This window comes from Pseudorasbora parva, chromosome 10 (assembly GCF_024679245.1).
Source record: "Pseudorasbora parva isolate DD20220531a chromosome 10, ASM2467924v1, whole genome shotgun sequence".
NCBI lineage: Eukaryota > Metazoa > Chordata > Actinopteri > Cypriniformes > Gobionidae > Pseudorasbora > Pseudorasbora parva.
Window position 1 is genome coordinate 12381540 of NC_090181.1, and position 264422 is coordinate 12645961.

Genomic DNA, 264422 nt, shown 5'->3' on the forward strand with positions numbered 1-264422 from the left:
TTACAAGAGCATTTTAGCAATACACCTTTAAATGTAGAATTTATTATCTGCAATATGCTGAATTGTCTGACATTTATGAACCAAATTTTGTGAAAATCAGCCTGTTGATGTCAGGCTGTTAATGTAATTGCAGGCTGTATCTGTAAATTCTTCTTGTGTTTACGGCAGATCTTAACCTTTTCAGTTTGGTGGGTGTGCAGAGTTATGACTGTAGTTAAGAGCAGTTGCGAATGCAGCATCTAGGTATTCATATTTATGATGTGAAGTTCAGGCCTCATGTAGAAAGAAAATTAATTCTACTGCTACACACTTGTGTCTGTCCCAGATGACCATTTCTTGTCCTCATATTCTCTGATCCAGATCACTGCTTTTATCAGTCTCTCTCTCTCTCTCTCTCTCTCTCTCTCTCTCTCTCTCTCTCTCTCTCTCTCTCTCTCTCTCCCTCTCTCTCTCTCTCTCTCTCTCTCTCTCTCTCTCTCTCTCTCAAAGATTTGCTGGTTCGTCGCTCTCTTAGTAGGACATCATTTTAGTTTTACTGTACAAACTGTATATTCTATCCCCTTACACTATACCTTCCCATCACACAAAACTTACATTAAAAAAACCTCATTCTGTATGATTTATAAGCTTGATTCCTCATGGGGACCTCAATTTAGGTCCTCACGGTGACACGAGTCCCCATGAGTTTGTGTGCATTTAGGTTGAAGTCCCCACCGCGTGATAGAAAAACAGATATCGGTAAGTTAAAGTTTAGAAGTGGGTTAGCACTGCTTTTTACCCACTGTGTTATGAAATCTTTCTCCAAAGCAGGGATAGCACCAAATGATGAAACGATGCCTGAACTTTATAGTTCTGACACCACAAATATGCAAATAAGAGCATTATCCCAGGGTACTTTGTACAGTGTGAATTATAAATGCTCAGGATTAGTTGATTGTCTCCCCCCCCCCCCCCCCCCCCCCCCGGTAAATGATGAGCAGTGTGAACCATGAACCAAGATAATGCAGCATTCTGTTTACCTGCAGTTTAGAATGACCCAGGGTTAACTATTTAAAGTGTGAAAAGCCCTAATAAGTGTGGAGGAGAGGGGTTTAAATAATTCAATAAATAACAGTTGAAAAATTGTTTCAGAGCCTTAGCATTTTGATAACAAAATGTATTTTGTCCAACATGCATCAATAAATCACACAATAAGACCATGACATGTGTAACGTGGACTTTAAATCCTGAAACAAGTTTTAAAACAAAGTAGGCAAAAGATTTTTAAGCCGGTGTGTCAACGCAGCTTGAGTAGAATCCTCACTGACCCCAGTTTTGTAAGGTTTTCGCACTTAAAATGTCAATTAAATGTTGTTTTTCGCTTTTTTGGAAGCTTGCATGTGGGGGTGAGAGGAGAGCGGATATGAAGTCTTGCAGCGTTCGGCAGTAGTGTTTGACTGTATGACAGGATCCGTTCTGCTAATGAGTTACAGGTCAGCCTTACTTCCTAACTTTATGACAATAGCCAGTTTTAACACTGATTTCTGCCCTAATTGCGTCTAGAAACACTTTTTTTTTTGTGAATGAATCATTCAGGAGAACTCGCTGTATTAAGGTGTAAACCGTGTGTTATCACCAACAATCTCAGACAGATCTGTAGCTACACCTCTTTATTCTGGCTCCTAATAAATGATGTGTTTGGCTAATTTACATTTTTCTTTAGCACTAATGAGCTTTTTGACTGGTGAGTTTATTCTTTAGAAAGAGATGTTCCCTGTAGAAGACATCCTTTCATAAACATAGACCGAGACAGAGGTCTATCATTATCCTATGCAAGAAAAAAAACATAAGGAAAGGGGCAGAGGGGCAGGTGTGTCAACTCATTTTTAAATTCCTAGGTGCTGGTTTGTGTGTTTTGTGTTTTTTGTGCAGAGTAAACAGTATAGGCCTATAATGAGAGCTGTGCTGACTGTATATTCCCAAAAGGGCTTTTCTATATCTTTTCTCAGATATCTGTGGAATAAAATGCAGCCCTCTACTACTTCAGATGAGAGGACACAGTAGCTGCAATAAAAAGCAATAATGAAACTGAAATATTGTAGCCTGGTGGATACAAACCACAGTACAATAGGACATATAGACTGGCATGTGTTCTCTAATATTTTGTATTTTTTTTTGTATTTTTGTAACTAAAGAGGACACGTTAACAGGTGACTTAACACTGATTACAAAATGCTGTCATGATGAAAGACATGATAAAAATAGTTACATATTCTCCCTCTTACATGCACACTGTACTGATCCATAGACAGACAGATATGACATGCTCAGTGAGTTTTCTCTTGACAAACACTGCCACCCAGAGTCAGCTTGAAAATGTGCAAAAGACAATTTCAATACAATCCTGTGCTAGATAATTTGTCTAATATATTTATGGGGCAAAAAGGTATTTAGTCAGCCACCAATTGTGCAAGTTCTCCCACTTAAAAAGATGAGAGAGGCCTGTAATTGTCATCATATATAGGTACACTTCAACTGTGAGAGACAGAATGAGAAAAAAAAGCAAATCACATTGTCTGATTTTTAAAGAATTTATTTGCAAATGATGGTGTAAAATAAGTATTTGGTTACCTGTTTGAACTCTTATCAGTTTAAAAGACACCTGTCCACAACTTAGTGAATGTTGCACCATACCTACTGTGAAGCATGGGGGTGGAAACATCATGCTTTGGGGCTGTTTTTCTGCAAAGGGACCAGGACGACTGATCTGTGTAAGGGAAAGAATGAATGGGACCATGTATCATGAGATTTTGATTAAAACCTCCTTCCATCAGTAAGGGCATTGAAGATGACTGGCTCTTTTAGCATGACAATGATCTCAAACACACCGGCCGGGCAACGAAGGAGTAACTTTGTAAGAAGCATTTCAAGGTCCTGGAGTGGCCTAGCCAGTCTCCAGATCTCAACCCCATAGAAAATCTTTGGAGGGAGATGAAAATCTGTGTTGCCCAGCAACAGCCCCAAAACATCACTGCCCTAGAGGAGATTTGCATGGAGGAATGGGCCAAACTACCAGCAACAGTGTGTAAAAACCTTGTGGCAACTTACAGAAAATATTTGACTTCTGTCATTGCCAAAAAAGGGTATAAAACAAAGTATTGAGATTAACTTTTGTTATTTACCAAATACTTATTTTTCACCATAATTTACAAATAAATTCTTTAAAAATCTGACAAAAATCAGATTTTTTTTTCTCCTTCTGTCTCTCGTAGTTGAATTGTACCTATGATGAAAATTACAGGCCTCTCTGATCTTTCTAAGTGGGAGAACTTGCACAATTGGGGGCTGACTAAATATGTTTTTGCCCTACTGTATGTATTTATTTTTGTATTCCCTATCTTTCTGTCTCTCCTTTCCACCAGGATAATCAGTCTATAAGTAAACAGAAGTACTAGTGTTTTTGGAGATTTAAACAAAATGTTCTCGTACCTGTCTCTTCTTCACTTCTTCTTCTTCTCTTCTTCACTTTTTCTGACCTTATGTTACAAACAAACACCTTGGTGCAAATTATCCACCTTATTGTAATTTGTTTGCTCAGAATCTACATCTATATTAGTAAAAAAAAAAGTATTATATTTATGAAAAAATACGTTTTTTTCCCCTTAAAAAAAATCATGTTAATCTTACAAATGGACAGACATAATTTTCTAAATGATCTAAATATCAAAATGTATTCAATAATAAACTACATTGACATATTTAGAAAAATCCCAATAAAATGTTATTGCATTTTTGCTCATGTCTCCGTGATCCCAGTAGACTACCATATATGAATATTTGTCTGTAACTTTACACCAAATAATATTAATTTCCTTTAGCATACAGTATTTTGGGTGACGATAGTAATGGCGTAACATTTGCTAGCGGTTCGATATTAATTTAACGTGAAAAGAAAAGTAGGCTACATTATTTACGGGTAAAACTGACCTGGATTTGAAGCCCTGGCAAATCACAATATGAAATAAATGCTTTTCTCCAAAACACATTGGCAACAATTGTTGGTACCCTTTTATTAAATACTTTTTGAAACCTCCTTTTCCCAAGATAACAGCTCTGAGTCTTCTTCTATAATGCCTGATGAGTTTGGAGAACACCTGAATAGAGATCAGAGACCGTTTCCTCCATACAGAATCTCTCAAGATCCTTCAGATTCCCTGATCCATGCTGGTGCTTCTTCTCTTCAGTTCAGCCCGCTCATTCTCTATAGGGTTCAGGTCAGGATACTGGGATGGTCATGGCAGAAGCTTCCTTTTGTGCTCAGTGACACATTTGTGTGTTGATTTTGATGTTTGTTTTGGATCATTGTCCTAATGGGAGATCCAGCCACGGCCCATTATAAAGATTTCTAGCAGAATCCATCAGGTTTTGATTTTTTTATCTTTTGGTATTTGCTAGAATCCATGATACCATGTATCTGAACAAGATGTCCAGGACCTCCAGCAAAAAAAAAGGCCCATAACATTAAAGATCCAGTAGTATTTTTAGTCGTGGGTATGGGGTACTTTTTATCCCTGTTTGCACCAAACCCATCTTGTAGATTTGCTGCCAGAAAGCTATTTTATAGTTTCATCTGACCACAGAACCAGGTCCTTTTTGACTTTCCAGTCGTGTCTGACAACTGAATTTGTCGCTAGAGTTTGTTTTTGGATGAGTGAGGAGGATTTTTCTTGAAACCCTCCTAAAAAACTTGTTGTTTTTTCTAAAAAACGTTGTTTTTTTGGTTTTCTGACCCCAAGACTCAACTAATCTCTGCGATTCTCCATCTGTGATCCTTGGAGAGTCTTTGTGCACTCAAACGTTCCTCCTCGCTGTGCATTAGGACAATATACACACACGCGTCCTCTTTCAGGAAAATTTGTAACGTGACTACAGGAGCTTCTTAATTATTGCCCTGATGCTGGAAATGGGGATTTTCAATGCTTTATGCTTTGTGCCTCCTTATATTTATACTCCTGTGAAACAAGACATAGCTGGACAATTTCATGTTCCTTGTCACCCTGGTGTACTAAAAAAAAAGTAAATATTAATGTAAATATACTTCAGAGATATTTTAATCATTTAAAATTCTAGGGGTACCAACAATTGTGGCCAACGCGTTTTAGAGAAAATAATTTATTTCATAATGTGATTTACCCCCCCCCCCCCCCATTTTCAATTTCAATTATTTTACTTAAATGATTATTATTATTATTTTTAATTTATTATTATTATTATTTATTATTATTATTTTTTTAAAGATCAAAAGGATAAACAATGCAGATTTTTTTACAGCCATATTTGATCATATTTACCAGGGGTACCTACAATTTTGACCACGACTGTATATACTGCTAATAATAATAATATATAATATAATAATATATTATTATTATTATTATTATTATTATTATAAAAAAAATATTATTATTATTATTATTTTCAGTTTACATATCTTATAGACTTTATATAGTCTTTTATTTTTGCAAACCAAACCATCTTGTTCAATATATTATTGTATAATATTTGTGATACAATGGTGCACTCTGCTGGGAAGAAATTGAAATTTAGAAGAACACAACCTAAAAATATATAGGATCTATATATGAAATAGGAAGTCCAGTATTTGCATTTTGATTTTATAAACTTAAAGGCTGTTTTTATTTGATCAAAAGTGATGGATGGATGGATGGATGGATGGATGAATGGATGGATGCAGTGTTTTGGGACTAACTTTATATTAAGTTATAATATGTAATTACGCTAATTATGTATGCATAAATCTGTTATAATAAATACTGCAATATTCCATAAAAAAAAAAAAAAATGAATGACCCACCTCAATAGTCGCAAAAGTGTTTTGCAATACACAGGGCTCCTAAGCAACCTCCCGCGGTCTCTCTTGAAGCCAATACGAAAGTGACTTAAACTCCAATTCATCGACTGACTGCTTAGTTTCAAAATGGTTTGGGTACAAGGTGATCGCGTTGAAAATAAAGGCATTTGTCTAGCGTTAGAAGCTCATTTGAAACATTGCCGAGGCTCATTTAAGAAAATGACAGCTCCGAAGAGACGCCGCTTTAGTTCGAGGTAGTGCTAACAATAATAAAGAAAGATGATCAACACCTTATGTGTTACCACTGAAATGTAGATGTAATATATTTCCATATGTAAGCCCTTCTTATGCAGAATGTTGTCTAATAGACTGCAACACGATAAAACTAACTGTAATAGCGTTTAGTCCACTTTCTATAATAGCCTAATTTAGAGATCACACTTTTTTTTTAACCGACAACTTTGATCGGTTAACGTTCATATGGTCAAACAGTCATCTTTTAACATCCCTACAACCAACATTATTTGTAGTGTCACATGCATTGACAACCATACACTCGATGCTATCCAGATAGTCCGCTTTCTGACGATTCTCTAATTTCGGTCAAGTGCAGGCTATTTTTACTCTGTATAAAACATACAATACCCTTCATATAATTACTTGTTTATGTCAATATGCACTATGTTAATGACAAGCCCAGATGATCTAGCTCTTGTTGGAGGAAAAAAAAACAATAAATCATATAACAGTAATTCTATGTTTAAAGTTTATGGCACGCCCATCTTGGGAATTTGGGTATTAAAATTATTTCAGAACGTCTTATTGGTAAATACAACATCAGAGGGCGTTCATGTGCTTTTTTTCCTAGGAGACTCGTATTTACGATAATTCTGATAGCACGTAAAGGCAGCAAAAGTCATCACATCACCACGTCCCGCCTCTTTGCACAATTTCAATTATCTGGGAGTGATGTGCTGCCAAGATGGCGATGTCCAGCTCTACTCTTTACGCTTCAGAACTGCTTTTCAGAATCCTACAGGTGACTTCACAGCATCTTTTGGCATATAAGATGTCTTTGTGTAATTAATTAGAGGTCGACCGATTCATCGGATTTGCCGATAAATCGGCACCGATAGCTGATTGGTGGAACAATCGGTTATCGGCAAAAATCTATACCGATAGTTTTTCCGGTTTGCGTCCGTTGCGGGAGCTGAGAAGGCTACTGTCATTACACAGTAGCCCAGGACAGCTCTGAGAAGGGTCTATTGGCATTATATAGCGCGAGAGCAGCCTCTAGAGGCCAAATGAAAAACTATCACTGATCGTTTACATTAACACATGAGGCTCCGCGCTTCACAGCTCATGCTGCACTGAGCGCGCTGACACATCTGATGCGCGTTTAAAACGCCAACAGAAAAACGGTATGGATACAGAACACTTCAGTGTATGTTGCCAAATCAGTATAAAGTAATTGATTTGTTGACTAGATGCTTTAGCAGGGGAAGAACAGCAGTATATGTACTTTGTCGTCGAGGCTGACAGGACGCTAATATTAGCAGCAATGGTTACCTCAAGCATTTAAAACGATGTAACTGAGAAATTTTTTTGATGTGAGAAACTATCATGCATCCAACAGAAATATGAACGCATTAGACGTCAATACATGTTGTTATTTTGATAAGAAAACTGTCGTGTTCTAAAAAAGCTAACTGTTTGGATTTATATGAAATGGTAACACTTAATATAATACAATAGTATTCAATTTGTAACATTAAGTAAGGTTAATAAATGCTGTAAAAGTATTATTCATTGTTAGTTTTATCTGTTAACATTTTTATGCACTGTGAACTAACATGAATGATTAAGGTACAACTTTATTGCTCGTATATTAATACATGCTGTAAAATGTACATTACATAATGCATTTAGTTCATGTAAGCTAAATAAATACATCCCTGTTAACAAATGGGATTTGCAGTCTGTTACCTGACATTTACATACATGTTTCTAGGTTATAGCTTAAGAAACATTTTTTTGTAATATTTTAATGTTTTAGTTATTTTCTGTAGAATTTTGTTTCTGTTAGAACTTCTCATTTTAATATTTTAATATTTACATATGAGATTTATCACATTTTCATGGTTCAGTACTTTTTTAATTTCTTCTAATAAAGTTCAGCACTGCTTTTTTTTACCTGTTATTTTATGTATTATTATTATTATTATTATTATTATTATTATTATTATTATTATTATTATTATTATTATTATGATTATATTTTAATCTAATATCTTTTTTAAAACTATCGGTCGATTAATCGGTTATCGGCAAGTGAGGTCTAACCTAGCTATCGGTATCGGTAAAATCCACTATCGGTCGACCTCTATCATTAATACATACTGTAGTTTCATAACTTAAAATCCCCTCGTCATCAACAAAAAGCATATATAATCAAAGCTTGTGATGTCACGAGCACAATCATTTGCATACGACTGCCTCTGGAGCAAGACAACAGCAGCTACTTTTACATCCTCGGTAATGTCAGAGAAACAGGATTCAGTTTATTTTTACATTGCACTGCTGATTATTTGGTTGCAATTTCGGCACAGGCTTTGCAAACAGACTTTTACTTAACGGATTCGACAGCAACATGTAATTAAGTGTTCATTCTAATTTCTGATCTGTGATCAGTGATATCTGATGTGTAATGTTTCAGGTTCAGCATCTTTTCTTTGTCCCAACATTTTTATATAAAAGTTTATAATGGCTGAAGCTGAAGTTTATCTGGACACTTGCCAAAGCTGCTGTTAAAATGAATGAGCTGTTACACTGCACAGCAAAGCTTTTACTGTATTTACACCCTGTTTGCTGTTAGTTCTGGTGAAAGCATTTCGTGCAAGACCGAAATTGTGTTACAATGACGAGATCAATGCATCTACACTCAAATGTAATTGATTCATGTTAAACTGACTTAAAACCGTTACTCTTTGACATAACTTGATGCTTTGCAAATGGGCTGAATTTGGAGAGTAAATGTTTAAAGAAAGTGCTATTATATGCATTTCTAACGAGATGAGAAAATGGGGAGACTTTTTAATGTTTAATATTTTGTTTTGTTGTTATTTAAAAGTTTGTGTTATGTTAGTGTTTTTGGACGTTACCATGGTGAAGTGTAGAGCATGTGCTTAGGGTAAGGGTCTGCTAATAAAAATTAAAGTTGTTTTAATAATAAAAAAACAACTGCTTTAGGCATGCCATGGATGTAACAAAACCATCTAGCCAATACAATCTTTTAATGCAAATGGTTTTCTAAATGTTGTAAAAAATTGCATTTCACTAAATAAAAATAATCATTTAAACTGAATTTTTCGTTTCAGAGTAATCAAATGTAATAGTTTTGGACAAAATTAAGAATGTTAACCTGATTTAACTTGCAGTTGCAGTCCCTTGGACCTTTCATTCTCATTAGAGAAGGAATGAAGGTTGTGTTGCCTTTACCCAGTATATGCTTTATACTCTGAAATAAGACTCAGTTTAGACATGAAGCCTGTTTCATCGCATTGTATGGTGGAAATGACTGGTGTGGGATCTCAGGTTTTTGATCCCCCAGTGGCCCTGAGCTCATTTCATCAGAGGAATGACAACCCCGTGGGATTTAGTCATGGGTGTCTGATGTATTTGTGACTCAGCCAGCTGGTTTATGCCACACACAATCTACAGATATTGACTGGATGTCACCGTGCCTCCTTTGGCTCTCACAGTCCTTGGAAGTCAGTTGCTTAGAAGTAATATCTCATCTTTTCAGATGTCAGCTGGTTCATTGTTAGGCATCTCAACAGACTTCCTTTCCTGCATTTTTCATGGGGACGGGCATGCTTTAGAGTGCATTACAGTGGCAGGGACCCATGTCGAAGTTGAGACAGTTGTGGTGTCATTTTTATTGCCTTCATGGTAATGTCTGAGCATTAAAATCATGCATTTGTATTATAAATGCCACATTCGACCACTCCAGACAAGTCGATGCATCCACCATCTTGGAACAGTCAACGTTTCAGATGCTGTCATCACTCACAATAAAAAAATATGACTTTTGCATTATGCCCCAACCTTGCACAGCCTGTGTTTGGAAAAAAATAAGTTTTAAATTCCAGATGAAATGGAATAATTTTTTAGGTGACTCTCACTCTGTGTTGCAGTTTCATATGTATAATTTTAAATATTACAGGTTTTTGGTAACATTTTAATGTTGTGTTAGCATAAGGTCCCTCCACGTATGCTGGAGCAATGGACCAGTTTCTAGATTGGTGGAGAAGAGAATTAATACTGGCAGTAAATAAATCACAGAAGCATATCAGGAAAATACTCAAGAAAATATATATTTTTAATTCAACAGTCACATAGACAAAATAAACACAATTGAGAAACAAAAATTATAATAAAACTGGTAAGTGAAAAACTATAAGAAAACGATAAACTGATTCACAAAATATGAATTCTGTTATCTTTTGTTTTCTCTTATTCTTTCAAGATTTAATTTTCCCCTTTTTTTCTTGGAAGAATTTGATCTACTTCACCTCTGTTTACATAGACTGTAGTAAGACTTATATTTAATTTAGCTCTATTTCGGACAACTATTCACAGTCTTTTTAATTTAGGGTTCTTTTAAATTCTTGTTCTATTTTGCGTTTAAGTTAGAACTTTACCATTTTAACAAAATAACCCCTTAGTGCAGTGGGTGAGTGCAAAATCTTCTGGTGATACAGCAAAAGAGGTTTTTTTTCACAGGTTCAGCATTCAATTTCGGTGGCTCGCCATCTCAAAACCATGAGAGAAGTTTTCAACAATCAACAAACCTGGCCTGTTTTACTAAAACTTTAACTTTAACTGTGTTTAAACATGCATCTCATCAAATTAGCAGCACTTGATCTCTCATACCATGCCAATATATTGAGTTCGAGCACTGGTGCTTTTTGTTTATTGAATGACTTCAACTATAACCACATAATAGGAGAACACCATGTTAGCCAATTATTAGTCCCGGGAACTTATTGACTGTAGAGATGTTTAATTCCTAAGAAAGATGCATCTAAGAATGACAACCAATGTACTGTAACTGATGATCCGCTTTGCTCCATTACACAAACATAACAATGTTCACCACTTAAATGTTGTTGGCAAATCAAAAAATCAATAGTGGACTTGATGAAGTCTCTGTCAGGAGCTCAGAGAAATATATTGAGGATGTTTGGACTCGCAGTCCATCCTAAATTAACGCATATTCATTCCTAAACACATCTACACATTAGACATGTCTATAGTGCCCATGATTTTACTATATCGGCTCTTTAGTTGAAAAAAGCTGTCATACTGTAAAATCATCACAAAATTAACAGTCAAATCTGCAAAGGAAATCTACAATGTACATGTAATCTCTAATACTGTACAGACACTGCCAAATACACTGTATTGCCAAACGTTTTGTAACGCCTGCCTTAATATGCACATGAACTTTAATGACATCCCATTCTTAATCTGTAGTATAGGGTTTAATATGGAGTCTCCACTCTAATTCATCTCAAAGATGTTCTATCAGGTTGAGGTCAGGACCTTGCTTTGTGCACTGGTGCGCATTCATGTTGGAAAGGGGTCATCCCCAAACTGTTCCCACAAAGTGGGAGCATGAAATTGTCTGAAATGTCTTGGTATGTTGAAGCATTAAGATTTCCTTTCACTGGAATTAAGGGGCCAAGCCCAAGCCCTGAAAAACAACCCTACACAATAATCTCCCCTACACCAAACTTTACACTTGACACAATGCAGTCCCGTTCTTCTGGCAACCACCAGAACCAGACTCGTCCATCAATTTGCCAGACACTCCAGAGACCACGTCTCCACTGTTCTAGTGTCCAGTGGCGGTGTGCTTTACACCACTGCATCTGACACTTTGCATTGCACTTGATGTAATACTTGGATGCAGCTGCTCGGCCATGAAAACCCATTCCATGAAGCTCTCTGTGTGCTGTTTTTGAACTAATCTCAAGACCACACAGAGTTTGGAGGACTGTAACTATTGACTCAGCAGAAAGTTGGCGACTTCTGCACACACCGTTGTGTGATTTTTTTTTTTTTTTTTTTTTTGATTTTTTTTATTATTATTTTTATTTATTTATTTATTTTTGTATTATTATTATTATTATTTTTTTTACATGGCCAACCACTTTGTGGCTGAGTTGCTGTTGTTCCCAATTGCTTCCACTTTGTTATAATACCTCTGACAGTTGACCGTGGAATATCCGAGGAAATTTCACGAATGGACTTATTGCTCAGGTGGCAACCTATCACAGTACCACACTTGAATTCACTGAGCTCCAGACAGTGACCCATTCTTTCACAAAAGTCTGTAGAAGCAGTCTGCATGCCTTAGGTGCTTAAAGGGATAGTTTACTTTAAAATGAAAATTCTGTCATCCTTTACTCACCCTCAAGTTGTTTCAAACCTGTATGAATTTCTTTCTTCAGCTGAACACGAGGGAAGATATTTTGAAGAATGTCAGTAACCAAACAGTTAACTGGAGCCATTGACTTCCATAGAAAAAAAAATACTATGGAAGTCAATGGTTCCAGTTAACTGTTTGGTTACTGACATTCTTCAAAATATCTTCCCTCGTGTTCAGCTGAAGAAAGAAATTAATACAGGTTTGAAACAACTTGAGGGCGTGTAAAGGATGACAGAATTTTCATTTTAAAGTGAACTATCCCTTTAATTTTGTACACCTGTGGCCATGGAAGTGATTGGAACACCTGAATTCAATGATCTAGAGGGTGTCCCAATACTGTTGGAAATGTACTTCAACACACACACAAAAAAAGAACCCGTTTAAACTGGTCAGGGATAAAAACTCCCATTTGATCTAATTGGGTTTAATGAATGAAAATCGAACCTAGAAGTCTCCCATGTCAAGTCTCTCATGATCACAGAACTATAATTTATTTAATCAAAAATACAGTAAAAACAGTAATATTGTAATTTATTCCTGTGATTTGTAAAGTTTTTTTCTCTCTGTGAAAACGTTTGTAATGCTTAATATATTTGTAGAAACCTTCAGGATTCTTTGATAAGTAGAAAGTTTAAAATGACTTTTCTTTGTATTATTTAAATTGATTTATTTAAATTGAAACATTATAAATGTCATTGTAGTCACTTTTAATCAATTTAATCCATCCTGGCTTAATCAAACTCTTTATTCATTTATTTTTAAATCTTACTGACCCCAAACTTTTAATATATTGTACAATAATACAATAACAAAATGCTGTGTGTGTTATACAGTGTGTTTGTTATGAATATTCTCAATCAGTGTTGTGTGTAAAATTTCTGTAATTCAAATTCTTCGGATGTAATTGCATTTAAAAACTGTATAGAACAATTCTAAATAAAACAATAGTGTTTTTAACATCAAAATGTAACATCTAATGTTAAAATGTTTTCAATCTAACCCCCATTTAAATACTTTAGTCTGTTCAAGATTTATTTATGAAATTTTATATTATTTATGTGAAAATTAAAAGAGCTGTTTTATATTGTTTCTTTCTTTGTGAATATTCTACATTTACATGTGATGTAGTCTATAAAAATGATTCAAGTGAATCTGAAAAGCAAGAATCATATCGAGAAATTCTCAAACATCACCTATGTTATATAGATCACCTCAGTTTATCCTTTAGATACAGTAACTTAGTGTTAATTAAAAGAGGTTGAAAAGGAGATTGTTGCTGAATGATGCTTATAACGAGTGAACCCCATTAAAATGTAAAATATTCAGATCTGTATCAGAAATATGCTCTCATTCATTCACTTCATGTCAAGCTTCCAGATCATAGAACTTTTTGCCATTAACAGACAGTTATGTGAGCTTTCCGTTGTTGGATGGATGGAGCTAGTGATGCAGCATAATGACCTGGACAGCTCTGAGGTTTCTGGCGAGCGGCTGTCTCGTCAATCTCAGCTCACCACTGCGAGGGCTAATTTTACCCCAGCGCTAATTTGCCTCAACTCTGACAAACACTGGTTTCTAACACACCATAATTAAACAATATCATGGGTGACTACACACCACACGTGCAGCTGTCATGTCTATTGTGTAGTTTTGTAAAGTATCTAGCTTTAGTTGAAGTCCAGCAATTAACCTGACACAATAAAAGAGCTCTAATGCCTCCTAGTCACATTTATTCACTTTAATGGGCAACCTTGCAGTTGCAATAAAAAAAAAACTTACTGTTGTTGGTAGTAAACATGTATTGAATGTATGGACTCACTTACACCCACTTTATATTAAGTGGCCTTAACTGCATGTACTAAGGTTTAAATTAATCATTTGAGACATTGCATTAACATGCATGTTTAACATGCATAGTACTTACATTTAAAAAATGCCTGTATGTAATTACATCTGTTATTAATTTCTTTAGTTACATTTATAATTACATTAGCTGTTGACACTTCCCTTACGCCTAACCCCCTTAAACATACTCATACCCCCACACCTGTCCCTAACTTCACCCGCATCAGCAAAAGTGTGTGCAATACAATATGAAGTACATCAAACAAGTACAAATTATGTTCTTTTGAACTTTCTATTCTTTTTGTATCCAGAAAAATTAAATAAATAATTATAAATAAATAAATGTTAATAAATTATGAAATATTTTAGAGTGCAATGAATCTAAAATATATGAAAGTTTAATTTTTATCATTACATTATGGAAAATAATTAATTTTATCACAAAATGCTAATTTTTTTAGAAGGACGTGTGTGTGTGTGTGTGTGTGTGTGTGTGTGTGTGTGTGTGTGTGTGTGTGTGTGTGTGTGTGTGTGTGTGTGTGTGTGTGTGTGTGTGTGTGTGTGTGTGTGTGTGTGTGTGTGTGTGTGTGTGTGTGTGTATAATAATATATATTCTAATATGCTGATTTTGGTGCTCAAGATGGTGCACATGTCAGTTACTGCTTAATGTTTTTGTAAAAATCATGATCATGATTTTTACAAAAACATTAAGCAGTAACTGACATGTGCACCATCTTGAGCACCAAAATCAGCATATTAGATTTATGAAGGATGTGAATTGAGTAAATTCAGCTTTGTCGTTACATTACATTTTAAATCATATTAAAAAGAAAAGTTATTCCAAATTGTAATAATATTTCACAGTTATTATTGTATTTTTGATGTCAGTGTGCTGAACACCCAGCAGCTACATAATAAAGCATTGAAAATAGGGTGATAGTGGTGTAACAAAGTGAAACAAAAAAAGAGAACCGCTCGGGGTTTCTCCATTTGAATCTCATGCTTTATAGACTGCTTTTTCTTTGCACTTACGCTGTGGTTTCTGTATTGTATTTTTTATTTTTTTTTACAGTTTTGCACAACAACAACAACAACAACAACAACAACATCCCACTAGACTTTAAAAAAAAAACACTTGTTTTTTTTATCAGCTACAATATTTGAATAAGTAGCGGATTAATAAGTATAATTTTATGTTTATAGAATATGTAATCAACTTGTGCTGTTTAACGTCAACATTATCATGTAACTTAATTTTTTTCTTAATCCAGAAGATGGCAGTATATGTACAGTACACAATTTGTTGACCAACTAATCCTTGATGGCTGTGAAGCCCTGACAAATCTGGCAGGATTATTAAGATTTTGTAATGCATAGCACTCGATAGATAGTTTGATTGCATGTTTCATATGAATATGATGTAAATATAATTCATATGGAAAATACATGGCATAATGTATGGTGCTGGCAGCTTGTAGTTCAAAAGAGACAAAAATGATAGGTTCGATCAGGGTGATGAATGAACAGGAGTTACTGTGATCAAGGATTATGGTCACGTAAGTCCCTGGGCACAAACCATTTTTTTTATTGTTTATTATGTTTTAGTATTGCTTGCACACATTTACTCTTCATCTGTACTGTATATTGATTTACATTTGCAGAAGTTTGATTTTTGGCCCCTGGAAGTGTTACTTAACAATTAGTAAAAGAATACTATTGGTTTAATTAAAGTAAGTAACCTGGTTGCCTTAATTTTGAGTTCATTAAAATCAAATGAAAACATTTGTTAATAGAATGAAGGAGATTGCTTCAATCAAAAGAAACTCTAAATATTATTTTATCTGAACTACATAAATAAATAAAAAAGTTGTGATAAATCATAATAATTGCACAATTTGGCATGTTTTACCGCGTTATCACAAATAAAACACAATTAAGCATTATGCTTACCAAATCTTTTAATAATATTTGAATAAGTTGTCAATTCTGAAAAAGGACATGATTTTTGGCAACTATCTATATTACCACGCTGTAAAAAAAATTAAATATATATATATATATATATATATATATATATATATATATATATATATATATATATATATATATATATATATATATATACAGTCTTGTTCAAAATAATAGCAGTACAATGTGACTAACCAGAATAATCAAGGTTTTTAGTATATTTTTTATTGCTACGTGGCAAACAAGTTACCAGTAGGTTCAGTAGATTGTCAGAAAACAAATGAGACCCAGCATTCATGATATGCACGCTCTTAAGGCTGTGCAATTGGGCAATTAGTTGAAAGGGGTGTGTTAAAAAAAAATAGCAGTGTCTACCTTTGACTGTACAAACTCAAAACTATTTTGTACAAACATTTTTTTTTCTGGGATTTAGCAATCCTGTGAATCACTAAACTAATATTTAGTTGTATGACCACAGTTTTTTAAAACTGCTTGACATCTGTGTGGCATGAAGTCAACCAACTTGTGGCACCTCTCAACTGTTATTCCACTCCATGATTCTTTAACAAAATTCCACAATTCATTCACATTTCTTGGTTTTGCTTCAGAAACAGCATTTTTGATATCACCCCACAAGTTCTCAATTGGATTAAGGTCTGGAGATTGGGCTGGCCACTCCATAACATTAATTTTGTTGGTTTGGAACCAAGACTTTGCCCGTTTACTAGTGTGTTTTGGGTCATTGTCTTGTTGAAACAACCATTTCAAGGGCATGTCCTCTTCAGCATAGGGCAACATGACCTCTTCAAGTATTTTAACATATGCAAACTGATCCATGATCCCTGGTATGCGATAAATAGGCCCAACACCATAGTAGGAGAAACATGCCCATATCATGATGCTTGCACCTCCATGCTTCACTGTCTTCACTGTGTACTGTGGCTTGAATTCAGAGTTTGGGGGTCGTCTCACAAACTGCCTGTGGCCCTTGGACCCAAAAAGAACAATTTTACTCTCATCAGTCCACAAAATGTTCCTCCATTTCTCTTTAGGCCAGTTGATGTGTTCTTTGGCAAATTGTAACCTCTTCTGCACATGCCTTTTTTTTAACAGAGGGACTTTGCGGGGGATTCTTGAAAATAGATTAGCTTCACACAGACGTCTTCTAACTGTCACAGTACTTACAGGTAACTCCAGACTGTCTTTGATCATCCTGGAGGTGATCATTGGCTGAGCCTTTGCCATTCTGGTTATTCTTCTATCCATTTTGATGGTTGTCTTCCGTTTTCTTCCACGTCTCTCTGGTTTTGCTCTCCATTTTAAGGCATTGGAGATCATTTTAGCTGAACAGCCTATCATTTTTTGCACCTCTTTATAGGTTTTCCCCTCTCTAATCAACTTTTTAATCAAAGTACGCTGTTCTTCTAAACAATGTCTTGAACGACCCATTTTCCTCAGCTTTCAAATGCATGTTCAACAAGTGTTGGCTTCATCCTTAAATAGGGGCCACCTGATTCACACCTGTTTCTTCACAAAATTGATGACCTCAGTGATTGAATGCCACACTGCTATTTTTGTGAACACACCCCTTTCAACTAATTCAACTAATTGCCCAATTGCACAGCCTTAAGAGCGTGCATATCATGAATGCTGGGTCTTGTTTGTTTTCTGAGAATCTACTGAACCTACTGGTAACTTGTTTGCCACGTAGCAATAAAAAATATACTAAAAACCTTAATTATTATGGTTAGTCACATTGTACTGCTATTATTTTGAACAATACTGTATATATATATATATATATACACTGTAAAAAATTATTTAGCAAAAAAGTTACCTGGTTGCCTTAAAATTTTGAGTTCATTGAAATAAAATTTTTGAGTTAATACAATAAACATTTTTTGAGATTTGACAACCTTTATTAAAATATCATTAAAATATTTTGTAATCATATTGGGTAATTGTGTGTGTTTTATTTCTGATGACGCAGTGAAACATGCCAAATAGTGCTATTTTCATGATTTATCAAATGTTTTATGTGGTTCAGATACAAAAATATTTTGAGTTTCTTTTGTTAAAAAAATTCCCTGCAATTTTAATTGCAATAAACTCAATTTAAGGCAACCAGGTTACTTACTTTTTTAAGTTAAACCAACAAAAACTAACATTTTTTTTTTTACAGTGTATATATCAATGAACTCAACTTTAAGGCAACCCAGTAAATGACTTTTTAAATATTTTTTTACAGTGCAAATTCTCAAATCAACATTTTATTATAGGCTGTTATGTTACAGTTGAGTGTTTTGTGGTACATTTTAGTTTGGTTAATGAATACTTTTTTATTTTTGCTAGTGCCTTTCTCTTTTACCACCTGTGTCATCATCAGTACATTTTACAAATTTTTTCAGCTCGAATAGGCTATTGGCATATTAACATTACCTTATTAAATGGCGACGTGTTTAACAGAAAGAAGCCCCGTGCTGTCATTGTTGCTGTTAATATGTTGGTAATTTAAGGAAAACATAATTCATTTAATAGTAATAAAGTCGACAAGGGAGGAAGATAAGCATCGAAATTAAGAGTAGCTACATGGGTCGTCTTCCGTTTCAATGAAAGAAAACGGCAAACGCACGAATAAGCGTCAGAAATCATGTATACCATTTCGACTGGCGGCCTTTAATTTATAATGAAGTTCACGTTGCTCTGCTGCGAACGTTCTCAGCGCGAGAGTGCTTCTCATACAAATGAGATCCGAGCGCGCTCTCTCACTCACTCACGCGCTCTTTGACGTAGTCAGCCAGCTGGGCTCCGGCGTTCCAGCGCAGTACGTATGGCGCAGCGTGCCCGACCACCCTTCACATTTCATCCAGTCTAAATGACGGTTTATCCTGAAAATAGGCAACCTGACACATCTGTTTATGTCATTGTTTCTCTCTTTTTTTTCCCACGCCGGGACCAGAGACTTCCGAGAAGTATAGCTGGTCCACACATGAAATAGCGGATTCTTTTTTTTATCCGCTGGAGAAGAATCACAGTGTTACTATAGTAGCGCTCCCTTCATCATCAAGGAGCAGCTTTTTTTCTCTCTCTCGGCGTGCCTCTCTGCCTCACCGGCATCCTGTAACCACGAAGGAACGAGAGCGGCGTTCTCGTCGATTATTGGTTATTTTTTGCTTTAAATTCTGCAGTATTATCTTTTGGGAACGTCGAAGAGGTGGATGCCAGCGCGCGTAACCGATTAATAGCGCGCGTGTTTCCCATGGCGCTGTCATTTACTTTCGCCAGTCGCGTCGTTGCTTAATGCCGGCGAAGGTGTGAGGAGGAGACCCACTCTGAAGCTTTGATGCTCGCACTCCTTATCTGTCACAGCTTTAAATCTCCGCCTAGACCAATTTGGTGAAAACATCTGCATCGAATTGGCAAGGAATGACTAGCGAGACATCTCTGACTGACACTACTTCAGCTGTTTCTTGATGATACGGTCACGCAAGGTGGGAGATTTGGACTGCACGTACTGCCTTCAACTGTTCGCCGCCTGAGGAGCTGGATATGTTCAGACTAACGTGAAGATGGATATTATTTTTGCTCTCCTGTGGTTATTGGCCGCGCTATTTGAAGGCGTTTATTGCCAAGGAATATACGGTAAGACAAACAGACGTAGCAGCTACGTACAATAGCCTTCACAGAACTGTCGTGACCTTGCGAGGTAGATGGTAGATGTGGATGTTCATTCTCAATGATATCCAGTGTGATGTAGGCCCTGTAGCTCGCATGTCAATTGACAGTTCCTGCGTTACAGGTGCACGGTGGGGTAGCCTGTGGCCCCTGTCGGCCTCGTTTTGGACTACTTTGCCATGCACGATATCGATAGGTTGTGTTGAAATAGCTTTATCACTAGGAGATGCATTGGTTGATCAACGCATAAAGATCTGTAACCATCACTGTGGTCAGCTGTGGTAAACATTGCTGCAAAGTATGTAGGTAAATGGGCAGACCGTGGCTAGTTACCACATGGGGAAGTTGTCAGAAGGGCTACACTGTGAGCAATTTGGGGACTTAGTTCTATGATTCATTCAATCAGATCTATATGTTAAATGATATAATGTTGATATACCAACTTAGTTGAACTATTAAAATCTGTAAGTTTCTGAACTGGCTAATAACATGTAGGCTACAGTGGAAAGACAAAGATACTCAAAAGTGGCTTTCCAGCAACTGTGGCTATTAAAGACAAAGCACAGTTTGCCCAGTACAGAACACTTTCAGAATTACACATTACACACAAAAAATAACTGAATAATATAAAATGCAGCATAAAACAGATTCTATGTGTATAGCCAATAAAAATAAGTGGAAACTTCTTAAATAAATGTACAAATGTGAATCTCTTTTTCCAAAAATTATAAGGCAATTTATTTATTTAAACATAATTTAATCTTAAGATATTTTATACTTATAATACTCATATATATACTTTATATTTATAAACAACATAATTTAAAAAAATAATTGATTGTAAAATACATATTACCTTGTTATATATATATATATATATATATATATATATATATATATATATATATATATATATATATATATATATATATATATGGATTATAATATATATAATTTTAATATATTTGTTCTGTGAATTATAAGGAAATTCATGCTGTTTACTTCATTTTAACGTCACATTTTAATAATCATTTATAGAAATATAACATGGATTGTAATAAATATCACAATTTATAATATCACACTATAATTTATCATAACATATTATTTTACTTTATATGTTAAGTTACATTCTAACAGGTTTTTAACAGATTTAATAGGTTTTTAGTGCAGAATTTTCACATTTATTTTAATTTTTTATTTAACAATCTTAGTGACTAAGGTTTTGAATCAAAAGAACAATTCTAAAAATTGATGTGCTTTCTCTAGCTCTTAAACTACCTCTTAAACCTAGCTCAATTGCTGAATATCTATGTTGAATAGATACTTTAATGTATACCGAAGTTGACAGTCAGATAAACATTAGACATATTATTTACATGAAAAAACTAGCCTCTGGTTTCTCTAATGTTCCCCAATGTCATTTCTTTTATTCACATAATATATTCATACTTGCTTGAGAACTAAGTGACAGTGACATTTCATATGTATTTACTTTGCTTTAAGTGGCAATCAAGGAATTCATTTTATTAGTTATTATTGTTTCACTGTAAAGAAAAGTCACGAAAGCACATTTGTTGTGATGTATGATTTGCAGTAACATTACATATATGAGGTGAGGTTGTTCAATTCCCTTTGACAGAATTTTATGTGGGTTAAGCTGCTCATGTCAACCGTTCATTCTGTCATAGAAACCTACATAGAAACAGTTCAGCATCCTTCCGCCTGCGGAATATTACAGAGGGGTTGGTCATAATGGGATGAAGGCAATACCTATAAAGCATCAGCTGGGAGACCTATTTTAGCTGACGTCACATGGATTACAAGGACAGATTTACTGTTACTTAATAAAAGACTGTTTGGATTAGTAAAATGGAAGTAAGCACAGTGGACAGAGGTGGCCCATTACATTTCAGAATATAACATTTACATTTATCCATTTATTTATTGTGGACTCCATGATGATCCATTGGCAGTTGGAGATAACCTCAGGCTATACCTTTCACTTTGCTTATCATGTATGTGTTATATTAATTATGGCACATAGCCATTTGCCAGTGTTACTCACTGGATGTGATAATCTGGGATCTGTAATATTTCCAGTAGATGACATTCAGTGGTCAAATGGTGCGATTATGTTCATGTTTCACAGTTTGTTGGCTTGCTTTCAATTTGTTAGTGGCATATGAGCAAACAATTGATTCCTGTGTAATGACCTGTGCAAATGTGGAACTGTTGTGGGTTGTTCTTCACTTCTAGGAGCTGGATGCCGGTTCATGCCCTCTTAGTTTAACTCCACACATGCTCCATGGTGAATCATTATGGGTTTTTGAACACTGAATTGATAAATAAGTTAGCCTGCATGAATCCTGCACTTGCAGAATCTCTTAAGATTTGACAGGACTCATAAAACATAATTCTATATGTTGATCATTACAGTTTTCGGATTATATAACATGTTTGCCAGAATGAAAGAGTCTGCACCCTTTCAGTTCAAGAGTTGGTATTTGAATTGAAAGTTAAATTGCAGTTACAGAAATGCGGTGTCCCAATTCACCTACTTATTATATCCCCTAAAAGTATGTACTGTTTTTGTGAAAAAAGTACTTTTGAGTGTGTAGGCAAGCTCATCGTAATTGCGTCTTTAACAGAGAGCTCTGTCGCTTAGTTGCGTGCATCCTGTCACCGTTTAAACTGGCATGTCTATCATCTTGTCACAGTTAAAATCCTCCACATTCAATTTAATTTAATTTCCTACCATTTCGGAGAGAATTATAGAAGCACATTGATCTGCCAGTCATGGGCCTTTCATTTCGGAGACTCTTCTCATGTGTTTGCAATTTGTATAATGATGCATTTAACAGCTAATGACCAAACGTATTCTTACAAAAGTTCACAATGCTGTTGCAATTTCCGTCAGGTTTGATACTGATTATTTTTAATCACTCAAAACCCTTTATCTAACCCTCGCTCTACTTAACGTCGGACTTATACTTCCATCATGTTTTGTAGTTCTAATCGAACCCTCACACAACGCGCAATGAGTTGTGGGCAATATTAGCTGTTAAAGTGTGCACAGATCTGGGGCCTATTGCACAAAACTAGGATAAGGGATTAAGCCGGGATATCTTGGTGATCTTGTCATTTGTATGCAAAATTGTGTACACCACTGTCATGTTTAAATGTAAAGGCACACTCACACCAAGAACGTTATCAATAATGAAAGATAACTGCATATTAGCGGATAAATTGAGCCAGGATCACCAAGATATCCCGGCTTAATGCCTTATCCTAGATTTGTGCAATAGGCCCCTGCACTTCGGATCTAACCGGGAAAACTAGACCATCTGGGTGTCTTTGGAACTCATTTCAACATACTATGATTTGGGACACTTTTTTGAATACTATTTTGGATGGATAGTAGAATTGGGACGCAGAAGAAGAGAAATGTAATACTGGTAAATAAATAATTCTGGAAAATGAAATGGTCCTTAAAATTGAATGAAAAGTCTGTTGTTGTAGAATTTTCTTTGTCAGGCAGGTATTCAAACTTTGTCTCAACTATTTAAATGCTTTTAAATTGAAATTTAATTTCTGAATTTGAATTGTCAAATGCATTCTTGGTTCAGTTCTGAATGGTGCACAACCCTGAGTTTTGTGGCTAGCAATTAACCCATTTTATCGAATTCTGTGAATATTGCCCACTATAAATGCTGGTAATGTGGAAAGAGGTGCCTTGATTTCTTGGAATTTTATCTGCCTATATCATTGCTAGTGAGTCTGTGATGCATTTTATGAGGTTAACATTACTTCTTAAAGTGGTAGTTAGCTCTTTTGTATTTTGTCTTTTCTAACGTAACTACACATTTTCTATAGCCTAGAAATCTAGATGCACCCTAGCGGCAGCGAATCTAATCTGCCCGCGAGTGTCGTCTAGGAACTCTTAATACACTTCTGAGCTGTAAACGGCAAACACTTGATGGTCCAATCACATCGTGTATACACTCTAAAAATGGCTGGGTTAAAAACAACCCAAATGGCAACCCAGCGCTGGGTAAATATTGGACAGAACACATGCTGGGTTAAATTAACCCAGTGGCATTTTAACCCAGCAGGCTGGGCTGTTGAGAAAACCCAAAATGTAGTCAATTTTTTATCATTAATGGATTTGCTATTCTGGGTTATTCTTGCTGGGTTGTTCTTAAAAAATCTCCTGTGCATTAGCCTACTGTAAAACTAGGCAATCATGAAAGAACAAATGAAGAATGCATGTTTAGACTGTTAAAACAATAATTTTTATTGCTTGACAATTGTGCAACACACAAATGTGTTAAAATTGGCAACAATGACAACTACAAACCTAATATATTCTGTCAATTTATTCACGTTTAAATCGAACTTTTATTTTGACGGGTTGCCGTGACTTTTGAGTCTGTGTGTTCATGATATGATATGCGCCCCCGTCATTCACACTGAGACGCAAAACATGGAAGAGTAATATTTAATTAAATAGTATTTAATATACATAGGCACTCGTATTAGGGCTGGTCGATTCCCAAATTTTTGGAATCGATTTCCAGCCCTAACTCGTATTCGGCTACAGTCTGGAGCCCTGCGTGACGCGACTGAACGCAGCTGCGGGACTGAATATAGTCTACTTGTGAGTCGATGCTATACAGATACTATCGTCACATTTTTAACATTATTTTAACAGTATGTACTTGGTAAGTTACCGAAGTACCGCCATGTTTATTTTTCGTTAGGGGATCATGGTTCTGTGTAATCACAAACTGTATTAATCTATCGTCTAACATGCCTACCTAAACTAACACGAGTCAGTACATTGCATCGGATTCTGAGATAAAGCTTTTGTCGTCTTGACGTCATGTAAGCTTAAGAATTGTTGCTGCTAAGAAGAAGAAAAACTATAATTATGCTAATTAAAATTATTATTAATGAAAATATATGAACTTATCTTAAAACATCTGCAACCAGTGGCTTTGCCTTTTGCATTGTCCTTTCAAAATGACAGTTTGGGAGCGAATTTAAACGAATCAAGGCGGGAAGCACGTGAAACAACCAAGTGCTGGGTACAATCAAGAATCAACCAAGCATTGCGACCCAGCAGGTTTAACCCAACTACTGGAAATTTGAAACTACCCAATGGTGTTTAAAATGTGATCAAATAAACCAACAAAATTTACCCAACAGTCTTAACCCAGCATTTTGGGTTAAAAAATAACCCAGCATTATTTAGAGTGTAGAGTCGGTGGGCGGGGCTTAACATAATGATGCCAGAGTTGCGCTTGCATCATTCGAATCAGCTTTGACCGCGACTCTGGAAGACTTGGAGTTAAGCTTTTCTCTGAGAAAAGAACAAAGAACGGCACTGAAGTCATTCTTAAAAAGGGAAGATGTGTTCAGAGTTTTGCCGACCGGATACGGCGAATGTTTAATCTATCAACAAGCTCTGTTTCACCTTCGTTGCTCTGGTTGGTTGTAGCGCTATCCTATCGCATGCAGAGGGAGTTTGAAAGACAACCGTTTATCCCGCCCCTCGGATTGAGCCCTGTCTATGGTGAGTTTCCAGACCAAACATCTTGATGTGGGTCTGGCTTGTCAGGCTACATTTTCTAACTTTTATTAATTATTTGAAATATGAATTATGTATTTAACCAGGACTTGCAAAAAGGTTAACACTGTCCCAGGTTTACACTTGTGTTTTAATCTATTGAATCACAAGTAGATTAGGGAGACATAACCGTTTACTCCTGTTTTTGCCCACTGATTTATTCAAGTGGAGGGTCTAGTGGACAAACTAAGCTTGCACATTTTATATATGAATGCAGCTTCCGTTTCTGCTCTGATATCCACAAGGCCACGCCAAACACTGTGAGTGTGTGTTAGAAATCAGTAATGGCGAGAGACACTTGGTACACTTTTCATCTTCCAACCAAACTTGGGTCTTCAGCCGTCAAAGTTTAAAGTCTGTCTAGCACACTTCCCATAATGTTTAATGTTATGTCAGTAGGTGGAGGGATACTGTCTTTTGCAGCTATGAAAGCAATCCAGTCAAATTGGTTTTCAACTACATCTGAAAGTGGTTGAAAGTGGACAAGCTCAAAACGTTTAAGACCTGTTTACACCTGTATTTTAGTGTTGTCCACTTGTGATCCGATCAACCAAAACACATCTTAATGCCAGGTGTAAACATGGCTGAGTGGCAACATGTTCTTCTTATTCTTTTCAACTTCAAATATGCTTAACTCATATGACTGTCCTATTCAATAAATGTTGCTCTTGCTTCCCATCTCAACTTTTTTTTTTCTCTCCTTGTTATCAAATATATGTTAAACATGACGTCATTTGAAGAGTGTAGAGTTTTGGGTTAGCTTTACACTACTTCCACAGATTTTATAATCAAATAGACCAAATATAAAGAAGGCCTCTTTTACGTTTTGGTGAACAGAGATGCAATGTTAAAAATACCTGAACTCGTATTCCTTTTCTAAATCAATAAGAATTACACCTCGATCAACTTTGATGAAGATGCTAACTGGAAAGACTTATAAATGTTTTATTGTACAGCGAGACGAATGCACTATATTACAGCTTCCCAACAGGCCACTTAGGCTGAAATGAAAAAGAGGGCTCCGATAGTAAGACATCTAAGAGGTCGATAAGCTTTTAGTTCATGTAATTCAGTACAACTGTTGGTGCACTGTTGGATCTAATGTCAACATGTTTTGATTGGAGATATATGGATATTTTTCTAATATTTATATTCTTTTATACCCTGTGTGATGGCTCTCTGTTTCATGTTTCTGTCACAGACAGTCGATTAAGTGGTCAGCTGATAGTATCACTCACTTCGGCTAAATGCTTCCATTCTCTAATTTTCCAGTTTTAATCCGAGCTTCTAATATTTAAGTCTTTTTTTTAGCTTCTAGATACCATCTGTCCATATAAGAATTGTTAATATTTTTCTAACACTGACAGAATAATCAAATGCATTTGGTTTATCTGACCACAACAGACTGCTTTAGTTTCATTGTGCATCGACTCAAACATTGCTATGAAGACTGGACCCTTCATAAACAGACATCTAGCATTGCTTTTACTTTCCAAATAGTACTTTAATAGTTTTATAAAAAATTTGATGGCTGCATTTTTCTACATCTAAATTGTACCCTGTGGTCACATACTGCCAGCCTGCTGTTGTGTAATATTGGAGTTTGCAAGCTGGAAGTATATTTGAGGTGGCGGGGGCGGATGAAAATAGCATTCCTATACATGATGACAGTGTTAAACAGAGTTAGCCAATTGCCTGTGACAGTTTCCTCCAGATTGGACTGACCACTGGGAAAGGGTCATTTTCAGTTCCTCTGGCTTCTACTGTAAATTATTCACACCTCTTACAAGCAGACATTTAAAATGTACAGAAATATTTATGCAATATTCAAATTTCTGAAGGGGAACGGTTGAACTTGTGAATGCTGTTGAGTTTTAGCATATGCTGCAGGCCGCTATGTAGATCTTCATGTGATGAGTCTTATTGTGCAAAGAAGCTCAACTACTCCAGTCCTTCTATATGCTTTTCTAACACACCATGGTTGCAATCATCAGCCGAGTAACCTTGGGATGTACAATGCACATTACGGTTGTTAAGCATTACTGTTAATGTGAAATACAACAACCGTTACATGTTTCTCTGAATTATTTATTAACACTCCACTCCCGGTTGTGTTGCACATTTAGTGTGCCATGTTCTGTAAACTATGAAAGACTAAGGCAATGTACAACAACACAACTGCTAAATATAAATGGGGGACTGGACAGCTTGGGGTCGGTAAGATTTCCAGATTAAATATCCATTAAAAACAGTAATACTGTGAAATATTTTTTAGTTCCTGTGATGCAAAGCTGAATTTTCAGACGCCATTAGTTGTCAGTAACCCTTTTTTTTACTGTCACTTTTGATCAAATGAATTGTTACGGAATAAAAATATACATATAAAAAAAATCTATAAATAACAACTAATATTGAACTATATATTTATGTTTTTGTTAATTGTGCAAGGGTTAGATGTTCAAATGAGTTTAAAATCCTACATAATTTAGTCATGTAATCTTTTGTTTAATAAACAAGCAAAATCACAATGGATTCCGTTGAATGGAAAGCATTTTTGCATTTTAATCACAACAGCTCCTTGTGTTCCATAAGGAAAGATATCTCAGGAGTTTTGAGTGACATGTGGATGGTTAGATGTTGACAGAATGTTCTGCTTAAAGCAATTGATCTGCGGAAGGTGTGACTAGATTGGACTGGCACACTTTTTGCTAAGTATTTTTCACCAAGGAATTTTGGTGCTATTTCTACTAATAATTGTGTGACTTAAAGACACAAATCATTTATTTTGGAAGTTGCATTTAAAGAGGGCATGCAATGTATTGTTGGCTATTGCCACAAATATACACGTGTGACTTTTGACTATAGTCTAGGGATCCAAGATTACATATCATTATCTGAGATTGGTACGAATATGCTATAACTTCACAATGTATATGGTGATTATCCCCTATCACATGTAATGTGCTGCTGGATGCCATCAGTAGTATTTTTCAGTCCAGTGTTAAATCACTGTTTAGCTGTTGTTCTTCAGGGAAGACACAGTTCTTGTGACTGATGGCTTTTGTTTTTATGGTTCTGTATTGCACTTTGAGGGTCACTAATCTTGCCTTCCTGCTTTCAAGACTTTAGCTCACTCTGGTCTATAAGAGAGGGAGGTTACATCCATTGATCCTTTTTCCCTAGTTACAGCCATTAAATAATCATTAACTTATGCATTTTCCCAATCTTAGCCACTGTATTGCTATTATTAGTCTTTGCATTTTTGGCCCAGTATTATTCTTGGCCACGTAGAACTCACCCTGCGTGAGCAACATTTTTATATATATATATATATATATATATATATATATATATATATATAATATTTTAAAGGGCAGTGGCTTGAGGGTGAGTAAATAATAGTAATGGGCTAATTAAATTTTTTGGGTGAACTTGGGTTTTGTGGTCCAGGGTCACATTACATGACAACCACCAGTGCACAATATTCAAGACATGTTTTTCACATCTCCAATCCTATATTTATTATATATATTAGACTCTGGTAGTAGCTCCAACCTTATCGATTTGTATAGCTGCTCTGAAGCGAAGAGCCTCTAGCAAATGGTGATTACCAGAACTGATTTTTGAGGTTACAATGTCTCACAGCAAATTAGGGAAAATCTTCTTTAACAGTATCTGGAATATGCCCAGCACTGCATATTTTGTATGTATCCCTTATTTGACACATCAAATTGAGGTCATGGAGCACTCTACTATCAAGCTGATGAGAACCAGATGTGTTATATTAGGAAGACATCCAAAATGTTAGCTATGTCCAGAAGCTACCTTACTGCCTAGTTGATTTATTTATTTAGTTTATTCATAACATCAAGCTGAATGATTTAGAGCTGTATTATTTAGATTTGGTACACCCTCAGGAACCTGGATTCAGACAGGCATCCAAGACATACAGTATAATAACGTCATGCCTAATGATCTATAAAAATTCAAATGAGCTACAGTCATAACCAAATGAACATTTAATGACTAAAAATGCTAATTTCTCTCTTAAAATAGAAATATAATTAAATAAAATAAATGATTAATTTTAAAATGTCTAAAATTATTAGATGAGTTATGTTGTTACTTTACCAAGTGGTTTGATTTCGTGCCTGGTGAATGAAAAACTGGTAAAATCCTCTGTAGACTTTGAGCACTTTAGCAACTGCAGAGCAACACCTTGGAAACCAACTCACATTTTCTTCAAAAAATGTCAAGTGTAGATGTTTGTGAGTGCCTTGATCGAACCTGTGCATAGATCTGTGCATAGACTCAAAGAATTTTCCAACAACCAATGAAACGGCACAAAATAACCTCAGCAAGACCTTGGACTTCATATTGTTAATGCTTCAGTGAAGGTCTCTGAGGACAGCAGGCATTACTGTTTAACAGAACCATTTCCTGCTGAGCCCTGTGCAAAAAAAAAAAAAACATCTCTGCGCATCTGTGTTCCCCTTTGGCACAGGATATGCTAAATTGAATCATCATATTAAAGGAACTGTAAGTAAGAAATGTATTTCAATTAATCATAAAATGGCCATGATTAGACATGTGCCGATATCAATTTTTCGTGTTGCGATTAATTGCTGAAGCTTTTATCACGGTATACGATATTATCACGATATTGAAATAAGTTGCAAAAGAAGTGTTGTCATAGCATAACAGCTTTAAGAAATATTTTTGTAATAACATAAATAACTGAATGTTTAAATACAATAATACAATGCACCAAAAATATATACAGCTCTGAAAAAAATAAGAGACCACTTAAGATTGAGAAATCAATGAGAAATCAATGTTAAGTGGTCTTAATTTTTTCCAGAGCTGTAAAAGTACAATTTTCAAACAGATTAAAGTGCAAAAGAATTAGGCTATAAAGAACAACAGGTAACAAATTAATATAAGGTCTCATTATTTAATGCAATAACTAAGATTGAGCAATAGCTACATTTGTTCCAGAAAGTATAATGTTCTTGGTAATGTTAGATAAGAAATACAGATCATTGTTAGTTTTATCTTAGGTCCATTAAAAAAGTTATTTTGATTTTAATGTTATTTAACAGTAACTAAAGAAATTAACATTACTTAGAATAATTCATTCTTTATAAGTATTTTTCATTGTCAGTTTGGTAATAATGAATTAACATGTTAACTAATGAAGTCGTATGTCTCAAAGATTTACTGAACAATAACAAATAATCAATTTTTTTTTAATCATTAGGGCATGTTGTAGTCCAGATTAAAACATAAAAATGTTTAAGTTTGAAAATAAATAGCCTATTAAGCCTTTAAGTATTACGTATTTGGTGCTGTGATGAACAACATTGAGATTACAAAAAACTTCACTAACGCAGTTGCTTTTGTTTGCGGGTTTCCGGGGTAATCGCTGCTTTCTGCAGTTCATCAGCGCCCTCTGCCCTCTTTATTCAGCAGGGTGTCTCCTTCACTCGTTCATGTGCTTCTCATTTACATCTGAGCGCGTGTACCTTTGAAGCAGAATACAGCGGTGATAAGCATTTATATGGTTGATGGGCAAAGTATTCTTGAGTACATTATAAGAAATGTAATAGTTGTTAATAAATTATCATTTACGATATTTTGAAGTGCCCACGATAACAATATTGTGCATTTTCATTATGCTGATATATCGCATTACTGAAAATCGGCACATGTCTAGCCCTGATTCAAATACATATATCACTGACAACAGTAGTCCGGCAAGGATATTGTCATTTAAAAGTTGTTGCAGCCCTCAACTGATGTTGACATGTTGTGTTTTGGCCTGAAGCTACACCCTCCACCTGTCGACTAATCACAAAGTCAGTTGTGTTTCTGCATCCGGGTTGCCAGATCTGCTCTAGTTACCACAGCTGCAGCTACAAACGCTCCTGCAGCCTATCTGGCAACCTCGAGTCAGGGGGAGGGGGAGAGGGGTTTCACCATTGCAGAACTAGTTTTGGCCACGATCTAACATACACTTCCTTTAAGGTAATAAATGCTCATTGTAAGGCTTGTATTTCTTCATTTCTTTTAATGAAGGGGAATGAAAAAAAGTTTAAAAGGAACCATTTACCTACCCATGATGCTTTATTGATTTGGGACGATATTTGCTCTCCATTTATTTTATAAAAAAAACTTTCTCAACTACATTTACAGACTTTTGTGTTTCATGTTAAATGCAAATAGCTTGTTGTTTAAACTCATTAAACATTTATGGAAATAAGTGAGTTTTGTAACTGCGTCAATGAACCTTCAGGGCAGATGTAAGCAACATTTGTCAACGTGAAAATCCGTACATTTTTATGCATCGACCCTTGTAGTTTTTCTATTAGCGCAGGCACTTCGCTTACGTTTATCAAGCCATTAGCTGTAGATTTTGTGAGAATGAGTGTTAATAAGTGTTAATGAGTGCTAATGAGTATAAAGTAGTGCACATTACTGCAAGCAATGCAGGCAGGCTTCATTTTGTGGTTCACCGCACTGTTTGGGTTGATTTTCAGGAAGGTTTCACTTTCTTTTATTTTTGATGTCTCGGATGAGTCTCAGAAAACTGATATCCACATTTCAGTTCATGGAAGACTGATCAAAACGTCTCCCAATTCAGAGAGGATTGTTTATCATTTATCATTGGGAGGAGGCTAGTCATTGGATGTGGAAGTCTGGCAGGCCTGAGCCGCAGGTTATCTTGAGAGTTACCATGTCTTGATGCTCTCCTTAATTAAAATTTCACAAGCTGGAAGCTGGTTAACTTAAGGCCATGCTCACAGATTTACGAAGAAGTCTTTGCATCCTGTCTGTCTCATGCTATATATTTCTGCAGTGTCTTTTAAGTAGGCATTGTTTTTTTTTCTGGGATTTAGTGTGGAAGAAAACACTTTTATTGTGTCCCAGTGGAAGATTTTATGCAGGAATCCATTCATTCTCTGTAATTAGGTAAAATCTCAAGGGCATTGTAAAGAAACCAATCAAGCCAACAAAATTATCTTTGTAAACAAATATAGAAAAAGACGTTACTACTCAGGACAGGCAGAGGCTGCAATAGTTTCCCCTTTTTTCTTGATTTTAAGCGAAATGATGATGGATGCACAAATATGATTACGCCAGACAATAATACTTATCTTAACATCGTAGTGAGATCAAAAGTAATCTGTATATTTGGGATTGGACAGATCTAGTCATGATCAAATATCAAATCAGCTTACTGACATGAGGAAGGCTCCATGAAGCAATGCTGTCAGAGTTATGAAAATACAGTGGGGTACAAAAGTGAAATGCTTCATTTTGGTGAATTAGTTGCATTTTACTAATTGAATGAATTTTCCCCATATAACCAATTATTTAGTAAAAATGTTGAGTGTTTTATACTAGTCAATCATTTGTAAAGCTGCTTTTTCACCTTCGCCCCAGACGGTACGGAAATAGTTTAATTTTTCATCAGCTATTGCTTTTAATTGTATCATTAATTTGAAGTGCCTTGAAATGCACAGCATTATTTAATGTGTTGAAGTAATTTCCACTGAACCAGGAAGACAGGGCGGGACATATCGAACAGCTCCTCCCCTTTAAAAAAATATCCAATAGTGTTTCATTTATGTCACAGCTCGGTAAAGCTGCAGTTTCCTACTAATTTCTCCTATTTAGCTTAATATAGCATTCTGTGGAGAATTCAAATGGATCCGATTCTTTTTCTGGTATACGCAGACTCGCGTATGTGATCTGCTCTGTGCTATCGTGTCTCTGGACCAGAGCAGATTGTAAGTGCTGTGCCAGTTCACGTAACGCTAACGTTAAAACTGACTTCATTCACCCCTTTGGAATGCATATTTACACAGTCTGAATCGTTCCCTATCCCCTATATAATGCAGTATGTGCCATGCGCCATGTACAAAATAGTGAATGTGTGAACAAGCAACCATTTTAGCTACTGCTTTTTATGAAGGGGGCGGGATGCTTCAGGTTGTAGAGAGCATTTGATTGGACAGAAGCTGAAGTGCAGAGTGATGTCATCAAAATCATTGATCCATATTGGCAAAAGTAAGAGACATTTGAATGCTTTTATCTTTTAAGTGTGTATTTTGTGATTGTTTTGAAGCACACTAGCTTATAGGTAACAGTAGGCAACTTATTCATACTAAAAGACAAATGCTAATACATTTATTTTTTTAAGTGGTTAACATTAAGCTTACACGTTTTAAATAAGTTAAATAAGTCAAATAAGGATGCACATGGTCATTTCTTGCCTTTTCAATACTACTGATTTTCTGCCAGACATACACTCATCTAAAGGATTATTATGAACATAATACTAATACTGTGTTTGACCCCCTTTCACCTTCAGAACTGCCTTAATTCTACATGGCATTGATTCAACAAGGTGCTGAAAGCATTCTTTAAAAATGTTGTCCCGTATTGATAGGATAGCATCTTGCAGTTGATGGAGATTTGTGGGATGCACATCCAGGGCATGAAGCTCCCGTTCCACCACATCCCAAAGATGCTCTATTGGGTTGAGATCTGGTGACTGTGGGGGCCATTTTAGTACAGTGAACTCATTGTCACGTTCAAGAAACCAATTTGAAATGATTTGAGCTTTATGACATGGTGCATTATTCTGCTGGAAGTAGCCATCAGACGATGGGTACATGGTGGTCATAAACGAGTGGACATGGTCAGAAACAATGCTCAGGTAGGCCGTGGCATTTAACCTGTTAAGCTGATTTCTAAATTTTGAAAAAATCCTAAGAAATGTATACTCAGACTAAAACAAATACAGTTTGTGAATCCTTTGCACTAAAAGCATAATTATGGTCTCATTTGAAAGCAGACACCTGGCAGTTTACTGTAAAGTCAAAATGATAATATTTTTTATAATAAAAAAAAGCTATAATAAGCTTCAAAGTTTTGTAAAGTTATTAGAAATTTATTTGTATGAAATATCTTTATGAAAATAAAATTGAAGTGGGCCTTGGAGAAATCTAGAAATGCACTACAGCTAAAGCCACAAGTCTGACCATGTTATATTTCAGATCTGAAGATGATCAGTCTAAAACTCTGAATTTTATTAAACGTTTTACAAGATCGTTTCATGTGATTTTATTTTGAGATATCTCTGAAATATCAACTGATGTTTATTGCCACATCTTCTCAGCTTTCATTCTCTATTTTGCCTCTATTGTTTAGAGGTGCAAACTGCCCCATTCAGTTTGTCTCCCAGGCAAACATTCACACTTCTGCGGACTGGTTATGGCTCTAATTATTATTCTTTTGTCTGCATTATAATTACTAACGATTCTCTATTCAAACTGTTCTATTCAAACCTCATTTCTAAATCAAACCTCTCACTTTACCCTCACTGAGACTCTATTGAATGCATTTCGTCCAAATAAGCATTTCAGTAGTTTTACATTTAGAAAATGTTCATAAAAATAAAGTATTTACTCAGTGGCAGGTGCATCTAGGGCAAGCTAGCATGTTAGCTTAGCACACCAGCAAAACAACAATTTATACGATTAAAATCATGTTTTATTCAAAACTTGCTTCATATCACTTTATAATTTATAAGTCGAGTGTTTTATATAACAATATGTGATCTCATGTAGCTTCGGGTCGAAAAATATGACAGAAAATATACAATGCTAAAAGCTATGTGGAATAGCATTGCATTATAAATATCATCTATTATGAAACCACCCAACATGGCATAAAGAACACAGACCAACCATATATTGCCGCGATTGTGTGTTTATTGTCTTAAAACGTGTCTATCTGCATAAAATAGCCATCTGACGATCGCTAGAAAGCAGCTTTGGTCATGTCAGATACTTCCTGAATGTCACATGGTGTGTCTGTTCTTCATCTATGCATAGGGGAGTGAATTTTCAGTAGTACAGCTTTCCAGCGCCCTCCGGCTGCCAGAATGAATTGAAAACACAGCATATCACTGTCTACTGCTCTCATAATCACACATCCGCGGATTTTGGATAAAGATTGAATAAATATTACTTCTCTGTATAGAAATTTGACTCAAACATGTGAGAATCTATCAATATTTCTCCACATCTGCACACATTTGAAGTAAAAGCCCTGAGGGAAGTTGTTTTGTCGAGTGTCTTCATGACGACCAGAGAAGAGTTTTTTATGAATGGGAGCAAATGACACGCATATTACAATCAAAAGGTAGCGACGCCCAAGATCATATTCATAACTCCTGGCACATATTAACACATTACGGTCATTATAAGACTTTGAGAATAAAACAGAGGTAACAAAATTAAACTTTAGTCTTAGATCTTTTTAATGATGTATAGTTTGTCAAGGTAATTACTTACATCTGATAGTAATTTTGAGCTAATTTAAGCAAAGAGAGTTTCAGCACGTCCTCGTCCTCGTGACGGTTATCAGGTTAAACGATGCCCAATTGGCACTAAGGGGCCTAAAGTGTGCCAAGAAAACATCCCCCACACCATTACACCACCACCACCAGCCTGCACAGTGGAAGCAAGGCATGATGGATCCATGTTCCTATTGTGTTTACGTCAAATTCTGACTCTACCATCTGAATGTCTCAACAGAAATCGAGGCTCATCAGACCAGGTAACATTTTTCCAGTCTTCAACTGTCCAATTTTGGTGAGCTTGTGCAAATTGTAGCCTCTTTTTCCTATTTGTAGTGGAGATGAGTGGTACCCGGTGGGGTCTTCTGTTGTTGTAGCCCATCTGCCTCAAGGTTTTGCATGTTGTGGCTTCACAAATGCTTTGCTGCATACCTTGGTTGTAACGAGTGGTTATTTCAGTCAAAGTTGCTCTTTTATCAGCTTGAATCAGTCGGCACGTTCTCTAGCGACCTCTAGCATCAACAAGCATCAACAAGGCATTTTTGCCCACATGACTGCTGCATACTGGATGTTTTTCCCTTTTCACACCATTCTTTGTAAACCCTAGAAATGGTTGTTTGAAAATCCCAGTAACTGAGCAGATGAAAATACTCATCGCCCCGTCTGGCACCAACAACCATGCCACGCTCAAAATTGCTTAAATCACCTTTCTTTCCCATTCTGACATTCAGTTTGAAGTTAAAGGGGGGTGAAACGAAAAGTCTTTAGTTTTATTATATTTATAAATGAAATATAGGCTGTACCGAGGCTTTCCGGAAAAAACCGAGCGCCTGGAGGCGTATCGAGTGGGCGGAGCTAAAGAATGACGGAAATAAATTGAACAGGAGAAACAGCAACATCAGGACGTCCGTCTCTGTGGTATGTACTGTATTTAGTGGCCTGTCAACAATGTGTCTTTACTCGCAGTTTATGAGGACATGATCTGGTTTATGGACTATTGTATGCGACTAGACCTTAGAAGTAGCAAGCAAAACGGTTTTGCACGGCAGACTTGTGTAAAGTTATACAGAGAACAGCAATGGAGTAACCGTTAGCGCATTTGAATGACGAAGCACGCGATCGTGTCGTTTACTGATGTTTACTCACGTGACGGTAGCCAATAGCATAGACATTTGAAGCAGTTTTACTCACCGGCTGCTTCCAAAGCAGGACCGAACCTTTATCGCTGGGACCGCTCCGTCAAAAACACACTTCTTTGGTATGATTTGGGGAAGTCCTGTGACAGCAGTGACCGTGGAAATCCACTTTGAGACGCGACTGAAGCGTATGTTGTAAAGAAGCTTCCCATCATTTCTGCGTTCAAATCGGTTCAAATGCAGCGCTGCCTTCCGGAATGCTGTGCTGAAGCGTTGAAGTTGCTCGACGTCAACCATAGGAATAAAGTGGAGCGCAGCGCGCGACAAAAGTGTTCACGGACGACTGGATCTGCACCTGAGAGAGTGTTTATGGCCGTGCATTTCCTCTCTCGCTCTAGTCATGCGTGCGCACCCTACCGGGAGAAGAGCCCGTACGGCCGATACAAGGACCTTCCGCTCTGTTCACGTCAAGTAGAGCCATACTCGGAAAAAAACTCTCCGAAACTTGTGAGAAACCGGAAGGAGTATTTTTGACACAGAAATACTCCATCAAACATCCAACATTAGTTTTTGAAACTTTGTCTATGTTTAGGATGGGAATCCAAGTCTTTAACAGTGTAAAAAGCTCAGTATGCATGAAACAGCATTCCCCCCCCCCCCCACCCCCCCTTTAAGGAGATGCTTGACCAGGATCACACCCCTAAATGCGTTGAAGCAACTGCCATGTGATTGGTTGATTAGATAATTGCATTAATGAGAAATTGAACAGGTGTTCCTAATAATCCTTTAGGTGAGTGTATTACAGCATGGAGTAGCTGTGTTAATTATCTGTCACTGCATGACTTTGCCAATTGTTTTTTTTTATTATTTTTTTTTTCTGTGACTAACTGACTAATTCAAATTTAGTCAACCAAGCCCTTCTCATGGACTAACATTTTATCAACTATTAGGGGTCTTTCTCTTCTTGCTGATAACATACCCTCTCTCCATTCTGATTGTCAAAAAGGCACCTGGTGCATTCACAATCACTTTATAGCTATAGAGTGTTAGCTGCACAGTTGCTTACTCTCATAACATACTGTATAGCAACACAGATAAAGTTTTCCTTATATGTTTGAGGTTTTAGAATTCCGTTAGGTGGCAGTAATGTCGCAGAAACGGCAAACTTCACCTTTAAACGGTACAGCGTATCGCCTGAGGACATGCAGCTAAATCGACAAATAAGAAACACCTGTGTTAGAAGTGTTTTTAGTTAAAAAAATAACCATAAAATAATACTAGTAGCCTATTATAAATGAAATATGATTAGAATTAATGCAAGTTTAATAAAAAAAAATTTATATATACAGTCTTGTTCAAAATAATAGCAGTACAATGTGACTAACCAGAATAATCAAGGTTTTTAGTATATTTTTTATTGCTACGTGGCAAACAAGTTACCAGTAGGTTCAGTAGATTCTCAGAAAACAAACAAGACCCAGCATTCATGATATGCACGCTCTTAAGGCTGTGCAATTGGGCAATTAGTTGAAAGGGGTGTGTTCAAAAAAATAGCAGTGTCTACCTTTGACTGTACAAACTCAAAACTATTTTGTACAAACATTTTTTTTTTCCTGGGATTTAGCAATCCTGTGAATCACTAAACTAATATTTAGTTGTATGACCACAGTTTTTTAAAACTGCTTGACATCTGTGTGGCATGGAGTCAACCAACTTGTGGCACCTCTCAGCTGTTATTCCACTCCATGATTCTTTAACAACATTCCACAATTCATTCACATTTCTTGGTTTTGCTTCAGAAACAGCATTTTTGATATCACCCCACAAGTTCTCAACTGGATTAAGGTCTGGAGATTGGGCTGGCCACTCCATAACATTAATTTTGTTGGTTTGGAACCAAGACTTTGCCCGTTTACTAGTGTGTTTTGGGTCATTGTCTTGTTGAAACAACCGTTTCAAGGGCATGTCCTCTTCAGCATTGGGCAACATGACCTCTTCAAGTATTTTAACATATGCAAACTGATCCATGATCCCTGGTATGCGATAAATAGGCCCAACACCATAGTAGGAGAAACATGCCCATATCATGATGCTTGCACCTCCATGCTTCACTGTCTTCACTGTGTACTGTGGCTTGAATTCAGAGTTTGGGTGTCGTCTCACAAACTGCCTGTGGCCCTTGGACCCAAAAAGAACAATTTTACTCTCACCAGTCCACAAAATGTTCCTCAATTTCTCTTTAGGCCAGTTGATGTGTTCTTTGGCAAATTGTAACCTCTTCTGCACATGCCTTTTTTTTAACAGAGGGACTTTGCGGGGGATTCTTGAAAATAGATTAGCTTCACACAGACGTCTTCTAACTGTCACAGTACTTACAGGTAACTCCAGACTGTCTTTGATCATCCTGGAGGTGATCATTGGCTGAGCCTTTGCCATTCTGGTTATTCTTCTATCCATTTTGATGGTTGTCTTCCGTTTTCTTCCACGTCTCTCTGTTTTTGCTCTCCATTTTAAGGCATTGGAGATCATTTTAGCTGAACAGCCTATCATTTTTTGCACCTCTTTATAGGTTTTCCCCTCTCTAATCAACTTTTTAATCAAAGTACGCTGTTCTTCTGAACAGTGTCTTGAACGACCCATTTTCCTCAGCTTTCAAATGCATGTTCAACAAGTGTTGGCTTCATCCTTAAATAGGGGCCACCTGATTCACACCTGTTTCTTCACAAAATTGATGACCTCAGTGATTGAATGCCACACTGCTATTTTTTTGAACACACCCCTTTCAACTAATTCAACTAATTGCCCAATTGCACAGCCTTAAGAGCGTGCATATCATGAATGCTGGGTCTCATTTGTTTTCTGAGAATCTACTGAACCTACTGGTAACTTGTTTGCCACGTAGCAATAAAAAAATATACGAAAAACCTTGATTATTCTGGTTAGTCACATTGTACTGCTATTATTTTGAACAAGACTGTATATATATATATATATATATATATATATATATATATATATATATATATATATATATATACAGTATTGTTCAAAATAATAGCAGTACAATGTGATATATATATAAAGTAAGGCCTATTCTTTAAAAAATATGTTGAAAAAATGCAAATTGATGACTTTAACAAATACATAGACCATTGATTAACAGCCTTGGGTAGTTTCAGTAGGCCTACCTACAGTAGGTCTGTCAAACAGTTTACAGTTAAAAAAAAACAGTTTAACATTTTTGTTACAAATACATTTCCTTACGTAGAAAACAAAATACTATGAAACATGTTTCAGTCATGATTTTTTTTCACTTGATTTAGTCTATTTAGTTTTGTATTAAATACAATGTGATTTTTGTTGATCTGGCAGCAGCAGCAAATTTTTCCTCTTGGGCAAGCAATTCGGTGACAGCTTTCTCAGCGCAGTAAATCACTCATTTACCAGCAAACCAATGACAAAGCGGGATAGTAATGGAGATAGATAACAACAGACCATGGAGATCCACTTTTGCGACATGACTGAAGCGTGATGTTGTGATGCTTTCCCTCATTTGTGCGTTCAAATCGGTTCAAATGCAGCGCTGCCTTCCCAGAATGCTATGCGGGCGCATTAAAGTCGCTTGACATCACCCATAGGAATAAAGGGGAGCGCGGCGTGGCAGAAGTGTTGCATGGACGAGTGGATCTGTGCATCGGTTTTGATGCCAATGATTTACGATGTCGTAAAGCCATGTGAATCAATAGTAACGCAACATTCGGCATTGTTGATGGAAGGCTTGTTCGAGATGCATCGGCACTGTGCAGCCCGATCGCCGTATGACATCAAAGTAACAGCGAGAGCAAATGACTTCTTTTGCTTTTGAATCGCTCACACTGTATTTTGATATGATATCCAGATCAGTCCGCACAGCGTTAATGCATCTAGGTTCTAGAAAATGCCTGGTGTGTGTGTGTTTGTGTGTTTTTTTGTGTTTCCCGCTGTCCCACTAGCGTTGCTGAGAAAGATGAGACGTATACAGTGACGCAAGACCTGGCTCTGTTGTGGCTCTTAGCATGTGGAAAGCCAAACGGTTCTTAGAAGGCTCGTCATTCGAACCAACTACGAACTGGCACTAGCACTGGCTCTGAACTAGCACAGGGTTCATTCTGGTGGAAAAGGGGTATCATAGAGTAGCAGATTTGAAGAAGTAAAAAATACCACTATTTGGCAAATAAATAAATTATGGAGAGTTACACATGTATTGCCAACATTTTATCATGTAGGTTTATGGTACATAAGCCTGGGTATGCAGAGCATTCGGAGCTTAAATGGACCGTACGCCACTGATATATACCATTCTATTTGCTAAGGCAGTAAATGCAGTTATTTACTGCAGTTGTTCCTCCACTGGTCTTTGGAGTGTGAATGCATGCTCTATAATGAAAAACTGCCTGTGTGCCTGCATCAGCACATACTGTATCATAGTGTACATGCAGATTTGTGTTTGTGTTGCACCTCATAAATTATTCCTACACAAATGTTTTTTGCCACTCTATTATCTTTATGATCATATTGTTGCCTTTAGATTAGTAATTGTGTTTTTTTGTGAGATCAAAGTGAATGATCCAAGGTAATACATTATGAATGTGCCTTAAGATGTAACTTCATGGTGAACTGTAGTGAATTGAGATGAACTACCTAGATCAAGATGAAAGCTATAAGTGGTTCTGTTCTCCAAATGATCACAGAGAAAGATGCTTAGATGCTTATATGATCACATAGAAAGATGCATGTCTTATTATGTATTATTGTACAGATCTCAGTTACTTATGTCAGCAATGTTCTTACATTCGTTATTCAAGTTTTAAAGAGCTTCACCACAAGTTAAAATAAACAATAAAATAAAACATTAGCACTAATTTTTCTTGGTTACAAGAAGAAAAAAAGATTCAGATCTTGTCTGCTTTTTGCTGACCTCCACTGATTTCAGGATCATTTGTCTAGGAGTGCAGTCGGCCAGTATTATATAATCTGCAGTCTAGTGTTAAAGGGTTACTTCAGCGATTAGCATATGGCTTTCTATCAGTAGAAACCCTGGAGTATATTCGAATGATCATGCTCCCCCCCCTCATATCCCCTTGAGCCGAGAGATTTATGCATTTTATTTCTGGAAAAATTACTCCGGTGACACAAATACCGTCAATTTGCGCCATCTGTAAAATGCTTGGCCAGACGCTAAAGACTACAGCCAGCAGAGGGAGCTATTTTCGCATGATTTCAACTCGCACATGGGAGATGGGGTCGCACTCACAGCTCAGCTCAGCTCAGGCATTCATGGAAACGGTGTGGCTGTCAGAGCAAAGTGAGTATTTTATCTTAAGTTAATTCCTATGAAAGTTAATCTTCCAAAGGCATGAACTGAAAACACGCCAGACTGAACACGCGCTGAGAACTACTGGCACGAGCGTGAACGCGTTTACCTCCGCTCTCATCACAAGAGCTCATTCAGCTCATCACGATGCGTGTAATCTTACTCCTGCTGCGTTTGTGCTGACACTTCCTCAGCGGCTAAATCACAATATATTGAACAGACACTTTCAGTTTTTAATTGTAGTGTCTGTTCTCTAACTGAACTGATTTTATGAAGATAAACGCGGTGGTGGGAAAGTAAAAGTGATTCAGTAGCGGTGGCTTTAGGAGTGGCCTCACAGGGCAGCGAAGCATTCTGGGAATTGTAGTCTTTCATCCCCATGAGACAAAAACACATTTTCTGTCTTTTCTCAGTCTAGAAAGCACCAAATTCAAAAATAATTTCACATTTCTACTACATTAATGACCCAGTTTAAATACAGATTCATCTTCCCAGCGCTGAAGTACCCCTTTAAGAACTTTTTTGTCTTATGGACCCTCACAACCCTCATTCAGTATTGTCATTAATATTATGAAAACATAACGTTTCAAACTGCTCATCATTTTCCCAGTAATCACAAGCTGCCGTTTCACATTGTTTATTTCCTAACGCCAAGGATAACATTCTTTTCTGCAGTGTCAGCGTCACTGCTTAGTCGAACACCACACATATACGTTTACATAAAGCAGGGCTCGACATTAACGCTTGTCCGGGACAAGTGGATTTTTTTGAAGGGACAAGTGAAAAATAATTTTACTTGCCCGAAGGACAAGAGCCTGAAAACAAAAAATAACTAGCAAATCACCAAAATCCACGAATGATTGTGCATTAATTTAGTGTAAGTGGCGATCGATAGCGGTGGATAATAATATATGTGTCAAGGATCAGGAAGTGGAGGACCCAGATGCAGAGTGAACAACAAGGACAGTTTATTAATAAGACAGATCAACAAGACACAAGAGGGTAGTGGATGAGTGACAGTCCAAACACCAGGGCAGGGGACAGACACCACGACGACAGGCAGGGGAGGATGACCACTGAGACCAGTCCAGGCAGCCAATGAACTTGACGACAGCTTGTGAGGCAACACCAGGCAGGGAGATGGTGGACCAATCCAGGCAGGAACCAGAGGCTTGATGGTCTCACAGAATCAGCTCCCTTCTTGGCTGACAGGCAGTGGAGACAGCAGCCAGGGGAAAACTTAGGACAGAAAACAACACACAACAAGACAACAAGAAACAACAGACAAACTAAGAACAAAATTAAACAAAAACTAAAATAATAACTGGAGCTAGAAAACGAGGAAAAATAAAACAAAACCAATCTCTATAAAAAAACTGAACTGAAAATAAATCTAAAGCTAGAAAAACAGGAGACACTAAATCTAGAACTGACTAGACACTGGGCTAGAAGCTTGCACGGACAAACAAACGCACACAAATGCAACGAACCAGCAAAGACAAGAGGGAAGGTAGCACAATATAAAGGGAGCAGAGCACATGAGGAACAGGTGAGCACAATTAGTGAAACGAGGACTAGACCAGACTAAACAAGGGGGCGTGGTAACAGCAAACAAGGAGGCAGGACAAGAGGAACACATGACAGACACAAAGAGAGACAGATCCATGTACTAAGACACAACACAAACATAGAGACATTAAACAAAGACAAAACAGACAGAGCTGCCAGGGCAGAACCCTGACAATATGATGAACTGACGATAACAAGGTCGCGCTGTTGACGCTCGTGCTGCCTCTCGAGGAGAAATTACAACTCTAGGAGCGTTTAAGCTGTTTCCTGAATACCATCACGACTGAAAATGACACTGCTTTTATATGACGGTTTCATAAACAATTAATTAGCATTCACTTACATTTACATTCACCTAAAGTCACTTAAATTTTAGATGCAATATTTAGTGCTTTTGTTCGATTTCAGCAGCGAACACAACCGTAATGCATCTCACAGCAACGAGTGTGTTACTGACCGTTTCAGTGTTTGAATGAATCGTTTGAATGAACGACTCAATGGCCACCTGCTGGAGGTTTAGTTTCATGTTTAAACATACTTTGCAACATTTCTTATGTGTCTATTCAAAACTACAAATCTCAAAACATTATTTAACGCAGTTGTAATTTTTCAGTGTAAATTATTTAATTTTATTGTTAACAGCCCTTATAGTGTCTTAATAAAATTTTATGTATTGATCAAATTTAACAATATAAAATTAAACCTGAAGCATAGTCTATATTTAATAAGATTAGGGGGGAAATGCCCTTTATAAAAGGTAAAAATATCACATTTAAAATGATTCAATAAAAAATAAAAATTCACAAATATGCAGATTTAAATATGTCAAAGCCGATTGAACACTGGTGAGAATATTGCTTCAGAATAAATTATAGTTACAACACACACACACACACGCAAAATTAAAAAAATATAGAACTTTTTTCCGGATAAGCACATTTTTTTCTCGGACAAGTCAATGAATAATTGACTTGTCCGAAGGACAAGCACATGAACATGCTTAATGTCAAGCCCTGCATAAAGGCTCTAGCATGGCACATCCTCATAATGTCGACTGTATTGTCACGTTCATCCTGAGTAGACTTTCCAAATTATAAATTAAGAATGCAATTATCTCTTCAAATGTTGCATTTTCTATCAACTTTTGACATTTCCCCCTTAAAACGCTGAAATTGCTATTCATACAACCTGCTGTTTCTGTATGTTTCTAAGTATGTGAATATGAGGCACGCTATTGGTAGTAGCATTTAACTGCATCTTTTCACACTGTACATGTTTGGCAGTGCAATGCGGAGTCATCTCCGCAATAATGGTGCTATCCCTGCTCTGGAGAACAATGCCAAACTGATCATTAGCATTCTTGCTTAAAACGCAAACTTTTGAAAACTGGGTTCAAAATGTTTTTGAAAACAATGCCGTTATTGTCTCGTTATAAAAAAAACATAAATTTGTGAAAATGGTGACATCATGTGCATGCATATTACTTATTCTGTCTATAGGCATGTCATTTTTTTTACATAGTGACTGGTCTGGCAAGCATAATACAGAGTTTTAGATGTTTTCACAGATCCATAGGGATTGTTTTGACAATGTTGTCGTCTGTACACAAAAAAAAATATGTTGGAAAACCTTTTCTGTTTTTGGTACATTTATTGTTGAGTAAACATGCCCTAAATGTTGCCCCGTGGAGTTTGTTTGTTCCCCTGGTGGGAACCAATTGTCTAGATCAGAGATGCCCATTTAAACATGTTTACATGTAAACCATGTAAGAAGAAATGTTCTTCTAGCTAAAAAAGTTGTGCAAGCAATAACCCAGCGAGATTAGGTCAGGTCTCAAGGAAATCCTGAAGAATGCTGTCAATGGGTCGGGGTCCATAGGTTTGACCAAAAGTCTGTCAAATGGCTACACCTCCAAAACATATACAAGTGATCAGCAGAAGATAGTTTACAAAAAACACAAGCATCACTCCTATCTGGAAAAATGTTGACAAACTCTGTGGAGCACCTTACACTGCAATAGACAATGCCTAGAACATATTGATGAGGAATGAACAAGATTCAGAATGTCCTGTTCCCAAGACACTTCAGTTGGAACAGTAAGGGTCTACATTAAGTTTATTTATAAGTAACTGAGTTAACATTTCTGACCTACATTTAAGACAAAAATTCCAGGTAAATATTTTAAATATAAATTTTATATTAAAAATAATAATAAAAAACATTCAAATTAATGATAAAGAAAATATTTAGTCAGATCTAATTAAGCCATATTTTAACCTGTAGCTGTATAGAATTTGTTGTTAGTATCATAGTATGAGATGTTGAGGTGTTGCTACTCTCAAAACAGTTCAGCAGTTTTAGCAAAAGAAAAATGACCTCCTTCTGCTCCAAAGTAACTACTCTCAAAGTTTTTCATTGTCTGCCATTGCTCAGTGTGACGATGTGACAAGTTTCCAAGCATAGCAAATTACCCTGCATCGGTAATGTGCTGGAGATGACATTTTAAGACAATGTACATGTGATGAAAATAGCAGAAGGGCTTCAGATTGGTTGTGGTCCAAAGAGGGCAAATGTTCTCCATCATTATTCTTAAACACTGCCCTCATCATCTCTGCCCTTTGCAGAGAATTAGCATATGAAAAGGAGAGCAAAGTGCTGTATTTCAATGAGCCGCCCTTGCCATTTTCAGCACCGCTGTGTTCTCTTTTTTTTCTGCTTAGTTTCATGAACAGCCTAAACGGTTTGAGTTTAGATGGTCAGAAAAGATAACATCTGATTTCAAGTAAATTTTAATTAATGAAGGGGGCACAAATACATTGACCCTCAGTTCCAACCAGTGTGCATTAGCAGGGTGCAGCAGAAAATAGGGCTGAATGTTTTTTTTTTTTTTTTTTTTTTTTTTTTTTTAACCAATATTGCAATTGCGATTTAAAATGCAATTTTAAAAACTTTAAAAAAAAAAGCTCTTAATATACTGTATTATTCAACAAAAACGAGAAATAAATCATTGTATAGTAATAGCGGGAATCTTTAGGCACCTCACGATCCGAATCCAATTCTGGGAGTCACGATTCCAAAACCATAACTTTTTTTCTTATTAATTAATCTTATTAATAAAACATAAAATCGTTTATATATATATATATATATATATATATATATATATATATATATATATATATATATATATATATATATATATATATATATATTAGGGGTGTAACGGTTCACAAAATTCACGGTTCGGTTCAATACGATACACTGGTGTCACGGTTCGGTTCGGTACGGTTCGGTATGTTTTAGATACAGCAAAAAGAAAAAATTGGCAGATAAATTACCTTTTTTATTATTTTTTTATTAAAACTAACAAAGTATGATTTTTTTTTTTTTTTTACATTGAACAATGATGGAGCTATACTTTACCCATCTTCTATGTAGTTACAGGAATAAGACATTAGCTCTTTACATTAGCGTGTGCGGTGCGTGTTGCGGTGCGTGTTGCGTTGCGTGTGCGTTGCAGGAGCCCCACACCCTGTAGTGCTTTCACATATAGCCTGCGTTTGCAGTCCGCAACTGATCCGCTGTTGCATTCCACAAACACAGCATTGATTCATTATTTTTTATTTAAAATCCAAAAGTTTTTACCGAACTTGCCTCGTCAGAATTCCAATTCTCTTTGTTTACTCTTTAATATAAGTCAGGTTACGTAGCCTACTACATTTAAACAACATTTTATTAAATTCATTTATTTATATTTATATACTTTAGATTTAGCTCACACAAGTGGCAAAATATTTAAACATAGTTTATAGCCTTAAATCACAAACATTTTAAATTAGAAACTTACAATAGTCTATTCAAAAACAGCCGACTCTCGTCTTTTCTTTCGTTTTTACACCCTTTTAAAAGAAATCCTGCAGGTTAAAAAGAACTTTGCTTTTCACCTCCAAGAAAGTACGAGTGCTCTCCATTATGGCACTTTTTTTTACCTAGCTAAATGCCAGGTAAGGTGTCGTTTTGTTGCTTTACTTGAGAAAAAAAGCCATGTGTTGACTTTGAAACAAGAGTATATTTTAAATGATATGCATCTGTGGTGAAATTACTAGATTCTCGCGTCAGTACATGTTTATTTTAATGCGAACAATGTTCTATCACTTTAATGCAGCAACGCAGCGCAACAAAAAATAGACTCGGTACGAAAACGATCCGTGCACTGCTGCAGACGCAACGCTCCTGGAACGGACTGACGGACAGCATCCGCGTGCAGTGTGAAAGCTGTAATCCGTTAACATGGGTAGCCTACGGGAAAAAATACGCACCGCACACGCACTGCAGACGGAGTATGTGTGAAACGGGCGTTAGGTCTCATATCCGCGGCTATAAATGGACCACTCGCCGCGGTGATGTCTTTTGCCATTTGAATAAGTTGGAAATGTCGGTCTAAATGCTGCGGGGATAGTTTGTGGGATAGTTTGTGGCTGTTTCTCCTGTTTATCGTCTTGTTGTCGGCGTAAATGAGTTGATTGACATGACATGAATTATTCCCGCTGCTGTACCATCAGCAAATGCGACAGACCGTTGTTTTTTAATCCATCACTCTTCCCAACACCATCATAGCTTACAAATATTCCAAAGTTCACCCAAACACCAGACCTGTTGGTTATTGGAGGATCTTCTAGTTCTGTTTTTTTAAACGCAATAGCCATTTTGCCACGAGCATTCAGCGCGTAGCCTACTGAGTAAGCGAGCACCTGACTGAGCAGCCTAAAACATATTTGGTGTTTTTTTTCTTTCTTTCACTTCGGCGGTGTCAGGGGCATTGCCTGTTATGTCGTTTTGGTTATTGGGCTACCTTGTTGAACGCATATTATATTTCACACACTTTTTTATTTTCCAAATCTAATTAATTAGTTCAAGAACCGTTCGGTACATAATGCGTACCGCGTACCAAACCGAAAGCCTCATACCGAACGGTTCAATACGAATACGCGTATCGTTACACCCCTAATATATATATATTATATATATATATATATATAATGTGAGAGCGGGCCGGTGGCAAGTGTTAATGAGCGCCAGCTGCGCGCCACATCGGTTTTGTCTTTCACTGCCTTCGCTCCTCCTTTTATGCTCCTGCCACTCGGCCGCGAGACGAGACCGGAACACTCGCCACTGGCCCGCTCTCACGGTCCCTCGCATCGCTGCTTGCCACAACATATATATTCCATTCCAAACAACTTAAATAAACCTTCGTAGCGTAGGCTATTTGTAAGGAAATACCAGTGGGCGAGAACACACACTGTAAAAAAAAAATATATATATATATATATATATGTTTATAAATATACACTGTATAAAATCAAGCAAAGAGCACGTTTCTCACAGCGCATATCCCGTGCAATTAAGCCCGCAAATGACATTGTAATCTGCTTGAACCTTTCCGAACATTAGGAAATATTTTGTGTGTGTGAGAGAAAATGGAAGCAAGCAGAATAACGGGTGTTTCTAAAACATAAAAAGCGCCATTGCTCAGCTGCAGTTAAAATTTAAGCTCAGAATTGGTCAAGAATCATTGGTGAGAGCATCTTTTCTCACACCCTATTTGTATAGTATTGACAATATTAGATCGATTAAACACAAACGGTTCTTTCCTTTAGGCCAGGCCTGTTGGTGTAATGTGTCAAGTTGATGCTTCTTCTTCAGACTGCTTTACTCTCACGTGTCACGTGACCAGAGTGTAATCGCAGCCTTTGCGGGTAACAAATTGTGTTTTATCATATCGCAATATTATTGCAAATTAAGTAAATCGTTCAGCCCTTGCAGAAACTTCAAATTAGGCTGGTTTAGTTATGTTATTGCTTTAAAGTTCTACCCAGTTCCTCTGAGTACTTCAAAATTCAACAAGATTTTAGCTTAGAACATACATTTTAAATGAGATTCTTGAAAATGTGAAATCCGCTTTTGATGGTTGAACATGATATATAAAACAACTAAATGCTGTGCAATAGGAGCACACTTTGGTAAACCAAGCACAATTAGGTACAACACTTTAAACACTTAATTTACAGATGCTGAAATTACTGCTTTCTAATGTAAGACTCTCACGGTGTTGTTTCAATTTACCACTCAGTTCTCCCCCCACTGAATACTTTTTAGGATAACACTGACATAGCCTGAAAAAGAGTTCTCCTGACAACCAAAGAAATAAACAAGAAAACAAAAACAGATAGCACAGCATAATTACCAGACAAATAAATTGGTAGTGAAGACCGCCTAAAGGCCTGCTCTCAAAAAGAATGTTCTTTTCCTTTTCTTTCTTTTTCTCTTCATTCCCATCTCGTCCTTCTCTGTTTTTTTACTGCCATGCCCGTGTACGTCTCAGGACCCAAGCCATATAATTAAAATAGCTTTTTAAGTTATGTTTATATATTATTGGGACTCATTCTCAGCTTTGGTTGAAATAAAGATAAGAAATGATTTAGATTGGAAAAAAAAGATAAGAAAAAGATTTTATTTAACAAAAACTCAAAACAAAACACTCTCAACTAGAAAACAGGAACAGAACAACCATGTATATCAGATAAAAGCACACACTGAAATGAAGGAACCGCAGAGCTGAAATACAAAAACAAACCAATAAATGAAATGAATGACAGGTGTAACTGATATTCAATGAATATAATACGAAATTTAAAATGTCTGAGCAATAGGTGCATCTCGTTTTGCTAACATATGATGTGACCCTTGATTGACTGTAAGGTTAACTCTTCATACAGTATATATCTGCAGTATACAACTAAATGAAAGGCTATGCTAACATGCTATATCAGCAGTCGGTCGGGCCAGCAAACGTCATTAAGCAGGAATTCGAATATGACTAGTGTCCACTTGCTTTTCAGTAAATCACAACTACTGAGCAAATGGGACACTTTAAAATAATTTCTTGAAGCCCATCAATGTATGCTGTGACTACAGAGAATAGTGTTACTTGAGACACCGCTGTGAATAAAACACTTTCTTTGGAGGCTTCCACTTCCTCTCATCATGGCCAATTTGGCACGAGGAGCTGTTCTAGAGGTGCTCTAATTGACACTTTTAACTTTTGAGTAGTTTATGGCACTATTACATTAAGCAGCGCTCTAATGAAAGTACTTAGGTTTAGTTCTAGGACAGAATGTCAGCGGACAACAATGTAATGGCATTCCCCATCTACAGGCTCATGCTTTCTGCCTTTCCATTTTATCTGCTTCATTACTCTGGAGGGCAAAGTTAAAAAAAAGAGAATGACTTCAATTTGGGTAAATTGAATTGCCAGAGAAAGACTATATGTCCTTGGAGGGAGAAAATCAAGGGTTTACCCCTCTGTCCTGTAAATACCTGATTCAGTCTTTAATCACGTGTGCTACTTCTGGCAGCCCATGACCTTTTCCAGGTCAATGTTAATTGCAAACTACTACACCTTACAAATATGGTCTTGAATACATTTCTTAAGATGGGAAAGCTAGTACAATATATACCCATAACTTATGGCTAAGCTGACTAACATTACCTGCTCAAACATAGTGGGCTCGTGTAAATAATCACTGACTCACAGTTTCACGCAATGTGTAAGAAATGCCTGTTTGGTTTCATACCATGTTGGCAGAAATCCACATAGGAGTTTACTGTAACAAATTAGATTTTTTGTTTGTTTTTTTTTACTGGGAAAAAAAAATATGTTGCATTTTTTCATTTGAGGAAAAAATGAGTCTGCTTTGATTGAGGATGCAGGCATAAGTAAAAGTGGTGAACTCCAAAGATAAACAGGTTTGCACTTATTTTATACATTTTATTATTTTAATGGCCAAATTCCATATCCACAAATGTAAATTTTCAGGTAAAAAAACCTTTTGTTTTTTGTTTTATAGCATTTAAAAATGAAGTGAACTATTATATTGAATCTATATTACCCTCAAAGAAACAAAAAGCTATTAGAATTTTGCAAGCATGTAAACTTTTTAATATATTCCTATAATTTTCTTATATTCCCCTAGCATTCCAAATGTTTTTACTGTTATTGTAATCAGACTGTTTCTGTTCTGTTTATATGTTCAATAAAAAATAAATAATAATAAAACAATTAAATAAAAAAATAAGTAAAAGTGGTGTTATAATGCTGTAGCTACAAGATGCTAAAAATTAATTTAAAAAATTTGAACATAAAGATATAATATAGAATCAAAGGTCCCTTCAAGTAGTTAATAACAATATTTTGGGGGTTATTAACAAGGAAAATAAATGCCTTGAAGAAAATATAAAATTGCAGAAGTATTTGTGTTTTGCATAGGTTTTACATTTACAGGTTTAGGGTAATATAATTTGGTCAGTATGAATAAGGCAGTAAGGTTTTTATAATTTTTATTTTATTGATACTTTTATTAAAAATTGACAAACGGCAGGAAGCATTAACAATTAAAAAATAAAATTAGCCCATGATTTACTCACCCTCAAGTCATCCTAAAATTCTTCAGATGAATAAAAAAATTGAAATTATATTAAGAAAGGGTGGCTAATCCAAGCTTTATAATATCAGTGATTGTTGTTTGGTTTTTGAAGTCCACAAAGGTGCATCTGTCCGTCATATAACACTCCACACGGCTCCGGAGGATTAATAAAGGACTTCCGAAGTGAGTCGATGCAGTTGTGTAAGAAAAATATTCATATTTAAAACTTTATAAAGTAAAATATCTAGCTTCCGGCTGATTGCCTTCTGTATTCAGTTTAGGGAAAAAGTGTAGTGCCTCTCTCACAGTTAAAATTCCCTTTAAATTCAAAAGTGACTGTAAAGACATTTAAAATGTTAAAAAATATTTTTATTTTAAATAAACACTGTTCATGTGAACTTTATATTCACCAATGAAAATTGTATCACAGACTTTACAAATATTAAAGGAATTGTATGTAAGATTATGGCCAAAGATGGTACTGCAGATGTATCCCCTCTCCATCTCCCCCCTGACTCGAGGTTGCCAGATAGGCTGCAGGATCCAGCAGGAGTGTTTGTAGCTGCAGCTGTGGTAACTAGAGCAGATCTGGCAACCCGGATGCAGAAACACAACTGACTTTGTGATTGGTCGATAGGTGGAGGGCCAAAACACAACATGTCAACATCAGCATCAGTTGAGGGCTGCAACAACAACTTTTAAATGACAATATCCTGCCTGGACTACTGTTGTCAGTGATATATGTATTTGAAATTAACATGATTTCTTAATGTCTAGTGACATATTAGGGCCATTTTATGATTTTATGGGCGGCAGTGGCTCAGTGGTTCATATAGGTTGTCTACAAACCGAAAGGTTGGTGGTTCAATTCCCAGTTCCACCTGACCAAGTGTCGAAGTGTCCATGAGCAAGACACCTAACCCCAGCTGCTCCCGATGAGCTGGATGGCGCCTTACATGGCTGACATCGCCGTCGGTGTATGAATGGGTGAATGTGAGGCAAAATGTAAAGCGCTTTGGATGGCCATAGGGTCTGTTAAAAGCACTATATAAATGCAGTCCATTTACCATTTATTGAAATACATTTCTTACATACAGTTCCCTTAAGTATAATATCACTGTTTTCAACACTGATAAAAACAAGAAATGTTTCTTGAGCACCAAAGCAACATAACCCAGAGCGTTCACACTGAGTGTTGATCCCAGAAAATCGGCACAAAATTGCTAGAGTGCCTTCTGTGTCAATGCAAACATGTGCCGGGATCAATCCCAGGATGCGGACCTAGTAACATTAACCGGAATCAGTCCCAGAATGTGCCCTGTGTGAACAAAAGGCAGGTTCAGTGCTGTAAGGGGTGTGTTGTAGTGATGACACTGAAGCTGACATCATTCACCAGCTTAGTGGAACGGTACACGATTTGCTAGTTTATAATCAAATCAGAAGAAAAAAATCACAAGCGTGGTTTCTCGAGAGAGCAATCACAGTTCAGAAGCAAACTTAAGTCACTACAGAGACATTATGTGTTACATTTTGATGTCACATGTCTTTATGGGATGTGTGTACACGTGCACCAATTACAGAAAATCACTGGCAGTGTGAATAAACCAAAATCAAATGATCCCAGTACAGTGTATTTTTCTGAATCTGTGTGAAAGAGTTCTCAAGGATCATGTAAGACTGAATACTGGAAATGAATAAAGATTAGTTTAGTTGGTGCACTTGATGCATGTCTCATAAAAAATAAAAATAAAATAAAAAATGTAAATGCCTAGGAGAAAGAGAAGAGTTAAGAGTTGGGAAAATAGTGGATGTGTATCAGTGTGTTTGATCTGTTCATTCAGCCTTAAAATGACAGCCGCTTTATAAAGAGCTTTGTAACTTGAAATAAGTTTAAGTCATATGCTAGTATTTCGGATGGAGCATCACTGACTGGCTTAAACCACAATGGCATAGCGTGCATATATACAACAATATAAAAATAATGCATTGACATTAAAAAGGACATTTGCTTTTGATGCTTAAAGGTGCACTATGGAACTTTCCGTCCACTGGAGGGCGCCTATTCAAAACAAATGCGTAGTTTAATGACGCAAAGTGGGAGCGCAGCATCTTGGGAGATGTGGTCTTCTCATCACAGCCGGTGGAAAATAGGACTCGGGCAGAAATCACGTTCATGCATGCGGTTATTAACGTTACTGTAGTCTAAAGCAGAGCAGGACCGAGTGTTATGGACCTGATCACAGCTGCTGGAGCGATTGTTAAACAAATACCCGCCTCGCGAATACCGGGACTTTTATTATGACGGGACGGGACACAGTCGCCGGCCGCCTGCACAGATCCGCTCTTCCGGTTATGATTTTGAGGTAATGCTGCTCTGTTTATCATATTAGATACATTTAAGTGTGTTTAAAACGATGTTATGACGTTACTCCGTGCGTTCACTTGTTCACACTGCTAAGAGTAAAGCGCTCCTGCCAAATAAAAGCCTACCCGAGGGTAGTGCAGATATGACGCAATTGACAGGCGACTCCCTCAAATGCAATGCTGAAACGTCCCTGTCCTTAGTTAAAATAGCAATTTTCTCACAATTTACAAATAGTTGGAAACATCTGGGATATTGTAGGTACTCAACTGAACAAAATATATAACACTGGCCTAGTGGTTTTTGGATTTTACTGCAAAAATACTACATAGTGCACCTTTAAGTACTTTTAAAAACAAATACTTTTTTTTACAAGTTTAACTTGTAACGGAGTAATGATTGACCAGTAGTACTTTTAAAAATTCAGCTTTGCCATCACAGGAATAAATGACATTTTAAAATATACTAAAATAGAAAACATATCTCACAATATTACTGTTTTATATATATATATATATATATATATATATGTGTGTGTGTGTGTGTGTGTGTGTGTGTGTGTATGTATGTATGTATGTCTGTATGTATATATATATATATATATATATATATGTATATATGTATGTGTATATGTGTGTGTGTGTATATGTATGTCAAATTTGAACTACTCATCTTGTGTTTAGTGCTTTAGTAAACAGTTAATACACTGCAACACCGAACTAAATTAGATCACTTTTAGAAACTGTATAAGAAGCTGTCAACACTGCAAACTTGTGCCGTTGGCTTGTGAAAGGCCATTTAAACTGTCAAACAGATGCATGTATGCATGTTCATGTTTTAAATTGGATTGAGATGAATTGGGATGAGCGCTTCAGAAATGTCACCCGTTGAATCAGGCAAATGTAAATAAATGCACATTTTAAAACTTGTTTTTTTTTTTTAATAATAGAGATTTATTGTATTCCCACAACATTTCTTTAATTGGAACTTTATCTTCTAAAATTGAGCCATGTTACACTTGGCAGGCACATTTTTCTAAAACCTTTTTGCTCAGGTGAACCTTTTAATTAATAACAGAACCAAAGTATGTTTTCCACCTGACGGGTTTATTCTCATGTTTGCATTTCTCCTCGTTTCCTCTCCTCCAGTGGCCGTTTTGTCACAGAAGATGAATGGTGTAATTTTGTGGTGTGCTTTCAAGTGTTTCTAGATTTTTTTATGCTTGAGGAATAATCAGAAATTGCCTATGTATGTATTTGCGAGTGAGCTGATGATTCTTGTGCTTTTCTGGATTGTGAATGTCGGTTGTTGTTTCTTTTTGGCTCCAGCATTTAACACAGTCACATTATTAACACTGGAAATAGCTGAAAATTGCATTATGGTGCTAAAGTGAGACTGTGGTGTAACTGTTTACATCATCTTATTTGGTTTGTAGAGAGAGCTAATAGTTTTTCTTCGCTATTAAAATAAAATATGTTTGGGTTTTCTGTTTGTCCTGTGTGTCATATAAAAACAACATTAAATATTGCAGTGCTCTTTAGGCATCCCCTTTGTGATCATTCACATGACAAAAAAAAGAAGACCACTGTATTACCTTTCTGCTATTATTTGAAGTGCTTAAAATAGTCTGGGTTTATGTAACCGCCACGCTGTGTGCGATTTGCTGGCATAAGATTGTTACACACACACACACACACACACACACACACACACACACACACACACACACACACACACACACACACACACACACACACACACACACACACACACACACAGACTTGTCTTAATTGCACAGCACTGTGGCAGCTGATGGAGCATTGTGTGTCTAACGTAAGATTTACATGCAAAATGTATAAAGTAATGAAAGGCATATAAATGGCAATTCTACAAGAATGACATTGTCATCACTACTTACTGTGCATCATCTGGATGTCGGGGCAGATGGCTTCTGTATGCGCTGCCATCTTCCTGCAATATGAGAGATCTCAGGAGACTGATGATCTTGTAAGCCAAGACCACTGAAGCTGATCATAGTTAAAGGCAGAGGCTGCAAGATGGACTGCCGCTGTCCACTGTCACTTTCAGTGAAAGACACATTTTATTTTATTTTATTTTTAATATTAATATAGTTGTGCATGTCTTAGACTCTTCATTCTCTTTGGCATGTCTCCTTGAATCCAATCAAATGTGTTCAATTTTAGTTCATGGTTAAAAAAAGAGGGCGGGAAAAGGTTGTGAGCAGCATATTAAATGCTCAATTTCATGAAAGTGAGCTTAGAGCGTGTTCTGCATTTGACTATTTATTTTTGAATTGCACTGCAGTTTGTAGATTAGATTACATTTTAATTCTATTAGACGGTGTGTGTTTGTAGATGTCTTTTTTACAGATCTGAAAGGGACTGATGAGCATCTTACATTGGGACTTTTATATCTTAATGTGATACTCTCACAATTGCAACTTTTTCTTGGGATTGCAAATTTATATTTCAACATTATGACTTTTTCCATTGTGATTGCTGCTATATCTTGAAATGCGACTATTTTTTGAAAATTAGGAATATATTTTAAAATTTGAAATTACAGATTTTTCCTCATAATTGTGAATACTGTAAATGTAATAATCCTGTAATAACTTCTCACAACTGTAACCTTTTCTCATAATTGGGACTACATTTATCAAAATGTGTCTAGTTTGAGTATCTTCAATCATACAGTACAATTTATCTTAACTACAGGAATATTATAGGATATTAATAAACTTTTGGCATTATGCTTGTGCTCAAACAGATGCTAATTAAGATTTATGGAAACCATGTTGTGACAATTTGGTAAAGGTGAACCTTTTTACTTCTGTTAATACAATTACAAACATATCAACAATAATAAGTTAGACAGTTATAAACATTTTTATCCAAATACTTACTACATCAAGTACTATTAAAAACATTTTAAAATTTTCAGAAATAGGTTATATCATACAGGACAGTGCTTTGTTTAATACAAAGCATAAATGAAGGTTAGGCAAAACACTGCCTTACTATATGTGACCCTGTCTGTGAAAACCCAGCTAAAGTAATTTTTTTTTTGTGATTTACTGTTTTCTACATAAAATCATCCAACATAATGTAAAGAACATTCTGTTAAAATATAACCTTGATATTTCTAATATTAACCGAGTATGGCTATGTTAAAGATTTGCTGAATTTCAGGCTCAGAAATTCCAATGTAAACACAAGCTTATTTTTAAAACTGCAACACATTTGATGCATAACTATCCTGAATATGAGCCATATACCACATTAAAGCTGAGATTCTCCCATTTTCAGTGATATATGACACATTTATGGGAAAATTCTTAAAGTTTTGTAAAACAGGCCTATTTATTATGATGTGTATGTCCAAAAAGCACAAAAACATTCAAATGAATTGGGGGACAAGAGCTTGATTGTAGCAACAATTACCAAAGTCAATTAATTTAAATTATTTGTATAACTTAATTCATAAAATTAAATATCCATGGAAAAAGTCATTAATATATAAATTAATTAATAGATTACATTTCCGTAAAAAATCTCTAACTCAAATTATTTTACTGGGCTACTATGTAACATTAAGTACAGTACTGGAGTAAAAAAAAAGGTGGTTCACCCAAAAATGAAAATTCAGTCATCATTTATTTACCCTCATGTACCCACAACCTGCACTTTCTTCAATAAACCCGGTTATATCATTATTTGGGGTGATTCCACCGAGATTAATATTGGAAAAGCTGTTTAAGCATTCAGCTATTTTCTGTTTCTGCTCACTTTTAAGTGCTGCCATGTCAAAAGTATAAAGTGTAGTGTCAATAAAATCACTAATTTCAGTATTTATAATGTTATGAATTAAAAAAATGTTTTTATCTCAAATCCCTTGGTATAATTTATCATTTACAGCAATAAACACATTACCTATTTTTGTAATTTTTATGGCTATGGCACTTTGACGATCATTATCTCATAATTAAATTTTGCAACTTTAGCCGGGTTTCGCAGACGGGGTCACATATTGTTCAGTATTAAACCATTATAGGTTTATAGCTCAGTGGCTATTGTGGACTCTAGAGTAGGCTCAGGGGCTGGAGCAGACTCTGTTATGAGCTCGGGCTGGAGCAGGCTCAGGGGCTGGAGCAGACTCTAGAGTGGGCTCAGGGGCTGGAGCAGACTGACTCTGTAATGGGCTCAGGGGCTGGAGCGGACTCTGGAGTGGGCTGAGGAGCTGGAGCAGACTCTGTATTGGGCTCAGGGGCTGGAGCCACTCTGGAGCAGGCTCAGATGCTGAAGTGGACTCTGGAGCAGGCTCAGGTGCTGAAGCTGGCTCAGGGACTGGACCGGACTATGGAGTGGGCTCAGGGGCTGGAGCAGGTTCAGGTTCTGGAGTGGACTCTGGAGCAGGCTCAGGTGCTTGAGCGGACTCTGCAGCAGGCTCAGGTGCTGGAGCGGACTCTGGAGTGGTTTCAGGCACTGGAGCGGACTCTGGAGCGGGTTTAGGGGCTGGAGCGGACTCTGGAGCAGGCTCAGGTGCTGGAGTGGACTCTGGAGTGGGCTCAGGGGCTGGAGCAGACTCTGGGGTGGTTTTAGTGGCTGGAGCGGACTCTGGAGTGGGTTTAGGGGCTGGAGCGGACTCTGGAGCAGGCTCAGGTGCTGGAGCGGACTCTGGAGTGGGTTTAGGGGCTGGAGCGGACTCTGGAGCAGGCTCAGGTGCCGGAGCAGACTCTGGAGGTGGCTCAGGTGCCGGAGCAGACTCTGGAGGAGGCTCAGGAGCTGGAGCGGACTCTGGAGTGGACTCAGGGGCTGGAGCGGACTCTTGAGTGGACTCAGGGGCTGGAACAGACTCTGAAGTGAGTTTAGGTGCTGGAGCAGACTCTGGAGCAGGCTGAGGTGCTGGAGCGAACTCTGGAGCAGGCTCGGGTGCTGGAGCGGACTCTGGAGCAGGCTGAGGTGCTGGAGCGAACTCTGGAGCAGGCTCAGGTGCTGGAGCAGGCTCGGGTGCTGGAGCGGACTCTGGAGCAGGCTGAGGTGCTGGAGCGAACTCTGGAGCAGGCTCAGGTGCTGAAACAAACACTGGAGTAGGCTCAGGTGCTGGAACAGGCTCGGGTGCTGGAGCAGGCTCAGGTGCTGGAGCAGACACTGGAGCAAGTTCAGGTGCTGGAACGGACACTGGAGCAGGCTCAGGTGCTGGAACGGACTCTGGAGAAGGCTTGGGGGCTGGAGCGGACTCTGGAGCAGGCTCAGGTGCTGGAGCAGACACTGGAGCAGGCTCAGGTGCTGGAACAGACTCTGGAGCAGGCTCGGGTGCTGGAGCAGACTCTGGAGCAGGCTCGGGTGCTGGAGCGGACTCTGGAGCAGGCTGAGGTGCTGGAGCGAACTCTGGAGCAGGCTCAGGTGCTGGAGCAGACACTGGAGAAGGCTCATGTGCTGGAGCAGACTCTGAAGTGGGTTCAGGTGCTGGAGCAGACTCTGGAGCAGGCTGACGTGCTGGAGCGGACTCTGAAGTGGTCTCAGGGGCTGGAGTTATAGACTCTAGAGCAGGCTTGGGCTGGAGCAGACTCTGGAGAGCTCTGTTTGTTGTTAGGATGACAATAAGTTTTAAATGTCTGCCTCAGTGGTCTAACATCACTCATCACTGTCAGAATGATTGAAATGGCAAATCAAATCAATGATGGTGGGCCTTATTGTTTCCCAGAAGACAATCTACTCAACTTTGCTTTGAAAGATCATCGTTTTGAATTGAAAATATGGTATTATTTTCATGATTCATGTAATTCATATCGGAATATGATGAGATAAGAAATATTTTGTTTTTACATATTAGACATATAAATAAGAGTGAATGAAAGCATATAAAAAATATATTATTTGCAAATAGTTTAAATTTATTACTTCATAACTACAATAGACATAGAGCTTTACCGTTCTTATTTATTTTTCACTACTCCGTTAAATCCCTTTTAATCCTTAAATTATTTTATTCCTTTAAATAAAAAGAAAGTCCAATAGCTCCCCCCAATAAATTGTTATTTTAAGGATTTATTCCTTCCTGATCTGAAGGATGAAAAATAATTGTGTATAAACTAATAGGCTTGGGTTGATGATCGTCACAGTAAATAATATTTTGACTTAAATAAAACCCACATAATTTAGATGTTTCTAAATAAAGTGAATTTTTTTAGGTTACCTGACAACATATTTCACAGTGCAGCTTTAATTAATACAATACTTTTTTAAAGAGACTTAAAAACAGAGCAAAATGGAAAGTTTGTGTGACATTAATACCAGTTTTGAACTTCGGGGGATATTGTTTTGGCCCCTGTGAGGAAAACAGCTTATAAATCATATGAAATAATGCTTTTTTCTCTTTTTTTAAATGAAAAAAGCTGAGCGTTTTCTGTGATGGGTAGGTTTAGGGTTGGGGTAGTGTTAGGGGATAGAATAAACAGTTTATACAGTATATACAAATCATTAAGTCTGTGTGTGTGTGTGTGTGTGTGTGTGTGTGTGTGTGTGTGTGTGTGTGTGTGTGTGTGTGTGTGTGTGTGTGTGTGTGTGTGTGTGTGTGTGTGTGTGTGTGTGTGTGTGTGTGTGTGTGTGTGTGTGTGTGTAGGTTTGGTTATACTTGTGAGTGCCAAATGCCCTCACTATTATAGTGAAATATAAAATGCCAAAAAAACTTCCACCCTGGCCTTATCTGAGTATATAACCCTCAGTGGACCACCCACACCATCTGCCTGTGCAACCAGAGCTTTTAAGTCAGATTTAAGACTGCTTGGAGGATGCAGAGCCAGGTGTTTGGGCAGGACTGACATCAGGCAAAGTGCAATAAAGTCAGATATCAAGGACATGCATATTATCTGTCTCTACTGAATCATATTCCCACCAATAAACCTATTTTACCCCATGGGCAGATTTTCAAAGTGCCCTACAAAGTTGAGCAAAACCCGTTCAAGTGTGTAAACCACTACGGTGTTATTCCAACATCGATTTCAGCTTGTAATATGTCAACAAATTGTAGATCACAAACATTTTATGTAACATATATATTTTATATGAGAATATCTCTGATAAATGGTGTGAATTGGAAGCATATTTTTACACACTTACCTGTATATGTGCTTATTTTTAGCTTTAGTCAGTAGCCTAATATATATGTTTGTTTGTTTTTTACTAAAAAAAATTATATGATATTTTGAATGGTGCTCTAGAGTTTTATTTTTTATCTTTATCTGCAAATAAACAATGCTAAATAATGCTGATACCACAAAGAACAATAGCAGCAACAGCAATTGCTGTGACAAGTGCATATGGCCGGCACCCCACCAGAAGTGGAAGGTTGGAGTTTGTGCATATATGAAGCGATATAATTACATCAAGCCATTACTTCTTGGTTGACATATTTTTGCAATCCCAGTACCCCCCCCCCCCCCCCCCCCCCCAACACACACACACACACACACACCACCACCACCAGTATTGAATGCAAACCATAATCTAATCATCACTTTTTATGTGGACAGCATGCTGCATCAACGGATTAGCTTCTCTGTAAGCTGTAAGCAGCTTTTGCAAATTTCATTACTGTCCCCCTCATGATCAGGTGTTGTGTTCAAACAGGCCCAGACTCCCTGTGTTTTGAGGTAGCTTTGATAGCGTTGATGATAAATCAATGCATTTGTCTCAGTGCAGCAGGAGGAAATTGTGCCGGTTGTTTAGCATTTGGAGGCGTACTTGCTATTGCCCAGAAGTACTATATTGGTGAAGTGGAACGTTGAGATTGGAGGCGTGGAACCTGAGACGTGATTGAAATATGGATCTCGTTGATATGCACTGCGCTCTGCAAAACTAGCTTTGACTAAGAGAGACAGGCAGAGCTGATCAGAGATACTTTTGCTTTTATATAAAGTATATCTCACATCGCATCCCATCCTTTATTGTTTGCACAAAAAAATAGACCTAAGGTTAATCTGATTTGAGTTGTATTGTAACAGTTAAAGATGGTTTTGAGTAACTCTACAAAACTGGTGCCAGTTGTGAGGCATTTAACTGCAAAAAGACTATTTTTGCAATGACTATCAAGACATTGATAAAAATCCAATAACTTTTTAACTTGACATATATTTATATCTATATGTATCTTTCTTTATAGACACTATAATATTAGAGCTGCAAGATTCATCTTTAAAAAATCGTTTTTACACAACATCTGAAAGGGTACTGAAGAAGCAGAAACAAGTGATATCATATGTAATTGCATATGTAATACAACACAATCATCTACTTTAAACCACATATAATTAAAGATAATGTTACTGAATTGAATTTCTATCCAGGATGGGCTATAGGACTGTGCAAGCATTGGGGGAGTTGACTCGATCTACTCCTGCGTTTTGATCATCGACCCTGAATCTGATCTGGAGATAGTCTTTTACAAAACTTGCATTAAGCGAGAATAATATATATTTTTTTGATTGTTTAAATGTGCAGTGTGTAGTATTTATGATGATCTATTGACAGGAATGCAATATAATACACATACCTATGTTTTCAGTGGTGTGTAAAGACCTTACATAATGATCCATTAGGTTTTTATTACCTTAGAATGAGCCATTTCTATCTACATACACTACGGAGTTCCTTATAGTAAAGTCGCCATTTTGCACTGCCATGTTTTTTTCTACAGTAGCCCTAAACGGACAAACTTCTCTACAGAGCTCTAGTGACTCTCTGCTCTCTCCAATGATGACATTTTTGTCCTGTGTCGGCCCCTGTAGCTTCTCTGTGTGCTTCGAAAGGGAGGGGTGAGCGTTGGTGATTGCAATTCATAACCTCAACGCTAGATGCTGCTAAAATTCACACAACGCACCTTTTTAAAGTAGATGGTATGTTCTTTTTTTTTGATATATTGCATGTTATTTAGATATTAATGCAACCAAATATTCTGGGGGCCATGAAAATATTTGTGAATATGCATTATATTTTATTTATTGATTTTATATGAATTTATAGAATATAATATTTTTTACAAATATATTTAAATATATTTAAACCTTGAGCTTGAGGCTGTATAATACTATTTGTTGTAAATTAGGTCTAATGTTATTTGCCTAATGAAATGTTTAAAATCCTTAAAAAAAAAAAAAAAAGTGGATGAGTCATAGTCTATGTCTCCTTAACACACACTTTTTTTTTTTCTCTGTGCTTAGAATATTAGGGTGCACTGACATGTTCACCTTAAAAGCAGGGCAGAAATATTGCCTGTTCTAATTACACAGAGAAATTATTTTAGTATGGCTAATAATACAGTATGAATTTAGACTAGAATAAGACTGCCTGAACTAATGATCTTTTATTGTCTGCTTGTAGAGTTATTATGCCCTTTAATGCACTGTATTTAATAGGCTGGTTCCCTTTAAGATGATGAAAACAAATTTGAAATGGAATGTATATCCCAAAAGGTTTTATAGTTGCCAAGTACACTGGTAATGTAATTACAATCACAACAACAAGCTTTGCATCAGAATCATTCAGCATCCATTTGAGGTCGGCTTTAATCATTTTGAATTAATGTACATCTTAAAAAAGAATGATGAAAGAGTAGCGCTGTATGCAAACATGTTCGTAGTTGTCTTAGCATTTTATTGTGTTATAGACATTCAGCCTCGTCTACTTTAAAAATGAAGATTTAATGATGTCTCTGTATAATGGAGAGTAGAAAAAAAAAAACGTTTTGTTCAGAAAGATGAGAACATACTTCAGCACAGGTAGCCTGGGGCTACATGACAAGTTTGACAGCTTTAAATAGATAATGTAAAGTCTCATTTATCATTAAGACATCTTTTTTGTTCCAGACCAATAGATCAAAGGTTGCGGTGAATCCAAAAAAGTGTATGCAATGCACAGGCTGCATACAGAGTTCTAGCCTGAAAGGTCACCCACTGCGTTGACGTGAATCTAGAACTGATTCATTACTATTTCAAAAGCCAAACAAAGCAGACTTGTCAGCTGAAAGCCACAAAGCAGGCTAAAGTCAACTGAGCTTGTCCCCAGACTCAGCAAAGCTGGTCCTCATACTATAAAAAACTTTTCAATTAAAGTTGAAATGAAGTTAAAGAATATGAGCTGGGTGGTGGAGTTCATTTTAATCAAATTCACCATGATTCATGAGTCCTTGTGGATCTAAAGGTCAAAGGTGACTAGTAAGGTTTAAGAAAAACAGCATATATGCCTTTATCACACTTCCGCATTGGAAAAGGAGCGTAAAAAACTTTACAGCCTGTATCAATGGCTGTGCCCATAGCACGGGATTGCTGTGATTTATTAATGTAAAATTCAGCACAGATGCTTCTTCTAAAAACACCAACCTCAGTTTTCAATAATTCATTGAGTATTGTGAAACAAAGAAAAAAGGTGTCATAATATTCCGACACATATTTTGTGACTTAAAGGGGATACTGTAAGTGTATGCGCAATACTTCAGAGTCTAATCACCTTATTTTATTGCATAACTGCAAGAGTACAATACAAACAAAAATAATAATAATAAAAACATCACATTAAAAAGCATTAGAATTCGACAAATCTTAAAATATTAATTAGGACTGAAGTCTTTTTTATTGGGGGGGTAATTAAAGGTTTGAGGGAAACATATTAAACAATAATATTCACATTTTTCATGCGCTCTACGATGCAATCATCAATAATTAGGTTCAACTGTAAATAAGCAAATATTTCCAGCCCATAGAGTCTAGACGATTATTCAGAAATATCTGGTTTGATCCTCATAAGCGAGTCATATCCTCCATGTTTGAGTGCAATGATTGGGTAGCATTATACTGTAGACAATAATGGATGGTAATATAATGCCAAAATAAGATAAAAAATAAACTGTATCTTTCCGATGATTCCTCTCTCAGTAACCTTAGCTGCATGCTTCTTGTTCATCTCATGACTGGCAACACTGCCAGCGCTGACAATCACATCTCTCATATAATGTTATGTGATACAATAATATATGACATACATAGCGGGGTATCATGTAAGTCTAGATAAACCGTTTTAAATATTGGCATTTATTGTTGCGTTCAGCTAAGTTAGTTTAATTGTTGTCTCAAAATTGGCATCCATACATTGACATTAATGCAGGAGAAAATTATTTTACGCTACTAATCGGATGTGACGACATGTGGACTGTGATAAAGGCCTAATGTATCAGCTTGGATGCTCGCGGGCTAGAAAGAGTGACCTATTACGATCATAGCAGTTGACTCAGAGTGACACTGTGGTAAATTAGCAGAAAAAAAGGTCAAAGCTGTTCTTTTAAAAAGCATAGCTAGGCCTTTTACATTATTAACATCATCTTTGTTTTACAGTGACCCGCTAAAATATGTGCAAGAAAATTTAATGTTTAGTGAAAGTCTCATGCCTCATAAAATAGGAAAAATGTGCAATTATAGAAACCTGAATAATTCAAAATAATTATTTTAATGAAGTAATTATGTTAATGAATTAATACTGTTTTGATATACACTACCTTTTAAAAGTATGTGATCAGTAAGTTTTTTTGTTTCTTGTAGAAAATGTATAGTTTTATATCGCAATGAAGCATTAAAATGTTCAAAAGTCACAGTAAAGACTTTTACAGTGTAACAAAACATGTTTTATAAATACGCTGGACTGATCAGAATATTAAAATACTAGTGACACTGAAGACTAAAAATTCAGCGTTGCCATCACAGGTTTTAATTACATTTTAAAATATGAAATTAGAAAGCATTTATTTTAAATGATAACATTTAAATTTGGCAAGATATAAATCCCAGACCATTCTTAGTTTTACCTGATCTTTAAATCGTATATACTTGATTTAAAAAAAAGAAAAATGAGTTATTTGACACTAAGGTAATACTTGCATACCAGTGCTAGATGGTGTATATAATCAGAAAATTGTTAAATAGTTCACCCAAAAATGAAAAATGTGATGTTTATCTGCTTACCCCCAGGGCATCCGAGATGTAGGTGTGTTTGTTTCTTCAGTAGAACACAAATGAAGATTTTTAACTCCAACTGTTGCTCATATAATGCATGTCAATGGGGTGAAATTCTATGAGAGTAAAAAAAAACATGCACAAACAACTTCAAATTAAACCCTGCGGCTCGTGACGAAACATTGATGTCTTAAGACACAAAACGATCGGATTGTGTATGAAACTAAACAGTATTTATGTAAGTTTTTACCTCAAATACAGTACTGTGTACAACAGCATCGAGCACACCATCCATTCTGCTGGTTTAATTTGAAGTGGTTTGTGCATGGTTTTTTTTTTTACTCTTATAGAATTACACTAGCCTAGATATCTAGACGCACCCTATAGCGGCAGCAAATTTAATCTGCCCGGAAGTGTCGTCTAGGAACTCTCAATACCCTTCTGAGCTGTATTCCTCTCAATCTGGACGGGCCAATCACATCACATGTCATATTTGACATTTAAATCACATGTGTATAGAGTCGGCGGGCGGGGCCATAATGACGACGGCCGAGTTGCGTTTGCGTGCTTCTAGTAAGCACAGAAACTGGCGAACGGCGGCGTTCTTTCGAATCAGCTTTGATTGCGATTCTGGAAGACTTGGAGTTAAGCTTTTCTCTGAGAAAAGAACAAAGAACGGCACTGAAGTCATTCTTAAAAAGGGAAGATGTGTTCGGAGTTTAGCCGACCGGATACGGTGAATGTTTAATCTGTCAACAAGCTCCGTTTCACCTTCGTTGTTCTGGTTGGTGTAGCGCTATCCTATCGCGTGCAGAGGGAGTTTGAAAGACAACCGTTTATCCCGCCTCTCGGATTGAGCCGTCAATGGTGAGTTTCCAGACCAAACATCTTGATGTGGGTCTGGCTTGTCAGGCTAGAATTACACCCCATTGACATGCATTATATGACTGGCACGGTACAACCGTAGTAGTTTAAAATCTTCATTTGTGTTCTACTGAAGAAGCAAAGACATCTTTTGGATGCCCTGGTGGTAAGGAGATAAACATCAAATTTTCATTTTGGGGTGAAATATCACTTTCACATTGCATGGATTGGTTTGTGATTTGTCAACATTTGATACATTTATTAATACGATGATTAATTAAACCTCTCTTTAGAAAGTGTCTGCATTATGACATTGCATACAGTCCAGACATGCTCAATATTTTGTGAATCGTGCCATAGTGAATTTTGAAGTGAATTACCAAGCATGTGTTGAGTTCAGTGTGAGTTGAACTGGACAGAAGACTGCAGCTGTGCTGTCGCTATGAATTTATCTGTGTGTACTTGCATTTCATAAAGTTAAAGAAACACTTACACACATAACACTGTTTTGCTTTGTCACGATTCATCCTTGGCTAGAAGTTATATCCGTTATCTTTGTTCTTCCTCTTGGAAATATAAGTACATAAAATGCTGCCCGTAGAATGATGGATGGCACTCTGTGTACTCATTGTCAATTGAGCTTCATGGCCTTGGGTGGTGCCTTTGAGCCCCTTCACAATTAGCCATGTTCCCCAGCATGATTAATATTAACCATTAGAAATAATCGGATATTTGAAATAGCACTGTCAATTCAGATGTGAATGCGTATATGGGCCTTACAGAATTAGTGCCAGGCTAATGAAAAGTAATGACTCGTTTTGCAGTGCTTATTCAATCGAGCTCCTCTGCAAATGAAGGAGGAAGGAATTTCCATCAGCCCTCGGCCCGGCGGGTTCAGCTGATTGCCATCCAGTGCAGCCCCTCTCTTCCATTATTTGTCATCAAAACCTTTAACAGACAAAATAATGTGATATTATTTTATTGCCATGCCAATCAAGGTTGATACATACCATTTTTATCTCCTTAAAACATAATGTTGATGATTTTTTTTTAATAATATTTCCCAGGACAACAGATCAAAACAAGACAAATTAATTAAAGAAAATTTGCAAATATGATTATATGTCCAGGTGGAAACTATCAAAATGGCAATCCCTCAGAAAAAAAGCAGTCATTATGTTCTATGTCAACAGAAATAAGTAAATTGCCCAATATAAGAGATTGGAAAAAGCAACGTAATTAACCGATACTTCACATTATGTTAATGCACACACCAAAATGTGCCATTCATTGACACTGAACAAAAATCTGCCAAAAAAAAAAAAAAACACAACAATGTGCTTACCTTTGTGTTGCGGTTTTCTTTGACAAAATCTAAACAGCTCTTAAAAATAAAGGTTCTTAAATGGGGCCATGAATAACTTTCAATATCCAAAGAACCTTTCCATTGCACAAAAGGTTGAAGTGCAAAAATATTATTTAGTCTAATGGTTAGGTGAGTTCTTCAGGGAAGCAAAAATGGTTCTTCTATGGCATCACTGTGAAAACCCATTTTAGTTTTTTTCTGGCACCCTTATTACGCCTCTCATGATGAAGTACATAGAACATGCACTTAGCATAGTCAAAACTGATTAATTGTTGATTCAAACCTCTTTCAGCAGATCTTGGGATTGCTAGTTGCAGATGTCCTGAGTGTGATGCGACGATGGACAGGAGTCATGGTTATATTTATAAAGAGTTGGATCACTCTCCCACTCTTTACTGTAGATACTACTTAGACATAGCGTAGCGATCACATGAATATACAGCTACGAGTTATCGAGCTAAACACCTGTCAGTCATTGAGCACGTCTGCCTGCTGATCGCTGGTTGGCTGAAAGTCTCATCAGCGTCGTCAATACCTATGCCAGCTAACTCTTCGTAGTGTATCATGATGAAGTGACATGCACAATTGAGTTTTGTTTATCAAGCAATTAGACTTTACAATTTAGATTTTTGAAAACTGGCGAACTGACCCCAGAGTAGCGCAAATTTTGTCCACCCGCCCAAACCCATTTCTAAAATTCAAAACAAATTCGAAACCCGCCCAATCTGGCAACGCTGACTGTGGGTTTGTCTTCTTCCATGTGTCTCACATCCCTACAGGCTGTATGCTATGCATTGTGTGAACAAGTGGGTTGCCAGGTTGGCTGGGGGTTAATCCTCACGGCTGGAGAGCCGAGGGGCTCGGGCAGCAGCAGTTGTCATAGCATGTGTATCAAAGTGATAAGCTCGCTCTGCCCAATAGCTCGCTCCACCCAACAGGGCTATTATCCTCCTCTGCCTGTGTCTGATTAGAGTGATTGAGCAAAAGGAATCTGTTCTGTAAAAAAGGATTAATGTTTGCAAACAGAGAGGTCATGCTGTATTGCTTCACCCCAGTGACATATTTGACATTTAAACATATTTATTTGTGATGAGCATTAGTGGTCAACACATACAGTTTTGCACATGACCACTTTGACTTTGATATATATTATATTATATTATATTATATTATATTATATTATATTATATTATATTATATTAATTATTGGCTTTCCACCCATCATATTAAATATTCCATTTATTATATATATATATATATATATATATATATATATATATATATATATATATATATATATATATATATATATATATATATATATATATATATATATCTTTTTTTATGACTGAGAAACCACTTAATTTATTAAACAAACCATGTGAATGTGCTGCTAAGCTCTTTCTATGAACCTTATGCTTATAGCCCCATTTACATATATTTATAAGTATTATTAAATACATTTATACAATTTTTTCAGAAATTTCATAGAAAGTGCATTTATTCCTTTAAATATAACTTATGTAAATATAATCATTTGACAGAATAGTTACTTTACCTGAAACATGAATGTCCTCTATGTTTATCCATATACAGGGAGTGCAGAATTATTAGGCAAGTTTTATTTTTGAGGATTAATTTTATTATTGAACAACAACCATGTTCTCAATGAACACAAACTCATTAATATCAAAGCTGAATATTTTTGGAAGTTTTAGTTTTTAGTTTTAGCTATTTTAGGGGGATATCTGTGTGTGCAGGTCACTATTACTGTGCATAATTATTAGGCAACCTAACAAAAAACAAATTTATACCCATTTCAATAATTTATTTTTACCAGTGAAACCAATATAACATCTCAACATTCACAAATATACATTTCTGACATTCAAAAAGCAAACAAAAACAAATCAGTGACCAATATAGCCACCTTTCTTTGCAAGGACGCTCAAAAGCCTGCCATCCATGGATTCTGTCAGTGTTTTGATCTGTTCACCATCAACATTGCGTGCAGCAGCAACCACAGCCTCCCAGACACTGTTCAGAGAGGTGTACTGTTTTCCCTCCTTGTAAATCGCACATTTGATGATGGACCACAGGTTCTCAATGGGGTTCAGATCAGGTGAACAAGGAGGCCATATCATTAGATTTTCTTCTTTTATACCCTTTCTTGCCAGCCACGCTGTGGAGTACTTGGACGCGTGTGATGGAGCATTGTCCTGCATGAAAATCATGTTTTTCTTGAAGGATGCAGACTTCTTCCTGTACCACTGCTTGAAGAAGGTGTCTTCCAGAAACTGGCAGTAGGACTGGGAGTTGAGCTTGACTCCATTCTCAACCCGAAAAGGCCCCACAAGCTCATCTTTGATGATACCAGCCCAAACCAGTACTCCACCTCCACCTTGCTGGCGTCTGAGTCGGACTGGAGCTCTCTGCCCTTTACCAATCCAGCCACGGGCCCATCCATCTGGCCCATCAAGACTCACTCATTTCATCAGTCCATAAAACCTTAGAAAAATCAGTCTTGAGATATTTCTTGGCCCAGTCTTGACGTTTCAGCTTGTGTGTCTTGTTCAGTGGTGGTCGACTTTCTGCCTTTCTTACCTTGGCCATGTCTCTATTGCACACCTTGTGCTTTTGGGCACTCCAGTGATGTTGCAGCTCTGAAATATGGCCAAACTGGTGGCAAGTGGCATCTTGGCAGCTGCACGCTTGACTTTTCTCAGTTCACTGGCAGTTATTTTGCGCCTTGGTTTTTCCACAGGCTTCTTGCGACCCTGTTGACTATTTTGAATGAAACGCTTGATTGTTCGATGATCAAGTCCTTCTTTTGACCCAAAGGAAAGGAAGTTGCCTAATAATTATGCACACCTGATATAGGGTGTTGATGTCATTAGACCACACCCCTTCTCATTACAGAGATGCACATCACCTAATATGCTTAATTGGTAGTAGGCTTTCCAGCCTATACAGCTTGGAGTAAGACAACATGCATAACGAGGATGATGTGGTCAAAATACTCATTTGCCTAATAATTCTGCACTCCCTGTAGTGTTTTCTGTTCTTTTTCATCCAGAATCCAATGCCAGACTTTTCACATATATAAATGTGTCTGCTGCACAGGAATAAAGAAGTCTCAGACAGCTTTATGCTTTTATGTCTGTTTCCATTATTGTTGGTAGCAGCAGTTGAGAATGGCTTTCCATCAGTGTTCATTACAGTGTTTATTCCCATAACTATGACTCTAAATTTAAATGTGTTCTGTAATACCGTGTGATATGTTCATTTTTGTTACGTGAGCAGAAAGCAAATTTGTCTTGCAATTTTTATCATACTACACAGCAGGGCTGGCCTTGACTTTTTTTAGCCGTTCTACAATATTTTATACAGTTCTCAATATTTTTTTGATTCAGTTTGCGCTGAAATGGATTTAATTTTTTATTATAATTGCAAATATAACATGAATATATTTCATGTATTTTGCCCAGTGCACTGAAACACACGTGTGTCCATGTTAACTGTAATTTGTTGGATACTCTACACAGATTTATTTTATTGATATTGGTTTTCATCTTTATACACATTTTATGTATAAAGTAAGTGACTTGTCCTTCTTGTACTCACTGGTTTTCTGGATGAAACAGAAATTGAATAACATGAATTAATCACCTTTAAACTGAAGCATTTCTTAATTGTATCAGACAGTGATCATAAATCCTTGTTCCTCTCTATGGGACTGCAGGCACATAAACAATTTTGGGAGGGGATGCAGGCAGATATTACCATTGAAATCAAAGCTTGTTTGATTGGAAGGACATCCAAAAGCTCTTCAATTTCCCATGCAGGGTTGACTGCGATACAGACCCAAACTTGAATCACCCTCCTGAGTGGATAAGGCAATCACACAGCCGCCGGTTTGATTGATCTGGGCAGGAAACTCCAGCATGCGGCCCGTCGACCGCTTTCTGAGATACTAATAACATTGCAGGAAATTAAACAGAGTTCAGCCTTATTTATTTCATAGAACATGTACTCCCATTCTCTAGGCGGTGCTATACTTGACATGTAATGTGATGATGAGATTGGACTGTTGATTTGTTGTGAATATGGATGCTATGGAAACATATAGTACGGGGATTTTCATTTCCAGCTGTGGAAATCTACTGGACAAAATTAAGAAATGCTAATTGATTAATGACTAAAATGTCATGAGGGTTGGGCTGAAAATATTCTGTTAGATGAAAGGTGTGTTGTTTTATTCATTTAAAGAGGCACACAAAACACAAAAATATTTATATTATATTGTTATGTTATGTTATGTTATGTTATGTTATGTTATGTTATGTTATGTTATGTTATATTATATTATATTATTTAGTGCTGTCAATTGATTAAAAATTAACTAATTATTTGGCACATTGAAGTAAAAGTGTTTTTTATATTTTTATATTGTAATAATGTATATTTTACATTTCTATGACTGAAAATGCATTTAGAAATATAGCATAAACATATTAATATAATATTTTAAGTAATTTAATTTTTACATAACGTAACGTAAAGTAAGACAGCAGCTTAATAAACCAGTTGGGGTGATTTCTGTCATTAAAGTTAATCAAAGAACAAAAGTAAGAGAAACTTTAATAAGGATTAATCTTATTTAATGTATAATCTATGCAGCTAAAACATTTTCGATAACTTTTTAAAATGTGTATGTTGATTATATATAAAGGGTAAAAGTGACATTTATTGTAATGAGCCGAAGAGAGCGCATGTTACGCCTCTCTTCATCAAACTGCACTGGTTGCCAATGGCTGCTCGCATCAAATTCAAGGCACTAGTTATCGCCTACAAAACAACCTCTGGCTCTGCACCAATATACCTAAATTCACTTGCTCAGACTTACACACCCTCCAGAAGCTTGCGTTCTGCGAGCGAGCGGCGCCTCGTGGTTCCATCCCAAAGAGGCATGAAATCGCTCTCACGGACATTTTCCTGGACCGTTCCCACCTGGTGGAATGACCTGCCAATCTCAATTCGTGCTGCCGAGTCTGTAGCCATTCTTAAAAAACATCTTAAGACACATCTTTTCCATTTGCACTTGACCAATACAGAATAGCACTTACTGATCACCACAGCAACGACCAAAAGCGCACACTCCTGGATCATATCTACGTCTCTCATCCGGATTTGTGCCTTCAGGCGGGTATGTTACATAGTTATCATAACTATCAGAATCCAGTGTTCTGTATATTGCGTACGTGAGTTTTTGTTGTAGATGGCTATTGCTGCGCGTTTAGCTAGAATACAAAACCAACCCATTGGGCCACTGAATCTGCATTAACGACAACAGCTGGGGCAACAGCCTTAGTCCTAATGGGTTGTTATCATAGCTATCAAAATCCAGTGTTCGGCACTTTGCGGACGTGAGTTTTTGTTGTAGATGTCTGTCTTTAAAAAAAAAAAAAAAAAAAAAAAATTGTTGTGTATTGTGCTAATTAATTGAGATTTCTTACAGCTCTTACAGGTTTTTGGCCTTGTCTGTTCCGTTGCTTCTATTACTCTCCCCTTTTTTGTAAGTCGCTTTGGATAAAAGCGTCTGCTAAATGATTAAATGTAAATGTAAATGTAATGGGTTTATGTGAAGATTATTAAAACTTAAATTAAAAGTTATCTTTTATATAATAGATATGGCTTTCAATTACACTGTAATGTTGAATGTCTATCATTAATGTTTAAAAATATATATTTCATAGACATCAGTAACAGTTTTAGTATCAGTGATACTGGCCTTCATTCATAAAAAGATGTATATCTTATATGTAAATATAATAACTTTAAGTTGTTTCTACATTAATTTGGAGAGTAATTTTAATTGGAACACAATAAAATGTTCAATTATAAAATACTGTATATACCTTGTATATATTCCATTAATACTATATCACTTATATTTATATAACAACCTAGATACAGAAGCACGGTCATTTCGCACATACATTTCACATTAATTTAAAGGGGTGATGAACTGAAAAATCAACTTTCCCTTAAGCTTTCGATATATAAAAGGTCATGGTAATGTAAGATTATCCTGTAAGTTTCAGAGCTGAAAACATCCTTTTTAGTCAAAAGAAAAGCTCTTATAGACACAAGGCCCAGAAAATGATTGTGTGCTTGATCCTTACGTCATCGTGCGACGAAACAAACCTCTACAGAACGTCTAATTCAGTAGCCCCGCCCACCGACTCATGGAGCTGTTCGGATCACTAGCCAGCAGCAATAACAATATGGAAGAAGATAGCAAGATATTGTGGAAGAACACAGTCGCTGCATAAGCTTCCTTCGGATCATAATATTAGGAATGTGTGATACTTTATTTTAAGTTCCAACTCACGTGGGTTAGACCGTATACGCGTGTTCGCAATCGCTTCATTTCACTGCGGAATTGTTTGTAAACAAGCCTTAAGTCCTGGATTTTGCAGACACAATGCTGTGCCTTCTATATTGGATCCAACAGGAATGGTGCAACAAACTTATGTGAGTAAGCCAGATTAGCCAGAGTTTTTTTCAGAGCACATTCTCACTCACTAATCTGCACTCAAAGCAGAGATGAACGTGCAATGTACGCAGAAGATTCATTCCGCATACGTTTGAATGTTTTTGTTCTATCCTATTTCAGCAGCGAAAATAGTTTAAAAAAACACAGCAGAACCCAAACAAACAATATAAATGGACCTTTTTTCTCTTTTTAATTGTCTTACAAAAGTCAAATGATCCTATGAATGAACAAAACTGAAGTGTACAATACTCCTTCAAATAATAGTTCAGTAATAAATGTTGCCAGCTAGGGATGTCATGTTACCAAAATTCCAGAAGTCGGTACACTGTAAAACCCAACAAGTTACGGTAACTCAAACCATTTGAGGAAACCGATTGCTTCAAACCCATTAAGTTTTAAAACCATTAAGTATGAGTACTGAAAACTCATATACATTGAGTTAAATTAACTTATATTTTAGTGTTGTTTTAGTGTTAAAACTTATATTTTAGTGTTGTGTTGTTCAATTATTAAGAGTAAACTGAACTTAAAGATTTTAAGTTAATTTTATTAATTCAGTTTGAATTCAGGTAGCAAATCTAACTAAGTCTTAACAATTACATGGTTACTTAAATGGTTTTAGGAAACAGATTGCAGCAAATGGTTTAAGTTCATCAAACTCAAAGTGATTAAGTTTCATAAGACTAAGCACAACCTAACATTGGTACAAAATGATGACAGAACAGGAGGGTATTTTTAAGTAATTTATTGAAATATAACATTTACATCATAAATACAGTATGTCATATGTTCAAAAATATAACATTAAAATGATCTTTTCAGACTTTTTCACCAAATAAAACAGAACAAACATGTTTAAAAAAGTCATAACATTTAAATAACAAAACATATAAAATAAAAATGTTTTTATGTAAAAAGGTACGTTTCCTCAAAAAGCAAAAGCACTGTATGATCTTTAATGTACTCTAAGTGTATTGCACTGACCGAAGACTTGGCAGACATCACCACCTCATCTTTAAATACAATCAAAGCATCCAGTGGGTTTAAAGGTAACGTTCCCTCTTCCTCCTCGACAGTAAGGATGGTGACTGTTGCCTTCTGCGCCTGGTCATGCTCCTTTTTCTATATGCATTGGAAAAAAATATGTTAGTTTATGTCACCACATATAAAAATAACCCTTGTCAGGGCAGACACCATATTTAAATGTTCATAAATAAAAATAACGTTGTTATAAGGAACAGATTATTGTTGATTTAATTGGGCATGTGCTTATTTAAAACCCTGTAGTTCATTTTTGTAAAGAAGTTAAGTTGTTTGTCAGCAAGGTTTAATTGAGGGAAAAACATTTTCAGGGGTGTATCAGCTGAATGTTCTAGACCTTGAATTGAATGACGAATTGAATTGAATTGAATTCAAGCGATAAAGCGCACATTGCAAAACATTTGTTTTTCATGTCAGTATGTCATAAATAGAAAGAGGCAACAGTTTACTGTCGAAGATTTGTCGCTCACATCACGCCGCATCCAGTGTAGACAACATAACCGACTATAAGGGGCTCTTTTGTCCTGTCACGCTGCTCACATCCGGTGTAGACAAGGTAAACAAGACAGATTTGATTAACAAATTTTAAATGGATAATGGCAAGACATCCTTGGTGTAAATTACGTTCTTCTTTCAGATGAATATAATCAGAGCTGTATTAATAAATGTCCTGGTTAATCCAAGCATTATAATGGCAGTAAAAGGCTGCCCAAAATTTGAAGCCAAAAAAGTGCATCTATTCATTATAAAAGTAATCCACATGACTCTGGGGGGTTAATAAAGTACTTCTGAAGTGAATCAATGGGTTTATGTAAGAAAAATATCCATATTTAACGCGTTATAAAGAAAATAACTAGTTTCCGGCGCAACGATGCCGTCGGACATAGCGTAAAAAAGCATAACTGCCACGGCGTTGACGGCGGACGCACCGTAAAAAACATAAATGATGCGACGATGACGTCGGGCATTGCACAAGCGTTTTGAATCACGAGAGGATATTTTTCTTACACAAACACATCGATTTAATTCAGAAGGCCTTTATTATTCCCCCGAAGCCGTGTGGAGCACTTTTAAAATGGATGGATGCACTTTTTTGGGCTACAAATTTTGGGCTGCCATTCACTGCCATTATAAAGCTTGGACGAGCCAGGACACGTATTAATATAACTCTCATTGTATTCGTCTGAAAGAAGAATGTCATTTACACCTAGGAGGACTTGAGGGGGGAGTAAATCAGGGTGAAGGATTCCTTTAAGCTTGAGCTGAGTAGACATGTGCCGATTTTCGATAATGCGATTTATCACGATAATGAATATGCACGATATTGTTATCGTGGGCACTTTAAAATATCGTAAATAATAATTTATTAACAATTTATAATTTTTTTATAATGCATTCAAGAATACTTTGCCCATCAACCGTATAAATTCTCAACACCGCTGTATTCTGCGTCAAAGGGACATGCGTTTTTGTAATCTCAATGTTGTTCATCAAAGCACCTAATACTTAATACTTAAAGACTTAATAGGCTATTTATTTTCAAACTTAAACATTTTTATGTTTTAATCTGGACTACAACATGCCCTAATAATTAGAACGTTCTGTTATTGTTCAGTAAAACTTTGAGACATACGACTTCATTAGTTAACATGTTAATTCATTATTCACCAAACTGACAATGAAAAATACTTATAAAGAATGAATCATTCTATGTTAATTTCTTAGTTACTGTTTAATAACATTAAAATTAAAATCAAAATAACTTTGTTAATGAACCTAAGATAAAACTAACAATGATCAGTATTTCTTAACTAACATTAACAAAAACATCATTTTCTGTACCAAACGTAGCTATTGCTCAATCTTAGTTAATGCATTAAATAATGAGACTTTATTGTAATTTGTAAGCCTACCTGTTGTTCTTTATAGCCTAATTTTTTTGCAATTTAATCTGTTTGAAAATTGTACTTTTACAGCTCTGAAAAATATCAAGAGACCACTTAACATTGATTTCTCAATAAAGGGGTCTCTTAATTTTTTTCCAGAGCTGTATATATTTTTGGTGCATTATTGAATTTAAACATTCAGTTATTTTTTTTCTTACAAAAATAGTTCTTAAAGCTGTTATGCTATGGCAACACTTTTATATATATATATATATATATATATATATATATATATATATATATATATATATATATATATATATATCGTTTATATCGTGATAAAACTTCATCAATTAATCGCAACATGAAAAGTTGTTATCGGCACATGCCTAGAGCTGAGATTGGTTTATTATTATGTGTCAAACAAGCTTTTGCTGTGCTCAATGTATATGTGAATGAAAGCCTAAATTAAACGTTTTGAAGAATAGATTTTCAATGGACAGACAAAAATTTAAGAATTTCAAAAATAAAAAATAATAATTCTGAAGATGAATAAAATTCTTATGTGTTTGGAACAATATGAGGGTTAGTAATTTATGAATCATGACTGAATTTTTATTGGAAAGTGGACTATCCATTTAAGACAACTTGAATGATCAACTATCAGTCACTGTACCCACACCATGCATTTATGCTGATGGCAGCTGAAAGGTTAACATGTTGCTAAATAAATGTAATGTAGTTTTGACATGTGTCCTACCTTGTGACTTGAAAACATCTGCTGACTCTTCCTTTTAAATAGTAATAGACCTGCCAGGATCGTAGTTCAAATGACATCAATGCCATTTTTGTCCTTGAAGACAAAAAACAAAATTATTAGGGCAATTTAACTCACAATTAAGCAACATTTATCGAAAAAAAAAAAAGTATGATTCATGATAAGACTTCTTTCAACCACTGCAAATCTAGCATTGCCAATTACCTGATACCTTTACAAACCCAAGGCAACTTCAGGATAACTGCCAGTGCAAATATAACACACAGGAAATGTTTCTGTTTATATTAGGAAAGCTGACTATAACCACAACTTTCAAGACTTGACCAGTATTCTCCTGAAGCAATGCAACATGACTTTGAATGATAGACAGACTGGACTTTGGACTTTAAGCTTTTAAAAAAATCATATTGCTTCAGAAGACCTTCAAGTTGTGTTAAAAGACATATATCGTCATAATTACATTTGCAAAAATAGCAATTCATTCAAAAATTAAAATTGAAGAACAAACTTATATTTGTATGAATGTTATGTAACTGTTCATAACGTTATCATTTGCATTTTGCACAGTAACGTTACAAAATCCCATTGATTTGTTCAATGTTAATTCTAACTTACTTACTCATAGTATTGTAGCCATGTTGCTGCCATTGCACTTTCGTTTTTGCTCTGAAAAGATTTAAAAGCATGGCAAAAATATGTTAGTGTGAGTTTCAAATGAGAAAACGTCATGAGGAACAAATAACAGTTTAAAATGTTATCTAACGTTAGCAAAACAGGATCTAAAATGCTCCTCAAGTCACTTTGTTCACCCCAGAGCTTCAGCTGCTTTAGTCAAATTAACTAGCATCACATATGATAGAGGAAACTCGAATTCGATTAACAATACATTTAAAACGGTTGTAATATAAGGAATGCGTGAGTTTGCATTAACGTTACCTTTTGCTTTAACGTAGTTAACGTCACTGTGGCACGAGAGAGATGTGGAAAGATGGCAAACTGTCTCAAAAGCCAGCGTTTATCTGTCCGACTGTGAGAAAGCACAAACATATATTTTTGAATTCCCCGCTGACAAACTGCGGTGTAAAACAGCATATTTAACTCCAAACGTTTACATTACCGTTGATAACACTGGTGCAATAGCGCGTTTGCTCCTAATGTTAGATTGTTTGCTGGCTAACTTTACACACAACATTACTGAGCTGGTTAATCTTCGGATAAACATAAAAGAGGTATGAGAATAACACGAAACATGTTCAAACATGAGCGAAATATGAATAAATAAGTTTGAAACGCTTACCTTTTGTTTTTCTTGACTGTAGCGCGAGCCGTCCTGCTGTGACTGGACTGAAGGAAATGGCGCGGTTTTTGTTGCCTCGGAAACTCACTGGGGTGATACTTTGACATGACTAAATGTAATGACTTTAAAAGAGCTTAATGTAAGACTGTAGGCTTAATATGAGGTAGATTAATGTATATACTATTGTTTATTTATTTATTTTATCAGCTTTTAGTTATTTAATTAGCCATAGATGTAAAATACTAGATTAAATAAATATCTGTAACTTAAACCATTAGAGTTAAAAAGTTTTAGTAACTTATTTAGATTGAGGTTTGCTTACAATAATACGTTTTTGAGTTAACATCACACATATTTGTTGAATTAACTTTTTTGGTAACATTAAGTAAAATGAACTTATTTCATTTAGTGAATTTCACTGTTAGGTTTTACAGTGTACCAATACCATAACATTTTTGGTACTCTGTACCAATTTCAGTACAACAGCTAAATGTTTTTTTAATATATTTTTTATTCAATCATTTTTTTTAAAAAGTATTACGTTTATTATTTATGATGATAATCATTATAAGTAAATAATACATAAACATTTAAAGGCTGTATAAAAGTAAACATTGTTTATATAAAAAAAAAAAGAATGGTTTATGCGTTTGGCTGGTCATCCAGCGCCATGAATTCCATAATTTTCTTCGTAAATGCATTTAAGCTTTGGTCTTTTCGCAGCTTATACCCAGGAAATATAGGAGAGGCTCCTGACCTGTGGCTGGCTCTGAGCTCTGGCTAGCTTTAGCAGTTTTACCTTTACTAACTTACCTTCTTCAAACTAAGCATGTTCCACGTGGTGATGGAGTTAAGTGTCTATTTAGGTTTGTAGGTTTGTCAAGTTTCACAAATTGCATAATTAGTGTCTTCTTCGCTCACAGTAAAAAAGTTCCATGCCAACGACATGTTTGTATGCAGCTGAGAGCGCGAGCTCGTGCTCACAGCCGCATGTAGGGATCGGCTCAAAATCAATGACACGTGTGACTGATCGGCCAATAAGGGGCCGATCATGCAGAAAATCGGCAATTCCGATCCCTGGCTAATCAATCCGTGGATCTCTAAATTTGCCTTTTGCCAAACTCGCTCTAAAAACAATGTAAATGAACAATTAAGCAAAATATTCAAAAAGTGGAAATAACACATCTAACGTGTGTTAAAGTGTTTATCGTTTAGGGGTAGTTGAACAGATATGCGCTGAATTAGAGACAATATCTTTTTTCTTAAAAAGTGGGTGGGCCTTGACCCAGCCACAAACATTGGTTCCGACACCCGTGAAATTTGTTTTGTCTCATGCTGTTTGCACTGTGTTTGCACTTTGTGTAGTCTCCGTATAAATGTTCAATTCTTATTTTAGTTCTTATATTTATACCTGTATATAGAGCTGAAAGGATGATAAAGTTACTCTGACTCTTAATTTGAGTTAAGCAGCTAATTAAATAGTTTATTAAATGTATATGGTTAATTAAATGATTGTATATGTGAGCTTTGCCTTCCCTCTTCCTCAACACTTATGAGATATGAAAGAGGAAGCGACATCATTTAGGTCTTCAGAGGAGCCAACTTGGCAAGTTCTACTTTATCTAACATTCAGAATTTGTTGTTTTTTCATGCTTGACAGGATTTATAAAAAATAACATATTCACTCTGTCTCAAAGTAGACCGACAATGTTTTTTTTTAATGTTTCTTCTATTTATAGAAATGTTGTCATATTGTTGACTCCTGAATGCAAATGATCTGAGGACATACAATAACCTTGAAAACAGGAAGAGCAGCAGCCATTTTAGTTTGAAATATTAAAAATTCCACACCATCACCAGTCTATTAATTTAGCTGGAAATAGTACAATGTAATGTACTATATTAAAAGTCATTTCAAATATGACTCAAGTATGTACTAAACATGTTAGGACATTGGTCTCGTGTGAAAATATGAGTGCTTTTATGCTGATGCTTGAAAGATTTGCAAAATATGATATGCAAAGCATGAGAAGATGCCTGAGATAAGTATCTTTTTGTAACGTAATGTCATATAATTCCCTCATGACGTTACTGCTTAACTCATATAGATAAGATAATCCTCCTCTGCATATATGAGCAGTCTGCGGGGAGCATCCAGATGCTGTAACACAGACGTCAGAAAGCACTTGATGCAGCATTTTTAATCAATAATAATCCAAAGACCACCTTCTGCATGTCCCTCTGAGGCCTGTTCAGAGATGTCTGCTTCATGATTTCTTGACGTCATATGGAAGGACATTAGCACAGTCATATGGTGGGTTGTGAGAAAGACACTGACTTTCTAAAAATAGATGGTGTGAAACTAGGCCAGGGTGCAGAGCAGGCAGCTGGCACACAGGAAGAGAGAATACTTTTATGTATTTGTTGTTGGGTTTTTTTTTTTTTACTTTTGTTTCGGCATCCAGAAGGAGACCTCGCAACATAATGCATTTCGGCACTATTTCCTGTCATTTCCCAAACTCTTTGCAGTAGCCTGGTGTGCATTATTAGACCGCTGAGATGTCTTCATCTCAGGTGCTGTCAGTCCTGATAACTTCTGTGTGCTTGTTACACACCGTCTTAAGGGTGCAACTTGAAAGGCTCTGGAATGCAGTGAATTTGGACCAACAATCATGAATTTATTGTCTTAAATTGTGACTCTAGGGCCAAAATAACAAACTAAACTTTATTATTCTTAAACCTCTAAAACACACACACACACACACACACACGCACACGCACACGCACGCACACACTCTGCACTATGCAATCAAACTCTCTGCTCAGAACACAAGATGGCTGCATCCAAAATCGCATACTCTCTTGAGTGCTTATTTTGAATAAGTAATTACGTCACGACTGCTCTCTTGAGTGCTTAATTTGAATAAGTAATTACGTCACGACTGCTAAAAAATACATTCTGAAAGTATGAATGTAATCTGGATGTACTACATTCACTAGGTTGTCATTTATCATGTGACCTACCAGCGTCAGTTACTTCGCTTCACTTTCATTCACAAATCCTCTCACATGGCCTCATGGAATAGTAAGGTGTCCATCGTATGCAGAGTTCAAAATCTCACTGCAAGATGTAGGTCATCCTGGTACTTTTGGCCTAATCTTTTACGTGTACTATGAATTCGGACTAGGGCTGCACGATTAATCGAAATTGAACCACAATCGCGATTTGGCTTGCAATTTTAATTAAATAAATAAATGCCTTGCAATAGGCTCTGTGATAAACGCTGCTCCGTCTGAAAGACTTGCGAGTTTGAGTCCCTTATAACGTGCGTTTGAAAAAGCAACACGAGTCAAACATCTTCAGAAAACTAGTAAAGCGTTCATAAACCCGTTCAACAAAAGACAACGTTTAATAACATGTTTTACCTCACTTTATATCGTCAGTCGAGTGTTTGTGAGCTGATGTGGCTTCTCATCACAGAGTGAGGCAGACGATGCGTTATTTTATAGCATTCTATGTCAATCAGCACTGCATTATAATACACTTTATTATTATGAAAATACCCTTGACGGCTTGAAGAACTCAAATACACCATATTTTGCTGCAGTCATGTGTTATTGTCGTCATGTTTAATCAAAGCGTCTCTATCTTCTGTTTGCACCGCGTTAGCTTCACATCATGGACTTCCAGAAAACTACCGTCATTACTTCTCTGAGGCAAATGTGGCGTTTTCCACTCGAGGGCTTTCAGTATGAATTAAAAACTTTTGGGTAATCAATAATAAGAAAATAATGCTTAAAGGGGGGTGAAACACTCAGTTTCAGTCAATCTCATGTCAATCTTGAGTACCTATAGAGTAGTATTGCATCCTTCATATCTCCGAAAAGTCTTTCGTTTTATTATATTTATAAAAGAAATATGGGCTGCACCGAGTCTTTCCGGAAAAAAACGAGCGGCTGGAGGCGTATCGTGTGGGCGGAGCTAAAGAATGACGAGCGCGCGCAGCTACTGCATGAGCCCGTCTGAAAGCTGACAACATCAAGCGGCGAGAAGAAAACGCTACCCAGATTCAACTAATACAGATATGATCCAGGATCAGACCCGGAGGATGAAATAAATTGAACATGAGAAGCAACAACAGCAGGATGTCCGTCTCTGTGGTATGTACTGTATTTAGTGGCCTGTCAACACTTGTGTGTGTTTACTCACAGTTTATGAGGACATGATTCGGTTTATGGACTATTGTATTCGACTAAACATTAGCAGTAGCAAGCAAAACGGGTTTTCACGTCAGACTAGTGTAACGTTATACATAGAACAACAATGGAGTAACCGTTAGCACATTTGAATGACGAAGCACGCTTTGTGAGAACGCTAGGTTTATGTTTGGGTGGTTTTACAATAAACAAACTGACACCTATATTGGTCAGCTAAACAAATGTATTTAAACACACACCATAGATCGCATGCTCCATTGGTAAATTAACTAGCGTTATACACGATCGTGTTGTTTACTGATGTTTAACGTTACTTACGCGACGATAGCCAACAACAGACATTTGAAGCAGTTTTACTCACTGCGCATGACCGTGAACCTTTATAGTTGGGACCGCTCTGTCAAAAACACACTTCTTTGGTAACTGTTGATTTCGTGAAGTCCTGTGACAGCAGTGACTGTGGAGATCGACGCAACTGAAGCATGATGTGACGCTTCTCGTCATTTCTGCTTTCAAATCGGTTCAAATGCAGCGCTGCCTTCCCGGAATGCTGTGCTGAATTGAAGTCGCTTGCTGTCACCCATAGGAATAAAGTGAAGCGCAGCACCACAGAAGTGTTGCTCAGAGTGGATCTGCACCTGAGAGAGTGTTTATGGGTGGCGTGCATTTCCTCTCTCGGTCTGGTCACGTGCGCGCACCCATCCGGGAGAAGAGCCCGTACGGCCCATACAAGGACCTTCCGCTCTGTTGATTTACTAAATTATGTTGTTAAATTTTAAAAGTTTATTATGTATGGTGAACACTGTTATCAATTTAATTTGCTTTTAAAACATTTAAATAACAACAAGCATATTTTTTAAAAATAAAATGCAAAACTAACTCTTTGGACAAACTAAAAATATTTAATTGAGAGCAGGAAATCTATCCAATGAATTTTGTATAAGTGCCCACAGCCTAAACACAGGCACCACTCTTCTGCATAATGGTAACCACAAAATTACAAAAACTCCTCAATGTCCAACATAACTGAACATTAAACACTAACATAAACTAATAACATCTTTCCCTGTACAGAAAAACACATAAAATAACACTTTAATCCATACATTTTCTCCCCTAGGGCAGTCCCTTGCAAAGCATGCTGGGAACTACAGATCCACTGCCCAGGTTAGTTATGTCAGCACAAATATTTAATGTAGTTTTACGCAAATTAATTAAGTAAACTTCAGTTTTAAATACATTAGGCTGATTGAACACAAACATCTAATTTCGACACAACTTAATTTAATTAAGTAAAGTAAACATAATTTAAATGTGTCTTATCTATGAAGGGCCTTATAAGGGCCCTATCATACACCTGGCACAATGCGGTGACAGGCGCGACACAAGTGTTTTTTGCTAGTTTCAGCCTGATGCAGTTTGCATGCATCTGTTCACCCATGGGCGTGCTGGTCTGAAAACGAGGTGAGTTCAGGCGTATTGTTGGCGTGTTGCTATTTTAAGGCAACTGAAAATGACTGCCATTGACCAACAAAAACCTGGTCTAAAGTCAATAGTGCAGTATTTTTTGTTTTATTTAAAGGGTGTGTTAGTAATATGTGGATATAGGCCGGTTCACAACCTGCATACACTTTGCTTATTACACACACAGGAATTTGCAGCAGCACACACACATTTTTACATTTAAAAAAATAAAAGGATTCCTCTCTGGTGAAGCATATTTCCGTTCACAAATTCCATCATGTAAATAGCGAATCTGCCATGATGCAAGCGCAACTGGCTTTTAAAGGGAATGGGAGATTAGACTCTGATTGTTTTATTTCATGTTACGCCCAAAACACACCCATAGTTCATTAAGAGACTAGGTACGACACTTTTGGACCATGCGCTGACCATTTTTACCATTATTAAACTAGAACAGGTGGATTCTAAGTGCACCTGCATCATTCGCTTCACACCATCCGTTTAGATTGTTAAAATAGGGCCCAATCTGTTTTGAAAACATTGATATACCTTTAATTTATAATTTCATTAAAGTGGTCATGATTTGAGGAATCAAATTTCAATTGAGATTTTGCTATAAAAGATCATGGTAATATAAGAATAACCTGTAAGTTTCAGAGCTGAAAACTTTCTTGTTAGTCAAAGAAAAGCATTTGTAGACCAGACCCAGAAAACGATCAATCTCAGAATATGCCACACCTTTACGTCATCATAAGAACATTGCCTAAATCTGTAGCCCCGCACACCTGACACATGCCTGACATGACATAGGCCTACATATAGCTAAACCGGTATCCAATTTCTAAGCAATAATCATGTTGCATAAGCTTCATTCGGATTCCAATATTATGAATGGATGGATGAACTTTATTTTTAATGAATATCCAGCTCACGTAGGGAAGACATTTCACAAACAAAAGGCTGGGTTTGCAGTAGGGCTGTCAAAGTTGCTCAAAAATGACGTTCGAATATTCCCTCTAAAACAAATACGAATATTCGAACTATTCGAACATCTGGGTGTGCATTTTGTTAATGACACGCATTACGTCAATAACAGGACAAATTAATACAAAGAGACATAAACTACTTGTATAGTTTATCTATTCAAGTTTATACATATTTGACAAAAACAAGTAGTTTTTTAATTTTAAATTATATTATTATTATATATAATTATTATATATAAATTAACTAATGGCCAAGAGCGCAGAACCCCCCCCCCCCCCCTCTCTCTCTCTTATCCTTTATTCATGCGATATCTCTTCAGTCAGTACAGTAGCCTACACTTTAGTAATGTTTCTATTTAACGTTAAATAAAATGATTTATAGTATGCTAACTGTATCTTACATAGCTTGCATATAACTTTATCTCGCGGCTTAACAATTTGACCTCCTACCGACCAAAATCCAACGTACTTCCAGACATGGCTTTTTAGATTATGGAGTTAAAATCTCTCTGCTGTGGTCGAGTTGGGCTCTGCACTTTCTGCCATCTTCCCTGCAAGACGCGTCAACTTCAGCAGTGCCAGTGCGACTCCTGTCATGTGACCTGTCCCTGAACCCCCATGCGCACGCTCACTCGCAAAGCAGACAGCCACCCCTCTACTACGGCGGTGGGGGATTTTTTTTTTCGCTTTTTTAAAATTATTATTCGAATATTAATTTTTACCTTCGAAATTCGTTTTTTAAAAACTATTCAAATATATATCGAATTTAGAATATCCGTTGACAGCCCTAGTTTGCAGACAGGATGAGATTACATGAAGAAATGAAGCAACGCACTAATGTGAGTAAGAATGTTATATATATATATATATATATATATATATATATATATATATATATATATATATATATATATATGTGATATTATTACATTGTTTCATATAGATTGATATCTATTGATTATGTGTACGTGTCTAACTGAACATAGCCTACTTTAGCATGATGTCACAGGCTGAAGAATCCTTTATTTGTGGTGTTGTTGGTTCATTGCGATACAAGATCTGATTCGGACGTGTGGGCAAGGGCGCGCAAAGCTTAATGTCCCGGGACTATGTCTGTCTGTGTGTGTGTGTGTGTGTGTGTGTGTGTGTGTGTGTGTGTGTGTGTGTGTGTGTGTGTGTGTGTGTGTGTGTGTGTGTGTGTGTGTGTGTGTGTGTGTGTATGGGCGTACAGTTCGCGGTTATATCCCCTGATTGGGCGAGCCAAGTAATAAAAAAACATTCCAATCAATCGCAGATGGATGAGAGATAAATCATGTTTTTGTTTGATAAATATTTTGCGAGCCCTGTGGGCAACTCATTCCGGTTGCCGTTTCCCCACATGCTTTCAAAACAATTCCCATATGCACTGACATTAAATATGCAAATTTTCTCCAATCCTAGCGGTGGGCGTTTACTTCCAAGTCTTAAGAACCACACCCATAAAACTGACCGTTGCAGGAGAGATACTCAAAACCAGAGTAGAAAATAGCCTATTACTTATTCATTATGATGTTCAACAGTATAAAAAACAAACAGTATAAAACGTTATAAAAGATCAGACAACAGTATAAAAAAATTAAAACGGCAAGTTCATGACCCCTTTAAATCATTCAATCATTAATCATTCAATCAACTGATTCATTAAAAATAAAAAATTATGACTGAAACTAATCTTATTTGTATCCTTAATTAAAATGTGCATGTCTACAAATATCCTTTATTAAAATATTCTTTATTAAAATTTGCATGTCTACAAATCTATGTATCTAATCTAATCTAAAAAAAAACACACACAAAAAAAAAACAATAAGTAAAAATTTTATTATTTATGATCATCAGTCATTTTTACATGTTTTCCACCCCTTTCTCTCCTTGATGTGATTGAGATTGTCTTTGTTTGTCTTTCATTCATTAGGGTACTTAGGGTGTTCATTTTAATTTTGTTACTCTGTAAAACTGGTGCTCACTCATTTAAAAATGCATTATTTTTAAAGAATTTAAGTGCTTTACAAATACTATTTTGAGCTGCTTCTGTATTAGTTATGAATCTTTTACAATAATGCAGTTAACAATCATATGGAAAACCCAAAAGAGCATCGGTAAGAAAAAGCAAGTTTGTGCAAAAAAATTGAAGTGCTTGGTAAGTGGAGATCAGTGGAGGAAACATCATCAAGCAGTGCACCGGAGCTCTGTTCTCCTGCTTAGAGGGGAAATCAATAATACAGGCACTTTGCCTCATCAGTCGCCTACGCATCTTTGAGATGTACTATAAGGTAATGCTTAGACGAGGGTATTTTTGTCTGCGAAATTGCTTGGAAATGCAAGTCCAAGATTCTTCTACATACAGAGCAACTGGTGTAGTGCAAATTACATCCGCTCGAGTAAGGTGAATGATTATAGTGCCTCACCTTGAATTTGATTTGGCTGAGAGCATCAGTCTCATGTGGCAGGGATTTTATTTCCCTCCATGACAACTTTCTGCAGTGTGGCTGTTTGATGATGCGCCCTCAAATGATCTGGCAAACTGAACTATATCACTTTTTCATTTCTTCCCTAATGCAGCTCCCCCAAACGTTCGGATCATCCACTCCGGTCACGCATGCAACATTGAGGAGGAGCGCTACACGGAGAGGGTGTACACCATCCGGGAGGGGGAGACTTTGGAGCTTGCCTGTCTGGTCTCTGGGCATCCACGGCCACAGGTGAGGCTTTCGTGTTTACTGACCTATTCTCTTTGATAATCAGCATGAGGCTGCTCATTGATGGGTACCATCACAGGACTTCTAGATATTTGCACAAGATTAGAAATTGAAAATGACATTTGCTGTGTCCAAAATCGAATACTTCCCAACTATATAGCATGCAAAAAAACAGTACGAGTAGTATGTCTGAATACATAGAAGGGTACTAAAAAGGCACACTTTAAGAAAAATGTTACTCCCATAGGTTATGATAAGATTAAGATTAAGGTTACAATTTTTTGTTCAAAAGTCTTATAAATGTATGGGGTGGTGAGGGGGGGCTTTTACCCCACATCACCCTTTTAAAAGGATCACTAGCATGGGACAAAAGGCACACAGTATTGCCTAAGTCAATACTTTTAGCAACTATTTTCTGTTTATTCTGATAAATAAAATATTTTTGTTCAATAAATATGCTGATAATATCTATTAAATATAGCCAATCTTTTTTTAAGTAAAGATTTTAAATGCATTCAATGAGATCTTATTAGTATTATAGTAGTAGGAATTGTAGTAGTAACAATAAATTATATTTTATTAAATTATCTGATTATCATATATATATATATATATATATATATATATATATATATATATATATATATATATATGATCTCTATGGTGGACACCCAACTTAATATATGATATTTAAAATCTTAATCTAAATATGTCATGTCAAAAAATGGAAAAGTCAGCTTACTATTTATTATCATGTTGAATATGGTTACCTAACAACAGGGGCGCTTTTACCCCACATACCATACTTTTACATACTCTTCCGTTATTGAAAAACTGTTGCTCTAATTACTTTGAACAAAACTTAAAATCATTAAGAAGACAACATAAAATATTAGATCAAATTAGCTCAGATTCAACTTTGTGCTTCTGCCTATGATACCGTCAGAGATCAGACAAATTTCAACGTGGATCTTGAAAAGCAGATGTTTTGTAAAATGCTGAGGCAAGGTGTTGTGCCATATAGTGGTCTAGAGGAAAATAAAATCAAAGGAGCCTTTTACCCCTGGAGCCTTTAGCCCTGTTGTACTCTATTTTTGTGTGCTAAAAGTACCCGGAAGACCTACTAATCCTCCAGAGATTCTGAAGTGCACATTTGATGGACACTTTACTATCCCATGAGGTCACAGAAGGGGTTTTATGAATGGAAGTGAAGCAATTCAACAGACTCTGGTAGGTCACGTGATAGTAACAACATGGCGGATGTAGTACATCATGATTTCATTGATACTACTGTGGGATTACAAATTTAAGAATACATTGTATTTAGCATTTAGGCTAAAGATAATGACATCAGATATATTATTCTGTCATCCAGAGTTTACAGGCCAGTTGAGCCAGATTACTGAGAATCTCACTTTTTGTCTTTAATGGCTCTCGGAGCCCCTATAATCGTTAGGCTGATGGGATTTGGATTGGGAGTCTGAGCTGTCTCTTTACATATACAACATTTGCATTATTTCGTTTAGATTGTCTCCACCTCACTTGCTGTGTAATCCCTCCCCCTGAAATGTGGATAAATGACAGTGTTTTTACTGTTTTAGTTAGACTTGATGACTGCAGCTACCGAAAACACGTGTTTTCAATAAAGAGTAACGACTGCTTGAACAATATATCCAAGTTCTCCCGGTTTTCACTGCACAGTTTCCAACACTACCCATATTCGTACTATATAGAACATACTATCACAATCTATCGCCAGTTTCACACATTCTGCACGAGCGTGCGCGTTTTCATTTCGTCTGTTGATTCTGGGAGCGTGTTGTGTTGTGCGTGTATTACACGGAGCGTCAGCCTTGCACTTTCATATTATACTTTGCAGCCGTTACCAAACTAGAAAGGGAAGGTGTAAACGCTATATTTATTAATTTTTTTATTTTTAACTCAAAACTGTGTAGCTATAGAGATGTAATTGCAAACAATACCTTTTGTTAGCCATAATCTGAAGTGAATAACCATTTGGATTTTCAGTATGTCAATAATTAGTTTGCAGTGAAATATTTAAATCTAAGAAACATAGTCGATTGACTGATTTATGTGGGCTGTGACAGGCTATCTTGAAGTGAAGCAGATTATATTATACCTGTAACTGCTGGGTTCACATTTTTCTGCATACTGGCAGCAGAATATATATATAAAATATAGCATTTGGGTACACAAGTTATAATATATCAGTATACTTTTATAGAGTATACTGTAGAAAGTGGTGACCTGATTTTGTAAGAATTTTGTATCCTTGAGCTAACACTTAAAATTACTTGATGTAACATTTTGTTAGCAAATAATTGTATTAATATTTATGAATTTTAAGTTTAGTAAAATAATGAAGCACAAATCATTTTTTTAGGTTTTTGGGGTTGGGGGGAGTTGCACTCTGTGCCTCAGGTGCCCAGTTGTCAAAAGTATGACCACCACTGCTCAAACAGTAAGCGATTTCGCATGCACCGATTATACATCTTCGAATTGCAAGTATTCTATCTTATTCTGACTTAAAACAGACTAGATTCAAGGAAGTGGAATGAAAAGGGAACCTCATAAATCTAAATAAGAAAAAAATAACTTTTGTGCTATATATACATGTAGATGAAAATGGTTGGAAATGGAAAATACATTTGAGTTGCAAGACATTTTGCTGTGTTAAAAAATACAATATAGTACATTTTTATACTCAGTAAACCGGTGTATTTATTATAGAGTCCTCATAGGCACAGATGACTGCCACTGTATATAAAATGGATTGGGGTAAGATGTGCCACCTCCTTAATATAGAAAACTGTGCACCGTTTTTGTGATAAGTTGCTTTTTTAGAGTCCATTATATAGATTGTTCTGCCAGAGATGCACGTGAGAACTTTTAAGCATTTTTTTGCATGTAGAAGTACATGACAGGTCAAATGTATTTCTCAAATATACATTATATCTAAAACAAGTTAATGAATTGCTTGTGTGTACATTTAGTTTAAATTTGTATGAAGGATTAAATTATGAAGCTTTGGAAATAATATTACTAATACAAAAGTTCTCTGAATATTGAGCATTTATGAAAATGTGAATAATTTGCTGGTAAATAAGACTTTGAAATGGTATTGTGTGTTAGAAGTTTATATTCATCTTTTTATTTGAGATGTAAATTCTTCCAGGTGTTCCCCAATGATTCTCCTTGCTCTTCGTCATGACGCAGCTTACCCCTTACATGGGCCAGATTTTGCTACAAGTCATACAGATTTCCCACCATCCTATGTTACAGTTGATTTCTTCTTATCCTGAAATGGGTTTAATTGCAGTAATACCATTCTCCTATACTCTCCTCTACCTTGTGAAATATGTTACTCAAATATGAGCCAGTGACAAAATATAGGCAGGAAGTATGCTATATTTGGTGCTACTGTGTGTCCTAAATCAATGTTATGCTTCTCAGCTCAAGAGGACACAATATAATCCTGAATAATATGACATTTTGATTATCATAGGAAGATAACAACGTTCTGTTTCTGCTTCTGCACTCCTGTATGTATCATTCATCTTTACGCTTCTGGACTTGCTGCAGTACTCTCCATTTCACCCTTACTCAAGTGGTCTTAATTCTCTCAACGCCCCACTCCTCGCCGTATCTTGCGAAGGGCTTATCAGTCCCATAGCCTGTGTGCGGTTTTAGATAGGCAGCACTCTACGTCTCTCATCTTGGTCTCAGTGCTGCATTTTCAGTGGAGAGGAAGAGCAGTCCCACTGAGTTAGTGCAAGGGAAGAGACGGCCACGAGGGAAATCACTGAATCTGCACGACTGCAGAAGAGCTGAGTGATTCCCTGAGGAGCACTGTCAGACCTCAGAAAGCTAGGAAGAGTCGTAAAATCTAAATGTTTGCTAAAAAAAAATCCTCCTGGCGCTGTGGTGTCATAGTTTTGAGGTAAGCCTTCATTTTGCATTCTACACACAGTATCTGGAAGGAGCTTGAATTTTTTTTTAGTGTTCCTGTGACGTTCTCTTCCTCACATCAGAGCCGCGCCATCCATTTTGTTCACCGCCCTGCAGCCAGGTTCCTGACCGGAGCAGGGCGTAAGAAAGGAACAGGGTGGGCAGTGTGTGATGAGGTACGCCGCTGCTGTTAAGTGCTAAGTGCATCTCTCCTCAGGCGGTTGCATGCACAACAGGGCCCTGCCACTGGAGGAAGCTGCCACCCCATGTGCCCCAGACCTGAAGGGAAGCAAGAAGGTCTATATTACTTGAAGAAATCTATCTGCTAACATCCCCATTCATCGAAATGTCAGATGATCGATGCCGTAGGTGTTCCTGAAAGTATGCGATTTGAAGTCTGCCATATTTGCTTGCAGGTTTTCTGTTCTGGAAACAGGTTTCTCTCTCGCGCTCTGTCTCTCTCTCTCTCTCTCTCTCTCTCTCTCTCTCTCTCTCTCTCTCTCTCTCTCTCTCTCTCTCTCTCTCTCTCTCTCTCTCTCTCTCTCTCTCTCTCTCTCTCTCCCAGTTATAAATGCCTGTAAAACAAAATTGGGCACTGGTAAAACATCTACTTAACTGTAATGAGATATTAATGATATAGTGATTATGAGATATATATATGTATATATATATAAATGTATATATATAATACATGGCTACTTTTAAATGACCAACATTATTGGGCATAGAAGACAATCACACAAAAAGGCAAATGGCCCTATCATACACCCAACAAAATGCAACTCCAGGTGCAACAAAAGTGTTTTTTGCCTTAATTTTCACGTCCAGTGTCATGTTGTTTAAAGGGGTGATGAAGTGAGAAAGCAACTTTCCCTTGAGGTTTCGATATATAAAAGGTCATGGTAATATAAGAGTATCCTGTAAGTTTCAGAGCTGAAAACATCATTGTTAGTCAAAGAAAAGCTTTTAGACACCAGGCCCAGAAAATGATTGTGTGCGCATCTTGACGTCATCGTGTTAAAAAAACACCGCCTCTACAGAATGATAAGCATGTCTAATTCAGTAGCCCCGCCCACCGACTCATGGATCTGTTCGGATCATGCTAGCTAGCAGCAATAAACATGCCGAAGAAGATAGCAAGATATTGCGCTTTTCCTGGTTGTGGAAGAACACAGTCGCTGCATAAGCTTCCTTCGGATCATAAAATCAGGAATGTGTGATACTTCATTTATTTTGAATGAAGTTCCAGCTCCCGTGGGGAACACATGTACGTGTGTTCACAATCGCTTCATTTCACTGCGGAATCGATTGTAAACAAGTCTCAGGTCGAACTGGATTTGCAGACATATTGAGATTAAAACACAATGTAGTGCCTTCTGTATTGGATCTGAGAGGAATGGTGCAACAACTTGAGTAAAACGTCTTTTTTTTATATGTAATAGTCCTGGGGCTATGTGTTTTCCAGACGGGCTACCAAAACGTATGCCTGTCGGCAGGCCGGTGAATCTCAGATAGTGAAATAATATTCATTTCTTGATCTGGGAGCACGTACACGTGGTTCGCGCTTATATCCGTGACATCACCCATAGGATTCCGATAAGCCGTTCTGAAGCTTAAAGTATGGTCGAGGTGGGCGTTGCCATCTTGCGAGCACGTCATCGCGTGTCACTCCTGGATAACAGAAAATGGGCAAAAAGGCGGGATGTGTGCAGAGCTGAGGTGATGCAATGACTATAGACGTCAGATAAATGGCTATCCACTTGTAACCACGCTTTTAATTATGCAGAACTTTAAGGCTTTATGTAACGTAAACGAATGAGTTATAAAAAAAAATCACCCCCCTCACAGTTGTCATGAAGATCAAAATGAACCTTATAAGCCAAAACCACAATTTGTACCAGGCTGGAAACATATTTTTTTCTGCTGTAAAGTTGAGAATTTTAACATGGGGCTCAATAAGATTCTGCTCCCTTCTGGAGCCTGCCTCTAGTGGCTAGTTAAGGAATTACAGTTTACATTCCTTCCGTATTGGCTTCAAGAGAGATTGCGGGAGGTTGCCGCTTGATCAAAACCCAGCATTCAGAAGAGAGCCTCAAAACCAGTGTAGAAAATAGCCTATTACTTATGATGTTTGGGAATGTAAAAACCATATGAATGTCATTAGTTGACCTCAGACAACAGTATAAAATTGTTTTAACCTGACAACTTTAAATAGCAAATGCACTCAGGCCCGTCTGTTCACTCATGGGCATGTTGGTCTGAAAACGAGGTGTGTTCAATTGCATTGTTGGCACTTTGCTATTTTGAGACAACTGAAAACTACTGTGCAAGTATTTTTGTGTTATTTAAAGGGTGTGTTAGTAATATGCGCCTATAGGTACACAATGCATGTACACTTTGCTTGTCGACACACAATTTTGAATATTAAAAATAAAATAGTCACTCTGGAGAAGCGGTCAGTCTTTCTGCTTGCAAATTACGCCATGTTAATAGGAAATCCACCATGGTGCAAGCACAACTGTTTTTAAAGGGAATGGGAAAGGAGACTTGGTTTATTGCAAGTTACGCCAAAACTCAGACTAGGGACAACCCTCTCGGTGCCTGCACCAGACACGCCAACCGCTTTTTCCATCGTTTAAACTAGCACAAGTGGATTCAGACTTCAGCTCATTAAAATCGGGCCCAAAGTTAAAGTGTAATTAACAACTGTGTAGTTAACAGGTGTAATTAATAAAATTGAAAATGGTGGAGATAAAGATGGGAGTTATTTTGGTGCGATTTGCTTGTTGGGATTGGGCATCATGGGTATTGTAGTTTATCACCAGGAATTCTGCTTTTAAAGATGGCTATAAAAAAGTAAAAAAAAAAAAAAATTATCTATGTTTATGGCTTCAATATACCATAAATTAACAACCTTACAGTAGGTTAAAAAAATAAAAAGTAAAGGTTTTCTGTAAAGGTTTATCATTTATTGTTAAAAACAATTCTCTTATGGAGAAAATTAATGGTATTTTTACTTCTGAAGCTAAACTGCTACAGTCTGAACTATTTCTTTTTTTTTTTAACATAAAACGAAAACACTATCAAAATCAATTACATTTTATGCTTATGAATTCTGTGTTTGATAGCTGATATGCAGGCATTTTGTTGTTTTAATTGTTTAAGCGAGCATGTGTTGAGTTGTGTTGGTGCATGCAGAGGGCTTTTTTTTTTTTTGGCTGTGAAAACCATAATGCATTTTGAAAGTTCTGTGCTGCTTTTGCCTCCCAGCCTTCATTGTGGAAAGATAGGAAGATTTTTGCTGGCAGCCTCATTTTGAATAAATGAACTTGTGCCGCTTCTCATCTCATCTCCGGCTTTTGCTGACTCCCTTACCTTGAGTGTAAATAAGGAAAGATTTTTAATGAAATATCTACTTTTTTCCACTTTAAAGCAGTCTTGCCATCTCTGCTCTTTGGACGTTAATGACAGTAAACATGAAATATGAATATATCCAGACCTATCCTTAGCAGAGGGTATCACATAATGCAGTGGGTTGTCGGAAAATGTACTACGGGAACATTTATTATCTAAAATTTCATAACTGGGTTCATAACTGCAGTTCTGTGAGACAAAACACCATACAGTTTTGTTATGAAATGGAAGCATCAAAGACCATCATATGGAACTCATAGAAACAGTATTTTAATTGTCCAAATCAAAGCATGTATTGTACATATGCTACCAATATAGTTCAAATTTTGTCTCTTTAGCCCCTGCTGCTTGATGCCGTAATGACACCATCTGGTCCCATAAACGTCTTTCTCTATTGACGTCCAATCAGAATTTTTTTTCAGCAGTATATTCTGGCAGATTTAATTTAAAAATAAGTAATTTTGTTTTGTTTTGTCTATACTTTTTTTTAACTTTAAAGGAGGACCAACCAGTGAATTGACCAAATATCTGAATCAAAAGGATACACTGTTCGTGTCCTTTGTCTAGCACTGCAAATTTTGACCAAATGCACTCACCGTGTCGCCTAATTACCACAGTTTTATTTATGGCTCTATTCCAGAATCTTTCTCTTAGTCAAATTAGCACCAGGGTCATCTTAGATGGATTTCTTACCATGCAGCAAAGCATATTAATCGGTAATTAGCGTGAACCCTCAAAACATCCCTGTCCAAGGTTTCACCAAGTCTTTGTTCCAGCACTTCCATTACTGAACCAGTTCCCATATCCCACAGACAGTGAGTGGGCCAGAGAAAGATACGCCCAGGGCTGCTTTATGATAGACTGAGGGGACTGAAGGCTATATATAGCTCTCTTTATGGGCACATTCTGTCTGCATTTGACACACTGGGCCCGTCGTCACAGAACTCCCATCAGTGTTCTGGCTCAGGCGCTCCGTGGCACTGATCCACTTAATGCTGGCAGGGGCAGAAATCTCAGACTTGACAAATATATGAGGATAAACAAAAAATGTTTGCAATACCGTACTTCAAAAATACTTAATTTTTCATAGTTTTTATATTGTTTATGTAATACACTTATGTTATGATGTTACCAAATACTTTATAGGGATAGATCACACAAAATTGAAAATTCTATCATCATTTACTCACCCTTGTGCTATTTTTCTTTCTTTTGCGGAAAAATAAAGAAGATATTTGATGAATGTGATAGCCAGTTGGGTCCAGCATAAAGACAGCATGAAAGAGCTCCATACATGAGGTTTGTTGTTATTGATGTCTTGTGATATGTAATTTGATATTAGTATTTTTGAGTTCATCTTTGTATGATGAAAACCTTAAACTTCAGAAGGTTGGAATTCATTGGAATTCAAGCATTATGTTCACACTACCTTTATGTCCTTTTTGGAGCTTAAAACTTGTGGACCTCAGTGTGTATTTCAGTGCATAAAATATCATCTTTTGTGTGGAAGTGTTGTTCTGTCCATATATTGAAAATCAGTGGGGGCCAATGGAAATACATCGGCGACTTCCCTTGTATGGTCAACACAACAGAATACAGAGAATCATATAGGTTTAAAACGACATTAGGGTGAGTAAATGAGGACAGCAATTTTATTTAGAGGTGAACTAGCCCTTTAAAGTGAAATCCTGAGTTACAAGAACTGTAATTTGAACATTTCCTTTCCTTTCCTCGGAAACAATATTTTCCTCTGTATTGGGTTCTGGAGGGCTGTCATTTTGCACAGTTTTATGACTATTTATGGAGGCACTTTGGTTGTGAAGACAGTGGGCTGCTGTCAAATTGTTTTCACTTTCCTCCCCCAGCATATCGCCTGAGTCATGATCTCTGCTAACACAGAAATAAATAATAAAACAAAGTGCTTTGATTTATGTGTTACTTTTTTATTTCATGCATTCTCAAAGTCGAGAATTTATACATTAAATGAAGTTTAAGTCGTAGGGATTTAACTGGGTCATTTTTTCTTACGTGTTGTACTGCATTGCTGTCACATAATGACATAAAGAATTATTCCGTTTTTACTTTGTCCCCTCTGAAAGTAGAAATTCCTATTTGTGCGCTGTCAGCTATAGCCCACCTCAATACATGCAGACGTACAAGGCTAAGCACTTTTCTTTAGCTGCCTTATTTCCTGTTTGAGCTCACAAAGAAAGCCGGCGTATCTAAGCCCCAAGAGTTCCAATACACCGTTATTCCTAACCAACATCCAATACGTGTGTAAACAAATCTGCCCACCCTCCATCCTCAGCAAAGCATGAAATGGATTTCATTCTGCCACTTCCAAAGGTTACGACTCTGTTGGGCTTCAAACCGCTGTTTCTTGTTTTGTTTTGTTTTCTTCACAGACCTTCGCGAAAAGAAACGGAGGACTAAAGATTGTTTATAAGGGTCCTTGTATGACCTTTCCACTGCAAAAAAAAATGTATTAAAAGGTTCTATAGATAATTCAAATGTTCTTCACACTAACAGAAAAACATGGTTCTTTTAGGAACTTCTTTATTGAATCTGAAATGATTCTTTGACCCCCTTTTAGAACCTTAATTTTTAAGAGTGTAGGCAAAGCAGTGCTTGGTCTTTTAAAATTGCATAGCTGAAAATGCTTTCAATTAGAAGGAGAGGGGCTAATAGTTGGGGTGAGGAAGAAGTTGTTACTTGCAAGAGGAAGGCGGAGCTTTGATCTTTGTAGCTGGACTCAAGCTGAGTTGCTCCCGCCTCTGAGGTTCTTGAGCAGCAGGGATGATAAAGGGGGGTTCTGTTGTAATGTAGGTCATCTACACAGTAAGTCTCACTCAGGACTCGGTAAGGCCAAGCCAGGCCTGAATGGGCAATTTGCTCCACTTGTCTGGCTGGTTGGCAGATAGAGTGTACACACAGGGAGCTACAGAATCGCTCTCTCTCTCCTTAATGCCCGGCCGAGCTCCATGTGAAGAACACTTTCCCTCTTCTCTCCATGCTTTCTTCTTGGTTATACTATATTTGTGTGTAGGTGTTGATTTAAAAAAATTAAGCTAATTGATATTTGAGATGTACACAATATTTATTTGTTTGTTTACCATGAAAAAAGTTTGGTTACCATATTACATTTTAATGTGGCAGTTAAGTAAGACAATATTGGACTATGGTCACAATGTTTTAAAAAGTGCCATTTATGTATTTAATATATTTACTATTTAATATATACACAGATTAGGCAAAACATTATCATAGGTGAAGTAAAGTAACGCTGATTGTCTCTTCTTTACGGCACCTATTAGTCGGTGGGATAAATTAGGCAGCAAGTGAACATTTTGTCTTCAAAGTTGATGTTTTAGAAGCAGGAAAAATGGGCAAGCGTAAGGATTTAAGCGAGTTTGACACGGGCCAAATTGTGATGGGTAGACAACTGGGTCAGAGCATCTCCAAAACTGCAGGTCTTGTGGGATGTTCCCAGTCTGCAGTGGTCAGTATCTATCAAAAGTGCTGGAAAAGGATGAACAGCAGTGAACTAGTGAAAGGGGCATGAATGGCCTAGGCTTATTGATGCCAAACTGACAAGCCACTGTTGCTCAAATTGTTCAAGAAGTCAATGCTGGTTCTGATAGAAAGGTGTCAGAATACACAGTAAATGGTAAATGGACTGCATTTATAAAGCGCTTTTAACAGCGCTTTGGCCATCCAAAGCGCTTTACATTTTTGCCTCACATTCACCCATTCATACACCGACGGCGATATCAGCCATGTAAGGCGCCATCCAGCCTGTCGGGAGCAGCTGGGGTTAGGTGTCTTGGACACTTCGACAGGTGAAACCGGGGATTGAACCACCAACCTTTCGGTTTGTAGACAACCTACATGAACCACTGAACCACTGCCGCCCCCGACAGTGCATCACAGTTTGCTGTGTATGGGGCTGCATAGCTGCAGACCAGTCAGGGTGCCCATGCTGACCCCTGACCACCATCGAAAGCGCCAACAGTGGGCTCGTGAACATCAGAACTGGACCACTGAGCAATGGAAGAAGGTGGCGTGGTCTAATCATCTGAATCATGTTTTCTTTTGCATCACGTGGATGGCCGGGTACGTGCGTGTCGTTTACCTGGGGAACACATGGCATCAGGATACACTATGGGAAGAAGGCAAGCCAGTGTGAGGGAATGTGCTGAACAAACAAGTACGATCCATGAAGGCCCCAGCTCACAAGTTACAGCACTTAAATCATCTGCTGCTAAAATCTTGGTGCCAGATACCACAGCACACCTTTTGGGGTCTAATGGAGTCCGTGCCTTGATAGGTCAGTGCTGTTTTGGCACTGACCTATTATAGATTAGGATTATAATGTTATGCCTGATCTGTGTGTGTGTGTGTGTGTGTGTGTGTGTGTGTGTGTGTGTGTGTGTGTGTGTGTGTGTGTGTGTGTGTGTGTGTGTGTGTGTGTGTGTGTGTGTGTGTGTGTGTGTGTGTGTGTGTGTGTGTGTGTGTATTTTAATATATATTCCTTTAGGTACCATGATGTAATTTCAACATTTACAGTTGGTAGACATTGATTTACCTGCTGTCTGAATCAAAAAATATTGGTGTTCTGGGCTGAATTTCCTGCTCTTTGCAGACGAGCTTCAGCTTTGGGTGCTAATTAAAATCAATTTTGAATTGACGAGTTTACAAGGATACATTTTTGAAAATAGTTTGTTGACCGTTTCTATGTTCTACAGCCATATTATTTGACACTATGTGATATGGAAAGCATTTGGTTGTTTAAAAAAATGGGGACTTGTATTAGAGAATTGAAATAAAATTATAATAATTAACAATAGGTCACCACCCCACCGTAGTGACTTAGAAAAAAACATAATTTGGAGACAAAAACTGTTAAAATTGTTCTCTTTATATATATATATATATAACGTTTTATTTATAAACCTGTAGTATATACTTGTTATTATTGGAGTATGAGCAAGACAGACCATGTCAAATAAACTTCCCAGCTGTCAGTTACAAGTCAAAACTTTAATTTAAACAGTAGCATCCCAGTAAGAAATGTTCTAAAATCATTTAAACAATTTCGGTAGCACATTTAGTTGTTTTTTCTCCCCCAGTATTTATCTCATCACAGTGATGTGATGAACTTGTGACAAGAACTGAAGATGCTTCTTAATATCCTTGTCCCAGAGTACCTCTATTTTTATTTAATTAATTTTTACAATCAAATAATGTAAGTAAAATTAATTGTTAGTGCAGTCAAGTCAGTATTGTTATTTTAACTAAAACTAGTACAAATTAAATAAAATAAAATATATAAGATCAAAAACTTAAACTTAAATGTTGCCATGACAGCGTAAAGTATAACATTACTATAAGATTAAACAATTATGCTAAATAGACATTTTCAATTAAAACTAAAATATGAATAAATACCATAATAGTATATGAATAATACAAAAAACTAAAAAAACTAAAAGAACAATGTTTAATGTTTACTTTTTAACTAAACAATAGGGATGTCGCAATACTCAACATATGAATCGGTTTTGCATTTAATTTAATTATTTCCATTTTCCTCCGTTTTAAATATTCCTCTCAGTTTATTTCGGCTCTTTCTGAGTGTGCCTGTGAGTCTACGAACTGATTTGAGCAAATATCCAATCAAATGCACTAAAGTTAGGGGATGTTAGCCGCGTTTTAAAGCTTTGCCAGTTAAACATTTAATTCAAACAATGAAATGTTTAACCGGCAAGGCACGGGCTGTTCAATGCATGCACTGTTTTGCATTGAGCGCGCGCACTAAACATCTATCAAACACACACATTACTGGACAGTCTCACTGCGCTAATACTGTCAAATACACACAAGGTTAACATATAAACACAGTCGGTTATATCTAAAGTGAAAATAAAATCGTGTGCGTCTATATATGAGATGTGAGCAGGTCTTCAATTGACAGCAGCAGCCTAGTGAACCCCTTTTCCTTAAAGGGACAGTTCACCTCTAAAATTATGTTAATTTTTTTTTTTTTAAAGATCTTTACAGTAGCTTTTAATAAATGTTGTATATTGAAGACTATGTAGTTTTAATTTAAGCCTAAATGTACTCATTCAATTTCATACTTAAATGCTACTGTACATCTTTGAGCTGCCACTGTAAAAGGGTTTTTTAGGTAAAGTTTTAAGTTTAAGTAAGTCTTTTAAGTAAAATAAAGAAAGTAAAAAAATACAATAAAAAAAAATTCTCCTTAACCTTTTTCTGTTCCTGTCACCTAAGAATAGAATAGCAACAAAAAAAACGAACCGAACCGAAAAACCGTAGTTAAAAACGTCTCGGTTACGTATGTAACCCTCGTTCCCTGAAAGAGGGAACGGAGACGTACGTCAGAACTGAACCGACAAATTGGGATCTGAACTCAGAGACCTATCCACTTCGAGTGTATAAAAACGAGCCAATCGGAGATTGGCACGTGATCCGCACATTCCACGCTCCGCCCCGCAGCACGGGTATAAATAGGAAATGGAATGGCAGATCAATGCTTTTTTTAACTGAGGAGTCGAATACGTGACTGGGCTCCTAGCTGAAGAACAGCACCTGGCGACGGGACGTACGTCTCCGTTCCTTCCTTCAGGGAACGAGGGTTACATACGTAACCGAGACGTTCCCTTTCAGTCGGTCACGTTCGACGTACGTCAGAACTGAACCGATGAATTGGGATCCCTCTGGAAAACGCCAGGATGCTGGCCCTTCCAGCGTCCTGCTTGAGCGCACTGGACCGTCTAGTATGGTACGGAAGTCAGGGCTCCAAGCAGGGAGGTCAGTCACTGCTGTTCTGCAAGACCCACTCAGAGTGACCATAGACCGCTGGGAAGCGTGCTCTTCTCCGGAGAAGGTACGCTGCGGGGTCACGTCCTTCAGGGAAGGAATGGTGGCGGAATACACATAAGGACTAACCTGGCAGGGTAGTGCAACATATGGCAGTCTCTGGGGTGGTTCCAACCTAATTGTAGGGGGGAAAGAACACGCCCGGAGATGACAGAGCGGGGCTCTGTCAAGGGAAAGACACGGGGCTAGCCCGAAGGGTAGCAGGTACTGTGGAAGAATACACATATGGGGTTACCGTGAGGGAACCGCTACATATGGAACCCAGCCTACAACCACGTTCCACAAGCATACGGGTGCAGGCCTAGCGTCAGACGGTCCGCAACGTCTGACACCGCATGGGGTGATGGAGGAGCTCGACAGGGTTAGCCGGTTTCCCGGGGAACACAACTGGAGACAATAAACGCACGTATCTGGCCCAGAGGGCGGGAGTGGCGTTGCAAGCCGACACTTAGAACGGGCACTGAGCGCTCCTGGCCACCAGGGGCGAGGATGCGGGAAGATACCGGCTCTACACATAGGCTATTAAATCTTGCGAACGTGTTAGGTGTCGCCCAGCCCGCAGCTCTACAATGTCTGTCAGCGAGGCGCCTTGAGCCAGCGCCCAGGAGGATGCTACACTCCTAGTGGAGTGAGCTCGCAACCCGAACGGGCAAGGCACGTCTTGGGACTGGTAAGCCAAGACTATAGCATCCACTATCCAGTGGGCTAACCTCTGCTTGGAGACAGCCTTTCCCTTCTGCTGGCCTCCGTAACAGACGAAGAGTTGCTCTGAGGTCCGAAAGCTTTGGGTCCGGTCAATGTAAGCGCGAAGAGAGCGGACCGGACACAACAAAGCAGGGCTGGGTCTGCCTCCTCCGAAGGCAGCGCTTGCAGGTTCACCACCTGGTCCCGGAAGGGAGTGGTAGGAACCTTGGGCACGTATCCGGGCCTGGGTCTCAGGATAACGTGAGAGTTACCAGGCCCGAACTCTAGGCACGATTCGCTGACCGAAAGTGGCAGAGAGGTGGGAGAATCAGACCCGACTCGGGAGGCCCGTGGGCGGCCCAGAGTGTTATCTGAGTGTTCCCCGGAGGGGCAGAGAGTGGGTGAGAAGGCCAGAGGCGTCCTCAAAGCCCACCCTGCTGCCTGCTGCCCGAAGGCAGGGAGGTGGGGCACTCAGACCCTACTCGGGAGGCCCGAAGGTGGCCCGGAGTGTTGTCCGAGTACTCCAGGTTGGGGCAGAGTGTGGGTGAGAAGGCCCAGGGGCGGTTTCGATGCCCACACTACTGCCCCCTGGCGAGGGAGGGGTGGAAAGAAGTAGCAAGGCCCGGGGGCGTCGCACACTTCCAACCTGGCCCTCTGAGGCTCAGAGAGAGAGGAAACTGCTCTGAATATGTGGGTACCGCTGGACTCCGGAGAGCCAGTGGCAGAACGTTAACCAGTCAGGGCCCCCCGGTCCTCCTCCGGGGGGGTGGGGGAGGGATACGAATATCACCTCCCCCCGAGCAGCTCCTGTTCTCCCCAGCCTGTCCGTCTCAGGGCAGCGTCCCCTTGCGCTTGCCTGCCGGTTAGCGGGGCCCTGGACGGGTTGGGCGCCTCCCTCGCGCCCGGCACCCTGCTCCTCCAGTGGAGGCTGCTGCTCGGCTCTAGCAGGGTGGAAGCGGACGCAGGAGGGGATGCCCTCGGCGACAAGCCGGCAGAGGCGCCGCGACCGACGACCGACGACCGAGCAGCTCGTCGTCGGCACCCTGGTGCAACGCCTCCGTCTGCTTCTGGGCCACCAAGAACTGCTGGGCAAAGTTCTCGATGGCGTCGCTGAGGAGGCCAGCCCGACAGACAGGCCTTCCTTACGCATATCTGCCGGGTTAGCCCCCTGATCCTGGACCACTAGTGTGGACATCGCCTGACCCAGGGAGCGTGCAGTGATTTTCATCGCCCCTAGGGCGAGGTCCAACACTGCACGCAGTTCCTGCACAACCCCTGGGCTGGGACTACCCTCGTGCGTGCAGGGCAGAGGGCAGTGAGAGAGGGAAAACAATTTTTGGCCCTTTTGGCACTCCATATTTCCCTCTCTCCGATGCAGCAATTGACATCTGCCCTCTGCCAGAGCAAAAAATGAAACGCTAAGACCCTTTCTAGGATCAGCGATTCCATCTCTCACTACCAGCAGGCATGTGAGACAGTGAACGTGGCCGTCAGAACGGCACACAGCACACTGAACGCTCAAGCCTCAATGAAGAAGGCAAGGCGAACAATGCCCTGACGTGGTCATGTTCCCATGAGAGAATCCGTACCACCCACGAACAGAGTCTCAGCATGCTTTTGATGCGATAGAGGAGTGGGGGCCCGAAGGGGTTTACCCGGCGGGGAATTCCCACTGTAATCCTCAGGCCACCAGCGCTTATCAGCCAAAGTAGCCCTTTTTCCAGTAACACCAGAATATGAACTAGATCGGGGGATAGGCGAAGGGACTCGACCCCATCTGAGGTTTCATAGTCTCGGCCGCGCATCTAGAGCACCGACTGACGCGCGCCGGTTGCTGTGACAACCACCGAGCCTTTTATGAGAAAGGGTGAGACGAACAACGCGCCGACGTGACCATGTTCTTCTGCGAGAACATGAATCACCCACGATCGCAATCTCACATGCGATCGTGGCCGTCAATGAGGACAGGAAACAGTTGCATTCCAGGAATGCACGGTTTGAATGACATCTTGAAAAAGACGTTCTCTTTTGCTCCTAAAAGTTGCTCTTTTAGGATGGAAAACTGCTCTTTTAGTTTGTGCTGAAGCACTCAGGGAGATGACCGCGGTCAGCACGCAGTCCACAGTGCAAGCCTGCGTGTGACACTCAAAGGAAACGCCCAGCGAACCAACAACAAAAGCTCTTTTGTTTGAATGCAATCGATTGCAACAAGGGATCGGTCTCTCGCTGAGAAGCGCTGTAACACCCGCACTGGCAGTTCCTTCCTCTCTCCAAGACTCAATTCTAAACACTCTTCGTGGCAACAGCAATGTACTGTTCGGCTCCGAAGTTGAAAGCATTGATCTGCCATTCCACTTTCTATTTATACCCGCGCTGCGGGGCGGAGCGTGGAATGTGCGGATCACATGCCAATCTTTGATTGGCTCGTTTTTATACACTCGAAGTGGATAGGTCTCTGAGTTCAGATCCCAATTCGTCGGTTCAGTTCTGACGTACGTCGAACGTGACCAAATGAAAGGGAAACGAGGTATATATTGAACCGTGGACTAACTCTATTGTTGCACCATTACTAAACAACATTATACTTTTGTCTTTTTTATCATTATTTACCATGTTTGAGGATATAGGGACCAATTTGCTTCACCAGAGACAGACAAGGAGGAGGAGATAAACCACTGCCCACCGAACCACAGAAAAATAAATAGGAAAATCGCCACACTCATTAAGGCGTTTGACTAAGACTGGTTAAAAGAGCCAATCTTCAGACAATTTAGACATTGCCTTTTTTCTAGAATGTACAAAATCTACTGGAATATGCATAAGGGCAATCCTGAAGATGCCAATTTTAGCATAATTTGAACTAAATCTATTCGACCATTGTTGTTATAGCTAATACTGAAACAATTACTTCATCATTGAATTTAGTATTGATAAACACACTGCTTAAAACCACTAGCTCAGGATTCTCTTTTTAAGCTGACGTTATTTTTGTTTCTCTCTCTTTGTTTCATGTCAGATACGATGGACCAAGACAGCAGGCAGTGCTACTGACCGCTTCCAGGACTCCAGCGTATTCAACGAGACACTGCGCATAACCCGCATCCAGAGGCACCAGGGCGGCCGTTATTACTGTAAGGCTGAGAACGGACTCGGCACTCCCGCCATCAAATCCATCCGAGTGGATGTCTACTGTGAGTTAACAAGCTCATCCACCCGTCGGCAGAATACCACACACTTGACACACTCTTGCAAGTCAACGATAGCTTGGTATTAGCCTTTGCTGACTGTGCCCGCATCTCTCTTTAGCTTTTCAGGCGCATACTCAACCTTCATTCAGCTCTTCACTTAAATCCTTAAGTTACAAATCACATAATCAGTTGGACGCACTTATAAGCATATGACACACTTATAAGCAAAAGTGTTTGCTGTATTATACTGTTGATTTTATATTGTAACATTACATTTTATAAGCTAATAACTTGCTAGAAAAAAATAATTTTAGCATTGCAGAAAAATGCATTATCAAGTTATATATTTATTTATATGTAATTATAATTGAGATAATTATATATATATATATATATATATATATATATATATATATATGTATATATATAATTATATATATATATATATATATATATATATATATATATATATATATATATATGTATATATATATATGTATATATATATATATATATATATATATATATATATATATATATATATAACTTATATACCTTTAAGCTTGTCAAAAAAAAAAATGTTTTTAATGTGTTCTTCTGTTTACTTTTTTCATGATTATGAAAAAATCCAGGACAAAATGGGTATTTTTTTTTATCCTTTGCTTGTTAAACTATTATGAGCACCCATTATTCAAAACCATTTCTCTGGAAAAAAATAATAAATGTTAGGCACAGTAATCTAAATAATTTATCATGGCTGAATGACCTTCCAGCATTGTTTATAATGGGCCAGAACATTTTCTAAGCGTTAATGCGTCTCTCACTAGCTGCTTTATGTGAGACAGTTGCACAAATTCCAAGCATATTTTACATGCCTACTTTGGCACAATATTCGCTAACAAAACAGGGTGTTAAAGTGACTAAATCTCAGCCTCTTAAGGAGCTAGCCATTAGCCAAAACGTTTGTGCCCTTGAGCAATGAATGTCCCTAAAATAAGTGTACAGTAGGTCACTGAATAAAAGCATCTGCTAAATAGCTACTAAAAAAGTAATTTATCCACTTATGGTGTCATTTAATGATACAGACACAATAACAAAATATGTTAATGACTGGACAATGACACAAGGAAGTACTTAAGGAAACAATACAGTACCACTAATAAAATAAATGTTACTTTATTGCTAATAATCTAAGGTTATATCCATCAGCTTCACACCAACAGGGCACTTCTATAGCTTTGCTTTATATGTACAATTTTAACAGATTGTTTAGTCACTTTTTTCTTCCACTGTATTATATATATGATATATTTTGATAATAATTAAAATGATAATAATTAATATACAATTATATACATACAATATTTAAATGAATATAATATTTATATGATATAATTATGAAAAATTAAATATGAAGGTGTATCCTGGTGATATGGAAACCTTTTTATGTTTCTTTACCGGTTTATGTTTGAAATGAATTACTTCTGATATGGTCAAACTTACATTATCAGGGGCAGAATTCACAAAACATTTTATCTTACCACTAGGAGATCTCTTAAATAGCATAAAAAATTCTTAAGTAAGAGTTTGTTCTTAAAACCTATTCTCAAATCTGCTGAGGCCAACTTCAGTAAGGAATACAGAGAAGCTTTTCTCTTAAGCTAAGAGAAAGGGTGGGGTTGGCCTCGTTGCTATGGTTGATGTCAACACGCTTACTAAAAATGCACACAGTGATTGGCTAATGCAGGATGGGTTTCTGTGAGTGATTTAATCATAGATATATAATTTTAGTTTGAGGTGTCATATTGCCATATTCAGATATTTAAAAATGTTGGCTAAGTGTCATTAATTAAATAAGTATATGTTCAGCTGTTCAATTACCTCAAGTTTTCTGCATCCATCCGCCAACCTGTTCCGATTCCCAGCTAGGGATATAGGGGTTTATTCAGGGTTTGGGCTTTATTCCGAACTCAGAGCAACCCCTCGGACAGCACGCCAAATGCGCTTATTTTAATCTTTTACTCTGTTCGATCATTTGCAAATGTGAACTTGAGAAACAACTGCCACAGGTAATAGGACAGAATTTTTTTATTTATTCATTAAAGATGTATTTTTTGCCATTTTGGCCATTTTATTACGATAGGACAGTGAGTAGACAGGAAGCGATGGGGGCATGGGATCAAGAAAGATCTTGAACTCGGGTCACCCAAGCTGCCCACAAGGCTATCAGTGCAGACAATAGGACATTTTCATCTTTACTGCAATGTTTTATTCTCAGTCATTCATTGCACATTGCCTGTAAACAAATTTAAATATATGTTATGTCATCACAGATTAAAATCTAACTCAAAATATGTATGGCATTTATAAGGTAAAAAAGGCTCAGCACCCAAGGCTCCATCGTCTATTGCCTCAATGGTATACAGCGTCTTTGGGCAGACTGTAGAGGCGGATTGCCGGCAAGGCAACAGCCATTTTAGGATTGTTTGTGATTCGGTCTTAGTGACTTCAGAGTCCTCTTGACTACCTCTACCTCTTTTCATAGATTTAGGAGCTGGTTTTAGCACTAAAATGCTTCGTAAAATACTCCGGAGTCCTAAAATTAGGACTGACACGCCTATTATTTTTTTAGGACTTTCTCCTAAATCAGCAAGTTAGGAGCTACTTTTAGCCTTAAAATGTTTTGTGACTACGGCTCCAGGGCTCTAATGGAGCATGTATTATTTCATGTATTTCTTGTCTAGCACATTTCTTAGACCATCAAAAGCCAGACAGTGAGGTTTTTTTATGTGACTCATAAGAGCATATCTCATCTAGGTCTCTTTCAAAGAGTGTTGCACACGTCATCATTCTGTGAACACTTTTATTTTCTTAGAGATGCCACATGGGCTCATTATCGACTTAAAGGCACTTCTCATTGAAGTTTTGGCAACTGTAGACTTGTTGAAATCAAATGCATGCCTTTGAAAATGTAACGAAATGCGTAAAATGAGAGGTTTAATGAATGAGTGAAATGAAAATGAGGATTATTCTTCAAAGAGACATCATTGTCAGTAAGCTAGCTCCTGAATTTTTTCCAAGTTTCAAAGGTTTACTCCTCTGCTATCGGAACCATCAAAAGCTATCACAACCTGTCAAAAAGGGAGTTGTGTGTTGCCTCTGTTCCCTACAGACACGGAGGAGCCATAGATGTTGTAAAGTGATTTACGGTAGCACAGAGAGATGAATAGAAGGAGCGATGGACGATGGCAGGCAGCATTGCCGTAGGGAGACAATGAGGAGCAAGTCATTACCCTTGAATTAGAGAACAGGCCTCAGCTTGTCATTTTTATTCCAGCTTCACGGTGGACTATTTGCTGGTGGGCACTCGCTTTTATCGATCAGAGACATGCTACTCCTGATGCAGTGATCAAAGCCTAGACACATGTCATTGATAAAGAACAGCCAACACACTGCCGATAAACAACTGGGTATTTCGATTCGGAGTGCCCATGTTGTGTCTAAGTGTGGCAGCACTCACTAGTCATTAGTTTAAAGCGGTCAAGACTTTGTTCTAAAGTGGTCAATTGAAACCTTGAATCCATTTAAAAAAAATAATAATAATTAAAGGTCCCATGGCATGGATTTTTTATTATGTTATAATATTTCCTGAGGTGTACTTATATTGTTAGTATGGTTTTTACATCAAAAATGGTCATAATTTAGAAATAAAAGGCATTTTTTCTATACTGATATTAGCCCCCTGGCTTGAATGCTCTGTTTCAAGGGGTGTGTCTGTTGTGAGACTTCATTGAAAACACCCACTATTGTGATTGGCTGACATCTTTTCATTTGAAATGAGATTATGTGGCGGAGGGGGCGTGGTTTAGTCAGGCACGAGCAGCAGCTGCAGCACTGCCAGCCAGAGAGATGGAGAGCTGGAGAAAGATTGCTGAGAAAGTGTTATTGTACGGAGTTGCTGAGAGCGCTGTGAGCACACGTTTATTTTGTTTGTATCTGAAAGCTCTGAATAAACATGAGTGAACTTTGCAACGTTATTTCTCTCATAAAAATGCTTTAACCACAGCTAACTGCAAACACACAACATGAATACAGTAAGAGCTTCTGTTGAGCGTAATTACTAGAGCAGCGTCATTCCAAAGGCAGTTTAGGCAAGTGTGCACTGCAGATATATGTGGGATTGACAGATTTGAACATTATAAAGAGTGTCCTTTCATCGCTCTCGGTAGATTATTCATATAAATAACAAGATTTGATTCATGCTATTTTCCAGGGCTGGACTGGTAGTCTGGCATACCGGGCATTTTCCCAGTGGGCCGACACACTTTGGGGCTGATTTGTTATTTATTTTATGTATTTCTCGCCACTGACTGGCCCATCATGCAGCGACAGCGCCCCATTAGTTTGTCTTCTGAATTGACAGGCCAAAGCGAGAGAGACCTCCTCTCCATATTAGGTGCTTTTTTCAACAACAAAAACATTTTTTTTTTTAGTACATGGAAAGGCGAATATTTGCACAGCGCAGCCGCTGACGAAAGTAAGCTGTGTTTATGCTGCTCTATGAACGGCACTTTGACTCCGAATTTAGTTTTATACAATCATGTGATATGGGAACATTACAAACGCGTGAAATGGGAACATTACAGGTTCTGTGGTAAATCAGCTAAAAACAGCCACGAGCATGTGTTCATGATGAGGTAAAGTGGAAAACGGCAATACACACAATTAGAAACTTGTCACTGTAGCACAACCACAATTTACCTGGCAGCTACTAACAGTGAAGAAATATGGTGCTTTGTAGGAAACGTATTTATAAAATATTTTGCTATTATTACTTAAATTAATATTGCGGAATATAAATCACTTTTATAGAGTTTTCATATTTTCTACAGGTGTTTACAACTTTTTTTAATAGCAAATATAATAGTTTATTATATATGTTGTATATATTTTAGAAACCATATAGCCGTGGTAATGAGGAGCATGGTTTTACTCGTGACTACCATGATCTATTACATTTAAATAAAACTGGCCTAACGTTAAACTAAAGTCTATAAAACAGCTTTAAAGCATGGATCCCATGAAATAAGGATGTAACGACATTCTTAGCTTGGAAGTAAGGAGGCGGGAACCAGCGAACGTTTAACAAACTTTAATTCTAAATAAATAAACAAAACGAAAGTAAACCGTGGGCAGCCCCTCATGGATGACTGCCCGCGCACACACACATAATAAAACGCGGGCAGCCCCTCACGGACGACTGCCCGCACACACACAACAGAACGTAAACAAAACATAACATAAATTCCAGGCCTGGTCCTCTCTCGTCTTTCGCTGCCTTCGCTCCTCCTTTGGAGGATGCCTTCGCGCTGCCTTCACTTCTCCTTCTTTATGCTCCCGTCACTCGGCCACGAGACGAGACCGGTGAGTCGCGCAGCTGGTGCTCATTACCACTCACCGTCGCCCCGCTCTCGCGGCCCCTCGCCCCGCTGCTTGCCACAAAGGACAAAGCTTTTTTGCTCTCTAAATGTTTTATGAACTTTTTTTTTAATAGATCTAATGAAATTTAACTAAATGTTATTTCAATGAGAACCTCATGAACAGTGTTGGTAACCTTACTTTAAAAAAGTAATTAGTTATAGTTACTCACTACCTGTTCCAAAAAGTAACTGAGTTAGTAACTAAATGACTAAATTACTCAACTATAATAAAAGTAACTTGTTACCAGGGAAAGTAACTATTTGCGTTACTGTAAAAAAAAAAGTTGCTATAAGTCATAGATTTTTTTTTTTTTTTTTACCAGTTTTCACAAGTAAGTTGAAATGAGTAGAACAGACAAGCGTTTGTACATAAATTTCGATATTTATTACCAGTGTTGGTCAAGTTACGTGTTACATTTTTAAAAAATGTTCAAATGTAAATATATGTTCTAACGTTACCCAGTTCGCTGTTTAGAGTTTGTGATTCAAAGTGAAGAAGCTATCATTGTAAAATCAAACAGTGACGCATTACAGTGATTAAAATGTTTATAAAATGCTAAAATCAAAGTTGTTACTGCTGACGATATGAGTTAACGTGTAATGTTATTTGCAGGTTCACATGTAGGCTGACGTTATAATACTGACGTTAAGTTTTGCAGGTCTTGAAAATAAAGACTAAACTTACCACTCAAAAGCGTCCATTTCCAATTTCAAAACAATTGGTTGTTCCTCAAAATCTTTATCTCCGTCAGAAACAGGATCAAACATAAGGTTGGATGCATTATCTCTCCATGATTGACAGGATATGGTAGATGTGTTTCTGTTATTGAACCGAGCTGCGCAGTGAAACAGCCAATCAGAGCCGAACTCTACATTAATATTCATGACCCTTCCAAATAAGGCGAAAACAGAGCATTACATCCTATAGGGACAATTTCTGGGGTTGTAAATGGACCTGTAAAACCATATCTGGACAATTAGAACTTTTAAATAAGTCACATACCCTATATGTAGATATCAGAGAACAATTTAAAATATTGTTTCAACTACTTCTAGGGCACGTTTAACGCCCAAAAAGGACAATTATGTTATCATTTACTAGCCCTCATTTCATTCCAAACCTGTGTGTATTCTTGTTCTGTGATACATAAAATAAGATATTTTGAAGAATGTTTTAGATGTTTTTGTTCATATAATAGTTTTTTTTTTTTTTCTGGACTCCATTGACTTTCACTGTATGAATTTATGGTTGAGTATTAAAAATATAACCTGGCATGAAGGAAATGAGTCCTACAAATTCTGTCTTGTCAAATTGTTATCGGGCAGGTTGATTAATGTTTGAAAGCAGGAGAAAGAAAGATGTTGAAAGGCAAAGTTAACTGATTGCTGAGAGTTCTCAAAAAATAAGTGAATGAAGGTTTTTTTCTTTGAGTGCAAAAGCACATGTAAGAACACATGGCTCCTCACTCAAGCACTGTAATTACTGTGGTTCTTGAAAAAATTACAGTTGTAAAAATACTCGCCATTCAAGAGCCAAAATACAGTTGCCTGAGTGGTCCATCACTATGTTTAGACGTTATGTTTGCTGTTGAAGGGGTACTTCAGCGCTGGGAAGATGAATCTGTATTTAAACTGGGTCATCAATGTAGTAGAAATGTGAAATTATTTTTTTAAATTTGGTGCCTTCTAGACTGAGAAAAGACAGAAAATGTATTTTTGTCTCATGGGATGAAAGACTACAATTCCCAGAATGCTTCCCTGCCCTGTGAGGCCATTCCCAAAGCCACCAACTTGATTACTGTGACTGAGTTGGAGAAGACACTAAAATTAAAAACTGAACATGTCTGTTCAATATAATGAGTGAGTCACCGCGCGAGTATCACAGCACAGCACTAACTGCAGGAGTCAGATAAATGAGCTGATGAGCTCTCGTGATGAGAGCTGAAGTAATCCCGACTACACTCGCGACTACATTCACAACGCGAGTTCAGTCTGGCGCGTTTCAGTTCATGCCTTTGCAAGCTTAACTTTCATAGAAATTAATTTAAGAAGTTAAAACACTTATATTGCTCACCATAGCTCTGTTTAAATGAGTGCCTGTAGCAGCGAGCTGAGCTCTGAGTGTGATCTCCATCCCCCATGCACGGGCTCAAAACATGCGGAAATGGCTCCCTCTGCTGGCTGTAGTCTTTAGCCTTTGGCCAAACATTGTCAATTTGCATCATAGGAGGAATTTTTCCAGAAATAAAATGCATATTTTTCCAGAAATATATATACCTCATATCCCCCTGAGACAATATCTTGTCTCAGGGGGATATGAGGGGGGAAAGCACATTTATTTAAATATGCTCGAGGGTTTCTACTGATACAAAGCCATATGCTAATCGCTGAAGTAACCCTTTAATGGTTGTATGTTCCAGGGGCATGTGGTCCATATTAGATCTAAAATATTGGAAATACTTTTAAATGTGCTGCTATTTGCCATGAGAGTAAGCAACTGACTGACTATTATAAACCAATTCAGCTTATCTGCACCGGGCACATTTTTTTATTTTTTTTTTGCATGATGCCTATAATGACTGGGATACATATAATAATACATTTAATTAGCTCAATAGGTTATTATGGGTATTAATATTTAATTATATATAATTAATCATAACTAGTTATGATCAAATTATAAATCTCCAAATCACCCAGAAGGGAATAACCTAGGTATTTAAGCTATATATATATATATGCCAATTCTATATATATGTCACAGGTGGGGACACACAATCTTTGTGTTAGCTGCTTGGGAGTGGAGCATGCACGGTCAGCTCTCGAGGGGGCTGGCTGTGCACATTATGAGGAACTTTCTCTGAGAACATTCCGCTCTGGCCTGGCTGTGTTTGAAGAGAGCAGCCAGGCTTGCACTTCCCACGAATTGTGTCCTACCTCTGCTGAGGCAGCGCAGCAGCTTCATTCATGGGGTTCACAAATGGAACTAGTGGAGGAGTTTAAGATGACTTCTGCCTTTCCTTAGCTGTCACCCGCTAGTACCACTGCTTAAACTCGAGATTCTGAAGCCCACACTGTGGCTTCTCCTGCCCAGTATGAGAGTTTGATGTTGGAATTGTCTAACTCTGAGGTATTTAGCACTGAAGCCGATATTAGCAACTTGACAGCATTTCCCTGCAGTACGAGGAGCTTATGGAGATTGTGTCTCGTGGAAGAAGCCATTCTCCCGGTGTCTAACGAGTCCCATGGTCCATCATTATTCATCAATCTTGGGGCTCAAGGAGAATGGCTATGGGAGGATGCCCAGGGTTAAAGAGACTTTGGCTGCATATCTCTCTGCTGACGCTGCGTCGCCCCTTAAAGGCCAGATGCTGGCCACCAAGCCATGCTGTATGACATCTTTGCTAGTAGGCAAGGCGTATACGGAAGAAGGTCAGGCAGGTGATTCTTTACACATTATATACATCTTGCAAGCATAGACTGACCTGCTCAGGGACTTGGATTATGGCAAAGGTGAGGTGCTCAATGCTATTAAAGTGCTGAGTCGGGCCTCCAACAAACCCAAACCTTCCCAACAACACTGTGGCCATAGGGGTTCATCCTCCCCAGGGAGGCCTGTAGAAAAATCTGTTTGGTGTTTCCCTGTAATGCAATCGCATAAAAATATACCCAAGGTCAGTTTCGAGAGGCTGATTCCTCTAGTAGATTATTTGGCAGCATGGAAAACACTACCCAATGTGTCTCAGTAGACAAAGGGTACATAATTCAATTAGTGTGTTATCCACCCGGGTTCATCAGGGTTTTTTCCACAGTGATGGGCCCCGAGTAGGCTCGGGTTATGGAACAAGAAGTTCAATCTCTTCTTACAAAGAGGGCCATAAAATATATTCCTCCCCAAAAGAAAAATGCCGGGTTCTACAGCCGGTACTTCATAGTTCCAAAGAAAGATAGGGGGGGGTGTCCCATTATAGATCTGCATCCCATGAACCGTTCTCTAAGGAGATTCAAGTTCAAGATGTTGAGGATTCCACTTATCATGTCTCAAATCAAGTCAAAAGATTGGTTTGTCACGACTGATCTGAAGGATGCGTATTTCAGTATTTCCATCCTTTCACAATACAGGAAGTTCCGGATATTTGCTTTCGGGGGCGATGTGTACCATTTTCAGGTTCTTCTGTTTAGCCTAGCATTCTCCCCTCACACTTTCAGAAAGTGCGTGGATGCAGCTGAGACTTCAGGACATTCATATTCTCAACTACATAGATGACTGGTTAATATTAGCCTAAGAGATGGTGGCTCGGCATCGAGATGTCATGCTTAACCCCATAAATTGCTTGGGGATGAGACTCAACACCAAGAAGAGTACCGCTTTCTCGGGTACAGAGAACTACTTTTCTAGGAGTTGTGTGGCACTCAGTCACGATGCAGGCATGCTTGTATCCCGTTCATATCGAGTCATTTCTGGAGGAAGTAACCAGAATCCAGCTAGACCAGTTAATCACTGTAAAACAGTTTCAGGGACTTTTGGGGCTAATGGCAGCTGCATACAACACAATATCTTTTGGCCTGCTGTGGCAGACCCTTGCAGTGGTGGCTAAGGATGAGGAGGTTTTCCTCGAGGGGCAACCTGTTTCACACGATCAAGATTGTGCGATGTCTTCGTTCCTTAGTCATGTGGAAAAATCATTGGTTCCTTTCCCAGGGCCCAGTGTTGGGGGCATCATGTAATTGCAAAATATTGTTGACAGAAGCATTCCTCACGGGTCTGTGGAAGGAGCATCATGTCTCCAGGCATGTAAATAAAGGCACTTCCTTCCAGACTAAGAGGCCACCATGTTCTAGTAAGAACAGGCAATATGTCGGAGGTCTCGTATAGCAACCATCAGGAGGGTCTGAAGTCGCTCCCTCTATGCAAACTAGTGCATTATATCCTCTTGTAGTCCCAGGGAAAACTGCTATCTCTTAGAGCACTGTATATTTCTGGGCACCTATATTTGGGACCAGATGTCCTGTTCAGGCAGGGGCTGAAGGCCGGGGAATGGAGAATCTGTTTGTCTCTCAAGAGACGACTCACTGTCCGCTCTGTTTGCTCCTCTGGGGCCGCATCTGTACGCCTTTACCCCAATCACTCTGCTCCTGGGAGTTCTAGAAAGAGAAAGAGACCAGAAATGTAGAAGCTTTGTTTCTGGCCCCTGAAGGGGGATCAGTTCCTAAATACAGGTCTCTCCACCAAGGTGGTAGAGGCCATTCTCAATTTTAGAGCCGCCTCCACAAGGAAACTGTACACCTTAAAGTGGGGAGGATTTACTTTATGGTGAAGAGAACATAGGTTGGACCCAGTTAACTACCCAGTGGCTTCAGTGCTGGAGTTCCTTCAAGAACTCCATAGTGGCCTTCCACGCAATATTAAGTGGTAGATCTTTGTGGAAGCACCACTTGGTAAACTAATAAACTGCTGGTGTGCTTCGGGCCTCCTAAGAAGGGCTGCCCGGCCTCTAAAAAGACAATCTGTTCCTATTTCTATGGCTTATGAGGCATGCGGTTTGTCTTTACCTCTTTAAGTCAGAGCACATTCCACACAGTCACGCTGGAGGCGTTCCCCAAAGCGTCATCATTGGATGCAGTGTCTCGCTCTCCCCACAGGGAGCCATGATTTAATGCATAACCTGAGACTTTTTTGCACCTTAGCTCAAACATTAGAGCATGCTTGCATCACCAAGGTCATAGTTTCAATTCCCAGATAATGCATGAAAAAAAATGTATACCTAAAATGTAAACCAAGTCACTTTGTATAAAAGTTTCTGCAAAAAGGATAAATGAAAAAGTAATATTTACTGATGTTTTCAAATTGTATTAATTTACTTTTCTTTCTTTTTTTTAAACTAAAATACTAAACAAAAAATTAATGATACTAACGCAAGGCTTGGCTTTGATCTGAAACACAGATTGCACAGATTTTATAAAAATGAAAAGAGGTGAATACTGTTTGGATCTTTATGTATTAATACAGAGATTTCAGTTAACACTTTTTACACTTTGCATCGGTTCAGTTTATCTTTTGTTAATGCATGAACAAACAATAAACAACAATTTTACAGCATTTATTAATGCAAAATCAGATTAATATTAATTAAAATGTGTACCATTGTTAATTTATCTTTTCATAATACATTAACTACTGTTAATTTATATAATTTGAAGTGTTAAAATGAATGTTGAAATGTATTATTATTTGTAGAATTTAGCACAGATTACTGATGTTTAATGATGTATGTTCATTGTTCTTTGTTATATGTTAGATACTGCATTAACAATTGTTAAAATATAGAACATTTTTGTAAAGTATTACCAGTGCATCGAATCTCAATAACATGCACTCATTTTAGCTGGTGTTTAATGAGTTAAGTGCTAAAAGAAATTTATGTCTATCCTGGACCGTAATAAATAGGCGACTGTATGAGTTGCGCTCCAGTAAAGTTCATTTCTTTTATGGGCTTCTTTCTTAATTTAGGTCGTTTTTGGCTCATTAAGCAATTCGACAAATTGTGCCTTCAATCTCGTAGCAGCTTGGAAAGAAAAGGATACAAAATCAGCTATATCACAGTATAATGTTAGAATTGTTTTATTTTGTTGCGGTATATTTAGCAACAACTTAATGCTAGTAGTGGCACACAACTGTTCCTGGTATCTGTAGCACAGTGACATTATGCATTTGATTTGAGCATATTACTTTTTGAGTTTGGACATGAATATGAATGCATAAAGTAGGGTATGAATAAATCTAAATATGGATGTTTTTGTTTACCTGTAACCTAGTTTTCTGTTTATTTACCTTCTGTCATTTCCATACTTCTGTCCTACATGTCTGTGCATATTCAGAAATATACCTAGCTAGGGTTCTAGATGGCTATTTCTGTGTACCACCATCTCTGAAGAAGTTTCACGGTGGATTTTAAGGGTGATTTGAGCAATGCTAGATCAGCATGACTAACCTGTCTATTTACATTTCAGATTTAGATGACCCCATCGTGACGGTCCATCAGAGTATTGGAGAGGCAAAGGAGCAGTTCTACTATGAGAGGACAGTGTTCCTGCGGTGTGCTGCCAATTCTAACCCTCCGGTGCGGTACAGCTGGAGGCGAGGAAGGGAGTTCCTGTCCCAAGGTTCAGACAAGGGTGTGGAGATCTATGAGCCTTTCTTCACACAGGTAGGACATTGGCTCAGTCTTATTGTTTTTGAAGCAGTAATGTCCGTTAATGGTATATGTGTGCATACACACTACAGTTTAAATCTTTGGTGTCAGTAAGATTTAAAAAAATAAATGAATACTTTAATTCAGCAATGACATTAAATTAATTGAAAGTGACAGTCAGACATTTATAAGATTTCTACTTAAAAGTAAATGCTGCTTTAGAACTCTGTATCAATGAATCCTGACTTTTTTTTGTGCTGTTTTCACCAATAGAAGAAATGTTTCTTGAGCGGTAGTATAACTTGTGGTGTCGCTTAGGTTCATTGTGCACCCTATAATATTTATTGCATCAGGCCTCCTCGGTAGAAATCTCATGTGCTCTCAGGGGAGATCGTTATGGGTCCTCCAATGCAATCCCCCAGTAAACTGTCCCCATTTTCTCTTGTCATGACTAGAGCTAGGGCAGGGTGGTATGACCACTATCTTATTTAAGAGTATGAGTAATTTTATATCACAGAACCGGTATATATCACTATTCTTGTTTTTGCTGAAAATTCAATGAAAAATGTAGTTTATTAATTAAATAAAAGTGTCAGTATTAATGTCAGAATTCTGTGAATTAAATACTTTCAAAGGTACTACAATCAAAAATTTGTATTGTTAAATTTGTAACTTGAAAAATAACTGATATTCACACTGCACTTCAAGTTCAATTTAATCATATTTATTTCGTTGTAACATAAAAAACTGATTAAATAGTGTGCATCAATGCTGACATTTAATACTGGATGACTTTATGAAAGCCTGGCTTGCTTAAAAACATTTGATGAACTTCATTGCTTTTGCATCAAAGTTGTCACAGCTATCAAGAGAGACACAGAGAGAGCATCGGTTTGACATTGTGAGTGTTATCTGGTCCAGAAGGACGCACATCAGATCTGACAGTTAAAAAAATGCTTTCAAAATACAGATTTGCCATATCCGATATGGCACAGTGATTGGCCCAGAGTGGATCTGTCCTGGTAATTAGTCACAAGATGCAGGGTATTTCTGGACCTGTTTCACTCTTCTTATTCCCCACAGATGATCATTCATGGAACATTAGTCTGTGCACTTAGAGGAGATACTTCATGTTTTTTTCAATAGAGCCTTCTTTATTTTTCAACCCCTTCAGATCTATGAATATGAAACTAATGCACTGCAGTTTTCTGTCAATGTCTTAGTTTAGAAAGCAGATCAAAAGCCAAGTATCTCTTAAGAGGGTAAAAAACAGTTCAACTATTTATAAGCAATCAACTTAAATGTCTTTGTAGAAATTGACTTCATCTGAAGATGATAAAAGAAAAAGTTACTCATTAGGTTTAGGTGAACCATTTGCGTACATGTACAGTTGCCATAATAAACTGGTTCTCAATTGGAACACAGATTTTACATTTGACATTAAGAGATGACCAATAACAGTTACATAGTTAACTTCCTCTTGAATTTATATGGTTTACAAAACTAATTTTCGGCACAAATACAGTGTTTTGTTCACAGTAACTTGTTAACACCTTTAAAGGGTTAGTTCACCCAAAAATGAATTAATTATCCTAATGTCGTCCGACACCCATAAGACCTCCATTCATCTTCGGAACACAACTGAAGATATTTTTGTTGAAATCCGATGCCTCAGACAGGCCTTCATTGACACCAATGTCATTTCCTCTCTCAAGACCCATAAAGGCACTAAAGACGTCGTTACAAAGCCCATCTCACTACAGTGGCTCTACAATCATTTTATGAAGCAACGAGAACAGTTTTTGTTAACAAAAAAACTAAATAACAACTTATATAGTGATGGGCCGTTCAGCGGTTATGAATCAGTGTATTGATTCATGATTCGGATCACATTTCAAACTGCTGAAATCACGTGACATAATGACATTCACGATCAGAATCATGAATCAATACGCTGATTCATAACCGTTCGAAACTTTGTTGCAAGTTATTTAGTTGGTTTGTAAGTCATTATTTAGTTTTTTTTTTTGTGTGCATTAAAACTTTTCTCGTTGCTTCATAAAATGATTGTAGAATCACTGTAGTGAGATGGGCTTTGTAACGCCGTCTTTAGTGCCTTTATGAGTCTTGAGAGAGGAAATGACATTGGTGTCAATGAAGGCCTGTCTGAGCCATCGGATTTCAGCAAAAATATCTTCACTTGTGTTCCGAAGATGAACGGAGGTCTTACGGGTGTCGAACGACATTAGGGTAAGTCATTAATGACAGAATTTTCATTTCGGGGGGGAACTACCCCTCTAATGCTGACTTAAAAATAACTTTTACAAAAAAATATAATCAAAAAACACCACATAGAGCTCTATACAGAATTACAAATATAAGCTATTAAAAGTCCCCATGCTTTGACAAAAATAAATAACACAAATTATTCATATATTGTAGGGGTGACCCCGAATAGTCGAAGATTTGATGCATCAATATGCGGAGCCGGATTCGACCACCGATCTCACAGTCGAATCTTTGTGGGTGTTTAATATTTTAATGACGTGGCACAGCGCTGTGCTGAGCTCAGTGCCGCGCCGCACCTTTAAAATTCAAACACATTGTTTTTGATGAGTGTACACCATAGAATGTACGTACACACACCAGTGTTCGGCACATGTCCGTGGCGACTCAGGAAGTTGTTTAAAATCCTGCCGCGCCACAGAGCCATTTTAAGGTTTTATATTACATTTATATTTTATTTCCCTCAAATTGTCAATGTACATTCTGATTTCACCCTGTGCTACAAGATACACTCACGTGCAGCTCATTTTGTCAGGAGTGGATTCAAAATTGAGCTTGCGCGTATATAATAATGTGCGCGTCCGGTGTGAGATACCTGAGACGCAGCGCTGAGCTTTGTGTCCGGCGTGTGACCCCCTTAAGGCACAATCTGCTTAAGAACCTGCATGTAAACGCACACAAAGTGTTCTTTTCCTCTCTAGGTAGGTATTAGGTTTATTTATCAAAATGTTATTATATATATTTGTGTGATGTTCTGTATTTCGATCGCAGCTTTAAAATGTTATGAGAAAACGTTTTACAAATGTTTATCCACCACATTACCTTTTATTTAAACCTAAGAAAGCCATTGTCAGTTTGTCTGTCAGTTGGCAGGCAGTTTTGGTCGCTTTATTAAAAGTTGTTGCTGTGTGCAGTGTGTAAAGGAAAGTAAAAATAGTTTTACCCTCCTGCTGACTAGTGTCATTCCCCTCCCAACCCATTCACACACACATAGATGATTTCGACTATCAGTCGACCATAGAAAGATTAGACAGTTCTGATTTGAATGTGTAAATCCTTAGTCGGGGACACCCCTAATATATATTTTAAATATTAGACCTTTTGGTACTTTGTTGGATCACCCCTTGATGTCTAATGCTATTCACTTAAGCAAACCCTGTTGATATCCTGCTTTATACAATATCATCTTCTTGGCTTGCAGGGTGAGACGAAGATCCTGAAGTTAAAGAACCTGCGTCCTCAGGACTACGCAAACTACACATGCACTGCCTCTGTCCGCAATGTCTGTGGCATCCCCGACAAGAGTGTGCTATTCCGGCTCACCAACAAAACTGGTGAGAGAGATACCAAAGCGTCCTCCTTTTGCACAGCAATGTCTATTATTTTAGTCTCCTTCTGCCATATTTGAGCCATCCAACAAGTAAGAAAGTACATGTGAGCAGCACCACAGAAGCAACTCTCAAAAGGAAGTGCCCTGAGGCCCTTGTCACCACAAGTGCTGTGTGGTCTGATAATCAGCAAGCTGTGAGTGCTGCATGTGTTATTGAGTATGTTACGCCTGTTACATTTAGAGGCCTGCTGCTACTTTTCTCCTCCTTCGTCGGTTGATGGCTGAAGAATCTGCCCCAGGCTGATGTTTTCACGAACGGCCTTGCAGTTAATTCAGTCTATGGCAAAACCATATTCTTAAGGAAATGGCCCTGCGGGTCCCTGTGCTCCTTATCTGTCTCGCTGGGCTTCACATGCTACTGTGGCGAAGACCTGACCTTTACGGAATCCATTAAAGAATGAACAGAGTCGGCAGACCTTTTCCTCCGGCCATCTCCGTTTCTCTATCTTCCTCTCCCACTCCACCACCCTGCTCATTTTCTTGCACTATCTTGCTTTCTCACTTCTTTTCCGTCCCTCAGCGCATTTCTGGCAACACATTGGCTGATGATGATGATCAAGACACAATCCCGGGGATTGACTGATTGCTTTGCCAACTTGAAGGCCCTCACATCACAGCATGCCAGTGTGCTCGTGGGAGGAAGCCTTGATTATATAGATTGGATGTGGTCACCCGGTGCATTATGGGCCCAAGTAAACCAATCTTTGGGTGATAATTGTAAGAACAACCTTATTAAGTATAAACAGGTTAGCATATATAGGTAAAGCACCAAAATTGTAATCATGAACTGTGTATATTTGCTGTCATTTACTTTTTTATTCCTTTAAAATGAATAACATCACTTAATTAATATTCATGAGTCAAGCTAGTATGTGTCTTGTACTCACCCTCATGTCATCCCTGATGCATATTATTAGACTCTCTTTTTTAGATGAAAATAATCTCTGTGAGTCCATATAATGCAAGTGGATAGATGCCTCAAAATGTATGCTTCAAAAACCTAAACGTAACAAACGTAATCTAGGGATGGGCGATCTGACAATTTTATATCTTGATCGATCATGAAGACATCTGCGATGTACTTTTTTTAGTCGCACGATTGACAAACTGTTGCTGTGCTATATTCGGTTGTTATATTCAAAATCTCGTGATAAAATACATTTGCTACTTAACAGATTGTGTTTTATTAACAGCAACACTAACTCCAACCGTTACAATAATGCAAATGCATTACATAATTAAATGACACAATATTGATGTGAGCATGCCCATTGGCCGTAGCTGTATCCGTGCTAGGATGAATCCGAAATCGCCCCCCTATACTCTCAAATTGGGCATTATTTGAAGGGACAGCCATTTGTAGTTGTGTCCGAAACCATAGTGGACGTTATTGAGTGCACTCATCCTATCCCACATTGCACTGTAATAACTCATTTTCATTCCCTCCTTCAAGTGAACTGTATTAATGGACTAATGTGGGGAACAGTGAATTTAGGGGGCGATTTCAGATTCAGCCAAAATATATTCCGATTTATCCACTCTGCCACCCGGTTTCAAAAAATAACTGTTTCAGGCTGCTAAAGGGGGGGTTAATTGTTTTACTTATTTAAATTATAATTCAATATCGGCAATTTGCCACCCTGCTCTTTAAGATATGGGCATCGTCCAAAATAAAAACAATATAGATCAACCACTTGTTTAATAACTACTTTGACACCTGATTGTTTAATTCAATACTGTGTTTTAAATTGTGCAAATAGATAAGGCTTGTTTCAGTCTGGAAATTCCTGATAGTCCACTTTAAAAGTTGGGAAGATCGCGATTCAGATAGTGATTATGAAATTTTGGGAATATCGCCCAGCCCTAATTTAATCCATAAAAATGTCTTCTGAAGCTAAATAATTTGTGCATATGTGATTAAAATACTAATATGCTATTTTATATTTTTACTATAAACCATCGCTTACGGACAGTTGTCTTGCGTGCATTCGCTTATGAAAATGTCAGTATGTTGTGAAATGTGATGCAAGTGCGAGTATCCCTTTAAGTAAAAAAATAGGTCTTCCACATGAAGCTGATAAGTTGAACCCATTCTGCTTTTGTTCTAGCCTCCCCCTCGATTAAGCTGCTTGTGGAAGACCCCATTGTGGCCAACCCTGGGCAGACAGTGACTTTGGTATGCATCATATCTGGAGGCGAGCCCAACCCGACCCTGGCGTGGGTTCGGAATGGCGAAGAGCTTCCAAAGAAGAGTGTTCTAAACGGTGGAACTCTCACTATACCTGCCATCAGCACAGAGGAAGCTGGTGTTTACAGCTGTGTAGCCAGTAACAACGTGGGTAATCCTGCAAAGAAATCCACCAACATTGTTGTCAGAGGTGAGAAGAGAGGCCTTGAGGCCGAGCTGGATTAGTTTGTTTGTGCTTGATGTATCATATTTTCTGGAAATTGTTTATTTGCAGCTGGTGTAAACAGCACTGTCCACACAGTGCATCTCAAGAGTCTAGTAGAACCAGGCAAAACTACCAAATATGTGACTTTGATGTTAATGAAGTGGCTTAGAGTGCAGAGCATGTGTATTATGTTTATGTTTGTGGGGATGACCTGAATTTCTATCAGGCTTCTGACATTTTCTCTAATCTCTGCTCAGGAATCAGGAATTATCAATATATTTGTGGTTAAAGTTATTCTAAAATTGAATTTCTGTTCTAATATTTAGAATCGAATCAAACCATGTCCTATGCAACTTACTTAGCAACTTACTCCTGGTTGCCTTAGAAACATGACATTTGTGAAGCCAAAATCTTTATCTATATTTATAGTATTAGAATTTGAATTGTTCCCTCATGTAGAATTATTCATGTAGTTAGAATGAGGGTAAAAACAAAAGTATTTCCATTTGCATTTTGTGAAACCAATGGAAAACCTTTTCTCTGCAAATAAATAAATACAAAACGTCTATGCAGTTATTAGTGAATTAGTGATCCGTTGCCTGAAAAAAAAGGTTCAGTTTCCACAAAAATATTAAGCAGCACACCTGTTTTCAACATTGATAATAAGAAATTTCACTTGAGCACAAAATCAGCATATTAGAAGGGTTTCTGAGGGATCATGTGACATTGAAAGTATGCTGAAAATTCAATTAAATGTAAAATATTTAAAAATATCGAACAGGTATTTTAAATTGAAATAATATTTAACAATATTACTATTTTACTTTTATTATATATATTTAAAAAAAGCATTCTTAGTAAGCATAACAGACTTTTGATTGTGTATATATAAAATACTGACAAAATACAAATAGTGCATGTTAGTATTTACCCTAGGGTGTAAATAATATCTAATTTCCTTCACCATCAGTGTAAATTGCCTCCGCCAATAAGTTTTACAAGCCTCTCAAGTTTGCTGTCAGCATTTTCCACTATACCCATTACCATTCATCAGTGCATAATGAATTACTTAATGATTATCATGAAGGCAGAATGTCAGTACATGGGGTAATAAATATCTTGACAATGAATGCAGTGTACAATTATGAATAATAACTGACAGTATGCATCGAAAAACAATCAAGTTGTGATTTGAAGTTGATGCGAAAGGGCAAAGATTTTGCTACTATTTACTGTGAGCGTTATTAGAAAAGTATTTGTTGAAACTTTCTTAAAGGTTTGAAAGACAACAAGCCTTGCTTTAAATGTCCAGCCAGCGTCATTACCTAGTATAATGAATATCCATGACTTTGACATATTACATCTAGCCAAAAGAGAAGAGTGAAATGGAGAAAAGGATTTGCTTTTTTAGGTATGTGTGTGCGTGTGGGGCTCTCTGAAGAAGCTTTACCATCCCTGGTTTGGAGCAGCTTGTGTAGCTTACTTTACAGTTACTCCTTCTCAAAGCTGATCCCTGGTGTGCACAAAAAGCTGTTTACACATCTGGAGGTCCAGGTTTTAATGTGAATCCCTTACTGTCTGTCAACTCACCGGGTCTGGGGAGCACAGTGAGATTACGCATTTCCATCGAGCTGGGTTTCTGTGTAAAGCTGGAGAGTATGATGGGAGTCAGATGTCTTGCCAGTGAGGAGGATCATCTTGGTGAGGTATAGACGGCAGAGGGGAAGAGGATCATACCAAAGAAAGAAATCTGCCTCTCCAAGCTCTCTTCGCAAAAAAAGAGCAGTTTAGTTTGTGGTTAGTACCATTACTGAGAAGTATCATTCTGTTTATTATTTTGGGGATTTTTCTTTAAACGAATTTCTAGAAACCTTTTTTAAATGTCCTTTTTATAGTTTGAGCTGATGATTTTGGTTTGGTTTGGAGTTTTATGTCTCAGCACTCTTGTTTCAAATAATACAATTATTACATTTAATAATTTAATAATTAATATAAAGGGTGATGAATTGAGAAATCAACTTTCCCTTAAACTGTTGATATATAAAAGGTCATGGTAATATAAGAATATCCTGTACGTTTCGGAGCTGAAAACGTCCTTGTTAGTAAAAGAAAATCTTTTATAGACACCAGGCCCAGAAAACGAGGCTCTCATATCAATGACGTATTAGAAGGGTGAAACGCCGCCTCTGTGTGTACACTGCTTCTGTAGCCCCGTCCACCGACTTGTGGAGATAAACTGATCGCGTTACAGAGCAATAGACATGCAGAAGATAGCAAGATAATCGTTTGTAAACAAGAAACAGGTCGATACTGGATTTGCAGACATATTGAGATTAAAACACAATGCTGTGCCTTCTATATAAGATACGACAGGAATGGTTCAGCACACTTATGCGAGTAAAACATGTTTTTTTTAAATGTGTGATAGAATTGCATTGTTATTGTCATATTGATTATGTGTATGTGTCTAACAGAACATGCCTGCATGCTGTCACAGGCTGGAGAATCCTTTATTTATTGGTTTATTGCGATTCAGGATCAGAACAGATCAGAGCGGACATGTAATGTTATGGGCCAGGGGGCTCGCAAAGCCCAACGTACCGGGGCTATGTGTTTTCCAGATGGGCTACCAAAACGTAAGCATGTCGGCAGGCCAGTGAATCTTAAATAGTGCAATAACGTTCATTTCTTGATCCTTTCATGCTCTTGACTTGATATGCCTCCGCGCATGTGTGCATTCTGCGCTTATATTCACCGATCGGGCAGGCCACGTAATAAATAAATAAATAAATCGCAGGTGGATGAGAGATAAATCATTGTGTTTGTTTGATAAATACATTTTGCGAGCCCTGTCAGAGAATTATTCCGGTTGCCACTATTAAAAATAATCCTTTCCGTGAACTGACAAGGGAGTATTAAATATGCAAATCTTCTCCAATCCTAGCTGTGGGCGTTTACTTCCAATTCTCCAGTGTGGCACACCCATCAAAACCCAGCGTTCAGGAGAGAGCCTCAAAACCAGTGTAGAAAATAGTCTATTACATATTAGTTATTACGTTTTTGAAAGTAAAAACCATGCGAACGGCAGAAGTTGACCTCAGACAACAGAATAAAAAATGTATTAAAAATTTAAAAGCCACTTCATGACACCTTTAACCAATTGTTGTGATGAATGGTGTGCCCTTTATGTATCATTGGGTCATTCATTCAACCAGGTAAAGGGTTAGTTCACCCAAAAATGAAAATTCTGTCATTAATGACTTACCCTAATGTCGTTCGACACCCGTAAGACCTCCGTTCATCTTCGGAACACAAATGAAGATATTTTTGTTGAAATCCGATGGCTCAGACAGAGCTTCATTAACACCAATGTCATTTCCTCTCTCAAGACCCATAAAGGCACTAAAGACGGCGTTACAAAGAGACGGCGTTACATCTCACTACAGTTGCTCTACAATCATTTTATGAAGCAACGAGAATAGTTTTTGTGTGCAGAAAAACGAAATAACGACTTATACATTGATGGGCCGATTTCAAAACAAAGTTTCGTACCGTTATGAGTTAGCGTATCGATTCATGATCCAGACTGCTGAAATCACGGGACATTGGTAATCCGAATCCTGAATCGATTAACTGATTCATTACCGTTCGAATCTTTGTTTTGAAATCGGCCCTTCACTATATAAGTCGTTATTAGTTTTTGTGTGCAAAAATACTAATTCTCGTGGCTTCATAAAATGATTGTAGAGCCACTGTAGTGAGATGGGCTTTGTAACGCCGTCTTTAGTGCCTTTATGGGTCTTGAGAGAGGAAATGACATTGGTGTCAATGAAGGGCCTGTCTGAGCCATCGGATATGGATAGGTCTTAACAGTGTCGAGCGTCATTAGGGTAAGTAATTAATGACAGAATTAAAATGTTTGGGTGGACTAACCCTTTAATTAAAAATGTTGATTATTTCAGGAGTTAAACAAGTGACTTTATTATCATTATGAGTGAGTCATTAATTCATTCATTCATCAAATTAATTCAAAAACATTGATTCATTTTTAAATGAAGCAAGTTATTTTCTTTATGAGGGAGTCATTGAATAATTAATTCAACTGATTCGGAAAGTCAATGCATACCCTCTATAGCAAAATTGTGTTTAAAATGTTACTAAATATTAGCTTATGGTTGATTAAATAATTTTATAAAAGTAATGTGGCACTTGCAATTGTGCTGCTTTTGGACCCGTATCCCTCTTGCTCGTGTGAGACTGCTTTAAAAAACAGACTGGCTGATCCAGGCGCCAGGTTGAAGTGGAGGTCTTTTATTTTGCGATAATGACCAGCTGAATAAATCCCAAATTAGAAGCCAGTTATTTATTACCAAACATACTGTAACTTTCTGAGACATTTGCATGAATTAATTCATCTTAATATTAAAATGCTAATATTTTAACATTTGCTTTCATTAGATCTTGTTTACTCTCAGATACAGATCCTCTGGTGGCTCTGGTTTCTGGTTCTGATTGCTTTTCTATAATCGCTGTTGCAGAAACAAACAATCCCAAGCCACTAAAGAGACACTTTTTTTGCTGTATTATACATGCAATTATTTTGTCTGACTGGTTTTTAATTTTTTCTTCTTTTTTTGATTTTGCGTACCAAATGATCCAAAGACTAACGATTTAAGAGTATTTTCAATGTATTAATTTACTCTCGCAACAACAACATAAACTTCCCACTATTCCGTTCACTTTACTTTTGTGCTTTTTTCCATGTATTAACCACCTTCAGAAGAGAGCTACTTATTTTCTACTACATGAAAACATGGACGTTGCAATATCATTGCCACGATTTTATGGCTCACTTGTGGCCAATGCTGCCTTTTCGTCCTAGCCATTTAAGGTCTTATATGCTTTTTATTATGGGTGGAAACAACATTATTGGGCAGAAAATAGCAATGATGGGCCCATTCTCTAGCTCAATAGATAGAGGACGGTTTTATAATATAAGATCGTCAGAGGGGACGTTACAAGCTTGAGCTGCGCTGCTTCTTTGCTGCACAGATGGTGGAATCTCATTTGTTGGGCAAAATAAGCAAGGGATTGGAGAGAAAATGATATTACATGGGAGGGTTTGGAAGTTGGGTAATCCCAACTCACTCTGCTGGCTGCTTGTACAAAGCTCTATGATAGCAGCTGTACTGGCCATTTGAAATATGACCTTTTCTCCTGCAATGGGAAAAAGAGCATGTGTAGCCAGATGGGGCGGTGGTTGAGGTGAAGGGGTAGAGCTGTTTCCCCAATCACTGATTAGGACGGAAGCTGAACTCCTGAGGACGGATGAAGGTAGAATAGAGGTGGCTCTATTTAACTTTGTTTTGTGATGAGGAGAAGATGTGGAACAATAAATAGTCGGCTGAGCAAAGACAGTAATATATATATATATAATATATAGCAGAGGTATACAAAACTCTATTACTTGAGTAAAAGTAAAAGTACTACTGGTCAAATATTACTCCGTTACAAGTGAAAGTTGTAAAAATAGATTTTTACTCAAGTAAAAGTACAGAAGTATTTGTTTTCAAAAGTACTTAAGTATCAAAGTAAATTTCCTTTTTTTATGCCAATGCATTATTTTATTATCGTTGTATAAATGCACACTGTCATCATGGTTTAAGTCATTCAGTGATGCTCCATCTGACGTACTACCATACGACTAACTTAAACTCATTTAAATACTTGTATATAAGTTACAAAGTTCACAAAGCTGATGTCACTTTAAGGCCGAATGCACGGATCCAATACACTGATACACATCTGATATTCTCCCAACTTTCCTCTTCTCTTTCTCCCAGATGTGTATATTGTTAATATTTTATAAGACATGCAACAAGTGTATGCCAACTAAACTAATCTTGATTTTTTTTTTTTTTTTTTTTAAACTGAAACATAATTTCAAAGTATGGCTGTGGGTGCACACACTTGTGCCTAAGAACTGTCTTCTTCCATTTTGCTATGAACTGATCAGTGTTCAAAAAAAGTTGGGAAAATGTATATGACCCTATAAGAGTGATTCCTGATAGACTGTCTGAAACAACAACACCAAAAAAACTTTTAAAGATGGAAAAAATCATCCTCCTACTTTCAGAGCTGCTACAGAAACGACTTTCGACCTAGATAGAAATGTAGTGGAGTAAAAAGTATGATATTTGTCTTTCAAATGTAGTGAAGTAAAAGTATCCAGAAAAAATTATACTCCAGTAAAGGACAGATACTCATAAAGTGTACTTAAGTACAGTACTCAAGTAAATGTACTTAGTTAATGTCCACCTCTGATATATATATATATATATATATATATATATATATATATATAGAGAGAGAGAGAGAGAGAGAGAGAGAGAGAGAGAGAGAGAGAGAGACCTCTAATCTACCTTCATCTGTCCTCAGTAGTGTATATATATATATATATATATATATATATATATATATATATATATATATATATATATATATATATATATATATATATATATATATATATGTATATGTATATAGGTAAATATTATACCTATATATAGGTATAATATTTAAGATGTAGGATTTTAATTGGATTTAAAATGTCTTTTTATTTGGATTACACCGTTTTAACTAATAAACTTAGTGATGCATATTTGTCAATTGTTATCTAAAGCCCCTTTCACACTGCGATTCCGGCAAATACACGGATAATGTGACCCGGGCCGCTAGATTTGGTCCATTCACACAGCCAGCGAAATACCGTAATATGTGCGCTTTCACACACAACCCGTAACGGTCCCGGATCGAGCTGACACAAGACATCTGGATGTGACGTATAATGGCGAGCGATCTCCGCTTCAACGCGGATAGTAAGCAGCTCCGTGGTCTCGATTTGTGTCCAGTTTGCGCACATTTCTGCTTGTTTAATTTTAGTTTCTTTTGTAGACGAACACTCTCTGTGTTTAAAACACCGACTAGCTCTTCTGGCACTGCAGGGTTGTATTATTGAAAAAACAAGCTCTAGGAGTCGCATGATAACTACGTACACGTTGCGGCATTAGTTTTGGCTTTTGTTCACACAGCGCTCGTCCCGGGTCGAATACCGCAATGTTACTAGGTCCCCGACCCGGGTCGAATTCGGTAATCAATCCCGGGACGTGGTTGCTTTCACACAGAAGGCGACCCGGCAATGTTCCGGGAATATTGCGGGTCCGACGTGCAGTGTGAAAGGGGCTATATAAATGAAACAATAAGTTATGTTATAGTACTAATAAACTGAATGTGTTTTCAACAACAAGTTTTTATGTTTATCATTAATAAAAACATTTATTATGTTTAAGCCAATCTCATACATGGTAACTAATTGCTTTTCCACAGCTAGCAATAGATTCTGCTGATTCTATGTTATTTCAATAAAAATGATTATTTAGTTCAAATAAAATGGATGGAACTGATTCCTATGTGAATTAGTTGTTTTTCTTTATGTGGTATTTAATTAAAATAAAGGTAATGTATAAAATATGTATTATAATACACTACTGGTGGAAAAATACAGAAAAACAGTAATAATTTGAAATATTTTTACAATTTAAAATAACATAGTTTTATGTTTGAATATATTTTAAAATGAGCCTGATCACACTAAAATGCGTATCAATAATACGAGCAATGTTGTGGAATGTACATGCCAAAACAATTTAATTTATGATATACGCACTAAATATTTCTTCTTCAAATTCAAGAGAATTCCTAATGGAACCATTAAGGAATTGTTAAGAGGAATTGGAATCGTTAAATGCCTTACAATTGCTACAACTATACACTTTTGGAGCTGAAATGTAATTGCATTGCATGGAATAAAAGTTTTGGGGTGAGTAAATGATGACAGAACTTTTTGTAATCTTGCTCAGCTTCTACACAGAGCAAACACAGCACAGGGATTACTTGGGGGCAGATAGGTCTGATGAGACCGTAATGGGACGTCATTCAGTGGCACCCAGGTGGGAGTGACCAGATAGCCCTCCCTTAGTAAGGCCTTTTCTGACAGCTCTGTTCCACCACCCGCTGGCAGCATCATCAATAAAACACACCCCACCCTTCCCCAGTTATCACTCAAATATTGAGCCTTGTCAGTACTCTTCAGCAGATTATGCCAAACGTTGCAGGGTCTGCTCTGCAGATAACTGCAAAATAACCCAATGTTCTTTATAAGATATTTATTAGCTGGAGGGGGATGGAAGGTAGGGTATTGCTGAGCCTGCACACTGCCATAGAAACTCATCTTTTTATTTATTTACAGAGGAGATATCATCTCCCGTTTTGGCCACTTTCCACCAAGCAATCAAAACAGGCATGCAAAGATCGGCCCTACCGTCCCTGGCAGCTGAAATTGGTCTTATTTCTGATATGCAAATTGCATTCTACCTGAATCACTTTGATGGTCATTCACATCAATTGTTTTCTCAGCAGAATTGCTGCGCAAACTCTGTGTTGTCTGTGGCAATGTGATCGTCAATATTGTGAATGTTAAGGCACATTGATGAGATTCCACTGGATGTAATGACTGAATGCAGATTTCAATTGCCAAATGCAATTGCCTGTAAAGCTGTTTTCAAATTAGCTGGCTTGCTATGATCCTCTTGTACATTGCACTACTTGACTTATTCCTCTGCTAAATAAAATGGATAATAGAGGAATCAGTTGCTTTTGATGAGGTGGTAACTATATTATCAGAATGCTGCAGTGGTGATTTACTACAGTTAATAACAGATTTGTATTCAAGCATTTCTTTGCCTCTAATGGGTGGGCTCACATCTTGTTGGCGGGGCTTTATGTCAGTTTTACTACGGCATGTTGTATAAGGGAATGGAGATACAGGTTATCATTTTCATTAAATATTTCCAGTAGGTGCCTGTGCGCATAAATTTGTTCTGATCCTCTTTTTTTTTTGATGAATAAATGACTTGTCCTTATTTGTATCAGGGAGCGTATGCTCACAGTTACTACTGTAATGCACAGCCTATATATATAGTTACATAAATTATTTTAATTCCTGGAATAAAATATCTATTATAAAATAGGACATTCTGGCTTAACCTTCCATGTTTGTAAGTTTTTTTGCAGGTGCAGTTTTGGATTTCTGCACAAAATGTTTACACACATTTTACTTACACTCAGTAATTTAAACTCAATTCTTTGTGCATTATATCTGTTTAAAAAACTTTTAGTTTTAATTGACCTGGTTGGTTATTGCTTGTTACTTCCCAGACAATGATAATCTGTTTTTCTTTTTTTTATTATGAAAGACATTCATTTAATTCACTGATTATTATGTGCCAAATAACAATGTTCCATTTACAAATGACAAATCATTCCTGCAATATTCAGCATTGCAGAGTAAGTCTGAAACTCCAGTTTTGCTGTCTAAAAAGGCACAATTGACTAGTGCAAATGTGACCATGAATATAAATACTTTAAAAATGCCTTTAATATTCTCATGGTTACATAAGATATCGTAATAAAGAAAAGTGCTTGTGTGCAGCACAACGTATCAGGCAAATACTTTTCTCAGACATTCACTGTCTATTCAGTCTGATTGCACGACTGGGGCTAGTCAAAAGGGTTATTGATTTTCATATAATGCAACAAGAGTGTTGACAATGGTCTGGGGTGGGTGCTGAGTTGATGAAACTACTAACTAATTATAATATCACAAATAAAATACTCATCTAGAAAAATCATTTGAAATGTATTCATCAATAACTTTTGCACACAGTGCCCTCCTCTAATATTGGCACCCTTGGTAAATATGAGCAAAGGCTGCTGTGAAAATAATTCTGCATTGTTTATCTTTTTGATCTTTCAGTTAAAAAACAAAACAAAAACTGCACACCGTTCTAACCTTTCATTGAAGTAAAAAAATTGAAAGTGGGGGAACACACAATATGAAATACATTTTTTCTCCAATGCATGTTGGCCACAATTAGTGGCACCCCTAGAAATTCGTATGAATAAAATATCTCTGAATATTCCCATTCATATTTAATTTTTTGTTAGCGCACCAGGGTGACTAGGAGCATGAATTTGTCCAGCCATGACTTCCTGTTCCACAGGAGTATAAATATGAGGAATCACAAAGGCCAAATTCCCTTAATCGTCCATCCGAATGAGTAAAACCAAAGAATATAGTTCTGATGTGCAGCAAAAGGTTTTTGAGTTTCACAAAACATAAAGTGGCTGTAAGAAAATAGCTAAATCATTGAAAATCCACCATTAGGACACCATTTCCACCATTAGGACAATAATTAAGAAGTTCCGATCAACTAAAGATGTTAGGAATTTGCCTGGAAGAAGACGTGTGTCTATATTGTCCTAATACATGGCGAGGAGCGTTTGAGTGGATAGACTGTCTAAAGATCACAGCTAAAGAATTGCTGAGATTAGTTGATTAGTTTTGGGAACAGAAAGCCTAAAACAGCCACAAAAAAAGTATCAAATAGCACCACAAGTTATTTAGGAGGGTTTAAAGGTACCATAGAATTAAAAAATTTAACTAACCTTGCCATTGTTAAATAACAAGAGTTCAGTATCCGAATCATCGGGTGTTCAGGTAAACTAGCGCCCCGCGAGGATATCGAAAAAGGCAGATCATTGAAATAAATGTTATGATCTCGGCTGTGCAGGGGATGTGAGGACTTTTCATACCCTTCCCATGGGTAAAAAATGTCAACAGTAATGGTTGATGTTTATTTACAATCGGATACCGCAACAATGTAATTCAAAGTTGTTCGTTTGCTCGGCCTATTTCACCACGGGCAGTTTTTCTAACCTGGGACAATATCAAGCTTCGCTCAGCATCTAAAACTGAAGAAAAGGCCGATTTCAACCATATTCCTGCAAGGTGTAAGTAGTGATTTTATCCACTTGACTGTCAAACCCATTTCTGATTAAATTGAAAGTTTCTTAGTAAGACAACATTAACGATAATATCCCCTGTGTTGTCTAGATCTAACGCAAGATGCTAATAAAATAACAAATGACTAAGGTTGATATTATTTCCTGCAAGTGTTGTCATAAAATACAACAGTAGATACGTGTGTTGATCCCTTTTGACAGATTGAAATCTAAATTAGCCTAAATTTGATCATCAACATATAACTCAGAGGCTACGTTCACTACTACTGTTTAGTTGCTTAAAGGTGCCCTAGAATGATTTGAAACAATATGTTAAATTGTTATCTGATATCTACATAGAGGGTATGTGGCTTATTTAAGAACAAAAATTGTCCAGATACAGTTTTACAGGTCCATTTAAAATCCTATAAATTGTCCCTAGGATGTAATGCTCTGTTTTTGCCTTATTTGGAAGGGTCATGAATATTAATGTTGAGCTCTGCTCTGATTTGCTTATTTCAGCAGCTCACAGCAGTTCAGCTGTTCAGCTCATGAGTCCTGACCGTCCTGACAGAATATAGACCGACTGAATGACAATTTAAGCAAAACATCTCAAATGGAGATTGATAAAATGCAGCTTACTTGTTTATTGGTGTTTTCAGATCATCCACGCGCGAGAAAGAGCTCGCATTCGTGCGGTTGCCAGATTTTAGTCATTAAATCCCTCAAACAGAGCTTTTCTGCGAAAGAAAAAAACGGATGCTATCCGGGACATGTTTTACCTCAACATGTCCAATCTGGCAACCATATACACGCGAGCTCTCTCTCGCGTGCGGATGATCTGAAAACACCAATAAACAAGTAAGCTGCATTTTATCAATATCCATTTGAGATGTTCTGCTTAAGGTGTGTCATTCAGCCTACATTCCTAGGCTGCCTACAGTCTTTTTTCGTCAACGATATTGCATGTTTATTTAACGTTAGTCACAATCTAGGCTAACGTTACGCAGTTACTGTGATGTAGCCTAAACTGAAATAGGCTAAAACATCATAGGAAACACCATACTTCAGTTCTCAAAAATATAAATATATAACTTATATTTTTACAAAAGGAATAGCATTGTCAAATGACTATCGTTTTAACTTATATGGTGGAGAAGGTGGCGTTTGCTCGAAGGATCAAGTGAACGATCTAAGCAAAGTATCTACGGATGTATTTTGTAATACAAAATAATATTACCCTTTTTCATTAGACACAATATTTAGTTTTGTATGGTACTTGGTACTTGAAGTTTCCTATTGTTACTGTAAGCATCTTGCGTTATCTAGACAATGTGGTCTCTCTAAGAAACTTTCAATTTAATCAGAAATTGTTTAAACCGTCAATAAGTGGATAAATCACTACTTACTGCTTGGAGGAATATAGTTGCCACTTTCTTCAGTTTAAGATGTTGAGCGAAGCTTGCTTGAAATGGGCCGAACAAACAAACGATCTTGAATTAAATTGTTGTGGTATCGGATTATAAACATCAACCATGACTGTTGACATTTTTTATCTGTGGGAAGGGTAGAAAAGTCTCCTGCACAGCCTGGAACAGGAAGTGTGTCCATGCGAGCAGCTTGTTTACCTGATGATTCGGCTTCCACCTGACAATGAACATGTTTGGACAGATGCAAATGTTGGGGGTGTGCATATAAATGATCCCCAACGCTTGCGTCAAGGTTGGGTTTATGTTGAGAAGCACTTTTTTTCCCATGGTGTTTTGGATTCACGAGATTTACAAAAGAAGTAGGAGGCAATGGTGTTTGAGAGACACAGTATGTACTGAACACTTATTATTTCACCATGGCAAGGTTAATTCAATTTTTCATTCTAGGGCACCTTTAACATTACAGATCACTCACTCGATCCTTGTAGCTAACGTCACCTTCTCCACCATCTAAGTTGAAACGATAGTCATTTGACAAGGCTTCTTGTCAATTTGTTAAATAAATATACATTTATGATTATTTTGCAGCAGGTGAATAGTAAACATGACACTGACTATTTTGAGTGACTTCTACATTACTTCTTTTGGCTAAATAAATCGACTTTTAAATCAGTACTCTACTGTCAAACTGTAACGTTACTGTACAAACACACATTTATGTGCTACCCAGTTCAGTTCGTGATTCAAAGTTAAGAAGCTATCATTGTCAAATCATTGCATTGACAGATGGTATAGATGTGTAAGCTGTCATTGAGCAGCAGTGCAGTGAATCAAAGCAGAACTCTGCATTAATATTCACCACCCTTCCAAATTAGGCAAAAACAGAGCATTATATCCAGGGACTATTTCTAGGGTTGTAAATGGACCTGTAAAACTGTATCTGAACATGTTTTGCCCTTAAATAAGCCATATACCCTCTATGAAGATATCAGAGAACAATTTAAAATATTGTTTCAAATCATTGGTAAATGGTAAATGGACTGCATTTATATAGCGCTTTCAACAGACCCTATGGCCATCCAAAGCGCTTTACATATCGCCTCACATTCACCCATTCATACACCGACGGCGATGTCAGCCATGTAAGGCACCATCCAGCTCGTCGGGAGCAGCTGGGGTTAGGTGTCTTGCTCATGGACACCTCGACACTTGGTCAGATGGAACCGGGGATCGAACCACCAACCTTCTGGTTTGTAGACAATCTACATGAACCACTGAGCCACTGCCGCCCATTCTAGGGCACCTTTAAAAAAATCATCCAAGCTCATCCAAAAAAAAACTAAACTCCAGCATACTCAGATGTCAGACACGAATGGAACTTCAAACAAGACCTGGTTCTGTGGTCAGATGGAGAGAAAAAAAAGAAAGAAAAAAATATATATGTATATAAACCCAGATGGGTTTGGTGCAAACAGGGATAAAGAAAAAGTACTACATGCCCACAGTTAAATATAGAGATGGTTATTATTATTGGAGGTCCTGGACATCTTGAGATGCATGGTTTCGCTTCTACTAGAAATTTTATAATGGGCCGTGTTTGAATCTTCCATCAGGACAATGATCCAAAACAAATAAATGTGTCACTGTGCACAAAATGAAGCTTCTGCCATGGTCGTCCCAGTCCCTTGACCTAAACCCTTTAGAAAATGAGTGGGCTGATCTGAAGAGAAGAAGCGCCAACATGGATCTGGGGATCTGAAGGTTCTGAAGAGATTCTGTATGGAGGAATGTTCTCTGATCTCTTGTCAGGTGTTCTCCAAACTCATCAGGCATTATAGAAGAAGACTCAGAGCTGTTATCTTGGGAAAAGTACATAGCAATAATTAGGTGCCAATAAATGTGGCCAACATGAGCTAGAGGAAAAACATTTATTTCATAATGAGATTTCCCCCCCCCCCCCCCTTTTAATCGTTTTACTTCAATGAAAGGTTCAATTTTTTTAAATGAAAGATCAAAAGGATAAACAATGCAGAATTATTTTCACAGCCGCCTATTTACCAAGGGTGCCTATATTAGTGGAGAACACTGTATATTTGAGGCCAGACAGGATTAGTCTTTGAGCATTATTATTGTGTTCATGCCATGCAAAAAAGCATTGCAGTTATTTAAGGTGAAGTCTTAATTCTTTCCCAGACGTTTAATAAAACAAACGATACAAAACACAGGTGCAAATTGTGGAGAGAAACCATTATGTTGTCTCTTAGGAGCTCATTGATATATTCTTTTGTTGGAAAGCTCATTAAAAGTTGAAGCAAAAAGTTGGATTTCCATTTTAAGCGTTTTTGAAATTTCAAGAGATGTTATTACAGCGGATTACTGCAAGAAATCACAGTCAAATGCTCGAATGTGTAGCAACCTGACTTTCAATGTTCTGTAAAGATTACGCAGCTTGTCTTTTGGTAATTGCTTACCTACAGTGCTTATTGATAATGACAGAAGTCATGTGAAGGAACTGGACTCAAAAGCATTAACACCCTGCACGTCAGCTATTTATTAAGTTGCAAAATTGACCAGTGAGGCAAGGCCTGCCGAGCCTAACCTTGCATAAAGCAACCCTGCAAAGTTACAGTTCTTCGTTATATCTCATAATATTCAGTGTCTGCAAGTGTGAGCATCATAGTCCACCTTGAAACATCCTCTCTTAACAGTCCAGATTGTAACAGCTTGTAAAATGTGCAGAACGAATGGAAATAAATTGGTTAATAAGATTTCCTAAAAGTTGTTTTTAAATAATTCAGTGACTGATTAATAATTAGGGCCAGATGTAAAGCATTTTCAAAAAATGAGATAGTAGTGGGTTTTTTTGGCTCGTTGCTAGCTTGAGACTCCCATTGTCTCTGACACCTTTACTCCTGTTAAAAAGAGAGCAGTGAACCCTAATGAAAATGAAAACAAAGCACAACTTGGTATTTATAAGATTTCTAGTTTCTCAACAAGAAAAACAGCATTCATAACCAGTTTTCTTGCGTAATGCGACATTTCCCAAAAGAACAAGAACAAATGTAGGGCAGGACTTGATTTTATGATCAAATTGTAGATATTGGTCTCTGTGACCAGTAAAGGGAGTTATATATTGATATGTAAGTTTGGGTCAGCAAGTTTTTGATCAAATAAATGCAGCATTGGTGAGCATAAGAGACTTAATAAATTAACATTTATATATTAGAATATACACCGATTAAGCATAACAACAAATGTCTCCCAGGCAAGGGACACACACACACGCACCCGGTCATCCACCTGATGTAAAAGAAATGTGATTCATCAAACCAGCCCACCTTCTTCCATTGCTCAGTGGTCCAGTTCTGATGCTCAGGTGCCCACTGTTGGTGCTTTCGACGGTGGGCAGATGTCAGCATGGGCACCCTGACTGGTCTGCATGCAGCCCCATACACAACAAACTGTGATGCACTGTGTATTCTGACACCTTTCTATCAGAACCAGCAACTTCTTGAACAATTTGAGCAAGAGTAGCTCGTCTTTTTGATTGGACCATCAATGAGCCTTGGCCCCCCATGACCCTGTCGCTGGTCAGTGGTGGAGGAAGTACTGAATCTCAGTACTTAAGTAAAAGTACAAATAACCAGAGCCATATTTACATAAGTAAAAGTAGAAGTACTACAACGACAATCCTACTTAAGTAAAAGTAAAAAAGTACTTGATTTTAAATGTACTTTTAGTATTAAAAGTAAAAGTACTTGTATAGCAATTTATTCTCTTAATGTCTATATTCTAATAATTAAAAAGAAGAAAAGAGTATGGGCTGTGGCTTTTTAATTAAGTTAGTTTTGGGTTAATGTAGGCTAATTGTGCTTATCGTCTGTTGCCCAGTTTATATTCTGACTCACAATATCAGGGCGATCTGCAGAGTTAAATATCAATATTCAGAATAAGATTTTCATCAGCTTTGATGTATTTAAATCTTTATATTTATGAGGATTAATCTTAAATATAGGATATGCTTCTGCTTTCCTTTTATATTCTTAAATTTGATCAATAAATTATATTAGAATAATGCTATATGGTTGTTAAATTAAATAATTTACACTGACAAATTACAACTGCATTAAATAATGTTATGAGATTGTTTTAACTATATATTTTTAATACAATAAGAAACATTGGAAAGAAGGTTTAAACATAAACTAAACCACCAGTAGGTGGCGGCAGGTCTTAATGAGTGAGTCATTGAGTCGGTTCGTTCAAACGGCTGATTCGTTCATAAATGAGGCAGTCGTTTACGAACAGGTCATTGAATCTTTGATTCAACCGATTTATTCAAACACTGAATCAATCATTAATAAACTATTGCTGAGAGATGCGTTGTGGTTCTGATGTGGAAATATGATCTGATCTTGGAAATATTTTCGCTGCTGTAATAGAACAAAAGCAGTTTATATTGCATCTAAAATGTAAGTGACTAATTTTAATTAATAGTTTATGGAACTGTCATGAAATCAGTGTCACATTTTAAGTCGTGATGGTATTCAGGAAAACAGCACTCTTGGTCGTGTCATGTCTCATGTGATGTTTTTTAACTGTATTATACGTTATAAAATATAAAAACCTTCACATTTTGAATATTTACTGCAGTATGAGTTTCTCTGTACGAGCGCCGTTGGTTTGTTTCCATTTCTCCTCGAGAGGCTACGCGATTGTCAACAGCGCAACCGTCAGTTCATACATTAGCCTATTATTATTATCCATGAATTATCCGAACAAACCTTAATCTCGAGCCCTGAAACTGATCAGAAAATGTAACGAAAAAGTAGAAATGTAGTGGAGTAGAAAATAAAATATTTGCTGCAAAATGTAACGAAGTAAAAGTAAAAAGTATGCACTATTGATTTGACTTAAGTAAAGTACAGATACGTGAAAAATGTACTTAAGTAAAGTAACGAAGTATTTGTACTTCGTTACATTCCACCACTGTTCCTTCTTTGGACCACTTCTAATTGATACTGACCACTAACTAGACGAACCCTAGCGGCAGCAAATCTAATCTGCCGTGAGTGACGTCTAGCAACTCTCAATCCCCGTCTGAGCTGTAAACACCAAACTGGTCAGGGCTATCACATTGTGTATAGAGTCATTGGGCGGGGCTTAACATAATTATGGCCGGGTTGCACTTGCGTGCTTCTAGTAAACACAGAAACTGAGGAAACGGCTGTCTTTCGAATCAGCTTTGACCGTGACTCTGGAAGACTTGGAGTTAAGCTTTTCTCTGAGAAAAGTACAAAGAACGGCACTGAAGTCATTCTTAAGAAGGGAAGATGTGTTATGAGTTTAGCCGACTGAATCTTTCAACTATCTCTGCTTCACCTTCGTTGCTCTGGTTGGTTGTAGCGCTATCCAATTGCGTGCACGCCGTGCAGAGGGAGTTTGAAAGACAACCGTTTATCCCGCCCCTCGGATTGAGCCCTGTCAATGGTGAGTTTCCAGACCAAACATCTTGATGTGGCTTGTCAAGCTAACTGACCACTGCAAACCGGCAACAACCCACAAGAGCTGCAGGTTTGGAAATGCATAAATGAAGAAATAATCAGTGTTATTCACTTCACCTGTCTGTGATTTGCAGGATCGGTGTAAAAAAGATTTTCAATAAATTCCATAAATCATCTCAATCATTTCTTGTTAATGCCGGGTGGCTGTTTCAGGCAAATTTACTATGTAGTTTTAACGTTTAAACGTAAAGATCCTAAAGTTGCTGCTGTTCAGTCTAGCATGGCTTTCAGTTGGAGTTATTTCTGAATAATAGAGTTCACAGTGTGCAAGATCTCTCAATCCAAACTTGCAAAGATTAACTCATTACCATGTGTGGAGAAATGTGCAAGAGTGTGGAAAGTGTGCGTCATGTCAAGCCATTCTTACATCATTTCAAGCTCTTTAGATGTCTGTGACTATGGTTGAGTCAAGAGTTCTTCTCAATGTCAGTGTCAAAGGACTGAGGTGCTGTGAAAGGAAACGTCTGCTCTCTTCCGAACAAAGAAAGTGTGCAACTCCGACAGTCCTTAATTTTTTATTTTTTTTATTGTCTTTTGTGTACCTCTGTTTATTTCTCACCTTGTTTGGGGTGATAGTGAGGTGGTGTATTTTAAGATCCAGCTTTATTTGTGCTGTATTCACAGGCAAAGATGGTAGTCACTCACCTCTATTCCCTTAAAAATAGTCCCATGGGAAATGTTATTAACATTTTTGTTTTTGTCATTTTTTATGTCACTTGCTTGTCACTGTGATAATGACTTGAAATGCAGTGGTGTGAATGAATTGTGGAAAAGTACATTAAACTGTTTTGAAATTACATTAAGCAAAGACCTTTTAGCTATGTAAACTGACACACTGCATTTAATGCTTCATTAACCGTGCAGTACAAATCTTGTATGAAGAGATTAAGAGATTTTATGATGAGAAAATGTCCAGCAGTGTGTCACTGCTTCTTGAGCAAACCAGTATTTTTTTTAAGATGAAAATGTCTTCATTAATGGGTGTTTCTTCAACTCCAGCACTTTTACATACCAGGAATATAAATAAGGATCATATTATCATATTAAAAATAAATATTTAATATAAAATAACTAAATATTTTATAATATTACAATCTTTACAATATTAACTAAATATTTAATATAAAATAAATATAAATAATGATATATTATATAATATTATATATTGAGTGTGTCTTAAGAGTTTTTTTTCTAAAACAGGGTTTTTCCTGGGTCAGAAATGGTCTTCGGTGGTGGCTGACTAGACATGGTCATCCACACACGCATGCGCCTGCACACACACCCCAACAGTAAAAGTACCTACCCGTGTGATCTGTGAGCCCAATACTGAGAATAAATGTAAAATAAATGCAATTTTTTTTTTACATTTTGATACCTGTATAATGTCTTGATGTTTGTTTCTTTTGTTCCTCGTTTTTACACAGTTTGCGTGGTTTACTGATTCATTATTTTGGCAACAGTTATTAAAAAGCAGCATTAAAAATGTAATAACAAATAGTCTAATTCTCTGCCATAAACAATTGAATACAATTATTGGCTATCAACAACTTGCGTTGTTCTGGTTTCACCTTATTCCAGTCTAAACAATTTTTTTGTGGTAATTTACTACACATTATCAATATAAATAAATACATGAAAATACTGTGGATTATTAAGACTAATTCTTACGAATCCCTCTTGTTTAAAATGGGGTAAGCACACTTGCGTTCTCATTTCAGAGGGGTTGAGTAAATGATTACACAACGATTCGTCAGTTCAGTGTTGGACAGATTAGTTCATTAAAATGAATCGGTTCAAGTGAATCATTAGTTTGCGATTCGGACAAAAGCGGACGCTTTATGTGTGAACCCAGACTGTTAAAACAACGCAAAAGATTGATCACAAAAAACACTTCATAATGATATTTTCCATTTATTTGAAAGTATGTCAACCGCGTGTGCAAAACGTCTGTCAAAAGAGGTGCGATTTTTGAGCACAGTTCACATCCAGCAGTAATTCAGGGAAAATATTGTGCGAACGCGCCACGTGGATCATGGAGCCAGTCTTCCGAACTTTTACCATTTTGTCAGTTCAGTTGATTTTGATTGATATGCGCGAGTGAGAGAGAGAGAACGGTGATGGTTTTGAAGACAGAGAGAGCGCGCGGCTCTCTGCTCATTCTGACACTCAGTTAACGAGGGCGCACGTTAACTGAGTGTCAGAACGAGCAGAGAGTCACACGCGTTAGTAATTACATCAATTTATAAATCACAATAACTCATCAAATAAGGCTTTGGCGGGACAAAAATTTGCTTTGGCGGCCGCCAAAAAAATTTCAATGTAGGAAAACCCCTGTAAAATTAAAAGTGTAATAACTGGTCAAAGTTGGAGAAATATCCACATGAACATTGTTGTTGTTATTAAATTGGTTGCATTTCATTCTGTCCACACAGCTCTGAAGAAGGGCCGGTTCTGGATCACACCAGACCCCTATCATAATGATGACAACATCCAGATCGGCCGAGAGGTGAAGATATCCTGTCAGGTGGAGGCCACGCCGCCCGAGGAGCTGATGTTCAGTTGGCTTAAGAACGGCCGTCCGCTGCGTAGCTCAGAGCGGATGGTCATTACCCAGACTGACCCAGACGTTGCCCCAGGAACCACAAACCTGGACATCATTGACCTCAAATTTACTGACTTTGGCACTTACACCTGTGTAGCCTCACTAAAGAATGGAGGGATACCAGAGATCAGCATAGACGTCAACATCTCCTCCACCACCGGTGAGTTATTCTTCCTTTTTTTTTACAAATAAGAAAGGCTAGCTTTTTTAATGAAGTCCCTAAAGGGACCTTTGCAAATATTAAAAATATACAGATTTTCGTGTTTTGATGTGTTCAAGAAACTTTTTGCGTGCTCACAAGAAAATATTGCATGCACATGCATTTTAATGTATAGCCTACTATAACCAGTGTGGGCAAGTTAATGAAAATTTGTAATCAGTTACAGTTAAAGACTTATTTTAAAAGTAAGTTAATTACATTACCAATTAATGTATATCAAAAGTAATTAGTTACTAGGGAAAGTAATTTGTAAGGTACTTTTATGTCTGCTTTTTAAAGGTTAATATGAACAGTACTGAACAGTCAAACACAATAAACATATTTTTTTATTCAACATTTCAGGCGAAACTGGACAAGTATAAATGCATCTGGTTGTTTAAACCTTTAGACCACATAATGTACATTTTACTCCTGGCAAATTGTAAAAAAAAAAAAAAAAAAAAAACGCGTTTAGGCTATATGACATGTAGTCAGATATGACGGCGCTACCGTAACACGCATCGCCGCAAATGAGTAAGCCAACACGCAAACTGCCGCAAGGGAAGTAAGTCTCAAATGCTCAAAAACACAATCTCTCCATTAAAACTAATGAGACTAAATGATCTCACCAGTGCTTGGGTCGCTCTTTCTCATGTTGCGGTCTTTGGTCTCGTAATGAGCTGATGAATAAATGCAGCTCATATCTGTTGCTTTCATTGACATGAACTCCGTTACATGTGCATATAATGCGGGAATCGAAGATCGGATTTATATTAATTTTGTGGAGAGGTAAAAAAATGTGCATGTTTTTTATATAATTTTTTTATTTGTTTAGATTGTGTAACCCGTTTCGTTTGCGAGTGCCGATCAGCCTAACCTCAACCTATCAAAAATGCCTTTTTACTGTGGGACTTGGGTCTGCAAGCGTTCATTTTTCACAAAAGAAAGTAACGTATGTAACAAAAATATTTTGTTACATGCATGTAACTGCTAAAAGTAGTAGAATTAAAGAATATTAACGCATTAGGCTACTTAGTAGCAAGTTACTCCCAACATGACTATAAACCATTTCCTTTGTGTGTCACTGCTATTTTAGCCTCATACTCGATTTTGAATGGAATAAAAATTGAGCACTTTTTACCAGCTGAATTGTGCCATAGTGAATTCGGTTACTTATTTATTTATAAACAAAAAACAAGCCCAGCCCAGGTGAAAAAAGTAACGCAAAAGTAACATAAAGCACTACTTTTCTTAAAAACTAACTAAGTAACAGTTAGTTACTTGTTACTTTGTCCCACACTTCTTATTTCTATGGCTGTGCTCACAATAAGCACTTTTAGAATTGTAAGGATGTATTAAAAACGACAAAGTGTTTTAACAAAGGGTGTTTTGATCTTGTGAAACACTTGTTAAGTTATTAATTCTTGCACATCCTCACTCATTGTCTTCATAGTAAAATGGCAGTGATGCACATAGAGAATAGGTTATAATATACTTAAACTGTAATTGTAAAAAAAAAATTGTAAAGCATGAGTATGCAAAAAAATCCTGTGCGCACATGAAAAGTTTCTATGATACGACATACAGTCAAAAAACCAAAATATTAATATGGCTGTTTGGAAATCTACAATTGTTTCGCACTGCAGCAGTATAGTACATTTTATATATTGACTTTACTTGCCTGCCCCACATATTCAAATGCCCACTCCAGGATGGAATCCATAACACACTGACCTAATGCATTAATGTCTCTTTACTTTTTCCCAATATTTATTTGTTTGTTTGAAGGTAATATATGCACCTGAATCTGTTAAAGGGTTAGTTCACCCACAAAATAAATGTATGTCATTAATGAATCACCCTAATGTTGTTCCACACCCGTTAGACCTCCGTTCATCTTCTGAACACAGTTTAAGATATTTTATATTTAGTCCGAGAGCGTATGCAAGTGTATGCACACTATACTGTCCATGTACAGAAAGTTAATAAAAACATCATCAAAGTAGTCCATATGTGACATCAGTTAATTAGAATCTCTTGAATCATCGAAAATAACAAAAACTATGACTTTATTCAGCATTGTCTTCTCTTTCGTGTTTGTTTTCAAACCTCAATTAAAGATTCAAACGGTAATGAATCAGCTAATTGATTGATGATTCGGATCGCCAATGTCATGTGATTTCAGCAGTTTGACATGGATCCACATGTTATTTTTGGACCAAAATGTATTTTTGATGCTTCAAGAGATTCTAATTGATGTCACATATGGGCTACTTTGATTATGTTTTTATTAGCTTTCTGGACATGGACAGTAAAGTGCATAACTTGGATACACTCTCGGACTAAATATAAAATATCTTAAACTGTGTTCCGAAGATGAACAGAGGTCTTATGAGTGTGGAACGACATTAGGGTGAGTCATTAATGGCATACATTTCATTTTTGGGGGAACTAACCCTTTAAATAAAACTGCCATGAGGATTCAAAGAGATTTCCTGAGAACATTCGTCTTTGAGTTTCAGTCAGTCTTTGTTTTATCCAGCATGGCACTTACAGCAACATGGATTTATTCATTATAAATACGAATTAATTAGAAATCATGCATGCATTACAAATGAGAGACTAGAGTAAATGAGAAACAATTGTAGTGGAAATGGGGTTAATGGTAGGATGTCCCCACTCTTCAAAAAATTTAGAAAAACTTATTTTTAAAAAAACAAATACGTTGATTACATGTATTATTTTTTTACAGACTGTTTCGGCACATTACGGCCTTATAGCTTCAATAAAACAAAATAATCTTAGCCTCCTCCACAGATGACATTTTAATGATACAAAATATTTTCTGTCACAAAACATAGATAATGCTGTTTTAGGCTTTTAATGTAGCCAGAATGGATAATATGAATGGATTTATTTCCTGATTCATTTCATTAAGCAAAATGTCCTATGTTTGTTTGTTTGTTTGTTTGCCCTGGGTCTGATAAAGAAGTCATGCTTAATCAACCTGCAGATGCGAGATCTCTCTCCCACCAGGCCCCCTGCAGTAGCAATCGGAAATACATTCAGCATTCTTCTCCTCTTTTTTGCATTCTATACTCGTTACCATCCCTTCATACAAATCAGTCTTTCCCACTCACCTTCTGGAGGAGAGAAAAGTAGATTTCTCTTTTATCTCCAAAAAAGGAAAACATGTCTATATTAAAATAGGATTTCTTTTTTTTAAAAACTTGTTCCTACTTTTTAAGAAAATCCCAGAAGAAAAGGATCAATTGATATCCTCACTATCCAACAAGGGCTCTTGTTTTTCATGCTGCTCTTTTATTAATGGTGCTTGTGAAGTGGCCTGTGGAGACTTGGACAATTCATGTCCAGATACTTTGAGCATAGTAAAGTATAGATTTTTAATGGAAGGAGCCTGTGCAGCACTCCAGTGGATCATTTCAGAGGAAGCTGTGTGTCCGTTGAATTTCTGAACTGTAGACATCTTCGGCTGTCCTGTGTCATCTCGCCAGCCTGACCTTGCTTTTTCTGAGGTCTGGACCCAATCATAAAAGTTGGCAGAATGTATTCTGGTCAAATTGTTCCGTCATTGAGGTTTGATGTGGAAAACCTAGATATTCCCTTGCACCTAGACCTGACAACATTTGAAGGAATGGTATGGACTGAATACAAGGTCGACAGCATTTGTGGCATTTTTATTTCCATTACAACAGAAAATAATTAGAAGAAACTCTTAAAGAAAGTTAAAGAAAAACACTTACAATGTAAGTAAATGAGACCAGGCAATAAACTTTAAATTGCATAGTGTTTATAGTAAAAAAATATATATAGCATAGCCACAGTATTTGCATATTATGGGGCTTTTTCCCCGACAGAAATCAAGCCTAGTCCTGGGCTAAAATGCCCTTTCAATCCAGATTAACAAAAATCTGCTTTCTCTGTCATTTTAAATAGTCCTTGATTTGATATAATCCAGAGTTGAATAAAATTATTTCCTGGAGGAAGACAATAGCTATAGGACTAAATTGAGTCTTAAATTAAACCTACCGCAGGAGACAGGATTACTTTGTTTCAAAGACACGTTACTTGTCAGTCAATATGTACCCGTGTGTGTATATGTACAGTATACGTGACATAAGCAAGCTAGCTGTGTGTGTACACTTCACTTTCATTTTCTGAGCGAATACACCATTTGTCATCGGGAACATTTGTGAGAGAATGCAAAATAATTAGAATTACTGAATGTTTAATCTATCAACGAGCTCTGCTTCACCTTCGTTGCTCTGGTTGGTTGTTGCGCTGTCCAATCGCTTGCAGAGGGAGTTTGAAAGACAACTGTTAATCCCGCCCCTCGGATTGATCCCTGTCAATGGTGACTTTCCAGACCAGACGTCTTGATGTGGGTCTGGCTTGTCAGACTAGATTAGCACAGATTCTTTTAAATTAATCTTTAGTTTAGGACTATCCAGTTGTTAGTATTTAGTCTGTGTTTCAAAAAGCCGTTTTGTAAGCCACGATTAACTATTCTAGACTAAGGCCTACTACTGTCTTAATTTAAACCCTGTGTGGTTAAACCACCCCAAAATGTGTTAACATTGAGCCCCTGTCCCTTTGAAAGTGAAACCACAGCTGCCCCTGCCCCCGAGGAGGTCACTGCACGTTACTGTCAGATGCGGTAGGAAATTAAACTGATTGTGGAGAATTTGAACTGTTTCGCATCTGACAATGATTGACAGGACATTTTAAACAGTGACGGGATGCACGTAGGGCTGGGTATCGATTCAGATGTTTCTATTTGATTTCGATTCACAAGCCCTCAAATCGATTCGATCTCGATTCAACTCGAATATAGATTTAATACAAATACCATAGGTATTTATAAAAAAGAACAGTGAACATAAGTGGGTAATTAAAAAGAAATGAAGAGCCACAAACCTGTATATTAAACTTTTTATTTTAGGTACACCTGAGTAGCCTACATTAAAACAGAACGCATCTCTCTATTTCAAATCCATATAATTGTTAAATACAATTTTGATGCAACTTTATTCTAAAAAAAATTATCTGAGAAGTATTTTATCGATGTTTTGATATATTTATTCTAAAACATAAAAAGGACATTTTTTTTAGCAATTTTTTAGTACACAGCAAGCTTTTCTTGCTGTGTACTGAAACTTGAATTATTGATCCTGCACTGTATATGGAATATAATTTGAATATGTCTATAATGGCTAACGTATGTGCAAGTTTGATTTTAATGCAAGGCAAGCATTCGCGTGTGTGATCTATTTTTAGCGGTTGTGTTCTCGGCTGTGTGTGTGTGTTGTCACATCAAATGGTTCGGCAGATTTTTAGTATTACTACAGAATTTCACCTCAGCATTATAAAAGGCGACAACGCACCGGAAGCTGCCATTTAAACACTGAATAGATTAAATATGTGCGCCTCTCGCTCCTTTGTAAGATCACGCAAGGCAAATGGGTGACATCTAGTGGAGAAGACTAGTAATTAGAGTTACGTTAATCTTATGTTCAATGTTAGCGGAAATAAATATGGAAAAAAAATCGTTTCGTGGCCTTTGAGAATCAATTCTGAATCGACCAGATTTTAAAAAAACGATTAATCGAAAAAATCTTTTTTTTTTTGCCCAGCCCTATGAAGTAGTATGTTCTAAAGCTTGCATACTTTTCTGCTACACACTCAAAAGTATGTACTTTTTCTTCACAATAAGAATGCATACTTTTAGGTCGTAGGCGAACTGGGACGCAGCATTACGCCGCATTCACACGGGGCATAGGCGTTAACGCTTATGGAGTGTGTGGCTGAAACTGGGTGCTGACGCGATCGTCATAGTGACAACAGCCAATCACATTAACTTGCCGCTTGGACCAAAACACAACACAAAAAAGCGCCTTTTTATGACAGCTAGTCTGTGAGACGAAATGGATGCCGATTTGGTTGTATGTGCAAGTGCGATATTCCGTGTAGTTGTTGTCAGTGCACTGCACAGGTGCACGAAGCTGTTAAGTACATTAAATCCTGAAAAAGCGCAGACAGCGGGAAGAATATCACGTAGTGGTCCGGGAGCTGCGTCTGGATGGTTTACGGAGCAGTAATGAACGCAATTGGCTAGCGTCTGCTGTAGGATATTTGCATACGGCGATCCGATTGGATGACGCCTGCGCTGGCACTTGAAAAGAAATCTTCAACTTCTGCCGCTTGCAACGCGAGTGACGGAACCCACAAATCAATGATGTCACCCATTCAAAGTAAATGGGAAGCGTTAACGCCTACGCCCCGTGTGAATGCGGTGTTAGTGTTTTGTTGACGAGGGTTACCGGAGAAAAAGCTGCATTTCTGCTGTTGCATCAGCGCCCTCTGCTGTCAGAGAGTGAATGTGCATCTCCTTCACTCCTGCTGCTCATGCACATTGGGTCTGTTTACATCGTATTCTTAAAATAATCTCTAAAAATTGGAATAATTCATAATAAATAATTATTCACGGTATTTTGAAGTGCCCATGATAACAATACCATTCATGTTCATTATTGTGATATATTGAATTACCGTTTACTGGCACCAGTGGTGGAATGTAATGAAGTAAAAATACTTTGTTACTTTACTTAAAGGGGGGGTGAAACACTCAGTTTCAGTCAGTGTCATGTCAATCTTGAGTACCTATAGAGTAGCATTGCATCCTGCATATCTCCGAAAAGTCTTTATTTTTTTTATAATTATATAAGAAAGATGCGCTGTTCCGAGTCTTTCCGAAAAAAGCCGAGCGGGTGGGGGCGTGTCGTGTGAGCGGAGCTAAATAATGACGTGTGCGCGCGGCTGTTATTGTGTTGAGTGCGTCGTAAAGCTGTGTCATCCCTAACAGCGGGAAAAAAACTTTATTCAAAATAAAAATATGGCTTTTAATCAGATACAGCCATACATCTATGATCCGGAATCAGACCCAGAGGCTGCAGTTGAACAGGAGCAGCAGCAAAAACGACTAGAGCAGGACGTCTGTATGTGGTACAAGTTATACACTAACTATATAATATGCTTAGCGGCTTGTGTTATTTACATATTTATACTTGAATTATATCGTCGTATTTTTGTCTTTGAAGGTGTACATGTGGGAAGTGCAGTTGTGCACGTGTGTGTGTGTGTTTACGCGTGGTTTGTGTAGACAGTAAGCGGACCGGTTTTGCACAGCAGGATTAGTTAGTGTTTACATAGAAAGACACGGAATAGTAGCGCATTTGAATGAAGAAGCGTGCTTATTTAGTTCAACATATTTCCCCCCTCTTTGTGTATTGTTGTTTGGAGTGCTTTTACAATACACAAACATAAAGTTACACATATAGTGGCCAGCTAAACAAATGTACACGCACTACACATCGCATGCTCCATTGATCAATTAACTATACGTGATCATGTTTGGGCTACTTGATGAGCATAGACACAGACATTTGAAGCAGTCTCACTCACCCTTCTAACGTTGGGACTGCTCCATCTACAGCATTAGGCGATTGGGAAAATCCGGCGTCGAGCTGGGCCTTGTTTATGAAACAGTCGGCACCGAAATGCAGCGAACAGACATAAACATTCGCGCAACTCAGTTGCTGATCCGGAAAAGCAAATTACATCCACTGCTGCCTTAACGCGGGGGTTTTGGGGAATCTGTGCAGGACTGTCTTGGTCTGGCAACCATAAACGCACTTTTTTGGTGACATTGTTATGTGCACATCACCTGTCCAGCATCCTACAAGCCAGCGCTTTGATGGGCGTAGCCTGTTACTTTCGCTCTCTCCCTCTCTCTCTCTCACGCGCTTCCGGTTGAATTGTCCGTAAGGCCCATACAAGGAAATTCCGCCCCCATTAACGTCAAAGGGGACGCATGATCTCAAAAAACTTGCCGAAACTTATGACTAACCGGAAGTAGTATTTTTGACAAAGAAATACTCCCATCAAACGTCCACCTTAACTTTTGAAACTTTGTCTATGTTTAGTATGGGATTCCAAGTCTTTAACAGTGTAAAAAGATCAGTATGCATGAAACAGCATTTCACCCCCCCTTTAAGTACATTTTTCACGTATCTGTACTTTACAGAATCAATAGTGCATACTTTTTACTTTTACTTTGTTACATTTTGCAGCAAATATTTTACTTTCTACTCCACTACATTTCTACAACGTTTTGTTACATTTTCATTACATTTTCTCAGTTTCAGGGCTCGAGATTAAGGTTTGTTCGGATAATTTATGGATAATAATAATAGGCTAATGTATGAACTGACGGTTGCGCTGTTGACAATCGCGTAGCCTCTCGAGGAGAAATGGAAACAAACCAACGGCGCTCGTACAGAGAAACTCATACTGCAGTAAATATTCAAAATGTGAAGGTATATTTTATAACATATAATACAGTTAAAAAACCTCACATGAGACATGACACGATCAAGAGTGCTGTTTTCCTGAATACCATCACGACTTAAAATGTGACACTGATTTCATGACAGTTCCATAAACTATTAATTAAAATTAGTCACTTACATTTTAGATGCAATATAAACTGCTTTTGTTCTATTACAGCAGCGAAAATATTTCCAAGATCAGATCATATTTCCACATCAGAACCACAACGCATCTCTCAGCAATAGTTTATTAATGATTGATTCAGCGTTTGAATGAATCGGTTGAATCAAAGATTCAATGACCTGTTCGTAAACGACTGCCTCATTTATGAACGAATCAGCCGTTTGAACAAACCGACTCAATGGCTCACTCATTAAGACCTGCCGCCACCTACTGGTGGTTTAGTTTATGTTTAAACATTCTTTCCAACATTTCTTATTGTATTAAAAATATATAGTTAAAACAATCTCATAACATTATTTAATGCAGTTGTAATTTGTCAGTGTAAATTATTTTATTTAACAACCCTATAGCGTTATTCTAATATAATTTATTGATCAAATTTAAGAATATAAAAGGAAAGCAGAAGCATATCCTATATTTAAGATTAATCCTCATAAATATAAAGATTTAAATACATCAAAGCTGATGAAAATCTTATTCTGAATATTGATATTTAACTCTGCAGATCGCCCTGATATTGTGAGTCAGAATATAAACTGGGCAACAGACGATAAGCACAATTAGCCTACATTAACCCAAAACTAACTTAATTAAAAAGCCACAGCCCATACTCTTTTCTTCTTTTTAATTATTAGAATATAGACATTAAGAGAATAAATTGTTATACAAGTACTTTTACTTTTAATACTAAAAGTACATTTAAAATCAAGTACTTTTTTACTTTTACTTAAGTAGGATTGTCGTTGTAGTACTTCTACTTTTACTTAAAGGGGTACTTCAGCCCTGGGAAGATGAATCTGTATTTAAACTGGGTCATTGATGTAGTAGAAATGTGAAATTATTTTTGAATTTGGTGCCTTCTATACTGAGAAAAGACAGAAAATGTATTTTTGTCTCATGGGGATAAAAGACTACAATTCCCAGAATGCTTCGCTGCCCTGTGAGGCCATTCCCAAACCTACTGGATTACTGTGACTGAGTTGGAGAAGACACTACAATTAAAAACTGAACATGTCTGTTCAATATAATGAGTGAGTCACCGCGCGAGTATCACAGCACAGCACTAACTGCAGGAGTGAGATAAATGAGCTGATGAGCTCTCGTGATCAGAGCTGAGGTAATCGCGACTACACTCGCGGCATACATTCACAACGCAAGTTCAGTCTGGCGCGTTTCAGTTCATGCCTTTGCAAGCTTAACTTTCATAGAAAATAATTTGAGAAGTTAAAAGACTTACATTGCTCACCATAGCTCCGTTTAAATGAGTGCCTGTAGCAGCGAGCTGAGCTCTGAGTGTGATCTCCATCCCCCATGCGCGGGTTCAAAACATGCGGAAATGGCTCCCTCTGCTGGCTGTAGTCTTTAGCCTTTGGCCAAACATTCCTCCTATGATGCAAATATCATCAATTTGCATCATAGGAGGAATTTTTCCAGAAATAAAATGCATAAATCTCTTGTCTCAGGGGGATATGAGGGGGGAAAGCACAATCATTTGAATATACTCCAGGGTTTCTACTGATACAAAGCCATATGCTAATCGCTGAAGTAACCCTTTAAGTAAATATGGCTCTGGTTATTTGTACTTTTTCTTAAGTACTGAGATTCAGTACTTCTTCCACCACTGACCGGCATATGTCTAATCTAAAGTGAGTGAATAATGTGTAAAATGATATTCTGCCTTGTCGCCATGACAACGTAACAGCAATAAAAACCTGTAAACCCAGTAACCTTCGCACAATGTCCTGCTAAGATACCAAGAAGGAAGGTGACAGCATCCTTGTTTACAGGTAGTTTGCCAGACTGTTGTCTGGAATCCGCAGAAGAACATAAACTTGTCTCCTTCCTTTTGTCTGCATACATTTATGATGTCTGTTGGTGAAAAGCAGCCAGAAACATTCTTACCTGACACCTGGTGGGTGAAAAGATTTTTCTGCTGATGTACTAGCGAAACCAATACAGATATTATGTCTGTGACAATGTAACTAGATGTTTATTCAGCTAGAGCAGTAGTCCCACTACAAACCTGATGATTTAGACAACATTTGTTTAAAAAATCAGGTGAAACTGAAGAGTAGTGGCAGCTGAAAATTAAAAGTTATTAGCATTATGCTGTCGACTTCTACTCCAAGGCCTCATGTTTTTTAACATAACATGTTTTGTGCTGTAATAAGTACATTTCCATCATCTTCTACCCTCTTTTAGTTCCACCTAACCTGACCGTACCACGAGGAAAGTCCCCTTTGGCCACTCAGGAGGGCGACACAGTAGAGCTGCAGTGCCTGGTCTCCGGCAAACCCAAACCCATCATCCTTTGGTCCCGTGCTGATAAAGAAGTGGCCATGCCGGATGGCAACATGCAAACCGAAAGTTACGACGGAGTTCTGCGCATCGTCAACGTCTCCCGCGAGATGACCGGAACGTACCGCTGCCAAACTAGCCAGTACAACGGCTTCAACGTCAAACCCCGAGAGGCCATCGTGGAGCTCATAGTGCTGTGTAAGTAATAGATGTGCTTGTTGCTCATGCACTTTAACTGGACCTAATTAACTTACATTCAGGCTAGAACATACGTTTTTGTCGTGGTTGATTGGCAAACCATTAATTTTCTGGAGAAATAAATGAAGAAAGTATAGGGGCATCATTAATTGTAATTACAGACAACCTTGGTGAGCGATGCACATTGCCGATCTTTTCTCTGTGTCTCATTAAGACTCACAGATTCAATTAGCGCAGGTACAGAGGTTAATGCAATGTAATGCTTTCCATATTAGCATAGCATACCATCAATGAATTGCAGAGGACTTTGACTCAGAGACAGGCACACGAGAGGGTCAGATGCAAGCGTTAACAATCATTTCATCTACAGGGAAGGAGAAAAACATGTTCTGGCCTTGCCCACATTTTCTTATTCTCCCCCACAGCTCACAATGTAATGGAAAATCTAATTACTGCCCTAATGCAGGTAGGATGTAATGGTGGATTGCAGATATATGCTTCACTTAAAAGTATCTGAAGAGATTTTAATTAAGTGTCTGGCATTTGTAGAGATGTCAGTACGTTATTTTCCGCAGTGCTCCTGCCATCTTGTTAATAACTGGCACCCTAATTGACACGTGTTAGAAACAACAATCCCATATGAAGTTCTCCAAGGCATACAAGGTATATTGTATGTATCCTTTATCCAATTGGCCTTGTTGAGTATATTCTTCTCATATTACCTCTCTTACATGCATGTCCTGACAGTTCTGCTTTGTGAAAGATTTTCAGGACTATGCATGCATTTAAACATATTTCCTAGCGTTTGTATTTATAAATAATAAATAAAAATAAAACATATATATATATATATATATATATATATATATATATATATATATATATATATATATATATATATATATATATATATATATATATATATATATATTAAATGAACTCTATGTATGCCTTAATTAACAATGCATTGTGCTAGAAGATTTCATTTAAAACATGTGCATGAAGGAACACATTGTAGCGTCAGCTGAAAAGCGTTCAGCACTTTAAGATATAATTGCTAAAACTGTATAGATACACACACAAAATCATTCTGGCTTGAATTTTAAATAACACTTCACAATACTATCTTGTGTCAGCATTTTACTTCTTTAATGTCTCCAGACTCGCTTTTTGTCTAGAGGGCCAGATTGGTCTTAAATAGCCTTTGTGTGTTTCCTGTTGTGCTCTGAGTCAGTGATTTTGTTTGTTAGTCACGATTCACTGCTTTTATTTTGTTTCTCTGTAATTGCCCACTCTCCACAAGCTTTGTCTTTTGTTACACCCTACTATGAATTCAGCATGTGTGATCATTATGCCCTATTTAGTTGAATCAAATAATCCTGACCTTTGCATATTGCACTGGCTTAGTGAAAACTAATGAACACAAGATCTGGTAAGTGCTGTAGTGTAGCTCGTCTTGTGAAATTTGCTTAAACCCATCATTCTTTGCTCTAGGAGTATTATTATTATTATTTTCTACATAAAGCGAGAGCTCGTTTGAAAACAAATCATTTTCTTGGTGAGGGAAATACTTGTCACTTGTCACCTGCTTTTTAGGTCATGATATTATAATTAAAAGCTCTACTCTCCAGGTAAGTACAGTCACCGGTGCCTATTACAATCTTAGTTTTTGCTTGGCGCTTACATTTTTTTGTTTATGTTTTAATGCAGACAGCAGAATTTTGTCCTTCAGACAGTTCATCCAAATATTAGAATTGTATCATCCTTCAAATTTCTTTCTGCTGTGAACACAAACAGAGATATTTTGAGGAATTTGCTAGTCACTTTTAATAAAAGCAATTACAATTAGTTTGGCTGGCTTGCAGTCTTCGCTCTAATTCGTCCCAAAGGTGTTCTACCTGGTTGAGATCAGGACTCTTTGCAGGCCAGTCAAGTTCCCCCACACCAAACTTGCTCACCCATGTCTTTATGGACCTGCTTTGTGCACTGGTACACAGTCATGTGTTGTGTTGGAACAGGAAGGGGCCATCCCCAAACTGTTCCCAGAAGGTTGGGAGCATGAAATTGTCCAAAATATCTTGGTATGCTGAAGCATTGAGATTTCATTTCACTGGAACTAAGGGACCAAGTCCAATCCCTGAAAAACAGCCCCACACCATAATCCCCCTGTAACGCAGTTCTTATGTTCAGGGAAGAAAGGAGGCTGGAACCGGCGAATGTTTAACAACTTTAATCAAATAAACAAACACAAACTGAAAGTGAAGTCAGCAGCCCCTTATGGATAACTGCCATGCACACACATTGCAAAGCGTAAACAAAACAACAATGTAAAATCCAGGCATGGTCGTCACTCGCCCATCACTGGTGTCGCTCGTCCTTATATGCCTCCAAACTCCCTCATGAGAGGACTCAAGACCAGTGTGGCTTGCAAATGACTCATTCTCAATCACGCCCCGGTCTCACTCGCTCCTCCCATGTCTCACCCCATGGTGAGACCCCCCTCCACCAAACTTTACATTTGGCACAATGCAGTCAGGCAAGTACCGTTCTCCTGGCAAGTACCAGTCCTGTGGCGGTCTGCTTTACACCACTGCATCCGACAATTTGCATTGCACTTGGTGATGTAAGGATTGGATGCTGCTGCTCAGCCATGGAATAACAATAAAAGTCCATGAAGTTCTCTATCCACTGTTATTGAGCTAATCTGAAGGCCACAGTAAGTTTGGAGGTTTGTAGCTATTGACTCTGCAGAAACTTGCCGACTTTTGTACACCATGCACCTCAGCATGCAATGTTTCCCACTTTGTAATTTTACATGGCTTACCACTTTATTTCTGAGTTGCTGTTGTTCCCAATAGCTTCCACTTTATGATACCAATAACAGTTGACCGTGAAATATTTAGTAGTGAGAAAAATTTAGGAATGGACTTATTGCACAGGTGACAACATATCATGGTACCATGCATGAATTCACTGAGTCTGCATACCTAGGTGCTTGATTTTATACACCTGTGGTCATAGAAGTAATTGGAACACTTGAATTCAATGATTTGAAGGGTTGTCCCAATATTTTTGGCAATATAATGAATGTTTTCACAACACCGTTTTCAACAAAAAATGGAAAACTTTTTGTGCGTTTTGGCCGTTTCTTTACACGACAACACCATTTTGGAGACCTGAAACTGGGTTTCAAAGTTCAAGGTTTTGAAAATGATAGTGATTACCATTATTTGATTTTATGTTCACACGTGTATTACGTGTGTGCAAGGTGTTTCTTGACAAAGTGAAATCGCCAACTACTGGCCTGGCATGCATAATAGAGCCTTTTCAGTAATTTTTCACAGATCCGTGTAAACTGAGATCATTTTGACAACGTTGTCATCATTTTTAATTTATCATTGTTGTGTAAACATACCCTAAATCGTGAATTAAAAGTCAGATCTATTTACCGAATCAGCTGATTCAGGTAACCAAACCAGTCTGAATGCCTGGTTTACAAATCAGACTTCACTGATTCAGCTCATTGATTCAATAATTTCATCACAGTGGTTTTCATCAACACTTTGCTGGAGAAGATATTTCAGTATTTCTTGCACAAAGCTATCGTATGATTCAGAAAATCTGCAATATAGCACACGCGTTGTATGGTCCACTTTCTGGTGCATTTGCATCCTTTTTTAATCTCCCCTTTTTCAAACATTTCTCATTTTGTGTACCACAGAGGAAACAATGTCAAACGTGTTTGGAACAACATGAAAGTGCGCAAGCATACAGAAAATGTTTGAGTATACTTTCCCTTTAAACACATTCTTCAAATCTTCATTTGAAGCAGTCATATGTGTTACATGTCTCCCCATTAACTGCCTGTATTGCACATGAAAGTGTTCTAATGACAGATACAAGCTCTTTAACAAAGCCACATCATTTTGTGCTCGGCAGAAGCCCAGCTAGCATTTAAGCATTAGCCACTCAGAACTGTATTTGATGACTCATTCTCCACCACTCTAACTTATGTCATCTCTGCCTGTGTGATAAAGGCTGCTTCCTCCCTCTCCATCACAGACGGAATGATTGCAGTTGAATAGTCGAGGGGGGGTCCAGAGGTAATCCTAATTCTGCAGTCATTACTTGCAGAAGTCCAAGGCACAAATGTATGCCAGTGGATAATGTCTGCCAGCTAAACGGGTCTTGCAGCAAGTGCTAGAAATGCGGGGGTTGAGGCAGGCAGAGAGAGAGAGAGGAAAGGTGGGATAAAAGAAGCATGAAGACAGATGCTGAAAGAGTGAGGGAGTAGGAAAAGAGAGAGGCGAAATGATGACAGGGCAAGAGAAAGTATGGAGATAGTACAGAGAGAGCGAGTATGCTTGTAAGCGAGAAGGGGGTTGGTTGTCCATCAGAGAGATTGCCCTGGATTTCGCTCTGTCAAAGCGCTTCAAAACTGCATTACTCGGTTATATTGGTAATAAAATAAAACTCAGCACTCTCATCACAGAGCAAATAGTGCAGAGGTTAATGCCTGAAGGCCATCTGCTAACTAACCCCCTTGGATTGTCCCCTATTTTTCCTGCCATTTAATCAGGATAATATTATTTCTGGACAGAATTAAAAGATGCATCCATCTGGACATACTTTGGTTTGAGATCTGACTTGCATAGACCCATTTCATTTGTAATCATAGTGGAAAAGAAAGGAAAATAATTTGACAAATGAAATGTGTTTCAAAGGGAATACTTACATGGAGTCTATTTTTAAAAATGTGTAAATGTATAATAGCCATGGATTATATAAACATTGTTATTTATAAAAATGTTTTTATTCAATTATTTATTTATGTTCATATTTTCACCCAAAGCTGTGAAATATGATACGTAATTTATTTAAAATTATATATTTATTGATTAATTTAAGATATGTAGATATTTATAGATAAATGATTTAATATAATATGTAATTATAACACAGTATTGACCCAATAATGCAAGAGACATCTAGCCCGAAACTCATGCTGTGCCCTGGCCATCAGACCATCCTTAATGTTTATATATAAATAAGAATGTAATGGATGTACAGTTGTTCAATAGGTTTTACTTTTGTTTTAATACACGTTTTCCTTTCCCAATAAAAAAAATTTTCAAGACCTTTTTTTATGTTCACAGCTGTCTTTACCTATTCTGTCTTTATCATTGAAGGTTCCAGTGAGTCAGCCATGCCCCTTTTGCATGTACAATTAAAGGTACCCCTAGAATGAGTTAAAACAAAGTGTTAAATTGTTCTTTGATATCTAGATAGAGGGTATTTGGCTTATTTAAGGGCAAACATTTTCCAGATACAGTTTTACAGGTCCATTTACAACCCTAGAAATTTTCACTAGGATGTAATGCTCTGTTTTTGCCTTTTTTGGAAGGGTCATGAATGTTAATGTTGAGCTCTGCTATGATTAGCTTATTTCAGCAGCTCACAGCAGTTGAACACAGACCGACTGAATAACACTTTAAGCAGAACATCTCAAATGGAGATTGCTAAAATGCAGCTTACTTGTTTATTGGGGTTTTCAGATCTTCTAAGAGAGAGAGAGAGAGAGAGAGAGAGAGAGAGAGAGAGAGAGAGAGAAAGAGAGAGCTTGTGTGCATATGGTTGCCAGATTGCACATGTTTAGGTAAAACAACGGATAGTATATGTGTTCTTTTCACAGAAAAGCTCTGTTTGGGGATTTAAATTACTGATATCTGGCAACCGCAAGCACAAACACTCAAACACTTTTTTCCCCGACAAAACCAAAACCAGTGCGTTTTGTTCGTTTTTTTTTTTTTTAAACTACATTTTAGACATTTTCCGTCAACGATATTGCATGTTTATATAACGTTAGTCACAATGTAGGCTACAGTGACTGCGATGTACTCTGAAATACAAGCTTGCAAAAACATCATACTTCAGCTCTCAAAAATATAAATATATACAAGTCCTTCTCAAAAAATTTGCATATTCTGATAAAGTTCATTATTTTCCATAATGTAATGATAAAAATTAAACTTTCATATATTTTAGATTCATTGCACACCAACAGAAAAATATCAGGTCTTTTATTGTTTTAATACTGATGATTTTGGCATACAGCTCATGAAAACCCAAAATTCCTGTCTCAAAAAATTAGCATATCATGAAAAGGTTCTCTAAACGAGCTATTAACCTAATCATCTGAATCAACTAATTAACTCTAAACACCTGCAAAAGATTCCTGAAGCTTTAAAACCTTCCAGCCTGGTTAATTACTCAAAACCGCAATCATGGGTAAGACTGCCGACCTGACTGCCGTCCTCAAGCGAGAGGGTAAGACACAGAAAGAAATTTCTGAACGAATAGGCTGTTCCCAGAGTGCTGTATCAAGGCACCTCATGGGACAGTCTGTGGGAAGGAAAAAGTGTGGCAAAAACGCTGCACAACGAGAAGAGGTGACCGGCCCCTGAGGAAGATTGTGGAGAAGGACCGATTCCAGACCTTGGGGGACCTGCGGAAGCAGTGGACTGAGTCTGGAGTAGAAACATCCAGAGCCACCGTGCACAGGCGTGTGCAGGAAATGGGCTACAGGTCCCGCATTCCCCAGGTCAAGACACTTTGGGCTAATGAGAAGCAGTACTGGACTGTTGCTCAGTGGTCCAAAGTACTTTTTTCGGATGAAAGAAAATTTTGCATGTCATTCGGAAATCAAGGTGCCAGAGTCTGGAGGAAGACTGGGGAGAAGGAAATGCCAAAATGCCTGAAGTCCAGTGTCAAGTACCCACAGTCAGTGATGGTCTGGGGTAGGGTTGGGCATCGAGAACCGGTTCTAACTTGGAACCGTTTAAAAAATAACGATTCCATTGGAATCGTTTAGAAAATTTATTTTCGGTTCCGATCTTCGGTTCCAAGCGCGCAAGTTTTGGTTTCCATGGCCACCTGATTTCCGGTGCTTGCGCGCCCGCTTGTTCTTTTCAACAATTTATTTCACTTTTAAAAGCCTGGGTCGGCACAGTGCAACTAGTGTTGTCAAAAATATCGATACTGAAATATCTGAAAAGATACGATAGCCTGCTCAGTTTCTACAGTATCGATCCCAGCTGCGCTCCTCTCCTCTCCTCTGACCGACAGCGAGTTGACACGCAGCCGCATATTCTCATTCAGCCGGTTAACCTCTGAACACGACGGACGCGCGCTCTGCTGGACTTTTCCTTACGACAGCGTGTTAGTGTTAGTGTGTGTGATCGGTCTGAATATCGCGCGGGATTGCACATAATTCTACGAATCCCTCAGATTTCAAGCTCACATCTGAAGCGCACACACACACATAGTCTACCGTAATAAAGCCGCCCTTGACATACAAGTGCAAATATTCGCTTCTTTTTCCAGCTTATTATTGGTCAAATACACTCAAACTAATTCTCAGTGCACATTTTGAACAGTATGTAAACACAGTCTTAAACAATTCAGGAAGAAATAAAGAATGAGTAACAGGAGCAGTGTTCAGGATCCATGAGTGCGACAGTTCTTAAAGGGACAGCAGTCATTTGTTATTCAAAGTCAAACTACAAAAAGACAAACGATCACACTGCTCTTGACTGATCAACTTGTCTAACTTTAATGGTTTTATATGAAACTATTTAATTTTTTGCAAAAACATTATCCAATGTTATTTTAAATTTATTTAGCCACTTTGCTTTTTTTATTCAGTTTCTTACCTGAATGTTAGACCTACCTGAAAAAATAAAGCAGTCTATTTAATTTATATCTTTTATTCTATTGTATTTATTTGTGCTATTTTTTGTAATATGTATCTTTGTTTATTCAATTTACCATTCAAAATCGAGCTTACTTGTGCTGTGTGTAAACTATTGCAACACAATTACCCCGTTGTAAAAAATACATTGAGTTAACAAATATTTGTGAGATAATTTTAATAGTAATTGATCAATGTTTATATATGAGAAAAAGCTTAAAAGCTTTATCATATAAAGTGATCTCTTCAGAAGAAATGTTTGATTGCCTAGACTTTCAAAAGACAGACAAAAAAAAATGTATATAAAAAATATCTAATTGACAGTGTATGCAGCGTTTTCCCCCCGTGGTATTGAAAATAGCATTGAATATCGATGTGACATGTTTTGACTCCACCCCTCAAAGAATCGGAATCGAGAATCGAAAAGAACCGGAATCGAAAGTAAGAATCGGAAACGGAATCAGAATCGTTCAAATCAAAACGATGCCCAACCCTAGTCTGGGGTGCCATGTCAGCTGCTGGTGTTGGTCCACTGTGTTTTATCAATTTTGGAGCACTTCATGCTTCCATCTGCTGAAAAGCTTTATGGAGATGAAGATTTCGTTTTTCAGCACGACCTGGCACCTGCTCACAGTGCCAAAACCACTGGTAAATTGTTTACTGACCATGGTATTACTGTGCTCAATTGACCTGACAACTTTCCTGACCTGAACCCCATAGAGAATCTGTGGGATATTGTGAAGAGAAAGTTGAGAGACGCAAGACCCAACACTGGATGAGCTTAAGGCCGCTATCGAAGCATCCTGGGCCTCCATAACACCTCAGCAGTGCCACAGGCCGATCGCCTCCATGCCACACCGCATTGAAGCAGTCATTTCTGCAAAAGGATTCCCGTCCAAGTATTGAGTGCATAACTGAACATAATTATTTGATGGTTGACTTTTTTTTGCATTAAAAACACTTATTTTATTCGTCAGATGAAATCTGCTAATTTTTTGAGATAGGAATTTGGGGGTTTTCATGAGCTGTATGCCAAAATCATCAGTATTAAAACAATAAAAGACCTGAAATATTTTAGTTGGTGTGCAATGAATCTAAAATATATGAAAGTTTAATTTTTATCATTACATTATGGAAAATAATGAACTTTTATCACATATGCTAATTTTCTGAGAAGGACCTGTATATATATATATATATATATATATTTTTTTTTTTTTTTGAGAGCTGAAGTATGATGTTTTTGCATGCTTGTATTTCAGAGTACATCGCAGTCACTGTAGCCTACATTGTGACTAACGATATATAAACATGCAATACCGTTAATGAAAAAAGTCTAAAATGTAGTTTAAAAAATAAAAACTTGAACAAAATGCACTGGTTTTGGTTTTGTCGGGGAAAAAAGTGTTCGACTGTTGGTATTTTTTATCTGTGGGAAGGGAATGAAAAGTCCTCACGTCCCCTGCACAGCCTGGAACATGATATTTGTGTCCATGATCTGCTGTTATCGCTATCCTTGCGTGACGCATGTTTACCTGCAGAACTCCCTATGATTCCGTTGTGCAGTTCCGTCTGATATTGAACATGAGCTGACATATGCAAATGTTGGGGGCGTACATATTAAATGATCTCAGCGATTGCGTCACAGTTGGTGTTATTTTGAGATTCACCTATTTTTCATGCATAAGATTTACATAAGAAGTAGGAGGCAATGGAGTTTGAGACTCACAGTATGTAATGTCCATTTACTGAACTCTTATTATTTCACTATTTTATTCTAGGGCACCTTTAACTATTATAATGTGATTATTTATTGTGAAATGAAGTGCTTATGTGACCACTGTATGATGAATGTGTCTCTATGATTACATTTCATTATTTTAGTGAGTCATTCAACCACTCATAGCTGCAGTATAACTTTGCATTAACTTTTCATCATGTAGGATGAGTTTGATCCCTATAGAAATCTCTGCTCGTGGCTCCAATGATAACCAAGATGACCCCAGCATCATCCTTTCAGCATCCATAGCTCTCAGCCTTCTGTTAGCATTCAGTTTAATTGCTCCTCAAAAACCACAACTCGAGACTCGCTCCAGCGCTCGGGTTGACTGCCACTGACCTTGAACTTCTGCTCTGATGAAACGCTAGGTTGGAATTGAACCGCATGAGGACATCTAAAGAGCAACAAACCATAACAGTCTATTGTTGATATATACTGTATACACTTTTAGCACAAAGACAGAAAGTAAACGGCTCAAAGCCTACTGCTCAATAAGTGACCAAATAACATTTTTGGCAACATTTTCCTATTTACTCCTATTTCTATTCCTATTTATTGTTGTGATGTGTATAGTTACATCAAATGACAAGTTGTAATTTTCTAGACCAATATGTCTAGGGACTATACTCTCCTTCCTGTGTAATAGTAAAGGAACGTTGCTGCCGTGCCATGCGGGCAGCAGGTGCAATGATATTACACAGCGCCTGAAAATAGTCCCCAGCATGCTGAGCCATAAATTATCTTTAAAGGGGTGGTTGCATGCGATTTCACTTTTTTAACTTTAGTTAGTGTGTAATGTTGCTGCTTGAGCATAAACAGTATCTGCAAAGTTACAGCGCTGAAAGTTCAATGCAAATGGAGATATTGTCTTTTAAAGTTATAGCAGTTTATTGCCTACAAAAACGGCCGGTTTGGACTACAACGAGCTTCTTCCCGGGTTGGTGACATCATAAAGCTTTGCTAGTCACCGCAGATGTGACTTCTGCCCGTAATGGTAAGGGGCGTGGTGTTTCTGGACAACCTGTGCTTGGCACTTCAGCCAATAAAAATACAGGAAACTACATTTGGCCATCTAACCAATCTAAGACCATTGCGTTTTTTGGAGGGATGGGCTTCATAGGAGCAGGAAGCAAACGAGGCGTTCAAAGGACAGTGGAGACAGCGGTGTGGAAGAAAAATACAGCATTTAAAAAATATATATATTAAGACATATTATACTGCGCCCCATAAACACAACCACACCTAGAAAAAAAACACGGAACCACCCCTAGAAAAAATCTAATCAAATGAAAAAATCTTGAACTATCAGAACATTTTATTTGTGCAGCACAATTTATTTGTTTGTTTGTCCCAATGGCTTGTAAATAAATCATGATTCAAAATACACCTACCTTCTCAAATCATTGCCAAAAAGTTTACACCCACCTTAGCTGGCCTCTTATGTTCCTGTTCTCAATCTTGCCCTCTATCCCTAATAATTATCTTCCTTCTTCTTTACTGTCTCGCTCAATAAACAAAAATAGATAAATACAAATTGGCAGAAAAATGACCACATTTCCATTGCCGGGAACTTTCTCCGTCCACTGTTATTGTGTCAAGGTATGCTGTAATATGGCTGTCCCTTTTTAAAATCTGTGTCTGATGCAATTACACGCAATTCAATGTTTGGTCCAGAAATAACTTCTTTTTTTTTTTTTTTTGGTAATGGACACAGAAAATAACTGGAAGCAGAGGTGTGAAGTTTCAAAAAGTGAGGCAAATATCTAGTGTCCAGACCAAATGCCAGTATAACTGGAGTATTTTTAATGCACTTGAACCCAATTATCTCCTGTCACTTGTCAAGTGTCGACACGGATGCCCCACCTTCCACGCAACATTGCCAATGTTCGCCAGTCAAGGGGTTAATTGAATTCATTTCCAGAGCATGTACCGGCAAAAAACTACCCATCCATAATTAAGCACACGCTGATTCATGCAAGACGGGCAATGATTGCCACAAAACCAATGACTGTGACCAGAATCGGAACCTCATCACATACAATTTTTGCAGGAGGCGAACAGCTACAGACTGTAAAGGTCAATTGGCACTCTTGTCGTTGCTCACATGCGTTTGATGGAAGCAACGATAACAGAAAGGAGGGGAGAAATGATAACAGAAAAGGAGGGTGTCAATTGAACTCATATATTCATTTTCACCGGCAGCTGAGCCTCTCTCATTAGGACGTGACATTTCTTTAACATTACAAGTTTCTCGGCCTCAGAAACCGCCTGGCTTGCAGTTGCTGTAGCTTCTATTTGTAAAATGAGGGAGGTAGGGGTGTGTTTTTTTTAGTATTATTAGAGAGGAGGTGGTGTGATTGTTAATTCTTCCTCAAGATTAGATCTTGATGATGGATTCACATATCGTCATGTTAGTTAAGCAGACATGATGAATATGACTGCCATGCACCTTGCACTCCCAACACCTTGGACTGAAGTAAGTTTTAATTGTATCTAAATGTGGCAAGGCTGACTGATTATTAATGATCTAATATATTTTAATGAAGGGATAATTGCAGTTAAACCCTGACAGTAACAACCCACCTTATCCTCTTCTCATTCTCAAAGCAGCAGGGTAGAAAAAAGTTCTCGCGGGGATTCTTCACAGCAGCATTTTCTCAGAATCAGAATGAGCTTCATTCACAAAGATCTATACATCATCCGCTCCAGTGATGAGCAGTAGCGTCGCTGAAATAGTAGTGAGCTCATAGCATTGTTATTCTCATACAGTATAAACATATGTATTTTTTCCTGCAATGACAGCAAAAACAGATTTATTTAAACTAGAAATATTTTGTAACATAAATGTCTTTGTCACTGCTGATCAATTTAATTCAATGTATTAATGTATTTAATAAATGTATTTATTTATTTATTTAAAGTCCCCTTTAGTCAATAATTGTATCTTTATTAATGACTTTTATCACCAAAATTGCATATAAACATTTATATGTAATATATGAATGTAATTCTACACCCTTGCTTCATTTAGTATATGCAGAGCCATAAATATGCAAATTAGCCCCACCTCCACCCACCCACACTACCTTAAAAGAGTACCTGCTTTGTAAAACTTTACTGTAGTAAACGCTCCACAATGGCTATTAGAAATACTGGTTTAATTCAGCCATATATGTTTGAACCAGGAACTGATTCAGGAGTGGAAGACTGATTAATACAGGCTCGTATACAAGTCGATGTATCAGAATGGTAAAATAGTTGTATGGCTTTCTGCAATATTGGACACGACGGTAAATGATATGATTAGCCTTTTGTTTGATTATGTTATTAAACAGCTAATAATGTGTTGAATGGCTTCTCTTCATTGTAAAAAAAATAATGTTGGTTTAACTTAAAAAAGTAAGTAACCTGGTTGCCTAAAAATTGGGAGTTTTTTAAAGATCCCGTTCTTCGTGATTCCACCTTTCAAACTTTAGTTAGTGTGTAATGTTGCTGTTGGAGCATAAATAATACCTGTAAAATTATAAAGCTCAAAGTTCAATGCCAAGCAAGATATTTTATTTAACAGAAGTTCCCTTTCAAAGCCTACAGCGAACGGCCGGTTTGGACTACAGCGGGCAGTGCAGGGATATAATGATATCACTAGAACCGTTTGTTGACTAACCCTCCGCCTACAAGAACACGCAAAAAAGGGGCGTGGTCTTGTTGCTCTCCCACGTGGAGAAGAGCGCACATTCAGCGCTTGCATCTCCCCGTTATGGTAAGACGCGGCACCTTCCCGGGCAAAGTGCGCTAAGCTGCTGTCCAATCACAACACGGAAAGCGCTGGCCCAATCAGAACTCGTTACGTATTTCTGAAGGAGGGACTTCATAGCACAAGGAAATCATCAGGCCGTTATTAGGACAGAAAACAGCGCTGTACAGATAAGTCAATTGTGTGAAAAATACTGTGTTTTTTTACACGCGAAACATGAACTCATGTTATATTGCACACTGTAAACATAACCAAAGCTTCGAAAACACGCAAAGAATGGGACCTTTAAATTAAACATTTGAGTTGATACAATGAAGGAAATTGGTTTAATAAATAGAAACTCAACATATTATTGGATCTTCACAGTTCAAAAAATTCGTAGAGTCCCGAACCCGCAATGTTCCACACAGAACCGACCCAGACCCGTCTACTATTTCAAAAGCTGGACCCGGACCCGTGCAGATCCAAGAAATGGCAAAAATATAGTACCCGGAACCGCCATGGACCCGTCTATTATTTGATAGCTGGAACCGAACCCAGCGGGAAGACACAGACCCAACTGGACCTGACTATCTCATATTCCACTATAAACTGCTCTTAACAAGCTGCGAAAAATAACTTTGTCTCAGCCTACCTAACGTTATAGCTGTCGTCTCCCTCCTTGTACCTGATTGTGATGTATTTCAATATTCCTCTCTTGTTGTTCCAAGCATGCTTGATTCACTCATCATTTCAGTTGTAAAAGTCCACTTTATGTCATGGTTAAGGATTTACAGCAGGGCATTTCGACTCGAGTTAACCCGCATACAGGTCCTTCTTAAAAAAATTAGCATATTGTGATAAAAGTTCATTATTTTCCATAATGTAATAATAAAAATTAAACTTTCATATATTTTGGATTCATTGCACACCAACTGAATGATTTTGGCATACAGCTCATGAAAACCCAAAATTCCTATCTCAAAGAATTAGCATATTTCATCCGATCAATAAAAGAAAAGTGTTTTTAATACAAAAATCCTTCAAATAATTATGTTCAGTTATGCACTCAATACTTGGACGGGAATCCTTTTGCAGAAATGACTGCTTCAATGCGGCGTGGCATGGAGGCGATCAGCCTGTGGCACTGCTGAGGTGTTATGGAGGCCCAGGATGCTTCGATAGCGGCCTTAAGCTCATCCAGTGTTGGGTCTTGCGTCTCTCAACTTTCTCTTCACAATATCCCACAGATTCTCTATGGGGTTCAGGTCAGGAGAGTTGGCAGGCCAATTGAGCACAGTAATACCATGGTCAGTAAACCATTTACCAGTGGTTTTGGCACTGTGAGCAGGTGCCAGGTTGTGCTGAAAAACCAAATCTTCATCTCCATAAACCTTTTCATCAGATGGAAGCATGAAGTGCTCCAAAATCTTCTGATAGCTAGCTGCATTGACCCTGCCCTTGATAAAACACAGTGGACCAACACCAGCAGCTGACATGGCACCCCAGACCATCACTCGCAGTTTTTTTAAAAACAAATTTCGAAGGTGAAAATTAATATTCGGAAAAAAATACCCCGCCGCGGTAGTAGAGGCGTGGCTGTCTGCTTTGCGAGTGAGCGCCCGCATGGGGGTTCAGGGACAGGTCACAGGACTGCTGAAGTTGACGCGTCTTGCAGGGAAGATGGCAGAAAGTGCAGAGCCCAACTCGACCGCAGCAGAGAAAGAGATTTTAACCCTCCAAAATCTAAAAAAATCCTTCTCCCCAGGCTTCCTCCAGACTCTGGCACCTTGATTTCCGAATGACATGCAAAATTTGCTTTCATCCGAAAAAAGTACTTTGGACCACTGAGCAACAGTCCAGTGCTGCTTCTCTGTAGCCCAAAGTGGCTTGACCTGGGGAATGTGGCACCTGTAGCCCATTTCCTGCACACACCTGTGCACGGTGGCTCTGGATGTTTCTACTCCAGACTCAGTCCACTGCTTCCGCAGGTCCCCCAAGGTCTGGAATCGGTCCTTCTCCGCAATCTTCCTCAGGGTCCGGTCACCTCTTCTCGTTGTGCAGCGGTTTTTGCCACACTTTTACTTTCCACAGACTTCCCACTGAGGTGCCTTGATACAGTACTCTGAGAACAGCCTATTCGTTCAGAAATTTCTTTCTGTGTCTTACCCTCTCGCTTGAGGGTGTCATTGATGGCCTTCTGGACAGGGTCGATGGCGGTTTTGAGTAATGAACCAGGCTGGGAGTTTTTAAAAGCCTCAGGAATCTTTTGCAGGTGTTTAGAGTTAATTAGTTGATTCAGATGATTAGGTTAATAGCTCGTTTAGAGAACCTTTTCATGATATGCTAATTTTTTGAGTTTTCATGAGCTGTATGCCAAAATCATCAGTATTAAAACAATAAAAGACCTGAAATATTTCAGTTGGTGTGCAATGAATCTAAAATTTATGAAAGTTTAATTTTTATCATTACATTATGGAAAATAATGAACTTTTATCACATATGCACATTCTTTTTGAGAAGGACCTGTATAATATCTTTGACTGTTTGTGACGGGTTGCCATAGAAACATGACGCGCTTGAGACTGCACTCGCGCTTTAGCTGGAGCAACCCGAAATATGAGCTTTTTTACGCAATTTGAGCTTTACAGAAAACATTTATGTGACAGTTCACCTGAGGTCTTGTTGCTGATTTTAAATATATTGTTGAGTACATTTACTGTGCGCATGCATTAAATCAGCCCACTTTCTAATCGGCTGAGAGAGCGCGAGCGAAAGAGAGTTTTTATTTATTTATATATATATATATTTCTAAACCTTATTTCCCAGCTTAACTTTTCTCATCCTGATTTAGCAATTTGCATGTTATATAAAATACACACACGAGCCATACTGACTATCTCGGCCAGGTGTTCTCCGAGTCCTATCGTCGTATTACATAGGCTACAACGTTAAACAGGATCCCGGGTCAACGGGTCACGGGTCTCGGGTGCCCCGTGAAGACCTCTAATCTGAACCACATAACAATGTGATTAATCATGAAAATAGCACAATTTGGCTGTTTCACTGCATTATCACAAATAAACTTACCCAATATGCTTACATCTTTTAATAAAATTTGGGAAAAAATTGTCGATTCTCAAAAATGTTCATTGTATTAACTAATTATTTTTATTTCAATTAACTCAATTAAATTTTACTGTGTTGAGACTGTTATAGTTAATGATATGTTAAAGCCTGCCAGCATTTTGACGTAATTGGTTACAAGGTGGATTGTGACGTCAGACACACCAGTGATTTTCACGTGGTATTTTCACCACAGGCAGTCTTTTAAAAAAAAGCCCAAACTATAGTGTCTAGGCCCTTATGTGTAAGGTATAGTAGGGCTTTTCCTTTAAACCACAAGAAAAATGTAATCACACTCCTTTATGGGACTCAAGACCAGTGTGGCATGCTCAATATTAATCATATTAATCATATCATATAATAAAATTGACTATTTACTGTTATTACTGTAAAGCAATATTAAATCTGATCTCTAGATCTCTGTAAATGCTTTCAGAATCTTTACTTTTTAAATAAATGTGTTCCTAATTAACATAATAATGACAGTATTGAACAAAAATTATTTTATTATTTTAATTTATCAAATTAGTTATCAAAACAGAAAATCATAAAAAATAAAATAAAAATTCTAAAGTGCTTGTTTCGAACAAGTATTAAATTAGAACATTATTCAAAACTGCAGTCAAGCTACTTTTCCAATTTACTTAATGTAACATGTAGTGCTATGTTTTGAGTAGCTTTCCCAACACTGCATGTTTATTTATTAAACAGTTAAACAGTTTGGCTAATTTTATTTTATAAAATGTTGTACTCATTTTACCATGTTTAAATCCATTTAGACGAGTTTTCCTAAAATAAGTGCAGAAAATGCAATAAAAGCCCACAGATTCCATCTGGGCCCAGTGATAAGTAATTGCAACTTGGATGAGGTCTAAGTAGAACTGATGGATGCTTTAAGAATCTGCTACAAGAGTTTTTTTTTGGACGACAGATACTTATTCACAGTGACAAAACACTGGGACGGCTCATATGCAAATAGGGATTCTGATGTGGAATATAAGAGCAGTGTGGATCCTCGTTATGAGGGGATAAAATTGGCATCCTGATTAGTGGTGTGGAACTGGGATAAGCGCTGGAGAATAGAGGAAAATTCCTCTCCTCGGATGACAGTGCCAGTGTTCCATGCTCGATGTTCGCTTAGCATGGCATTCGAAACTGGCTGCCAGCCTAATTAGCAGAGAACTAATTTATTCCCAATAGTATTAATTTATGAAAAAGAGGGTATGCTCATGCAAAAGTCCTGAGTGCAATTCAAAGTACTATCACCATTCATGCATCAAACCCAGCTTTTAGTCCCCTAAGAAATTCACCAAAATAGAACAAAAAACTACATTATTGCTTTAGTTAATATTGGACACAAATTTATAAACAGGGTTCCCTTGGGACTTGTTAATTAATAGGTTTTAACACTCTCATGTTAAAGCCTGTTGTCATGTTATGTCATGTAATTGTGTGTTGCGCAACAATTTCCCGCACAGTTCAGAAACAAATGTTTTTGTGCAGCTAAACGTCATGACGTCTTCACTGTAAAGTGTTGTCATCTGTGTGCAATTAAGACCATTAATAATGATGCAGAAGTCAACACAACTGATTCAAACGTTTTAACTTGAAGTCTCATAAGGTTGTTGTGCCAGACAGTAATTCTAGCTTTGTTTTTTGGTCTTAAGTTCAGTGAATGTTTTTTAAAAAAACACCTTATATGTGATTGTATCAGTTTGTCATTGATTTGTGTGTTGTATTCCAATTTAAATCAATTAGAAATGTAGCAATCCATTCTTAAAATCATGTTTGTTTGAACATGGAATCAACATTAGCTCTATTTACTTTTCTAATGCACATTCCTTGTCTTATAATAAATGATTCAACAGTGGATGGTATTCTGAAGAAAAAAGTATTTTGATTAATCTTTAATCAAAATAGATTGGCTTACTTTGAAACAACTTTCCCTTTCTGCTGTTACTTGGGCCACATAGACTACTGGATAATGTTAACCAATAGCCAAACTGGGATTGCAGGTTTATTTATTTTTTGTATAATAATTGTAACATATAACAATACTCATGTAATGCATTAAATATTTGGGCTCCATTCTGTTGTGTAACACCCACTTTTCATAATCTAATCCATTTATAATGGATAAACACCATAAATAAAAATCAAATGAAACCTCATTCAAAATCCTATGTTTTACTCATACATTTACCAGATTAGATGTAATGGATTGCAATCTCAATTCATGTAGACTTCAGACATGTTGCAGCTATATTGCTGAGAAACACATAAAGCCTTTACAAATATACAGCTTGTTACCGTGAGTCAATATGATACACAGCTGTTATTAAAATGTCTACACATTCAGGGTGCTGTACCATAGTGTGCAATGTACACTACATTTATTAGCAATTTGGAACTGTTCTTCACCTCCTGTTGCAGTTTCACCAAGTTGTTTATCTATCTTTTTCTTTCCACTTGCATACGCAATTGATTCCATTTCAGCAAACGTCTTTTCCTGTTCTCCTCATACTGCTGAAAATCGATTTGCAAATACACACTGTTGCTCGCCGTCACCTGTCTGACAGCCCGAGTGTGGGATAACCGCCATGACTAGTCTATCAAACCCTCATCCATTGGCAACATGTCAGCAGGAATTGGTTCAGTTTGGGAAACTCAGCCGTGAAATTCAGAATGACAAAATGCGGTTGGCTCGGGCTCGCATCATTGCCTGAATAAAGTCGTTGTGGATACTGAACTGTTGACCTCAGCTGTAAGAGATATTGTATTGCACAGAATGTAATCCACTCACAGCATGGGGCCTCCACATGTTTGTCATTTGGAGTGGGGAAACAAAGTGAACAATCTACTGTTTTTAGAAAGCTTTTCTCTAAATGACATAATTGCGAAAGCCCATGTTCTTGTTATTTCATAAAACATACTCCAGTCCTCTGCTCTCTTTTTCTTTCTGTCATTCCCGAAAATATTATGTCAAATCACAAAGCATGGCTTTTTTTTTTATTTCAATTCACAAAACGTGTACCTTTATTTTTTTCTTCATTTATTTTTTGACTGTGACTACTACAGAAAAAGAGAAAATTCAGATTGTTCTCATCTTTTGTCTTTTCCTTTTTATTTATTTAATAACATTTTGTCATTACAAATTCAATTATTGGCTTGAATGAAAAGAGTAACTGACATTAACATAATTTTTTTAAATTTCAGTCTGCATCCCTTTTGATTTATGCTTTAAAGCACAAGCCAAACAAGATAAGTCCACCAGAATTATTACAGAATGATCCAAAGAGAATCTTGTGATTCAGAGGAGGCAAAAACATCTGACTGTTTGTACAAAGATAACATGTACAGTCAGTGTCACAAATTTACTTTCTTACTTCATGACCTAGAACAGGGGTGTCCAACCCTGGTCCTGGAGGGCTACCACCCTGCAGATTTTAGCTCCAACCTGAATCAAACACACCTGAACCATCTAATTATGGTGTTCAAGATAGCTTGATAATTACAGGTGTGTTGGATGTTTTTCTTTTTTTAAATCCTAAGACACTGTTGATTTCTAGGCTTAAATGAGTTCCCTTTCAAAGTGTAACTCAACACTGCAACTTGGATGCTATAGGGAATAGGGCTGTCAACGAATATTCTAAATTCGAATATATATTCGAATAGTTTTTTTAAAAACGAATTTCGAAGGTGAAAATTAATATTCGGGGAAAAAAAGGGAGAAAAAAAACGGAAAAAAATACCCCGCCGCGGTAGTAGAGGCGTGGCTGTCTGCTTTGCGAGTGAGCGCCCGCATGGGGGTTCAGGGACAGGTCACAGGACTGCTGAAGTTGACGCGTCTTGCAGGGAAGATGGCAGAAAGTGCAGAGCCCAACTCGACCGCAGCAGAGAAAGAGATTTTAACCCTTCAAAATCTAAAAAGCCATGTCTGGAAGTACGTTGGATTTTGTTCGGTAGGAGGTAAAATTGTTGAGCCGCGAGATAAAGTTATATGTAAGCTATGTAAGATACAGTTAGCATACCATGCATCATTTTATTTAACATTAAATAGAAACATTACTCAATTGTAGGCTACTGTACTGACTGAAGAGATATCGCATGAATAAAGGATAAATGCACTGCTTTCACTGGTGTGATTATTTACCATGTCAAGGAAAAAGCTACATATTTAGCACAGCACAGCTCGCTCGGAGCGCTCAATATGCTGTAAAGCTTCAATTAATATTAATAATATTTGTTTCAATCACTGAATGAAGCCTGCTATATTTGGGACGAGTCGCGTATCTCGCGACCTTAAATTGCTTGCACAAAACTCTTGATCAGCTCTCAAAGATTGGTCATTTAAACCGTTATCCGCAGTGCGGTCTTGGCCATTAGTTAATTTATATATAATAATATATAATAATTATATATAATAATAATTTATAATAACAATCTACTTGTTTTTGTTTAAGTAATACGTTGTCAAATATGCATACACTTAAATAGACAAATTATACAAGTAGTTAATGTCTCTTTGTATTAATTTGTCCTGTTATTGATGTAATCTGCGTTATTGAAAAAAATGCACGCCCAGATGTTCGAATAGTTCGAATATTCGTGTTTGTTTTAGAGGGAATATTCGAATGTTATTTTTGAGAAATTTTGACAGCCCTAATAGGGAACGGCATCAGCATGGCCAGTGTCTAAAGCATGTGTGAATACACTCCAATTTCATCGGCTAGCGACAGCCCATGATGTCATAAACGGAGCACCTGGACATATAAGCGAGTGCCCGGTTGTACATATCATACACCTTTTGTCTTTAGGAGATGCTTCTTTAAGTGCTTCTGGTGGAGTGTTTTCGACTCCATGATGAAGCTGGATCTGCTCATTATGATGCAGTAGCATCCTATGCTTGACTCTCTCATGCATTTCCCTAGAGTAGTGGTATGCCAAAGTCAATAGTTTAAAATCTCCCTATGGCAGGCATTCCTTGAGAGCTGTGTCAAACGAAAAAACACTGTTGCAGCTTAGCAATGTTTTCTGTAAAAGCTCTGCCTGCAGTAGCCCGCAAGGGAGGGCGGTTCTAGAGGCCGGGACTTCCCTTGCAATAAAGGCATAGAAGCTTGAATATATTTCACTAATGTGGGAGACAATGGCATAGGGATGTTACTACAGCACTGCTTGTGTACATCTACTTAGGGACACGACCTGGGTTGACGCTTTGACTCCTGAAAAGTAATCCACTCACACAGTCGAGGTATGTTATGTCCACTATGTTTGTGCATATTCTCACCTAGTGACTAAGGCATCCCCTTGCCATGGTAAAGTGGGTATTGTGTTCCCCATAGTGTCAGTCCAAGACATAGTGTTTTGGACTGTAACAATGGTTTCCTGAAAAGGGGAATGAGACACTGTGTCTCATTGCCATGCTATTGCGTCTGCCTGCACTTTTCCCTCAGACAAAGAAGTTGATGATTGTGCACTCTTATGCTTTCATGCTCTCTACTTATGACATCATGGGCTGTCACAATTAAATTGGAGTGTGTTTACGCATGCTTCAGACACCAGTCACACGGATGGGGTTCCCCATAGCGTTCCCCAAGATGCAGTGTCTCGTTCCCCTTTTAGGGAACCATGGTTACAGTCATAACCTAAGTTTTTTTTTTTTGAGTTTTTGGTTTATGTAAACATAGTGTATAACATATAGTAATGTATTATGTGTATATAAAAAAAAAAGTCAATTTACAGTACATTTTAGTTCTTAGATTTTAGAAGCATAGATTCAGTCCATGTCTGATACAGAGTACACTGTAAAAAATTTCTAGTGCTTTCAACTAATTATTATTTAGTAACTAGTTCCACAGATATTTTACATTCAGTCAATTTCGTTCTAGAAATTGTTACCTGAATTAATATTTTTTAATTGGCTCAAACTTGACTTCAACATTAAAATGTACGTTTGCTCAATTATTTTTAAAGTTAATTGAATTAATAATTTTTAGTTGGCTCAAACTTGACTTCAACTTTAAAATGTACGTTTACTCAACCTGTTTTTTTAATTAATTCAACTAAAACGTTTTAATTAGGGGTTTCATTTTTTAAATGGTTTTAATTGTTACTAGAAATTGCAGGTAAACTAGTTACATGTTATAGTGAGGATAAAAACAAATTAAAGCACATTGTATCATCTGCATTTATAACATTTGGCATACAAACAATACATTTTCATAAGAATTAATTTCAAATTTCTTTAAATAATAAAAAAATGACCAAAGCCCGTGTCACTTTTCTATAATGTCTTTAATGACCTTTAGTTTTGAAAATACACACACAGTCAAAGTAGATACAATGGATCATTCTTGCTACTTGTCAGTGTTTGAGCTGGAAAAGGGATAGTTCACCAAAAATGAAAATTCTGTCCTCATTTATTCGCCCTCTTGTTGTTCAAATACTGTATAATTTTCTTTGTTCTGCTGAAAAAGCAGAAAGGAGCAACCATTTACTACCATAGTATTTTCCCCCTACTATGGTAGTGATTGGTTGCTCCATCTGCTTGGTTACAAACATTCTTCCAAATATCTTATTTTGTTTTCAGCAGAACAAAGAAACTCATGCAGGTTTAGAACAACATGAGGGTAAATGACAGAATTTTCATTTTTGGGTTAACTATCCCTTTAAGAAGAACTGACTGGCTTGGATGAGAAACTTTGCAACGAGTCAGCATCAATGGATATCTTCACACCCTGTTGGAGAAAGAAAGAGAAAAATTAATAATAATAAATAAATAAAAATTATATTCTTTATAAATTTTTATCAATATTAAGAATTTACTTCCATGTGTGACTAAACTAAAGTTTAGAATTCGTCCCACTTGTGAGGACGATGAAATGAGCGCCATTTTATCATAGTATTCATGGTTATGTTGTTCCCTTAATTTACCGGACAATTTCAAAAGTTGGAACGCGAAAAAAATCACATTCAACACAACCACGTAACCCTAAATAGCGTACATTATTTGGCCTACATTAAGTTACAGGTTTGACATGTTTCAGTAAATTTGCACGTATAAAAATCACCACAGAACCTTGGCCTAGCTAATGAGAGAAAGTTTGTCTGACACAAAAATAGCACACAACACGCTGAGATTAAATCTAAAATACATTATATAGTATTATAGTTTAAAACAAAATTATGTATTATTACTTTAACATGGTTAAAGACCACATTAACGTAACGTAAATCATTTATTCGATGAGGAGTGAACTTGACGTAGACATCACTTAGGCCTAAATAATCCCTATTTCCCTTGGATATATTTACTTCTAATTTACTTCTTACTTCACTTCTAACGTTAAATATCCACACAAGCCTAATATGTTCAACATATAACATATTTGTCTGCAGTTTAATCATTAACACTTACCTGACGCGTGAACTGCACCCTCAAAATTGCTGCTGCTGCCTCTCGGTGAACCTCGCAAAGTCCTTTGATCTGTATCCTTCCGCGGATCAAAGTACTCCAGAGATGCTTCCGCGAAATCAAACGAGCAATACAGATCCTTTCGCGTAGTCAAACAAGCTCTTGTACGTAGGCTATTCATTAAAATTAGGCAGATTAAATGCCACAATTAACTACATATGTTCATGAATTATATATGTATATTAAATATGTAATATGTAAGTGTTGTAGGATCCATCTTCTCATTATAATGCAGATAGGGCCTACCATAATAAACAAAACATCGAAAATACTATAATATCTAATTTCACAAATATTGTTCTGATATAGGCTATTTTATCAAATGTTTCTAACAGCCCATTTCAACCTCACAAAAAAAAAAAATCTATTTACCATAGTAAAATATTGTGTTGGCCATATAGCCTACTTTTATAAAATGTTGACTAGATTCGCGTTTTTTAGTCCAGTCAACATTTGCAATTCTAAATGTTAACTGGATTTGAAAATATCAATTCATTTAATGTTTTTCAAATATATTTCTGCAGACTTAATATAATTAGTCTTCTTAACTAAGCGCAAGTAAGAAAATTTGTTCAACATATATTTTTTTGCTCTTCCAACGTTTTATTAATTGGAGTTTTTAGAGTGAATGTTTGCTTTCCTTTTTGTTTTCCAGCACTTTTAGATGGGAAAAACTGTGTGTGTGTGTGTGTGTGTGTGTGTGTGTGTGTGTGTGTGTGTGTGTGTGTGTGTGTGTGTGTGTGTGTGTGTGTGTGTGTGTGTGTGTGTGTGTGTGTGTGTATATATATATACAGATATATAGCTTATATAGCGTTAGTGTGCTGCATATGGGATAGAAGAGTTAAAGCGGAATGTGGTGTGTGAATTCTGTGCATTAAGCTTTCTCTGTAAGCATGACTCTCAGCAGACATTAATAGAAGTGCTGTGCACTACAGTAACAGGAAGATCCTCCAAATCAGACCATAAAAAGTGCAAACTCTGTGCAGATGCCAGCGCCCTTCTAAGGACATCATGTTATGTTTGATGATGCTTTCCCGGGGCTGTGCTCTCTGATGGTGTGCACCATGGTGTATGTGCGCACATTGGCTTGCAACACCATGAATCACTGATTCATGACAGGTCACCCTCTTATGAGTGGATGAGTCAGCATTTTTCCCCTTTTTTCTTCTGTTTTGTTGCTTCGCAGTGATTATAAAACTTTCAGATCCATCTGTGAATATGCTGTTGCGATATTCTCAAGAAACTTTCATGTATCCTGTCACTCGCTGGTCACTATACTGTCAAAAACTTGTGAATTTTGTGATTGAATCTTTAATACTGTTTATCTTATTCAGTCACAGTAAGTTTATTATGTACTTCTCCAAACTGCCGCGTTTCTCAACCCTGCTGATAAATCCAGCATGAATTCCATGTTGGTCCAGGCTGGTTTATTCTGGTTAGAGATTGTATAGTGCTGGTCTAGCTGATGGATCAGAATAGTCGTGCTGTTCTTCTTAACCTAAACACCACCAGCTCTCCTGCTTCCCATGCTGACGACCAGCATAAATCATACCTTATGCTGGATTTTTCAGCAGGGAATTGTATTGATTTTATTGATTTAGTACACACCAGTGTAAATATGTTCTTTGTGTCTGATATGAGCGCACTTTCTTTTTTCAGATCCTCCCGCGGTGGAGCCGGTGTATACGGAGATCAGGCAGGGTCTAGGCCGGCCGTTCTCTCTAAGCTGCAGGGTCTTACGTGCCCACCCCTCAAGAGTACTGACATACGAATGGAAACTGGGTACCAGACTGCTAACAACGGGCAAGTTCGATACTCGAGATGAGACAGAATACCACGTAAGGGCACTCAACCGTGAGGGATACGGAGCATACACTTGTGACATCACCAATGAAGCGGGGTCGGGCCGATGTACTTTCCTTGTTACAGGTAAGACGATTAAAATACATGTGCAATTTAAATGGATGCATTTGCAATATAATTGTGTATAGTTGGGAAGATAGCACATAGTGGAAGAATTAATCAGTGACTCTTTCCACTGGTTACATCGTTTACGCCAGTGTCCATCATTAACACTTTAATTTTCTTGTTAAGAAAGTGTATCATCCAGGTTTTTGAAGTGCACTTTTACCTCTTAGAATGTTCAGTGTGAGCATATTGCTTGCACTTTTTATCTTAATTGTATCTTAATTTTTATCTTTTTATCTTAATTGTACATTACAACATTTTGGTTCTTTGTTGGGTCACCAACCATGCATTCTCAAATCTCCTTAAAGGGATACTTCACCCAAAGATGAAAATTACCTCATGATTTATTCACCCTCAAGCCATCCTAAGTGTATATGTTGTAAGTTGTGTAAGTTAAAAATGAAAGACGGTCCGGCGGAAGCTCGGAAGCTATAATTTTACTTTATAAACCTAAAATATGGATATTTTTGTACACAAACCAATCGAGTCGCTTCAGAAGGCCTTTTTAACCCCCCGGAGCCATGTGGATTACTTATATAATGAATGGATGCACTTTTTTGGGGCTTCAGATTTTGGGCTGCCATTCACTGCAATTATAAATCTTGGGTTAGCCAGGGCATGTTTTAATATTACTCTGAATATATTCACCTCTGAGAAGAATATCATATTCACCTAGGCTGGCTTGTGAACTAACCCTTTAAGCAAAACCTGCCAAGAATCACCATTTTACGACATTGTGGTGCCTGATTTAAAACTGTTCCTGATAGGCAAGTAGAACCCATGTCAGATTTTGTGCTACAATCACATTTAATTATGTTGAAACATTACTTAAGTACACTGTTATTTTTTAACTGTCAATTAAGCAGATGTTGGTTTTGTCCTGGAAATATTTTTTGTATACATAACTAACACTTTATATGCAGTCATTAATAACATGCTAATCACTTAACAACAGAATAACATGCTACATGCTGCTAACATGCTACAAGCACTTAACAACAGAATAAATGAAACTGTGCAGATACATTACTAGCATTGTGTGCCTTACTAGCGATTCAAAAGCAGCACTTGCTTTCACTTCAAGATTCAAATCACCATATCGAGGACTTGCCATATATCTGTTTTGGCACCAATAAATCCAGTCCACCATGTCACCTGGAACATTTGGTTCAAACGGTAGAGCAGTTTCTCTTTGATTTCGTGCCACCACATAAGTAGCCTGATCTCATGCCTGCTACTGCACCAGACGCTTGTGTTTAGAAATGGGAACTGCTAGCTCGTGTTTTTGCCCTCCCTGCTGTTGAATATTCATGGCTGAAATCCCAGCTGGTTGATGAGGCATCCTGGACCAGAGGAGGATGTGGTGGTGGGGGGGGGGGAGAGAGAGAGAGAGAGAGAGAGAGAGAGAGAGAGAGAGAGAGAGAGAGAGAGAGAGAGAGAGAGAGAGAGATGAGCTACCTGCTTTCTGATGCATAGGTTATTCTTGGAGATGTTCACCCCTAATCATTTAATTTGCATTGACAATTTCCTGCTCTGTTCAGAAGGCATAAAAGAGGATTATATCACTCATATCCACTCTTCTTGTATCCGCATCTCTCTCTCATTCTCTCTCTCCTCTGTGCACTTCTGTAGGACATGCTGAAGGCCATTATTTTGTACAAACCATGCATCTATGATGAGCCTCTGCTCTCTGTGATGCTGGAACATGCTGCACGAGCTTGAAACGCTCATTTATCGTTGTCATCATATGGGTTTTTATATGTCTGGGCGTTAAAAGAGCACAAGCCAGAAAATCCCACGTTGAGTCTGTTTTATTGAAGGTTAAGCTCTCGTAATTTTGCATCGTCGAAGCGAACATAACGGATTCAAGCAAATGAAGGCGAAGGCTCAGAACAACAGCCAATGTCACATGGCCACAGGGTTTTGTGTGACACTTGAACAAATGGCCAATGCATCAAGTTGACATTTCACTTTGTCAGAGCGATGCGCACAACTGTTCGAAGATAAAAAGCTTGACTTTTCTCAGTCTCAGCATTCATTTCAGATGTACGCAGCGCTGCGCGAGGCAAACCCAACAGGGGTTACCAATTAATACAGCAGAAAGTTCAGAAAGTTGAGAGAAGGCCCTGCAGGACCATCACACACCTATTTTCTGAAAGGGCACCAGTATTGTACTGGCTTACTTGCTCCCAAGGCGAAATAAGACATGATCAAGGAAAGAAAAACTTTTTTTAATATAAGTCTGAAATGTAGTGGTGTGGTACAGTTTTTGTTTTGGACATGAATTAACTGGGTTATAATCCCAACATGCAGGCCCTTCCACACCGAATGTAAATATGTCAAGTTTATGACCCATTTGAACTAGGAAGATATGCAGTTTATTGCTGTGAGTATACTTTTGTCTCTATTTCTGCATCTGTTTGCACTATCAACATTTCTTTACAGTGTCATTGTTACTGGACATCATTTAACATATACACTGTTTTCAAAAGAAGTATCTTTTGCTCACCAATTCTGAATTAATTTGATCAAAAATAGTATAATATAATGAACTATTATTACAGTATTCTATTTTAATATATTCTAAAGAAATCATAAATCAAGAAACATTTATTTTTATTATCAATGTTGAAAACAGTTGTGCTTAATATTATAATATTTTAATGTTTATATATATTTTTTGGATTCTTTGATGAATAGAAATTTCAAACAAGCAGCATATATTGCAATAATAGTCTTGTCACTTTTGGTCAATGAAATGTATCCTGTAAGGATGCTGAAGCGGCGTTAGAATCCATGTGCAGTGTTTTATTACAGGCTAGAGCAAACAATTCCAAATCGACAGGCAATGGACATAAACGAAAGGCAGGCAGAAGTTCAAACACAATAAGGCAGTCCAGTCTAACCAACAGTACAAAGTGAAATCCAAAAGGCAGAAACAGAATCAAACAGGCAATGGTCATAACAAGATAGCAAAACAATGACGAAAGAAACACTCGGTAAGGCAGGTTAACTGGCAATACTTTGCACTGGAGTGATGGCATGGCTATGCTTAAATGTTCACCAAAAAGGAAGTTACCAATGAGGCAGAGGGAGGTCAGTATTCGGGAGAGGGCTCCCTCTGCTTGCATTAAAGGTACCATGGCATGGATTGTTTTATTATTTCATAATGTTTCCTGGGGTGTACTTATATTGTTAGTATGGTTTTTACATCAAAAAATTTCATAATTTAGAAATAAAAGGCATTTTTTCTATACTGATATTAGCCCTCTGGCTTGAATACTCTGTTTCATGAGGCGTGTCTGCTGTGAGTCTTCAGTGAAAACACCCACTGTTGTGATTGGCTGACAGCTTTGCATTTGAAATGAGATTACGTGCGGAGGGGGCGTGGTTTAGTCAGGCCAGGCGCGAGCAGCAGCACTCACTGCCAGTCGAGAGAGAGAGACAGAGAGAAACGGAGCTGGGGAAAGATTGCTGAGGAAGTGTTATTGTACCAAGTTTTTGACAGTGCAAGTTTATTTTGTTTGTATCTGAGAGCTCTGAATAAACACGAGTGAACTTTGCAACATTATTTCTCTCACAAAATGCTTTCACCACAGCTAACAACAAACAAACATGACATAAATACAGTAATAGCTTCTGTTCAGCATAATGAGCCGCGTCATTCAAACGGCAGTTTGGGCAAGTGTGCACTGCAGATAAACGTGTGATTGACCGATCCGAGCATTATAAAGAGTGTTCTTTGATTGCTCTCTGCAGTTTAATCGTTTAAATAACAGATTTGTTTCATGCTGCTAACAGAAATGGCATGAAGTTGATGGTTTTAGTCACTGGCTTGATTCACTGATGCATCAAGACGGCCGGCAGCAGGACTGACAATGTCTGTTTGAACTTGAATGATTAGCTACACATCAGAACTCACTGATCCCAGATCAGGCATAATGAACACTGTTACTCACTGTTTGTGGAGGTGTCGAATCCGTATGATAAAGCCAGTGCTGACATCGCCACTAATAAACTGAACCCTTTCTCTACTAATTCTCTGGGCGGGCAAAGCAGAGGAAGGGGCGGTAACCTTTCCTGGTATGACGTCATAACAGGAGAATTCAAGATCAGCTCGTCTGGGCTCTCATTTTCTCAAAGGCAGAGAAAGACAGCCAGTACTCGTTTTACACCGATCAACATTTCTAGCCACTTGGGGACAATATTCAGGCTAGGGGAACTCATATTAATGTTGAAAAACCTCATAAAATAAAAATGTCATGCCATGGGACCTTTAAATAAAAGCAAGGGTTGTCAAAAGATTCAAATAATCTTATTAATTTCTGATTAATTTAAAAATTTCATAGTAGTTAAAGAGTTAGTTCACCCAAAAATTAAATTAATGGCATTAATGACTCACCCTAATATAGTTCCACACCCGTAAGACCTCCGTTCATCTTCGGAACACAGTTTAAGATATTTTATATTTAGTCCGAGAGCGTATTCAAGTGTTTGCACACTATACTGGCCATTAGAATTTCTTGAAGGATCGAAAATACATTTTGGTCCAAAAATCACAAAAACTACATCTTTATTCAGCATTGTCTAGTGATTTCAACAGTTTGGCAGTTTGACACGGGTGAACTATCCCTTTAAGGTGTTAACACATACAGTTCTTTTATAAGATAAAACTAAATGTGTAAATGCAGAATAGACATGATTTAATAAAAATAAAATTTTGTATTTAATAAATTAAATAAACTTAATTAGTTTCTCACTGGATGAATTTGCATTCGTGGATGCATATTCATTATGTGTGTATAAAATACAGAATTAGCAAATGATGCATTTCACTTTTTCCACAGCATAATTGCTGTTAAAGCACCGCTATTTTTTCTTCTTCTTTTCTTCTTTTATGGAAGATGTATTCAAAGTTCAGTTGCCTCAAAAATCTGTGGTGGTTTGCTTCAGGGTGCCATGGGGATGGTGGTCCAGTGGTTGATTGGTTAGTACACTGTAACAAAAAAAGTTCAGGTCTCCAATTGAAAATGTTCTAGTGACTGGTCACATCTAACTTTTTAGTTGGCCAAATGGAATTTCTGTGAATGTATACTCTGTTTTCTCTGTAAATTGTATAAATTCAGAGAAATTCAATTTCGCCAACTGAAAAATGTGACTAGTCACTAGAAAACTTTCAATTAGAGAGGTCTGACATTTTTTACAGTGTAAGTACTCCCCACTGGCTGATGGCTGCACACTCCTGGGGAGTCAAATATAAAGTATTCATGTGCTGAGATTTAGTATGAGCACAGGTTATTTTTCGTGACAGTGCTGATATGTGTTTGATGATAACCAGGAACCAACTTCAATTACACAACCATTCACATCCCAGAGGTCTCCTAGTCTTTGAAACTCAAACCTGCACAGGCAGACATACATACTGTATCACCTTTTTCCTGAGTAAACGATGAGCGCCGCCATAAGGAATTGCAACTTCCGTGTAGATGCTCTAATCTTCCAGTCTCCATAGGAACACAATGTTAAAACGGGGGAAAAGAGCGCCTGAATTAACTAAACAGAAACTTTTGGAATATTATTAAAAAGGAAAATGTAAGCAGGATTAAGCTGTGCTGCTATATAAACACAATAAACTGAAGACATTCTTTTAAAAAGTATCTAAAGAGAATGTCCTTATACAGCACCGTATGCCTTGCATTTAATGCTAGACTGGCAAGAGAGAACGAGCATGGCTTGCAGCACTTAAGTTCAAATACTCCCAAAAGAAGTTAAATGTGCATTCTAATCATTTTAAGGACAAAATCCCATGAACTGCATTTAGGATATGAGCGCTCATGTTTTCAGATACTGGTGTACCTTCAGAATAGGTTAATTCACAATTGTGGTATTGATCCAACTCTGAATCTAAACAGTCTAAGGGTTTCACTTTAAAGCATGTGTACATTTCCATTAGGCCTATAGAGCAGTGGACTCACTCTTAGAAACCTTGGCTACAGGAGACTCTGGGTTTCTTTTGCCTCTGCTAAGTGACATCTGATCCATGCAATGCTATCTTTCTCCATCTGATTTAGGAGCTATGTGTTTATAATGCTCCTGCTTTTTCTCTCCACCTTCACTCAAGCATTGATTCCCAGAGGAGTCAAATTTATCCCTAAGCCTTAAGCAGAGTAAACTCGATGGACCCATTAGCATTGCCTCTAGATTTTTCCCTCTTAATAAGCTGGGGATAAAATAAGTGCTGGTGACAGCCTTTATCCTTGACCTGCAGACATCAGCAAATTTTCTCTACCGCCACCTTTTCTCACTCTTCTTAGTATACCCCCTCCAAGATGTTTCTACCAACTTGGACATTCGAAATTTCTCTGTCCAGAGTTGAACTTCTGGATGGACTGTCTGACAGAAAGAAGAAGCTGTGGAACATTTTTACTCTTTTATTCTGCTTTCTAAAACTAGGACCACTATCGTCAAAGATGATTGATTGACTATTAGCATATACACTCATCTAAAGGATTATTAGGAACACTTGTTCAATTTCTCATTAATGCAATTATCTAATCAACCAATCACATGGCAGTTGCTTCGATGCATTTAGAGGTGTGGTCCTGGTCAAAACAATCTCCTGAACTTCAAACTGATTGTCAGAATTGGAAAGAAAGATGATTTAAGCTATTTTTAGCGTGGCATGGTTGTTGGTGCCAGACAATTAGGCATTGTTTGAATGCCACGGCCTACCTGAGCATTGTTTCTGACCATGTCCATCCCTTTATGACCACCATGTACCCATCGTCTGATGGCTACTTCCAGCAGGATAATGCACCGTCACAAAGCTTGAATCATTTCAAATTGATTTCTTGAACATGACAATGAGTTCACTGTACTAAAATGGCCCCCACAGTCACCAGATCTCAACCCAATAGAGCATCTTTGGGATGTGGTAAAACGGGAGCTTCGTGCCCTGGATGTGCATCCCACAAATCTCCATCAACTGCAAGATGCTATCCTATCAATATGGGCCAACATTTCTAAAGAATGCTTTCAGCACCTTGTTGAATCAATGCCACATGGAATTAAGGCAGTTCTGAAACTTCTGAAAGCTAAAGGGGGTCAAACACAGTATTAGTATGGTGTTCCTAATAATTCTTTAGGTGAGTGTAATTTGGATTGCCGGTATGGTTCCGTTTTGGGCGAGAACTCCCTGCGCATCCATGTAGCCTAGCATGGATAAGAGCAGCAATAACCCCCCTTAGGGTAAACCGAACAGAACCAACATGATGTATTTCAGATATTATTCATGTTAATATTAAATTTAAAAAATAATTCAGGAATTTAGTCTGATTGAAGGGGAATTAAAATACCAAATCCTGACTGACAAGAGGAGGAGCTAGGGGTGGAGGTGTGTAAGTGAGCTCTGGAGAAACACGATAGCTGCTGATACTGAGGAGCTATATAAATGCATGCTGTGATAGACGTCGTATTCCTGACGGTAGACGTGATCAGCTGACAGCCAGCTGATGCGAGTTTGACTAACATGACCTGCCAGAACTGACGCTATACACTTGATTTATTTCATTTGAATAATTTATTTTGGTTTTAGTAAAGTGATAATATAAAAGCCAATTATTATACTATTATAATTCTCCAGGATTGGGACACAAGACCTTTCTACCATTTAACCACAATAATGTTTTTGTTTGTTTTGTTTATTTAATTATTCTGTCTTTGCGGTGTACTGTAAAAACAGCTATTTTAGACATAAAATAGAGTTTCATTTCATTTCATTGTTGTTTTGCTGCAGATAATATATTTGTTCTTTTTTACTTTGATTCTGCCAGTGTTTTTCAGCTTGGCAACACAGACAGTCCTTGATGCAAAACATTTTTTATTTCTCGTTTTCATATATTGTTTCATTGCTTGTCAGCTTTCAGCAGATAGAGAGATGAGCTCTCCTAATGGTTTTGCTTTGTGTCTCTCTCCTTTGAACCTATGATGGAGAATGTCCCTCTTTTTTTTAAACTCTTTTTCCACCAGTAATGGTTTATAAACGCATTCACAATATCCTCTAGCATCACTTCAGTGCGCCAGACATTTGACCTGCTGGTCTAAACAGCAGACTATGTGTTTTTAATGATCTCTAAATATATACATCATCATACAAGTGAGACATTTTTCATTATTTTTAGAGGAATTGTCGAGTTCATTTAGCTTCATTAATACAGGATCACCATAGAAAATAAATCCCTGTAGTTTGCTTTTTGTTCAAATGATTTATCTGACACACCATAAATTGAGAATATTTGTGATAATGTATCAGGATTTATGCTAGCGGGAATGAGGAATCTAGCACTTTTGTATCTGCAATTTTTAGCAATACAAGCAGTCTCACATCTGTTCAAGATTATAAGATTGTATATGAATCATTAATTAGGACAAAACAAATAATTTCTCAGTCTTGGTTTTGGCCTTGAAATTTGGCTGTGAATTTACAGTAATAAACCAATGTGTATTTTCAGGTAAAGCCTATGCACCTGAGTTCTACTATGACACCTACAGCGCTCTGTGGCAGAGCAAACCTCGTGTCTACGGCTTCAAACTCCAGTGGACCCAAATGAATCCCAATGCGGTCGACCGTATCATGGCTTATCGACTTGGTATCAAGCAGGTGAGTGTGTCTGAACACTTACTTAAAGATTCTTTTATCAGTGGTATGTTTTGGAATATTAATCAAATTAAGGACCATGGCAGTAAGTTTTCGTGCAAATCGACTCGAGGTTCGATTCCGCCTTTTGCTGAAATCGCTCTTCTCCTTTTTCCCATCACATATCAGATCGGAACGGTGTTCATGTACAATAAAAATGAAGAAAATATTTAAAAAGTGGAAATAAAGTGCCTAGTGCTTTTAATAATAAAGTGTTTATCGGTTAGAGGCTTTATTGTCAAGAGATAGTAAAAGTGAGTGGGGCCAGTAACATTGGTATATATTTATATATTTTATATATATATTTATATATAATATTATTAGATTCATTGTGTGTATGAATTGCTTTTTTAAGGTCTTTAATTGTACTTCTTAAATACATTAATAGATAGGATAAACTAAATCCATACCATCATGTCAGGATATTTTTTAAATAAAGGTTTTTTGTTCTTTTACCATGATTGCTTAGTTATGTCACATTCATTGCAAATTAAATACTCTTTCTCATTTCTGAAAAATACTGTGATAGAAAGGCTGTGCTCATAACAACTTTGTTTATAGACTGCTCATATCTCTATTGCCATTGTGTAGCATCCATGCTAATGGTGCATTTGGCCTGTGTGCAGAATGGTGTGCATAGTTGCTTATGAAGGCAGTGCTAAATTAATACTGAATTAGAACAAGTTTAGTTGTCAACATCCACATATAGGATAAGTCAAGGAACATTATTAAGATTCATGGGAGAAATGTATGGTTACTGTTGAATTAGTTCAAGTCAGTGAAACAGATACGTTCTGTTTATTGAGTAGGGCTAATATTTGTCCAAGAGCTTTAGCGCTCTCCAATGTGCTGTACTGTTCTGCCTCAGCGCGTGGTCACGCAGAGCAGTGTGGTTGTCAATTACGAGTCATCATCACACTGTTCTGTCACCCTCTCCTTCACACTTCCTCTGCTCAGCTGGAATGGCAGCGTCCACGGCCATTTATAATGACATCATGTGGGGTGATTTATTCCTTGTCAGATTCGTCTTTGCTAGTGGCTGCCTAACTGGTGCTCAAAGTCAATGCAAAGTACACGTAGCACGTTTTGCCATGCCATATTGTTGTTATTTTCCTTCCTTTTCATTTAGTTTCTGTCTCCCACTCTGGCTTTTTTTCCCAAGTTTGCATCAAGGTCTCTGCATTGCTTGTGTTTTGGGATTGCATTATTAGTAATGTTTACTAGTCTTAACACTCTGCTTTTTATGCTCAAGGGATTGTTGAGCTTGAGATGAATTTTGTGCTTGCACATGAGCAATAATTGGCATCCATTATTCTTTTTTTTTACCAACATCATAGGTGGTGTGTGTGTGTGTGTGTGTGTGTGTGTGTGTGTGTGTGTGTGTGTGTGTGTGTGTGTGTGTGTGTGTGTGTGTGTGTGTGTGTGTGTGTGTGTGTGTGTGTGTGTGAGCCTGTTTATGTGGTTTATGAGGACACAAATTTGTATAACTACATGGGTATTACACTGGTATTACACTATAAATGTGGTTTATGAGGACATATCAAATGTCCTCATAATTCAAATGGCCTTAAAAACATACTAAATGATGTTTTTTTGAGAAAGTAAAAATGCAGAATGTTTCCTGTGATGGGTAGGTTTAGGGGCAGGGGCAGTGTAAGGGGATAGAAAATACGGTTTGTACGGTATAAAAACCATTACGCCTATGGAGAGTCCCTGTAAACCACATAGACCAACATGTGTGTGTGTGTGTGTGTGTGTGTGTGTGTGTGTGTGTGTGCAATTCCGCATTTTCAAATGTTTAAGAAGATTTTTTTTAAAGTGGTCTCTTATGCTTAGCAAGACGAGATCAAAAATACAGTAATAATTTAAAATATTATTCATAGATACAAACTCCTCCCCGATGAGAGAGTCTTATGTTCTTATTATTTTAATTTCTACAGTAACGCATGACAGATTTACAGGCAAATAAAGTCAGTTCTGCAAAGTTATGTTCCGATCTATTCTCTTATTGATATACGTTTCAATGTTTCAATAGCAACACAAAATCCTTTTTTGTAATATTTTTTCTGGATTATTTGATGAATATAACGTTCAAAAGCAAAGCATTTTCTTTCACTTTTGATTAATTTAATGCATCCTTGCTGAGTAAAAAGAAAAATCTTACTAACCCCAATTTTTGAATGGTATAGTATATATTAGGACTTGTGGTCACATTATTTCTTACAATTTTATTAAATCATTTTTGTTCACTAGCTAATTTCAAAGGCTTCTACAGTGTGACAAATTACTCTTTCAAAGTACAAATCTCTCAATTTGTATGAGGTCATAAAAGCTACATATCTTATAATTATAAAATAATCAGCAAAATGGTGTTTTAAGTGGCTGTGGATGCAGTATAGCATGTCACACCACAGCATTCCATCCCATTTGCATGTGTCTTCTGGAGTGTAGTGATCTAGTAGATGGACTGAAGAATCAGAAAATAATAGAATATATGCCTCCCATAATTGCCCAAGTAATGTAGCTGTTGATTCCCTCCATTAGATTTGCTAATAAATAATTGAAAGCGTGTAGCAAAAACTTTTTCAAAAGATGTACATCACAGGCTTGAAAAGAAAAGACTCTATCCATTTGAATTCAGGCTATCTTATTTACCTTCATCAGCAGAAAGCATTTAATTCATTAACTCCGAAAGCGAAATAACAGCATGCGTGTCATTTGCACTATAGAGAGGACACCTTGTGCTATCCTTGATGACTTCCCAACTGAAAGCACACCTGGCACTGCAAAGAGAAAGAGAGAGAGTCAAAAACAAGAGAAGAGGCAAAAAACTAATTAACAGCTGTGTCCAGTGGGATGAAGCTGCTGTAATAAGATAAGCTTTACAGGAGAAATCAAGGATGGGACCCCGGCGAACAGAGGTTAGCTGTGTGAAGCGATTGCGGGGGCATTCTTTCTGTGCTTTTGTGTGTGTCTGCGTGCACGTGTGGGTGTGGAGCTGTGTTTTGTGCCTGCAGTGGGTGGTGATTGACTCATCTGTTCTGATCATGATGGAGGAGTCTGGCCTCTTCGTTAATTTCGTATATATTCTCCCTCTACACGGCCTCTGCGCATCCTTTTTTGTTCACCAACTCTTGTTCTGCAGTTTATTTGTTCTGTTTAACATGCCGCTTTTCCCCTACGTGCTCATCCATCATGCTGTCCCGCCTGGTCACCTGTCGACGCGAGCGCCTTGCAACGCTCCGTGGGCTCTTCGCCCGCTTTGGCTAGTGACATTTCCAGGACGCAACGGGCATGGGAAGTCTTAGCCTGACAATCCTAAACGAGAGGGTTTGGAGTGTGCACTAGCTAGCGGAGACACTGCCAGCCAAGCATATTAGGCACCGCTTCAGTGCCTAACCCTGGGACGGGCAATTTCACTGCAGGGGTCTGGCGTGTTTATAGATCCCCTAGGAATGAGATTGCTTACCCTTGCTTTTTATAGCCTTCTTGTACTATATTAACACCGTTTGAGGCTGTGAACATGCACAGATTAATAAATATGATGATTTTGAATATCTCATGTCATTTCTTGTAAAGAAAATGTCATAGTTTAACCTCAAACAAAAATTCTTAAACGTCTGTTGTTTAACACAAGGTTTGGTGTAGGCTTTTAGACTGGTTGCTTATTATTCCCTTTCATTCTGTTTAAAATCATAGTGGAGAGACATGTATACCCAACTGACCTATCGGTAAGCCTTAGTTACTGTTGCTAGCTCATACAAACAAACAGATTTACTATGTCTTACAATGACAGCTGTCAGTGTGAAAACCTTATCCCAAGATGTTTTTGGACACAAAATGAAGCGAATACCCCTTCTGAATAACGGGAAAACTTTACTGATGGTTTATAAAGTTTATTACATTGTTTTTCACTACAAATAATCACCTAAGAGCTGAACAAACAAAGCATAAGAAGTGCGCATTAACGTCTCATTCACAAACTCTCTCCGTTTGCATTATCATTAACATAGACAACAATTACACAAAAACACTCATACAATGAACTAACAGTAAACAAACCTTTGCACGTATCTGCAAGACAAGTCAATAAACTGCACACAAGCGCTCCTTTTCACTACCTGTAAACTATAGTACCCATCAAAATAGTAGTCCCTCCTTACTAGTAAGAGAGATAATGTAGACCATAAACATATTTAAGATCACAGAAATATCTAAAATGTATACAAAAACAAATTAAACAATAAATCACAATAAAGTCTGTGACACAGAAAGACCACCTTGTCGATGAGCATTTAAGTGGGACTTAAATGTATAAAATATTGTAAAATAAATATGATGGGAGATTATCACAATACAAGTGGGAGAAACTGAAGGTTTCTCAGGACCTGGAGGATTTTACTGAAGAACATTGGCCAGTTTAACTGCTCAGGACAAACAAGGGACTCAATAACAACCAACACAAAACAAAAAAGCACCCGTGGATCATCCAGGGAACGACACACAGTATTAAGAATCAAATAAACCTTTAAACAGGGTCATTTTTATAAACTCAGCTATTTTGTTTTGTGGACTATATATAAATATATTTTATGTAAAATATCTTATTCAGGAAATAAAAAATGACATGTTGTATGATCTCTCTTATCTTGATCTGCAAGGGGTGTGTAAACTTTAAAAAAAAAAGAAGCAAGAGTATACATAGCCAAAATAATATAAATGCTAAACAATCAGCTAGACATGTGCCGATTTTCGATAATGCGATTTATCACGATAATGAATATGCACGATATTGTTATCGTGGGCACTTTAAAATATCGTAAATAATAATTTATTGACAATTTATAATTTTTTTATAATGCACTCAAGAATACTTTGCCCATCAACCGTATAAATGCTCAACACCGCTGTATTCTGCGTCAAAGGGACACGCGCTCAGATATAAACAAGCCCAACGTGCGTTTGCACATGACTGAACCGGTGAAGGAGCGCTGCTGAAGTGCCGCTCAGTGACAGCAGAGGGCGCTGATGAACTGCAGAATGCAGCCGGTTACCCTGGAAACCAGCAAACAAACAAAAAAACGCGTGTAGTTTTTAAAACAGCCATTCGTTTTTGTAATCTCAATGTTGTTCACAAGCCTGCAGTCTCCCTCTCATTTACTGAAGCTTTCGCGCCTCGATCGCCCCCCGGTGACCGGTCCCAGTATAGCCGCCCCTCTGTGATTTCTAATGGACGCGAGGCAAACTAAATAATAAAATTACACTTCAAAAATGTTCCCCCAAAGTTAGTTTATGTCACTGAAGGCAGTTATCATCACGATGATTTCATTTCAGGTGTTCGTTTTAAAAATAAGTTTAGTTTGAGTTAGTTATTTGATGCTATAAAAACGTGACGTCATGATTGACAGCTGAGACTGACGGCTTCTCTGAGTGAAGTTGTCACTGAGGCACTAACGGACTTTTTTCGAAATTTTTGGGAGCAGATTAGAGCTTTAGCTTTAATTTCTACATTTCCATAACTGTTTATTTCACAACAACATAATTAATTGTTCTGCATCTGCGAGAGTGTGGGCGGGCTTTTGATATCGCGACTGTACTTCCTGCTCTACTTCCTGCGCTCTACAGCGCAACTCCGGTCCCGAAATCGCTACTGCGCAGACTCGGTCCCAAGATGTCCGCGCCGTGCAAGGCCGCCTGAAAGCTTCAAATATGGCAAGCGGAAACGGATGATGTCGAGTCGTCCATATTTTTTTACGGTCTATGGTTGTTCATCACAGCACCAAATACTTAATACTTAAAGACTTAATAGGCTATTTATTTTCAAATTTAAACATTTTTATGTTTTAATCTGGACTACAACATACCCTAATAATTAGAACTGTTCTAATTATTTGTTATTGTTCAGTATAACTTTGAGATACGACTTCATTAGTTAACATGTTAATTCATTATTACCAAACTGACAATGAAAAATACTTATAAAGAATTAATCATTCTATGTTCATTTCTTAGTTACTGTTTAATAACATCAAAATCAAAATCAAAATAACTTTTTTAATGGACCTAAGATAAAACTAACAATGATCAGGATTTCTTAACTAACATTAACAAAAACATTATACTTTCTGTACCAAATGTAGCTATTGCTCAATCTTAGTTAATGCATTAAATAATGAGACCTTATTGTAATTTGTAAGCCTACCTGTTGTTCTTTATAGCCTAATTCTTTTGCACTTTAATCTGTTTGAAAATTGTACTTTTACAGCTCTGAAAAAAATCAAGAGACCACATAACATTGATTTCTCAATGAGGGGTCTCTTAATTTTTTTTTCCAGAGCTGTATATATTTTTGGTGCATTATTGTATTTAAACATTCAGTTATTTTTGTTCTTACAAAAATAGTTCTTAAAGCTGTTATGCTATGACAACACTTTTTTTTACAACTTATTTCAATATCGTGATAATATCGTATATCGTGATAAAACTTCATCAATTAATCGCAACATGAAAAATTGATATCGGCACATGCCTACAATCAGCTATTTCTTGGCAATGAAAATAATTACTTGCTTATCTATATCAGTCATAATTTCTATATCAGTGCATTCCTAATGGAGCCTGATATTAGTAAAGTAGCATGTGTAAACGGTTAATTTTTTTTCTTGGATTTTATGTTGCAATGTAGCTGGGATAGACAGACAAACCAATGGAGATTTTGCAGATTCTGTACAGAAACGTTCTATTGTTCTGATATGCGGCAAACTTTCCATCTCAAGCGTGGTCTTTAAGGATTATTTAAGCCACTAGAGCACTGGTCTTACAGCAGCAGTAAAGGGCAGCATGCAGCCATAGTTATGAACAGTCCTAATGTTTCTATGACCTAATTTTTCACTAAACAGCCTACGTACTTCAAGTTTAACAAGCCCTCTTAACATTTTTTCTGTGCATATGGCACTTAACACGCTATTGTAAAAGTCATCCTGACTAAGATGAAATATAAGGTTCCCCCTCTGTAGTGCTGCAAGTTGCCTCAGCTTTATGTTTAGCTTTATGTAGCTATATAGCACTTTGTAGAAATGTTGAATAACGATTCATCTTTAATTAAAGGGATTCCAGAGTTTACTTTAATGGGAATTAAGTGTCCTTAATTATATTGTTTTTAGCACTATCTTTAGCTCCCAGGCTAGAGGAGAAATGGAAGCCTATTTTACTGCTGCATTCCAACATTGTTTAGTTCTCCAGGCGTGGTAAAGGCATTTGCACAAAAAGCTTCCAAATCCACATTATAGAAATCTAATTCCTTCGAATTGCAGATAGAAGACATAAACCAAATTTGGCTGCTAAAAGTGTGAGGTATACAAGATGTTTGGTGTGGAAAATACTCATATTGTTTCTCATTCTCAAAGCCTCTGTTATTGTTTTGTTTTTTCCTGCGGGCCTGAATTCCAGTTCAGGAAATATTTCATATTCAAGCCAAGGTTCCACAGAGTTTGTTTCCTCATTTGAAATTACAGCTGTTTGCTTATCACAAGTAAATAAATATCATTGTCAATCGATGCAAAATGACGCCACAAAGCACCTGTGGGATGGTGAGTGACCCCTGGCCTCCTGTTATGCCCCCCAGAACTTTTTGTAGAGTGTTTGAATTGCATTCATGCTGTAAGTGTGTCATCATATCTCTGCAATGTTTCAACAGCATTGTAAGAATCTCTCTATTGATCATACTTTCCATGTAGTGCTGAGATGAAGCATTTTACCTCAGGCTGCTTCTGGGATTTTGTTCTACTTTACTTGTTCACTCTAACTTTAAAATTGTGAATATGCCTGTGCTACTTTAGGTTTTAAGTAAACCAGTTACAAACACAAATTTAAAGCTCAAATGTGCTGGCTTTTTATTCAGATGTTAAAGTACTACTATTGCCATTCTAATGTGCAGAGACAATAAACTACTAAGAGCAGGGTTTCCTAAACTGGAATTTGTGAGGGAACTGTTGGATGTTTGTGAGTTGATGAAAAACTAACCGTTAAATAAATGTTTGTTTTTTAAGTAAAAAAAAAAGATTAAATATATTTTATTTGTTTACCTGCATCTCATGTAACCATTATATTACATAAAAGAAATGTAATTGCAATATTAACTTAAAATATCAGTGGTTACCTCAAGTAAAAACTTTGGGTAAAAGGGCTTCGTCTGACAAAGCTTGGGAGTCCTTGTTTTACAGAATGACTTCTTGAAGAGAATAAACAGTCTGTGATACCTTCAAAACATTACTTTGTATGTGTATAATATGTTCATAGCTTGACCAAAGGCATTTGGGCCTGGACTACATATAAAAAATTATATATTTAGTTGGGAATTAACTACTTAATGTTGGGGTGTCACGATTCTCCAAATCCTCGATTTGATAAAATTTCCGATTCTAAGGTCACGGTTCGATTCTATTCTCGATTTTTACATATTTTTTGGATTGCTATGCCATTTTTAGACTAGACTTTTATGCAATATAATATCTGACCTTTGTTCACAATGTACCACACTACATTGACAAATTTAAAACATTTTTAACATAATGTAACAACTTACATCTTCAGTCATTTGAAAATGTAGCCTGCGAAAAAAAGCAAAATAACCTGCCATCTAGTTTGTAGTTTCTCTTTTTCTTCTTTACAGAAGATTACATTCAAGTTCACAACAAAAACAATAAAATGTAATGTACAATACACATTGACTCTTTAGGTATTGTGCTAATTAATTGAGATTTCTTACAGCTCTTACAGGTTTTTGGCCTTGTCTGTTCCGTTGCTTCTATTACTCTCCCCTTTTTTGTAAGTCGCTTTGGATAAAAGCGTCTGCTAAATGATTAAATGTAAATGTAAATGACTCTTATTTTGAAATGCATGCGCAGACGCCTTATATTGCAGTTGTAGCTGCAAGTTCAGATGAGGGAGATAAAATATATAAACATCGTAAATTAAACATTATTCATTATTCGTCAGCATTAGTTCATAAACAATTGCCTGGCATAAATGTGGGCTATTCATTGATTAAGCCGTTCTGAAGCGTTGTATTGGAGATGCATGAGCCTGTAGAAGCCATAAGCTCAACAGTGCCGCATTTCCCCACGGTAAGATCTGCATGTTACAGTTCAAATGTGCTAACATCTGTGTAAAATATTTTACACAGGACATCAGTTCTGACGGGATCTCTTCCCTAATCGGCCCTCCCTAACATTTTCGCCTTTTTTCGTTTTTATTCGTTGCCGAAAATGACAGTAGATTTTCCTCATAGTTTTTGTCATCCAACACTAGTTTTTATTTATTTATCGTCTCGTTTTCTTCTGTGAAAGGAGGTTGTTGACAAAAATTATTTGTCAATGAAATTAACACTGCTTGAGTGAAAGAGGAGGGGGTTCAAGTTCTGTCATTGTGTCTCCTGCATCTGCAGTTGCCATGCTATCTTTTGAGTGAATGTAGCTAAGTTAGAGGAGGTTGACCTGCACCACTTCAACACGTGTTTTTTTTTTCTGGCTTGGCAAACAACCGGACATGACATGGGGGCATGGCAGATTGACGATTCCATTTTTAAATTCGAGTAAGAGATTTTTAATTTCGAAGTTCATCAAGATTTTTTGGGTTCTGATACGTTTTATTCAGCAAGAATACATAAAGTTGTTTAAAAGTGACATTAAAGCATGGAATAAATTACATTTCTTTTAAAAACAGGCTTACACTTTCTTTTAATAGTCTACTTTAGACATTCTACTAACTAAAAGTAACTTTTTGCAACTACATATCAACTAACAACCTAAAACATTAAAAATATATAGCTGCAAGCAGCAATTATTGGGCCAAGCACAAACACATGATAAGTCATGTCAGTATGGCTGGGAGCATCAGACCAACTGCAACAATGAACAATTAAAAACATTTTAGGATAATTTTAGGCTAAATGACTGGAAAAAAACAGGTACAGTCATTCAATTTGATTTAATGGTTTATCACTTTTGACCAATAGGTGGCGTTGTGACCAAATTGATGACACCCTTACTTTATGTGCATACTTTTTTGTAATTCATCCAGTAAAAATGGCTGATGCATTTTGCTAATAAAACTGAAAAACTTTAGCCTTGATGCCAGCCGAACTCAGCCTCGAGCTCGGGCACATTTGAGCTCGGGCAGTTCGGTCTGGACTTGATCCATAGAGGAGTAATTATGCCCGAACAGAAAATGTTCGGACCAAAGAAATCATCAGGGTGGGGTTTAGACGATGATGAACAGATTATAAACAATAACATAATCATCCATGTCATCACTGTCTTGAATTTGTTCTAATCCTAAAAGGAGAACTTGTTCGTATATGCATTCGCCTTTACTATTTCTCTCAGAAATTAGGATCATGTTGGTAAGTACTCTGTGTATCCTTAAAATCTTTTTTTTTTTTACAACAGCGGCAAAGACTGTTTATTCCAGTGTGTGTACAGACAGGATTGCCAAGTTTTTACAACAAAACCCATCAACTACTAGCCCAAAACAAGCCCAATAGCTTCTCGGGGATGGATCTCCGGAAATAAATGGCGTTTGGGGGGTAAAAAGAGTGTTATTTTAAAACGGTTGCCTGCTAAAATTTTCATTCCTGGGTCTTTATATCACATAATTGAGGTTGCTTCACTTCAACCCACGGACATGAAAAACAACCCTTGACTTGACTTGGCAACACAGTGCAGTTGAGTTCTGTTGACATTTGACAAATAACGTTATGCGTCGCTCCCTTGCTCTGATTGGTTGTAGGTCTATCCAATTGAGGTCTTTCCTGGTTCGGTTGAAACACACCCCGATAATCACAGCCCAATGGAGCAGTTTTAGACTCATATTCTCATTAGAACTGAGTATGACAACTTTAGGCTAGAAAAACATTTGATCATTCTGGCAAACTCTACTCTGATAGGCATAAACAACGGCATAAACAAAGTTGTCTTTTGTCCTGGAAATGGAACGTTTTCATGGTTGTTATTTTTTTGTTTTGTTTTTGCATCAAATGTTTCAAAGTAGATTTTTGTTTATTAGACACAATAAAACATTTCCTTGCTGTACAGTGATAGTCAATGGGGTTTAATGTTTTGGTCTCCACTGAGTTTCATTGTAAGGACAGAAAATTCTTTTGTGTGCCACTGAATACATAAAAAAAATGCAGAAAATAAATTTCTAGCCTTTATCGTGTGATGATAAATAATGACTCTATTCTGTTCAATTCACAAAGTCTGACTGAGTGAGTTAGGAATCTCAGAGTCAGGGCCGCCCTCCGTCTGCCATCCCTTTTGAACACTCACATAGTGCTTCTTCACTGAAATCAGCAGGGTGCACTTATCAGATCTCATCCCACTCATGACTTCCTCTTTTCCCCTCTGGTTTGAAATCCCGTACTGTTCACCTTCATAATTCCCCCTCTGATAACTTAACTTCCGTCTCATTTGTTCTCATACACATATAGATAGCATGCACTTGTCTTCTGAAATGAAAGGAGGCTTTGATTTCAGGAGGTCTCTCTTCTTGAGTTTTTTATTTATTTATTTTTATTCATGTGCTATCCCAGTGAACACCTTTTACAGTAAGTTGCACTATCAACAAGCAACTAATAGTACGCTATTGTTTTATGTTTATATGAAAATGCTATTTACATACACTACTTTACAATTAAGTTTCAGATTATGAAGATTATGAAGTTGATCAAAAGTAAAACATCACATGAATAAATTACATTTCTTTTAAAAACATGGTTACACTTTATTTTAATAGTCTACTTTAGACATTCTACTAACTATAAGTAACTTTGCAACTACATATTAACTAACAACTGTAACCTAAAACATAAAAAATGTATAGCTGCAAGCAGCAATTATCGGGGCCAAGCACAAACACATGATAAGTCATGTCAATATGGGAGCATTAGACCAACTGCAACAATAAACAATTATAAACATTTTATGATCATTTTAGGCAAAAGGACTGAAAAAACATCGGTACAATCATTCAATTTGATTTATTGGTTTGATCACTTTTGACCAATAGGTGGCGTTGTGACCAAATTGATGTGGTCAGAGTGAGGTGACAATGGCCCTTGCAAAGTTTGGTGTCAATGTGCAAAGTAATGCAGAAATACAGCCTAAGAGTCAACTTTGTTGCTGCAGTATACGCAAACAGTCTCGTCTATCGACACAAAATAATTTTTTTGTCGGCACAGACTAACGATGATACAATTGTAATTTTGGTAAAAATAAGACTAAAAGGTCAAAAGTAAGTTATTTGTTTTTATTAAAATAGGCCAATTTAATCCAAACAAATTTACGACAAAATTAAACATATGGGAAAATTGGGTATTGTTCAACTCTGCTCTGTTCAAAAGTTCTAAGCAAAAATTCTGACCACTAGGTGGCACTGTACCGAAACTGTGCCATAACATCAGATAATGGGTTTTTCATAACACACACCAAGTTTGTTCAGAATCTGATATAGCATTACCACACATTAATTTTGTCGTACTCTTTATCTAATTCATTTGTGGGTTATTTGAGAACGGTTTGACCAATCGACTTAAATACTGTAACTTTTTGTCAGCAAGGTCAGAAGATGGTCTGGTTACATTTTGTTATGAAAATCCGAGCAATGGTTTATGAGGAGTTTTTCAGAAAATTTAAAATGGCGGGAGGAATGGAATTGTATTGAGTCAAGGAATCAGATTAAAAAATTTGTTTCTGTCCCTCACGGTTCTAAAATTATTAGCATAAAATTAGTGTTGCTAGAGGGATTGCGCAAGAGACTCTTTGTTATTTGTTATGTAATTTGTTATGTGCACAGATTAGACTGTCCTCTATCTGTGTGCCAAATTTCGTAACTTTCCCACTAAACATCTTACTGACCTCAGTCTTTTAACTAGTACAGCTCTATTTTAATGATCTACGTGCATGGTCTGAAGATCATGGCGCAGGTGCACTTATGAATCCACTTTTGCTAGTTTAACGACAGAAAAAATCATAGACAGTTAAAAAAGATGGATGATACACTTTTACCTTTAACTTAACTTATTGACATAAGTTAAGCCACCAGTGTTCAAGTATGGCACTCATATCTTGGGTCTGCACAGTAGAAACTTGGAGCCTGAGTCTGCGCAGGATGTCAATCTCAGCTGTCAATCATAACGTCACACCCCTACTTTTATAGCATCAAATAACAAACTAAAACTAAACTTATTTAAAGAAGAAACACTTGAACTTAATCAGCGTGATAAAAACAGCCTAAAATGACAGAAATCATCTTTGGAAAAAAATCATTTGAAGTGTATTTTTTAAGTTTAGTCTTGTGTCCCATTAAATTTAATGAAGAGGGCGGGCTATATGACCTATACTGCATTCAGTCACCTGGGGGCGATCAAGACGCTTTGGCTTCAGCTTTCAAGACGTGTGGCAAGCTTAGAAACAACGGTCCGCATGCTAAGTTCATGGTCCAAAAGGGTTGTACCTAGGCTCTTAATGAGCCATGGATGTGTTTTGGGCATAACGTGCAATAAACCAATTCTAAGTCTCATCTCCCATTCCCTTTAAAGGCCTGTTGCACTTGCACCATGGCGGATTATACCCTCAACCTGACGAGTTAGTTTAAATACACGTGTGTATTTTCACGATTGGTTAAATTAGTAGACTTTTTAATTCATCATTACTGCCAATAGGTAATTCTGATACCTGCAATGACTGTGTTTGGTTTTTGTTGCTCAATAGCACAGTCGTTTCAGCTGCTTCAAAATAGCAACATGCCAACAATATGTCTGAACACAGCTCGTTTTAAGACCAGCACGCATATGGGTGAACAGATGGCCGCAAGTGCATTTGCTAATGCTATAACTTCATAATAATGTATAATCATTAGTCATTAATATAATTGATTTATCATTTATTAATATTATTATTATTTAATTTCCATCATTTATTATTAATTTGATAATTTAATCATTTTATTATTATTTATGTAATTTTATGTTTTTATATTACTTATTTTACTTATTTCCTTGATCTTGCAATGCTTGCTATTGTTGTTGTTAAATCTCAACAATTGTGTGTTTTCGAGGGATGTCTGTCTTCACTGGTATAGGAGATAAGAGAATGTCTCCATTTCAAGGTTTTTTCATTACAGGACTTTGTTGCAAAGCAGTAATTTTATTCCATTGTTTTCCCTTGGTATGATAACACTTGTTGGAATTGAACTGGCCAGATGAAGTCTGAGAATTGAGCATCTGAGCTCTTCTCTGGCTTCCTCAAACTCTCAGGCTGATGGAAGACTTTTAATAGAGTCTTCAGAAAAGACTTCCTGTTGACAGGTTTGCTGGGATGCACACTACGGACAAACGGGTATCTTTTGAGAATATCTGGCGTATGGGCTGGATTTGATATTTCTGATGTGGAGATTTTATCCAATCTAGCATGTCCAAATCGAACTGAAATTTGTATTTACTAGTTAAAACACTAATAGTGTTTGAAGACACAAGAGGCCTGTCCGACACAGCTGTCATTTTCACGTCCAGCGCCACGTTTCAATAAGGACATAAATAAATAAATGATTGGTTGCTTTCTTAAAGTAATACAGATTGTTATTGAAACCTCAACTCTTTCAAAAAAGGATAAAAATGTGTGACGTACGAGTGGCAAGTTGTTTACTCAGTCATTAGATTGTCAATTTCCTCCAGTTTGGTTGATTCAGGGACATGATAGGAAGGCGTTATCGCGCTAACAGGGTAACCAACCAGTCGCAGATCTTAAATGAAGTGTCTTGCCATTTCCACCTCACATTTATCCTTTGGGATCTCAATGTGATCTCACTGAAGGCAAAAGAGGTATTGCAGCCTTCTGAAACCCAGCCCACTGGTGTCACTTTTGAATTAATCAGGGACATATTTTGTGATATTTGTTATATTTTTGGTTATATTTGGCCTCCTTTTACAGAAAACACTACTGATATAGATACATAAACACGCACATACAGAACACCCTTTTCATGCAAGTACATCAAGCCTTCTACCCACAGTAAGGATTCAAGGACACTCTTCTGCACTTTCATGGACACTGTTTCACACTGAGAAGCACACAATTGCTGATGTTTCTCTTTCAATCTGTGACGTAAATGACAAAAGGCCACCTTTTCAGTTTATAAATTGTTTGTGCGAAAGGACAGTGTGCTTGGATGCAGTTCCACATTTAAAGTACCATAACAATAATATATGAATCGCCACTGCAGCAGAGGATTTGTGTTGGTATATGTAGCAAACATCACTCTGCAGTCAACAAAATGGCCTGTGGGCTAATTAAAAGACTTGGCATGACATCGACGCATGGCCGATCTCTGGAAATATGTAATTTACATAACATCGGATGAAGTATCTAAAGGTACCATGTCCTTGGGCCTACGCGTGGGCTAATGCTAGCATAAAACCTTATTTACAAACGGATCTCATTGCCATTAGTGTGCATTATGACAAAATAAGTCTTGTGTGAAGTCTTATTACCAAGGGGCACGCTGGAGTGGTTACACTAATGAAAGCGATTCATATTTTGCGTGCACAGCACAGGTAAGAGTGTATGTGCATATTGTTATTCCAGATTCGAATATTCCTTTTCATGAAATACTCATTTTTTGAGTTGGAGCTCAAGTAAATGTAAACTTTTCAAGTATCTGCTGTTAATAAAGAAGGAAACTGAAGCAAATATCAACAGGGGATATTTTTTTGGTATCATGGTTCTAAACTGCACAAGAAATGCAGCGGACAAAAACAGACATTAAGAGCATAAATTAAGGGTCGGTTGCATCACTTGACTGCATTTGTGGACGGGTTAGTCTATATTTAGTCATCCTATGTTGTTCATATATCCCAGTAAAGAGACTAGACAATGGGGATGTGGAATAATTGACATTTCTATGTTTAGCATTTACCTTCATGCATACTAGATATAAGCAGAGTTTTAGTGCTGCAGGGTGGAAGTATTTAAATATGCATAAAGGAGGTTTTGAGATGCTCATAGATCAGCACTGCTTCACCTTTTGAACTTCCTTTTGAACCCGCTGTGAGGAAAGTTTTGGTTTAATTCACAAAACCGTCTGTTTGAGATCAGCACATCTTCACCTTTGACCCTGTACGTAATTAAGCTGGCTATCCAAATAATTTAATTTCATAAACTTAGTATATTAACACTTGCTAAGAGTTCTTTTATTAACTTTTCTTAGGTTGCCCCCAAGTATGCAGTAAAAAAAGAATCATCATAATTTGCTTTAATTGCCATGTTTTGAATTGCAAATCAGCTCTTTTTTTCTTAGATATCTTCGATCAAATACTAATGAGGTTCTTATTTACACAAAATATAATTTCCTTTCTCCCATGTGGAGTTGATGTATCTCAGTGCACAAAAAGGTGTTTAGGTTAGAATTTGCATACGGCCAGAATGTCTAGTTCTCTTTATATCAACTCCCCCCATCCTCCCCTACATCCCCAACTCCTTCTCTGCTCGTCTTTATACAACAAGATTTGCTGAACGATGTCATGAATGAGAAGTGAGCCCAGTTGCCATAGCAACTAGCCATTTTACCTCCGACCGGCAACATATATTACAATGCAGAACAAAAAAGGTAGAACAAAACGAGGCAAAAGTACTTTCGATGAGAGCAGGTGAATGGGGATGTTTTTACTCTGTGTTATACTTGAATCGCAAAGACAGTTGTTATTTAGCGAGCACACACCTTCTTGTGTAACCAGCGAGTTCCAGTACCGCTAGAGAGATTATTTGACCTTTCCTTTTATTCATAAGAAAAGCCAATGGTGAGTGCTGATGTAGCAGTGCTGTAGAAGATCATGTAGATTTTCATTCAGTCTGACTATGATTTTCAGTGCTGATATTCTAAGTGGGTTTTGTTTTTCCTATGTTCACCAGTGTATTACTGGGCCAGTTCCTCTTAAAAGGTTAATTGTGTGTGTGTGTGTGTGTGTGTGTGTGTGTGTGTGTGTGTGTGTGTGTGTGTGTGTGTGTGTGTGTGTGTTTATGTGTGTGTGTGTGTGTGTGTGTGTGTGTGTGTGTGTGTGTGTGTGTGTGTGTGTGTATGTGTGTTTCAAATTAACCTTGCGTTTTGAGGATTCATTTTTCTCTGTTTTCCCTGACCAAAAGACAGAGTGTTGTATTCATTTCTCTGATGATGGTATTTGAATAAAGGTCATGTTCAGAAGAAGGGAAATGTCAGGTTTGTATGTAATGCAGAATAGCCAAAGATGCCTTAAAGTGTGCTGTGTGCTTAAATGCGAGTGTAGTAATTGACCTTGGTTTGTTTCGTCATCGAAATTCAACGCCAAACTGCAACAAGCCTGAGATTTTTTGAAAATGGAAAGTATGTACGGTTCAGAGAACAGATGGTTTACTGAGAAACCAAGAGGGATCTGTATTTGGAATTCTTAAGCTAAGATAATGAGAAGCAGATGAAAATTACATTATAAAAATATAATAATGCTTCTCTCACGAGTGACCCCAGAGAAAGCCTTTGGCGTCAAGCCTCTGCTGATTGTGAAACTTCACGTTTTCCTTCTGCTGTTGGCAGCTTTGCCAAACGTCTCAGATAGTGTTGTGATGAACCCTGTCAAGATGTGTATCCTGACAAAATAGATTACCAGCCTGAAGAGAAGTATCAAATGCTGCGCCATTTTACCAGTATAGGGGAGAGCGTGGCACAACCTAATGCGGGGTTAGTTGTTACACGCATGGTTTAAAACTTTCCACAAATGCCAGGATGACGAAACTTTGTATTTGTGTATTTACTAGTCATATCAACATTATTTGGAGAAAAAATTGCACCATAATTATTGTATTTGTGTATTTAATAGGGGTGTAATGATTCATCTACTACATCGATGTATTGATTTATATTCCTATGATCCAACTACATCGATCTGTGCTCAGCAAGTTGGATTTCCGGATGACATATATCGATATAATATCGTTTTAAAAGGTAATCGATCGATTGTATCAATTATAGGAAATAACACATTTGATTTAAGCACGTCAGACTTTATTTGGATGTTTTTTCTTAGCACTTTTAATGATAAAGGCGTTAAACGTTACTCTATATGTGACAATATATGTGACGTCAGCCACACGCGCCAGCAGCCGCGCAAAGAAAACAAAACATAGCGCGGACAGGATTTGTCATGACAGCGGATGACAGAGCAGAAGCCAACGAACGAGAAATGATCAAATGATCAAGTGTGGAAACACTTTAGTAAAAGACGGAGATGTTCTAAATAAGTCGCTCACTGTTTATAGTAGTAGCAGGTTCAGCCACTGCTCATTCAACCTGAAGAGATGTTGGTTGCACTTTATTTTTGATATTTATTATTTTTGTATTATTTTTATGTTGAAAAACAACAGCAAAAGTAGCAGGTAAACCTACTGTTAATTAAACCTGAAGAGATGTTAGTTTCACTTTATTTTTGATATTAATATTGTGATATTTTTATTTTGAAAAACAAGCAGAAGTAGCGGTAGTAGTATGTTGGTTGCACTTACTGTACTTTTATTGAAAATGAGAGCAGAAAAGGTTAACTTCCTGTTAATTTAACCTAAACTGTTGGTTGCACTTTATTCAAATAAAATTTGAACACATTTGCCATTAATTGTTTACTTGTTTTATATCCATAATTAATTAATACCTGATTCCCTTAAAAGAAACTTTTTGGCAAAAAAGTTACTGTATTGATTTCAAGTCACGGAATCGTTTCGTATCGTATCGTTCTAAATGAACCAATATCGTCCTTGAATCGTTTTGACAATCTCAAATCGTGTAACAATACGAATCGAATCGTTGTTAAAGCGAATCGTTACCCCTAGTATTTAACCATAGAAACAAGAAAAATTCTTACTTCAGTTTATTTTTTCATATGTTTTTTGTGTTTATTTTAAATAAGAAAAATCTGATATTATTGTAATCTTATATCTATTATTTAACAGTTCAGATCGTTCTTTAATGTTGATCTAACCAGCAGAAGATACGAGACGGGTTTAAATCCCAGTGTGCAGACCGGGTGTGTTGTAACACTGCATTACAATGAGCCCCTATTAGAAATGTGTTATTATATTCTATAATTTTATGAATTCTTTTGAGAAACCATGAGAAAGTGATGAATAATGGTTCAGTCAATGTTCAGAAATTGACTAGTTTTTAACTAGCTGTATTTATCGGTGTTTGTTGTCAAACTCATAAAAAAAAATGGGGAAAAAATAGAAAATACAGAAATAAAGTTCATATTTGTACTTTATTGAGAAAATATTTTAGTTTTGGATATTTTTTTGATTAAATAAGGTAACATTTTAAGCTGTCATCTGTACCCCAAGTGGATTTACACAAACTGAGAAAGTCAAAAAGCGTCATGTTGTGCCCCGCTCTCCCCTACTGTAGGTGTTCGTTTAAAGGGATAAATGAAAATGAAAAATAAAATTCTCTCATTATTTACTCACCTTCGTCTCATTAGATAACTGTTCATTCTGTTCAGTGACTATATATTACATTAGTCAACATTTTACAAAAATAAAGCTTAAATTAAAACAATCGGACCATTACATGCTGGGCGGTACTAACAGAAACTAACGTATTTTCATTTTGGCAAGTGTGTGAAATGCACCTACAGGTAGAGGGGAAACTTAGCTTGACGTTGGCATACTCAATTCTAGTCAGAATATGAGTCTGAAACTGCTCCATTGGGCTGTGATTATGGGGCGTGTTTCAACCGAACCAGGAAAGACATCAATTGAATAGACCTACAACCAATCAGAGCAATGAAGAGATGCTTAACATTAGTTGTCAAATGTCAAGAGAACTCAACTGCACTATGCTGCCAAGTCTGCGTTTTTCCTGGATCAAGTTCAGACCGAACTGCCCGAGCTCAAATGTTGTGGCGCGGGGCTGAGTTCGGCTGGCATCCAGGCTAGGGGAAACTATGAACCCCCTGCAATCCAAAGTGGGCCAATCCATAGCTTCGCCACTGTTGCACATTGACACAAGCATTGATATTCTGTGGCAAGAACCATAATTTTTCTCATGTATACACCCAGACAAGGTCACTTTCTTGGATCACAATAGATTATTTTCACATTTCACAGACTTAAGTTTGCTATTATATCAGCGGCACCAAATTTGAAGTATTTCGTCAGAGCTGGTTGGTTCTGCAAGGTTGTTTTTTCAGCCCATGTGTGCTCTCCGCCCTTGTCCTCTTCACACTCTCCTTCAGTGTGAGGGCTGTGTGCTTCAATATTGGCCTCTCACATCCACAACAAGGTTTAGAGTGTCTTGCTCAAGGATGTTAAGATTTGAGTGCAGTGTTGGAAGAAACAGAAGGTCCCTGGAGCTGTGCACACCAAACCCCATGAAAAAAGCAGATGCGTTTCAGTTCTTTAATGAAATCGCACCCAAATGCTGTGTTGAAGGATGCTCCATGTCAAGTATTTTGTGTTAGTGTAAAAGAAAAAAATGACGTGGCGTTTTTCTTGTTTTGTTTGGGGAAGGATGGGAGTAATTTTTTGACATATAAAAACAATCTTCTGTGATTCTCTTCAGTTGGATTTAATTGCGCTTTGGGTTTAGCAGCTTTACATAGATAAGATCAAATGCTGCTGAAAGTTTGTGACGACATCACTTATGAATGTATTGATTTTTTTTCTCTCTCTTTTTAAGAAGGAGAGACTTTGAAATGAGCAGTTGTTGTATGATGCATTGCACAAGTAAGATGCTTTGGGGGAAGAACGGTCTATCTTTCCTTATATGTGCCTTCACTGATGCTTTTCCCCTCTACACGATCTGCAGGCATGGAATTAGAAATCTCACAGAAGCAATAAACAGTAATTGGATTTGGCGATGGAAATCTTGTTACCAGGAGAGAGAGAGACCCTGATGGGAACACTGGCAACTTCTCAGGGCTATTGCTGCCACCCTCCCCTCCTCTCTCTCGCCCCACTGATTTAACCAATCATCCTGTATTTGAATCCGGTGAGACCCGCGGTGACGAGGCTGACTGGCGAGGGAGTCTGTGTACGGCTGTCAGTCAGCAAAGCTCTGAGGCAGTATTCTTGAGGCCAAGATCATGGCCACCGCACAACAGTGTCCTCCCCCTCGTTGTGCATCTACAGCTTGTTCAATAGTTGTCATGTGGAAAAGGTTCTTTGCAAATGTTCACAATTAGTCTGACCAAATGTGTATATGATGGCAAAAAAATCACCACAATCCATTCAAACTGAAAATAATTACTGACCCGTAAGAAAAGACCCATCTATCATAGGTTGGACAGACAGATGCTGGTAAAAGCCAATTGGTTATAAAAATGGATGCTATTTTCTTTTTAAATATGTTTCTGGTCTTGTTGTGCATGCATATTATTCAAAAATCAATAAATTGTCAAATATTATCATAATATACCTCTGATACCACTTGTAATCGTTCATTATGTATCCCCTTTTTTAACCTATCTAACAAACTGCCTCCATTCTTCTATGTAATGTCCACTTTGTGACGGATAAGGCAACTTTTATTTTTATTTTTTATTTTTATTGATTGGTTTGCGCTTGTCAATTCACTGGTGCTTGCTCCATTTCTCCACTCCACTTCCATCGGCGCTTTTATGGGATTGTGCTCTCTTGCTAATTTACCCTGTTTAGTAAATCTAGCCCTATGTCCATAATATGGAAGCAAAATTTGGTAGCAATATTTTAAATGTCATTTCTATGTTTAGTTGACACTCACAGTTTGTGTTTTTTCTTTCAAATAACCTTTTGTGTTTAGCATCACTGCAAATGTAACATTTTAATCCTTATTTAATCCATAATTGTAATGAAAGATGTATGATGTCTTTGAGTTGCTGAGTTGACATGAGGCTATGCAAATGAAAGCCTAGAGTATCTCAAACGTTTTCACAACTTTCAGATTCTCTGTTTGTGATTAGAACAGTCATGTTGGTTTGTTTACTGTCCAGCAGTTCACTTCAGGAGATCCAGGAGGGTTTAATAGATGCTAGATTGTAATTAGATATGTCTTCTCATCTACCACAATAACGATAAGAGGCATCAGCTCAAATCCATTTAATGCTTTCCTTCAAGCCTGAGCTGAAGGAATGAATTGACTTCTTCTAATATTGCACTAATTCTACTTGCTGTAAAAAGTTAATTGAGAGGGTCAGGGAGCTAAAATGCCTCGTCAAAATCAATTAGCCGGCTCACATATCTCACAAATTCAATAGTGTTTATTTTTGCTAATTCAAAAACTTTTTTATGATTTTAATCTCATGCACTTTCATTCCTCTGTTAAAAAGCATCATTGTTTGAAAATGTCACCTCTGCTGTGTGTAGGTGTTTGTTTAGAGAATTTGTACTTGCATCAGACATGTTGGGCCATCTCAGAAAGTGCGAGTGCATTTTGATTAATACTGTTGGTGTATGCAGTTGTAATCAGAAAAGTTCAATTTGAAGTAAAAAAGATTGTGTTCTTAACCTAAAAAAATATACACTATATTGCCTTAAGTCTTGGGAGACCTGCCTTTACATGCTCATGAACCTTAATAACATCCCATTCTCAATCCATAGGGTTTAATATGGAGTTGGCCCACCCTTTGCAGCTATAACAGCTTCAACTCTTCTGGGAAGTCTTTCCACAAGGTTTAGGAATTTTTGACTATTCTTCTAAAAGCGCATTTGTTAGGTCAGGCACTGATGTTGGACGAGAAGGCTTGAATTGCAGTCTCTGCTCTAATTCATCCCAAAGGTGTTATATCAGGTTGAGGTCAGGACTCTGTGGACCAGTCAAGTTCCTCCGCATCAAATTCACTCATCCATGTCTTTATGGACCTTGCTTTGTGCACTGGTGTGCACTCATGTTGGAACAAGAAGGGTCCATCCCCAAACTGTTCCCATAAAGTTGGGAGCATGAAATGTCCAAAATGTCTTGGTATGCTGACCCATTAAGATTGCCTTTCACTGACTAAGGGCCCAACCCCTGAAAAACAAACCCACACCAATCCCCCCTCCACCAAACTTTACACTTGGCACAATGCAGTCAGGCAAGTACCGTTATCCTGGCAACAGCCAAACCCAGACATGTTCATCGGATTGCCACACAGAGGAGCGTATTTCGTCGCTTGATTTAACATGTTTCCACTGCTCTAGAGTCCATTGGTGGCGTGCGTTACACCACTGCATCCAACGCTTTGCATTGCACTTGGTGATGTAAGGATTGGATCCAGCTGCTCGGCTATGGAAACCCATTTAATAAAGCTCCCTACACGGTGTTCTTGCGCTAATCTGAATGCCACAGTAAGTTTTGAGGTCTGTAGCTTTTGTCTCTGCAGAAAGTTGGCAACTTCTGCACACTGGGCCCCTCAGCATGCGCTGACCCCTCTCTGTGATTTTACGTGGCCTACTGTTGCTGTTGTTCCCAATTGTGTTTTCTAGAAGTTTCCCTACTTTGTTATAATACCACTAACAGTTAACCATCAGTGTTGGGCAGTACGACGCTACTAGCTTAACTACATTTTAGTAATTAATGTAGTAATTAAATAAACTTAACTACATTTCAGTAGCTTGTCAGTAGCTCAGTTACTTTTAAAACAGTGTAGCTTTACCAGTAGATAACTACATTATACAGCAAGTAGCGGAGTAGCGTGACCAAAAGCTACATTCTGTTTCTGGGTTCTGAATCTGACGACCAACGAGAACGAGCGGAGCTGAGAGGTGTGACGGAAGCTCAGCTTGCAGAGGCGCTTCACTCATATGAGCTGCTCAGCGGTAAAACAACAATTTAAATAAACCAAAACTCAGCAGGCTACTTGCCTCACAGACATGAGATGTATCATGTGTAGGCTATAGAAAGCTTGAAATGTACACTTTTAAACGAAAACATTCGAAATGAAAATAAATATGCAAGCAAAGCACCTGCACCGTCCACGCGAGCAGCTCATGATACTCACAGCGGTTCTGTTTATAATGCTGCGCTCCATCACTGCATGTGCTGTGAGTTTAACCTGCATTTCAGACTAATCCTTAGGGTACCCTACAGCATTTTCACCCCTTGTCCCGCACGTCGCATATTGAGAAAATGTCCCACATTTCCATCAGTCTGTTAGTTTTTCATTGTCATATTAATAAATGCATCTGTTCAGAAAACTACTGGATAATTCGGTAAATTTGTTATATTGTTAATATATAAGATGAATATATAAAACTGTCAATGAACTAATTTCATGTTGATTTATATTTTATTTGTTCATTATTTATTTTGTTGATTTTTAGTTGGACTTGGTCAGAACTCTTTCAAAAATAGTTTATCTGCATGATGCCTGCTGCCTTTGGGCTCAGTGATGTTGAATTTAAATTACATGTATAATAAAGACATGGTATTCTTGCACTGATGTTAAACTTTTAGCCATGTTGCACTTTGACAGTCACTTTGAGATATAGGCTATATTAGATTGTTGTGTTTATTGTATCAATTATTCAAATGATTCTGACAGTTTTTGCCTTTGAAATGACTGGGGGAAAAAGTTTCCCAATCAACCTGAATTCACACTATAGTCTTTGAAATCAATTACATTGCATTATATTGCTTGAAACCCCAAATAGTATAACATTATTCATTAATTATTCCAAGTTATTTGTCCTTGTAAAAAAAAAAAAAAAAGTGGTTTCAATGTAGCTAGCTACTTTTTGATCATAACTTGTAGTGTAGCTAAATACTTTTTTTAAATGGTAGCTTGATTGTAAATTAACTACTTTAACTTACAAGTAGCTTGTAAAGCTACCGTTTCAGAGTAGCTTCCCCAACACTGATAACCATAGAATAGTTAGTAGTGAGAAAATATCACGAATGGACTTAAAGGGGGGGTGAAACACTCAGTTTCAGTCAATCTCATGTCAATCTTGAGTACCTATAGAGTAGTATTGCATCCTTCATATCTCCGAAAAGTCTTTAGTTTTATCATATTTATAAAAGAAATATGGGCTGTACCGAGTCTTTCCGGAAAAAACCGAGCGCCTGGAGGCGTATCGTGTGGGCGGAGCTAAAGAATGACAAGCGCGCAAAGCGGTGACGTCCTCAAGCGTGGAGAAACCCATCTATCTCAGCTAATACAGATAATGATCCACAATCAAATCTGAGGCTGAAATAAATTGAACAGGAGAAACGGCAACATCAGGATGTCCGTCTCTGTGGTATGTACTTTATTTAGGGGCCTTTGTGTGCAGTTTATGAGGACATGATTCGGTTTATGGACTATTGTATGTGACTAGACCTTAGAGGTAGCAAGCAAAACGGTTTTGCACGTCAGAGTCAGAATAGTGTAACGTTATACAGAACAACAATGGAGTAACCGTTAGCGCATTTGAATGACGAAGCACGCGATCGTATCGTTTACTGATGTTTACTCATGCGACGGTAGCCAATAGTAGAGACATTTGAAGTTGATTTACTCACCGGCATCTTCCAAAGCAGGACCGCTCTGTCAAAAGCACACTTCTTTGGTATGATTTGGTGAAGTCCTGTGACAGCAGTGACCGTGGAAATCCACTTTGCGACGCGACTGAAGCGATGCCTTGAAGCTTCCCGTCATTTCTGCGTTCAAATCGGTTCAAATGCAGCGCTGCCTTCCCGGAATGCTGTGCTGAAGCGTTGAAGTCGCTCGACGTCACCCATAGGAATAAAGTGGAGCGCGGCGCGTCATAAGTGTTCACGGACGACTGGATCTGCACCTGAGAGACTGTTTACAGCGTGCATTTCCTCTCTCTCCCTCTAGTCACGCGCGCGCGCACCCTACCGGGAGAAGAGCCCGTACGGCCCATACAAGGACCTTCCGCTCTATTTAACGTCAAGTAGACCCATACTCGAAAAAAACTCGCCAAAACTTGTGAGAAACCGGAAGGAGTATTTTTAACACAGAAATACTCCATCAAACGTCCAACATTAGTTTTTGAAACTTTGTCTATGTTTAGGATGGGAATCCAAGTCTTTAAAGGTGTAAAAAGCTCAGTATGCAGGAAACAGCATTTCACCCCCCCTTTAATAACCCATAACGTTACCACACTTGAATTCACTGAGCTCCTGAGAGTGACCCATTCTTTCACAAATGTTTTTAGAAGCTGTCTGCATGCCTAGTGCTTGATTATACACCTTTGGCCATGGAAGGGATTGGAACATCTGAATTCAATGATTTGGAGGGGTGTTGTAATACTTTTGAGAGCGAAAAAAAGACTGTATATAACAATAGCTCCGTGGAAACAGAAAGCGAAGTGCTCAAACCTTTATGTTGTTATCTGGCTTTGTTCAAATGAAAGGCCTGAATGTGGTAGGATTTCACCTTAAAGCTTGCCTCTGATAGGCCGGCTGTAAATCCTCTCTGAGTGGGAGATATACTGGGTCTAATTACTTGTGTTAGATTATAATATTAGTATGTTTAAATTATGTTTTTAATTATTAGGGCAGAGACATCATATCAAGATGTATGGTTTTTGTTCCCGGGAGACTGTGTTATTAAAAGGACCTTTTTGGGGGATCATTTTTTATGTGTGTGCTGGCTTGATGCTTAATCATTAGATGTTGGAATGACAAAACTGTAATTATGCTCTTTACCTCAGACGGGGCATCAGAGATGGTGGGAGCAGGAAATCCCAATAGAAGACAATATCCAGAAAGGAGAACTACTTACCTACAACCTAACCGAACTCATTAAACCCGAGGCCTATCAGGTCCGCCTCACACCGATAACAAGGTTTGGAGAGGGAGACTCAACAGAAAGGATCATTCACTACAGTGGTAAGAAAAATCTTGTTGGATTGTTTGTCAAGTGTTTTTTTTTGTGTTTGTTTGTTTTTTGTTTTTTACTGTTCTCGTTATTTCAGTACATGAAAGCACCATAGCATAGTGGAGAACTTAGCTCTCTAAAATACTGCATGTTCAGAGAACATGTGGTACAGAGTCTTTACTAGATGTTTTATCTGTACATATTGGTTATCAGTCAATATTAGGGATTTTCTTTACCATCATCTAACCCTCACTTAAAGTCAATAGCAAATTGAAAAATTGATATCCATTTTTTTATACTGTGCATTATGATATTAGCTTTCATATAGTGAGCTACAGTGATTTTTTTTTCTTTTTTTTCTTTTTACTCAAAATTTAATATAAATACTTTTTCGGTTACAGTATCACAATTAAATGCTTATTATTGATTCATCCTTAGTGAAAAGTCCACAGAGCACATATTGAAAATCTCATATTCAAAGTCTGCTTGAAATAAATTGTTTTTCTCTCAAATTATTATGCATTCAGTTTCTCAAATTATTATTATTCAGTTGGAAAAAATGCTAAATTTTGCCCTGTGATCTCAGACTTTTGCCAATATATAACTGCTCTTGGGGAACATAGATAATAAACCAACAATCATGTTAGTGTACTGATGAGCAGATGCTGTCTGTGTACTGCCTGTCTTAAAGTCAAACTCACTTATTAAAACATTTACATGTTCAATTCATTGAAGGTCAGATGATTTTACAGCTCTAAATATTGTGCAAATGCTTTGTATTTACACTGAGAAATTTATATTTTCTTTAATTATATCTGCTAATCCAGCAGAGGACATTTAATTTTCCTTTTCTTTTTATGTAATAGAGACCTCTGCTGGCTGTGTACATGGACAATGTACATGTATTACTCATCTGTTGACATGCATTTTATTCCAACTGTTATATTCTTGTTATCTACTATTTTCTGAAATTGACCAGAGCTATAGATTGATCTTATTGCTTTGCTTTGTGCTTCTTAAAGAGGCCAGTCGAGACACAGGTAACGTACTGTATGTCAAGTCACCTAAACCTATGTCTGTGGTGCCTGAACCCCTTCCCCTCTTTACTGGATAAACAAGCGTAATGTGACCTCACCAATGGCTGGATGCACACGGGCACATTAACTGTGCACAGTGTTCGGTTATCGAGGTTGTGTGATATTAACGGCACTGTCATCATTTTAAGCCTTTGCTTTTGGGTAATAGACATAAAGTACTGTGAAAAGTTGACGTGTCCTGAGGTGTGACATGCTAGACTCAATTCAAAACTATTTTAAACAGCACCAGGCTGTCAAGCAAATTCCTCCTCAATCTCTGTACGCCTTCTTAAAATAGGGATTCGCAAGAAAAGACCACAGTAGACCTGTACAGACCCGTTACAATTACAAAAGCGGAGAGAAAAAAATAATCCCCCAAAAAATCATTTAATCTTCCATTCTGTCATTATTTCATTTATTCTGCTCATAGTTTATTCAGCAGCTTACCCATGTGATATGAAGCCCTATGGCTCTACACAGTCTTTGTGTCGGGTAATGGAAATACCAGTGCTAAAAAATTGAAAATGTCTCATTTCATAACATCTCTCTCACTGCTATTCCATTCCCCCTGAAGTCATTTTGCCACAGGGCTCATAGGAAAAGACCATCTGTATTGATGGGATGGCTTTCACACCGGGAGCACTTCCATCAAAGAGTCCAGCTTTTGCCACTGTGACACTATGCATTTTAATTGGCTCAAATAGCCTGGAGAAGGTGATATCACCATCACACCAGTCACAATCCATATCCTAGCTTTCACAATATACTGGAATTTAAGCCTTGTGTAAACGGCTAAAGAAGCTCTCTGTGAGGAGACCTTCTATTGGTTTGTTAAAACTACACATTTATGTTTAGATTTATGCATCTGGTAGAAACTGCATTCAAGGTATACATTTTTGTTCAATTAATTTTTCTATGTTAAAGGGGATAGTTCACCTAAAACTTCTGTCATCAATTAATCACCTTCATGTCATTCCTAACCTGTATGACTTTCTTTCTAAGACTTCAAAAACTTTCCCATTATGTATTTTAATTTAGTTATGTCTTTTATTTTATGTACATGATGTATGTTTTAGTGAGACTTGTGTATTGCATGTATTGGCTGTCCCATTCACACAGTTTTAATGTTAATGTTTTTTAGTAGAAAACAAGTTGTTAAAATCCTGCATTTTAATCAATGCACGATAATTTATCTGTGTCTGTGAAGGTGAATGTGTCCCACTAGTACTAAAAATAATCATGAACATTATTTTGATTATTTTGCTCTGGGATTATTTTGAATAGAGAGACAAGAAAGAGGAAGTGACATCCTTTTGAGTTTGATGAACCAAGTTCAGAAGTAGCATATTTATGTTTATGTGTGTTGGATGAATTCAAGGTATACATTATTTCAATTCATGTGCAACACCAATGAATATTCAATGGGAAAGTTTTTTTCTTCTTCACCCATTTATTCATGTTATTCCAAACCAGTATGACTCTCTTCTGTGAAGCACACACACAAACTCATGTCTGGTTCACTATCTTTTTAGACTCTCCAAAGGCATGATGTTTTTATACTGTACAAACTGTATATTATTTTTCCGTACACTAACCCTACCCCTAAATCTACCCACACACCAAACTTACTTACTTTTATAAGCTTGTTTCCTGGTGACACAAGTCCCTGTGAATCATGGCGCATTCAGGTTGAAGTCCCCCTGGGATAGAAAATAATCTACACACACACACACACACGTTTGTTTTTGTGAATTGTGGGGACATTAGGTGTAATGGCTTTATACCATAAAAAACGTATTTTCTATCCCCCTACACTCATATAATTATATCAAATTATATCTATTTAAAAAAATGATATCACTGCCCCTACAACTAAACCTACCCATCACAGGAAACTGCACAGTTTACCTTCTCAAAACAAAAAAACTCATTCTGTATTATTTATAAGCCTTTTGAAAAATGGGGACATGGGGAATGTCCTCATAAGTCACCTTCTCCTTGTAATACCTTTGTCATACCCATGTCATTATACACATTCATGTCCTAATATCCCATAAAAACATGTGCACACACACACACACACACACAAAATCATTAGAATGAAATGTTGTTGACTGTCATTGCATGGACAACAAAACTGTTGAAAAAGTCTAATATATCTTAATAAAGGAAGTCATACAGGTGTGGAATGACATGAGGATGAGTAAATGATGACAGCATTTTTTTTTTTTTTTTGGATCATAGCAGTATATACAGTCTTGTTCAAAATAATAAAATAAAATTTTTAAAACTGCTTGACATCTGTGTGGCATGGAGTCAACCAACTTGTGGGTCGTCTCACAAACTGCCTGTGGCCCTTGGACCCAAAAAGAACAATTTTACTCTCATCAGTCCACAAAATGTTCCTCCATTTCTCTTTAGGCCAGTTGATGTGTTCTTTGGCAAATTGTAACCTCTTCTGCACATGCCTTTTTTTTAACAGAGGGACTTTGCGGGGGATTCTTGAAAATAGATTAGCTTCACACAGACGTCTTCTAACTGTCACAGTACTTACAGGTAACTCCAGACTGTCTTTGATCATCCTGGAGGTGATCATTGGCTGAGCCTTTGCCATTCTGGTTATTCTTCTATCCATTTTGATGGTTGTCTTCCGTTTTCTTCCACGTCTCTCTGGTTTTGCTCTCCATTTTAAGGCATTGGAGATCATTTTAGCTGAATAGCCTATCATTTTTTGCACCTCTTTATAGGTTTTCCCCTCTCTAATCAACTTTTTAATCAAGGTACGCTGTTCTTCTGAACAATGTCTTGAACGACCCATTTTCCTCAGCTTTCAAATGCATGTTCAACAAGTGTTGGCTTCATCCTTAAATAGGGGCCACCTGATTCACACCTGTTTCTTCACAAAATTGATGACCTCAGTGATTGAATGCCACACTGCTATTTTTTTGAACACACCCCTTTCAACTAATTCAACTAATTGCCCAATTGCACAGCCTTAAGAGCGTGCATATCATGAATGCTGGGTCTCATTTGTTTTCTGAGAATCTACTGAACCTACTGGTAACTTGTTTGCCATGTAGCAATAAAAAAATATACGAAAAACCTTGATTATTCTGGTTAGTCACATTGTACTGCTATTATTTTGAACAAGACTGTATGTGTTTATTCATTATTATTTTTCATTGAATGTTGAGAAATAAGAAGGAGGCAGACTCATTCTTTGAGATTTTTATTGGAAAGTATTGGAAAGGCAAGCAATAGCAACTTGTGGCAAAGGTTGCAAAGTGTTTGTTGAGACTTTGAATGGCTGCTGTTCAGATTCGTGCACGGACAGTGCCAGGCAAATTAACAAGCTACCAAGAAGAATTGATGGACTGTGTCATTTGGTGTCATTCTATAAAGCAGTTATTCAACACATAAACTTGGTGCTGCCTGTAGATTGCTTTGGAAAGCCACCAATTGGCAGCTATTTATGAGCCTTTCAGAGAACTCAAACAGGCTAAGAGGACAGTGCTAACAAGCCATTATAATTGTATTGTCAAACAGTTAGTACACCTCACTACGACTTTACTATGGTATTAGGTTGTCATAAATGGCATTTTTCTCTGTTTAGTTGTTTACCGCGGATAATATTAATAATGATGATCGACTACAGGTCATTTGAATGCTAATACAAGTCAATGCAAGCATTGTATTAAAATGGATGAATATAAAATATGCTAATGAGGATGCATGTATGATTCTACTCATTAATTTTTATAGGCCTTTGATTATGTGTGGGAGTACTTGGACTCAGTGATAACATATTGTTTCCGAAATGCCTTCAGGTTTTGTATGGGTATCACAAAAAACCTAGTTTCTATGATAAGACAGCATGCCGTGTATCTAGCCTGAATTGCATTACTGCAATTTATTACTCAGCTCTGCACATTTATGTTGTTATCTGGCTTTGTTCAAATGAAAGGCCTGAATATGGTAGGATTTCACCTTAAAGCTTGCCTCTGAGTAGGGCGGCTGTAAATCCTCTCTGAGTGGGAGATATACTGGGTCTAATTGCTTGTGTGTTTAATGATGTTGACGTTTTGCTTTTGCCTCCTGCTCCAATAGCTCTAATTGTACTTTTACAGGGATGGAGGAAGAGAGACATAAGAAAGGGAAAGAACGTGGAGCCCTTCAATTTAGAGAGTGTGTTAATGCGGCACGTGTTTCCAAATATGCAACATCTGTTTGGTTTAACCAAAGCAGGCTTCTCCCCTCCTTACCCCATTTAGAAACAGCTGTGCAGTTTTATAGGAAGGGAACTGTAACCTTCATGGAATAATTAGTTTCTAAATTGTGATTTCTCAATAGGAAAAAACAGCCAGTCTTGAATAGTGAACGTGGAATGTGATCCGTTGACATATTGATTGTGCTTTTGTTTTTATCAGTAATGTAGTTGTTTGCATGTGAACTTTACACAACATTTGCTAAGTATTTTGACAGTTTAAATATGTTCATTCAAAATCTGTTATATTTTGGTCCATTTATACAAATCCTATTCAATTCTGTTGCTAAAGGGTAACTTTACCCAAAAATGAAAATTCTGTCGTTAATATAAGACCTAAGTTCATCTTCGGAACACAAATGAAGATATTTTTTGTCGAGAGCTCTCTGACCCCTTTATAGACAGCAATTTAATGAATACTTTCAAGGCCCAGAAAGGAGGTAATGAAATTGTTAAAATAGTCCATGTGACTCCAGTCATTCAACCTTAATTTTATGAAGCGACAATAACTTTTTGTGCGCAAAAAACCCCTAGAATAATAATTTTATTGAACAATTTATTCTCGTCGGTGCCAGTCTCCTACGCAGTTGCCGTAGTAAATACAGTGCAGCACTTTCCACTACATCAGAACGGCGGCTTACCATTGGCCTGTTCATATGAGCACCACGATGCATGCATGTGATTCTGAAGCAGGAGCAGAATTTACGTATGGCAGAGTATGGCAGTTACCCCATACCCTTGCGTTCAGACAAGCAGGAGAAATTAACCGCTCATAATGCTGCTGTTTAGTTTTGTTGCAGCTTTGAAAATTAAATTTAAAGCCTGACGTCGTGTCCTAACCAGATGCGATGTGACAAGATTTTCAGCGGCAAAACAGACTCGACCCAAGATCAATCATTCACAAATTACAGCCAATCAGAAGAGCATGTGAGCTGCAAGCACACTGACTGAATTAACAATGAAATTGATAAGTAGCCTTCAATATCGAATTTCTTAATATTACACAAATTTGGCATGATTAAAAATACTTGCTGAGTGACTGAAAAAAATGTAATTACATAATACACTTGTTTGTTCACCTTTACAGTTTGAACACAGTTGTTTCCTTTAATTTATTTTCAAGATCTGATGCAAATTATCCATTGTTGCTTTCAGTAAGGCTGTCTATAAATGTCACGAATAATTATATCAAATCCCTTTAAATTATTTTTAGATTAAATAAAGCACATAGTCTGCACTTGTCATACATTGTATGTTGTTCCAGCCATAACGGCATATAAATATTAACAGTAGCCAAAATAAATAAAACATTTCTCACGTGTTGCGTTTGGTTAGGACACAGTGAAGGCTTATAGGACTGTTTCAGTATTTGCATTGATTTTGTATTGTTGTTAAGTTTGTTGTTGATTTCTTTTATCGGATTTTTCCACATTTAGTTTAGATATAATGTGATTATTTAAGAATGTTTTTGTGGCCAGAAGGACTGCCTTCACTCGGTTTTTGTGAAACACCGCCACTGAGCAGGAGTTAGCCAATGGTAATCTGCAGAGCTTGGATATCGTTTACACTATACCAACAGTGTAGAAGATTGCCACAGATGAGATGAGATTGTTGAATAAAGTCAATTTTTTGTGGTGGAAAAAATTATCGTCGCTTCATAAAATTTAGCTTGACCCACTGGAGTTAAATTGTCTGGCTATCACCAGACCAAGCTCAATCTTTTAATTGAATATTGGTCTGGGGAGTCTGCTATATATACAGGTGCTGGTCATATAATTAGAATATCATCATATTATCATTTTAAATTACATATAGTAGCCGAAATTACCTTTTTTTTCATGCTTGATAAGAATCATCAAACATAACATATCCACCCCTTCACATTAAACAAGACAGTAAAAATATTATTTTAATAATTTATTTGTACTAATACTAACACATTTTTTGTAATAATTCTGCTATTGATTGTTAAATGATCCAAAGAAATAACCTTGATAACGTGGAGAGCAGCAGCCATTTTGGTTTGAAATGTTAAACCCCATTTCTTCCCTCTTTCTCTTAATGCCCAAACATATGCATTTTTTCATAAACTTAGCTTGAGATGCAAAAAGCAGTTTGTTAAAACTTGAAGGCATTCTATATCTGATAGAATGTTTCAAACCTTAACATAAACTTACTTCCAAAATCACCATCAAATTAGAAAAGGCATCTGTTTCAAGGAATGACTCACTAGCATTTTGTCTTCCTTGACAAAATCCTCTTTTCCCCTTGAGGCTGCAAATCCTACCTCCCATCATTCACTCATTCATTCATTTGTAAATTCTGTGTATGTAAACAGACGTTTGATAATTGATTCCCCTTCTTTTCCCCTCCTGTCAACCTCTTTACTTTTTCATTTGTATCATCAATTTCATGTGGAGCTATTCCCCTGCAGTTCACAAAGCAGACATTTACACTGACAACCCCTTGTGAACATCTGCTGTTTGAATGCTGTTGTGCTAATCTCTCTCATTATAGGAGCCTGATCAAATGCCAGAACCGATGCCACTTTTCCGTCCCAGAAGGCGACTGACACACTGTACTCATTTTAGTGCTGGAACGTCAATTTGAGACACTTACATTGCCGTATTTCTTTAAATTCTTCTGCTAAAGTTAGAACCCTCTACAATATTATGTTTTCGACTATTTTTGAGAGGATGGCCATTGATTTTTCTTTTCTTACCCATCACAGAAATTCAAAGCTTAGTGTAATTCTGCTTCTAGATGATCCACGCACGTTTTCTGACTTAAACAGGATTGCACATGGGGTTTTTGTATTCTATTAAGGCTCTAAACTTGGTTGAAATAGCGATCAGTTTCCGTCGCACTATCTATTCCACACATGCCCTCTGAAACCTTTCTTCCACAATGCCCTCAATGAGGCTGCCTGGAAGCACTCGGCTTTCTGCCGCACTCAGATAGGCTGCTTGTGAATGGAATGAAGAGAGATACGGGTCTTTATGGTTCACCTGAGCATTGCACAGCCCCATAGCGACCTCTCCCCACACAAACACCCCCTCCTGCACTGAAACACTATTTCTTTTCCCCTCTCTAACTGTGTGATACATGGTAATGATGCCCAAAGCACTTTCTAAACACTTCTCTCCAAGGGCAAACTGCATTCTCCCCTCTCTGTATCCCCTGCTTTTGTTTATAATAGTTTATTAATAAACTATCGACTATGTTTCACATGTGTAACCTCTTCTTTTTTCTGTTTTACAGCACCGGTGAATCCTGATTGGAGTAAGTTTCTTATGACCTTTATATGCACACTAACATCCAAATGTAACTTTTCTATTGCTATAATTATATTTAAAAATGCCATTTATCAGTGTTTTCATATTTACGTTCAGGCATACATCTGTTGATCATTCACACTACTGTAAAAAAAAAATTGAAGTTGAAATTTTTGTTGTTGTTGTGTGTTATGTTCTTAAGGCTGCATTTATTTTATCTGGTCATTTTTAGTAGCCATTACTTTAGAAATCATTCATTGCCAAAGAGCGTTTTTTATTCTTGTCAATATTGAAAACAGCTGCTTAATATTTTTTGTAGAAAATGTGTTTTTCAGGATTTTTTGATGACTGCAAAGTTAAAAAGAACAGCATTTTTTAATAGAAATCTTTGGCTACATTATGAATAACTTTATTGTCATTTGGTTCATTTAATGCATCCTTGCTGAATAGAACTATTCATTTCTTTAAAAAAAAAAACCGTACAGACCTCATATTGAAAGGTAGTGTATGTATGACTTATGCAAATTATACCAACTTGAAAGCATATACATAGAAATCCTTTTAAATCCTATGAGGTTTATTGAAAATGACATTCATGAATTGTATGTTTTTAACAGTTAATGCATTTATCAGGTTTCATTTCATCTGTGTATTTTCTAATGGTCATGAATATTGTAACAGCACACACAGAAAAAGGGTGAAACATATTTAAGTGTGACATCAACAGTTTTTCACTTATAGTTCATAAATGTTGAAGTGATGGTGATAAATGCAGTCTTAAGAAAACATTTTTAAATTAGTTTCTAGAGATCGTAAAAGAGCTTTTTTTAGAGGTTCTCTATTCATTGATATTGTATGTTTCAAGTGTCCAACTAATCACCCAAAAATGCATTATGTACAAATATGTGATCACTCTGGCTTTTTGGATGCTCTTTCTGCACTTTTCATTGTACTGTTTCTCTGCTGAAACAACCCTAGCTACGTTTCACTGTGGCTTCGAAGAAGACACCATCTGTATGTTCACCCAAGATAAAACCGAAGAGTTTGATTGGACAAGACATAGCGCTGCCACCAGGGACACTAAATATACACCCAACACTGGACCCAGCAGTGACCGCACTGGCTCTAAACAAGGTATACAGCACACATTCCACTCAGTAAATCTGTTAAATATAGATAGATATAGATTTATAGCTACAAAAGTTAAACATCACAAGATTCAAATTTTCACAAGCAAGTTAACGAATTGTCATTCATCAGTGGTATGGTGGATGTTGAGTAATAGGTTATATCATCAGCAAAGTGAAGCCTGTGACTTTTAGAGAGAGGCTAATAGCATTAGCCTCCAAAGGCACTTTCAATTTCTCATGTTGCTAAAGTAGTGCACAGGCTGTCTTTTGATTGGCCGACGTTTAGAGGAAGATGCTCAGTGGGTTCCATTAGCTGCACTTTCAGAAAAATGGTGTCAGTCATTAAAGTTGACATCGGATCATGACAGATCCGGTGTGCAACTGGATCATTTCAATGGGTCAACACATCACTAATGCAATCAGCTTGTCTAGTACTTTGGTAAAGTAGAGGAATCTGAAGAATGCAAGTCATAAGTTCAGAAAGAACAGTATAGTTGTTTAATCTATATATTGAAGTGGGTTTTTGAGTGCTGCAGGGATGACGTCATTTTTGTAGGCCAAGCTAGAAGTTAGCATCACCCTCGGTGTTGCCAAGCCTGACGTTTTCCACTGGAATTAGGCTACATTTACACTGTAGCCGCGTAGTTGAAGCTACTCGTATTTGTTAAGAAACATATGAATTTTTCTTTAAAGCAGCACTTGGCAACTTTTGCTCTCGGGGTCCCCCTACAGTTTGGAAAAAATAATGTCCTCAACTACTGTCGTAAGATCTGTCATCCTACAACAGGGGATGCCATCGCACGTGCATTTGATGACATGACAACCCTGATAGCCCTGAACTAGTGATGCGTGGGTTGTCTCATAACCCACGGACCACGTATGTCTATTTAATGGTCGCGGGTGCGGGGCGGGTTGTAAAAATATATACAGTGGTGCGGGGCAGGCCATATAACTTCATAAAAGTGGCGCCGCGGGTTGGTGCAGCACTAACAGTTCCCCTGAACACTGCAGGAGGAGTTCACATGCAGGTGTTCTTCTGGCGTCGCGTGTGAAATGTCTTCATCCCAGGTAACGTTACAGTCAGTGGCATATGTTTCAGCATGTCATATGAATATAATTTCATGGGTTTTATTTTTTTCAAACGCCAAATAATCACGATGCTCACGTTTACAAGCCAGCGTTATTATAGTAGTCTATTGGTTACCGTTTTACAGAATCTATATGATACTTCAGTTCAATGTTTGAGTGGTAGGTAATCACCCTAACAAGCATGACAGCATCGGTCGGGCGCGCCTCCTTCAGCTCACACCGACGAGCAAACGCTGGTCCAATGTTGATCCTCGTCCTGCCTTTAATCCCATCACTTTTTCGTTTCCTCTTATTGCTTTCCTCCAACAAAACCTTTTCTTTCTTATTTGTCTCTGCTGCTTCGGACATGACTATATTATCCGACGAACAAAGTTGGGCTCGCACGTCTGAATGTAAGGAAGTGTGGGTGTTGGTGGAAGTGACGTATATGCCGTAAAGCTGTCGAATTTTGTAGTTCTTTTTGTTCTCGGGTTACTACCCACAACCCGAAGTTTAAAAGTACGATTAAAAACGATACAGACCCCATCAGGCTATGGCAGACGTGTCATTCAACCTATTGTAAGTCGATTTATCATCACAAGTCTTAAAAAATATATTATGAAGGTTGAAAAGTTACCTAGTGCTGCTTTAAGACAAACAAACAATCAAACACAACTTTCATGAACTTACAGGCAATCAAGAACTTAAAAGCTTAAGTTAGGCTGTCAACAAACTATACAATGGTTGTATAAATTTAACATAACCAACATTAAAGGGATAGTTCACCAAAAAGTCTGTCATTTACTCATCCTCATGTTGTTCCAAACCTGTGAGTGATTTCTGTCACTCCATTGAGAGCTATGCAACAACCACTCTGAAGCATCAAAAAGTTCATAAAGAGAGTTTAAATATTCATTTGAATTGAGTTTTTTAATCCAAATTGCCTTATACACTGAACAGATTCAATTTAGGCTTTTATTCACAAATAAACATTCATCAACGCACACATCAGTTGTGGTAAACTGAAGCTCAAGCATGTTTGCTTGACGTGCAAGAACCAATAAGGTTTATTCTTGTGTTATGCTGCGCGTTTGAGCTTCTGCAAGAACCAATGAGGTTCATTCTCGTGTTACGCAGCATGTTTAAGCTTCTTTAATAACCAATGAGGTTCATTCTCGTGTTACGCAGCATGTTTGAGCTTCCGTAAGAACCAAAGAGGTTCATTCTCGTGTTACGCAGCACGTTTAAGCTTCTTTAATAACCAAAGAGGTTCATTCTCATGTTACGCAGCACGTTTAAGCTTCTTTAATAACCAATGAGGTTCATTCTCGTGTTACGCAGCACGTTTAAGCTTCTTTAATAACCAATGAGGTTCATTCTCGTGTTACGCAGCACGTTTAAGCTTCTTTAAAGCTACACTGTGTAACTTTTTTAGTTTATTCTTAGCTAAAATCACTTAGTTCTTTCAAAAATATATGTGCTCATTAATGTATATTTACTTCTTTCAAGTAATCATGTATTCTCGTAATTTTATAATATACCATTGAAAATACATAAGTGTTGAGGGTTCGGATGGCGGTCGCCATGTTGCTCCTCCATCTTGAAAGTACATTTGCCAAAGAGGGACATACCCGTAAATTCAAGCTTCGCTTTTCGCGTTTTTACACTCGATGGCACTGTGTCGAATGTGAAGAGGGGGATTGCTTGAGGCTGCTATATGATGATGGAGGATCACTCTTAAGCCCCCAAATTTCACACTGCACGTCAGACCCGCAATATTCCCGGAACATTGCCTGGTCGCCTTCTGTGTAAAAGCAACCACGTCCCGGAATTGATTACCGAATTCGACTCGGGGACCTAGTAACATTGCGGGATATGTATCAGAGTCGCCAAGGAAGCGGAAAAGAGAATTAAGACGGCAACGCGACAGGCAAATCAACAAGACAAAAGTAAAAATTGGAGTGGCCTTTCCAAGATGGAAAGAGCTCATGAGGAGCAACGATTTTAAAAAGAACACCGACATTGCCTGCTTTCTTCTCGACAGGTAATATTAATTCAGCCTATTTGTGTATATTGGAAGTTTTATTGTTGCTTGGCTAATTATATCATGGTGTGCTGTGCATAACACTAGAACGACGTCTAGGATAGTTTTCCTCGCGTCAATGATGAAAAAGTATTGTTTACCTTATAACATAAATCCGTGTTCTATGACGGATAACATGAGATTAATATTTTAATTGCATTATAATTTGTTTGCCTTACGCTAGTGGTGTTGTACAATATACAGAATAATGATAGCACTGATAAAAGTTACTTTACTAAGAGCTTGCATTCGTCTGGGAACCTGATAGCTGATGTTAGCAATGAACTGGTTATTATTCAGTTCTATTATTCATTTTACATAGATTAATTTGATCATAGATCATTTGGTAAATTAAATAACTGCAAATTATAATAGTTTTCAAAAATTACCTCATCACTTGAGTTGACGCAACACTCACCGAAGAGATCGAACTGAAAGCCATGACTAAATCGGCCACCGTAGGAGTTGAAACGAAATCGAAATTGAGAGGAGCAGAAACTATTATTCACTGGATGGTCATATACCTTTTCACCACTAGATGGGAGAAAATATCACACAGTGTAGCTTTAATAACCAATGAGGTTCATTCTCGTGTTACGCAGCATGTTTAAGCTTCTTTAATAACCAATGAGGTTCATTCTCGTGTTACGCAGCACATTTAATCTTCTTTAATAACCAATGAGGTTCATTCTCGTGTTACGCAGCATGTTTAAGCTTCTTTAATAACCAATGAGGTTCATTCTCGTGTTACGCAGCACATTTAAGCTTCTTTAATAACCAATGAGGTTCATTCTCGTGTTACGCAGCACGTTTAAGCTTCTTTAATAACCAATGAGGTTCATTCTCGTGTTACGCAGCATGTTTAAGCTTCTTTAATAACCAATGAGGTTCATTCTCGTGTTACGCAGCACATTTAAGCTTCTTTAATAACCAATGAGGTTCATTCTCGTGTTACGCAGCACGTTTAAGCTTCTTTATTAATCAATGAGGTTCATTCTCGTGTTACGCAGCACATATGAGCTTCCGTAAGAACCAATGAGGTTCATTCTCGTGTTACGCAGCACGTTTAAGCTTCTTTATTAATCAATGAGGTTCATTCTCGTGTTACGCAGCACATATGAGCTTCCGTAAGAACCAATGAGGTTCATTCTCGTGTTACGCAGCATGAGTACTTCAAGAACCAATAAGGTTTGTTCTCGTGCGTCAAGCAGTTTAGGTTGAGTACAGAACTGGTTCATATTTTATTAAAAATATCTTCATTTGAGTTCGATAATGAAACTAAGTCTTACAGGTTTGGAATAACACAAGGGTGACTAATGATAATAGAATATACATTTTTGCCAATTCTTCTGACAACTCTTTCAACTATTAAATCTACAAGTTACAAATTTTGAGTTAGAATAGTTTGCAGAAGCACAAGTATAAAAACAAGACTGTTGTAGTTATACTCTTCTTTAAAGAGAACTAGGGAGTAGATGAGTTTACTTGTTCATTGTGATGTTTAATGTCCCCGACAACATATGTGGTGCCATTTAGCCACTTGAAAGAAACTGACTTTTTCAAGACACATAAAAGCTTTTTTTTTTTAAGTTTTATGTCATTAAAAAGTGAAAATATCTTAAGCTTGTGTTAACCACAGACCTTATTTCAGTCATTTAACCAAAAACCCTTTCAGAAAACCTATTGACTTGAGGACGATAGAACCAGAAGTTGTTTTCGGATTTTAGGACTCATTCTTGCAGCACTCTGTTAATATTTCAATTAATGGATATTTAAGGGCTTGACTTGAGTGAGAAAGAAACACAGGTCAATAGCTTTTTAAGTCACTCTGACCCGATGTGAAAGGAAAGAAATCTGTCTTTTAAAAGGCTATGAGTAATGTGAATTGAAAAATAATTTGTCTTGCTCTATGGAGTCACTGAGGTCCTATTGATTATTCTTAGTGGAGGTGTATTGAGGCTTGGAGAAATTATAGCTTGATAATTTAGCATGTGCTATATCAGATTTGAACTGTTGTGTGATTTTGATGTTATAAAATCAGAATTATTGTGCCTAATTAAATTGGGGGGGGGGGGGGGGGGGGTTACAAAAAAAACCTGTTTGAACAGTAGTGTGTGAGCTACTGTGATCAGTTAATTTGTATGTACTTGTGGACTTTGTACAGGTTTCTACATGTACATTGAGACCTCGCGGCCACGTCTGGAGGGAGACAAGGCACGACTGTTGACTCCTTCCTTCAATGTTGCCCCTAAAAATCCCTATGGGAATGTAGCCACCAACCCAACATACTGCTTCAGCTTCTACTACCACATGTATGGAAAGCATATAGGTGGGTCACTGTTAGCTCAGTACATTACAAGGACTTTTGATGATTTGTATGCAGATGGTATAGTGTTGATGATCAGCCAGCTGTAACCTCTACAAGTACAGTCTGTTTGACATCACAAATCTACTTTTCAAATGAGTGCTGGATGACCAGGGCTGCTTTTCTCAAAAGCATTGTGAGCTAAAACGACCGTAGGGATCCTTAGGCTTACAATGCTTTAGGGAAACCATGCTTTTTGGAAACGCAGCCCTGGTCAGTCAGTGACACAGTCAGTGTCAGGCAGATATGGGCTGGAACATTATTACTTTTAGTGTCTCAAGATGAAAGAGAACCGCTTTTCAGTTAGATATGTATAAAAATATCAGAATATGGACACGTTCTAAAATGTTTTATGTATGATTTTTTTATATAAGAATGACTGCAGTGTGACTTGTATCTCAAAATGTTACTGTTTTTTTATTTTAAACTTTACATGAGTATTTCATGATTCATATTTTAGATTCTATTTTACAGTTAGGTGGAAACAGGCTTACATATAAATATACACTCACCTAAAGGATTATTAGGAACAACTGTTCAATTTCTCATTAATGCAATTATCTTATCAACCAATCACATGGTAGTTGCTTCAATAAATTTAGGGGTGTGTCAAGACAATCTCCTGAACTCCAAACTGAATGTCAGTATGGGAAAGAAAGGTGATTAAAGCAATTTTGAGCATGGCATTGTTGTTGGTACCAGACAGGCCGGTCTGAGTATTTCGCAATCTGCTCAGCTACTGGGATTTTCACGCACAACCATTTCTAGGGTTTACAAAGAATGGTGTGAAAAGGGAAAAACATCCAGTATGCAGCAGTCCTGTGGGCAAAAATGCCTTGTTGATGCTAGAGGTCAGAGGAGAATGGGCCGACTGATTCAAGCTGATAGAAGAGCAACTTTGACTGAAATAACCACACGTTACAATCGAGGTATGCAGCAAAGCATTTGTGAAGCCACAACATGCAAAACCTTGAGGCGGATGGGCTACAACAACAGAAGACCCCACCAGGTACCACTCATCTCCACTACAAATAGGAAAAAGAGGCTACAATTTGCACAAGCTCACCAAAATTGGACAGTTGAAGACTGGAAACATGTTACCTGGTCTGATGAGTCTCGATTTCTGTTTAGACATTCAGATGGTAGAGTCAGAATTTGGCATAAACAGAATGAGAACATGGATCCATCATGCCTTGTTACCACTGTGCAGGCTGGTGGTGGTGGTGTAATGGTGCGGGGGATGTTTTCTTGGCACACTTTAGGCCCCCTAATTGGGCATTGTTTAAAAGCCACGGCCTACCTGAGCATTGTTTCTGACCATGTCCATCCCTTTATGAGCACCATGTACCCATCCTCTGATGGCTACTTCCAGCAGAATAATGCACCATGTCACACAGCTTGAATCATTTAAAATTGGTTTCTTGAACATGACAATGAGTTCACTGTACTAAAATGGCCCCCACAGTCACCAGATCTCAACCCAATAGAGCATATTTGGGATGTGGTGGAACGGGAGCTTCGTGTCCTGGATGTGCATCCCACAAATCTCCATCAACTGCAAGATGCTATCCAATCAATATGGGCCAACATTTCTAAAGATTGCTTTCAGCACCTTGTTGAATCAATTCCACCTAGAATTAAGGCAGTTCTGAAGGCGGAAGGGGGTCAAACACAGTATTAGTATGGTGTTCATAATAATCCTTTAGGTGAGGGCATATTTCTCATGATTCAGACTTTAAATCTCATATACTTTATATCAAAAGTGCCTGTTTATTAGATATTTATTGTAACAGATTTATAGTTTATTTTTTCCTCTCGGGCAGAAATGGGCTTCCACATTTACAAGTTGACATAGTCAGAAAATTACAGTGTACACTTTGGCCTTTTCTGGGATGGAAAATCTTGCTATTAGAGGTTTCTGGTGGACTAAGTGCTGTAAATGACTTAGACCAATAACATATTTCTATAGTTCCTTTTTTCATGCTCACTTTATGCTGCTGCAGTTGAGCTGGACATGCAGTCGCACTTCTGGGGTAGCGATGACCTCCACGGCCTCACAGACAAGCTTGTAACTGCAATTTTCTGCTTCACAAAGCTGTGTGCTTTTAGAATAGTAAGTGTGGAGCTAATTCCAACTCACCAGGGTGTTCTCTTCCTGGCTTTTGACACGTGGTCTCATCGGCCGTCTGGGGTTATAAATTCATGTGACCAACAAGATCTTCTGTCTGGCTGCACAGCAAACAACCGAGACAACATGGTTAGATGGCTGTTTTGATATAAAAACCTACCCAAGTGGTTCTTAAGGTGCAAGTAAAATCATTTGTTGTGTGTTGCACTAGCCTACATTCCAGTCATCTTTGACTTATACTGACACCTAGTGGTTGGAGGGACTGTAATGAAAATGCAAATGTTTTCAATTAAATGTGCTGTTGTAAAAGATAAACTATAGTAATGTGCAGCTTGTTGTGTGATCTCAAAATGCCAGACACTGACTCGATCCATGTAAAATAAATATATTATTAGAGTCAACATCTCATCTTAGGTAGGCTACTATTAATTTCTTTATGTGTAAAATGTTTTAATGAGGGGGAAAATGCATTGTTAAAGAAGAAAGAAATGGCAACGAGGGTTTTTTTGTGTCGTTTTAATACCTCAGTCTTTTTTAACACTGTTTTTCTTGAGAAAGTGTATCATTAATAGCATCACATCTCTGTAGCTCTAGTCTCATTGTCTCCTCATTTGCAAGGAAATGAAACATACATATATATATATATATATATATATATATATATATATATATATATATATATATAACAACAGCAGTGATTGTGTTCTGAACCAATTTATGATGAAGATGGAGAATAGTCAATGTCTCTTCAGGGTCACTGAACCTTGCAGTTGCTATGTAACAAAGAAAGAGAGGTTCAAAGGACATTATATAGTTAACTGGCATATTGTATCTAATGATTTCTTCTGACACTAAGTGCATATGCCTTTTTTGTTATTTCAAGGAACGTTGAACGTGTATTTGAGGCAGAAGAGCCAGACGGGTCAGGATACGTCTGTGTGGACCCTGAGTGGCAACCAAGGGGAACGTTGGAGGCAAGCCAGAGTCAACATCAATCCAACATCCTCTTTCCAGGTCCCTCTTTTCATAAAAGCACGCAAAAAAATAATAATATAAGAAATTGAATGATAAAAGATATACATATTATTTGATAAATAGTACACAAATAATATTTTTAATTTTTAATTTATAATAATATAATTTATATTATTTAAAATGCTTTGTATTCAGAATGAAAGGAAAACGTTTTTGGTTTTATTTTCCCGCCCATTCATGTAGATGGTTTTGGAGGGTATTCGTGGTCCTGGCATTGAAGGGGATATTGCTGTAGACGATGTGACCATAGAGGAAGGAGAGTGTCGAGACCCCCCACCCAGTAGTAGTGAGTATTTTAGAAAAGAGTATTTTAGAGTTTTTTTGAAAGAACTCTCTTATGTTCACCCAGGCTGTTCTTATTTGAACAAATAAAAAAGTGATATTTTGAAATATTATTACAATTTAAAATACCTTTGTTACAGCTATTATTCCAGACTTCAGTGTCACATGATCCTTCAGAAATTCTTTCAGTTAGAAATGAATAGAAATATGAATAGAAAATATTTACTGTCACCTTTGATCAATTTAAAGAAACCTTTGCTGAATACCTGTTTAGTCTAAATAAATAAATCATGAGAACATGCAGTTGTGGAAGAAACTTTTCTGTAGGATCAAGGCTAACATGATGTGAACTGTAGTTTCTTTTCTTCTTCTTATCTATGACAAGATTAGTCACCAGCTTGAATTACTTTTCCATGGCTCTCAGCAAACATTTACAATTCATTTTTTTCCGTTCTGTTTTGAATTAAAGCGTAGCGCACCAAAAGATGTTCTAGATACAGAGCGTAGACAAACCTCATTAAACTTCTAAAGGACAGAAGAATTGTCAATCTCTGAATTATTTACACAACACTGAGAAATGAATATTTGTTCACATCCATAACTGCATTTGTCCTTGTCTTTTTTCCCACAGATATAAGATCCCTGGCCTCTTCTGCTGCAGTGCATATATGGCAGCTCTGTCTCACTTTACTTTTGGTCTTGGTTGGCCTCCGAAGGTGACCTCATCACATGGAGGTGGAACCCAGCTTTGGCATTCATAGAGATTTTGGCTGACTCGGACTGCCTGAAGACGACAACAACCAAAGATTCATCCCGTCTACACAAAAGGAACGTAGGTTTTAGATCATTGCAAATGAAGGAGAAGCCATGGAGGGAATCTGAAGTTCTCTAACACATTGACACGAGTATTACGCTGGAGTCCACTCGAGATCTTGAGGAAAGCCTATTACAGTTGTCAATGTTAGAAAGAAACAAACAGGTGGATGGTTACAGCAGGACGGCTTGAAAGACTTAATAGGGGAATCTTTCAAAGCACAAAGACGTATCATGTATTTCTATCACTACATGGTTTTTGCTTCGTTGAACGTCTGCTTCTGTCATCAAAGAACTCATTATGTCACAATACGTAATACTAAACCACATGAAGGAAACTTCCGAGAAGAAAAAAAAAACAAGGATACCAGAGTTGGTAACAAAAATGAATGATTGTTTGAAAAAATGTTTTAAAATGTTTTTGTTTCTTATGTCTGAAAAAAGAGGTATGTCAAATACAGTCACTCTTTTTGTATCTCCCTGTGCTCTGATGTCAACATCAGGGCTCCGCAAATGTGTGTTGTTTTAGAGGGGAGTACAATCTCAATGTAAAGTTTGTTTTCCGACAGATGGGGCGTTCATGTACTTGTCCTTTGTGCTTTAACAGACAGCATCCTGATATGCCCATTCTGGGCTTTGTGTTTCATTCTTACTCAGTGTGTTTTGTTTTATTAGGTATGTTACCAAACTCATCTGAATCAATATTAACAGCTAATCATGCAGCTGACACAACGAACACCGTCTCTCACTATGAATCGTTGAGTTGACCTTTCATTTCAGCACAGCTCTGCTAAACAACAGCAGTAGAGAACTGTTGAACATCACGATGTACCTGCTACTAGTGTGGATCTGAATCTCCTGACTGTGTCCGCTTGCAGTTGTTTTCTTTAGGTGCGTAAAGATAGCCGTCACCTGTTCGCTAAGGAACATGGAGTTGCTGTCTGTTATGAAATCAAGTGCCTTTAGAACCTCTGTAAAATCATTCTACTGTGCTACTTTGTCATCTATAGCATTTCCTTTTGGCACCGTTTATAGCGTGCGTGCAGTACACACGTGAGATGAAAGGTGAAAATCAGAGAGCCGCGATGAGAGACGGGTGCCATGTTGCAGCCCATCACTGATGTCTTGAGTTCCACATACTGTTGATAGGTGATGACTTATTTTTATTTTGACAGCATACATCCCACCTGCTCCACATCCGACTGATATAAGGAAAACAATGGTGGTGGGACTGGACTAAAAGCACCATTGATTCATCAGTAGGACATCTGGGAGCTATTATCGCCAGGTGAAACACAGCCGGGAGGGTCACTATGAAATCCTCCTTCGATCTGATGAGACTTCTGTGCCGCCGAAAAAAGACTTTTTTTTTCGGCATCCCAAGGACTGAGAGGTATGAAACAAATGTGGACCTTTAGAGGACTGATGCTCTCACTGTACAAGATGATCAGCCTTGATCTGGATCCATCCGGTTGGATTCGTACAAATGATATTTTATTACTCTGAAATGAAAATGACTGCTTTTACAAAAACTGAACTACAAACTATGAACTACCTGAGACCATCCGTTACCTTAACCAGCTGGTTTTTGGACATGTATTGTAAAATCACTTTTCTCATTCATCTTGTTCAGTTCAGAGGAAGAATTGCGTTGCTCTCAGTTTTGTCAGCCCAAAACTGTTGAAGATATATCTTCAATATATATTTATATCTTCAACATTTATTCATTTCTAAAATCCCTTTGCATTACTATATTATGGCATAATTTGAATCTATAGTATGATATTATAAAATAATATCAAATATATGAGATTATATGCAAATACACCTGGTAGGGGGGTATATGGAAATGGTTTCACACTTATTCAGACAAAGCACAATGTGAAATATTAATGTCAAAATTCAGAAACACAATACCTTCAACACAATAAGTTGTTTTTCTCAATTTTATTAAAGTTACAATCAACAGGAATAAACTACTGAATTCTTTACATAAAAAAAAAAAAGATATTTTACATCTCGGTTCAATAAAATGCTTTCATGGTATTGAATGTGGGTTTTTTTCACTTAGTATAGATGCTTTCATCTTAGACTTTCAGTTGTTTGGATATCTTGCGGGGGGGGGGGGGGGGGGCAAGCAAACAAAAACATAAACTTGTAAATAGTCCTCTGAATTGACTCTAAATTATGGATGGATGGTATTGGTAAGTATTGGTGGGTGGATGGATGACAGATGCATGGATGGAATGATCCATTGAAATATGGGTGGATGAATGGGTCGATGGATTGACAGACGCATGGGTGTATTTGCATTGATGGATGGATGGATTGACAAACACATGGACGATGCATTGAAGTATAGGTGAGTGGAATGATGGATGGGTGGATGGATAGATGGATGGATGGATGGATGGATTGACAGACGCATGGATGTATTTGCATTGATGGATGGATGGATTGACAAACACATGGATGATGCATTGAAGTATAGGTGAGTGGAATGATGGATGGGTGGATGGATAGATGGATTGAAGTATAGGTGGGTGGGTGATTGGGTTGATAGATGGATGGATTGAAGTATAGGTGGGTGGGTGATTGGGTTGATAGATGGATGGATTGAAGTATATGGGTTGATGGATAGATGGATGGACAGACACATGGGTTGGATGGATGGATGGATTAAAGTATTGGTGGGTGGGCGGGTGGATGGATGGATGGATGGATGGCTGCATTGAAGTATGGGTGGATGGATGGAAGGATGCATTGAAGTATGGGTGGATGAATGGGTGGATGGATTGATAGACGCATGGATGTATTTGCATTGAAGTATGGGTAGATTGATTGATGGATAGATGCATGCATGCATGGGTGGATGGATGGATGGATGGATTAACAGAGACATGGATGATGCATTGAAGTTTAGCTGAGTGGGATGGATGGATGGGTGGATGATGGATGGATGGATAGATAGATAGATAGATAGATAGATAGATAGATAGATAGATAGATAGATAGATAGATAGATAGATAGATAGATAGATAGATAGATAGATAGATAGATCTTAAATATTACCCATTTTGGCAGTTGCAGCAAAATGATCAAGAAAAGATAGTAATAAAGATATGTAGAGCTTCACTGACTCAAGCCGGATTCAAGCTTTCAAGCAGCACAGTGTTTGTGTGTGTGTGGGGTGATACATTTTGTCATAACGTAAAATGAAAGCTTTGAATTTTTGAAAAGAGGATGTGCAGTCACAGTTCCACTAACCATCACTTAACAGAATATTTGTCTTGTGTGGTTGGGCCTCAGGCTTCAAACCCACTTTAAGCCCTAAAAGTGTCGAAAGATAGGCTGCCACTAATCCTTACCAAGACCTGTCTTATTTTGTAGTTTGAGGGGTCTCACCACCACAGGGGGTCTGGTAGTTTTATTAAAAATAGATTACAGATTCAGTTTTTCTGCTTTATTTCATCTTTGGTCTGCTTACTTGAAACACACAGTTGAAATGCGTGTAAAATGGAACAGGGTCTTACTGAAATGTGTTCCATTCATTTCAGGCTTATTTACTGATCCTGACAGAAATTTCTGCAGTTTTTTTTAGTCTTTGAATTTTATGGACTTTATGAACTTCACTGCCATTATAAACTTGGAAGAGCCAGGACATTTTTTAACATAATAAAGTTGTCTGAAAGAAAAATATCATATACAACTCACTTGAGGGTGAGTACATCATGGGCTAATTATCATTTTAGGGCAAAATATCGCTTTAAAGATTTTTAAACTGAATTTTCACAACACTTAAGTTTGAATTATTTTTTTGTTAAATCATATGTTTATGGGTTTATCTGTTCAAATAAATCAGATAATAATTAATACAAAATAAGAGCTACCATTTTCCAAATGACAAATACCGATATGTGTTAATCTGCAGTGTAAAGTTTTGCAGCTTCTGACCCTTTGTTTAAAAAAGAAAAGGATGAACTTCTGTCAAGCGTGGAGGACTTTTGCACATAATGCCCTGGAGCTTGATGATGTTAGGGATGGTTAAAGACCCTCCATTAGGTTATTTTATAAGTACCCATATGATTATCTGTAATTTATGGTCTGAAAGTCCCTACAAGCAGGCCCATTTGTCACCAGTGACAAGCCCCTGAGAAAACACACACCGTTAATGTATAAAGCTAAAGGCAACTTTGCCTTCTGCCTTCCAGAGCTGTCATGTGAAATGAGATTAGAGCTGAACAGGGTGGACACCCTTCTATATTCATCTCATTAAAATTATTGTAAGAGGTGCTAGTTAATAGCTATCATACATCAAATGTAAATGATTTTTATTTTTTATTTTTTTAGTATGGGTATTTTGAAGGGTATGATTTGTCTGTGCTTGTAAAATATTTTCCCATAATCCATTATTTCATGCCAAAATGCTCCAAACAAAGCAAGTACCATCTGTTTCCATGCCGTGCTGTATATTTTCATCTCTATCCTTCTCTCCCCTTGCCCCACTTTCTCTCATGTGAAAATATTAACTTAACATACAAATGAGAAAGCGTTGTCAGACCACTGATGCAAACCAACGGAAAACATATTGTTTGAGCGGATTATTGAGAAGAGCTGGACAGGCTGAAAATATCCCGAGCATGCTGCAAACGCTGGACTCGCAGTCGTACCGCTGGGAGATTCTCTTATTCTTAAGAGCACAGAGCTGGTCGAGAATCGGCCGATCCTGACACATTTACAATCAGCCGGTGGAGCATTATTGTCCTGCTAATATAGGTTTTGCTATGGATTGCTAATATATTTTTCTGGATTTATTTCTGTTTGGCTGCAAAACAGCACTGATCACCTCAGACACTGGATCAATATTTAAAATTAAAACATATATAATGATAATAATAATTATTGACAGGATGTATTGGTTCACTGGTAACACTTTACAATAAGGTCTCATTTGTTAATACTAACTAACGATCAATACATTTGTTACATTATGTATTCATCTTTGTTAATAAAAATACAGTCAGTGATTGCTCAAGTTTGTTCAAGGTGCATTAGTTAATGTTAGCAAATTCAACTTTAGATTTTTATTATGATTGTGTATTAGTATAATATGTTGAGGTTAACATTAGCTAAGATTAATAAATGATGTAGAAGTTAATTGTATTATACTAATACAACTAATTTAAAAAAAAAAAAACCTTATTGTAAAGTCGTGTGTTACCAGTTCGTATGTTTTAATGAATGGCTTCTGAAGCTTTGTGAAAAACACATAATATAGTGAAATATTTAAAAAATAATAATTATCATTATTAATATAGATTTTATGATGCTAATTGATAACTATTATAATAAACACAAAAATAAACCTCATGTTATTGACAGATTTATTGGTTATGAATGGCTTTTATTAGGCTATTTAAAAATATAAATGTTTATTAAAAGTAATTTTATAAAAAGATAATTTTGTTTTATGTTGACTTGTTTTATGAATAGCTTTCATTAAGCTATAACTGATTATTGTAATTGATGATGATATTTTTTTCAAATAGCTTAAAATATTAATTAACAATCCTATTTGTATCCCACTTTTATGTTTACCATAAATATCACTAATAAAGCTATTTAGAAAAACATGAATATTAATTGTTTAAGTGAATATTAATTATAATTAATAATAATTAGCAGTAATAACAATAGTTCTAATATGGCTGTTTTTGTTTGAATCTTGCTTTAGTTCCTGCAGTACAAAGCATTTTGACAGCTCTCTAATCAAAAATTTAAGATTGCATTATATAATACAAGAAAAGCTTTCACCCTGTGTGCCTGCTAGATTCTGCGCTTCAATTAGACTTAAATCCTGTGATGTGCGCGTTCAGTGAAGTCTGAAACACTGTAGGGCCCGAGATTCCATCCACCAGAGATTTCTCTGTGAAGTCTCTGCTTTACACTTCAACAGGCTAACGTCTTCTTCACAGACACACACACACACACGCACACACACACCCCTCCCTCTCCCTCTGAGAACAAACCTGAGCATCTGCCTTTCTTACACACTCTTGTGGGTTATTTCACACTTTGCAAGCTGAGTCTTCTCCAACACAAAATGTCATTTTGACTATAAGCGCAAGCCACATGGAAGAGAATCAAACAAACATTTTATAAAGAGTTTGATAGAACACATATAATGTTCAAATGCGATTTCCCAGCTGATTCTTTCAATAGTCTTACATGCGATGTTTGATTCCCTTATACAATTTTTATACTTGGAATACAAACAACCTTACAGGCAGCCAGGCGCTTTTTCTAGCATTATAAATGAACTTTAGTTTAGTTTAAAAGTGGAGACAGCATAATTTGTTGGTTGATTCCTTTTGTTCGGGCAGTTTGGGGAATACCTGTTTATCCAGACAATACACTCTAGATACAGGTTTTGGTAACACTTTATAATAACTACATGCTATGAATCAGTTAAGCATTAGTAAACAGTCTATTCATTACGTATAAAAGCATAAATAGACATTGATGAGCATTTTATAAATAAAGCTATACATGCTTTATCCTTATATATATATATATATATATATATATATATATATATATATATATATATATATATATATATATATATATATATAATGTGTTCAACCTTAATTAATAATCAATTTATCATTTCTAAATTAAGTATAACATTATTTACAAACCAGTTATTGATTGCATATGATCATTTAGAAAGTGTAAGTAAATGATTAATAAACTATTTAAATGTACAGCATATTATTTCAACAGTAATAGTTACTCAGTGTGATAAATGCTTTATTAACATGTATTATGTAATTCATAATTAATTCAGGTAGTTATAAAACATTTATTAGTTGTCATTATTTTTGTGAGCTCATCTAAAGTGAGGACTATGCCTCATAAAGCTTTCACAAAGGAGATTTGAAGGCTCAGTTCTCTTCTAAACAGAAAAAAGGAAACAAACACAACACTGGTACAGAAAACATAAATAGCTATTAAAAAATGAAATTGTACTGTATACTACATAACATGAAAAATAAACATCTTGCAATAGGCCTATCACAGAGCATAAAAGATCCTGTACAGAAGTTAAACGATATCTTCATGTAAGGAAAAGATTTGTCTTATTGTTTTAATCACTGAAAATCTGCCGCTCCGTGAACGCACTCATTCATATCTCATTCAAATGATGCACACGACTCTTTAGCATGATGCAATCGGTCACAAGACACTCGAGAGCCAATGACATTTTACAATCAAAGCAGACGCAATGATGCAATTGGTCATGAGACACACGAGAACCAATGGAATATCACTACCAAATCTGCTGTAACTTTTCTTCGAGTGACATTTTTTAAAATTTGATGTGTGCATGATCTTTGGTGGATGGAGACGCTGATCGCTTTTGGGATTTTTCTTCACATAAATCAATCCATATATCCTGTTTTATATAATTTAATAAATGGCTTGACAAAATAGCAATGAAATAAATGTAAATGTAAATAAAATATGCTGGCTGATTAAATTAATGTAAACTTTATTTTGAAAACCACACTCAAAATCATAACCCAATATATCATTTCACCATGATGATAACATCCCCATGCCCCACGCATCTGTGTATGACGCCAAAGGTTTCTCGTTGAAATCAATGGAGAAATGCCTAGGGGTACCTTTAGCGTCCTCATTGTGACACGGAAGGCACTTGATCATGCTTCAGATTTTGACACCTTGGGAGTGAGAACGGGTTGGGTGTATATGACACTGACATATGACAAGTTGAATTCGAAAGGTGGTCTGTCGGAAGCTAGATATTTTACTTTATAACGTGTTAAATACGCATGGATTCACTTCAGAACTTTATTAACCCCCAGAGCCGTGTGGAGCACTTTTATAATGGATGGATGCACTTTTGGGGGCTTCAGATTTTGGGCTGCCATTCATTGTCAGTAAAGCTTGGATCATTTTAATATAAAATAATTCAAATAATTGTCACAGTATGTAAACAGGGGGTGATTTAAATTTTTGGTTGAACTGTCCCTTTAACATGAACTAACACTGATGTTCATTTCAACATTAATAATACATTTTTTAATCAAACATTGTATTTATTAACACAACATTTCTTTGTGGACCCAAAAATGTTTCTTCTAGGACATCACTGCAAAAAAAAAAAAACTTCTGGAACATATTTTTAAGAGTGTATAAAGCAGATAGCTGATGGGACTGGCTTTGTGGAAACCAGGTTATTACTCATGGAAACCACTATTTGCCTTCTGATCATTTATTTCCTATCAATTATTTATTAAATTGTATTGTTTATAAAATATTTATAAAATATTATCTGTTTAAGGTTGTTTCATTTTGGTAACCTCTGCAAATTGACTGAATTAAAGCATTATGTTTTGTGCTTTTAAAATTAGACTGGTGTTTACATCGTATTCCTACTGTAGGAATGAGTCAGGCAAAATATCGGCTGAGAGCCTGTAGATATTCCAACAGTGATTTCATCACGTAAAATATTGACTGTCTTCAAAATGTGTCTGATATATTCAAGTCAAATGACTTCGTTTGACAGCCCGAACATTAACATAAGGTGATGGAATCTAAACGAGCTGTATGAGAGGAATGAAGGGTGCATGAATGAACAGGAGCTGCTTCCCATGCCAAATTCAGGGTGCTCCTAATATTGCATTCATTGTCTGAAGGCTGGTGTGTATGTTAGCTGACGCAGGTCCATCTGTCAGACAGGTTGTAGCTGTCACTGTTGAGTAATGGATCCCGACTCTGTCAGGTGCCTACCGGAACAGATGCCATCACAGCATATAGACACTCAATGGGTGATGGGAGTTTAGGCAGAAAATACCATGTGATCAAAATGCAGCACATTGCGTCTGACCACGTTAGTCAAAATGGCCAAAATTGCATTAGATAACATAATATAATATAATATAATATAATATAATATAATATAATATAATATAATATAATATAATATAATATAATACAATATAATATAATATAATACAATATAATATATATAATATAATATAATATAATATAATATAATATAATATAATATAATATAATATAATATAATATAATATAATATTAGGACCCACTTGATATTAACTATGTACTAACATTTGAATTGATACAATGTACTTATTGTGTACATGCAATTTTTTTAGTAGTTAAGGCCACCTAATATAAAGTTGGACATAATATAATATAATATTGTATAATATAATACTGTATAATATAATATAAAAATGGTACAAAAGCTGTCACTGGAGCAGTACCCTTTAAAAGGTTCTAATATGTAATATTTATCGCTCCAGTGACAGCTTTTATACCTTTTTTTGAGTGGATAATACAATATAATATAATATAATATAATATAAATTATGTAATGTAATGTAAAACATTTTAGAAAATGTTTTTTGTTTGGGTTTAAATTATTTGGGTTTAATGGTTGTAATCATTCAAATGAATACAAAAAATATCTGGAAATAATATTTGGTGTTATTTCTGGTTGCCACACTTTAGTGGAGCATGTAGATATTGATATTTATTAAAATAGATATTTAAGATATTGACCCCCTTATACAAGTTATCAATGGGGAATAATGTAGAATATAAATAGCGATTACTGTAAATTTATGTGAGAATTTTTTTTAATAATATCAAATGTTGTACTGATAGATGTAAAATATAACTTATGTTCATCATTTTTTTATTTATTATTATTATTATTATTATTATTATTATTATTATTATTATTATTATTATTATTTGTTTTCAAGTTAGGGCCCGAGCACTGATGTGAGGACTATGTTGTAATTGGTCATGGTATAATTATTATTATTCTCTGAACATGCTCAAAAACATGCTCAAAAAATGAATGGGAGTGGGGTTTTGTCCCCCTCGGTAGAGATCGCGTTCGGGCCGAGGTCCCCTTTGGTAGAAATCGATCAAAAAGGGCATTTTCACAAAGTTGCATATTTAATAGCTCCTTATTAGCATGCATATTAGAAAATTGGCTTTGTATTACAGTCTGGAGGCCAGTACATTCATTTCTACTGCTGCTGTTACACTTTTGCGGGAACCAATCACAAACTGGCTTATCCACCTGGCAGGCTATTGGCAGGTTTAACATGATGATGAATAGAGAAGATGGGTCATGCCGTTGATCACACCTCTTGTGATCTGATTGGTTGAAGGATTATCCAATTGCATACAGAGTCATTTGAATAATGCTCGTTGATCACGCCTCTTGTGCCGTAAAATACAGAGCAGACTCCTCCGATCAATGTTCAGTCTTAAACTGAGCTTGGTCTGGTGATAGCCAGACAATTAGTTTACCCCCCAAAAAATATAAATTCTGTCATTACTTACTCACCTTCACATCGTTCATCTTTGGAACTCAATGAAGATATTTTTTATGAAATATGAGAGCTCTTTTAGACCCTCTGATTTCATCAAAAATATCTTCATTTGTTTTCTGAAGATGAACAAAGGTCTTTAGGGTTTGGAACGACATGAGGGTGAGTAATTAATGCCAGAATATTCCTTTTTGGGTGAACTAACTAAATATATTTTGGCTACTGTATGAGCTTGTGTTATTTTAAGATTTGCACAAGCTCTATCCTAATTAGACAGGAAGAAGTTTCCACTGACTGCAAGTAACTAGGGTCATACTTGTAAATTATTAATCCAGACCAAGCATGTTGCTGTGTGTGTTGTCGAGCATGCAGTTTTGTTGTGCCGAGTTGCACCTTCATCCACAGCCTCTCTTCTCCAGAAGCAGGCAGTGAAAATCTGCCTGTTTAAAAAAGAGTTTAGTAGATTCTGAGGAAGTGTAAATGATGTGGAATGTGTTTCTGTATGTCTTTAAGTAAACCAGGTTGATTTACTCTTTATGGAGGTCTCTGTAATGATTCAGTCACTGGGAAGGCACATACTGCTGGAGATGTGAAAAGATTGTGTGTTTAAAAATGTATAGCTGCATATTTTCACAACTGACATTCCTTGAGGCATTTGAAAACAGCATAGCAAGATTTCATGGTGTATCACTTGAATTCAAATGGTTTCATCAACATGTTTACTATAACTAAATAGCATTCTGCTACAAAAGTAAATGATTCCCGAATGTCCCGAATTCTCTCCAAATAACTTGAGCTGCTGGATATTTATTTTTGTTCTGCCTAATTTTATTTTAAGGAGTGGCCACGAAAACCCTTGGATGTCACCATGGAGATGATGACTTCTTATATCAGGGAAGGAAAAATGACAGAGGTTCATTTATATTGATAATCAGCTGTCATAAAGCAGGCAGACTGAATCATGGCGGCCGCTCTGCTCAGCTGCATTTGGTTAGTGGCTATATTTACGATAACGTCCTCCTGCATGTAGACACAATCAGTGTGTCTCTTATTCTTCCCTCACTTTGAAACCCTTTGCTTGTTTAGACGGACAATTTAAAGGCACAGTATGTAAGATTTTAAGATTAAACTATCCAAAAACCACTTTAACAATATGTTTTGTATGTACTTACATTATCCCAAATGTTTCCATTTAAATCAGCTATTCAGAGAAATATATCAGAGAAATCAGCCATTTTAACCAGTGTTATGGACCCGGCGCAGACCATATCTGCACTACCCTTAATTTCCTTAAAAACCATGAAAATACCAAAGACGCTTAAATGTATTCTATTAGACAGACAAGCTAGCTACTGTTTGGATATACAATTATTTACATAAAACGAATCATTGTTATACAGCGCAACACAGTCTTATTGTTTGAAGCGCTTGTTTTGTTGATTCGTCACGGGTAACGTTTTTACCATGCCTCAGAGACAACAATATTTTGTCAAGTGCTTAAGGCCGGGGACACACTGCAAGCGTGCCGTGAGCGTCTCGGATGCGTGGCATGTGCGTTTTTATTTTGGCTCCCATGTTAACAGGTTGGAGCTTGCACACTGCCTGCGTGACACGCTGGGCTCACGCACAGCTCTAGCCGCTCGGTAAACGCGTGCATGCTAGAAATAGAAGATACGCCTATTTTTCAAGTGAGCGCGTTGGACGTTTTGCGTTTCCAGGCAAAATAGAATAGGGAAAGAAGTCATTTTGACATGAATACATATTAATAAATTACATTTTCATGTTTGAAAGTCTCTTAACATAAGGCCTAATTGTAATAAAAAAAACAAGATAGTTATGGATTTTGAAATATTACACCTGTCAACACAGAACAAAATATTCTGTCGCATAATTGGCCGTCAATAGACTGTTGCTTTCCTTTATATTCCATACCACAATAAGTATATATACTTCCCCCTACGCCACACAGCAGGAATAAACAATGGTGTGTTCATAATTAAAGTCCCTGTGAAATCAAAATGTACAATTACTGCTTTTTATGGAATCTAGCAGTATTCATTATGAATAACTTATCAGTGCACATCCTTATTATTTTTTAATTAATGTGCCCTCATAGTCTTTAATCAAAGTAATTTGCAGCGACATCTCTTCTCTGATGATGTGTTTACTGGAGTGAGGGCGGGACGACTTGTCACTCACATAAAATCACAGCAATGACAAACCACAAGCTTCCAATCAATTCCAATTGATGTATGTAACATTTCTGATAAAAAAAATTCCCGTCCCATCAAAAAAATGTTTCATTTTTTTGGTTCAAGAAGCCATTTCACTGAGATATACTTCACAATAAGGAAGAAAAGACTATCACAATATCCGTTTCAAGCCAACTTTAATGCCAAAACTGCATTGGTTCTGGCATGTGAACATGACTTCACATTTTTTACATTACGGAAGGAACTGTAAGTAAGAAATATATTTCAATTAATCAAATGGCCCTGACAGGTCACTATAAGAAATCATCTTAACAGTAGTCCGGCCAGGATATTGTCATTTAAAAGTTGTTGTTGCAGCCCTCAACTGATGTTGATGTTGATATGTTGTGTTTTGGCCTAAAGCTCCGCCCTCCACCTATCGACCAATCACGAAGTCATTAGTGTTTGGGCCTCCAGGTTGCCAGCTCTGCTCTAGTTACCAAGTACGTTCTAGTTTTAATCCAAATGTCATAACTTATTATTACATGGCTCTGTGGAATACTTTATTTTAATTGGTCAATCACGCCACCCTGCAGTATGTTAAGCTGTGTTCACGCCATGTTGTAATTACCATAATTACAGGATTTCAACTTGTAAAAAGTGTTCCTGCCCTCGTTAAGCTCGTAATTACAACTTGTAAGATGAGAATTTTTTGAGAGCCTACTTTTTACCACGTGACTGCTGTACCTGACCGCTGTAGATTAATGTTGATAGTGTTGCCATGGAAATGCATAATTGTCAGTCTGAGGATGTGCTCCGAATAATAATAATAATAATTCATTACATTTATATAGCGCTTTTCTAGACACCCAAAGCGCTTTACATAGAAGGGGGGAATCTCCTCAACCATCACCAATGTGCAGCATCCACCTGGATGATGCGACGGCAGCCATTTTGCGCCAGAACGCTCACTGCACACCAGCTGATTGGTGGAGAGGAGACAGAGTGATGAAGCCAATCATTATATATATGGGGATTATTAGGAGGCCATGATGGACAGGGGCCAATGGGCAAATTTGGCCAGGATGCCGGGGTTACACCCCTACTCTTTATCGAAGGACATCCAGGGATTTTTAACGACCATAGAGAGTCAGGACCTCGGTTTAACGTCTCATCCGAAGGACGGTGCTCTTTGACAGTACAGTGTCCCCATCACTATACTGGGGTGTTAGGACCCACACAGACCACTGCTGGCCTCACTAATACCTCTACCAGCAGCAACCTGGTTTTCCCATTTGGTCTACCATCCAAATGAAAGCCGTAGAAATAGAAAGCCATGTGTTGTCATCTCAAAACTACGGAAATTACAACATTGCATGAACGCAGCATTATTCCCCGATAACAACCGGTAAAAGCTAGGCTCATCCGGGTAACTGAAGTCAGCACTTGCTAGGCAAGTTTTTTTCTTTGTGAAGGTTTTGCGTTTGGTGAGCTAATAAAATATTAAAACTCAAATCACTACAATTATTTATGACTGTAACATTACAGCATCCTGAAATGTCCATCTAGTTTGAACTTGTCGTTGTCGCTCGCTAGCAACTGCTTTGTTCAGGGAAGCTTTGCATTTAAAGACCTAATAAAATATTAAACTAATAAAACCCCTTCTGAGTGATGCAGTCAGGGGTTTATTCTGCAGTAACAATCGTCTGTCGAAATGACAAGACTGATGTATGCCGGACTCAAAATCCAAACAACAACTGATGGATAAAACAAAGTCCCCGTCCTACATCTTTTTTCAGAAGAAAAGATCTCTTGTTACGTCTAAAACTTTAACAACCAATAGTCACTATGAACTGTCACTGCATAGCAAGAGCTGTGTATAGTGATGTTTCAAACATATATTTTGTGTTTAGTGGGCAATTATCAGCAATCAGTTTATTCGTTTTCATATTCATTGAAATATATGCAATGCTATTAGATTATACTATTTCAACTACTTGACTAGGTTTTGGCACTGATTGCCAATATCCTACATCAACATGATCCAGAACATCTCTTAACCCCTGCTGTTGGGTACAGAGAAGGCGTGGACACAGTGAAGGTCAGGCCTCGTATTTCTCTGATTGAGTACTGAGTTTGGTAGAGGACAATGTTCGGAAATGACCTGTCCCTTAGACAATGATAGCATTGTGTTATTGCTTGCCCATGAACACCCTTACTACTTACAGATTCCTATCATGTAGACGCCAGTACAGTATATATCCACGTACTTAACCCAAATCTGTGGGAAAGTGACAACTGGGACAATCCTCTTGCATGTCTGTACTCGGGTGCTTGGTTTTCTTTCGTGGTGCATTAACACTTCATGGCAGTTTGATATCAAGTAATTCCAGGACTGGGAGTAGGCATTATGGGTCAAAAAGCAACACACACACTCAACTCAATCATGCAGTCCTTGACCCTGCAGCAGCGAGAGGATGCATCTCTCGGATCAGCACAACGGCCCAGCAGATAAGAAATGATGAATGCAGATTGTTCTGTGGCTGACACTATCATCAGTCTATGGTGACTTAGTAGCAGCAGGAGTCTACACCCCGGGCACCAAGCGTCCGTGAGTGATGACCACTCCCACTGCATCTTGGGCTACATACCAGTGGCTGCGTGTATGAAAACCAAATTCCAATCCTCTATCAAACGCCTCCGGAATTGCTTCTTTATCTCTGTCTGCAACTGTATGACAAAGGGAGCCATCATCTTGCCACTTTTAATCTATTAGTATTCCTCGGAGGGGGGGGCATTTTTATTTACTTTATTTTGGGGATGGGCTTATTAATAAAAATAAACATTTGCTGGTAGAACTAATTTACTGATACAACCTGTTGAGGAGGCCTTCACAGCACAATATACATCCTAAAAAAGTGTTTGTTTAAATGTTCTTTCCTGTTGCCTTGATTTGCTTTGTGTCAAGCCAATAGAATTTGAACAAAAATTACATGGCCGGAGACTGAAAAGATCAAATCAAAATCTAGAGATATCTATATGAAGGAAGGAAGGAAGGAAGGAAGGAAGGAAGGAAGGAAGGAAGGAAGGAAGGAAGGAAGGAAGGAAGGAAGGAAGGAAGGAAGGAAGGAAGGAAGGAAGGAAGGAAGGAAGGAAGGAAGGAAGGAAGGAAGGAAGGAAGGAAGGAAGGAAGGAAGGAAGTTTGTGAAGGCTGTGATTTTCATTGTCATAGAGAATAGACGCTTGGGTAGTAGCTTAGTGAGTAGTAAGGACAGTCTCTTTGATACTTTTGGATGTGCCCTGTATGATTGACGCTCTGACTCCAGTCCATAGTCCATAGAGTCAAATGATGCTATGACCATCCTATGTGTGCATAATAGGCACAGCTAATGAGGAAGGCATCCTCTCAGTATAGTGTAGCAGGTATTTGTTCCCAATAGCGTCAAACCAAGACACTTTAAAAGGGAACATCTCAGGTAACAACTGTAACCATGGTTCCCCAAGAAGGGGAAAGAGACACTGTCTCTCATGCCATGCCTTGGACCTGCCTCTGTGTCTCTTTCAGACAAAAGAGTTAATTACCTGTATTGTAGATGCCTTTTTATACTCACAGGTGCCCCAGTGACGTCACAAACTGTCATCAGCCAATTAAATGATTGTGTTCTTACTCATGCTTCAGACACTGGTCATGCTGATGGTATTCCTCATAGTATCAATCCAAGAGGCAGTGTCTCATTCCCCGTCTCAGGGAACCATGGTTACAGTCACAACCTGAGACACTTTCACACTGTACATTTGTAAACCCTGGCTTTACCCCCCCCCCCCCCCCCCCCCCCCCCAGTACTGCACATAGGGGAAAAGAGAAAATGGGGAGGAGGAGACAAGGAGGAGGAGAGTTGCCGAAAGAATTTGTCATTTGGGTGACAGTGTTTGCTGCTGCTTACATAGTACTCTCATAATTATGATGACGGGACTGAATGTTTAGACATCCACCGAACCTATGTGTAGAATTTAATTTGACGCATTTGCTGTCACTTTTTTCTTTCTTTTAGAACTTAAAATGCATGTGTAAAGTTTCTGCAACTCAAAAAAATGCATGCATATTTAATGCAGTATGCGCTGCTTAGTTTATGATTTGTTGTGTTCTTCATGCACTGCATCATTCCATGCTGTTCACTTTTGGCAATGCAGTTTAGAGCACAACAGGGTTTCATAGCCCGGGGTTTAAAGAGAGCATAACCCACGGGTATGATTAGTTAAACTAATTGTGAGAAACGATCACATCCAGCACCTTAGCAGGTGGCTATTCTTTCTCTTACATGTTGGCTTGTGTTATTTTACTCAGTCTGTGTATGTGTCTCCGGTCCAGCTGATCTAAAACAAACAGATGAAAAAAGATTTTTATGTCTCCCAGCTCTTGATTTATTAAAGCTACATTGCCTTTTATCTCTCAATTTTAAATAACAATGTAATCGACTCTCCACACAAACCCACCTATTGATTATTTTTTTCTGATTATGTATCAATAATGAATGTTTTCATGCACTACCAAATATTATTTAAAGTATTTGTCCTATAGCAAAGTCTTTTATTTATGAAGAAGTCATAATTATGTCTATTTCCTTCAACTCCTTATAGAACACACTGTTCAAACTCTAGTTCAAAGAATGGAATTATTTATTCATTATATCAGCACTTTGAGCAGCTTATGAAATAGAAATGTTCTTATGGCATTCGTTTTAGATTTTCTGGTCAATGGAAAAAACGATCTCCTTTTTTCAATTGGACATATAGGCTAAAGATGCGTTGAGTTGCATGAGGCTGCATGTCCTGTCCTTAAAGGAATAGTTCACCCCAAAATAAAAATGTTCCCATTATTTATTCACCTTCAAGCCATCTATGACATTCTTCTTTCAGACGAGTACAATCAGAGTTATATTAACAAAATGTCCTGGCTCTTCCAAGTTTTATAATGGCAGTGAATGGAAGCCCAAAATTTGAAGTGCATCCTTCCATTATAAAAAAAAAAAAAAATCCATACATATTCGTCTGAAAGAAGAATGTCATATACACATAGGAGAGCTTGAGGGTGAATAAATCATGGGGTTATTTAAATTTTTAGGTGAACTATTACTTTAAGGAGAAACTTGGCTGGGGTTGTGACCAAACCAAAAACTTGAAACAAAAGTTATATAGAATAGTATTTTCTTCCCTATTGAGAGATATATCCAGGTGAAACGGCTTCTTGAGCAAAAAAAAATCTAGGGCAGGAATCGATTTTTTCCATCAGGAATTGATTGGATGGTTTGTTATTGCCGGAATCTCATGTGAGTGACAGTTTGTCCTGTCATCTGAGAAAAGAAGACAGGCTTTTGCAAAAGGTCATTTTGATTAAAGATTATGATGGCACATGAATATAAGTAATAATAATGCACACATAAAAAACATAACAATTGTCCATTTTGTTTCAATGGTGCTTTAAAGTAAAGTTGAAAGATTTGGATTATGAGATTCAATTTCAATAATTAAAATGATGCATTCATACATACAGCTTCTAAGTCATTGGGAGGGAATACATCTTCGGCCTGCAGGTAAATGGGGCCCAAATCTGATTTATTTGCTCATATTTGACTCAGATCTGTGATCTGTGACTTGGAATAGGGTCTTTTCGATTCTGATTTGTATTAACACTGCACTGGATCACTATTAAACATTGTATACATTTTTAAATCTTGCTAATTACTTACATGCATTAAATGGTTTGGCTCCCAGTACTTGAGTGAGCTCTAATCGTATTACTCCACCACGTCTATTGTGGTCTCAAAACTCTGGCCAGTTGATAATACCTAGAATATTAAAATCAACTGCAGGCGGTCAGTCCTTTTCATATTTAGCACCTAAACTCTGGAACAGTCTTCCTAGCATTGTTTGGGAAGCAGGTACACCCTGTCAGTTTAAATCTAGACTAAAAACACATCTTTATACTATAGTATACACATAGAACATTATCAATTTCTATTATTCAAATTAGTTAAATGATTGTTAGGCTGCATTAACTAGGTCAGCTGGAACCGGGAACACTTCCTATAACACCTGATGTACTCATTACATCATAAACAGAGTGGCATCTACGCTAATGTTAGTCTCTCTCTTTATCCCGAGGTTTACTGCAGTCAGCTCAGCCGGACCCGGGCCATATGACCAACGCATCCCTGAAGTGTCTGCAGAGAGCGTGTCAATTAAACTCCCCCCTGTAAATGCCATTTTGACATAACATCCTCATGAAACCCGTCTCTGGCATGACGACTCCTATTTTTCAAATAATCATACAAATATCTTTTGACCTAATATGACTTGACCTGTAATGTTGCCAGAATCATAATTTGTTTGTCGGCCAGAGGAGAACTGGCACCACCTCGTTTCTCACGTTTTTTTCTCCATCCATGCCTTTGGCTTTTGTCTTGCTCAGTTGAGAACACTTAAATTTTAACTAAATTACTGATCTGCCTTCATCGACACTATATGACAATTGAAATTAGCTGGATGACACCGCCATTTTCACCAGAGTGGCTGTACAGCCGAATCAAATTCTGTTGCATTATTTGTTAAGCACATTACTGTTAGCACTGTGAAGCTGCTTTGAAACAATTGGCATTGTAAAAAGCGCTATATGAATGAAGGTGACTTGACTTAGCTGATTTGGGCCACTTCCGTTGGTGTAATCAGGGTATTCTCACAAAAATGCGTATAAATAGTACGAGTGTGCAATGTCGTGGAATGTATACGCCAAAACTCATTTTGGCGTGTCTATGGCACGCTGTTTTTCGCGTGCATATGAGACGCATTTTATGGCGTATTATACATACGAACCCCCCACCCCACCACCCTAAAGCGCGTGTCATATATACGCCTCACTACCCTAAACCTACCCAAGCGCGTGTCATATATACGCCCCACCACCCTAAACCTACCCAAGCGCGTGTCATATATACGCCCCACCACCCTAAACCTACCCAAGCGCGTGTCATATATACGCCCCACCACCCTAAACCTACCCAAGCGCGTGTCATATATACGCCATGAAGTGCGTATCATATGCACGCGAAAAACAGCGTATCATATGCACGCCAAAATGAGTTTTGGCGTATACATTCCACGACATTGCACACTCGTACTATTTATACGCATTTATGTGTGATCGCGTTGCAGGAATACAGCTCAGTCAAATCGGAATAAGTTATAGCCTACTAAATGCGGATTTATTGCTCAGACTGGATTTTTTTGTATGGCTGTTCACATTGTTTTAAATGTGACCAATACCAGATTCCAGTTTTGAACAGATCATGGTCCTGAACTGACCCTGACGTGTAAAATAACGATAAAAAGATGTCACACAACACCTTTTGACTTTGTGAAGCTAATTGGACCTTTTGAATTTTAAAATCTGAGAGATAGCCTATATAGTTTGTAAGATTTGTGTTTTGGTTAGGTATGATCCGTTGAGAAATCTTTGCATAGACTTTTTATGTTGTTTTTTGTTGTTTTTCTTTTTAGGTTTTTTTGGCATTACTACCTCACTGGTGGTAGCTAGGCTACTTATTTGATGGGAATAACAGCCTCACTCACACACATTCACACTGATCCATTTCCTTCAGAACTCATCTAGCATTCTCTCACCCATTTACACCTCCTGTAGTGTCCTCAAAACATCTGAACCATAGAAAAGGGGAGAGAAAGGGATAGAAATCATGTGCAAAGAAAACATATTTGCTAGAGTCTGTGTTGTTTCATAAAGACCTCTATTATATCTGGAGAAAGCTGTCATACTTTTTTTTACTTCAGCTGATATTTCTCAAAGCTAGGTTTCTTGTTGAAAGTCAATTTCTGTATAGTCTTGGCTACAAAAAAATAGAACCTGTTTTTATATGATTTTTGGCAACATTAAAATTATACACACACCCCCCACCCCCACCCCCCAAAAAAACAATAAACCATCGTTTTTATAGAACTTTTTTTGGCCCCACTTTATATTAGGTGGCCTTAAGTACTATGTACTTACATCAAAAAATAAGTACAATTTACTTACTGTGTTCAAATTGTATTGCAGAGCACTTTTGCTGATATTGAGGTGGGATACGGGTAGAGTTAGGGACAGGTGTGGTGTGTGGGTCAGTTTAAGGGTAGGGTTAGGTTTAAGGGAAGTGCCAACTGTGTAATTACAAATGTAACTACAGAAATTAATTACAGACGTAATTACATGCAGGTATTTTTAACATATAAGTACAATGTAAAAACATGTATGTACACAATAAGTGCACTGTATCAAATTATTAATTAAAATGTTGGTACATAGTAGTTAAGGCCACCTAATATAAAGTGGGTCCCTTTTGTTTTTGTTTTTTGTTTTTGTAATTTGTCTTTGCACATAAAACCTTACTGAAATAGACTCTGTGACAACTAACCCCAGTCTCTATATTTGCATATATAAATATATCATAGAATAGCGTCCTTCTGCGCAGGCGTACCATTTCCTATATAGCTCCCTTTAGTTGTGACACAGGTTTCATTGTCCCGGCATGATGCAGCGTTTGCATCCGGATGAGCTGGCAAGCTATCTCCCAGATAGTCTGTCTGTTCATACGGCATCTCCTTTCTCGTAGATCAGACGGCATGGACAGCCATTTCATAATGATGGAGAGCTTGGACTTTACAGTCTCACATGAGCAAATTGCTTTCTGATAAGAATGGAGAAGTCGTTTACTCACAGTAGAGCGGGGGCTTTGCCATTCACATACTTGAAATGAGAAATGATTGTGTGTGGAGGAGAATGCAAAATCCCTCCATAGACTGCACTCTTAGAAGAAAAGGTTCTGTATAGAACCTTAAAAGGTTCTATCGGCGCTACGTAGTTGGAACCCCCAAAAAGTTTACTGCAAAAAATGCTTTTCTTACTTAGTATTTTTGTCTTGTTTCTAGTCCAAACATCTAAACATTCTTAAAACAAGAAGTATTTACTAGACAAGCAAAGGTAATTTTCTTATTTTGGGGGAAAATAACTCAAAATTAAGAGTTTTTGCTAAGATAAGAAATGCCTTTTTTTGCAGTGTTCTATATAGAACCCTTTTTAAGTGCCAAAAGTGTTCTTTCTTGTCATTATAGAACCCTTTCATAAAGCATAAAAGGGTCTTTGGAGTATACTCAACTATACTTCTATAGCCTATATAAACTTTTAAGGGTTCCAAATACGTAGTGCCGATAGAACCTTCTCTTCTAAGAGTGTGTAGCCTAATGGAAGAAACTAACAAGACAATACCATCCACTAAACGCAATTGGTATTTTTGGTCTTAGCTTTTGAAAACGTTTTTGTGTCTCCCCCCCCCCCCCCCCCCCCCCCCCCCCAAAAAGTCCAGGGGAACACTTAGAATTCTGAAAGATGTTGGAATGTCTGTCTCAGGATGAAAATTCAAAGAGAATACACCAATCTCCTTCCAGAGCGTATGGCTGAAGCATTAGAACATTTATTCATCTTGCTGAGGTGAAATATTACATTTTTGGACAAGCATAAATGTAGAATATTTACATGGCCTGAAATGAAATGTCAAATGATATATGTCAAAAAAATATATGTAAAAATATTTTAAGGAGAATGAACTGGAACTTTCACATCAAACATGTGCTGAGCTTCAACACTATATTGCAGAAAGAACTGGATGTTGAAGCATTCTCAATGAACACTGTTTAAGTCAGGTACCATTGCATGCTACTCCAAACGTGTTTTCACTCAGTCTCCACTGTTATGAGCACATTATTTCTCCCTCAGTGGGATATAATGCGGAATGATATGTTGTCCTTGTCTTCTCTCATTTGATGAATGCTCCATCGTCGGCTAATGGAAGATTTCTCACAGCTTCAATACACCATAAAACTTCTGGGAAGCTCTTACAACTGTATAACCTTGAGTGGGATTAAAACATCCAAACATTCCCCCTTCAGTATTATATATGCAATGATGGATCGGCTTTACTGAAGCTAATTGCTAGCACAATTGCTTCTAATTATATTAATGTCTCATCAGTTTGACTGGGCCTTGATTAGTAAAACCTGATGGAAAGCCTTTAAAATTAATTTCCATATCATAAATCCTAAATGTCTCATTTGGAAAATTAAGTGTGGCAAAAAATTAAAAAAAGTCAGATAACTGTTTCATCAGCAATTACCTATGAAACTGAATATGATAATCTTGTTCGGCATATGCTTATCCACTTTCACACAATCTTTTCTCTTTCATATAACTGAAAATGTGTGAAATCACAATGTAGTATTAAGAAAAGCTTCTCTGTTTTAAAAGTATTTGAGGCAGTTTGTAAACAAATGTACACTGTAAAAAATGTGTGGTGTTTTTTGTTGGTTTAACTTAAAAAAGTAAGTAACCTTTTACTTACCTTAAAATTGCCTTAAAATTGAGTTTATTGAAATTAAAAATTTGAGTTGATACAAAGAAGGAAATTAGTTTAATAAATAGAAACTCAAAATATTTTTGTATCTGAACCACATAAAAAAATTGATAAATCATGAAAATAGCACTATTTGGCATGTTTCACTGCGTCATCAGAAATAACACACACATAATTACCCACTATGCTTACAAAATCTTTTAATCATCTTTTAATAAAGGTTGTCGAATCTCAAAAAATGTTTCATTGTATTAACTCAAAATTTAAATTTCAATGAACTCAAAATTTTAAGGCAACCAGGTAACTTTTTTTCTAAATAATTTTTACAGTGTATAATTTAATCTTATAGTTCCAAAGTAAAAATACCTGAAACCAGTACATATTTATGTTAACCTCTTAACCCTCGCCCTGTGCTGAGAAATAAATAAAAAAATGACATACCCCAAATAAAAATGTCTGCAGCTCTTAAACCCTATGGTCTATATCCATAAATGTGGTCTTATTTTAAACTAGACACTTTAAATTATGTTACCCAAAAGTCATAATAACTCAAATAGTATAGGGACAGATTAAAACAAGGGAAATATGCATGTAAGTGACTCACGTTTTTATTTTTTTATTATTCCCTTATGGAAAAAAATATTAGATTTTAATTTTTTATGCCCTGAAAATAACCTAAATATAAAAACTGAATGTCTGATCATGCTTTGATTAAAATTGAGGACGATTCTCTCAAAAATGTAGCTTCTGTAAGCTTTTATGTCAAAAAAGACTGGGCGTCCTTTCAATAAAGTCCAATTATATTAGAAGATTTGTGTAATAGTAAAGAGTAGTTTTTATTCAAATAAATCTGCAATAAACTGCTAATTATAATGCATTTGCAGTCCCTGATAACTAAAACAACTATTTACAGAATTTACAAGTGTAAAAAAAACTCATTTAGTTGATAAAAACAGTCTCTTATTTAGTCTGCGCGTTGTGTGTAAGTATGTGTGCTTACACTGGCAGGCGCTGGATACGATGAATGAAAACTGTGGAGACGACGCTAAGTAACATCTAAGTAAGCATGAGGTATTCACCAATGCTTCTTACGACATCTCTTACATAAACTACGCAAAATATTGTCTTTTGATTCGTTACTACATCCATCAATCAAATCTATGCTGGCTATGCATTGGCTAGGCATTGACTGCTTATCCAACAAAGGACCGGCGAGTTTGACTGACAGATGTATCACCCAGTGACGCGCTCCCTTTCTATTTATGTGTCCTAGTCAGCTTTTGATTGAAGGAGAGAGACCTGGGAGGGGTTTAATATAACCGGAACAGTCCACAGTACAGGGGAGATTGTCAAAATAAGGCTTACAAATCGCTATTTCATTGAAAATGGACATGATTGATTACTCTTAACACAAAACGCCTTATGCAAACAACGGAGGATTTTTAGTTTTTTCCCCTATTTTTTCGTTGTTTTGGATTAAAAGTGGGATGCATTTTGAAGAGTGGACTCTTACACAGACATGTATGCTGTTGTTTCGTGGATTCGTCCGATCTGATCTGAACGTCAGGAGATGAAAGATGAGTACCGCGTTCATTATGCTAATGTTTAAATAGCCACTGCTTTAGCATTTAATTTAACCCTTTCCTCTCTGGTGTATTTATTGCAAAAACGAGTTCAGAACATGAATCTTGAGTGTTTTAGCTTTCAAATGATGCATAGTTTGTGATGTTGATGTGAACAGTTTGTATAAAACAAAAGTAATTATAAGTAGAGACACGCCCACTTGCGTCAGACGCCCCGCCCACGATCCGGTGCGGATTAAGAAGTTAATGTATG

At 37.4% G+C, this 264422-nt stretch overlaps 1 protein-coding gene across 1 annotated transcript; it reads left to right on the forward strand.

Moving 5' to 3' along the window:
* The first annotated feature begins 18956 nt into the window (after window positions 1–18956).
* On the forward strand, window positions 18957–239878 carry mdga2a (MAM domain containing glycosylphosphatidylinositol anchor 2a). Its single transcript, XM_067455178.1, has 17 exons — window positions 18957–19802; window positions 89825–89964; window positions 107945–108119; window positions 120608–120804; window positions 124277–124409; window positions 126574–126843; window positions 147187–147516; window positions 158350–158643; window positions 184166–184435; window positions 192985–193133; window positions 219851–220028; window positions 228619–228639; window positions 229611–229766; window positions 235078–235242; window positions 238290–238420; window positions 238625–238727; window positions 239355–239878. The coding sequence occupies exons 1-17, from the start codon at window positions 19730–19732 to the stop codon at window positions 239441–239443; spliced, it is 2874 nt and encodes a 957-aa protein (XP_067311279.1). The 5' UTR covers window positions 18957–19729; the 3' UTR covers window positions 239444–239878.
* Window positions 239879–264422: the final 24544 nt, after the last annotated feature.

What these genes read in the sequence shown, in the direction of transcription:
- mdga2a (XM_067455178.1), top strand. Translation starts at nt 19,730, where the DNA reads ATGGATATTATTTTTGCTCTCCTGTGGTTATTGGCCGCGCTATTTGAA. An exon ending in CAACATCTCCTCCACCACCG is followed by an intron (nt 147,517 to 158,349) that starts GTGAGTTATTCT and finishes ACCCTCTTTTAG; the next exon opens with TTCCACCTAACCTGACCGTA. An exon ending in AGACCCCCCACCCAGTAGTA is followed by an intron (nt 238,728 to 239,354) that starts GTGAGTATTTTA and finishes TTTTTCCCACAG; the next exon opens with ATATAAGATCCCTGGCCTCT.